Source organism: Rhinoderma darwinii, chromosome 9, assembly GCF_050947455.1.
Source record: "Rhinoderma darwinii isolate aRhiDar2 chromosome 9, aRhiDar2.hap1, whole genome shotgun sequence".
Taxonomy (NCBI): Eukaryota; Metazoa; Chordata; class Amphibia; order Anura; family Rhinodermatidae; genus Rhinoderma; species Rhinoderma darwinii.
In genome coordinates, this window is record NC_134695.1 from 84416380 (window position 1) to 84704737 (window position 288358).

General features: G+C 42.7%; 3 protein-coding genes and 1 long non-coding RNA gene across 4 annotated transcripts in view; 3 read left to right on the top strand and 1 right to left on the bottom strand.

Annotated features, from left to right (window-relative positions):
* Window positions 1-5180: 5180 nt before the first annotated feature.
* Window positions 5181-24513, bottom strand: LOC142661115 (uncharacterized). Its single transcript, XR_012850633.1, has 3 exons — window positions 24423-24513; window positions 21292-21448; window positions 5181-5268 (listed from the first exon to the last, which is right to left on the bottom strand). It is a non-coding gene; the product is annotated as an uncharacterized LOC142661115 (long non-coding RNA).
* A 23-nt stretch (window positions 24514-24536) lies between these two features.
* ITFG1 (integrin alpha FG-GAP repeat containing 1) lies at window positions 24537-141069 on the top strand. The gene is made up of 18 exons (XM_075838386.1): window positions 24537-24783; window positions 28215-28290; window positions 29625-29776; window positions 36029-36086; window positions 36195-36269; window positions 40187-40281; window positions 73711-73772; window positions 76412-76496; window positions 85892-85986; window positions 89947-90110; window positions 102802-102943; window positions 109946-110051; window positions 112354-112397; window positions 115595-115673; window positions 127588-127712; window positions 129088-129170; window positions 136055-136172; window positions 139469-141069. Exons 1-18 carry the CDS (start codon window positions 24600-24602, stop codon window positions 139526-139528), a joined length of 1803 nt encoding a protein of 600 aa, XP_075694501.1. The 5' UTR covers window positions 24537-24599; the 3' UTR covers window positions 139529-141069.
* Window positions 141070-161806: 20737 nt separating this feature from the next.
* On the top strand, window positions 161807-188425 carry NETO2 (neuropilin and tolloid like 2). Its single transcript, XM_075838387.1, has 9 exons — window positions 161807-162366; window positions 179013-179069; window positions 180507-180647; window positions 181348-181596; window positions 183805-183849; window positions 183954-184081; window positions 185489-185717; window positions 186126-186239; window positions 187593-188425. The coding sequence occupies exons 1-9, from the start codon at window positions 162333-162335 to the stop codon at window positions 188168-188170; spliced, it is 1575 nt and encodes a 524-aa protein (XP_075694502.1). The 5' UTR covers window positions 161807-162332; the 3' UTR covers window positions 188171-188425.
* Window positions 188426-240755: 52330 nt separating this feature from the next.
* Window positions 240756-288358, top strand: part of LOC142660222 (neural-cadherin-like) — a 92427-nt gene continuing 44824 nt past the window's right edge. Inside the window, exons 1-7 of the mRNA XM_075836805.1 lie at window positions 240756-240771; window positions 241376-242497; window positions 272364-272561; window positions 273071-273296; window positions 277335-277539; window positions 280027-280138; window positions 281881-282130. Of these exons, the coding sequence (XP_075692920.1) occupies window positions 240756-240771; window positions 241376-242497; window positions 272364-272561; window positions 273071-273296; window positions 277335-277539; window positions 280027-280138; window positions 281881-282130 (2129 nt within the window). The remainder of the gene's footprint in view (window positions 240772-241375; window positions 242498-272363; window positions 272562-273070; window positions 273297-277334; window positions 277540-280026; window positions 280139-281880; window positions 282131-288358) is intronic.

Below are 288358 nucleotides of genomic sequence, written 5' to 3' on the forward strand. Positions count from 1 at the left end.
AACTGTTTAATTTCATCCATTTAATATGTTAAAATTAAAGGGCCGGTACATGAAATGTCACTTGGGGAAGTGTCGGCCACGCTATGTCAGAAGTCAACAGGCTTTGTAGTGTCAGATAAAAATAAACGTTAATCACGGTAATTACATCTAATTATCCTCCCATCTCGCGGCGTTCATTAGTTCTGCCCTAATCTCGCTGATTAACAAATTAATGCGCTGTATGAATGTAATTATTTCTGAAGTCCCGTCCTTCAAACCTTCTCTCCGACTCTCGAGAAGCTGAAAAGGTTGATTCAAGACATCAGGTTCCTGACAGGTGGAGAAAAGCGGCGCCATGTAAACCATCAGAAGAGATTTACTGACATCTTGTTCTTTTGCTGTCACATCGCTCCGCGGCTCGGGATTACGCTCAGTCTACAGACCGCGGGAACAATCACATTCTGTTCCTAATGGGGAATTTTCCTTCATATTGGAGACGTGTGATGATTAGAGCCGCTGCAACTACTAAAAGTCATTCTACACCCTCTGATCAACAGGGATGTCACAATTAGGGACAAGATAGCCGGAGGAAAGGCATTCAAATAACCACAGCAGCACAGAGGATGTCAGGATAGGTGATCTGTATTGCAGCAGTAACAGTGAGGGGAACAGAAACAATATATATAGGGTTACAAACCCTTTGTTGGATCTCACAGCAGCACAGAGTATTTCAGCGGAGAAGTGCGCTGATCTTCTAGGATCTCACCTCCCGAGAGTCACATGGAGCAAAGAACAAGGTGCTCCAGCAGCACAGAGTATTTCAGGAGATGCATGTTCTGATCTTGTGGGAGGTCACAACTTGAGTGCCACATGGAAGAAGGAGAAAGGTACCACAGCAGCACAGAATATTTCAGGAGAGAAGTGCGCTGATCTTGTAGGGAGGCAGTGATGTATCCACTCATGTGATGATGTTATTTAGGACAGGGCTGCATGTGACAAGATGCGAGGAGGGGGAACAGAGAATATTGGGAGGTCACAGACCGAGTAACATCGTGGATGGAGCAGATCACCCAGGAGCACAGAGTATTTCAGGAGAGGGGTAGGCTGATCTTATGAAAGGTCACAGACAAAGTTACATAGTGAAAGAAGCAAACCCCCCCCCCCCGTAGCACAGAGTATTTCAGGAGTGGAGTGTGCTGATATTGGGGAGTGTCACAGACAGAGTTAGAATAGGGTCACTCAGCAGCTCAGAGTATTTCAGCAAATTAATGTTCGGATCTTGTGAGAGGTCACAGTTCAAGAGTTACATAGTGGAAGTAGGGTCCCTCCGTAGCACAGAGTATTTCAGTAGACGCATGTTCTGATCTTGTGCGAGGTCACAGCTTGGGAGTTATATAGTGGAAGGAGCGGGGTCCCTCTGTAGCACAGAGTATTTCAGAAGAGGAGCGTGTAGATCTTGTGGGAGGTCACAGACAGAGTTATATAGTAGAAGGAGCTGTGACTCCCAGCAGCACAGAGTACTTAAGTGGATAAGCCTTGGTGTATTTGTTAAATGAAACATCTTAATATTTCATAGTCTTCCGGCGATATTACAAGAAGCTTTAGAACATCCGGCATACAGGACGCTCGATCTGCGCTGCCGATGTACCGATCCGCTCCAGTCATGAGGCCGTCATCTCATTTTCCGTGGCCATAACCCCCAGACCCAGCCGGGCGGCAAAGAACGCAGGAATATCCGACTCCTTCCCTTCTCCTTAAACACAATTATAATAAACCACCAATTACAGATAAATGGCGGCCGGGCTGTGGATGCGCCAGAGATTGAACGTTCTTCACATTACTTAATTGCAGTTTATAATTCTCCATAATGAGTTGTCAAAATGAGCTAAAGCGCCAACCCCGAGACTCTCACAATGTGCGCTGATTACAGCCAAACCACAGCGCAACGTCGTGTTTACCGGGAGACGGTCGCAGCACTGGGGGGGGGGGGGGGAGGCGGCCGCAGTACTAGGGGGGGAGGGGGGGGAGACGGCAGCAGCACTGGGGGGGGGGGAGACGGCAGCAGCACTGGGGGGGTGGGAGGGGAGGTGGAGACGGCCGCAGCACGGGGGGGGGGGGGGAGGTGGAGACGGCAGCAGCACTGGGGGGGAAGGGGAGACGGCAGCAGCACTGGGGGGGGGGGAGACGGCAGCAGCACTGGGGGGGGGGGGGGGAGACGGCAGCAGCACTTGGCGGGGGGGGGGGGTTGGAGACGGCAGCAGCACTAGGGGGGGGGAGAGACGGCAGCAGCACTAGGAGGGGGGGGGGGGGAGACGGCCGCAGCACTGGGGAGAGACAGCGAAACAGAAAATGTTCACCCACAAAATGTCATTCATTCAGCCAGAAACAACAAAACGCTTCACGATTAATTTATTGTATTCTCCACTGACAGGTCTGTAAATAATAATTATATAATCGTCACATTCTGATATCAAAACCTAGAGATAAGCGGTGCTAGAAAGACGCTGCTCTTCTCGTCCCTATTGCTAACAGATGACTTGTAGGAAGTTCTCTTACTTGTTCCAACCACTAATGCCTAGTAAGAAACATTTCCTCTATCTTTACAAAGAGGTTCTTCAGCAGCTGCAGTGTTTATTCTACAGTAGTGTGCCTCAGCTGCTGCAGAACCTCATAATACAAACCCAACCTCATACAACACACCTCAGCTGCTGCTGAACCCCATAAAACGCACCGCAGCTGCCGCAGAACCCCATAACACGCATCTCAGCTGCCGCAGAATTCCATAATACACACCTCAGAAACTGCAGATCATCATAATACACACCTCAGCTGCTGCAGAACCCCATAATACACACCTCAACTGTTGCAGAACCTCATAATACACACCTCAGCTGCTGCAGAACCTCATAATACACACCTCAGCTGCTGCAGAACCCCATAATACACACCTCAGCTGCTGCAGAACCTCATAATACACACCTCAGCTGCTGCATAACCTCATAATACACACCTCAGCTGCTGTAGAACCCCATAATACACACCTCAGCTGCTGCAGAGCCCCATAATACACACCTCAGCTGCTGTAGAACCCCATAATACACACCTCAGCTGCTGCAGAACCCCATAATACACACCTCAGCTGTTGCAGAACCCCATAATACACACCTCAGCTGCTGCAGAACCCCATAATACACACCTCAGCTGCTGCAGAACCCCATAATACACACCTCAGCTGCTGCAGAACCCCATAATACACACCTCATCTGCAGCAGAACCCCATAATACACACCTCAGCTGCTGCAGAACCCCATAATACACACCACAGCTGCAGCAGAACCCCATAATACACACCTCAGCTGCTGCAGAACCTCATAATACACACCTCATCTGCTGCAGAACCTTATAATACACACCTCATGTGCTGCAGAACCTCATAATATACACCTCAGCTGCTGCAGAACCCCATAATACACACCTCATCTGCTGCAGAACCCCATAATACACACCACAGCTGCAGCAGAACCCCATAATACACACCTCAGCTGCTGCAGAACCTCATAATACACACCTCATCTGCTGCAGAACCTTATAATACACACCTCAGCTGCTGTAGAACCCCATAATACACACCTCAGCTGCTGCAGAACCCCATAATACACACCTCAGCTGCTGCAGAACCCCATAATACACACCTCAGCTGCTGCAGAACCCCATAATACACACCTCATCTGCTGCAGAACCCCATAATACACACCTCAGCTGCTGCAGAACCCCATAATACACACCTCATCTGCTGCAGAACCCCATAATACACACCTCAGCTGCTATAGACCTTTTTTAAAAGGATGAGAGATTTTCGTATCAATGGTGGACAAGAAGTGCTTTTGTGGAGTGTATGAATATCCTCAGTCTCTACTAGAAATTATTATGAACACTAGGGGTCCCCTCATCAATGTATTTACATTCAGATGCTAAAAAAACAAAAACACTTCTCACAGCTGAGGGTTCGTTACAATTGTATCCAGACTAAACAATCCTCGGTGATTAGCATAACAATTTTTTCCCCTGTACTTGACTCCGAACTGACAGAAATTTCCTGTACTGACACATTGTAACAAGTCATCAGCTGAGTGAGCAGGACTAGGTCTTCGGCTCACTGACAATCTTAAAAATGATAAAGAAATGAAACGCAAAGTATTAGAAAGTTACAGAACTTTGTATTGTACAATTATTCAAGACTAGACACCGGCCATTTAAATTTTCGACTAGAGAATCCTCTGTCAATCATTCTGGTCAGTGCTGTCCCTTGCACAGGAGAGTAATCCACAGGAGTGGCCCCGCCGGCCCTCAGATCCCATCAGTAACAGGAGGTGAAATTACACTTCAAGATGCATTTTTTTTATTTGCGGGAATGATTTGTTGTGCGCGCCGTACAGCAGAGCCGGAGCTGCGCGGGGATAGTAATCATGCATTTATTTAATGTGACCGCCGATGAGCGATGTGACCGGAGAACACACTGACCCGAAGGATAGGAAGGCAATTTCAGTGTTCAGAAGAAAATGAGAGGCTGTCGCACTTAAGTGCCATGCGCTGCCGATTCTGCTGATAGATCGACTTCTCCAAAGTCACAAGTGTCCGCGGGCTCCATGTCAAGACCTCAAAACATTTTACCTAGCGGGCGTTACCCGTGGGGATGGAGACCACCCCCGCAAAAAAAATCCCTGGTGCTACATTGTTGCAGAATGTAACAAAAAGCCGCTGAAGTTGCAGGAGGGCGCCATTGTTATCATTTTCTTGTTCCAGAAGGCGTCACGTCCTATCCAGCAAGTTTGTGGTGTGTCGGGGAACAACATATTTTACTTGCAATACCGTCATCAAAATTTCCCTATAGAAGCATTTCTAGTACTGCCCCTTTAAGAGAACTGCAAGTGGCAAATCATGACAAAGAAAACCTCACTTGTCAGGACAGAGAACTTCCAATATCAGGAACCCGAAAAATAATATTAACCCAAAATCTGCCACTTAATCAGAGTAATGTCCCCGCTGGTCCTCTGTTCCTGGGCTTGTAAAACTTCACGTTATATCGCAGTTCTGTGCCAGATTATCAGACATTCTGGACTATCAGATTAAAGGATTTTTCAACTCTAATCAATAGTCCTGTGCGGGGGGAGGGGAATATGGCGACTCTTTACCACTCACCAATCCTATAATACCGGTCCAGTTTGTCCCACAGGTTTTCGTTATCCGGTCGGGGGAGGTCGCAGCTTTTTAAGGGTTCATAAACGGAGCCTGAAATGAGAAAACGGAAATGAAACCAGCGAAGCAAAGAGGAGAAAACCGGATTATGTACAGGAATCGTAACAAGGAATTGTTTTATTAACCTCAGCTACTATGTAATCTATCTAAATACTATATGTATACTGCACGTAATCTATATGTAATCTATATACGTTCTGCACATATTCTACATGTAATCTATATGTATTCTGTACGTAATCTGTATGTATTCTGCATGTAATCTAATCTATATGTAATCTGTACGTAATCTGTATGCATTCTGCATGTAATCTATATGTAATCTATATGTAATCTATATGTATTCTGTACGTAATCTGTATGTATTCTGCATGTAATCTAATCTATATGTAATCTGTACGTAATCTGTATGCATTCTGCATGTAATCTATATGTAATCTATATGTATTCTGTATGTATTCTGCATGTAAACTATATGTAATCTGTACGTATTCTGCAAATTATCTATATGTAATTGTAACGTAATCTCTACATAATCTCTATGAAAACTTGCTTTACTATTTTGTACCAATTATAAATTTGATGTCATTTTTTTCCATTCATATCCAGAGCTGCATTCAGAATTCTGATGGTTGCCCTTGGAAACAGACAGCGATTTGGCCCCACCCCTCTGCCAGACATGTGACAGACTGAGCTCTGTACTTGCGCTCCCACAATGCACTGCTGTCTGCTTCATTTCTCATAGACCTGTAAATTATCCTGTGCCGATGTTTCTTCTCTAACTTTATTGGGACGTTTATGTTACCCAATTTTTAATTTTCTTAATATATTTTCCATTGACCATGAACTACATTGTCCCTTATACTCCAGTCACATCCAAACACCGCTACACAGAATCCTCTCTGATGGAAACACCACATCTCCTAGAATGCAACACAACAGAGTCTCCCTCTGTACAGATACTGCAGGGGGAGAAGTGAGATGTGAGGTCACAGTGTAAGGCGGCGGTGGCACGGTGGGGCGCTCCTAGGATTGCTTCAACACAGTGGTCGCCGGGTACGGAAGTCAATGAAGGGAGAACAATTTTAAGCTATGAGCCACCGGGGCGAGGTGCCACGAACCCGCTGTTTTAGCTATCGGAGGGAGTTTTTCAGCAATTGTAACCCCCCCCCCCCACACTGACGTCATCTTCTGAAAAGTCATAAAAAAATATATAAGCGAACGTTTTATCAATACACCATGCTGTAGAGCATTCTGGGAGACGTAGTGTTTACTCAATGCTATCTGGAGTAAAGCAGTGAACGCAGGTGCCTGGAATATAAAAACTGCTCAGGAAAAAAGAAAAGCTATTACTTAGGAGGCACTTAAGAATTCTGGATGCAGCTCTGGGTGTGACTGGAGTATAAGAGCTCAGCACAATACACACAACACAAAGTATGTGAAATTTCTCTATATGATATGTCGATTTTAACAGTAAAACACAATTCCCCCGAAGCTGTGACATACAGGGAGACATTTCCTTTTAGATGTAGAATATTTCTGTTTCAATTTGCAGCGGGAAATTCTGCGCGGGGTAAATTAATTCCTTGGCGGAGACGGTCGCCTAATAAAAACGCAGCGCTTCATTAGCTCTGAAGGAATTAAAGCCTTTCTATTAATATTTTAATTGCCTTTTTAATTTCTGCACAAATCGCAGACAGGCTTCCTAGCAACAAACATCTGACGGCTTAACGTAAACCCGACTCCGCGCCCGGCCCGACAAAAAGCCTGGAACTAATTCAACGAGGTATAGAAGGCGCCCGCGAATCTCCGCTGCGCCGAGCACAATCACCACTAGAGGATTACTGCCGGTCCTCAACCAACAACAGGTTACAACACCGCTCCATATACCAGAGGAGGAACATTGTAAATATCTGCAGTTATATCTTATACTCCAGTCACATCCAAAGCTGCATCTACAATCGTTTTCCTGTCTTCGCTCAAACTGGAGAACCTCACATCTCACTGCTGCCCTCTACTGGGTCGGCATCTCTACATTCAGTGATCTCCAACCTGTAGCTCTCCAAGTGTTGCAAACTATCCCTGCCAGAATTGGAACAGCATGTTGGGGGTAGTAGTTTTGCAACACCTGAAAAGCCACAGGTTGGAGATTATTGGGCTCCAGTGTGAAGTATTGGAAGAATTGATTTGCCAAGTTGAAGATTTGACAATTTAGGAAAATGGTGGACAAATGGATTCATTCATAGTATTACATGGACGGGTGAATGGGGCGACAAGAACTAGAACTGCGAAAAATTTAGGGTTGACACCCGTCACCGTGCACTACTCTACTATAGAAAAAAAACAAATCTATAAAGGTTCCATCTGTAGCCGCATCATAGTTGTTATGGGCATTGTTCACACTTCACTGCTGCATTAGTTCTCCGAAATCTCCCCCAAAGGATAAGTAATGTAATGTATGTACACAGTGACTCCACCAGCAGAATAGTGAGTGCAGCTCTGGAGTATAATACAGGATGTAACTCAGGAGCAGTACAGGATAAGTAATGTAAGGTATGTACACAGTGACTCCACCAGCAGAATAGGGAGTGCAGCTCTGGAGTATAATACAGGATGTAACTCAGGAGCAGTACAGGATAAGTAATGTAAGGTATGTACACAGTGACTCCACCAGCAGAATAGGGAGTGCAGCTCTGGAGTATAATACAGGATGTAACTCAGGAGCAGTACAGGATAAGTAATGTATGTACACAGTGACTCCACCAGCAGAATAGTGAGTGCAGCTCTGGAGTATAATACAGGATGTAACTCAGGAGCAGTACAGGATGAGTAATGTATGTACACAGTGACTCCACCAGCAGAATAGTGAGTGCAGCTCTGGAGTATAATACAGGATGTAACTCAGGATCAGTACAGGATAAATAAGGTAATGTATGTGCACAGTGACTCCTCCAGCAGAATAGTGAGTGCAGCTCTGGAGTATAACACAGGATATAAGTCAGGATCAGTACAGGAGAAGTAATGTATGTATACAGTGACTCCACTAGCAGAATAGTGAGTGCAGCTCTGGAGTATAATACAGGATATAAGTCAGGATCAGTACAGGATAAGTAATATATGTACCCAGTGACTCCACCAGCATAATAGGGAGTGCAGCTCTGGAGTATAATACAGGATGTAACTCAGGATCAGTAATGTATGTACACAGTGACTCCACCAGCAGAATAGTGAGTGCAGCTCTGGGGTATAATACAGGATATAACTTCAGGATTAGTACAGGATAAGTAATGTAATGTATGTACACAGTGACTACTAGTAGAATATTGAGTGCAGCTCTGGAGTATAATACAGGATGTAACTCAGGATAAGTAATGTAATGTATGTACACAGTGACTCCACCAGCAGAATAGGGAGTGCAGCTCTGGGGTATAATACAGGATATAACTCCGGATCAGTACAGGAGAAGTAATGTATGTACACGGTGACTCCACCAGCAGAATAGTGAGTGTAGCTCTGGAGTATAATACAGAATATAACTCAGGATCAGTACTATATAAGTAATGTAATGTATCTACACAGTGACTCCCCCAGCAGAATAGTGAGTGCAGCTCTGGAGTATAATACAGGATGTAACTCAGGATCAGTACAGGATAAGTAATGTAATGTATGTACGCAATGACTCCACCAGCAGAATAGTGAGTGCAGCTCTGGAGTATAATACAGGATATAACTCAGGATCAGTACAGGATAAGTAATGTAATGTATGTACACAGTGACTCCACCAGCAGAATAGTGAGTGCAGCTCTGGAGTATAATACAGGCTATAACTCAGGATCAGTACAGGATAAGTAATGTAATATATGTACACAGTGACTCCACCAGCAGAATAGTGAGTGCAGCTCTGGAGTATAATACAGGATGTAACTCAGGATCAGTACAGGATAAGTAATGTAATGTATGTACACAGTGACTCCACCAGCAGAATAGTAAGTGCAGCTCTGGAGTATAATACAGGATGTAACTCAGGATCAGTACAGGATAAGTAATGTAATGTATGTACACAGTGACTCCACCAGCAGAATAGTGAGTGCAGCTCTGGAGTATAATACAGGATATAACTCAGGATCATTATAAAATGTATTTACAAAGTGAATCAACTTAATAGTTTCTCAAGGTAGAACTACGCAGATTTGCCATTGTGTTACTGTATCTGGAGAACATTGTATAGGTACATAATGCTGCGCACACAATAGACCATGACCGTTTTATATTTGCGAGGTCACATGGGAGTTTGCGAGACGACTGTACAATAAATAAGTGACTGCAGCCATTTCCGCTCCCAGGATCCAGCAATTCGAATAAATCGGAGACGACGTGGAGAACACGGGCGAGAGCTGAGAATGTTCCGGGGTCACGTCAGCGCACAATGTCCTTGTAATGTCTTTTCACCCTGGACGATGAGTCACCCCCCCCCCACCCAACATTTTACCTCAATGCATGAGAAGAGCAAGAGCCATAAAATACAAAGCGATAAAACAGCAAACAGAGTTATTATTAGCTCCCCGCGGAGAAGAAACATGGCGTTCGCTTGACTAAAACATTGTCATCGCTCAGTGAGAGACATGATGTATGGACAGACGAAGCTGCCACTGTCCATCACACAGTGACAGCCGCCATCCAAGGCCCACAGAGGAGGCGTCCAAAGCAGCGACAAGGTTTAAAGAGACAACGTCACCAAAATAAGGGATAAAAACGGTCACTTCATTTTAAGGGTATGTTCACACGGCCTATTTACGGACGTAATTCGGGCGTTTTTGCCCCGAATTACGTCTGAAAATAGCGCCTCAATAGCGCTGACAAACATCTGCCCATTGAAAGCAATGGGCAGACGTTTGTCTGTTCACACGAGGCGTATATTTACGCGCCGCTGTCAAATGACGGCGCGTAAATAGACGCCCGCGTAGAAGAAGTGACCTGTCACTTCTTTGGCCGTAATTGGAGCCGCTATTCATTGACTCCAATGAATAGCAGCGCTAATTACGGCCGTAATTGACGCGGCGTTCAAGCGCCTGCACATGCCGGTACGGCTGAAATTACGGGGATGTTTTCAGGCTGAAACATCCCCGTAATTTCAGCCGTTACGGACGCCCTCGTGTGAACATACCCTAAGGGGACTCCACTAAAATGTTAATATATATATATTTTTTTAAATTCTGATTAAGGGCCTGTTCACATTAGCGTTCGCTTTCCATTGATAGGTAGCGTCTGAGTTTTCCGTCGGGTTAACCCCTCAAAGGAAATGTGAACGGAAACCTTAGCTTCTGTTTGCATCACCATTGATTTCAATGGTGACGGATACTTTGCTAATGGTTTCCGTTTGTCGCAGTTGTGAAAGGGTTACGTTTTTTTGACGGAATCAATAGCGGAGATCCTCAACTCAAAGCGAAGGAGGGATGGCAGAAATACCACCATGACTTTTCCGGTCTCTTTCTTACTGGCCTATTTCCATATTTCAGTAAATTAACATTTCGGGGGAGGACTTGTTCAAGAGGCTCTTCCCACGGATACAGGCTGAAGCCTGGAAAAAATAATCTAGAATCCACCACTAGGGGGAGCTTACAGTTATACATTGAACTCATAGTAACACACGTATGTGGGCAGCTCCGCCTAGTGGTGGCTGCAGACAACCAGAATTGTATTATTTAAAGCAGTGGTCCCCCAACCGGTTTGATGCAAGAATTATTATTTTTTTTTGGGGGGGGGGGGGGAATTCCGCAGCATAAAACAGTAGCAGCAAAGTGGATGAGACAAAACAAGTCTCCTCCAGCGTCACCCCTGCTCATGTGCTGTGCATTTATTTTCATTTTTTTTAAGACCCCCCCCCCCTGTCAATATCTCAAAATAAATCTTTCAAATCTGATTTTGTGGAGTTTGGTCTATGAATATGTGACTATAATAAGAATGTGCAGAAGTTACAGCTGATGAGATGCAGAGATTATTGCGGGCGATTAAAAATCGGAGCGGTAAAGTAGCGAGGTCGCCGGTGTAATTGAATGTCATATAATTTGCGCTGCTCTCCGTGCGGTCGGTGTGATCCGCATCTCGTCAGCAGAGGATTTACAGCCCAGAATTGCTTTATTGTTGGATACAATGCGATTGGAAGAAGATACTTCGGGCGCGGGACGGTTTTATAATGAGGGAGGACACGGAAATAATAGATTCTGTCAACGGCGGACACGGAGGATAATGGCGACTCGTGGCCCTGCAGAACAGGAGGCGGAAAATTGCACCAAATAACCCGTAAATGGGTGAAATCACACGACGACGCAATACGTAAAGAGCGTCGCCCATTATCACTTATGGGTCAGTTGTGCATTACACATTGTAACGCATCATGCAGTTTATACGTATCACAGCACAGTCTGTAAAGAATCGCAATTTAAAGGGGTTGTACAGGATTAGAAAAATGTGGTCGCTTTCTTCTAAAAGAGCGCCACATCGATCCACAGTCTGCATGTGGTATTGCAGCTGAGTCCCATATACTTTAATGGAGAAAAGCTGCAATACCAGATACAACCCATGGACAGGTGTGGCGCTGTTTAGGAAGAAAGCAGCCATGTTATCTAATCCTGTACAACCCCTTTAAAGGGGAACTCCAGTACAAACCTTCAGACTGCCAAATTAATGGTTTTCTGAGGGAGCTTTTTGCTAGACAAAGGGTTAAATTTGTAAAGGCCGTTGCATAATTTGAGCCTTCTGCTGCTAACGGCCACTATTGGGTGATCTCATCTCTACAGTGCCTATCTCCAGAAACAGCGCCACGCATGTCTATAGGTTGTGCCTGGTACTGCAGCTCAGCTCCTTTGAGCGGTTTAGACCTAAGCAGTGGTCAGATGTGGCGCTGTTTTTTGGAAGATGTATAGCTGGGCCCTTAAAGGGGATGTCCACAATGATTTTATAATAAATAGAGTCTCCGGTGATAGAGGATTCCACTGCTCTTAATGCTGGGGAAGCTGCTCACCTGAAATGAATGGGGGGGGGGGGGGGGATTGGGTTTAGAATGCATGAATGCTATTGGTGCTCCAGAGTGACAGGTTCTCTCTTCGATTGGCTTTCCACTCAAGAACAGAGGTGTTCATTCCATCCCATGTTGGATGACTGACTCCTCAAGGGTGGGGCTTTGCTAAGAGGCGGGGCCTAACCTGTTCAGTGTCCCATGGGGTGGCACAGAGCTGTACAATTATTGCTCTACCTAAAAACATAGGAAAATCCCAGGCAAATACCGTCTTACAACAATTTTAAGAATGCCGCAATAGCGCCGCCATGACAGAGGGATCCTAGTACGGTCAGTTTCTCTATATTACACCAGGGGCCACACACAAGCCATCGTCCGAGTCTTTGCGGCGGACATCTTTATCTTTGTCCAATAGGGAAATATTTTAAGTGACAGTAATCCTGCAATTTTACCCCAAGTCACACTCAATCTCTGCTTGTTGTCAGTGAAGGGGATGTATCACTACATAACTACTTTCAGGAGCCAGGAGAAGCCGAGTGACAACCATTATCAGAGCTGGAAAGAAGAAGTGATAGATTTATATGGACTCGCATGTGGAGAAGCAAGATCACCCCGCCACACAGTCACAACCGCCACACAGTCACAACACCCGCCACACAGTCACAACCCCCCGCCACACAGTCACACCACCCGCCACACAGTCACAACCCCCCGCCACACAGTCACAACCCCCCGCCACACAGTCACAACCCCCCGCCACACAGTCACAGCCCCCCGCCACACAGTCACAACCCCCCGCCACAGTCACAACCCCCCGCCACACAGTCACAACCCCCCGCCACACAGTCACAACCCCCCGCCACAGTCACAACCCCCCGCCACACAGTCACAACCCCCCGCCACACAGTCACAACCCCCCGCCACACAGTCACAACCCCCCGCCACACAGTCACAACCCCCCGCCACACAGTCACAACCCCCCGCCACACAGTCACAACCCCCCGCCACACAGTCACAACCCCCCGCCACACAGTCACACCACCCGCCACACAGTCACAACCCCCGCCACAGTCACAACCCCCGCCACACAGTCACACCACCCGCCACACAGTCACAACCCCCCGCCACACAGTCACAACCCCCCGCCACACAGTCACAACCCCCCGCCACAGTCACACCACCCGCCACACCCCCCCGCTACAGTCACAACCCCCCGCCACACAGTCACACCACCCGCCACACAGTCACAACCCCCGCCACAAAGTCACAACCCCCCGCCACACAGTCACAACCCCCCGCTACACAGTCACAACCCCCCGCCACACAGTCACACCACCCGCCACACAGTCACAACCCCCGCCACACAGTCACAACCCCCGCCACAAAGTCACAACCCCCGCCACACAGTCACAACCCCCCGCCACACAGTCACAACCCCCCGCCACACAGTCACAACCCCCCGCCACACAGTCACAACCCCCCGCCACAGTCACACCACCCGCCACACAGTCACAACCCCCCGCTACACAGTCACAACCCCCGCGACACAGTCACAACCCCCCGCCACACAGTCACACCACCCGCCACACAGTCACACCACCCGCCACACAGTCACACCACCCGCCACACAGTCAACCCCCGCCAGTCACCCCAATTTCTTGGGCACCCCGAGGACTATAAATCTTACGATTCCCGCACTTTCCTCAGTAAACAAGTTCTGCAGCGCGCTCCACGGCGGCGATATACTGGAGGTCGCTGTACGGTGACCCACAGAACGTTCTGGGTTAATGGCTTCACCTTAACACCGTGCCCTCTATCATGCCTTCACTTTTCAGCTTTTATTGAGCGGGGGCAAGACGGGCACCTGGGATCCTTAACTCTCTGGAATAAGAAATTTAGAAGTGAACTAACAGAATGGAGAGTCAGGTCCACAGAGTCGGGGGAGGAAACATATTTATTTATTATTTACCTAAAATTCATGCTTAAAACTTAAATAATATGCAAATTTTTCAAATAATTCACTCTTTTTGTAGCAATTTCATGTGTTGTTTTCTTTATCCTATGCAGATCAGATTTCTGCTGGTTGCCCGTGGAAACAGTCAAAGGTTTAGCTCCACCCTGCTGTCAGTCATGTGACCTAATGGTTACCTGAGCTCCCACAATGCACTGCTTTCTGGTAACAGACACGAGATCATCCATTGGTCCCACCTGCCAGTCACACTTTCTGATCATTTGCAGCAAATAATAGGAACGGTCATGTGACGGACACGAGTGACGGATTATCAGACTTTCCGGCTCGTTGGTAATTTCATAGTAAATATTCCTAGAGGTTGTCAGCAGTGAAGATATGGGACAACGTGGTGATGGGGGGACGGGACGGATTATTTTAGACTTCGGCGTTGAAGAACACAACATTTAGTCTCTCAAGCCAGAAATGGCTGATAACAGGGAGCACTAGATTGTATTCACCTGCACAGCCAATGGGAAGAAAAAGGTGTAATGTCGCTTTAAATTTATTTTAGGGCAACTATTTATAAATCATATAAGTCAATCCGACAGCAAAACTCAACGCATGTAACCCTTTCATCACCGTGTCGGCAAATATGGCGGATACAAACCTTCCCTGGATGGGGGGATCCCATGGGGGCACAGCGCTGTAAGATCGCTCTTAGGACATATTCACACAGTGCAGTTTTGCCATGCATACGTTTTCACCGCAATTTTCCGCGGTTTCCGTGCTAAGAGCAAATCGTGGTAAGAACACACGCGCACAGTGTGAACACGGCCTTACGATGTCTGTGGGAGACAGAACTGGAAATTATCTACAAATCAGTCATTGCTCCATTTTAAAAGTGGTTTATAATCCAGCGAGGGCTGAACGCTGCGCCACGTGCGACCCGGCCTCTGACTCCTCACCGGTAATTACTAGAAACGGCAAATAACCGGCGGGCAGCGAGCGCTGCGCCAGAACAGCCTGCCCTGATTAATTCACCCCAGAAATGGACACACGTCCCCAGAGAGAAGACCTGAGGGAAGAGAAGCGCCAATATCCAGATAATAAGGAACGCTCGCTCTTAACCCCTTCAGGGCCGGGCCATTTTTTTTATTTTGCCTCTTTGCATTCCGGCGCTCTTACCTTTATTACTTATTGTTCGATGTCGCTGGACGAGTTGTACTTTACCTAGCGGACTTCTGTACATTTACATTATCGTTTAACGGATATAAAAAAAAAATTTGGCCAAAAATGCAAAAAAAAAAAAAGGAATTTCCCAGCGTTTTGTTTTGTTTTTTTAACACCAATTAGCATAAATGATACAATAAATGTATCTGGGACTTGTATTTAATAAAGTTTATTTATTGCAAAAATAAAAAAAATAATGGCCATTTGTCTTTTTTACCCCATTTTTTTTTTTTTTCGTTAAAATTACTTTTTTTTTATTAATTTTTTTTTTTTAATCTTATAAGGAGATTTTTTCTTTATTATTTGGGACTCGATCGCATCACAGGAAATTCCAAAGGTGGTCTCCCTCTCACTCTTTCCCTTCAAATGCCGCAATTAGCGCTGATCGCAGCATTCAGAGGGTTAGGGTATGCTCACACAGGGCGGATACGCTGCGTATAGGGGGTTCCGGACAAAAAAACCGCAACGAATTGTGGAGCAGTTTTTCGGCCGGAAGGTCCGCTGCGGAAAACAGTAACAAAAGAATAAAAAGCCTCTACATTCCCCTTAGTCGTGGCGACGCGTTCCTCTGCCGTCCTGCAGACCGGCCTCCCGGGATGACGTTTCTTCCCATGTGACCACCACAAAAATCGCAACATCTGTTATTTATTGCGGGTTTTACCTCCCATTGAATTCAATGGGGAAGACGCGCAACAGAAAAGCAGCGATTAAAAAACTATATATATACAGGTGTAGCTGTGCAGAATTTGTCAGATGTAGCAGAGCCGAGATTCATTTGGATCAACAACATGCAATTTGTGTCTTACATAGGACTGCAGGTAAAACTACTACGCTGCCTTAAAGGAATACCGCAGGTAAAACGTATACATTGGGATATGCCTAATGATGGGCTTGAGGGGCCGGGCACGACACGCAGGTTCATTCTTTGGTGTTCTTTGAACCCCTGTGTCATGCAGCGCCCCCTCAGCACAGAGTATCAGCTTTCTCCGGAGTGCTTCTTTGATTCAGATGTGTTATGTACAAGTTAGAACAGTGTAGCTCTGCTATATCTATATGTGTGCACAAATACATTATATAATATGATACCATGGCAACCAGAAAATGTCAACATACGTAGTTGTGCTGCGGTGCGTGGCGCAATTTTTTTTATTTTAAATGAATAATTCTTGGAAATGTTTCTAGAACATGGGAGAAAGCGATTACAGGAGAGATACAAAATGTTAAATAGAAAAACGTTTTGCTTTGACGCCGACGACCTAGAAAAGAGTAAAAAGAATTCAGAGACGTGATGGGGGTCAGCAGAGCGCAGGGGGGTGAAATGTCCAGGCTGTCCTGTGTGCGGGGCCCCTCCCCCCTCGGCTGCAGGTTACTGGATCACCCTGCACTATTTTTAGGACATTGATCTTTTCACTGTTCCAAATCCAGAAAAGTCATCTATAAACAGAGCAGCTTAATATAGCACCCGACACATGAACCAAGGGGGACGGAGAACAACCCCCCCCCCCCCCCCCCAGGAGACGGTAACAAGCTGAAATTAAACATCAACAGGGTCTGTCGTGTATGAGCTCAGCGAAGACCTGACCCGAAGTCTATAGAGAGGACACTCCAAGTCCTCCTGCCTCTGTGTATAATCGGGAAAAAGTCTAATGCCCAAACGTCACTGCATGTATGTACACAGTGACTCCACCAGCAGAATAGTGAGTGCAGCTCTGGAGTATAATACAGGATGTAACTCAGGATCAGTACAGGATAAGTAATGTAATGTATGTACACAGTGACTCCACCAGCAGAATAGTGAGTGCAGCTCTGCAGTATAATACAGTATGTAACTCAGGATCAGTACAGGATAAGTAATGTATGTACACAGTGACTCCACCAGCAGAATAGTGAGTGCAGCTCTGGAGTATAATACAGGATGTAACTCAGGATCAGTACAGGATAAGTAATGTAATGTATGTACACAGTGACTCCACCAGCAGAATAGTGAGTGCAGCTCTGGAGTATAATACAGGATGTAACTCAGGATCAGTACAGGATAAGTAATGTAATGTATGTACACAGTGACTCCACCAGCAGAATAGTGAGTGCAGCTATGCAGTATAATACAGGATATAACTCAGGATCAGTACAGGATAAGTAATGTAAGCACACAGTGACTCCACCAGCAGAATAGTGAGTGCAGCTCTGGAGTATAATACAGGATATAACTCAGGATCAGTACAGGATAAGTAATGTAATGTATGTAAACAGTAACCCCACCAGCAGAATAGTGAGTGCAGCTCTGGAGTGTAATACAGGATGTAACTCAGGATCAGTACAGGATAAGTAATGTAATGTATGTACACAGTGACTCCACCAGCAGAATAGTGAGTGCAGCTCTGGAGTATAATACAGGATGTAACTCAGGATCAGTACAGGATAAGTAATGTAATGTATGTACACAGTGACTCCACCAGCAGAATAGTGAGTGCAGCTATGGAGTGTAATACAGGATATAACTCAGGATCAGTACAGGATAAGTAATGTAATGTATGTAAACAGTAACCCCACCAGCAGAATAGTGAGTGCAGCTCTGGAGTATAATACAGGATGTAACTCAGGATCAGTACAGGATAAGTAATGTAATGTATGTACACAGTGACTCCACCAGCAGAATAGTGAGTGCAGCTCTGGAGTATAATACAGGATGTAACTCAGGATCAGTACAGGATAAGTAATGTAATGTATGTACACAGTGACTCCACCAGCAGAATAGTGAGTGCAGCTCTGGAGTATAATACAGGATGTAACTCAGGATCAGTACAGGATAAGTAATGTAATGTATGTACACAGTGACTCCACCAGCAGAATAGTGAGTGCAGCTCTGGAGTATAATACAGGACGACAGAATAAGTAATGTAATGTATGTACACAGTGACTCCACCAGCAGAATAGTGAGTGTAGCTCTGGAGTATAATACAGGATGTAACTCAGGATCAGTACAGGATAAGTAATGTAATGTATGTACACAGTGACTCCACCAGCAGAATAGTGAGTGCAGCTCTGCAGTATAATACAGGATATAACTCAGGATCAGTACAGGATAAGTAATGTATGTACACAGTGACTCCTCCAGCAGAATAGTGAGTGCAGCTCTGGAGTATAATACAGGATGTAACTCAGGATCAGTACAGGATAAGTAATGTAATGTATGTACACAGTGACTCCACCAGCAGAATAGTGAGTGCAGCTCTGGAGTATAATACAGGATGTAACTCAGGATCAGTACAGGATAAGTAATGTAATGTATGTACAAAGTGACCCCACCAGCAGAATAGTGAGTGCAGCTCTGGAGTATAATACAGGATATAACTCCGGATCAGTACAGGAGAAGTAATGTATGTACACAGTGACTCCTCCAGCAGAATAGTGAGTGCAGCTCTGGAGTATAATAGAGGATGTAACTCAGGATCAGTACAGGATAAGTAATGTAATGTATGTACACAGTGACCCCACCAGCAGAATAGTGAGTGCAGCTCTGGAGTATAATACAGGATATAACTCCGGATCAGTACAGGATAAGTAATGTAATGTATGTACACAGTGACTCCACCAGCAGAATAGTGAGTGCAGCTCTGCAGTATAATACAGGATATAACTCAGGATCAGTACAGGATAAGTAATGTATGTACACAGTGACTCCTCCAGCAGAATAGTGAGTGCAGCTCTGGAGTGTAATACAGGATATAACTCAGGATCAGTACAGGATAAGTAATGTATGTACACAGTGACTCCTCCAGCAGAATAGTGAGTGCAGCTCTGGAGTATAATAGAGGATGTAACTCAGGATCAGTACAGGATAAGTAATGTAATGTATGTACACAGTGACCCCACCAGCAGAATAGTGAGTGCAGCTCTGGAGTATAATACAGGATATAACTCCGGATCAGAACAGGAGAAGTAATGTATGTACACAGTGACTCCTCCAGCAGAATAGTGAGTGCAGCTCTGGAGTATAATAGAGGATGTAACTCAGGATCAGTACAGGATAAGTAATGTAATGTATGTACACAGTGACCCCACCAGCAGAATAGTGAGTGCAGCTCTGGAGTATAATACAGGATATAACTCCGGATCAGTACAGGATAAGTAATGTAATGTATGTACACAGTGACCCACCAGCAGAATAGTGAGTGCAGCTCTGGAGTATAATACAGGATGTAACTCAGGATCAGTACAGGATAAGTAATGTATGTACACAGTGACTCCACCAGCAGAATAGTGAGTGCAGCTCTGGAGTGTAATACAGGATATAACTCAGGATCAGTACAGGATAAGTAATGTATGTACACAGTGACTCCTCCAGCAGAATAGTGAGTGCAGCTCTGGAGTATAATACAGGATGTAACTCAGGATCAGTACAGGATAAGTAATGTAATGTATGTACACAGTGACTCCACCAGCAGAATAGTGAGTGCAGCTCTGGAGTATAATAGAGGATGTAACTCAGGATCAGTACAGGATAAGTAATGTAATGTATGTACACAGTGACCCCACCAGCAGAATAGGGAGTGCAGCTCTGGAGTATAATACAGGATATAACTCCGGATCAGTACAGGAGAAGTAATGTAATGTATGTACACAGTGACTCCTCCAGCAGAATAGTGAGTGCAGCTCTGGAGTATAATAGAGGATGTAACTCAGGATCAGTACAGGATAAGTAATGTAATGTATGTACACAGTGACTCCACCAGCAGAATAGTGAGTGCAGCTCTGGAGTATAATAGAGGATGTAACTCAGGATCAGTACAGGATAAGTAATGTAATGTATGTACACAGTGACCCCACCAGCAGAATAGTGAGTGCAGCTCTGGAGTATAATACAGGATATAACTCCGGATCAGTACAGGAGAAGTAATGTAATGTATGTACACAGTGACTCCTCCAGCAGAATAGTGAGTGCAGCTCTGGAGTATAATAGAGGATGTAACTCAGGATCAGTACAGGATAAGTAATGTAATGTACACAGTGACTCCACCAGCAGAATAGTGAGTGCAGCTCTGGAGTATAATACAGGATATAACTCCGGATCAGTACAGGATAAGTAATTTAATTACAAATTGACTTCATTTTTTCAGATTATTTCTATACTGAAATGGTGTTCAGAGTTTATCCTAAAAGCATATTAATATAACAATTTATCTTTGTATCTGTTCCTGAGAAGGATATAAATATGGTTGTCACTCAGCTTTCTCAGAACCAGAGCGGTAAATCTGCCTGGTCAGCATGGGATGTTTTGCTGCGAAACAAGGCAAATTTTTCATTCAGGAGACTAGGAAAGCTGTGTGACAACCCTCAATAGGCTGTATTTGAAGTTATTTTGGTTCTCACAAACAGATATCACTGGGAAACAGACAAATAGAATCTGATGAGTCAAGGACAGATTTAGGCTCTATTAATATCTGCGTTGGAAGCGCCGTTAGGGGACTCCGTCCCAAATCTGGCGGAAATTACCGAAAACAATAGCGCAAAATGCTGCTCTATTGTTTCCAGTAAAGCCACGGACACCCGGACAAAAAACTGACGGAACCCATTAAAGTCAATAAGTTCCGTCGGGCGCCGGTTATCTCCTTTGTTTAATAGAACCCCAGCTTCCGGCATTTTCATTGCTCGGCTCCTCCGACGGAGCAGAACAACAGAATGCCGAAACGCAGATGTGAACAGGGACGTAACCAAACACTGAACTCTGCCCGATAATCGCCACGACTAATCACCTGGATTCTGTATCATTGACACCACAATATCACGTGCAACATTGTATAACATCCTATAACGTGCAACATTGTATCACATGTGTTAGACATGAATTATAAGCACTTACCTGATCGCAAGTACGTGGGCGACAAGGAAACGGCCGTGTCGACCAGCTGCGCCATTTTACTCGACTGCATTGGGACCAACCACAGACTTCTCAACCCACTTTGGCTAACGGTTAGTAGTTGTTAGGGGCAATCACAGTGAAATTAAGGTGTTAGCGGCTGCGTTAGGGAAGAAGTCCGCACAAATGAAGAGCAGAAGACGACAGGAGGAGAAAAAAAAACATCACGCTGGTGTTAATGACACACGGTAAACAGTCCGCAAAACACAAATCAACAAAATGACACGAGCGAGAAAATCCGCGCTCACGTCAGGATACCGGAAAGTGCTGGGCTGACAAAATAGCGTCGACTATCAGGGTATATTCGCTATTTCATGCACTAACCAACCGGAGGGTATCCTAAAGTGAGAGGGAATGTGCCCTTATGTCTCTAGACCAGAGGTGAGACTACAACTCCCAGCATGCACTCACTGCCGCATGCTGGGAGTTGTCGTTTCACAACAGCTAGACGGCCACTGGTGCTTTCTGTGACGGTTCAACATGAAAGGACGGTGAACTAATAAGAACACGGGATGGATAAGACGTCACATTTTTCGAAATGTTGGCGTTGCTAGACTCAAAGACCCTCCAACCTGCCAGTCCGTGAGGGGGTGAAATAAAGTGCCCGCTATACGAAGATGCTCCTCCGACTCTTAATTAGATCTTTTGAAATTCCGAAAAAAATACCGGGGGTTAAGGTGCGGGGCCTGTGTCAGGTTTATCAATCACTGCTGTATCGCCAAGAGGGATTACTGAGGGACGGGAATACCGGCCGGCTGATCAGCACCCTGGGGGGCATTTTAATGGGTGCACTTGGAATGACACCCACTTGCTTATCTTTAATAGGGGTTTTTAGAGGTGCCCGAGGAGGTCCGTCCGGTCACAGACTCAATCCAGACATTTTTAAAGTTACACCTCAATAATATTTGTGCCCAATGTTGCATTTTGCTTCATATTATCACATTATAAACGTTAATTTAGTGGTTTCAAGAAACACTCCGGGCCAAACGAATACACTGGTTATGCCTGGTGAAGAGTCTGAGGGGGCGGAGCATGACACAGGGATTCAAAGAACACAAAAGCGAATCGGTGTCATGCTCCGCCCCCTCAAGACCCACGATGGGTATTACACAATGTAGTTTAGGTAATGTCCGGAGTGCTCCTTTAACATAAAAGTGAAACATGATGGCAGAATGACCACTACATGAGCCTGTGGATGGAGGTGTCGTTAGTTCAATCACATCAAATCTAAGGACAATCAGCAGTAGGTAAAGCCAGGGACACACACGAAGAGGAGATAAGTCACTTAAAGAGACACTCCGGTAAAATTATTAGAGTGTGTTGTTTAGCGCAGGTGCGGAGCATGACACAGGGATTCAATGAGAACCATAGAAAGAATCTTTAGTCATGCTCCGCCCCCTCAGGACCGGCACCAGACAACGCAGTGTTTAGGTTTTGCTCGGAGGACTCCTTAAAGAGAAGATGTCCAGTTTTGCTTTATTATATAAATAAATCTGAAAAATGAGGATTGTCTAGACTGGATACAATTGTAACAAACCCCCAGCTGTGAGAATTTTTAGATCTGGACATGTTTTCAGCCAGTGGCTGTAAACAGGAATATTCTAATTCACTGACAGCAAACAAAGGACTGGTGAGGAATTGAAACATTTATATTAGACATTTGCAGAACTTTTCAATTTGGGCATAAAACCGTCAGGCTCCGTTAACTCCTCCGCCCCATGACACAGCTAAAAGATCAGTAAACAGTACATACAATGGACCCAGCCTCTGTGTGTGCACGGATCTTACCCCGGCTCGGTGGAGGTTTGGAAACAATGTGGTCACAGCAGAACAACAACATACACTAGGGGGGAGGGGAAGCGTAACGGAGATCATCGATACGACCGCTTCAAAATTCGCCAATTTCTAGATCGATTCACGCAGCAAAGGGAAATATTCATCCTCATATAACGAAAAATTCTGCAGCTTTCTCATAGACGCTACATTTTCATTTAGAAAATCTCTGCTAGCTGTCAGTGAATAGGAACATTAACCAGAGACTGAAAACCTGTACAGACCTGATTCTTCTCACAGCTGAGGGGTTGTTAGGATTGTATCCAGTCTAGACAATCCTCTGTGTGCTAAACACATCAACAGCACAAACCTCTCCCTTAGCCACAGAGTTTGTTACAATGTATCAGTGAAGGTAAAATGTCTGGAGTCCAGCTGTTCAGCTCACAGACGATTGTCTAGACTGGATAAAATTGTAACAAACCCTCAGCTGTGAGATGTATGAGATCTGTCCAGGTTTACAGCCTCTGGATGTAAACAAGAATGTTCTCATTCACTGCTGTCAAGCAGAGATCTTGAAAACGGTGACAATTTGAAGCAACGTCTACAAGGAAGTTACAGAACTTTTCATTACATAATTCGGATCCGACTGCAGCCGAGGAAATGAAGAATTACGCAGCAACGATAAAAATTTACAACGTGGCCGACAATTGCAAATACAGCGAATGGCGTTCTACTGCGGAATGTGAAGTGCTTTAGGTGACGGAAAAACAACACGCACCATATATAGTACACGACACGTAAGAAACGCAAAATTATAAGTAGAAGAATGGCGCAGGACGGTCGCACTCCTCATTATCCCATCGGCAGGTCTTACGGTACACGGCGGCTTCCAGAGGTCGTGTTATTACCATGGAAACCCACATGTTGTTGCGTTACCTTCAACTTGTCCACAGACGTGGATAAGCCGCACAATAACACGATTCCGTGGTGACGACTCCCGCCGTGAACGCGCCAAATTATAAATATTTTTTATTTAAAAATCCTGCACGATGGAAATCGCAAAAAGTCGCCTTAGGCCGCTTTATTATCAATACACAAACCGCCATTGAGGACTAGGCAACTTGGGGGCACATAAGAGTGATATAGATATGGAGGCACATAAGAGTGATATAGATATGGAGGCACCCGCCTGCCCATCCCCCATCACCACACAAGGGCCACCATGCTGGGGCCACACACACTGTGAGCGAGCAGGCAGTCAGGGATGTTACAGCGCACACATCACCGCCTCATGTCCGCACCTGAGCGCCCGGACCGAGCCCTGAGCCCCAGCACCTTCCAGCTCACGTCCGCCAGTCCCTGAGCCATGTCCAGCCGCGGCTCCACTATTCTGCTCCTTCCCGGCTTCCGTAGCCGGCGCTCAGTGACGTCACCAACCCGGAAGTGTCCTGCAGATCGTGTCGCCGCTGACAGCCGGGATGGAGCAGCTCTTTCGCCGTTCGTTCCCGCTGTTCCTGGTCCTCGCCGCCGCCGTGTCCCCGCTCCGAGCCTCTCTGAGGAATATCACCTGGGATGTGCTGGGCTCAGAGACCCGGGGATGGGTGGCGGCTTTTGGAGACTTCAACGCAGATAAACAGACTGATATGTTCATCGTCAGAGGGGGTGAGAGGGGCCGGGGACTGGGGCTTGGGGGTGTCGTGGGGGCCAGCCGCGTCAGGGAGGGGTTCAGAGTGTCAGCTCTTGGGGCAAGCTCCACTGCTCTTATCTGCCACTGACTGCGTTATACTGCAAATGTCACGTAAATAGTAAATGGTTAAAAACTGCGCAGTACAACTTCTCCTGTATGTATGGACACTGCACAGTACTACTTCTCTCCTGTATGTATGGACGCTGCACAGTACTACTTCTCTCCTGTATGTATGGACGCTGCGCAGTACCACTTCTCTCCTGTATGTATGGACGCTGCACAGTACCACTTCTCTCCTGTATATATACGGACGCTGCGCAGTACCACTTCTCTCCTGTGTGTATGGACGCTGCACAGTACCACTTCTCCTGTATGTATGGACGCTGCACAGTACTACTTCTCTCCTGTATGTATGGATGATGCGCAGTACCACTTCTCTCCTGTATGTATGGACGCTGCGCAGTACCACTTCTCTCCTGTATGTATGGACGCTGCGCAGTACCACTTCTCTCCTGTATGTATGGATGATGCGCAGTACCACTTCTCTCCTGTATGTATGGACGCTGCACAGTACTACTTCTCTCCTGTATGTATGGACGCTGCGCAGTACCACTTCTCTCCTGTATGTATGGACGCTGCGCAGTACCACTTCTCTCCTGTATGTATGGACGCTGCACAGTACTACTTTTCTCCTGTATGTATGGACACTGCACAGTACCACTTCTCTCCTGTATGTATGGACGCTGCACAGTACCACTTCTCTCCTGTATGTATGGACACTGCGCAGTACTACTTCTCTCCTGTATGTATGGACGCTGCACAGTACTACTTCTCTCCTGTATGTATGGACGCTGCACAGTATTACTTCTCTCCTGTGTGTATGGACGCTGCGCAGTACTATTTCTCTCCTGTATGTATGGACGCTGCACAGTACCACTTCTCTCCTGTATATATACGGACGCTTCACAGTACTACTTTTCTCCTGTATGTATGGACGCTGCGCAGTACCACTTCTCTCCTGTATGTATGGACGCTGCGCAGTACTACTTCTCTCCTGTATGTATGGACGCTGCACAGTACTACTTCTCTCCTGTATGTATGGACGCTGCACAGTACTACTTCTCTTCTGTATGCAGATGGTTGTTCTTAGCATGTGGTTTGTTACAGTGTAGCCATTGCTCAGTACCACTTCCCTTGTTGATCCTGTTAGTGGTTGTAGTTGCGGGTAACCTGTGCTGTGGATTGGTGACCCCGCAGGGGTATGACTGACCCTTCTGGTGCTTGTGCTTGATAATGGTTTATGAAGGATCTGGTTGTGCTGATCTTCAGGTTCCACATTGTGCTCTGGATCTACTCTACCTGACACAAGGCGTCGCCCAGCCCTATGTAAATAAAGATCATTGCTTTCTGTCAGTGAATGAGAACCTTCTTGCTTACAATCAAAGGCGGCAAACTTTCACAGATCTTCTACTACTCATAGCTGATGGTTTGCTGCAGTTGTATCCTGTGAGCTAAACAACCTGCACTGATACATTGTAACAAACTATCAGGACAGAAGCGAGATTTCGGCTGCTGATGATGTATTTAGCTCTCAGAGAATTGTGGACACAATTGTAGCAAACTCTCAGCTGTGTGAGCAGGGCAACAAACCATTTTTTATTAGCTGACAGCAAACAGTGATGTTGAAAATGGTGAGGAATTGGAACACAAAGTCTCTTAGATACAATTCATAAGATCATTGCTGGCAGCCAGTACAGTTCCATTGTTTCCTTTCTCTTCTATGTACTGCAGCGGTCGGTAACCCTCGTCCCTCTAGTTGTTGGGAAACTATAACTCCCAGCGTTCTCTGACAACCGGCTGTCATGATATGATGTGAGTTGTAGTTCCCCCAACTGCTAGAGTGCCACATAATATAAACCACTGCTGTACATAACAGGCCAGAATATTATTATTCTGGGAAAGAAGGGTGACCGCTAAGATGGCCATAAGTACGCCTGCCGCAGTGTTGTCACCCAGCTTTCCCATAGTCCCGTACATCATATCCGCTTAGTGTAACGGCAGTGTGGAATCCATTGGGAGATTTGCCATTCAGGACCCTACTAAAGCTGGGTGACAACTGCAATAAGAGCTGTAACGGCTGCTCCAATGGTGGTCACCCAACTTTCCTAGAGTCCTGAATGATGAATCGACCTTTTAAAGCTGCAGCATGGATCTGGTATTTATCATTGCATAGATATGCTTGCCATGCAGGGGGCTAGTAAAGTTAGGTGCCAGCTCCAGTGAGAGTTGTAACGTCTGCTGCAATGGTGGTCACCCAGCTTTCCAAGAAACAGATATAATTCAGAAGCAGCGGAGCGTTCAGCCAGAGGACTGACACACGTAGACGTCCTGGTCGCTGCCTCGTCAGACGCGATGGAAACATCAATGTGTACGTTTTACCATCAGCCGACAGATGTACATATTGACTTTAGTCATATTTCGTAACGTCTGTCGCCGGCCGCCATGTTTTATGCCTCGGCTGCCGGGTACCTGCCCTGGAGCGTTCTCTAGGTTGTTATATTACGCTGTCAGAGGGCTCAGCGCCAGGTGTAGGAGCGCCATGTTTACTTTTAGGGAGGTCAATAGGGAACAAAATTCTTGTCTCCAACCCCTAGTAAATAACCTGCGACTCTCAGCATCTGTGGCACTACAATACCCAGCATGCCCCACCAGCAGGCCACTTTTTGCAACGTCTTGTGACCGTTGAGTTGCAGCTGCTGTAAATTCCAGTAGTAATGGTGGTAACAATGTAGTGGTGTCCAACCTGGGACTCTCCAACTGGTGCAAAACTACAACTCTCAGCATCTCCTGACAACCTCAGCCGCGTGTTACATCCTGTCTAGACAATCCTCGAAGTCCATCAGCAGTAACAAATCTCGCCTGTCCTGATTGTTTTTTACAATGTATCAGTGCAGATAAAATGTATCAGTCCAAAGGAATGTCTAGACTGGATACAATTGTAACAAACGCCGTAAGAAGTGTTCGGTCAACCCCTGAATGTAAACAATTTTTCCATTCACTGATGGCAAACGGAGATCTTGAAAATGATGAGGAACGCTGATTGATCAGGGGAGAATCAGGACGACCATAAGTGAAATGAGCTGTAAAGTTACTTTACATTAGATGCAGAATGAAACTGTAGTAAAGACATTTATAAAACGTAGGTGGCTGCTCGCTGCGGTTTTCAGGCGCCGGATACGTTTTACTATCGGAAAAATAAAACATCTGCTTGCAAAGTTCAATCTTATAGCAGCAAATTGTATGACTACCAGTGGGTGAGGAATGGCCCAGTTTAGTGAATCTGTCTTGTAAAGTTGATTTACACTGCAGCTCTTCTCACTTAGCTGTTCTCATTTTGTCATTTCAGGCAATGAATTAAGAATCTTTTTGGCCGACCTGAAGGCAACGCCGTATTTCAGCCCCAAAGTCAAATTATCATTAGAGTAAGTATGAGATGGTGCCCCCTGCAGACCTCCCCGCACTCACATCTGGAGCGTGACGGGTGCGCTGCCGTGCTATAGTCATGATGGGCAGATATTAGAAGATTTATTTTTGTTTTGGATCATGGCTCCAATGAGAACAAGTGTGCGGCGCCCCCTGCCTGGCTTCGGAAGCCTCCTCATGTTGGTGCCAATCTATATTGTACCCACTCTTCATGCATAAGTCTGACCATCCTAACCCCATGATCTGTCTCAGCCAATCAACCAAACAGGGATTTGCTGATTAGCATCTGTGCACTATTTAAAGGAATTGTCCATTTTATAAAATCCATTGTCATACATCATTTTAGGGAATCATGAGTTAATAGAGGGGGGGGGGGGGTCTTCTGTTCAGGATCCTTATCTCTTTGTCGGAGTGGAGAGCAGTTACGTACAGCGTCTCTGGAGGACCTGTGAATGGGCACTGTGTAATACTTAAATTAGCCTGTGGTGGCGCTGCTGGGAAACTGAACACTTACTACCAGGTTTCCCCACAGATCACAGCTGATCGCTGGGTATTCCAGCAGGAGGACACTTTGTGATAATCTTATTGACAAGGGATGCTTCTAACAACTAGGAACTGTCCAAATTGGAGAACCCCTTTAAGTAGGACATCTAGTAGGTTCCCTAGTTTAGAGGGGACGGTCCTGTGTCAGAATATTTCTAAAACGTGGGTCCACTTTAATATCGACAACCACCTTCTCTACCTAATGTAAGAAGATTCAGGGACTGCAGGATCAGACTACACAGGGTTTGTAGTCTGTAACAATGGAGACACATAGGTCTGCACAGGAGCTGCATACACAATATGGTAAAAAATGTTAAAGCGACTAAATGCAAAGCTGCTTTAATTCTCCTTCTAGATACATTGTTGCAATAAAAAAAAACTATGGTTGCAGAGGTGGCCCGTCCCTTTACGTATATAGTGACTTTTTATTTTTACTTTCTAGGATACTTCATTTCCACACCATTTTAACATCTCTGCTTGCTGTCAGTAAATGGAACACATCTCATTGAATTACATGGGCAATGGAGACGCGCCAACTTCTGTCAGTCGCCCATCCCTTACAGACTACAGTAAAATCATCAGTTCCTGTAGTCAGTGGGGGATGGGCGACTGCGGGAATTGTGAATTACTAACTCCGTCACTGAAATGTATTGTGTCACTTCAAATAGTTCTATTTGGGAATCCCCATAAATGTCATGTCCTAATATTTGGGAAGGGGAATATCAAGTCTTTTTATGTTGCTTCGTTCCAGATGTATCTCAGGACTCGCTGATTTTTGTCTTTTTTACAGGAGTGAAGGAGTGCTGATAACCAGTGTGGTACCTGGAGATTACAATGGAGATTCCCAAATGGACGTTCTGCTGACCACTGTGCCCAGCGCCCAAACCGGGACTGACCGTCCGCTTTCTGTGGTTGTATACTGGGGGCAGAACCAAACCCTCAGTAAGTTCCATATGAGGAGTCTGAGTTGTAGCTTGTGTGCCCCCTTATCTGGTCAGAAGTATCAAGATGGCTCATACCCCTCATCCCCTGCCTTCCCCTACATCATATATGGGACTGATATCAGCCTCTCCTCTTATATCACTCCAGCACTATTATACCCTCCAGAGACATTACATCATATGTGACTGATATCAGCCGCTCCTCTTATATCACTCCAGTACTATTATATCCTCCAGAGACATTACATCATATGTGTGACTGATATCAGCCGCTCCTCTTATATCACTCCAGTACTATTATATCCTCCAGAGACATTACATCATATGTGACTGATATCAGCCGCTCCTCTTATATCACTCCAGTAATATTATATCCTCCAGAGACATTACATCATGTGTGACTGATATCAGCCGCTCCTCTTATATCACTCCAGTACTATTATATCCTCCAGAGACATTACATCATATATGTGACTGATATCAGCCGCTCCTCTTATATCACTCCAGCACTATTATATCCTCCAGAGACATTACATCATATGTGTGACTGATATCAGCCGCTCCTCTTATATCACTCCAGTACTATTATATCCTCCAGAGACATTACATCATATGTGACTGATATCAGCCGCTCCTCTTATATCACTCCAGCACTATTATATCCTCCAGAGACATTACATCATATGTGTGACTGATATCAGCCGCTCCTCTTATATCACTCCAGTACTATTATATCCTCCAGAGACATTACATCATATGTGACTGATATCAGCCGCTCCTCTTATATCACTCCAGCACTATTATATCCTCCAGAGACATTACATCATATGTGTGACTGATATCAACCGCTCCTCTTATATCACTCCAGCACTATTATATCCTCCAGAGACATTACATCATATGTGACTGATATCAGCCGCTCCTCTTATATCACTCCAGTACTATTATATCCTCCAGAGACATTACATCATATGTGTGACTGATATCAGCCGCTCCCCTTATAACGCTCCAGTACTATTATATCCTCCAGAGACATTACATCATATGTGTGACTGATATCAGCAGCTCCTCTTATAAAACTCCAGTACTATTATATCCTCCAGAGACATTACATCATATGTGTGACTGATATCAGCCGCTCCTCTTATAAAACTCCAGCACTATTATATCCTCCAGAGACATCATATGTGACTGATATCAGCCGCTCCTCTTATAAAATTCCAGCACTATTATATCCTCCAGAGACATTACATCATATGTGTGACTGATATCAGCCGCTCCTCTTATAACACTCCAGTACTATTATATCCTCCAGAGACATTACATCATATGTGACTGATATCAGCCGCTACTCTTATATCACTCCAGTACTATTATATCCTCCAGAGACATTACATCATATGTGACTGATATCAGCCGCTCCTCTTCTAAAACTCCAGCACTATTATATCCTCCAGAGACATTACATCATATGTGTGGCTGATATCAGCCGCTCCTCTTATAACACTACAGCACTATTATATCCTCCAGAGACATCATATGTGACTGATATCAGCCGCTCCTCTTATAATGCTCCAGTACTATTATATCCTCCAGAGACATTACATCATGTGTGACTGATATCAGCCGCTCCTCTTATAACACTCCAGTACTATTATATCCTCCAGACATTACATCATACGTGACTGATATCAGCCGCTCCTCTTATAACACTCCAGCACTATTATATCCTCCAGAGACATTACATCATATGTGACTGATATCAGCCGCTCCTCTTATAACACTCCAGTACTATTATATCCTCCAGAGACATTACATCATATGTGACTGATATCAGCCGCTACTCTTATATCACTCCAGTACTATTATATCCTCCAGAGACATTACATCATATGTGACTGATATCAGCCGCTCCTCTTATAAAACTCCAGCACTATTATATCCTCCAGAGACATTACATCATGTGTGTAACTGATATCAGCCGCTCCTCTTATAACACTCCAGCACTATTCTATCCTCCAGAGACATTACATCATATGTGTGACTGATATCAGCCGCTCCCCTTATAACGCTCCAGTACTATTATATCCTCCAGAGACATTACATCATATGTGTGACTGATATCAGCAGCTCCTCTTATAAAACTCCAGTACTATTATATCCTCCAGAGACATTACATCATATGTGTGACTGATATCAGCCGCTCCTCTTATAAAACTCCAGCACTATTATATCCTCCAGAGACATCATATGTGACTGATATCAGCCGCTCCTCTTATAAAATTCCAGCACTATTATATCCTCCAGAGACATTACATCATATGTGTGACTGATATCAGCCGCTCCTCTTATAACACTCCAGTACTATTATATCCTCCAGAGACATTACATCATATGTGACTGATATCAGCCGCTCCTCTTATAACACTCCAGTACTATTATATCCTCCAGAGACATTACATCATATGTGACTGATATCAGCCGCTACTCTTATATCACTCCAGTACTATTATATCCTCCAGAGACATTACATCATATGTGACTGATATCAGCCGCTCCTCTTCTAAAACTCCAGCACTATTATATCCTCCAGAGACATTACATCATATGTGTGGCTGATATCAGCCGCTCCTCTTATAACACTACAGCACTATTATATCCTCCAGAGACATCATATGTGACTGATATCAGCCGCTCCTCTTATAATGCTCCAGTACTATTATATCCTCCAGAGACATTACATCATGTGTGACTGATATCAGCCGCTCCTCTTATAACACTCCAGTACTATTATATCCTCCAGACATTACATCATACGTGACTGATATCAGCCGCTCCTCTTATAACACTCCAGCACTATTATATCCTCCAGAGACATTACATCATATGTGACTGATATCAGCCGCTACTCTTATATCACTCCAGTACTATTATATCCTCCAGAGACATTACATCATATGTGACTGATATCAGCCGCTCCTCTTATAAAACTCCAGCACTATTATATCCTCCAGAGACATTACATCATGTGTGTGACTGATATCAGCCGCTCCTCTTATAACACTCCAGCACTATTCTATCCTCCACAGACATTACATCATATGTGACTGATATCAGCCGCTCCTCTTATAACACTCCAGCACTATTATATCCTCCAGGGACATTACATCATATGTGTGACTGATATCAGCCGCTCCTCTTCTAAAACTCCAGCACTATTATATCCTCCAGAGACATTACATCATATGTGTGACTGATATCAGCCGCTCCACTTATAACACTCCAGTACTATTATATCCTCCAGAGACATTACATCATATGTGTGACTGATATCAGCAGCTCCACTTATAACACTCCAGTACTATTATATCCTCCAGAGACATTACATCATATGTGTGACTGATATCAGCCGCTCCTCTTATATCACTCCAGTACTATTATATCCTCCAGAGACATTACATCATATGTGACTGATATCAGCCGCTCCTCTTATATCACTCCAGCACTATTATATCCTCCAGAGACATTACATCATATGTGTGACTGATATCAGCCGCTCCTCTTATATCACTCCAGCACTATTATATCCTCCAGAGACATTACATCATATGTGTGACTGATATCAGCCGCTCCTCTTATAACACTCCAGCACTATTATATCCTCCAGAGACATTACATCATATGTGACTGATATCAGCCGCTCCTCTTATATCACTCCAGCACTATTATATCCTCCAGAGACATTACATCATATGTGTGACTGATATCAGCCGCTCCTCTTATATCACTCCAGTACTATTATATCCTCCAGAGACATTACATCATATATGACTGATATCAGCCGCTCCTCTTATATCACTCCAGTACTATTATATCCTCCAGAGACATTACATCATATATGTGACTGATATCAGCCGCTCCTCTTATATCACTCCAGCACTATTATATCCTCCAGAGACATTACATCATATGTGTGACTGATATCAGCCGCTTCTCTTATAACACTCCAGTACTATTATATCCTCCAGAGACATTACATCATATGTGTGACTGATATCAGCCGCTCCTCTTATAACACTCCAGTACTATTATATCCTCTAGAGACATTACATCATATGTGTGACTGATATCAGCCGCTCCTCTTATATCACTCCAGCACTATTATATCCTCCAGAGACATTACATCATATGTGTGACTGATATCAGCTGCTCCTCTTATAACACTCCAGCACTATTATATCCTCCAGAGACATTACATCATATGTGTGACTGATATCAGCCGCTCCTCTTATATCACTCCAGTACTATTATATCCTCCAGACATTACATCATATGTGTGACTGATATCAGCCGCTCCTCTTATATCACTCCAGTACTATTATATCCTCCAGAGACATTACATCATATGTGACTGATATCAGCCGCTCCTCTTATATCACTCCAGTACTATTATATCCTCCAGAGACATTACATCATGTGTGACTGATATCAGCCGCTCCTCTTATATCACTCCAGTACTATTATATCCTCCAGAGACATTACATCATATATGTGACTGATATCAGCCGCTCCTCTTATATCACTCCAGCACTATTATATCCTCCAGAGACATTACATCATATGTGTGACTGATATCAGCCGCTCCTCTTATATCACTCCAGTACTATTATATCCTCCACAGACATTACATCATATGTGACTGATATCAGCCGCTCCTCTTATATCACTCCAGTACTATTATATCCTCCAGAGACATTACATCATATATGTGATTGATATCAGCCGCTCCTCTTATATCACTCCAGCACTATTATATCCTCCAGAGACATTACATCATATGTGTGACTGATATCAGCCGCTCCTCTTATATCACTCCAGCACTATTATATCCTCCAGAGACATTACATCATATGTGTGACTGATATCAGCCGCTCCTCTTATATCACTCCAGTACTATTATATCCTCCAGAGACATTACATCATATATGTGACTGATATCAGCCGCTCCTCTTATATCACTCCAGCACTATTATATCCTCCAGAGACATTACATCATATGTGTGACTGATATCAGCCGCTCCTATTATATCACTCCAGCACTATTATATCCTCCAGAGACATTACATCATATGTGTGACTGATATCAGCCGCTCCTCTTATATCACTCCAGTACTATTATATCCTCCAGAGACATTACATCATATGTGTGACTGATATCAGCTGCTCCTCTTATAACACTCCAGCACTATTATATCCTCCAGAGACATTACATCATATATGTGACTGATATCAGCCGCTCCTCTTATATCACTCCAGCACTATTATATCCTCCAGAGACATTACATCATATAAGTGACTGATATCAGCCGCTCCTCTTATATCACTCCAGCACTATTATATCCTCCAGAGACATTACATCATATGTGTGACTGATATCAGCCGCTCCTCTTATAACACTCCAGTACTATTATATCCTCCAGAGACATTACATCATATGTGACTGATATCAGCCGCTCCTCTTATAACACTCCAGCACTATTATATCCTCCAGAGACATTACATCATATATGTGACTGATATCAGCCGCTCCTCTTATATCACTCCAGCACTATTATATCCTCCAGAGACATTACATCATATGTGTGACTGATATCAGCCGCTCCTATTATATCACTCCAGCACTATTATATCCTCCAGAGACATTACATCATATGTGTGACTGATATCAGCCGCTCCTCTTATATCACTCCAGTACTATTATATCCTCCAGAGACATTACATCATATGTGTGACTGATATCAGCTGCTCCTCTTATAACACTCCAGCACTATTATATCCTCCAGAGACATTACATCATATATGTGACTGATATCAGCCGCTCCTCTTATATCACTCCAGCACTATTATATCCTCCAGAGACATTACATCATATGTGACTGATATCAGCCGCTCCTCTTATATCACTCCAGCACTATTATATCCTCCAGAGACATTACATCATATATGTGACTGATATCAGCCGCTCCTCTTATATCACTCCAGCACTATTATATCCTCCAGAGACATTACATCATATGTGTGACTGATATCAGCCGCTCCTCTTATAACACTCCAGTACTATTATATCCTCCAGAGACATTACATCATATGTGACTGATATCAGCCGCTCCTCTTATAACACTCCAGCACTATTATATCCTCCAGAGACATCATATGTGACTGATAATATTATAATGAATGTTTTATTTCCCAGATATCAATCTCAAGTCGCGTCTTAACAGCACCTTCTCTGACGAGCCTCACATTATGGAGTAAGTCTTTACTTTTCACTTCCAGATAAAAAAAAACAACGTTATTTTAAGTCGTTTCGGATTTATCTGACGTCTTGAAATTCATATTTTTGTCTTTCCCTCGTGCAGCTTTAATGGAGACCTGATTCCTGATATCTTCGGTGTCCCGACTGGAAGCCAGACTCCTGTAATCACATATGGCGGGTAAGAGCCCAGACATCGAGTGACATTTTAATGCAGTGAGGACTGGCACGGATTTTGGGGTCCTCTGGACCATGCAGGATGGAAACGTCCGATCTCTGGGATTTACTGACATGTCACTGAGATTATCTAATGGAAAATAAGTCTCCCACTCATACATTATAGATGTGATCGCCGCTAAACTTAGGGGCGGCTGCACTTCACTGAAAGACTGTGACTGATTTATAAAGACAGTGCTTTACTTTACATTATTTGTCAGCTCTAAGTGCGTACACTTCAGCCCTGGACACATTCTACATATAGAGATTATATACATATGACGTGGTCTCTGTACACATACATTACTTATCCTGTACTGATCCTGAGTTACATCCTGTATTATACTCCAGAGCTGCACTCACTATTCTGCCGGTGGAGTCACTGTGTACATACATTACATTACTTATCCTGTACTGATCCTGAGTTACATCCTATATTATACTCCAGAGCTGCACTCACTATTCTGCTGGTGGAGTCACTGTGTACATACATTACATTACTTATCCTGTACTGATCCTGAGTTACATCCTGTATTATACTCCGGAGCTGCACTCACTATTCTGCTGGTGGAGTCACTGTACATACATTACTTATCCTGTACTGACCCTGAGTTACATCCTGTATTATACTCCGGAGCTGCACTCACTATTCTACTGGTGGAGTCACTGTGTACATACGTTACATTACTTATCCTGTACTGATCCTGAGTTACATCCTGTATTATACTCCAGAGCTGCACTCACTATTCTGCTGGTGGAGTCACTGTGTACATACGTTACATTACTTATCCTGTACTGATCCTGAGTTATATCCTGTATTATACTCCAGAGCTGCACTCACTATTCTGCTGGTGGAGTCACTGTGTACATACATTACTGATCCTGAGTTACATCCTGTATTATACTCCGGAGCTGCACTCATTATTCTGCTGGTGGAGTCACTGTACATACATTACTTATCCTGTACTGACCCTGAGTTACATCCTGTATTATACTCCAGAGCTGCACTCACTATTCTACTGGTGGAGTCACTGTGTACATACATTACATTACTTATCCTGTACTGATCCTGAGTTACATCCTGTATTATACTCCAGAGCTGCACTCACTATTCTACTGGTGGAGTCACTGTGTACATACATTACATTACTTATCCTGTACTGATCCTGAGTTACATCCTGTATTATACTCCAGAGCTGCACTCACTATTCTGCTGGTGGAGTCACTGTGTACATACATTACTTATCCTGTACTGATCCTGAGTTATATCCTGTATTATACTCCAGAGCTGCACTCACTATTCTACTGGTGGAGTCACTGTGTATGTACATTACACTACTTATCCTGATCCTGAGTTGCAGCCTGTGTTCTACTTCAGGGCTGAAATCTTCCAGCATATCTGCTTGTTCAGTGTCTCAACAAAGGTTGTTTAGGTGATTGATTGGCATTCTGGGAAGTTTCCTTGTAACGCCTGGCACTGTACAATAATCTGATGTAGTAAAAACGAACTGCCCCCTGTATAACAGGAGCTCAGCTAAGGCTTTGTTCACATCTGCATTCAGTGTTTCTGTTGTTCTACTGAGTGATGGGAGCAGAACAACGAAAATACCGGAACTGTCGCAGGTCCAGCAGTTGTGTCCAGTGGATAGGTAATAGTTGGTTATAGCCGGAACACCACTTTAATCTTCATGTACATAGGACTGGAATCCCCCTTTAATATTCTGCAGTACAGGGTCCCGTTATGAGTGAACTTACCAGTTATAATAGACGCTTGTATCTGATTGGATGTTGTTTTATGATGTAATAAATGTAATGATGTCACTATATGTCCTGCGTTTGACCGCCGTTCTCTCCCCGGCACATGATTATAGGTGTTTGTCCGATCTTCTGCTTCTTCGTCGCGCCTCCTGGCATTCAGCCTGTTGTTTTGATAAGGGGAATATGGGAAGCCGCTTGTCACCCTTAATAAATTCATACAAATCTAGTTACGTCTGTTGTGTTTTCATAGCGAGGAGGCGCGTTCCGCGCTCTGTAGGTGCCGGCAGCGCTGTGACAGCTCGTACATAATATATACAGCATCTTGAGCTTGCACGTAGCCTCGTCTTCCATATTTCCCCTGGCTCATTGTTCTTCTCGTTACCGCCATGCCGATTACAATGTAAGAAGTCAATCAGATCTCAAGGTAATCCACTGCTCTCCGCATACGTCGCGTTACATGGGATTCTGGATTTAAAGGGCCGGTCACACCACTTCCACTTTTTTGTGGATGAATGATATGGATACAGGGTTTCTCCTCCAAAGACCTAGCATTAAAAAACAATGTCCTTTTCTGTCATTATTGTCACCACTACAGTTTGCACAGTTGTCACCCAGCTTTCTAAGGCCCCTGCACGGTAAATCTGCCTAGTTATAGATTCACCCATTCTTTATGGTTGCCCTTCCCAGAATCGGATACAGCAAAGATCAAGGGCGTGAATACTTTTTTTTGGTCGTGCTTCTATGGGATTGCAGAAATGTACACACCCCTCCTCCCCTTCCATTAGTTTGGTATAAATGTTGCGGCTACTTAGTGATGTGTGAGCGGACTCTTGTATTGAGTGCTGTTGGCCGCTCTTGCACAGGTCGCCGCTGCGTCATGGCGGATACCTCTCATCGCTTTTCTCTCGCCATCCTTTTTTTTTTTCTATATTTTTTTTCTCTGATTGTTTCCAGGCTGATCGTGACGCTTCATGGCGTTTTATCCGGAGTGAGTCCTATAACGTCGTGTGACGGGTTCCGCCTGTTTCTTCTCTCACGTTGCTGTTCACGGAGCTTTGTTGTTCTCTCGGTCGAGTCCTGAAGCTTTTTTTCCCTGCAGATTGATGGGACATTTACTGCATGAAGCGGTTTTTGAAGTCGTACATACACTGAGCATAAATCAAATCCGTTCATGCAGCGTCTCGGAGAGAAACTTTGTATCGCCGGAAGGATATTCTGCTTCCTCCGCTACCATAAGTGAATATTAGAAGCGTCTCATTATCGGCTCATTATGCGGGATAAGTGTTATGCTGCGTCTGTAGGAAGAAATGCTGAGGGCACGCGGTTTAGAAAAAATGGCGCAGCCGATTGCAAAATGCTGGCATCGAACATCGATAATATTTTGAACTGGGCGTTTGCATTACTTTTCGTGATATTGGCGTATTTTTCATACATTAGCGCAGGTGCTCAATATCTATGCAAAATGGCGTTCTATATATTTGCGCTGATGCACCGGTGCTGAGACGTAAGACATTTGCCAGTATAAAAAAGAAAAAAAATATATATATTTATATAATTATAGGGTCGGAGATGGGTGACTTGTTCTCTACACCCCATTACGCGGCCCCAAATTATCTGCTCTACAAATAAATCTCAATCGCCGTATAACTAAACGTTCTTCAAAAACCTTCTAATTGGCTTTGCGTTTTAATTCCTCACCATTTTCTAAATCCCTGAATGTAAACAAAAATGTTACCATTCACTGACATCAAGCAGAGACTGAAAATCTGTCCTGTCACAGCTGAGTGTTTGTTAAAATTGTTTCCAGTCTTGATAATCCTCTGTGACTGGAGCAGTTGGAACTCCAGACTGATACAATGTAACAGGACAGCAGAGAGATGGCTGATGATGATGTATTTAGCCCACTGGATGCAATTGTAACAAATCCTCAGCTGTTGGAATTAGTAGGTCAGGACAGGTTTTTAACTTTTGATTGCAACTAAGAATGATCCTATTCACTGACAGCAAGGTTTTACTCTAGGAAATGACACTTCAAGTGATGATATTTTAGAAAGGATACATTGTTTTTCTATTGTTATTATAATTATTTTTGAATTAACTTTTTTTTTTTCTCTCCTCTGACAGGAGCTTGACAGTGACCAGGAGTCTCGGTACGACGAGCCCCATGTTTGTGCCCCATTCTCATGCCTTCATAGATCTCAGCGGAGACTTCACCGCTGGTAAGTTACTACAAGACTCTGCACGCTACAATCATACGAGTTATGTGCGACAATGGGAATGTGGTGTGTGGCCCTTTAATACCCCAGATGTTCGGGGAGGGGGCAGATTCTCTCATCTATGGCCGGTTCAAGACTCAGCCGGACTCCTGGCCTGTGGTATTCCAATGTCCTATGTGATATCCTCCGGTGGGAGTAGTTGTCCCCTGACCCCGGTCTGCTACATATCCATCATAAAACTTCAGCGCGCCGGGGAGAAGTTGTGGAAGTTCCCGCTCGCCGCGTTCCCCGGGTGATACAACTTAATTATAGAAATCATGTCGCCATGATTTACATTACAGGTTCTCTCGCTGCTCCGCTGGCAGATTCATTACAAATATTAGATTTTACAGCCGCAATCAATGTCCTGTGTATGGGGGTGGCGGAGCAGATCGGGCCGCTGCTTGTGCTGCGTCTGAGTTTCCTGCTCGGTACCTGCAGATGTGCGGAACGGTGACATGTTCGTCAGGGAGACGGAGCCAGCGCAGAGGGTGGAGGATCAATCCGGGCTCGTAGGATGACGGGGTCTATTAAATATTATGTCCTGTAAGAGAAGCGGCAACGTGGCGCCCTGTCCCTCCAATGTGACTGGCGCCCGATGTGACGAGATGCAGCGGCAGGATGGGCGGTGTAGTTACTGAAGCAATCTTACTGTGCCCAGCGAGTATTGTTCCCCGATCCCGCTATATAGAATAGAACCCTTGCACGATGCTCGCTGGGCGGTACAGTTACCTCGTCAACAATACCACCCAGCATGCGGATGCGGAATGTTTTCGGCCCCGTTCACACCACGTACGTCACGGTTATACGTTGAGTGGATACGGCGTGTGCTGTTTAATGGCTTTCCATGACGTATCCTTTAGGGTCAATCCACACGATACGTATTACGTGCGGCAAAAGGTAAATCGCGGCGCTTTCATTCTGCGGGTTTTGCTGCGTATTTCTGCATAACTAAGGAGAGAGAATTCTCAAGCGGAATGTCGGGATAAATTGACATGCTGTTTGGAAAATCCGCGCCACGGGTCAATTTACTTTCCGCAAAATACCACAGCGTGGACCTGAGATGCGCTGGAATCTCGTTGCCTATGCTGGAAGTGTATTGCACTGCGGTTTTGCCGCACGTAATACGCATGGTGTGCATTGACCCTTTGGGTGCGTTCTCACTCATTAATCTGCCTCCCATTCATTTCAATGAGAGTCGGACGCTACTTTTTTCCGCTAGCGGATTTTTTCAGGTAGCGGGAAACTCAAGCGTCCCGCTCGATCTTCGGTCCGAACCTCCCATTGAAGTGAATGGGAGGAGGAATTGTCCCGCCGACGCCGCCTAAAATCTGCCGTGTGACCCAGCTATTAGGGCGCCCGTCACAGTTTACGTTTGTGGCCTTAGAGGAACCAGTTCTTGTCCTGCCGCCGGGAGGATCGGGGCCGGGGCTTATGTTGGCTCTTGCTGGTTATTGGTTGCAGCGGCGGAGCTGATGGCGCTTGTGGGTCGGTTTTCAGTATCTTCTCCATATTTGACCGGACACGTTTGGCAGCCGTCCAGGGTTCCTGCACGGCCTGGTACCGGGTGGATGGACCATGACGTACATGTCAGGCTTTTCCTCTGATCTATGCTCTTGAGGTAATGATTACGGTCGCAGGATGTTTTGGAGTCCACCGTAAATCCGAGCCGGAACCTTGTCTCTATTTCATCCGTTCTCCTTTATAAGGGGGTCGCACATGGTCAGAAAAACATGGAAGCTTTCTTCCAATATCAGCGCCACACCTGTCCATGGGTTGTGTTTGGTATTGCAGCTTGGCTCCTTTAGGTCCTTTTTTTTTGGTGCTGATTTTGACGTAAAAGCCACGTTGGAATCAGCGCAAAAAAAACTCGGCCAAAATCACCCCCCCCCCCCCATTGATTTCAATGGGAGGTAGAAGCCGTTTTTTTTTCCTGGTAGCTTATGGCCGCTGGCGGGGAAAAAAAGCTGCATGCCCTTTCTTGCCGCGGCCTCTGACCTCACATTAAATCAATGAGACGCAGAAAAAACCTGCAGCGTCGTGTGTGAAGAGGGCCTTAGGGTATGTTCACACAGACTTTTTTTGGTGCTGTTTTTGATGCGGAAACCGTGTCGAAAACCTGCACCAAAAAACGGAATTATGAGGCAGATTTTTTCTGCCCGCAAAAAAACTCCGCGTGAACAGCGCCTTAAAGTGAATAGGGCTGAGCTGCAATACCACACACATCCTGTGGACCGCTGTAGCGCTGTTTTTGGAAGAAACCAGCCATGTAGTTCTGAGCCTGTCCAATCCATCTAAGAGTCTGACAGAGAGTGCGCTCTGTGGACAAGCCCCCCCCCCCCCCCCCCCCCCGTGGGTTAAATCCTCAATCCTGTTATATTTATTCCCATAAATGCCGTCTTACCCGCATGGCACGAGACATAAAAATAATGAGTTTTAAATACCTGCTGATCGCAAATTGCCACTTTCTGTTGCCCACAGCGACCGAACAAGTCCAATTGTCAGATTAAGAAGAATTTCCCAACGCTCGTCGCTCCGGACGGGTTAATTCAGCCTCATTTGCAGAAGTCAAAACGTCATTTGATGTACCTCTCTGTGGCGTTTTGCAGACAACGGTGAGAGGAGTCGGATTCTCGGGGCGATCAGAGTGGAGGTGATTCACGGGCGCGCGTTCACTTCTTCCTCCTAATGACTGAGCAGAGAATTAACACCTCGCGCCAGGAATAATATTCCCAGCAGGAGCCCTCGCCGATCCTCGCCGGTTATATTTTCCTTTTTTTTTGTGTGTTTTTTCGTTTTGTGGGTTAAAGCTACAAATTATATGAATAAGGGAACCGATTAGTAAATCAAATTCTCTTCTTCTATTCCAAGATCTGGCGTAGTCTGCCTGACCCCGGATCCCTAAACTTGAACCCCTCCCACTGGTACCCAAATAATAAGGGAGCAGCACTTCTTCAGAGGGACCGGTTATTTTAACCCATACTATACGTGTCCGGTGATAACCCATCAGACTATAGCTATAAATGGAGTTCCCCTTTAAATTTAAGCTCCGACTTTAACATTGTGAACGTAGTCCTAATTGTGGACTATTGAGCATCTTTGTGATATGTGTTACCTTTCTTGCTGTTTTCCCGTACTGTATACTTAGTTTCTCATCTGTGCAGTATAAAAAAATTGTCTACATGGAAACCATCATCAAGTAGGTTACCTGCTGTTGACAGATCTGCTATTCTTTTATTTCGTACTTTTAGTACATCGTTCTGAGTGGGATGTGGGTGTGATTGGCTCATTAGCCCTTCATTTTCCGCTGTGTCCCAACTCATTAACACTTGAATACCCAATTTAGATACCAAGTGTTCGTCAGTCAGACAGTTTGGATACGTGTTTGTTAATGCGTGTCCGGTTTTTGTGTATTTCTGGGCAGTACCGTCCTGCATATTCACACGAGAAACTGTTACATTCGTAATAAAGCTATAAGATCCATCAACAGCAACTTGCCTGCTTGTTGATGGTTTCCAGGTAGCAACACCCTGTTTTCCTAAAAATCATCACTTTCCAGCAGCGTTCACACTGAGTTTTTTGCCGCGGAAACCATGGCAAAAAAATTCCGAAATTGCCTCCCATTGATTTCAATAAGTGGAGGAGGCATTTTTTGTCTCACGAGCGGAACAAAACGCTCGCGGGAAATAGAAGCGACTTTCCCTATCTTGAGGCCTTTTCCGCCTCAAAAACCCCATTGAAATCGATGGGAGACACAAAAAAATTCCGCAGCATTTTTCTGACGCGGTTTATGGCAAAAGCCGCTTGCGGTTTTTTTCCTTTGCCTGTTGAAGAAAGAGGTAAAAAAAAACACGTCAAAAAAATCGTGCCCAAAAAAACGCATGTGGCGCAAAACCACTTAATACCTTTCTGTAAGGGCCCTACTGCACTGTTCATCCTGAGCTGCCTGGTTCATGAATAAAATGCAAAAACGACAGTGTAAACTGACACAAAAGCAGAGCCGCAGGTTAGAGAAAGGGAACATAAAATGCAGATTATTTTGCCATTCGGTTTTCTGTGGAAAATTAGGTGACGAGCGTCTCCAGCACGGTTATGAGGTCGTCATCCAGCGGTATATGTTAATTTTGTAGGAACTACATATCATGTTGTCACAAGCCAGAGCAGCATTTCATTTTCTGTCATTTAATCCTCAGGTTTCAGCTGACTGCTGCTGGTTCAGTGTCTGCACGATGCTTTCTCTTCTGTTCCGCAGGAGATCGTCTCTGATCTTTATAGGCACTCCGCTAAGGTATTAGGACTGTAGGCTAGCATATAGCTGGCAGCAGTGGCGGATTAAGTAGACGATGGGCCCTGGGCTGTTACCCAAACTTGGGCCCCCCTTCCGCTCCGCCGCCCTCCCGCGCCGTAACTATTTTTAACACTACCTTTTTGGGCAAGCATTAACAAATGGGTGTTACGATTCCCCTTTTCACGGGCTGTGTCCCTACATACTGACAGTATCACACTGTGCAGGGACACATCCTCCTGACAAGGGGAATTGTCTATCAGTCCTGGACTGCACAAAGACTTTTTGTGGAATACAAGGATTTCCTATAATAAAAATGTCAGGAGAGGTGACAGATTCTCTATAAATCTAGTGACTCACAGGTGACGACGTCTCAGATTCTAGTAGTTTTTTTCCCTCTTTTCTTCTCCATCTGGTCCAGAGCACATGACGACGTCTCCCGGCCATGACTGATTTCCTCAGAATTTGCCACTCAGATGTCTTCGACTACTCACTTTTCCAACATTTCCACACCTAGAAATGATCATGGTGCCACATACTGTACCCCTAAATATAATAGCACCAAACACCGCGCCTGAATATAATAATACCACACACTGTAAAACACCGCATACACACAGCCCCCTGTACATAGTGCCACACACAGCCCCCTGTACATAGTGCCACACACAGCCCCCTGTACATAGTGCCACACACAGCCCCCTGTACGTAGTGCCACACACAGCCCCCTGTACATAGTGCCACACACAGCCCCCTGTACGTAGTGCCACACACAGTCCCCTGTACATAGTGCCACACACAGCCCCCTGTACGTAGTGCCACACACAGCCCCCTGTACGTAGTGCCACACACAGCCCCCTGTACATAGTGCCACACACAGCCCCCTGTACATAGTGCCACACACGGCCCCCTGTACATAGTGCCACACACAGCCCCCTGTACATAGTGCCACACACAGCCCCCTGTACATAGTGCCACACACAGCCCCCTGTACATAGTGCCACACACAGTCCCCTGTACATAGTGCCACACACAGTCCCCTGTACGTAGTGCCACACACAGCCCCCTGTACATAGTGCCACACACAGTCCCCTGTACGTAGTGCCACACACAGCCCCTGTAGATATTACACTCCTCCCATAGATAGCGCCACACACAGCCCCCTGTACATAGTGCCACACACAGCCCCCTGTAGATATCACACATCCCCCCCATAGAGAGCGTTACACACACACAGCCGCCTATAGATACAAATTAATATCCCCCCCCCCCAAACGGATATCTTTAGCAAAGTTTCCATTACCATTGAGATCAATATGAATGCAAACGGAAGCTAAGGTTTCCATTTGCCTTTCCGTTGAGGGGTTAACCAGACGGAACCCCTCAACGGAAGGGCCGCGGTGATGTGAACAGGGCCCATGTGTATGTGTGATACTGTTTGTTGGACCCTGTATCTAAGCCTAATGTAGGCTTAGATACAGGGTCCAGCAGACCGTATTCTTATGCAGTATAAGCTGTGGCCCTGTATCTAAGCCTAACACACGGTAGTCTTTAAAGGTTGTCCAGTCCCTAAACATTGATGGCCTATCTTCAGTATAGGCCATCAATAGCTGATGGGTTGGGGTCAGACACCCGGGACCCCCGCCAATCAGCTGTTTTGAAGTGGTTGCAGCCGCTCCTACGAGTGCTGCTTCCCCTTCATTTCCCACACTTGCTCACACTGTGAATCGCTGACACGTCCATGTCGGCGATTCAGTGTGAGAAAGTGACCGGAATGAAGGGGAAGCAGCGCTCGTAAGAGCGGCTGCAACCCCTTCAAAACAGCTGATTGGCGGGGGTCCCGGGTGTCTGACCCCAACCCATCAGTAAAAGAATAAAATTAAACTTACCTCCTCTTCGGCCGCTGGTCCTCACTCCATCAACTGTCGGGATGCTGTGCGCTGCGCTGTGACGTCACAACCTCCGATGCGCTCCAGGAAGAGGAGGGGTAAGTACTGTCAGTTACTATAGTAACAGGGGCCCGTGTAGTTTATTATATAGGCCCCAGTTACTATAGTAACTTTTCATTGATGTGTGAATGTGGCTGCCGCTAGCACCGGGGCCCCCTCCGGTGCTAGCGACGCCACACCGGGCATTAGGGAGGCCGTTCGATCATTTGTGGTTCGGACGGCCATGGGCCCTGGGCGGCCGCCCAAACCGCCCTAATGATAATCCGCAACTGGCTGGCAGCCATTCTGAATGCAGCTTTGGATGTGACTAGAGTATAATACATATTTTATACCAAGATCAGTATCGATAATGAATACATTGTTACTTTTCGTGATCAGTAGAATGAGGTGTTGGTTGTCCTGCGTGCCGTCCAGTAGCGGTCGTCATTACATTTCGCTCGCCCCTGTCGTTGCTGTAGATGATGTTCACGCTCCGCAGCCATAGCTGTGCAGCCTCCTCCTCCCTCCTGATAGTAAGAAATATGAGATCTGGAAGGACTCATGACAGACTGATCCCTGACTTGTAGAGAGACCTAATACAATTATCCCCTGGAGAGAATTCATCACGGACATGTTAGATTAGATTGTGTCCCGGATCTTACATTTTGCAGGTTTGATGTTGGAATAAATACAATTAACATGGCGCGGAGCAGAGGTCTGGATGCCAGGGGTTCAGGAGCGGAGTGCCCTTGTTTATATGCGCCAACGCCGTGTTTTAACCAAAAGGACATTTAAAAGGGGTTGTTTAATTCAGTCCGCCCCATTAAAGGTGATCGCTGCAGCACTGCCGTGTCAGTTGCATCCAGATACTGGTGGGTAACGGGGCCCGAAAAGACGCCTGCCGCGTAAGAGGCCAACAACAGTACACGTAGCGAGAGATAGTTGGGGGGCCCAGAAGCTTCATTTCATAGAAACTAGTGAGGTCAGATGTAAATGTAAAACTAATTATACCCTATAAGAAACATATTTACATCCACAGGGGGCAGTATTATAGTAGTTATATTCTTGTATATAGGGGCAGTATTATAGTAGTTATATTCTTGTATATAGGAGCAGTATTATGGTAGTTATATTCTTGTATATAGGAGCAGTATTATGGTAGTTATATTCTTGTATATAGGAGCAGTATTATAGTAGTTATACTCTTGTATATAGGAGCAGTATTATAGTAGTTATTTTCTTGTATATAGGGGGCAGTATTATAGTAGTTATACTCTTGTATATAGGAGCAGTATTATAGTAGTTATTTTCTTGTATATAGGAGCAGTATTATAGTAGTTATATTCTTGTATATAGGAGCAGTATTATAGTAGTTATATTCTTGTATATAGGGGCAGTATTCTAGTAGTTATATTCTTGTATATAGGGGGCAGTGTTATAGTAGTTATATTCTTGTATATAGGAGCAGTATTATAGTAGTTATATTCTTGTATATAGGGGCAGTATTATAGTAGTTATATTCTTGTATATAGGAGCAGTATTATAGTAGTTATATTCTTGTATATAGGAGCAGTATTATAGTAGTTATATTCTTGTATATAGGAGCAGTATTATAGTAGTTATATTCTTGTATATAGGGGCAGTATTATAGTAGTTATATTCTTGTATATAGGGGGCAGTGTTATAGTAGTTATATTCTTGTATATAGGAGCAGTATTATAGTAGTTATATTCTTGTATATAGGAGCAGTATTATAGTAGTTATATTCTTGTATATAGGAGGCAGTATTATAGTAGTTATATTCTTGTATATAGGGGCAGTATTATAGTAGTTATATTCTTGTATATAGGGGCAGTATTCTAGTAGTTATATTCTTGTATATAGGGGGCAGTGTTATAGTAGTTATATTCTTGTATATAGGAGCAGTATTATAGTAGTTATATTCTTGTATATAGGGGCAGTATTATAGTAGTTATATTCTTGTATATAGGAGCAGTATTATAGTAGTTATATTCTTGTATATAGGAGCAGTATTATAGTAGTTATATTCTTGTATATAGGAGCAGTATTATAGTAGTTATATTCTTGTATATAGGAGCAGTATTATAGTAGTTATATTCTTGTATATAGGGGCAGTATTATAGTAGTTATATTCTTGTATATAGGGGGCAGTGTTATAGTAGTTATATTCTTGTATATAGGAGCAGTATTATAGTAGTTATATTCTTGTATATAGGAGCAGTATTATAGTAGTTATATTCTTGTATATAGGAGCAGTATTATAGTAGTTATATTCTTGTATATAGGGGGCAGTATTATAGTAGTTATATTCTTGTATATAGGGGCAGTATTATAGTAGTTATATTCTTGTATATAGGGAGCAGTATTATAGTAGTTATATTCTTGTATATAGGAGCAGTATTATAGTAGTTATATTCTTGTATATAGGGGCAGTATTATAGTAGTTATATTCTTGTATATAGGGGCAGTATTATAGTAGTTATATTCTTGTATATAGGGGCAGTATTATAGTAGTTATATTCTTGTATATAGGAGCAGTATTATAGTAGTTATATTCTTGTATATAGGAGCAGTATTATAGTAGTTATAGTCTTGTATATAGGGGGCAGTATTATAGTAGTTATATTCTTGTATATAGGGGGCAGTATTATAGTAGTTATATTCTTGTATATAGGGGGCAGTATTATAGTACTTATGTTCTTGTATATAGGAGCAGTATTATAGTAGTTATATTCTTGTATATAGGAGCAGTGTTATAGTCTTGTATATAGGGGGCAGTATTATAGTAGTTATATTCTTGTATATAGGGGGCAGTATTATAGTAGTTATGTTCTTGTATTATAGTAGTTATATTGTATATTGGAGCAGTATTATAGTAGTTATATTCTTGTATATAGGGGGCAGTATTATAGTAGTTATATTCTTGTATATAGGAGGCAGTATTATAGTAGTTATATTCTTGTATATAGGGGCAGTATTATAGTAGTTATATTCTTGTATATAGGAGCAGTATTATAGTAGTTATATTCTTGTATATAGGAGGCAGTATTATAGTAGTTATATTCTTGTATATAGGGGCAGTATTATAGTAGTTATATTCTTGTATATAGGGGCAGTATTATAGTAGTTATATTCTTGTATATAGGAGCAGTATTATAGTAGTTATATTCTTGTATATAGGAGCAGTATTATAGTAGTTATATTCTTGTATATAGGAGCAGTATTATAGTAGTTATATTCTTGTATATAGGAGCAGTATTATAGTAGTTATATTCTTGTATATAGGGGCAGTATTATAGTAGTTATATTCTTGTATATAGGGGGCAGTGTTATAGTAGTTATATTCTTGTATATAGGAGCAGTATTATAGTAGTTATATTCTTGTATATAGGAGCAGTATTATAGTAGTTATATTCTTGTATATAGGGGCAGTATTATAGTAGTTATATTCTTGTATATAGGGAGCAGTATATAGTAGTTATATTCTTGTATATAGGAGCAGTATTATAGTAGTTATATTCTTGTATATAGGGGCAGTATTATAGTAGTTATATTCTTGTATATAGGGGCAGTATTATAGTAGTTATATTCTTGTATATAGGGGCAGTATTATAGTAGTTATATTCTTGTATATAGGGGCAGTATTCTAGTAGTTATATTCTTGTATATAGGGGGCAGTGTTATAGTAGTTATATTCTTGTATATAGGAGCAGTATTATAGTAGTTATATTCTTGTATATAGGGGCAGTATTATAGTAGTTATATTCTTGTATATAGGAGCAGTATTATAGTAGTTATATTCTTGTATATAGGAGCAGTAATATAGTAGTTATATTCTTGTATATAGGAGCAGTATTATAGTAGTTATATTCTTGTATATAGGGGCAGTATTATAGTAGTTATATTCTTGTATATAGGGGGCAGTGTTATAGTAGTTATATTCTTGTATATAGGAGCAGTATTATAGTAGTTATATTCTTGTATATAGGAGCAGTATTATAGTAGTTATATTCTTGTATATAGGAGCAGTATTATAGTAGTTATATTCTTGTATATAGGGGGCAGTATTATAGTAGTTATATTCTTGTATATAGGGGCAGTATTATAGTAGTTATATTCTTGTATATAGGAGCAGTATTATAGTAGTTATATTCTTGTATATAGGAGCAGTATTATAGTAGTTATATTCTTGTATATAGGGGCAGTATTATAGTAGTTTATATTCTTGTATGTAGGGGCAGTATTATAGAGTTATATTCTTGTATATAGGGGCAGTATTATAGTAGTTATATTCTTGTATATAGGAGCAGTATTATAGTAGTTATATTCTTGTATATAGGAGCAGTATTATAGTAGTTATAGTCTTGTATATAGGGGGCAGTATTATAGTAGTTATATTCTTGTATATAGGGGGCAGTATTATAGTAGTTATATTCTTGTATATAGGGGGCAGTATATAGTACTTATGTTCTTGTATATAGGAGCAGTATTATAGTAGTTATATTCTTGTATATAGGAGCAGTGTTATAGTCTTGTATATAGGGGGCAGTATTATAGTAGTTATATTCTTGTATATAGGGGGCAGTATTATAGTAGTTATGTTCTTGTATTATAGTAGTTATATTGTATATTGGAGCAGTATTATAGTAGTTATATTATTGTATATAGGGGGCAGTATTATAGTAGTTATATTCTTGTATATAGGAGGCAGTATTATAGTAGTTATATTCTTGTATATAGGGGCAGTATTATAGTAGTTATATTCTTGTATATAGAGCAGTATTATAGTAGTTATATTCTTGTATATAGGAGGCAGTATTATAGTAGTTATATTCTTGTATATAGGGGCAGTATTATAGTAGTTATATTCTTGTATATAGGGGCAGTATTATAGTAGTTATATTCTTGTATATAGGAGCAGTATTATAGTAGTTATATTTCTTGTATATAGGAGCAGTATTATAGTAGTTATATTCTTGTATATAGGAGCAGTATTATAGTAGTTATATTCTTGTATATAGGAGCAGTATTATAGTAGTTATATTCTTGTATATAGGGGCAGTATTATAGTAGTTATATTCTTGTATATAGGGGGCAGTGTTATAGTAGTTATATTCTTGTATATAGGAGCAGTATTATAGTAGTTATATTCTTGTATATAGGAGCAGTATTATAGTAGTTATATTCTTGTATATAGGGGCAGTATTATAGTAGTTATATTCTTGTATATAGGGAGCAGTATTATAGTAGTTATATTCTTGTATATAGGAGCAGTAATATAGTAGTTATATTCTTGTATATAGGGGCAGTATTATAGTAGTTATATTCTTGTATATAGGGGCAGTATTATAGTAGTTATATTCTTGTATATAGGGGCAGTATTATAGTAGTTATATTCTTGTATATAGGAGCAGTATTATAGTAGTTATATTCTTGTATATAGGAGCAGTATTATAGTAGTTATAGTCTTGTATATAGGGGGCAGTATTATAGTAGTTATATTCTTGTATATAGGGGGCAGTATTATAGTAGTTATGTTCTTGTATTTATAGTAGTTATATTGTATATTGGAGCAGTATTATAGTAGTTATAGTCTTGTATATAGGGGGCAGTATTATAGTAGTTATATTCTTGTATATAGGGGGTAGTATTATAGTAGTTATATTCTTGTATATAGGGACAGTATTATAGTAGTTATATTCTTGTATATAGGGGCAGTATTATAGTAGTTATATTCTTGTATATAGGGAGCAGTATTATATTAGTTATATTCTTGTATATAGGGGGCAGTATTATAGTAGTTATATTCTTGTATATAGGTGGCAGTATTATAGTAGTTATATTCTTGTATATAGGGGGCAGTATTATAGTAGTTATATTCTTGTATATAGAGGCAGTATTATAGTAGTTATATCTTGTATATAGAGGGCAGTATTATAGTAGTTATATTCTTGTATATAGGGGGCAGTATTATAGTAGTTATATTCTTGTATATAGGGGGCAGTATTATAGTAGTTATGTTCTTGTATATAGGAGCAGTATTATAGTACTTATATTCTTGTATATAGGAGGCAGTATTATAGTAGTTATGTTCTTGTATATAGGAGCAGTATTATAGTAGTTATATTCTTGTATATAGGAGCAGTATTATAGTAGTTATAGTCTTGTATATAGGAGGCAGTATTATAGTAGTTATAGTCTTGTATATAGGAGGCAGTATTATAGTAGTTAAATTCTTGTATATAGGGGCAGTATTATAGTAAGTATATTCCTGTATATAGGGGGCAGTATTATAGTAGTTATAGTCTTGTATATAGGGGGCAGTATTATAGTAGTTATATTCTTGTATATAGGGGGCAGTATTATAGTAGTTATATTCTTGTATATAGGAGGCAGTATTATAGTAGTTATATTCTTGTATATAGGGGCAGTATTATAGTAGTTATATTCTTCTATATAGGGGGCAGTATTATAGTAGTTATATTCTTGTATATAGGAGCAGTATTATAGTAGTTATATTCTTGTATAATGGGGCAGTATTATAGTAGTTATATTCTTGTATATATGGGGCAGTATTATAGTAGTTATATTCTTGTATATAGGAGGCAGTATTATAGTAGTTATATTCTTGTATATAGGGGCAGTATTATAGTAGTTATATTCTTGTATATAGGAGCAGTATTATAGTAGTTATATTCTTGTATATAGGGGGCAGTATTATAGTAGTTATATTCTTGTATATAGTAGCAGTATAAGGCTGGGTTCACACGTGGCGGAATTTCACTTAAATTCCGCTGCGGACACTCCGCAGCGTTAATCCGCAGCGGAGCCGTTTGTCCATTGACTTACACTTTAATTTAGCAGTGTTCGTTTAGACGAGGCGTAAAATTCCGCTGCGGAGCATAGGCTGCGGAGCGGAATTTGGTGTCCGCAGCATGCTCTGTCTGTTGCGGAGCAGTGGCGGACTCATGGCGGAATTTCTCCATTGACTTCAATGGAGATTCTAAGTTCCGCAATGAAGTCCGCAGCTGTCATGCACATGTTATGTGTGCTGCGGATCCGTCTTGCTTTTTTAACTTGACATTTCTTCATTCTGGCTGGACCTATGTATTTCTAGGTCTACAGCCAGACTGAGGAAGTCAATGGGGCTCCCGTAATTACGGGAGCGTTGCTAGGAGACGTCTGTAAATAGTCACTGTCCAGGGTGCTGAAAGAGTTAAGCGATCGGCAGTAACTGTTTCTGCACCCGGGACAGTGACTACCGATCCCAATATACATGTATCTGTAAAAAAAAATGAAGTTCATACTTACCGAGAACTCCCTGCTTCTGTCTCCAGTCCGGCCTCCCAGGATGACGTTTCAGTCTAAGTGACGGCTGCAGCCAATCACAGGCTAATAACAGGCTGCAGCGGTCACATGGACTGCCGCGTCATCCATGGAGATCGGGCTGGATGCCGAAGGAGGGACGCGTCACCAAGACAACGGGCGGTAAGTATGAATTTCTTTGACTTTCACAAGGGAAAGTGCTGTCCCTTCTCTCTATCCTGCACTGATAGGGAGAAGGGAAGTACTTTTACCGCAGTCCGCAGCAGCTAGTCAGCATCAATTTACTGCACATTTTGTGCAGATCCGCAGCAGAATCTGCAACGCAGATTCTGTGCGGCATTGATGCGGACAGTTGCGGAGGAAATCCGCCACGTGTGGTCATGCCCTAATCGTAGTTATATTCTTGTATATAGGGGGCAGTATTATAGTAGTTATATTCTTGTATAATGGGGCAGTATTATAGTAGTTATATTCTTGTATATATGGGGCAGTATTATAGTAGTTATATTCTTGTATATAGGGGCAGTATTATAGTAGTTATATTCTTGTATATAGGGGGCAGTATTATAGTAGTTATATTCTTGTGTATAGGGGGCAGTATTATAGTAGTTATATTCTTGTATATAGAGGCAGTATTATAGTAGTTATATTCTTGTATATAGGGGGCAGTATTATAGTAGTTATATTCTTGTATATAGGGGCAGTATTTTAGTAGTTATATTATTGTATATAGGAGGCAGTATTATAGTAGTTATATTCTTGTATATAGGGGCAGTATTATAGTAGTTATATTCTTGTATATAGGGGCAGTATTATAGTAGTTATATTCTTGTATATAGGGGGCAGTATTATAGTAGTTATATTCTTGTATATAGGGGGCAGTATTATAGTAGTTATATTCTTGTATATAGGGGGCAGTATTATAGTAGTTATATTCTTGTATATAGGGGCAGTATTATAGTAGTTATATTCTTGTATATAGGGGCAGTATTATAGTAGTTATATTCTTGTATATAGGGGCAGTATTATAGTAGTTATATTCTTGTATATAGGGGGCAGTATTATTGTAGTTATATTCTTGTATATAGGGGGCAGTATTATTGTAGTTATATTCTTGTATATAGGGGGCAGTATTATAGTAGTTATATTCTTGTATATAGGGGCAGTATTATAGTAGTTATATTCTTGTATATAGGGGGCAGTATTATAGTAGTTATATTCTTGTATATAGGGGGCAGTATTATAGTAGTTATATTCTTGTATATAGGGGGCAGTATTATAGTAGTTATATTCTTGTATATAGGGGGCAGTATTATAGTAGTTATATTCTTGTATATATGGAGCAGTATTATAGTAGTTATATTCTTGTATATAGAGGGCAGTATTATAGTAGTTATATTCTTGTATATAGGAGCAGTATTATAGTAGTTATATTCTTGTATATAGGGGGCTGTATTATAGTAGTTATATTCTTGTATATAGGAGCAGTATTATAGTAGTTATATTCTTGTATATAGGGGGCAGTATTATAGTAGTTATATTCTTGTATATAGGAGCAGTATTATAGTAGTTATATTCTTGTATATAGGAGCAGTATTATAGTAGTTATATTCTTGTATATAGGGGGCAGTATTATAGTAGTTATATTCTTGTATATAGGGGGTAGTATTATATTAGATATATTCTGCTATATTATGGTCAGTATTATAGTATATAGGGGGCTGTATTATAGTAGTTATATTCTTGTATATAGGAGCAGTATTATAGTAGTTATATTCTTGTATATAGGAGCAGTATTATAGTAGTTATATTCTTGTACATAGGGGGCAGTATTATAGTAGTTATATTCTTGTATATAGGGGGCAGTATTATAGTAGTTATATTCTTGTATATAGGGGCAGTGTTATAGTAGTTATATTCTTGTATATAGGGGCAGTATTATAGTAGTTATATTCTTGTATATAGGAGCAGTATTATAGTAGTTATATTCTTGTATATAGGAGCAGTATTATAGTAGTTATATTCTTGTATATAGGGAGCAGTATTCTAGTAGTTATATTCTTGTATATAGGCTTCAGTATTATAGTAGTTATATTCTTGTATATAGGGGCAGTATTATAGTAGTTATATTCTTGTATATAGGGGCAGTATTATAGTAGTTATATTCTTGTATATAGGAGCGGTATTATAGTAGATATATTCTTGTATATAGCAGCAGTATTATAGTAGTTATATTCTTGTATATAGGAGGCAGTATTATAGTAGTTATATTCTTGTATATAGGAGCAGTATTATAGTAGTTATATTCTTGTATATAGGAGCAGTATTATAGTAGTTATAGTCTTGTATATAGGAGGCAGTATTATAGTAGTTATAGTCTTGTATATAGGAGGCAGTATTATAGTAGTTATATTCTTGTATATAGGGGCAGTATTATAGTAGTTATATTCTTGTATATAGGGGGCAGTATTATAGTAGTTATAGTCTTGTATATAGGGGGCATTATTATTGTAGTTATATTCTTGTATATAGGGGGCAGTATTATAGTAGTTATAGTCTTGTATATAGGGGGCAGTATAATAGTAGTTATATTCTTGTATATAGGAGGCAGTATTATAGTAGTTATATTCTTGTATATAGGGGCAGTATTATAGTAGTTATAGTCTTGTATATAGGGGGCAGTATTATAGTAGTTATAGTCTTGTATATAGGGGGCAGTATTATTGTAGTTATAGTCTTGTATATAGGGGTCAGTATTATAGTAGTTATATTCTTGTATATAGGGGCAGTATTATAGTAGTTATATTCTTGTATATAGGGGCAGTATTATAGTAGTTATATTCTTGTATATAGGAGGCAGTGTTATAGTAGTTATATTCTTGTATATAGGAGCAGTATTATAGTAGTTATATTCTTGTATATAGGGGCAGTATTATAGTAGTTATATTCTTGTATATAGGGGGCAGTATTATAGTAGTTATAGTCTTGTATATAGGGGGCAGTATTATAGTAGTTATATTCTTGTATATAGGGGGCAGTATTATAGTAGTTATAGTCTTGTATATAGGGGGCAGTATTATAGTAGTTATATTCTTGTATATAGGGGGCAGTATTATAGTAGTTATATTCTTGTATATAGGAGGCAGTATTATAGTAGTTATATTCTTGTATATAGGAGGCAGTGTTATAGTAGTTATATTCTTGTATATAGGAGCAGTATTATAGTAGTTATATTCTTGTATATAGGAGCAGTATTATAGTAGTTATATTCTTGTATATAGGAGCAGTATTATAGTAGTTATATTCTTAAACATAGGGGCAGTATTATAGTAGTTATATTCTTGTACATAGGAGCAGTATTATAGTAGTTATATTCTTGTATATAGGTGGCAGTATTATAGTAGTTATATTCTTGTATATAGGGGCAGTATTATAGTTGTTATATTCTTGTATATAGGAGCAGTATTATAGTAGTTATATTCTTGTATATAGGGGGCAGTATTATAGTAGTTATATTCCTGTATATAGGGGCAGTATTATAGTAGTTATATTCTTGTATATAGGGGCAGTATTATAGTAGTTATATTCTTGTATATAGGGGCAGTATTATAGTAGTTATATTCTTGTATATAGGGGGCAGTATTATAGTAGTTATATTCTTGTATATAGGGGGCAGTATTATAGTAGTTATATTCTTGTATATAGGGGCAGTATTATAGTAGTTATATTCTTGTATATAGGGGGCAGTATTATAGTAGTTATATTCTTGTATATAGGGGGCAGTATTATAGTAGTTATATTCTTGTATATAGGGGGCAGTATTATAGTAGTTATATTCTTGTATATAGGGGCAGTATTATAGTAGTTATATTCTTGTATATAGGGGCAGTATTATAGTAGTTATATTCTTGTATATAGGGGCAGTATTATAGTAGTTATATTCTTGTATATAAGAGGCAGTATTATAGTAGTTATATTCTTGTATATAGGGGGCAGCATTATAGTAGTTATATTCTTGTATATAGGGGGCAGTATTATAGTAGTTATATTCTTGTATATAGGGGGCAGTATTATAGTAGTTATATTCTTGTATATATGGAGCAGTATTATAGTAGTTATATTCTTGTATATAGAGGGCAGTATTATAGTAGTTATATTCTTGTATATAGGAGCAGTATTATAGTAGTTATATTCTTGTATATAGGGGGCTGTATTATAGTAGTTATATTCTTGTATATAGGAGCAGTATTATAGTAGTTATATTCTTGTATATAGGGGGCAGTATTATAGTAGTTATATTCTTGTATATAGGAGCAGTATTATAGTAGTTATATTCTTGTATATAGGGGGTAGTATTATATTAGATATATTCTGCTATATTATGGTCAGTATTATAGTATATAGAGGCAGTATTATAGTAGTTATATTCTTGTATATAGGAGCAGTATTATAGTAGTTATATTCTTGTACATAGGGGGCAGTATTATAGTAGTTATATTCTTGTATATAGGGGGCAGTATTATAGTAGTTATATTCTTGTATATAGGGGCAGTGTTATAGTAGTTATATTCTTGTATATAGGGGCAGTATTATAGTAGTTATATTCTTGTATATAGGAGCAGTATTATAGTAGTTATATTCTTGTATATAGGAGCAGTATTATAGTAGTTATATTCTTGTATATAGGGAGCAGTATTATAGTAGTTATATTCTTGTATATAGGGAGCAGTATTATAGTCGTTTTTTTCTTGTATATAGGAGCAGTATTATAGTAGTTATATTCTTGTATATAGTGGGCAGTATTATAGTAGTTATATTCTTGTATATAGGGAGCAGTATTATAGTAGTTATATTCTTGTATATAGGGAGCAGTATTATAGTAGTTATATTCTTGTATATAGTGGGTAGTATTATAGTAGTTATATTCTTGTATATAGGGAGCAGTATTATAGTAGTTTTTTTCTTGTATATAGGGGGCAATATTATAATAGTTATATTCTTGTATATAGGAGCAGTATTATAGTAGTTATATTCTTGTATATAGGGGCAGTATTATAGTAGTTATAGTCTTGTATATAGGGGCAGTATTATAGTAGTTATATTCTTGTATATAGGGGCAGTATTATAGTAGTTATATTCTTGTATATAGGGGGCAGTATTATAGTAGTTATATTCTTGTATATAGGGGGCAGTATTATAGTAGTTCTATTCTTGTATATAGGGGGCAGTATTATAGTAGTTATATTCTTGTATATAGGGGCAGTATTATAGTAGTTATATTCTTGTATATAGGGGCAGTATTATAGTAGTTATATTCTTGTATATAGGGGCAGTATTATAGTAGTTATATTCTTGTATATAGGGGGCAGTATTATAGTAGTTATATTCTTGTATATAGGGGGCAGTATTATAGTAGTTATATTCTTGTATATATGGAGCAGTATTATAGTAGTTATATTCTTGTATATAGAGGGCAGTATTATAGTAGTTATATTCTTGTATATAGGAGCAGTATTATAGTAGTTATATTCTTGTATATAGGGGGCTGTATTATAGTAGTTATATTCTTGTATATAGGAGCAGTATTATAGTAGTTATATTCTTGTATATAGGGGGCAGTATTATAGTAGTTATATTCTTGTATATAGGAACAGTATTATAGTAGTTATATTCTTGTATATAGGAGCAGTATTATAGTAGTTATATTATTGTATATAGGGGGCAGTATTTTAGTAGTTATATTCTTGTATATAGGGGGTAGTATTATATTAGATATATTCTGCTATATTATGGTCAGTATTATAGTATATAGAGGCAGTATTATAGTAGTTATATTCTTGTATATAGGAGCAGTATTATAGTAGTTATATTCTTGTACATAGGGGGCAGTATTATAGTAGTTATATTCTTGTATATAGGGGGCAGTATTATAGTAGTTATATTCTTGTATATAGGGGCAGTGTTATAGTAGTTATATTCTTGTATATAGGGGCAGTATTATAGTAGTTATATTCTTGTATATAGGAGCAGTATTATAGTAGTTATATTCTTGTATATAGGGGGCAGTATATAGTAGTTCTATTCTTGTACATAGGAAGCAGTATTATACTAGTTATATTCTTGTACATAGGGGGCAGTATTATAGTAGTTATAGTCTTGTATATAGGGAGCAGTATTATAGTAGTTATATTCTTGTATATAGGGGGCAGTATTATAGTAGTTATATTCTTGTATATAGGAGCAGTATTATAGTAGTTATAGTCTTGTATATAGGAGGCAGTATTATAGTAGTTATATTCTTGTACATAGGGGGCAGTATTATAGTAGTTATAGTCTTGTATATAGGGAGCAGTATTATAGTAGTTATATTCTTGTATATGGGGGTCAGTATTATAGTAATTATATTCTTGTATATAGGGGGCTGTATTATAGTAGTTATATTCTTGTATATAGGGGCAGTATTACAGTAGTTATATTCTTGTATATAGGAGCAGTATTATAGTAGTTATATTCTTGTATATAGGGGCAGTATTATAGTAGTTATATTCTTGTATATAGGAGCAGTATTATAGTAGTTATATTCTTGTATATAGGGGGCTGTATTATAGTAGTTATATTCTTGTATATAGGGAGCAGTATTATAGTAGTTATATTCTTGTATATAGGGAGCAGTATTATAGTAGTTATATTCTTGTATAGAGGGGCAGTATTATAGTAGTTATATTCTTGTATATAAGGCCAGTATTATTGTAGTTATATTCTTGTACATAGGGAGCAGTATTATAGTAGTTATATTCTTGTATATAGGAGCAGTATTATAGTAGTTATATTCTTGTATATAGGGGCAGTATTATAGTAGTTATATTCTTGTATATAGGAGGAAGTATTATAGTAGTTATATTCTTGTATATAGGAGGCAGTATTATAGTAGTTATATTCTTGTATATAGGGTCAGTATTATAGTAGTTCTATTCTTGTATATAGGAGCAGTATTATAGTAGTTATATTCTTGTATATAGGAGCAGTATTATAGTAGTTATATTCTTGTATATAGGAGCAGTATTATAGTATTTATATTCTTGTATATAGGGTCAGTATTATAGTAGTTCTATTCTTGTATATAAGGGGCAGTATTATAGTAGTTCTATTCTTGTATATAGGATTAGTATTATAGTAGTTATATTCTTGTATATAGGGAGCCGTATTATAGTAGTTATATTCTTCTCCAGTGGGTCTATAGGCTATAGGTAACATTGTTTAGTATTTATGGTATTTATTTTCTTGTATCCTATCGTTTGTTTTCTTAATCCTTTCTTTATTGCTGCTTTTATTTATGATCTTCTAGTAAAACGTCACTTATAATTGAGTTTGAAGTAATTAGACCATTGTACAAGAAATATTCCTTATTAATGTAAGTGCTGCCATTGTTTTTCCTGTAGCCACTTGGCTCTCTGTTTAGCTACAAGCTTTTTTTGTTGTAGGGCAATGAATTGGTTAAACAGACTTTTTCAGCCATTTATTTGTAATTTGCACGCTAGCACGGACCCTCGCTGGAGGATTTCCCCGGAATATGTGTGAAGAATCCATAATAAGGGCTCAAGGCTTCTTGTTCATACAAAACAGCTATTGACAAAGTAACCGGCAGAGAGCATTGAATGGGGGTGGGGGGGGGGGGGGGGCTCGGTTTTCCAGCTCGGACCTTTAACATTCACCGGAAAGGTCAAACCAGTCATTGTGGCGCGGGTGGCGAGTAATCTGCTCCCTATAAATAGTACTCCTTCTAACACGCACCGCACTTCTACGCTCCACATGATCCTCTTGTAAAAGGTTAATTAACCTGTAAATCAGGCACAAGTTACTGAGCATCGATTGAGCGCCAGAGCAGGGTAGGGGTTAAATGGGGATTACAGCTCTGCATCCTCTTAATCCCATTATATATTACCTGCTTTATGGCGCTGTGCTGGGGGATCGTCTGGTAATCTCGTCTCGTCCTGACTTGTGTACAATGCCCTGTAATAAGATCCCTCCAGGCCGCTGCATATATAGGTACATGTTAATCTTACCACTGTGGGGCCTGCGGGTGGTGTATATTTGACATTTGTATATGTGCACGCGCAGGGCCGGCCTTAGGTTGGATGGCGCCCCGCGCGGGACTCTCAATTGCCGCCCCCTACACAAACCATAAATTAACCACGTATATAGACAGGCACATACTGGAATATATATACTGTACATACATAAAGACAGATATTTAGACATACGGGCAAATATACATACACACATTGTGGAATATATACATACAAAGGCACATTCACACACAGACCCCTATATACCCACACACCGGCAGATATATGTACAGTACAGATAATGTAGTAGATGTTACCTGCAGTCCTATGTAACGCCATAGATATCAGTGATAACTCTGAGTCCAGATCATGTCGCAGGTGATAACTATACCCGCGCACACATATAAACATACACACACACACACAGAGGCATATATGAGGGCAGCAGGGGTATGTAAGGGTGAGCAGGGGGGTATATAAGGGAGGGTGAGCAGGGGTATATAAGGGAGGGTGAGCAGGGGTATATAAGGGTAAGCAGGAGGGTACATAAGAGGCCGCAGGGTACATAAGGGGCCGCAGGGTACATAAGGGGCCGCAGGGTACATAAGGGGCCGCAGGGTACATAAGGGGCCGCAGGGTACATAAGGGGCCGCAGGGTACATAAGGGGCCGCAGGGTACATAAGGGGCCGCAGGGTACATAAGGGGCCGCAGGGTACATAAGGGGCCGCAGGGTACATAAGGGGCCCGCAGGGTACATAAGGGGCCGCAGGGTACATAAGGGGCCGCAGGGTACATAAGGGGCCGCAGGGTACATAAGGGGCCCGCAGGGTACATAAGGGGCCCGCAGGGTACATAAGGGGCCCGCAGGGTACATAAGGGGGCCGCAGGAGATATATGAGGCAGCAGGGTATGTAAGGGGTTGCAGGGTTTATAGGGGGCAACAAGGTATAAAAGGGGCGCTGCGCTATTGCTTCTGGCAAAACGATGGATCCGGCGCACAACAGAGACAAACGGAAACCATGGGCACCGGATCCGTCACCATTGAAATATTGAAATCAATGGTGATGGATTTGGAAACCTCTGGCTTCCGTCTGTGTCTGTTCAGGGTCCCGTTCTGATGGAAAGCTCTGATGGAACGTCAGAACGGGACCCCAACGCAGATGTGAACGAAACCGAACAGGTTTGCAGCTTGTGAATGTAAAAAGGTTTTCTCAAACTAATATCTTAAACGGAGTGAGGAGCGGAAACACAAAATAAGTTAGAAAGTTGTAGAAGTTTTCATTTATATAATGATTAAAACCAGAGAACCTTTTTAACTGCTATTGTCAAGGTATCAGTACTGTAATACTGCCCCCTATGGGCAAGAATATTTGAAATGGAAGTCGTCTTTAAAGTGAAGTCCTGATGAAAGTATTTTGATATGTCTTATATACACATCACAAACAAACAGGCCTCGGACCCACACCCCTCTTTGCTGTTTCTAGTAGAACATACGATTGGATGAATTTCCCCTTCAAGGAGATATAATATTCCCCAGTCATCTGTCCAGGATTTCTATGAATGCATCAGTATTTAAATGGTGGTCCAGGATTACAAAAACAGCGCCACACCTGTCCACAGGTTGTGTGTGGTATTACAGCTCAACTCCATTTACGGCAATAGAGCCGAACTGCAATACCAGACACTGCCATGGATAGGTGTGGTGCTGTTTCTAAGAGAAAGCAGCCATTTTTTTTTTTTTTGTCTGCAACACCTTTAAAAACCAGGTTATTATTTCTCCATCTGTCTCCATAGTATAAAATGGAAGTTTGGAAGGAAATGCGAGAAAATTCTTTCCAATTTTAAATTAAAATATGTAAAAAAAAATGTCTTTTGCATGACGTTTGATTAATTTGCAATGTTTTGTAATCTTCTTAAAGCTACAGATGATGTTTTTGCTCTTCTTAAAGCTACAGATGATGTTTTTGCTCTTCTTAAAGCTACAGAGCTGATATTCTCGGGTTCTTTGTTTTTTTGACAGATATTTTTAAGCTGTTAAAGAAAATCTCTATACGCGGCTTTACACGAGTGCCCACAAAGCCTTGTGTAGTGTAATAGGGTATAACGGTAAGCACAGGCTTATATGGCTATAGGATAAGCCGGGTGGATGGTCCGTTTACCCTGCAGCGCCGTTTTCTTTAATAATCCTTAGACGAACCCTGCAGCTGTGTCTTCTATGATCGTTTATATGATACGTGACGTGATTCTTAGCGGCAGATGTGACTTGCGTCACTGATTTTATTTTCTTACATTCTCTCAGCTCATGAAATCACATCACAATATGTCTTTGCACTTCAATGCACCAAATGTTTTTACCACTAGATGGCACTCTATAAACCATACTGCATTTGCATCAAGGGGCAGTGCTTTATGCTTAGTATAGCTGATGGACAGGGCTCACATTCACAGCACACCATGTGGTCAGGCCTGGTACTGCATATAAAATATAAATATATTCATCTTTTTAAATGTGAAATGTTATCATTATTTGTTTTGCAGGCTCTGGAGGATCTTGTGTGCTTCAACTACAGTAGTAGATGTTTATTAATACGAAAAACTCTGTAAAAAAAAAAAAAATTAAAAAGATTTTGACCCTTCACCCCTGACCTAACCCGCCATTATATTGAGGCTATTTTATAAATGAACTCCATAAAGGCAAAAACAGTGGCGTTGGGAAGGGGCTGCCTCAGATGAACCTGTTACTATTTTTTTTTTCTGATAAGGTGATCACATGGTTTCCTGTTCCAATGATCATCTGTGATCTGTGGAGGAATCGAGCAGCAAGTTTTTAATTTCTCTGCAGCGCCACCACAGGGAAAATGAAGCATTGCACAGTGCCCTTTTTTAATAAAACCTGTCACCTCTCCTGACCTGTCTGTGTTAGTAAATAATTGTATTCTCCATGAAATAAGGCTATGTTCACACGCAGTGACCAAAAACGTCTGAAAATACGGAGCTGTTTTCAGGCGAAAACAGCTCCTGATTTTCAGACGTTTTTTTTAACAACTCGCGTTTTTCACTGCGTTTTTTACGGCCATTTGTCAAGCTGTTTTTCAATGGAGTCAATGAAAAACGCCTCCAAAAAACGTCCCAAGAAGTGTCCTGCACTTCTTATGACGAGCCGTCATTTTATGTGCCGTAATTTGACAGCGACGTGTAAAATAAAGGCTCGTGGGAACAGAACATTGCAATTCCCATTGAAAGCAATGGGCAGATGTTTGAAGGGGTATTAGGGGCGTTTTTCAGGCGTAATACGAGGCGTAAAACGCCTGAATTACGTCTGAAACCACTGCGTGTGAACATACCCTATCAATTCTGGAGCATTTTTTCTTAGAACTGTGAGCTGTGCCATCCCTCTGTTATTCCTCCTAGAAATGTATGAATAAATTAACAACTGGGTGTTACCAGTTGGGGGTGTGTCACTACACAGACTGACATTGTCCAATCAGTGTTAACAGTGAGACTGTGTTGGGACACGCCACTTTGACAAGGGGAATAGTAACACCCAGCTGTCAATTTATTAATACATTTCCAGGAGGAATAACAGAGGAACGGCACAACGCAGCGTTCTAAGCAAAGATGCTCCAGAATTGTTTTTTCATGGGGAATTCAAGTATTTATTATAACAGACCAGTCCGGAGAGGTGACCGATCCCCTATAAATCATTTGGCCGACTCTCCTCCAGCGCAAGAGACGTTGTTTGTAGCTCTGTTAATCGGTGAGGGTCCTGCACAGGGGTCCCCCGTCTATTAACTACAGGATCCCTTATAGGGTATATGAAAATAAACACCCCCTTTTTTTGTTTTTTTTAAACAATCCAACTTTATTTATAAATACAATCACAAGATAGATTGACAATCCCTTTAAATTTAAAATTCCTCATGGGTCATATATGGACCATATGCATCCGATTCCCACCTATGATATCATTGGAAAGGCTAAATTAATATTTACGTTCTCCCTTATGCAACCGGTAACGGCGAATTTTATTAAGCTTGGAAATACCGGTCAGTGGCGGCCGTCATTGCTGTACCGGGGATGACATGTAAAAGAAGACGTGATTTCCGTGGCGCTGGATCGCAGCGCGGAGATTTGTTTTCTTATGGTAAATCATTAGGAGTTCTCCGCAGCCGCGCTCGCCGCATTTCTAAGTGCCTTGTCGCGATGGAGATTTACGGCTAAAAACCCTCTATTTTTATTCTGTCGCTCTGGCGCTGACTTCTCCGCTTCGGGCTGAATTGCACAGGGCAGAGTGAACGCGGCGTATTGGTCGTCTCTGCTGCGCTGAACGATTGCAGGTAATTAGCTTGCTGAGAACTGCTATTCCCTCCCAATTATGTGCGGAGTCCGAGCTGCCGCACCGCGAGGCCAAGTGGAAGAAAAACACTCAGCGGTTCTGGCTGTTTATCCATTACTTCCCCTCCTCGTATAAAGTCCTTTATTCCTCAGGTCGGGGGGTCACTTATTTATGAGACGTGAATGTGGCCTCCGTGTAAATCTCAATCATTTTTTTTATTTTGTATTTATGTTTTTTATACTTTTTTTATGTTTTATTTATTTATTTTTTATTTTTGCAGAAAACCCCAGTTTATGGCCTTGTTCACACTGAGTTTTTTTTGCAGGCAGAAAATTCTGCCTCAAAATTCCATTTGGAATTTTGAGGCAGATTTTGATCTGCCTGCACTCCGTTTGCCGCGTTTTTCGCTCGCGCCCATTTAGTGCCACGGGCAAAAGCTCTGAGAAATACGCTTTCTCAGCCTCCCTTTGATGTCAATGGGAGGTCAGAGGCGTAAACGCCTGAAGATAGGGCATGTCACTTCTTTTTACCGCTCGCCGTTTTTTGGTGCGTTTTCCGACGCGGTTTCCGCGTCAAATAAGTGTAAAAAAAACTCACTGTGAACGGGGCCTATGGGGTCCATCAGGATCTATTCAAAAACAGATCAGGCAGAGCCGTCATGGCTTCCATTTATAACGGAGCCTTTCATATGTGTTCCCCAATAGGGGCCACAATGGGGGGGACTGGGGTTTGGTAGTTTTTCGGCAGATTGGTCGGGCGTTTGGCATCTATACTATATAATTTTATTAAAGGCTTTGCATAAGACTTGTATAACATGGCTGCTTTCATCTAGAAACAGCGCCACTCTTATTCATTGGCTGTGTCTGGTATCGCAGGTCAGCCTCAATGTTGCTAAACTGCAATACCGCTTACAGCCCATGGATAAGCGTGGCGCCGGTCCTGACAGAAAGCAGCCATGTTTTTGTAATTTCATACAATTCAGCAGACACAAGCACCGGCCGGTCACATCCCAGGCTTCACCCCCTAGGGAATTTTTCAGTCACCCCACGGCCCCTGCTTTTTGTAAGCGATATCAGGAGGCGGCATCGACTGCCCGTCACACTCTCCAGTGTGAGAGTCTGAGTTATGCCAGCAGTGCGAACAGGAGGCGCCAGCGAACCCTTATAACACTGACCTGCCCGCCGCTCATGGCAGGAAACTCCAGCGGGAGGCTACAAATGATGTCACCAACATGACCCAACCCCTTGAAAAGGTCACCTGATTGCTCATGCGCCATTTTCTTCGGGGATCCCCTGCCGTCGCATAGCAATGCTTCCGCAGTTACGGACGGCCACGGATGCACATCCGTAGCCGTCCGCAATTTTGCACGCGCCCATAGACTTCTGTACCGCAATTAGGTTTAAGAATAGGACACGTTCTATATTTTGCTGACCATTTCTACGGCCCGGATACAAATCCGTAAATATATAGAAAGTTTTTCCGTGGCCAATAGAAATGAATGGGTTCGCAGATTAACCGTAAATACGGATGAAAACAATGGTTGTGGTCATGGGGCCTTAGTCGCGAATGGCACTTATGTCGCCAATTGCAACCATTTTAGTGGATTTCTGGAAACTTCTATGCGTGTCCTCTCCCTGGAAGAAGTGGCGGAGGAGGAGGAAGGATCTTCTGCCGTTTTTTTTTTCTTGGCCCGGTTTTCGCTGGAGTCTCGTTATTTCTTCCGCAGATGGAGTTCCTGCGCCGTTCGCTGCTGCCTGGAGGCCGGATTTGTTTATGAACCGCGCCGGCCATTGCGATGTGACTTTCAATAAGACGCTCGGCAGGAGCAATCCGTGCAGCGTGTCATGTCTTCCCCTTGTAGCCGGCGTGCTCTGTATTATTTGTGGCCGCTGAAACTACCGGCCTGTTCCTCGTGTTCATCCATATCATCAAGTATCCTTAAGGAATGCCGCTCCTCTGTTGGACTTGATTTTATAGGTTTATTTTTTTTTATTTATTTTTTTATGCTCTAGTCGCATCCAGAGCTGCATTCAGAGTTCAGCTAGTTTTCGGTTTGCTTTTGGGATGCAAGACTTTACTGCTCTGTGCGGTTAGTACAATTTATTCTCTACTGCGATGCATTGTTTTAGGATGTAGTTGGAAAAAACTCTCCCAGAATGCAATGCAGCAGAGGCCAGTGCTTTATGGGAGTTCAGCTCCTGTTGCATTTATTATCATAGTGCTAATGGATTCCAAGTAGCAACCAGCTGCATTTTTGAATTGCAGACCTGAATGTGACTGGAGTATAAGACAAGTTGACTCAAGATTAATTCACAATAAGGGAAGGATTTGGTGTATTTAACCCTATAAATTCTCAGTTTGGTAAACACAGTCACATCCAGAGCTGCACTCAGGAGTTCCGCGTTCGAGGTTCTGCCTTTTAGCGTGTTATGAGAGGGGCCATTTCTTTTTGTATTACATAAGAAATGACTGAAGTTGCTACGTGCTGCCTCATATACACTACATCTCTCACAATGCAACACAGCAGAGCATATGGTTTACTCAGTCTAAATCTGTATAGTCCAGCAGTGAGTTTTAAAGTTCTATCGCTTGAAATACAAAACCATAAAATTTTAAATGCAGCTTTGGATGCGACTAGAGTAAAAGACATGAAACATAAATCAAAAGATTTACCAGGTTACTTAATGTTTACAAATGGGGTCTTGGCGTTAAACGCAAATTTTTGCATTTTGTTCCTGATCGGACCCCCCCCCCATCCCCCTCCCCCCACCAAATGTAACATCCGGATCTGCCGACATTCTAGTGATTGCTAATAAATTGATGGGGTAATCGCCGCTTCTCCCCCTCCGCACGCCGGCTGCTGCCGCGAGTCTTTGATGTCACTGCATTATATGCTGACAAGCAGCTGGGAGACTGATCGGCATCGCTGTAACGTGGCGCCGGTTCTGGCTCCGTCATCGCGCTGCGGTTTGCCAGCTGGTGCAGCAGATTTAAGTGAACAGATCAGAACTTTTCCATATTTGATGTCTTTTCTATTCTGTGCAATAACAAAATAAAATCACTGCCGCTCGGATTCCGTGCGCGGTGCCAGCTGTCTGCTCGTTAGCATTTACGTAGCTTCGAGCGGCCGCGAACGCGTCTATTATTCTCCTCAAATTAGCGCATATGTGCGATTGGGATTGTAAAGAATTTATCAGAATCATCTCTGTCCGGATAATCGACAACACATTGCTCCCTTCATTCTCAGATCCGGTGCCAGATCTGTACCTGGAAAAGCTGGGTAGCGACCATGACTCCGCCCACTTAGGTTATCATTCAGCTTTCCTTGACTCCTGAATGGCATTGGCTCTTCTCCTACCCTCACATGTCATTTTGCACTCACGGCATATACCAGTAGTCTGTGATTGCAATGAAGGATTAGTTGCTATCACCCATCTCTCCTAAGCTCCTGATTGGCTAATCTGGATGGATCTTCATTATGGATCCCCTGTGCTGTCCGCTCTTCTGACACGTCTGCTTTAGTAAATACTTGTATTCCCCATAAAATAATTCTGGTGCTTCTTTTCTTAGCACTTTGATATTATGCCGTGCCTCTGTTATTCCTCCTGGAAATGCAGGCTCTACCACTGCAATAAAGTAAATGCCGTAGTAGAGGGACACTTACACTATGTTAGGAAAACTCTCGATGTAAGTAGAGGCTCACCCATAGGCTCGCATGTTAAAAACGTATACGGTGCGGTTTACGTTTTCTTTTCACAGGAGACCGCTGTATGGAATAATATAGTCTATTACACTATACCGGCCCGACCGAGGTCAATAAGAGACAATTTTGTCCTCCATCAGGCTAATGGAGCCCTATAGACATGTATAGCGTGTAGTTCTGGAGTTTTCCGGCCATACACGATAAACTTCGGGCCAAAACGTGGTGTGAACGGGGCCTTACACCACACAGGAGAGCTGACGGGTCCTCTTTAAAGAGAATCTGTGGCCTCCCCTGACATAATATATCAATTCTGGAACATATTTTCTTAGAACTCTGCATTGTGCCGTTCCTCTATTATTCCTCCTAGAAATGTATGAATACATTAACAACTGGCTGTTGCTAGTTAGAGGCGCGTCCCTTCGCAGTCTGTCAATATCCAATCAGTTCTGTGTTTGTAGGGACACGCCCATTTGACAAGGGAAATGGTCATACCCCCATGTCAATTTATTCATACATTTCCAGTAGGAATATCAGAGGAACGGCACAAGGTAGTGCTGTAAGAAAAGATGCTCCAGAATTGTTATCTCACGGGGAATACAAGTATTTACTAAAACATACAAGTCAGGAGAGGTGACGGTTCCTCTAAGTTTTGCTGCGTTACTAAGCTTCGTTGTTCTTCAGGAACCTGGGAAAGCTGGGTTACAGACTTTGTAGCAGTTGCATTGGCAGTCTTATTGGTTATCACCCAGCTTTCTGGGTCACGGATAGTAATAATAATCAGTACAGCCTATAACAGCTGGACAGAGGAGGATGATGACCGTAATGTTGTGTCTTGTTTGCTCTTTAGAGATAAGCGGCGGCAGATTCTGGCATCGGCTCAGGGATTCTATATGATCAGCGTCTCCGCAGCACAATGTTGAACCTTCTGCCGTCTCCTTCTAAGGCTACATTCACACGAGCGTATCAGATAAATGCGCGGAAATCTGGTCCGTGTGCGTTGCGTTATGCAGCCGCGTGCTGCTCGTGGTTTTCACTCATCCATTGACTTGGTCATCTGTGTCATTCCCCTCCCCCAATGTAAGGATCGGCGTGGACATTTAGATACATCATTATAATCGCATCTGATGGTTCTGATTATTTTCGGATACTCCTGGAAATCGGCGCAGATACTGGAACGTAATTGGCGCCAAAAATCGGGAGTCCGATAGAGTTCCCCTTTTAATTCCATTTTATTATGGCGCAGTTGCGGGCAGGTTTTTCGACCAATAAGAAGCATTCGCAGCGATAGTTGGAACAAGCATTTTGATGATTGTCATGGGATCGAGAATTTTTTCGAGGGAACGCTCGCCGGTGGAATCTTTTTAAGACCTTTATCGCTTGTAAGCCCCTCGGAGAGCCGCAACACAGGAGCAGGGGGGGGGGGTTGGTCTAATACTGCGGAACAGGCGCATCTGACATTCAGGAGTCCGGGAAAGCTGAGTGATAAACAGAATTGCTTCCATTACTGCTTGTACATGACTTGTCACCCAGCTTTCCCAGACTCCTGAATGAGCATTTTCTATAGGTACACCGTGAACCCCTCATGTATTGCTTTAACTTTTGCCATGCTGTAGTCTGGGAGAGCTGAGTGTTACCCTGAACATAGCGCCTACATTGTATGTCACTCGGCTTTCCCAATCTTCTGAATGTTGATCTGGTTGGTGATGCATCTCACAGTTCAGTAATGCTGCAAAACAATCCAGATGAGACGTGCAGGGGTCTGGGAAAGCTGAGTGACAACCACAATGGCTGTCGTGACTATCCAACTTTTCCTGACGCCTCCACTGGTAGAGTATACAGCGATGTGCCCCACAGGCCTGCAGGAGCTGCTTATATGTGCTCCAAGTAAAGGGGAACTCCACTCAGAGAATTCACTTCTGACTACACGTCACCAGTGGGAATAACCAATATGGCCGACATATTCCGCTCCTGCAACGCACATTCTGGAGGGTGGAGTTGCCCTTTAAGTGGAGCACATGCACGGAAATGTGGAGGAAAAGTTTTCTATATTGAAGGACGACACATAGTAACAGATCGTATCCTAAGATGACCCCTCCCCTGGTATATTCTATATGGTAATCGGCGCTTTGATGGGGAGATTTTCGCCTCGTCAGCCGCGCTCCACGCCGGATTCTCATTAATGTTCCGCTTTCTGAAGCCTTCAAACGCCGTTTCCTTAATCCCGATCTTCACTTCCTCTTATTAAACATCGCGCAGGATTAAACGGTATTAAAATTCACGCCGCGCCACTTATCATCCTGAAAACTTTCATTTACGTTCCGTACATTAAGTCAAATTGCTGTTATGTTTCCATTATGTTAATGGAACGGCGCGCGGAATGGCGACTATTGTGAACCCGCACCTTGTCATTAATTATCTCCTGTGTTAATTACACTTTCCGTTCCACTTACATCACATCTGCACTGGAGAAGCCGATATACCGATGTAGCAGAGCCGGGTTGGTCATTGGTTTGACTCTTGGTTGATGTTTTATCTCGTGTGGTTTTCCATGCGATTGCAGGTTGGGGGTCCGGCCGCCGGGTCTTCCACCAATCCCAAACCTGGTTCCAGCCATGGGGGGGGAGGTCGGGGTCTCCCACACGATCATTTTCCGGTGATATAAATAAAAGGTACCAAATCCTTGCCGTTTAAGTGTTCACCTCCCATTTGACTCCTGGGAAAGCTGGATGACAACCAAATGGGCTGTCGTTCTATCTCACGCAGCGGTTGTCATCCAGCTTTCCCATGCTACTGAAAGGCCGTTACACATTCTCAGCCGCCATATCTCTGAATAACTGCAGATTTGATGTTCGGTCTTTTCTTATGTAACTACTCGGTCATCCAGCTTTCCCAGACTTCTGTAAGGCAGCTCCGCCTAGTTAAACAATCTCAGCCGCCAGATCTCTGAATAACTGCAGATATTTCTTATGTATGGAATTACTCAGTTATCCAGCTTTCTCAGGCTCCTGAGTGGCGGCTCCCCCTAGTTACAGATTTTGATCCTTTTGGACGTATTACTGTATATATATATCGTACAGCTCGAGGCTGTGGAGCGGGTCCGGCCGCCAGAGCTCTACCGATGAGCTACTGCTTGACATTTACAAATGTCAGGTGGTAACGCGGAGTTAACTTTTTTGGGACATTTAATAAAACGTTCCTTTTGATGTATTGAATTCTATGACAAAGACGTCCGACCCCGTCATCTCACCGGAAAATATATAGACTCCTGCGTCTTCCCAGCCGAGTCCCATATTTGCCGTTTTCTTAATGCGATCATTCTACCACGTTATTGATGTCATCGGGTGGCACGTGGTTCACTGAGGATCCCGTCATATACGTTCTGTGTCATCTGTCCTCCATTCCATGCAAGTACCATGCACCCAGCTGGCCGAGGCCTATAGATTTCTTTCATCCGAAGGCGTCTGGTTCGTGAATAGAATGCCACAACTGCAGTAAGGACTGACACAGGAAGAGCATAAAATGGATTGTAAAACCAATCACAAAGATGTAGATGCCGCTCAGGGTCTGTTGTGTGGTCGGGGAAGTGGCCGGCTAGAGACATCCATTGGCTCCCAAGCTGGAAGACTATAAGTCCCAGCATGTACTTATAATAGTAGAGTCGTGTACTGCTCCGCCTCTGCTTCATGAGTGGTGTGTTTCTTAAATCTTTTTTGTTTTTCACCTCCAGATCTGTTCCTTACAACTTTGGCAGCGGACCGTAGCGTTCAATTTGAGACTTGGGAGAATCAGGTAAGAAAGTGAACTGGAAAGCTGCAGAACCTCATACCACACACCTCAGCTGCTGCAGAACCTCATAATACACCTCATGTGCTGCAGAACCTCCTAATACACACCACAGCTGCTGCAGAACCTCCTACTACACACCACAGCTGCTGCAGAACCTCCTACTACACACCACAGCTGCTGCAGAACCTCATAATACACACCTCATGTGCTGCAGAACCTTATAATACACACCACAGCTGCTGCAGAACCTCATAATACACACCATGTGCTGCAGAACCTCATAATACACACCTCTGCTGCTGCATAACTTCATACTACACACCTCATCTGCTGCAGAACCTCATAATACACACCTCAGCTGCTGCAGAACCTCCTAATACACACCTCATGGGCTGCAGAACCTCCTAATACACACCTCATCTGCTGCAGAACCCCATAATACACACCTCATCTGCTGCAGAACCTCATAATACACACCTCAGCCGCTGAAGAACCTCATAATACACAACCCGGCTGCAGCAGAACCTCATAATACACACCTCATCTGCTGCAGAACCTCATAATACACACCTCATCTGCTGCAGAACCTCATAATACACACCTCATCTGCTGCAGAACCTCATAATACACACCTCATCTGCTGCAGAACCTCATAATACACACCTCATCTGCTGCAGAACCTCATAATACACACCATCTGCTGCAGAACCTCATAATACACACCTCAGCTGCTGCAGAACCTCATAATACACAACCCGGCTGCAGCAGAACCTCATAATACACACCTCATCTGCTGCAGAACCTTATAATACACACCTCATCTGCTGCAGAACCTTATAATACACACCTCATCTGCTGCAGAACCCCATAATACACACCTCAGCTGCTGCAGAACCTCATAATACACAACCCGGCTGCAGCAGAACCTCATAATACACACCTCATCTGCTGCAGAACCTTATAATACACACCTCATCTGCTGCAGAACCTTATAATACACACCTCATCTGCTGCAGAACCTCATAATACACACCTCATCTGCTGCAGAACCTCATAATACACACCTCAGCTGCTGCAGAACCTCATAATACACACCTCATCTGCTGCAGAACCCCATAATACACACCATCTGCTGCAGAACCTCATAATACACACCATCTGCTGCAGAACCTCATAATACACACCTCAGCTGCTGCAGAACCTCATAATACACAACCCGGCTGCAGCAGAACCTCATAATACACACCTCATCTGCTGCAGAACCTTATAATACACACCTCATCTGCTGCAGAACCTCATAATACACACCTCATCTGCTGCAGAACCCCATAATACACACCTCAGCTGCTGCAGAGCCTCATGACACACACAATACACATCCATCATTGGACTTGAGTCTCAGACGCTGATTACGTACGTGATTTTTTTTTTTTACACCGCCACAACAATAAATCGTCTGCGAGCGACGCAGGAAACGTGACGTGGGATTGTTGGGATTTTTGTTATATTATTTATTAAGTGTTTTCGAACCAATTTTGTTTTTCTTGCAAAATCGTAAATCGTCGCCATCAATTCCGACCGTGCGGGTTTCTATGACTGACAATTAAGGCAATCAGTCTGCCCTAATGTTCATGTTAACAGGGGCCCCGCTGCGACGCCGGCTGTTGTCAGAGCTCTGCTTGCTGCATCTGCCGGCGCTTCTGCAGGACTGCACGGATTCTTAAAGCCACAGCGACACTATTTTATTTAAAGATCCACTTCATCTTCTACACCAGTCCTAGTCCTTTGCAGCACGTTTCTCCTCGGAGAATTCCCCTGATTACATGAGCGTTAATCAGGCCGAGGTACAAGAAACATATTGACATGTGGAAAACTGGAGTGCGCCTGATTATATAACCGTCTATTGCTGCGAGACGACTTAATCTCCCATCAAAGCAGCGTTCTTCCCGAAAAATCCTGGCGAGGTGCGGCTGCCGACCGAAAAATGAGAGGCGACGAGGACAAAAAAGGGGGTGAAGCTGCCATATGTATACAGAATATGCACCCGACTGCCCTGATCCAGATTATAATATCCGGAGAACACTAGAGGGCGCCAGCAGGAAGATGCCCGCTGCCATGTTGGGGCACTGATCTGATCTAGGGGCGAGCGGTGCTGCTATGTACATACACCTCATTCCACCTATTATCATATTCCCTATAAGCTGTAAAAAGCCCACATTTCCTAATTAAAGGACCCGTGGTGCTCTATTGTCCACCAAATTCATCCAGACCGGTCTGAGATGTCCGAACCAAAGATATCAACGGCACTAAAATAGTTTTAGGAATTACGTGGACTCTTGGTGTTAAAGGATTAGAAAAACATTGCTGCTTTCAAAAACAGCGCCACTACTGTCCACAGGTCCAGTCTGGTATTGCTGCTCAGCGTCATTGAACTGAATGGAGATGAGCTGCAATACCACACACAACCTGCGGATAGGAGTGGCGCTGTTTTGGGAAGAAAACAGAATTATTATTTTTTTTAACGCAGTACAACCCCTTTATGGAATCTGGGAGGAGGGTGGGTTCAACCGGGAGGGGTAACAATAACTTATGTCCCGGTCCTTTTAACATCTTATTATATCCTTTTTTTTTTTTTTTTTAAGGGAGGAAATTTCTCAGGCGCCACATCCACCACCTCGAAGCCAAAGGACGCCAATATCGTGGGACAGTCGGTTTTTGTGGATTTTGGTAGGTGAATCTTAATTGATTATTTCGAAAATTGCGCTAATTATTTTCTGATCTTGTGTAATTTAAGAATGAGGGGGCTCTTACACATACGCCCCGGCCGCAGTAATCGCACATATGTTACCAACGATTTCCGTGCTACACCTGCACTTACCACTTAAAACCACAACGAGTACCGGTGCAGCGCGCTAATTAGCCGCACGATTACCGCATCTCAATCGCAAATGTGTAACCACAACCGAAAGGACTAACGGTGAAAAATGAGGGGTCTTCAGGGTGCAACAGATGAGGGAATTCTGGAATCAAGTAACTTAAAGGTCACTACATTCTTATATTGCCTATTCTTAAAGGGACAGTCAATATAATCACTTTCATGACGTTTCTTTGTAGGTGTCCGGTCACTAGGATTTCTTCTTAGCCCAAGTCCGTGTAGAAATGGCGCCACATATCAGGGATTTCCAGACCTAAAATTGGCCTCTTACTGGGATTGGTTAAAGTCCCAAGGACCGTCCCTTTAATCGATTGCACTTTTATGGTATTTCAGGTGGACAATCCCTCTAAATTGAGCTTGATTGTATATTTAAGGGTGTTGGTTGCTTTAACAGTCTCTGATCAGCAGCCGTATCCCATGATTATGAGAGAATCGCCTGCGGTCCTGTTGCTGGAAATCCCAGTATCCTCTATTATTGTAGGTGGTACGTAAAACATGGCGACTTTTATCCACAAACTGCGGCACATCTGTCCATAGATTGTGTCTGGTAAAGTAAATGTGGCTGATCTGCAATACCACACACAACCTGTAGACAGGTGTGATGCTGTTTTGGCAAGAAAGACGTCATGTTTTTCGAATTCTGTACAGTCCCAATAACATTCATTTCCCTGCAATACATTTTGGAGAACGTGCAGCTCTGAGGTATATTACAGGCTGTAACTCAGGATCAGTACAGGATAAGTAATGTATGTACACAGTGACTACACCAGCAGAATAGTGAGTGCAGCTCTGGAGTATAATACAGGATGTAACTCAGGATCAGTACAGTATAAGTAATGTAATGTATGTACACAGTGACTCCACCAGCAGAATAGTGAGTGCAGCTCTGGAGTATAATACAGGATGTAACTCAGGATCAGTACAGGATAATAATGTAATATATGTACACAGTGACTCCACCAGCAGAATAGTGAGTGCAGCTCTGGAGTATAATACAGGATGTAACTCAGGATCAGTACAGGATAATAATGTAATATATGTACACAGTGATTGCACCAGCAGAATAGTGAGTGCAGCTCTGGAGTATAATACAGGATATAACTCAGGATCAGTACAGGATAAGTAATGTAATGTATGCACACAGTGACTCCACCAGCAGAATAGTGAGTACAGCTCTGGAGTATAATACAGGATATAACTCAGGATCAGTACAGGATAAGTAATGTAATGTGTGTACACAGTGACTCCACCAGCAGAATAGTGAGTGCAGCTCTGGAGTATAATACAGGATGTGACTCAGGATCAGTACAGGATAAGTAATGTAATGTATGTACACAGTGACTCCACCAGCAGAATAGTGAGTGCAGCTCTGGAGTATAATACAGGATATAACTCAGGATCAGTACAGGATAAGTAATGTATGTACACAGTGACTCCACCAGCATAATAGTGAGTGCAGCTCTGGAGTATAATACAGGATGTAACTCCGGATCAGTACAGGATAAGTAATGTAATGTATGTACACAGTGACTCCACCAGCAGAATAGTGAGTGCAGCTCTGGAGTATAATACAGGATGTAACTCAGGATCAGTACAGGATAAGTAATGTAATGTATGTACACAGTGACTCCATCAGCAGAATAGTGAGTGCAGCTCTGGAGTATAATACAGGATATAACTCAGGATCAGTACAAGATAAGTAATGTAATGTATGTACACAGTGACTCCACCAGCAGAATAGTGAGTGCAGCTCTGGAGTATAATACAGGATATAACTCAGGATCAGTATAGGATATGTAATGTATGTACACAGTGACTCCACCAGCAGAATAGTGAGTGCAGCTCTGGAGTATAATACAGGATGTAACTCAGGATCAGTACAGGATAAGTAATGTAATGTATGTACACAGTGACTCCACCAGCAGAATAGTGAGTGCAGCTCTGGAGTAGAATACAGGTTGTAACTCAGGATCAGTACAGGATAAGTAATGTAATGTATGTACACAGTGACTCCACCAGCAGAATAGTGAGTGCAGCTCTCGAGTATAATACAGGAGGTAACTCCGGATCAGTACAGGATAAGTAATGTAATGTATGTACACAGTGACTCCATCAGCAGAATAGTGAGTGCAGCTCTGGGGTATAATACAGGTTGTAACTCAGGATCAGTACAGGATAAGTAATGTAATGTATGTACACAGTGACTCCACGAGCAGAATAGTGAGTGCAGCTCTGGAGTACATACAGATAAGTATCATGGTGTATTTTATAAGGTTGCGTTGGTGTTACTTGTCCCTGTATATACTGTGATACGGTGAATATGTCCTCTGTACAGTTTTGCCGCTTCCTCTGTAACGATTGAGTGTTTTCTTCTGTCCTTCAGTTGTTATGAGGGCCGGTGACTTATAAGTAATATTCGCGGAGCGGACGGCGACTTTCTCTTATTTCAATCTGAACCTTGACGAGTATGAGCAGAACATAGCGGAGGTCACGCGGCTGATAGGCGGCGGCTGTTATTATGTACACGCTGCGCTTTATTTCTGCTTTTTCTCCATCCGTGTCCTGAAATGACGGGAAACAAAAGATCTCAATGTCTCCCGTATCGTCCCCGTCATCAGACGTCACCGGTCACTTCACGCTTTACACATTGGTGGTGGTGTCGGTCTCCGGTCCTGCCGTTGTCCTCTGTTGTCAGCACGGTTCGGGGTGGGTGGCAGAGCTGTAGTATGTGAAGTTGACAGTCTTATCTGTGGAGTACTACAAGTCCCAGCTCGCATCTGTTACTCTGCATCTTCAGCCTCGCTTTTATTTATTTGTGCAGCCGGGAAAAACCTTCACATCCCGGACGCTGTCAATTCCCTAAAAGTGTCAGAATAATATTTTTTCCCGTGGGTTATAAACGGAAAATAAGAAAATAAAAGCCAAAAAATACTTTCACCTTCCATAATATCAGCGTTTCACTCCTCTACTGAAATACTCTGTGCTGCTGGGGACTCTGCTACTCCCACTACGTAACTCGACACACTAGTCTCCTAAAATGCTCTGTGCTGCTGGAGAACCCGACTATTACCACTTTATAAATGTCAGTCTGTTATCTCCCACAATATAGGCACACTCCTCTCCTGAAATACTCTGTGCTGCTGGGGACTCTATTCCTTTTACTTTGTGACCACACACAATATCGGCACGCTCCTCTCCTGAAATGCTCTGTGCTGCTGGAGGACATTACTTACTATTATTACTATATAAATCCCAGTCTGTACAAGATGAGCACTTTTTTTCTTCTGAAATACTCTGTGCAGCTGGTAGGACTGTGAACTCCCACTTCTCTCCATGACATCATCACGAGTGGACAGATCATTACTACTCCCCCTCTCTGTCATTCATCATTCATGTTTTATACGAGGTCTTCAGGGCATGCTGGGAGTTGTAGTCTCACAACACTTGGAGAGCGCAGGTTACAGACCACTGTCCAATCTCCATGTATTCCGTATTCTGCAGTCTTCAGTGTTTATCACTTGTAAATATTAGACGTTCAGCAAGTTATTTCCTGAGGGGAAAAAAAAAAAAATCTCTCACCCAAGCGATAAATAGGAAAACCGTCGCGTACAAAGTAATCAGCGCCATAATACGGGAGAAAATAAAAATCCTAATGTAGAGATGTCAGCTGAGCCGCCATTTATATGGTAAAATATGAATATATTCACGCCGGCCCTTTAATAACATTCCCAATTATATTCATCAGTATGCGCCGCGCGCCGCGCCAAATCCTTATTACCAGCCTGGAAAACCTTAAAAGTAATTATAAAGCCACAGGTGCTGATATTAAGCGCTGAATATTTATCCGCCGTGACGCGAGACGCCCGCAAAACCCACACTGATCGCTTTATTTATATGTTCATTGCCGTGTTCTCCTAATGACAGGACGCCGGCACAGGTGGCAGCCATTGTGGCGCTAAGTTATTATATATCCAATGGCTCCAGGATTTGGGCGCAATTTCTAGTTGTGTGGTAAAGGGGTCTCTGTCGGATACATCCCGTGTAGATACGTCCATAGGGAATACGGCATGGGACATGTTTGGCGTGCTTAACCCCTTCCTGACAACCGCCGTATACATACGGTGGAGGGCGGGGGATTATGGATCAACCCTCGTGCCGACACTTGAGTGGGATGCCGCTTGTTTAACCCTTTAGATGCTACGGTCAATAGTGACCGCAGCCGTTAGAAACGGGGGCAGCCCCCTATGATGTTCCATCGCACCCCACCATTGCGGGGTGCCGTCATGGGAGCCATGGTTCCTAATCAAATCCTCCACGTTTGCCATCTTTGTACTCCTAATTAGCCCTGTGAGAATCACCGTATATGGTAATGCGATAAAGTTAACCGGTTGTTTTTGACCGCACGGTGAACGCTGTAAAAACTAAACCCAAAAAACAATGGAGGAATCCGTTTTTTCTTTCTCATTCCGCCCCACAAAGAAGTTTCCGGAACGTTATATGGTACAATAAATGGTGCCGTGGAAAACTACAACTCGTCCCGCAAAAAAAAAGTCCTCATAGGATTATAGTGACAGAAAAATATGAAAGTTATGGATTCTGGAAGGTGGAGAGGAAAAAGCGAAAATGAAAATCCCTAAAATATCCGGGAAGGGGTTAAGGGGTTCTCCATTATTGCAGCTTCTGTGGTCAGTGTCACGTTCTCACCCGTGGTCTGGTCTCCGGTACGTCCCATATATGACAGGAGGGAACCCGCTCAGGACGTATTCAGTGGGGACCCTATAGTTATGAGCGGGGTTCCCTGTGTTGCAGCTTCTGGGGTCGGGGCCCACGTCACCTTTTTGGGTCTATGTTGGGAATATCCCACAGATGCCGCCTGTCCTACGCTGCCTGGGAGGGGGGTCACTTCAGGCCCACAAAGCCAACATGACCGCCACACGGCTCCTATAAGCATCATCTACTGGCTAGACTTTCCAGTTTATACCCCCCCCCTTCTTTACCGGTTCGTAGCTGGTCAGCGTTGCGGCCATATTGCCACTCAGCTTTCCCAGACACAGACAGAGCTGAGGGCTGTGGAAGATGCCGCTCGGTGCTGCGCAGAGTATTTATGGAGTAGTTGAGATATTTCGTCTTTCTCGCCTCTGGCAGATATTATCGCGCTCGGTGTAACATTTTATTTACGGTGAAATACGGCCCCGGAGTGTTTTCGTGTCGCCGCAGACTTTCCGCCGCCGTCTTATCTCCGTGATTAATGGCGCCAACGAAATTAGTTTATCCAATGCAGAGAAGTCTTAGAAGTAATTCCCTGCTTCAACTTTGTGACATGAAATACTTGGTGGACGGGGTTCAGTCTGCGATATTGGGGTTCAGTCTGTGACATTGGGGTTCAGTCTGCGATATTGGGGTTCATTCGGTGATATTGGGGTTGTCTGCAACATCAGGGTTCAGTCTGTGATATTGGGGTTCAGTCTGCGATATTGGGGGTTCAGTCTGCGATATTGGGGGTTCAGTCTGTGACATTGGGGTTCAATTTGTGATATTGGGGTTGAGAAATGACCCCACCCTAGCCCACCGCACCCCACCCCATGAGAAGCAGCAGCATCATAAAGACTCTTTTACCGCATTTGTAGTAAAAGCTTTTTCTCTGTGGACAGATCATTGATCGATGTCATCGGCTGCACTGCTGGCTGCATGTCCCCATGGCAACACTACCTGGCCTTTGGAAGTTCAGTGTTGTCATAGGGACATTGTGTGGATACAGATCACCATCCACGTCAATGCCCACATCCTACCAATATTCAATAGAGACCCACAGGATGATATATTTATATTATGTCACCGTTCACACACAGCAGTCCATTAAAGGGGTTGTCCAGGATTAGATAAAACATGAGTTTTCTTTAAAAAAAAACAGTGCCGCGCCTGGTTGTTTGTGGTATCTGTCACCTGCGGCCCCGTACTCACACGAGGGGACATGACTTCACACTCCTCTCCTCAAATACTCTGTGCTGCTGGTTGGCCTGTTTCTTCCTTTATGTAACTATCCCACTTGTCTTCCATCTCCTCTTCACATCATGACACTGCCCATCACCTGCAGTCCTGTCTTCACTAACCTCATCACACGAGGAGACGATACTCATCTACTGAAATACTCTGTGCTGCTGTGGAACATGTTCTACTAGTTATGTAATGCTTTATGTGACCTCCCGCTTGTCTCTATCCCCCTCCTCACATCATGACACTGGCCCTGTCCTCACTAACACAAGGGGACAGGTAACACATTCCTGTCCTTAAATACTCTGCTGGGGGCCCGTTCCTTCCATTATGCAACCCTCAATGTGTGACCTCCCACTTGTCTCCAATCCTCTTTTCACAAGCAGATCACTAACCCCACAAGACCCACACACTCATCCTGAAACACTCTGTGCTGCTGTAAACACGCCCGTTTGATCCGGATCTATGATTTTGGGTGAATAGATGGCGCGGGCAGGCTGGAGCTGGTTAATCCTTTGAACATGAAGTTGTCACATATCTGTGTATACGGCATTATATCTGTATGGGGGAAGAAGATGGGAGAATACCATTAGTGGATGTGCAGCGACCCCCCTGTATCCTCCCCGCTCCACTGAATTCTGCACCCCCTGCCAGGAGGTATTTGTTTGGCAGGGACTTTGATGAAAGCTTTTCCCTGGTAGTGGGTTTTCTGCCGCATATTGATGCATTACCGGCACTAGAGAACAATGCGGCCGACAAGGGGGAACCAGACGCTTTCATCCTCCCCGGACTTTGTGACATGAAATTGCCGTAAATGGCTGCGTGAGTGATTAAAGGGAGAGGATCGGGGCTCCGGATACTGGTCTTATATGTGAGGTTCTGACTCCTACTCCTATCATCCTGACGTTTCTATGGGGATCGCATCATGTAACAGACATTTGGTTTCCATGAAGAGGTTTATACATGTTGGGATACATTTGTATCCATGCATTTAAAGGGGACATGTCACCATTTCTGACATTTAGGTGTTACCTTAATAGTAGGGCTCAGGACCCCCAAATTTGTCCTTGCTACCAGTGCACATCTCCCCCTCTATTGCTCATGTACAGATTTTTGTGCCAATCACTGATCGTGGTCCCAGCTGTCCAAAACGGAGGGGCCGAGGACTTGGTAATCTCACAGCAACATAAAAGGGGCACTGGTGCTTTACAGGGCAATGTCGCCTCTATGTTTTGGGGAATGGTGGTCGACCTATCTCATGGACCTCCGCAAAATCCATGTCAAAAGATAAGGAAGAATGCTCCTTTAAGAAGCTACAACATGCGTCTTTAGATGTTACCATTTTCAAGATCTCTGCTTGCTGTTAGTGACCGTTATAATTATGAATGGTGGACCAGTGGGATGTTTCTGGTTGGATGTGTGCAGTGGGTGATAGATGCGCATGTAACATGGTCGCAGGGTCTCCCATTGGACGAATGTTTCGCCTCCGTGCGACCTTTCGCCTCATTGCCGGAGACGTTCAATGCTTATTTGGCGTGGTCATTTAGGCGCCATTCACATCACTTTTTTTTTGGCCTATATTTAAGGTATAAATCGGGAAAAGCTCCAGACGCATACGTTTAAATGTAGGCACGCTCGTGTGAACAAAGCCTAATGTATACTTCATGATAAGCTACTGAAAAGCCAATGACGTAACATTTAGCGGAATATGCGCAGTACACGATTTGCGGGATCCTGTAGTACGGAATAACAAAGTCTTCTATTGCTATTCCATATCTCAAAAAATCTATGTCTACTTATAATGTAGCAGCTTGATGAAGGCCACTCCTGTCCCGTCAGGCTAAAGGAGCCTCATGTGTACGTCAGGGGCTTTCTTGGCCAAAACGTGATGTGAACAGAGCCTTAGAGAAAAAGTGTCCTCAGATGTCAAGAGATTGGAAGTGTCTCATGGATCGTGACATGGAGTGAACGTGTCTTCTATGGTCATCGTTAATCTTGATGTGATGGAAAAGGAGCCCCTCAGGTTATGAAATGGAGGGATTGGGGTCCCTATTGTCATGATAAGGAGCAATTGAAGTTTCAACATGGTGAGAAAGTGTCCACAGGCTCATAAGATGGAGGCATGGAGAGAATGACTTAGGTGCCATGACGTAAAGGGAAGGTGTCACCGTGTATCATGACTTGAAGAGAAGATGTCCCCAGGGGCCAGGACACAGTAGAATCCTGTGTAGTCTTGGTATGTAGGGAAGGTGTCCCCAGGTGCCATGACACAGAAGAATCCCTCGAAGTCTTTGTATGTAGGGAAGGTGTCCCCAGGTGCTATAACCTAGAAGAATCCTATGCAGTCTTGGTATGTAGGGAATGTGTCCGCAGGTGCCATAACCTAGAAGAATCCTGTGTAGTCTTGGTATGTAGGCAAGGTGTCCCCAGGTGCTATAACCTAGAAGAATCCTGTGTAGTCTTGGTATGTAGGGAAGGTGTCCCCAGGTGCTATAACCTAGAAGAATCCTGTGTAGTCTTGGTATGTAGGGAAGGTGTCCCCCGGTGCTATAACCTAGAAGAATCCTGTGTAGTCTTGGTTTGTAGGGAAGGTGTCCCCTGGTGCTATAACCTAGAAGAATCCTGTGCAGTCTTGGTTTGTAGGGAAGGTGTCCGCAGGTGCCATGACACAGAAGAATCCCTCGAAGTCTTTGTATGTAGGGAAGGTGTCCCCAGGTGCTATAACCTATAAGAATCCTGTGCAGTCTTGGTATGTAGGGAAGGTGTCCCCAGGTGCTATAACCTAGAAGAATCCTGTGCAGTCTTGGTATGTAGGGAAGGTGTCCCCAGGTGCTATAACCTAGAAGAATCCTGTGTAGTCTTGGTATGTAGTGAAGGTGTCCCCAGGTGCTATAACCTATAAGAATCCTGTGCAGTCTTGGTATGTAGGGAAGGTGTCCCCCGGTGCTATAACCTAGAAGAATCCTGTGCAGTCTTGGTATGTAGGGAAGGTGTCCCCCGGTGCTATAACCTAGAAGAATCCTGTGCAGTCTTGGTATGTAGGGAAGGTGTCCCCAGGTGCTATAACCTAGAAGAATCCTGTGCAGTCTTGGTATGTAGGGAAGGTGTCCGCAGGGATCATGACCTGGAGAGAAGGCATCGGTGGTGGTCATAGTCCTCGTAGAATTAATTGAAAGTCGTCCTTTTTGTCTCGTAGATGGAGACGGTTTCCAGGATCATTTGCTGCCGGTGTGTGAAGATGAAAAGTGCCTGAAAAGTGTCATTTACCTGATGAAGCACGGCTCCGCACAGGTGAGATAACCGCGCCCTCCGTCCCGAGCTGCAGCAATAAATCCATTATACAGCCGGATATATCACCTCATACAGTGATTGCCATGTACCTGCATCACCAGCATGGCCGCCCTTCTCTCCCAAACTCGCCCTCCACAGCAGACCAGCTCACACTGGTTACACCTTCTCCTCATGTCCCTGTGATACCACTGCTTGCTGTCTCTGGGTCGAGTCTTGGTGCAGTTGCTCCTGTGGGATCCTTTTCCCTCCACGTTGCAGTGCTGGTAATTTATACACATCACTAATATTTGGTGTCGTGGCCGCTCCTAACAGAGGACCATCTTACCTGACCCGTCCATTTTAGTAAGTACTAGCATTCCCTCTATAATAAGAATTCTTTGCAGTGTCCTGCCTCTGTTATTCCTCTTGGAAATGTAGGAATAAACTGGGTCTTACCATTCCTCTAGTCAATGGGCAAGTCTCTATCCACATTGGCACTTTCCAATCAGCGCTGACAGTTTCAGACTGTGTAGGGACGCGCCCTATTGACAAGGGGAATAGTAATGTCCATTTGCCAACTCATTTGTACATTTCCAGGAGGAACAACAGAGGAAAATAACCTAGGTTTTGGATCATTTGTGTAAGTAGATCATACAGCGTGGCCACGACCTCTCACTGAGGCTCCTTCTGAGTGAGTGGAAACTTAGATCAGTCGCTCACTGGCGGCCTGCGGCTGTTACTTAAAATAAATGCATTAATAGGCCGTTTCATTAATTTTATATTCGTTATTTAAAGTATGAAATTAGTGTAGAAATTATTGCGGCTTCTTGGCCTGAGATCAGAAAGCGATCGTTTCAATATTCTGCCAATTGGTTCTTCTTAACTCTTTTCCATCACTTTCCACGGCCCATTCCAAACTTCGCTTTATTTTTTGTTCTCCGATGTTTATTTTTTGGCGTCGGGGCCGCATATAGCCGTGAATTTTATCTAAAAGTTTAGTTACCCTTTAAGACCGGGTTATATTTTGCTTCTTCAATGCTCCTGACGAATATTCTGTGATCGTATTGATCCTTAAAGGGGAACATCACCTTTTATTTATCTGGTCTTTGGATCTTCCACTAGCCCATGAATGCAGACTAATTTCGTTTTTGGAGCTTTTCAGCATTCCTATTCATGGCAGCACCGTACCCTTATCTTTCTATCACCAATGGCATTGTTCATCCTGAGGCTCCTGCTTCATGAATAGAACTATAGGGATGACTGACAATGGTCAAAGAGTAGAAGAGAGGGGGGGGGCTGCAATTATCTCTGCAGCACAGCCCATCCAGTTTAGGAATTTGGGGTGGGGGTTCAGAGCTCATAGATCTCAATCAATACAGATTCTTTCTTGTTTTCTGTAAAATAATAGCAGATGACAATATCAGGGGGATGGGGCGTCTTCCTCACCTCTCAGCAGCCCGTAGTTCCCCTCTGTAATGGTTCAGAAACCTCTGCTAAATCTGTCTAGAGTAATGCAGTATAGAGTTGGCAGGGAGGAGGGGGATGCAGCTGCAGCTTTTCTCTCTGTGTATGAGACTTCACGCTGTGAGAGGGGAGGAGGAGCAGGAAGTGAGAGATAAACACAGCTTAGATACCACATTTCTGGCTGCACTACATCTAATACACATCTACAGCTTTGCCCATAGAGGGATTTATCCTTCTGACAATAAGTGGACTTCCCCTTTAAGAGTTGACATTACAGTGTGTGTCTTTTATGATGTCTTCAGCTCTCCTCTTTTCTTGATGTGATAATTATTTTCAGGGACAGACGCCACTGCCTCTCTAATGTGCCTGTGATCGCAAGGCCGGATCCGCCGTCCCTGAAATGATTGTTGCGTTTTGGAGCGGCTTGTCGCTATCAGTATAACTATAAGGATCGGCATCCTTGACCGTCCGTGTAGCCGCTCCGCAGCGGGATCTGACTCATCGTTACGATGAGGGAACGGGCGGTTTCTGTTAGATCTGATGTCCTGCTTACAAGAGGTTTCCTCCTTCCATTGTCTCTCACGTGTTTGTGTAGTCGCTGCTTTGTGCGCGTTGTCCTTCAGGTTATGCTGCGTGCTCGTTCTGTGCGGATGTTGAGGGTCCTTGTTCTTTATGAGCGGCTCTGTGTTGTGCTGTTTGCAATAGATACGCAATGACTTCTACCTATTTATTCTCTTTAGTCGATAGCGCCAAAGTATTATGCGGCTGCGTCGTCATGTGAAGAGATGTCACCTAAGCCCAGGGCCGCCACTGCTCACTGGACCGAAGGGACCGTAACACTCAACAGAGCTCCGTGCCCCCTCAGCTTACCTATGAGATTGCCCATCAGAGGTGCCATAGTCATTTGACTCTGAGATCGGGCAATCTTAAAGGGGCGTGCCGATTTCAGCAAATAAAAGTTTATTTGTAACTTTCCATATCCATTCCTCACAGTTTTTAAGATCTCTGCTTCCTGTCATGCAATAGGAATCTTTATTGTTTAAAAACAGTCCTGTTCATGTGTGGATACACGGGTGCATGGCTCGTTACAAGAGACGGCTCTGATATCTGTACTGTAACTAAGCCTACACCTGTGTGTCCTTCACATAACCAGGACTGTTATGTAATTCACTGGAAGTAAATAAGTCAGGTTTCTATTGAATGACTGCAAGCAGAGATCTTGAAATTTTTGAGGCTGCAACATTTTTACACTGCTAATAAGACGAGGCTGTCTTTGCATAGGGATCTGACACCGCAGGAGCAGTTATGTGTCGCTTCTTCTCCCCCAGTTAGAACGATCTCCCTCATTTTATAATTTATTATCGGCCTGGTCTGACCTGGTGGCTGGGTGGGAGGGGGGGATCGGCGTGGTCTGACCTGGTGGCTGGGTGGGAGGTGGGGGATCGGCGTGGTCTGACCTGGTGGCTGGGTGGGAGGTGGGGGATCGGCGTGGTCTGACCTGGTGGCTGGGTGGGAGGGCGGGGATCGGCGTGGTCTGACCTGGTGGCTGGGTGGGAGGGGGGGATCGGCGTGGTCTGACCTGGTGGCTGGGTGGGAGGTGGGGGATCGGCGTGGTCTGACCTGGTGGGAGGTGGGGGATCGGCGTGGTCTGACCTGGTGGCTGGGTGGGAGGTGGGGGATCGGCGGGTGGCTGGGTGGGAGGTGGGGGATCGGCGTGGTCTGACCTGGTGGGAGGTGGGGGATCGGCGTGGTCTGACCTGGTGGCTGGGTGGGAGGGGGGGATCGACGTGGTCTGACCTGGTGGCTCGGTGGGAGGGGGATCGGCGTGGTCTGACCTGGTGGCTGGGTGGGAGGTGGGGGATCGGCGTGGTCTGACCTGGTGGCTGGGTGGGAGGGGGGATCGGCGTGGTCTGACCTGGTGGCTGGTGTGTGGGTTTTCGTGGGTTCTCTGGTTCTGCTTAGTTATTTTATCCTCTCTCCGATGCGGAGTGTGGGTATCGGATCATTATGATGTGTAGTGGTTCTGATGCCGATTGTCGTGGTGCCCGCTGTCCTGGATGCCCTGTCAGTATTGCTTATGGTGTTTTGCTATGTATTCCTGATATCCGTGTATTTTGTCTATAATATTATCTTCTCTTCTGCTGGTACAGAAGACCGCGGTGCATTGTGTTTGGAAGTGTTATACGTATAATACCTCTATTTTATTTTTATTTTGTTCTCTTTGTTCCCATTGCTATACATGTATGATGGATCAGTATATTTTCTGTTTTGATGTAAAAAAAAACATTTTCTGATGGAAAAAAAATAAATAAATAAAGAATGTTAAAAAATAAAATAAAATATTCAGTGGTCTGTTGCCCATCCGGCCGGTTCATCTCCCTGGGCTCAACCATCGCGCAGCGTCAGCCTGGCAGGGAGAATAATCCAATATGGCGTCCGTTGGCAGCCCGGTAGAGGGATTTGGTTTCTGTGACCCTGCACTGACGGTCTGACTTTTTCTTGTGTTTTTCTTTGCAGTGGGTTCCGGTGCTGCAGAATTTTACCAATGCAAACACCGTATGGGCTTTCGTACCACAGGACTCCACACACATCCCGTCTCTGCCCATCACTCTCCATGTCGGGGATTACAACATGGACGGCTTCCCGGACGCCCTCGCCATCCTGCGGAATACATCGGGCAGGTAGGTCCGCTGCAGTCCGGCTACTTTTCCTCCAGTTCTACGAGTCGTTCCTTCTTTATCTCCCATTGAGTTCGATCGTCTGGATTTGGACGTGGCCAGAAGCGATCGCTCCTCTAATGAGTCGTCAGGAGACCGGGAACCGACCGCAGCCTCTAAAATCAATATCTTCTCTGATTTCTCTTATACGGCGGATACATTTATTTTCCGGTTTTCTCCGTATTTGTAGCTTGCGTTTATTTTATGTGTTATTTTCCTCGTCACACCACGGTATATCTAATGCAGGAGCTGCAGGCCAACAGATTGGGGCTACTGGATTGGGGTGGGGGCTAACAATCACTTGACCCCTTAGGATATACTCAGTCATGGGGGGTATCTGGTACCCTTAATCCACCTCATTAGGTGCAGCTCTTGGCACTTGAAGACCTCAGTTTGGAGCATTATGGGTAATGGGCGGCAGAGCTGCTGACAACAATCACGATAGTTGGAGTATTCCAGCTGATTTGGGAGTAAGGGGGTATGTAAGCCTATAAAGGGTTAAGTCCGCTCCTAAAGTCCGTTAATAGTGTTTAGGAATCAAGATAAGTCTCTGATCTACGACCTTGAACTGATTGACACTTGTATCATGCCTTATGCTACAATCACATCCAGAGCTGCACCGAAATTTCTGCTGGATGCCGACTGACGCACGCGTAACCCACTGAGATCGTATAGTAATGCGCTCCACTCTGGCGCATTGCATTGTGGGACATTGTTTATTTTTCTGCTTGAAAGCTATATTGTGCTTGGGGTAAACACTTCATGCCACGCAATGCATCACTGTAGTGTAGGGCATGCTCTGTACTTGCTGAACCAGCAGGGGGTGACAGGGACTTTTGACACCATGCAGCATTACAGCTGGCGGGATACTAGCAGAGTCTTGAGTGCAGCTTTGGATGTGACTGGAGTATAAAACCTGTCGTACGTAAAGCAAAGTTCTGTTTTTCTAATCACACGTGAACATGTTTACTGCCGGCGCTCATTTTGCAGACTTGACATTCACCAGCCCCATCTGTGTTTTTCATACTTGAAGGGTTTATTTGTGAACCGAGCCTAAAAACTACCCGCCTGTCTTCGAGAATTCCCCAGAAGCTGTAATCATTTCTCTCCTCTTCTCCTGGCTGGCACCACAAATCGGGTTCTGCCAGCCAATTGTCTCTACCCAGTAATTATTTCATCAAAATGTCACAGACAATTTACAGCGGAATATAATGAAGCCGTTCGTGTTTGTTATGCCTGTTGCTTCCGACCGCGTTCCGGGGGCTGCGTAAGAACACTCGGGGAGAAGTGGGTTTTTGGCGCTGGCACGGTCATCCTTGAATACGAAGAAAATACATTTATTGAATTGCTTGGAAAAAAAAAAAAAGAGGAGAAAATTACAACCCGTGGCACAGAAGCGACTGACGGCCGCGGGAGATGGAAAGTAAAACCCCCGCACATGTAGTCTAAAAAAAAAAAAAATCCTCCGAACCGGTTTTGTTTCCAGAAATGCGTTGCGGCCGAGCAGGGGCTCCTAATCACAACAACACAAATAACCGTTCTCCGGCAAGCTCGGATCCAAGAGGCCGCGCCATTGCGGATGTTTAAAAGAAAAGCCTGAATGCATTGGCAGAAGCGTCGTGTACGATGAGGCGGCGTCCTTGCGGTCGGGGAGAAGCCGCCGCGCTTTAGTTGGGACTTGAAAGTAAAACACAAAGAGAAGCCCCAGCTGTGTGTTTCATCTGCGGTCTCCGCTGTTCTTCGCTTCACATCTCCAGCAGCAGCCGGTCGCGCTTTAGTAGACGCCGGGGTCGGCGCACAGCGAGCAGAGCATTTAGAACATTTTACAACAGGATTTGGGGCAGCAAGAAACGACTTCTCGCTGCGCTCAGCTATTTTCTCTCCTTCTTAGAAGTTGCGCTCCTGGAGGACACACGCCGATTTCTTAAGACGCCGCCACGTTCTGTGTGATTGCTAATTGATATTTCTGCTGAAAACATCGATTCTTTCAGGTTGTTTTCGTTGGTCTAAGAGCGTCGGCCGTCGGGAAGATGTTTATGTTCTGCACTGGGGGGGGGGGGGGAGTATGGGGTACTTGGAAGGGGCGTCCTGGGTGTGGGGGATAAAGTAAAAGCCCCCAGTCACTCGTTTACCTATGATTTGGCGTCTTTTTTTTCACGCTCCACATCACTTAATGTTGAGGTTCTGGGTGGAGAAACATTGGTAGATCGGTGTAAATTTAAATATCACGCCTGTAATGTTGGGGTACAGAATAGCTGATGACATCTGTTACAATGTGACACCTGGCCTTTAGCATTGTAATGTTGGGGTTCTTGGTGGATTGCATCCATCATTCCTCTCTATAATGTTGGGGTTCCCGTGGATTGCATCCATCATTCCTCTCTATAATATTGGGGTTCCCGTGGATTGCATCCATCATTCATCTCTATAATGTGGGGGTTCCCGTGGATTGCATCCATCATTCATCTCTATAATGTTGGGGTTCCCATGGATTGCACCCATCATTCCTCTCTCTAATGTGGGGGTTCCCGTGGATTGCATCCATCATTCCTCTCTATAATGTGGGGGTTCCCGTGGATTGCATCCATCATTCCTCTCTATAATGTGGGGGTTCCCGTGGATTGCATCCATCATTCCTCTCTATAATATTGGGGTTCCCGTGGATTGCATCCATCATTCCTCTCTATAATGTGGGGGTTCCCGTGGATTGCATCCATCATTCCTCTCTCTAATGTGGGGGTTCCCGTGGATTGCACCCATCATTCCTCTCTATATTGTGGGGGTTCCCGTGGATTGCATCCATCATTCCGCTCTATAATATTGGGGTTCCCGTGGATTGCATCCATCATTCCTCTCTCTAATGTGGGGGTTCCCGTGGATTGCATCCATCATTCCTCTCTATAATATTGGGGTTCCTGTGGATTGCATCCATCATTCCTCTCTAATGTGGGGGTTCCCGTGGATTGCATCCATCATTTCTCTCTCTAATGTGGGGGTTCCCGTGGATTGCATCCATCATTCCTCTCTATAATGTGGGGGTTCCCGTGGATTGCATCCATCATTCCTCTCTCTCTAATGTGGGGGTTCCCGTGGATTGCATCCATCATTCCTCTCTCTAATGTGGGGGTTCCCGTGGATTGCATCCATCATTCCTCTCTATAATATTGGGGTTCCCGTGGATTGCACTCATCATTCCTCTCTATAATGTGGGGGTTCCCGTGGATTGCACCCCTCCATCTCTCCCTCTTTTTTGTGTTTTCCAGGATTTTTCCATTAGATTTGCATTGAACTCCATCACTTTGGATCCGTTCCCGGCTGCGCGAGTCTTGAGATCTTCTTATATCGCGGAGTTGACTATTGCCGATCCCCTGCGCTGCCTTATTAACCTTTATGTTGCCGTATAGATTTGGGTGGCGGTGAAGCTGGACAATTGATCTGTAATCGATCCTCCTGACTATTGCCATATCAATTACTGGAAAAAACTGTAAGGCTGGATTCACACGACCATGTTACGTCCGTAATGGAACTTCTGTCCTGTACTGAAAACATGATTACAGTACGGGACAGTTGTCCTGCAGCGAGGCAGGGACTCCTAGCGTCGTACATAAGTATGATGCTGGGAGCCCGGCTCCCTGCAGTGTGTTCGGTCCGGGACTTGCGGCCGAAATACGTTCCGTCCATTACGGACGTAATGTGGTCGTGTGAATCCAGCCTAAATCCAAGTCCATGCCAATTGCTATTTGAAAAAATGACAAAGTGCCAGCCTGTAGTCCGCTGCTGAGGAGCAAGTGACAGGATTGTAAAGGGCACTCAGCGCATCTCAGCAATACGGGACCTACGTCATTGAGCAGCAATTTCACGCTCCGTCTCCGTTACCCGCCAGATCCAAATAATCACATGTTGCAGAAGTATCGGCGTCCTACCTCCAGATGTTTAAGTGACATAGTGTGCGTTTCGTGAGCGCCCACTTCCCTGACGCTGCGCCATAATTACTCACAGCTGCCTAATAAGCTATAATTGAAGTGCCTTGGCGAGACGGGAAGTGAGACATTTACGGCGGCGTGCAGATGGGGCCCGGTCCTCAAAAGTTGATGACCAAAGGAGGCGAAACGGAACGTGAGCGCGTCTATGCACCATATATTCACTGTCCTCTGTGAACAATTCTATTCAGGCATTTTTTAGTTCCTTCTGTTCCTAGGAAAGCTGGGTGAAGACCAATTTTAGTCTCCACATGGCTTGCCACGCTAAATGGCGAATGTTCATAGTCATGCAATGATGCCACCCTGGCTCCTAGGCACTCCTGGACTGTGAGAAAGCTGAATAACCACCCCTGTGGAAACTGAAATGGCAGCTATTGGTTGTCACCCAGCTTTCCCAGGAACAGATCGAACTAAGCAATAAGTGAAAAGAATCGGTGGGTGACAGCCCCTGTGTGGGCTGTGGTGGCAGCTTTATTGACTGTCACCCAGCTTTCCAAGGAACAGATAGAACTAAACGTCTTGAGTAAACTTGCTGAGTGACATCTCAAGGGATGGGAGCCATACTGGACGTGACCCAGCTTTTCTTGTAACAGAAAGAACTAGGAAATAGGTGAATCAATTTGCGAGATGACGGCCCCTGTGTGAGCTGTGATAGCGGCCCTATTGATGGTCACCCAGCTTTTCCTAGGAACGGATAGAACTAAGGAACGACTGAATAGATTTGCTGGGTGACGCTCCCTGTGTAAGATAGCAGCCCTATTAATTGTCACCCAGCTTTCCCATGAATCAGACTAATAGAATTGCTGAGTGTCGTCTCATATGGGAGCTCTAATGACAGCCGTATTTGTCACCCAGCTTTCCCAGGAACACATAGAACTAAGAACCTGAATAGAATTTGAAGAGGACGACTCAAGGACCTGATTTTAGGTCAGTTATTGGAGATACATTAGAAGCTGCAGCAGTGAAAATTGGGATCTGACCAAGGTGTTGAACCCCCCCCCCCTCCCCCCCGAGTAGCGGTGTGCGGCGGCGCTGCTCGTGGAACGTTACACAGACCTCCGGCGATGTCGTTTTTAATTGTCTTGTTTAATTAGAAAACCTGGAGGAGGTCAGGGCTCCGGAGTGAGGCTTGTAATTGGAAATCTGTGAGCCGGGTCTCCCCCGCTCGTCTCCTTCGTCTTCTATCTGATACCTCAAGTGAAACGTTTCCGCAGGAGCCAATTTCAGCGCTTCCCGCCGAGCACCTGAGTCAGATGCAGTTGTCGATTATGTTCCTTCTCTTCACAGAGTTTAATCTGTTTGTGTGCGTTACGTCTCCGGCTGTTTTATGGCAGCCCCGGCAGCGAGTGGACACCGGGCGTTGCTCATACCCATCACTTACCCGCTGTCTTACCTGTTTCTTCGTTTGATCTGTCCCTGGGAAATACAGTCACCATTACAGCTATCACCCAGCTTTCCTAGACTCCGGAATGACATCTTTGTTTTTGCCATTCGGGGTTCTGGGAAAGCAGAGTTGCAGCAGTGATCTCAGCATGGCTCCTGCCAGTCGTTCAGATTCCTTGTGATGTGCCCCCGGCTAACACTCAATATCAGAACTCGTGGGGGTCTTTCCATTACAGAAAACGAATCCGGAGGGTCTCGGAAGGAATTACTGGATCTCGGGGATTCCGTGATAAGATGGTCAATATCTATTTGCTATTGGAGAAGCTTTGGCAGGTGGTTCCCTGCGGCCCGCGCGCGCTCTATTGATTTATCTGCTTATAAGGTGCAATTATGTCTCCGGTGCGGTGTCGTTACTTCTTGTTATCGCCCCTGGAGATGCCCCGCGCCTCCTGTGTATTAACCCTTCTATGCTTGCACTTTGGGATCGGTGACGGCTCAATGTGTCAGGTAGATCCAGGCTGAAGGTCGTGTCCGGGCTGCAAAATAATTTACATTAAACAGCCGCGGGGCCGAGAGCGCACATCAATACTAATGAGGGAGGATTTAAAGGGGTTGTCCAGTCTTATGTTGATGAAGAATGATTCTACAACTATCTTAATCACGGAGGCTCAGAACTGATACATTGTAACAAACCCTCAGCTGTGTGAGCAGGACGGGTTCTGAGCCTCCGTGATTAAGATCGTTGTAGAATCATTCTTCGTCAACATAAGACTGGACAAAGGATTGTTCAGCCTGGATACAAATTATGTCCAGTCTTAGGTTGATGCAGAATGATTCTACAACTATCTTAATCACGGAGGCTCAGAACCCGTCCTCACACAGCTGAGGGTTTGTTACAACGTATCAGTTCAGACAATCGTTTGTGAACTAATCATAATAGCGGCACACTTCTCTCCTTTCTTGACCGTTTGCTAGTGTGTATCCATGTAGGTAAAATGTATCGGTTTGAGTTCTATTCTACGTAATACTTCTCACAGCTGAGGGTTTGTTACATTTGTATCAAGTCTAAATAACATTTAAACTCATCAGTATAATGTATCAGTGCAGGTAAAATGTAACAAACTATCAGGACAGGAGATAAATTTGCACTGCTGATGGGTTTAATGCACAAAGGATTGACTAGACTGGATACAAATGTAGCAAACCCTCAGCTGTAAGAAGTAAATGGTCAAACAGAGCTCCTGACTGTTCCATTTTGCCTACACTGATACATTGCATCAGAGTCCTGACTATTTAGTGTACAAAGGATTGTATAGACTGGATAGAAGTGTAGCAAACCCTCAGCTGTGAGAAGTTTTAGTCCTGTAGGGCTTCTCAGCCTCCATAATGATTAGGTTTATTTCATATTATACAGCGTCTCATCCACCTCTCTACATTCCAGCACTATCCATAATCCTGCGTGTTTCGGTATTGACGTCCTTCGCCTTGTACATGCAGCGGCTTTCAACCGGTAGTGAGAAAACGGACGTCTCAGCAAGTCGCGGAGATCCATCAAGCAGAACGGCTATTTAATTTCCTGCATTAAGTCCATTGGATCTCATTCCGGTGATTGATTGTCTTGATTAAGGAGATAAGCGTCATCCTGTCCTTGTGACTCCATGCCACGCTGTGCGCAGGGGGTCGGAGGCAACTTTGTGCTTTTCACAAGGACGAACGAGAGTCTTCTCATATAAGGAACTGCCAGTCATGAAGAGGTACAGACTGTTATCTAGGGGAGTCTTAGGAGAGAGCGCTGATAGGTTTGTGGTCTTGGGCGTCCCGGCTGCTTTGGAGATTTCTATAGGGGGCATTGACAAGGAGGAATTAAAGTCTGAACTTATCCTGCACGTTAATGGGGTACTTGGGGGGAGAATAGCTGACCGCTATCTAAAACGTATGATCAGTAACCCCAGCTTTACTCATTAGAGGCTCAGGCTATTAATTAATCTGTCCTTCCCTCATGCTTTACACAGCAGCTCTGCTCCTTCAGATTGTCTCCCTTCAGGAAGTTGCTTTCCAAAATGATCAGCAAACTGTCCACTCGTACCTGTACTGAATCCTTTAATTAAGAATTTCTTTGGAGCTGGTGCTGTGTCGGTGAGACAAAGGGGCTGATCAGAAAAAAATGAATTGGCCCTACAGAGTATTTAGTGACGGTGATATGGAGCTGAAGTCTACTGGCCTGATTGGGCTGGATGCAGAATGATTGGGCTGGATGCAGAATGATTGGGCTGGATGCAGAATGATTGGGCTGGATGCAGAATGATTGGGATGTAGATGTACATAGGTGCAGGGTAGACGCCCTATAGATATTCCCTGCATTGTCCAGCTCTTCGCTACTCGCAGCCAAACAATGACTCATCTACATTACCACGCTCTGGATTTCTCGCCTGCGTTGAGTGCTTTAGTTAAACTGCTCTAACGTCCCTTCCCCTGAGAAGCTAATAAATTATCTATATGACTGTAATAAACACGGACGGATCCTATATGTCTGGCTCCAGTATTAAATGATATTACCTTAATAAAAATAATAAGTGTAGGAACTCCTCAGCAGTTCTGCCTGGCACTGAGCACTCACCAGAGACCTCTACCACCAGGCTCTTATTAGTTGTGCTACTTTATATGCAGGCTCCTCCCTCTAATCAAAGCTCCACCCCCTCCGTCTATGCGCCGCACTTTTCTGATCTTCTTTTTCTCCCTGATGGTTCCGTTGCTTGTAGTTTAAAAATCTTCTGCCCTTGCTCGAATGCCATTCGGCTCTTTATGTACGGACTTGCTGATGGATTGCCACGCAAAGCTGCAGTGTAAAGCAAGGGGGAGAGACAGAACAGCAGCCTGATACTATGATAAGAGAGAAGTACCATATTAGACCCCTATAGACCATTCAGTTTAACCGGTGTCACTCATTATAATTAGTGTAAAGCATGGAGGACGGATAGAGCAGCAGCCTCACGAAATGTGAAGTTTACTTTAAAGACATCCCCCTTACATCTTAGGGGACGTTATAGGGGTCCTCGCTGATGGGGTTCATTTACATCGGCCATCTTGTTTTACAGACATTGTATATTGCGGTATTGTTCACGCGGAGCGGCGCTGGTGGTTTACACCTGGTTAATCCTTCTCGGGCATCGTCGCATTGCCCGGAGTTCACTCCATCGAGATATCATTTGCGTCCGTCCGCTATTGCAGAATTCGGTTTATTTAAACAATTCCCGAGACTCCAAGTAGAAGAGAATTGATGGCCAATTGCCTGAGCGCTGCTCCGCTGTCCGGACTAACCGTAACAGATGAGTCCCGTTGGGGCGGTTTACGTCAAACACAATTGCGTGGATTTCCAGGAATGATGTGACTAATTACGAGATGTAAAGTGTCCTGGTTTATTCTGCAGAACGCGCACGGACCGTCGTACACAAAATCAATGTCCTGTTGTCGTGATCTGTATTTAGCGGTCGGACGCGGCGCGGCAGATTGATTGTGTTTGCAAATTTGAACCATGTTAAAGGGTGTGCATACTTTTGCAAAAAACATTGCTTCTGAAACAAAGATGAAGCAACTTTGCACATAGTCTTGATTAGAAGAAATACTGCCGTTTTATGTATGCAGCTCCTATACATGATTACATACTACAAGCAAACCTAATGTAGGGTTGTCCTACAGGCACGTGTTAAAGATCTTTACACAGGGTAATGATTGGGAACGAGCCTTCTGTGAGGGCTCGTTTGCCCGATAATTGGCCGATAATTATTCTCTTCTTGCTAATCTACAGACAATGGAATTGGGGCAAGAGAGAGTAGAGGAACACATGACGGCAGGATCAGACTACACAAGATTTGTTTGTAGTCTGTAACCATGGAGACACCCACAAGCTGTGGCTACTTTGTCACATATCTCCAGTGTTGGGAAGCTCAGGACACGTTGACGTGGCAGATGTCAAGCACTTGTCTTATAACGATGCCGGACTATTATAGGATTGAGAGCTCCTAGAATAGAATCTGTTCTCCTTCATGGCGATCACAGGAAAGATCTCGTGTCTGTTTACAGCGGGTGCAATCATTTGTATTGGCCTCCGGGTTGTAGAAAGACAATAATGGAAGAAGTTTGTGACCTGATCTATGGAAAGTGTCGCTGTGCCCCGGGCGGTATTTATAGGACACCACATCAGTAACAATTGTATCAGGAGTGACATTCAGCGTCAGCCGGCAGTTACATAATGGACTCATAATTGTAATACAATAGACAGATAAGTGTAAACCGTCCCCTCCCCCACACCTCGCTCTGTTCTGATAGAAAGCAAGACCAGTGTAAGGAATTGCTGGTGGAGAGGATTGCCCACGATGCGGGGGGGGGGGCTGCAGGGGGCGGTGATGGGGGGGCTGCAGGGGGCGGTGATGGGGGGGCTGCAGGGGGAGTAATGCGGGGGGCTGCAGGGGGCGGTGATGGGGGGGCTGCAGGGGGAGTAATGCAGGGGGAGTAATGCAGGGGGAGTGATGGGCTGCAGGGGGGTGATGCGGGGGGCTGCAGGGGGTGATGGGGGGGCTGCAGGTGGAGTGATGCGGGGGGCTGCAGGGGGTGATGGGGGGGGGGCTGCAGGTGGAGTGATGCGGGGGGCTGCAGGGGGTGATGGGGGGGCTGCAGGTGGAGTGATTCGGGGGGCTGCAGGGGGTGATGGGGGGGGCTGCAGGTGGAGTGATGCGGGGGCTGCAGGGGGCGGTGATGGGGGGGCTGCAGGTGGAGTAATGCAGGGGGAGTGATGGGGGGCTGCAGGGGGAGTGATGCGGGGGGCTGCAGGGGGGTGATGGGGGGGGGCTGCAGGTGGAGTGATGCGGGGGGCTGCAGGGGGAGTGATGCGGGGGCTGCAGGGGGGTGATGGGGGTCTGCAGGTGGAGTGATGGGGGGGCTGCAGGGGGAGTGATGCGAGAGAAGGTTTCATTGTAAATTGTTCTGTTAGTGGAATTGAAACCGCAGCTTCCTAATGTATTAAGTGGATTCCATCAACCTGCCCCTGCAGGACCCTCCACCAGCGAGGAGAGGGCACGAGTGAGGGGCTTATTAATAATGCCACTCATCAAATACACTGACACTTGGGGTACAGGACAATGACACACTGACACTTGGGGTAGAGGATGATCACATACTGACACTTGGGGTACAGGATAATGATACACTGACAATTGGGGTACAGGATAATGATACACTGACAATTGGGGTACAGGATAATGATACAGTGACACTTGGGGGTACAGGACAATGACACACTGACACTTGGGGTAGAGGACGATCACATACTGACACTTGGGGTACAGGATAATGATACACTGACAATTGGGGTACAGGATAATGATACACTGACAATTGGGGTACAGGATAATGATAGTGACACTTGGGGGTACAGGATAATGATACACTGACACTTGGGGTACAGGATAATGGTATACTGACACTTGGGGTACAGGATAATGATACAGTGACACTTGGGGGTACAGTATAATGATACAATGACACTTGGGGTACAGGATAATGATACACTGACAATTGGGGTACAGGATAATGATACAGTGACACTTGGGGTACAGGATAATGATACAGTGACAATTGGGGTACAGGATAATGTTACACTGACACTTGGGAGACAGGATAATGATACACGGACACTTGGGGGACAGGATAATGATACACTGACACTTGGGGTACAGGATAATGATACACTGACACTTGGGGTACAGGATAATGATACGCTGACACTTGGGGTACAGGATGATACGCTGACACTTGGGGTACAGGATAAGGACACACTGACACTTGGGGTAGAGGACAATGGACCCAGAGTTTGTGTACGCGTTACTTGTCTTCTGGATGCTTGTGCTGCGGCGTCTCGTGTGTCTTGTTCCCCTCTGGGCAGCAGTTTCTGGGACTTGTCAGGACGGTTTCCTCTTCTTCCTCGTGTGGATGATTTCCGGGTCCCCGCGGTTGATGATCTCTGAAACGACGCCACAATTTGCCGGTTACAGACATTCTGAACCTGGTGCCCTGACCGCTATTATCCCCAGTATACTGTGTGTGTGTGTGTATATATATATATCTCTTCCTCTCCTCTGGACCACCTGACTATAGAGCTATAGGTCCCTCGCTTTTAAGCGAATGCTGCAGAGCATGGGATTGTGGGAGGACACGGTACGAGGATTTTCTGGTGACCTCCGTGGATACGGCGGCCGCTGTCCTGTGTGTGTTCCGGAGTACGATCGCTCACCACATTGTGTCCACATTATAACTTTATTTCTGGATTCGCTTCGATATAAAATTAAATACAGATTTGCGCTGCCACGTGGAGGGTTCTCGGCTAATTGGACATGGATTGATGTTAAACTTGAAGGGATCTCCAGTACGATCTATACGGGGAGCGGCATCTATAGGCGAGGGGGTGTAATTATAGCCAGAAATAGACTCAGCTCTTCCGTAATGACCTCCTCATTTGCGATGTTTCCGCCGGCGGGCAGCGCAAATTTGTAACATCCTTTTCTTAAATAACCTATAAATGGAAACTTCAGACAGAATGTCGTGTACACGACCACCGCGGCATGATCCCAGATGATATCGGTTAATACGGCGACAATCAATGTGGCTGTCACCCAGCTTTCCCTGGCTCCTGCCTAAGATAACACCTCCCCCACCCTCTTAGCTGCAAAGCATTACTGGTTAGGACTTTAGAAAAGCAGCGCGAGCTATGACGGCCATATTGGTTTCCGCCCAGCTTTACTAATGTATAGTGTGAGAAAACCCCTTTAATAGCTCTCACAGCTGAGCGTTTGCTACATTTGTATCCGCTCTACACATTCCACTGCGATAGATTTTACCTGCACTGATACGCTGTAACAAGCTATCAGGACAGGAGAGAAATGCTGCTGCTGATGTGTCCAGCTCACTTAATATTAACTGGACTGTATACATTGTAACAAAAACTCAGCTGTGAGAAGTACACGGTCTGTATGGATATTTAGCCTCTGGATGTAAATAAGAATGTTCTCATCCTCTGACAGCAAGCAGAGATATTGGAAATGTTGAGAAATTAATATATAAAGTATATTACAAAATTGCAGCGCTTTTTAATGACTCCTTTGCATGTGCCCCCTACAGGAGCAATTGGTCATTGCAGGCCATACATACAGGGAAGTATTCCATCCATGTAGTTCAGGCCTGACCAATCAAAATCCTTGTAGTGTGACTTGTCTTGTAATGGATTTGTTGTCTCCTCTTAGTAACCAGCAAGCCTTCCTCCTGGAGAACGTCCCCTGTAAGAACAGCTCGTGCTCCCGAATGTTTGACGTCCACTGGGATCTTTCCGACCTCAATCAGATAACGGACGCGGCGGTGACGACCTTCTTTGACATTTATGAAGATGTGAGAACATTTTTGCTACTTTTAATTGCCGCTTTCCTCTCTGTTCCTTTGAACGCGCAGCGTCGTCTCCTCTCCAGTGTCAGATTTTAGGAGCTGGAGCAGATAATGAAAGCAAATGACTTAATTAGGCAGAGACTCTGAGGCCGATCAAGCGTGATTTATAGGATCGCTGCCATGGATGCACTACACGCCCCAGCTCATAGGGATATCGAGCTTTAAAACAAAAGACGGGATGCTGAGGGGCGCTAGTACTTATAATGGGGTATAAGATGCAGACGGGCGCTAGTACTTATAATGGGGTATAAGAAGCAGATGGGCGCTAGTACTTAATGGGGTATAAGAAGCAGACGGGCGCTAGTACTTATAATGGGGTATAAGAAGCAGACGGGCGCTAGTACTTATAATGGGGTATAAGAAGCAGACGGGCGCTAGTACTTATAATGGGGTATAAGAAGCAGACGGGCGCTAGTACTTATAATTGGGTATAAGATGCAGACGGGCGCTAGTACTTATAATGGGGCATAAGAAGCAGACGGGCGCTAGTACTTAATGGGGTATAAGAAGCAGACGGGCGCTAGTACTTATAATGGGGTATAAGATGCAGACGGGCGCTAGTACTTAATGGGGTATAAGAAGCAGACGGGCGCTAGTACTTATAATGGGGTATAAGAAGCAGACGGGCGCTAGTACTTATAATGGGGTATAAGAAGCAGACGGGCGCTAGTACTTATAATGGGGTATAAGAAGCAGACGGGCGCTAGTACTTATAATGGGGTATAAGAAGCAGACGGGCGCTAGTACTTATAATGGGGTATAAGAAGCAGACGGGCGCTAGTACTTATAATGTGGTATAAGATGCAGACGGGCGCTAGTGCTTATAATGGGGTATAAGAAGCAGACGGGCGCTAGTACTTATAATGGGGTATAAGAAGCAGACGGGCGCTAGTACTTATAATGGGGTATAAGAAGCAGACGGGCGCTAGTACTTATAATGGGGTATAAGAAGCAGACGGGCGCTAGTACTTATAATGTGGTATAAGATGCAGACGGGCGCTAGTGCTTATAATGGGGTATAAGAAGCAGACGGGCGCTAGTGCTTATAATGGGGTATAAGATGCAGACGGGCGCTAGTGCTTATAATGGGGTATAAGAAGCAGACGGGCGCTAGTGCTTATAATGGGGTATAAGAAGCATACGGGCGCTAGTACTTATAATGGGGTATAAGATGCAGACGGGCGCTAGTACTTATAATGGGGTATAAGAAGCAGACGGGCGCTAGTCCTTATAATGGGGTATAAGATGCAGACAGGCGCTAGTACTTATGGGGTATAAGAAGCAGACGGGCGCTAGTACTTAATGGGGTATAAGAAGCAGACGGGCGCTACTGCTTATAATGGGGTATAAGAAGCAGACGGGCGCTAGTGCTTATAATGGGGTATAAGAAGCAGACGGGCGCTAGTGCTTATAATGGGGTATAAGAAGCAGACGGGCGCTAGTGCTTATAATGGGGTATAAGAAGCAGACGGGCGCTAGTGCTTATAATGGGGTATAAGAAGCAGACGGGCGCTAGTACTTAATGGGGTATAAGAAGCAGACGGGCGCTAGTACTTATAATGGGGTATAAGAAGCAGACGGGCGCTAGTACTTATAATGGGGTATAAGATGCAGACGGGCGCTAGTGCTTATAATGGGGTATAAGAAGCAGACGGGCGCTAGTACTTATAATGGGGTATAAGAAGCAGACGGGCGCTAGTACTTATAATGGGGTATAAGATGCAGACGGGCGCTAGTGCTTAATGGGGTATAAGAAGCAGACGGGCGCTAGTACTTATAATGGGGTATAAGAAGCAGACGGGCGCTAGTACTTAATGGGGTATAAGAAGCAGACGGGCGCTAGTATTTATAATGGGGTATAAGAAGCAGACGGGCGCTAGTACTTATAATGGGGTATAAGATGCAGACGGGCGCTAGTACTTATAATGGGGTATAAGATGCAGACGGGCGCTAGTACTTATAATGGGCTATAAGAAGCAGACGGGCGCTAGTACTTATAATGGGGTATAAGATCAGATGCAGACGGGCGCTAGTACTTATAATGGTGTATAAGAAGCAGACGGGCGCTAGTACTTATAAAGGGGTATAAGAAGCAGACGGGCGCTAGTACTTATAATGGTGTATAAGAAGCAGACGGGCGCTAGTACTTATAATGGGGTATAAGATGCAGACGGGCGCTAGTGCTTATAATGGGGTATAAGAAGCAGACGGGCGCTAGTACTTATAATGGGGTATAAGATGCAGACGGGCGCTAGTGCTTATAATGGGGTATAAGAAGCAGACGGGCGCTAGTGCTTATAATGGGGTATAAGAAGCAGACGGGTGCTAGTACTTATAATGGGGTATAAGAAGCAGACGGGCGCTAGTACTTATAATGGGGTATAAGAAGCAGACGGGCGCTAGTGCTTATAATGGGGTGTAAGAAGCAGACGGGCGCTAGTGCTTATAATGGGGTATAAGAAGAAGACGGGCGCTAGTACTTATAATGGGGTATAAGAAGCAGACGGGCGCTAGTGCTTATAATGGGGTATAAGAAGCAGACGGCGCTAGTACTTATAATGGGGTATAAGATCAGATGCAGACAGGCGCTAGTACTTATAATGGGGTATAAGAAGCAGACGGGCGCTAGTACTTATGGGGTATAAGATGCAGACAGGCGCTAGTACTTATAATGGGGTATAAGAAGCAGACGGGCGCTAGTGCTTATAATGGGGTATAAGATGCAGACGGGCGCTAGTGCTTATAATGGGGTATAAGATGCAGACGGGCGCTAGTACTTATAATGGGGTATAAGATGCAGACGGGCGCTAGTGCTTATAATGGGGTATAAGAAGCAGACGGGCGCTAGTGCTTATAATGGGGTATAAGATGCAGACGGGCGCTAGTACTTATAATGGGGTATAAGATGCAGACGGGTGCTAGTACTTATAATGGGGTATAAGAAGCAGACGGGCGCTAGTACTTATAATGGGGTATAAGAAGCAGACGGGCGCTAGTGCTTATAATGGGGTATAAGAAGCAGACGGGAGCTAGTGCTTATAATGGGGTATAAGAAGCAGACGGGCGCTAGTACTTGTAATGGGGTATAAGAAGCAGACGGGCGCTAGTGCTTATAATGGGGTATAAGAAGCAGATGGGCGCTAGTGCTTATAATGGGGTATAAGATGCAGACGGGCGCTAGTGCTTATAATGGGGTATAAGATGCAGACGGGTGCTAGTACTTATAATGGGGCATAAGAAGCAGACGGGCGCTAGTACTTAATGGGGTATAAGATGCAGACGGGCGCTAGTACTTATAATGGGGTATAAGAAGCAGACGGGCGCTAGTACTTATAATGGGGTATAAGAAGCAGACGGGCGCTAGTACTTATAATGGGGTATAAGAAGCAGACGGGCGCTAGTACTTATGGGGTATAAGAAGCAGACGGGCGCTAGTACTTATAATGGGGTATAAGAAGCAGACGGGCGCTAGTACTTATAATGGGGTATAAGATGCAGACGGGCGCTAGTGCTTATAATGGGGTATAAGAAGCAGACGGGCGCTAGTACTTATAATGGGGTATAAGATGCACACGGGCGCTAGTGCTTATAATGGGGTATAAGAAGCAGACGGGTGCTAGTACTTATAATGGGGTATAAGAAGCAGACGGGCGCTAGTACTTGTAATGGGGTATAAGAAGCAGACGGGCGCTAGTGCTTATAATGGGGTATAAGAAGCAGACGGGCGCTAGTACTTATAATGGGGTATAAGAAGCAGACGGGCGCTAGTACTTGTAATGGGGTATAAGAAGCAGACGGGCGCTAGTGCTTATAATGGGGTATAAGAAGCAGACGGGTGCTAGTACTTATAATGGGGTATAAGAAGCAGACGGGCGCTAGTACTTGTAATGGGGTATAAGAAGCAGACGGGCGCTAGTGCTTATAATGGGGTATAAGAAGCAGACGGGCGCTAGTGCTTATAATGGGGTATAAGAAGCAGATGGGCGCTAGTACTTATAATGGGGTATAAGATGCAGACGGGCGCTAGTGCTTATAATGGGGTATAAGAAGCAGACGGGCGCTAGTGCTTATAATGGGGTATAAGAAGCAGACGGGCGCTAGTACTTATAATGGGGTATAAGAAGCAGACGGGCGCTAGTACTTATAATGGGGTATAAGAAGCAGACGGGCGCTAGTACTTATAATGGGGTATAAGAAGCAGACGGGCGTTAGTACTTATAATGGGGTATAAGAAGCAGACGGGCGCTAGTACTTATAATGGGGTATAAGATCAGATGCAGACGGGCGCTAGTACTTATAATGGGGTATAAGAAGCAGACGGGCGCTAGTACTTATAATGGGGTATAAGATCAGATGCAGACGGGCGCTAGTACTTATAATGGGGTATAAGAAGCAGACGGGCGCTAGTACTTATAATGGGGTATAAGAAGCAGACGGGCGCTAGTACTTATAATGGTGTATAAGAAGCAGACGGGCGCTAGTACTTATAATGGGGTATAAGATGCAGACGGGCGCTAGTGCTTATAATGGGGTATAAGAAGCAGACGGGCGCTAGTACTTAATGGGGTATAAGAAGCAGACGGGCGCTAGTACTTATAATGGGGTATAAGAAGCAGACGGGCGCTAGTACTTAATGGGGTATAAGAAGCAGACGGGCGCTAGTATTTATAATGGAGTATAAGAAGCAGACGGGCGCTAGTACTTATAATGGGGTATAAGATGCAGACGGGCGCTAGTACTTATAATGGGGTATAAGAAGCAGACGGGCGCTAGTACTTATAATGGGGTATAAGAAGCATACGGGCGCTAGTACTTATAATGGGGTATAAGATGCAGACGGGCGCTAGTACTTATAATGGGGTATAAGAAGCAGACGGGCGCTAGTCCTTATAATGGGGTATAAGATGCAGACAGGCGCTAGTACTTATGGGGTATAAGAAGCAGACGGGCGCTAGTACTTAATGGGGTATAAGAAGCAGACGGGTGCTAGTACTTATAATGGGGTATAAGATGCACACGGGCGCTAGTGCTTATAATGGGGTATAAGAAGCAGACGGGTGCTAGTACTCCACTTCCTGTTCTAGCTTCTCTTAGGCCCTATTCACACGACCGCAGTAGGAACAATAGACCCCAAATGGGGCTATTCACACAACAGATTTTTTGACGGCCCGTGAAACCGGGCTGTCAAAAAAATGGGTCATGCCCTATTTTCGGCCTTTCTACCGGCTGCCTGTAGAAGTCTATGGGGCCGGGTAATATACGGCCATCACGTGAATGTGCTCCAAGTGACGGCCGTGTCTTCCGTCACTTGCTCTCTCCTCCTCCTCCTCACAGTGCGAAGTGCATGTGAGGAGGAGGAGGGGAGGGTATTTTTTTGCTCCCTGTAGGAGCAGAATCCCCAGCCACAGCTTCGGCAACGCTGTGGCTGAGGATTGGGGATTCCGCTTCAGGAGAAGTCCCTGACTTCATTGTCCATATATGGGCAGTGAAGTCAGGGACTTCTCCTAGAACGGTGGCGCTATCTACACAAAGGTGGGGAGTGCTGTGTAGAATTACCTACAAGGGGCGCTGTGTGGCATTACCTACAAGGGGCGCTGTGTGGCATTACCTACAAGGGGCGCTGTGTGGCATTACCTACAGGGCGCTGTGTGGCATTACCTACAAGGGGGGCTGTGTGGCATTACCTACAGAGGGAAGTGTATGGCAAAAAATGTACAAATTTAATTCATCCGTTTTTAAAATGGACAGGGAAAAAAAACGAGTTAAAAATGGAAACACGGCCCGAAACGGAACGGATGCAAAACGGCCAAGAAAAACTGACCAAAACGGACGTTTTTATCAGCCGAGACTCGGGCCCTGTCATGTGACTAGAGCCTTAAACAGCATAGAAATAGCCTTCAGCCTTTTCTTATTTGTATCCTGGGAAAGCTGGGTGACAATTTGGCCACCATTACACCCCTTATTTTCACTAGTGTGGGGGTGAGCAGCAGCCATGCCAATTAATCAGTGGCACAGAAGGGGTTAAGTAGATACATTTTTTGAAGTCTTGGTTTTCTGAATAATTAATAAGATACATTTATTAGCGGCGACTCCGACCCTCCAGCTTCATCCATGTAACTTTTAATAAAATCTGATTTTAAATTATTTACTGTGCCAGTCTGTACGGATTCATTGCTTTGATGTTGGCGATAATGCAGAAACGCAAAAACGAAGATTAATCCACTTCCGAAGAAACAATTTACCCTGGTACTTAGCGGAGTTGATTGTTGCTTTATATCTTCTAATTGATTAGTTAGTCGGGGGTGATGTTAATGGCCTGCAGTGTAGCTCCTGCCTATTGTATTGCTTATCCGGTGCAGTTTTCTCACAACGACCATTGTCAGCCATACTGACTCTCATGGGGCTTTCTTCTCTGTCACTCGGTCACAGATTGCCCACCCCCACGCTGTATCAGTTCTCCCTGGCAGCCAATCACAATGAGTATCCATCTGTCAGACTGTCAGTCACAGTAAGTGACCCTCCTTCCCTCTCGCTGTGCAGAGACTCGCTTGATTGAATCTCTGCCGTGTATTCGTCCATCAAGGATGTGATGGAGATGAGCCCGAACCATAATGTATAGCCTGCCAGGGTGCAAGATTTGTTGTTTTCTTAAAGAAATATAACAAGGAATGCTGGGAAGTGCAGCTCAGTGGTGACATCAGTGAGGGAGGAAGTAGCTAACTTCTTCCCCTGGGACGTAAATGCTTGAAAAATAAGGTCTGACATTGGACGGTTAACTAATCAGTAGACGTATGTTACTTACTCCACCTCACGCCTTGTGTACATTAAACTGGCGCACGTTTTTAATACATTTTCCGTATTTTGAGTCTTCTTGCCACGCCCACTTCTCGGCATACAAAAGTAAGTAAACTTAGATGTCCCTCATTGACTTGTGTTGTGTCGTTGCAGGGAATCCTGGACATCATTGTCTTAAGTAAGAAAACCTCTGAGGACGGCGCCATCCACGTCCTAATGAATAACTTCGAAGCTGACGCCTATTTTGTCAAAGTGATAGGTGAGTGTAAACCAACTGTGTGTGTGTGTATATATATATATATATATATATATATATATATATATATATATATATATATATATATATATATATATATATATATATACACACACACACTGCACCAGTCCGAAAAAATATGTTTGTGGGAGAAACCGTTTCTATGCCAACCTGTTATGTTACAAAAGAAATTCAGCTACAAAAAAAAAAGCAACTTATCTTAAAGGGGAAGCGCCACCTATTGTTTGTTACTAAACACCGTCCTATATAAACGGCAGGAGGATATGTGGTCACTCCGCTTTGAAGGGTCTCCCTTTGTCCATGTTGTAATAGAAATCCGCTCTCCATGTACTGACTTCCTGCTGAGCTTGTGATTATACACAGCAGCCGATCTTAACAAGCAGAGCTGCAGTGTAAAGCATGGGCTAAGGAGGAAGCGGGAGCCCTTAATAAGGCAGTATGTTGAATAATTGGCTTGTTATGAAATTAGTCATACTGTGTGAGGGATGGGCAAATTAGATTGTGAGCTCCTGGGGACAGGGATGGATTCGGGTGATTGCGATCCGTGTACACCTCTGCAGGATATGTTGGCATCAAGTAGTAAATAATGACATCAGTACAGAGAATGCCGATCCATCCTCCTTTCCCTTAAAGCCCCCCTGCGCCTCTCATGGGTCACTCTCATCCTCGGCGTCCGCTATTTGGCGCTCTCATCTCTCTGGCGTCTCCGGTGAAGCGCACAGGATTAATTACAATCTTTCCGGAGATACATGAAGGCTTCTCCTCCCCACATCTTGGTTTACAGAAAAAAATAAAACACTTTGTAAATGGGTTTTTTCTTTGCCCCGGGTGGTGCGGGGCTGCAGCCTCTTACGGGGGATCTCCTGTTAATCGCGCTGCGCTCTGCGCCCGCGCCAGCAGCCTCTCGTCTTGGCAGCGGGATGAATGTGCTCCTGAACAGATGTTGGCGAGTATTAAGGGTCTTGGAGATACTGAGGGAGATGGGAGTTGGTCATCTGCTCGTGTAAAGCTCTGACTTGAGTCCACAATATACATCCCATAAATATCCCTGCACGTATCGGGATTTTCTTTAAACGCTCGCTCCCTGGTCGGTTTAAATTCAGGCAAGTTTGTCTGTCCCTGGATTCCTTACTGACCATAACCAGGGCTTTTATATACCGTTCCTATGTAAATGCATCTTGTTCTGGGTCCATCCGCAATTCCATGCACTGCTGCCCTCCCCTACCAGAGCGGGATTTACAGCACAGTTCATCCTGAAGTTTCTGGTTTGTGACTATAATGCAAAAAACACAGTGTAGACTGACACACACAGGCAGAGCAGTTGTAGAGAAGATTTGATTATTCTTGGTGACGTCCGAGTGTTAATTTTGCTCTTTGTTTCCTACTATTTCTCTGATTGTTTAACCCTCGAGCTTGTGGAAGCCTTTTCCTTGTCGCGGCTCCTTTATTAATAGGCGGCGCGGTACAGTAATTAGGGATAATGTATCTTTTTTTGTATCCTTGATATTTTGCTAATCCTCGTTACCATGGCACCGCTTCATTAACCTGAAATGAAAGGTGCTGAGGATTTTGAAGGTCATCGCTGCGGCCAAAGAAAAGTGATGTTTTTGGCTTCGTGGTTGAGTAGAAATTACAGAGAGGGAGATTCGGAGGATTTAGTCAATGTTCAATACCCCTGCCCCCTGTCACTGCTCCTTGGAGATCATTCTGCATCGGTCACTTTTCTTAAGATGTCACTAATGAAGAAGCAGTCTCCCTATAATGTAGCAGAGCTCAACCTGGAGACGCACGGCCGGTGTGCAGCGTGACCAGTCACATGACGTCACCTCCATACTGCTATATAGATGTAAAAGGGCTCGTCCAGTGTATTAACTTTCTAATATACGTTGTGTTTCAATTCCTCACCATTTAAGACCCATGCTTGTTGTCAGTGAATGGGGACATTCTTGTTTACATCAGGAGGCTAAAAACTTATACGGACTTAATACTAGCTGAGGGTTTGGTACAATTGTGTCACATCTCTCTCCCTTCCTGATAGTTTGTTACAATGTATCAGTCTGGAGTCCAGGTTGTTTAGCTCACAGAGGATTGTCTACACTGGATACAATTGTAACAAATCATCTGTTGTGACAAATAGTAGATCTATAGGGTTTTTAGCCTCTGGATGTAAATTTGAATGTTCCAATTCAATGACAGCTAGCCGAGATCTTGACAATGGTGAGGAATGTTTGTTGGTCAGATACGTGTGTGATCAGCGCTGACTCGTTCTCTCTTCTTCCCTTAGTCCTCAGTGGTATTTGCTCCAATGACTGTCCACTTCAAGTCAAGGTAAGGACCGTACCATTCAGAAACCAGCGAGGTGGGGGGGGGGGGGGGGGTTCAGTCCTAAAATGTTCATCTGGAATTCCATAGTGGTTTTTTTTGTGCTTCAACTGTATAAAGAAATTCTTTCCCACAATATCCACACACTCCTCTCTTTTAAATACTCTGTGCTGCTGGGGACCCTGCTCCTTCTATTATGTAATTCTGTCACTTGTTTCTACCTCTCTCCTCACATCATGACTCTGCCCATGTCACATGCAGCCCTGATACTAACATCATCATATGAGTGGACAGGTCACTGCCCCATAACTTTAGCACACATCTTCTGAAATACTCTGTGCTGCTGGGGATCCTGCTCCATCCACTATCCCCACTCACTTCCATCATGACTCTGCCCCGGTCACATGCAGCCCTGATACTAACATCATCATATGAGTGGACAGGTCACTGCCCATTATAACTTCAGCACACTCCTCCTGAAATGCTCTGTGCTGCTGGGTACCCTGCTCCTTCCCCTATCTGTGATGTGACCCCTCACTTACATCATGACATTGCCCCTGTCACTCTCCTCAAAAACAACACGAATGAATAGCTCAATGCCCCTCATAATTTCAGCACATTCCGCTCCTGAAATACTCTGTGCTGCTGTGGATTGTGCTTGTTTTGCTACCGAGCTCCTGTGACATGAGTACCAGACACCTCCGCAGTCTCCTCCTTAAAGTAGCGCAGTACTGATATCGGTATGGGAGTATCACTCGCCTCGTCTGCAGAGCATTGCGCCCGTATTGTGGTCGTCCCTCATAAAGAATCTTCTTTTTATGTAGCGGATGTCACTGAGGTCTTCGCTGCAAAGCCGCCAAGCAATTGATTTTCTTAAAAGCGCGGGACCCGTAAGCCACGCTGCACTTGAAGGCCGGGCCGTGTTCTTTTGAAGTTCTCATCCCTTCTTAGCGGTCTCCTCAGACACGGGGGCTCCGCTCTCCACAAATATATTCAACATGATAAATGTAGGAGAAGTGAATAGGAAGGATGACCCCGTGACCTGCGTTCATTCACTGCAGCCGCATCCTTTATATCCGCACAAGAAGAGAAGAAACGTTCCCACTGCCGAATAATAATAAAGGAATAAAACCGATGCCGGAACGTCCGGACCCCTGTAAATAATCCTGTATAAATGGAAAATTCTGCAACTTTCTCAATTCCTCACCACTTTCAAGATCTCTGCTTGTTGTCGGTGAATGGACCAAATGCTTATTTACATCCAGAGCCTGAAAAATGTGTCTTTCATACAGCTGAGGGTTTGTTACAATGTGTCAGTAATCCTCTGTGAGCTGAATAAAGCAGCAGCACGGCTCTCTCTCCTGCTCCAGTCTCGTATGACTGCTTCTATGGGAAGTATCTTATGACAACGGCAACAAAACTTGTAAAGAAAGGCAACGATGCCGGTAGGAAACCGCAAGAGAAAGGCGGAGAGGGGTCCGACCTATAGGATGCAGCGAGTGCAGACATGACAGAGCGCTGTATCCGCATGACATGATATTGTCACGGTCTATTCCCCCTCCCCCGATCATTACCGGTGGCCGTTATCTGTGTCTGTACTGTAGTAGTCACCCCTATGGTAATAAGGCATTAGTGGGGATCCCTGAGTCCATGGCCGTTCATCCTGCCCCCGATAGTCACCCTCCCGGCGGCGCGGTCTCCTCTTATGTCACTGTTAACCATTTCATGTCCGAGAGCGGATGGTTTTGTGAGTTCTCCACCGTCATGTCGGGGAGGCAGCGTCCTTCACCGTCTCAAAGGTCACCGTGTGTTCCTGCCGCTCTCCCAGCGCGTGCCATGCTGCCAAGCAGACGACGGCATTCGAGCGACGCAGCGTTACATCCGCGTAAAGCGCTGAGATTGACGACAGAACCGATCAAGTCACTTCAGGCGTCCGCTCCTCACGTCCATCAATCCGTCCTCCCCCTCCATCCCGTGTACGTTGCTGGATGGAGAGGAGCGGCTCAATTTTCTGTATCACTGAGTGACGCTTTTCTGGTGACAACAAAAAGGAATCGGAATGCGGCTTCACACCCTCCCCCGGAGTCCTGACCACTAACGTCTGCTCATCTGTCATGATGTTCCAGTGGTTGTCATGCAGCAGAGTTATTATCATAGCTGTAATAGGAACACATTGTATCTTGCTCCTGTGTTATTATGTATTTATAGGAGAATTGGCAGCAGAAAATAACTCCAGTGTGGCAAAACTGCTTCTTAATCTGTCTCCTCTAGGCTGAGAATTCATCGCTTGACGTTAGAAGCCTGAGGCTGCACTACTGAGACATTCTCAGAACATGTCCTTCTGATTTGTTAGGTGCAAATGATCATCCACATCGATGTCCACATGTATACACATATAACTCAGGCAGGCTGTAGTCATAGATATAGTCGGTGATTTCATGACCGCACTGCACCTGACCGATATCAGACTGTCTCAGTAGTGCAGCCTCAGCAAAGAAGATATAGAAAACACTTCACATTTTTAATATAAACTAAAAAGCCTTTTGCTAATTTCTTCTGGTTTATTTGCTTTAATGGACATTCAGTGGATTGCACACAATCCTCTCCTGAAATACTCTGTGCTGCTGGGCAACGCTGCTCCTTCCTCTATGTAATTATCAGTCTGTGACCTACCACTCCATTCTGCTCCTCACATCATTGTACTTCCCCTGTCATGTCCCCCCTAACATCATCACATGAGTGACTAGATCACTGCTCCCCACAAATCAGCTTGCGCCCCTTCTGAAATTCTCTGTGCTGCTGTTTACTCTGCTCCTTCTACTTTGTAACGACCTACCACTCGCCTCCATACCCATCCTCACATCATTACTATCACCTGCAGCCCTGTCTTTACTAACATCATCACCTAAGTGGATAGGTCACTGCCCCCCCCCCCCCACAATATCAGCGCAATACTCTCCTGAAATACTTTGTGCTGCTGTTGATTCTGCTCCTTCTGCACTGTAATTTTCAGTCTTCCCCCTCCTCACATCATTACTGCCCCTGTCACCTGCTGCCTTGTCCTCGCTAACATTAGCACACTTCTCTCCTGAAATACTCTGTGCTGCTATGGGAAGCGGCTCCTCTTAGTCCTCCTAGATCTAGAATGGTGCTGCGGGATATGATGATCATTAATATTGGCGTCTGTTTCCTTCTTATTTCAGCCCTTCGGTGTGAACCAGCCGGGTCCGTACATCATGTACACGACGTCGGACGCTAACGGTTATATGAAAAACGCATCAGGTAGGACGGTGACCGTGTAATAACTGCAGACCAGAGTGTCGTGTGATGTGATTCCTAGACGGTCAGCAGGAAATCTCCAATAATACAGCATTTTAACCCGCGAGGTGCTGGATCATCGGATCAATGGGCGATTATTATTGATTCTCGTATTGTGACCTCATCGTTATAATCTACGGCGCAGCTCATTATATGGCAGTAGCTTCTAGTGCTGCAGATTTGTGGAGGGGGAATTAGGGACATGGTGCTGGGGGGGGTGTTGTGCAGTAGCGCAGACATGGTTACTGGTGACCTCCGCAGGCGCGGGCAGGCTGTGTCATGTGACAACACTTCACTTATATGGCGCCCCCTGCAGATGTAGTTGAGCCGCATTACGTTTAACGTTAATTAACATCGCGCAGTGTGTGGTATACGAAGCACAAGGGCTCACATATTTATTATCAAGTGGTTAATGGCGCTAATCCAGCAATTCCGATAGACCAGCACTTGTTTTTGGTTCAGACCCGCCTGATGATCCGCGATTTTGAACGCCATAACGGGGAAGACTTCTGACTCCCTGTCATCGCCCTCAGTCACCTGATAATGGTCTAGTTATTTGTAGTTTATAATCATTCTCTCCCTGATTAGAAATCATCTCTCCATGTACTCAGCAGGAAGTGAGCTTGTACTTCTACTCAGCAGCCAATCTAAAGAAGCAGAGCTGCAGTGTAAAGCATGGGGGAGGAAGAGCGTAGCAGCTTTAGCCTATAGTGAGACAGGAGGTGGATTTCAGACTATCTTAGACTCCCAATAAACAATAAGTTGGAGTCACTGACCACAGCTTCTCCACAATAGAGCTCAGCGGCAGTGTAAAGTACAGTGGAACACCAACAGCCTAAACCTCTGAGACAGGAGGTGAATTGCAGACAATGCAGCTGATCATAGCAGTGCCCTAATGGCCAACCGATTCTGCGCATTTGTGTGGGCTTCGTGTTTTCGCTGCCGATCTGTCGCTTTATTTTGCACTTTTGGGGCTGATGTACCCGGATGTTGTTGCATTAGAATAGATAACGGGTCATAGTTGAGTTTTTCATTGGATTGAGGGTTATCGCTGCCGGGCGTCGTCGTATCGGTGGTAGAATTATCACGTTGCGTCAATGTGATATAATCTCCGGCGCTCAGTTCCGCGGTTACCAATAATTTCTTGCATTTTCCTCTCGCCGCTCCCGGACCCCTCATAGTTGAGGCTGCGATCGATCAAACGTTTTCTCTATGAAGAAGTAATTCACAGACGGAGGAGTAATCCTACAGCGCTGGTCAGCGACGGTACAGACACGAACAATGCCCTTGACCCCCCCCCCTCCCCCGGTCTCCGGACCTGTTACTCAGCGACGTGTAGAGCCATTGATTTATTGGAAGCATCTTCAGGATTTATAAGGAGGGGGAGGGGACAGATGATGAAGGGGCTGTCATTATAAAAGTGTCATTCAGGTGGCGGGTTTCAGTGCAGCCGTCCCCCACCTGACTCAATGGTCGTAGCGTCCATTATCGCCCATCCGGTTTTCATTACTTTATAGTATATGTGCGGTACAGTCCGAAAACTGGCGATTCCGGTAGACTGACACTTGATTTCTGTACAGACCTGCCAGATAATCCAGTTCTTGCGCGGCCAGAAAAGGAAGAGTATAAGCAATAAAGACGATCTTCAGTCTTCCTCTTACATTTCTTCCTTTTGTCCTGCTGAGCTTGTATTTACACAGTGCAATCTGAACAAGCAGTCCTGCAGTGTAAAGCATGGGGGAGGAACATGACATGTAAGTAATAATCCATGCTGGATGAGATCTCTAATTCTTGCTGGAATGGCACTTCGTGGATAAGAGTCCTGGAAATAGAGAGGCTGCGTGTCCCTTTTATCTCCCGTCTCAGCCGCTCTCTGAAGAGATTGCATGTTGGGTTGCGCTCTGATTTGTGGGAGCCGCTATGACTGCCCTCTTCAACCTATCACCCCGAGGCCTCCGGAGACTGAAAGAGTTAAAGACGACGATTGCTGTATAATTTCCTTAAATCCCTCCGCACATGCCTTAATCCTCCTCCGCTCTCCAAGACTCTGTCTCTGCTCTGTGGAAAAAGATGAAGACGGCAGAGACTGACAGGTCGGGCCTGGATCCTGCAGAACAAGGCAGGAAACTTCACAGCAGCCGTTACTTGTCCCAGTGGGACGAGCGCGACGTGCGGAGACTCGCGGCCGCTCTTACAAGCCGCCATTCTGCTCTTTATTATTTATTTCAAAGAGGATTTTTAGCTTCTTTTTGCGTTTTCACTCACAGTAAAGGAAAGCCCCGCAGTCATTGCACTCATTAGCATGGAAAAGGCAGCGACATCTTGCAGCTACTGCAGATAAAGTCCTGCTGCAGGCGTAGAAGGATTAAGTGGTAAGCGCTTTACAACGACGATTGCTGGCGTAGGAAGTCATTGGCGCTCCTGTCCTGATTGTACCGAAGAGTAGAAGGCACCTCGGGGGATGGAAAGTGACGCCGCACACATCTGATCTCATATACAATGTATCCCGTCACATCACACGTCTGATCACATATACAATGTATCCCGTCACATCACACGTCCGATCACATATACAATGTATCCCGTCACATCACACGTCCGATCACATATACAATGTATCCCGTCACATCACACGTCTGATCACATATACAATGTATCCCGTCACATCACACGTCCGATCACATATACAATGTATCCCGTCACATCACACGTCCGATCACATATACAATGTATCCCGTCACATCACACGTCTGATCACATATACAATGTATCCCGTCACATCACACGTCCGATCACATATACAATGTATCCCGTCACATCACACGTCCGATCACATATACAATGTATCCCGTCACATCACACGTCTGATCTCATATACAATGTATCCCGTCACATCACACGTCTGATATCATATACAATGTATCCCGTCACATCACACGTCTGATCTCATATACAATGTATCCCGTCACATCACACGCCTGATATTATGTACACTGTATATTGTGTGGTAAAATTCTCTCACTGATTAAATATATATTAAAAAAAACGTAACTTTGCAGATACTTTACTTCGTGCACATCCAGCGCCACTGTCAAAATTCTGCTGGTTGCCCTCAGAAACAGACAGCAGATAATCTCCTTTTTGCTGTCAGACATGTGACCTGTTATCTGAGCCCCCACAATGCACTGCTCTCTGGTAACTATAGAATTTTAAATGCAGCTTTAGACATGAAAGGAGGAAAAAACTTCATCATGGCCACAAGAGCCGCAAAATATCTACAAAGTTACTGAATGTTTTCTGGAGATTAACTGCAGGATGTTAACGGGCATAATCCGGGATGAACAAGGGATTATGGTGTATATGATATTTACACGTTGAAATGAAATGTATTTTTCTGATTTGTCCGGAGATCATTGGTGGGGTCATTGGTGCTCTTAAAGAAGCGTTACCGCAAAAAACTCATGTCCAGGAAATGTCCAACCAGACAGTGACCTGTGAAGAAACACCGCCGGCAAAACGGATCATGACATCGGGGTTCTCTCTGGTGTTCTCTGAATCTCGGTCACGCTCCGCACCCTCAGACCTGCAATAACAATCATACAGTGCATCAGTGTTGACGGGAGTGTCCCCTTCCTTCTGGGACCCACGCCAGTGTTCTCCTCAACCGCGACTTTACTACGTGTTGTAAAAATAAAGATGGACGCTTCTTATCGCTATACATTGGCACTGGGCGCGCTTATCGCTATACATTGGCACTGGACGCGCTTATCGCTATACATTGGCACTGGACACGCTTATCGCTATACATTGGGACTGGACGCGCTTATCGCTATACATTGGGACTGGACGCGCTTATCGCTATACATTGGGACTGGACGTTTCTTATCACTATACGTTGGCACTGGACACTTCCCATCGCTTTACTTTGGCACTGGACACTTCCCATCGCTTTACGTTGGCACTGGACACTTCCCATCGCTATACGTTGGCAGCGGACACTGGCTGATTTTCTTATTGCCACACATGGGCACTGGCCTTTCTTCTCATCCTACTCGTGGGCACTGGCTGTTTTTAGGCCCTGGCCGTTCATCCCTTCGCCACGCATTGGCACTGGTATCTGTACCCCCGTGACTATCTCATGAACTCCCCCGCTGCTTCAGTTGCAGACTCATGTCCAATATCAATAGATACTTTCTATTCCCACTTATAGTAACAAGCCCAAAAAATAAATCCTCTACTGTCAAGTCATTCAATACGTCCTAGTTCTATCTGTGAGGACCCCTGACTACGTGACTTGTCTGTACCCCCGGGGGGCAGCACCTTCACTCACCTGACGTGGTCCACGCTGCCACTGAAGCTGCTCGAGATGTCACCGTCGTGTTCACACGAGTTCTGTAATGAGCCGGGAAATCTCTGCTCCAGCGTCTGTTCTTACCTGTGTATGAGCTGCAGGTCAGGTATGTCCGTTATAGAGGTGATTACAGCGGAACTACAATATCCCCCCCCAAGTCATATTTACATGGGTCTTGGCAGCTACAGATACGTCCTACATGTCCGTAGTCGGAATACCCCTGTAATATACATGCTAAAGACTTTCTTTTTTTTTTATCGTACAGTTGCTCCTCTGGATACAACACCCTGTGCGTAGAGCAGAATACAGAAGCTTTATGTGCGTCAGGGACTACAAGTACCAGCAGGATTCTCATTTTGCAGCATCTACAATAGGATATAATATTTGATACTTTTGTTTCTTCTGCCCCCGCCCTCCCCCTGCTATCCTGCTGGCGACCTGTAGATGGCGCCTAGTCCCGGGGCTGCTATGAGGAGCCTCCCTTGCAGCGCATTCCTAGAAGTCCGTAAATGCTTCCTGAACCCGCAGCCGCCGCACGACTTGTTGTTTGTGTTCGGTGACAATTCAGCTTTTTCTGTCAATTCTATGATTCTCTCCGCCGAGCAAATAAAAGAAAAAAAAAATATCTTCATCCAACCGCGTTACCAGCGTGTGACTAACGCGAATGGTCGGTTTTAGCGTTTGTACGATCCTGCGCCATTTGAGCAGATATCTATGGAGATTCACCCATTTGTAGTAGCGTCTTCTAAATCAGGCGACTTTAGCTGCGCCTCCTTTCATGTAGCGCGTGTACTCGGAGGTATGAGGCACGCCGGGCCTCGTGTCTCTATGGCGCTCGGTGCTGATGAAATGATCGGTTGGATATTCGCTCAGTCAGTGATTGGATCGGTGGCACAAACCATAGAAATCAGGTTTTTTGACTTATTATCTTAAGGGGGATTTGATCATAAAGGAGCCGCGGCACCTGAACCCCTATAACGCTGGCTGGAGATTCCTGTACCCCAGCACCACATAAATCAGCGCCATCTGTAAAGAATTTCCCATAATGCCGCATTCCTGAGAACCGCCGCACTTGTCCAAATGAAAATGGAATACCCTTTAGAGAAGGGGCTCTGTTTGGGGTGCCCCTCATTAAGGCCCCTTCGTCTAAGGGCTCGTCCAGTCCTATGTAAATGAAACCTAATGACTGTATAATGAACAGTTCTGTAATTTTCTAATGGACTTTGATTAATTGTATCACTATTTTTAAGATCTATGCTTGCGGTCAGTGAATAGGAACATTCTTGGTTAGAGGCAAGGGCTGAAAAACCATACAGTGCTAATACTTCTCACAGCTGAGGGTTTGATACTATGTTACCAGTCTAGACAATCCTCTATGAGCTAAACGGCCTGCACTCCGGACTGATACATTGTAACGAGCTGACAGGAGAGGGATCTGTAATAATATAAACAACAAAGGTTTTCGCGGTCAGATGGAAAGTTGGGTATTGTTACCTCCCATCCCCCTCCTATACATAACAATGTCAGGCGATCACGTGGCGGGGTCTGGTCTCTGAGGCTTGTGGCCCGGGTCAGGGTAACCAGCCGCGGAGCGGAATGAACTCATAGTATTGATCTAGATGTAGCCGGGTACTTGATGCTATCGAGGGCAAAGCCATTAGCAGCGAGATACGGAGGACAGCGTACAGTCACTGAATATAGCGAGGAGGGGTCAGGGGCACAATATGGAAGGATCGGCCCTGGATGTGGTGGAAATGGTGTTCAATCTGCGGTGGAGGGTCTGGAGAGGACCACAGGGGCCGGCTGGACCCACAGTCATTTTCCTGAATTTTAATTAGAGGTTAAAAATAACTGATAATCCAGAAAATGCTGTTGATGCCGGAGTAACGGACTTCCACTGTATCAGACTTCAAATATCTTGTTGTATTATAAGTCTGTGTTCACACGTAGGAATTGTGCGGCGTATTCAGCCGCAAAATTCCGCCCCCCATTAATTTCAATGGGAATCGGACGCTCGATCTTCGGGCGGATTCAGAACGAACATCCCTTTGATGTCACTGGGAGGGAGGAGTGTTCCAGCTGTCGGCAGGAATAGTTTTGCGGGGGGACCCGCTACACAAAATCCACCGTGTGAACAAGCCCCAAGTCTCAGGCCGTCATTCCTGGTTGTGATGATATGGCCACGTTCAGACATTGCAGATCTGTCCCGTAATTACGGTGCGAATTCCGGACATACAATTCACCGCACAATAGATGTGGAGGGGTTTTCCAAAAACACATGAGCAGATTTCAGGACATGCTGCGGGTTTTCGAATCAACAACGTGCCCATTGTGTTGCGGAATCGTCCCGTATTTTACAATTTGCAATGCATCAGGCAAAATCCGCAGCGGGAAACATTCGCCTCATCTCAACCGGCCCTAAATTTAAAAAAAAGTCAAATTAAGTGAAGTAGGTTACATTGTGTTTCAGCTGCTTGCATTGTTCTTCTTGCTTCCAGTGAATGGAAACATGCTTGTTTACATTCAGGGGCTGATAACCTGTACGGACCCAATATTTCTGAGGTTTTATAACCATTGTATCCAATGTAGACAATCCCCCTGAGCTAAACAGCCTGGACTCCAGACTGATACATTGTGACAACTATCAGGACAGGACAGAGAATTGTCTAGACTGGATACAATGGTAGCAAACCCTCAGCTGTGAGAAGTATTAGGTCTGTACAAGTTTTCACCCACTGGATGTAAAAAGGGGAAAAATTTTATTAAATTTATTTCCTACCACTTTTAAGATCTCTTCTTGCTGTCAGTGAATGGAAATACAGTTGCAGATCTCCTCATGATACACCTTTATTAACTTTATACCGGAGGACTCCTTTACGCCATGCACTGTAATACTATTATATAGTAACAACAATATGTTAATAATTTGTAGACGGCCTCGGCCTCTTTCTGATTGGCTGCTCCTTCCATAAGTGAATCCACATTGTGGGTTAAGTACAAGTCTGCAGGGCTGCGCTGTATTGATGGCGGTGAATGTGGCGATCGGGATTCTATCGCCGTTGTCTGAATTATTTAGTACTACAAGAAGAATCTGTCTGTGATGAGATCAGATCCAGGACAACGATCAGATGTAATTGATTGGATCCAATCTCCCCAGAGACGACAGTGGGCGCTTAAAGGGGAACTGCACATATTAGGGCAGGGGGTGACCAACTTATATTATTGGTCTTCAGAACAGCCGTGTATTTATTAGAGAGATGAAGGGCCCCACAATAAATAATTTCTAAGAAAAATTCCAGTTTTCACAAGATTTCCCCTTTACCCAAATCTGAATGCCACGTTCACCTTCTCACATCATTAAGATAAACTCTGTAAAGTTTCTCAACATTACATATAAATACTTTGCCGAAAGGGGTCACACATTTTAATAAAATAGACATCAATGCGGACGGGGTACAACTTTTAGAAGAGAAACCTCTGCACTTTGGGGAGATGTTCCTGGCGGAGAGATCTAGGACTTCGTCTCCTGTCTCGGCTCTGCTGCCCTGTGATCCATATCTGGGGCAGAATTAGGTGGGGTGTATATTGGGGTGTTGCACCCGTCCTAATGCCTATGGGGAACTTTTTGTTCATGTGTAGGACCCCTTTAACTTCTCTAATACAAATCGACTGAGTTACATCATGATTTATACTTAAGTCACATTCAGAGCTGCATTCATAATTCTGCTCTGGTCTTCACAACTTTCACCCCTTACAGCTTAGCTGAGATCCTTTAATTGACTTCTCTCTACTACACGGCATTGTGGGACATGTACTTTTTCTCTCATACATTAGACTACTGTACGATTCCTGTTATAATCCCCACATCTCCCACAATGCACCACAATAGAGCATGTTCCCTACAGATAATAAACAAACAGGGGGAATAATGGGAGATATGCTTGGTGTAACCCACTACATCCCCCACAATGCACCACAATAGAGCATGCTCCCTACAGATAATACACCAATAATAGATGTGCCTGGTGTGACCCACTACATCTCCCACAATAGAGCATGCTCCCTACAGATAATAAACCAACAGGGGGAATAATAGATGTAGTAAGTCACACCTGGCACATCTCCCACAATGCACCACAATAGAGCATGCTCCCTACAAATAATAAACCAACAAGGTGAATAATAGATGTGCCTGGTGTGACCTACTACATCTCCCACAATGCACCACAATAGAGCATGCTCCCTACAGATAATAAACCAACAGGGGGATATCAGAAGATGTGAAGTCAGATCGAAACCGAATCCTGAATTCTGTTTGAGATGAGACAGGACTTTACTGGAAAACTTTATTTATATCGTCCCCAGAAGTCCAACCCAATCCGACAGCGCGTGATAACGTGACGACCTTTGTGTTATAAAGTAATAAGTGACAGATCTGCCCCCGGAAATCTCCAGCCTCTTCCTATAAATGTTTCGCGCCGATCGTGACAGACGTTACTTTTCATTTCCATCCGCCGGAGCGTCCACTTACGTACACTGTGGACTCTGTAGCGGTTCAGGCAGGAGACGACACTAATTACACGGCGCGGACGGCTTCCATTTTTACTTGTGAAATGTCATAGGGTGAAGTTCCCTGCAGACTGATATCTCGTATGTGCGAAGAACAGAATCCCAGCGCCGCCTGCCTCAGTGTTAATAACGTGATGTACCCGGATAGCAGCGCGGTCCACGCTGCGCCATCAACACCTCCATTATAGAACCGCAGTCCCCTCGGATCGAGGTCGCTGAACAAAGACCCTGCGGATATAAATGTCTCACGATTCCCACGTATCCATCAGACCCGGCTGGTAGCAGCGTGATCGCTTGTCTCTGTGCGACCGTACCTTCCTCATTTTTTTTTTCCCCCCGTAAAACTTTCCTTATTATCCGAAATAAAGCGCGCTGACAAATTAATATGATAAGCAGATGGTTGACATGGCCGCCTCCTGGCTGCGTGCACAGAGGTTAGGACCCCCGCATGGATCATTTCATCTCCTCTCCTGTAAATGCCTCGTTACCAGAGCGCATCCTGGACTCGTGCCAGAAACCGCATCTCCAAAGGGAACGCTCGCACGCTCCACCGTATCCGGAGTCGTCATCTGAAGATCCAGAGGAAACACCGGCTTTCAAGACTTATTAATGACTGTGCAATTAAAAGCTGCGGCTCGGTGGAGGAGACGGGGAATCCATCCATCCCGCTAATGGCTCCATGTTCAGTGTAACGCGGCACACGGAAAATGGGGACAGCAAAAGATTTATAGAAGATCTCCGACTGCAATGAGGGGGGTATCAAAGTGCGTGGAGAGGTGGTCCATGCGCCCAATGCACTGAACCTCCGATAATCTGGAATTCTTGGTAGAGGACGTCCAGGAGGGGCTTTGCTTTGTATTAACCTCTGACCCCCCCTGCAAGAACGGAGATCGGTCCAGGGAGACATCAGGACTGGGGATATATAGTACATTTGTACCCCATCTATAGGGCACCATTGTCGCCCGTTCAGTCTGGATCTAATCACCATCCTTATCAATGGCGGTTATATATGTAAATATTGATGTGGATGGTGAGTAGAAGGAAGGACGTCTTATATCTTCACCAGGGACATATTGATGGAATCTGCCCTCAAGGCCTTGGTCCCGGTCCTGAATGTCGGGACCAAGACGCTTTGCAGGTTGGGTGGGTCTTCCATCGAGTCCAGGAGAATTCTGGTCCCCATCAAGAGACAAAAGACCTGGACGACACAAAATAGTAATCAGAGCGGTTGTCCCTTTCTGATGGGGCCATGTATTCTCTTAAAGGGAGCGTCCAGTTTGGATAACCTCTTCCTATTCGATAAGTCGCCTCACTAATATCGGTTTATGGGGGGACCTGGCTCTTGATGCTTGACTTCTCCGCAGGAGCAGCAGTATACAGTGTCTTATTGATTTCAGTGAACACGTTGGGTCCTCCATAGTGGAAGCCACAAATCTACGCTCTGACTTATAGAGGGGATGGGGTCTCCAGACTTAGACCCCTATATCGTTCTCTTGTAATGGACTGAGAAATCCTCAATGCTGATGGTTCCCCAGGCTCAGCGCAAATTGTGCGGTAGAAAGAGGATCTGTCCTGTCCACTGAGCGCTCGCTCCAGCCCGTCCCAAACACCAGACACCCCTCTAATAACTTCCATCTTGGCCCTATGTCTAGATGCTAAATGGGACCTTTATCTACGTATGTTTTTGTTCTTCATAACTTATAGAAATGTAACCCTGCAGTCTGCTGCTCCCTGTTATCAGCCATGGGTGAGCGGCAGACTGTATTGTTCTAAGTGGGGTAAGAAACCGGGGCAGGAAGGGTTCTGCTCCTCCTATGAGCACCACAAGAGGCAGTATATAATATAGGCCCCTTTCATCTATATACACCACTGATCCCTATGACACATATCTCCAGCGCTGAGACATTTACATCCATATCTGTGACTCCTCCAATTTACGGTTAGTGGCCCTTTAAGTGTTTTCACGATTTTTCCCGGTAATTCACGACTTTTGCCGTCTCTCTCTGGTCATAACATTGCTGTAAAATAACGACTTTCCATTCACTGCCAGCGTCTTCTCTATTAACTAGTAATAACAATAATATTCCGCCGAGGAGCAGCTGGTGCTTTACAGCCTGTCCTCTGCTGCGACCCGGCGTACAGACCCTCAGATGGGAGTTACATAGGGGACCACGGAGAGGAGCTCGCACCCAGCCACTAATTCTACATATGACATCTGGGCAGATGAAGCAACGCCGCAGCGTTTAATACTCCAACCTCTCGGCCTCGCGCTGGAATCACACAGTACAAAGAAATAATGACGACTTGTGAGTCCAGACCGAGCTGGAGGACGGCGGGGGACGAAGGGGTGAGACGGGGACGTGTGATCTCTGGAATCAGCCTTGTATGTGTTATTAGATGTGACTAAAGGAATTCTATCTCCATTTGAGATGTTGCATTGCAGGAGTCTGTCCTTTCTTAAAGGGGAACTCCAGCTTTAGTTATCCTCTGTGATGGCGTAGAGGTGTGTGCTGAAAATCACATTGGGGGGGGGGGGGGGTCTCTGAGCAGGAAAACCACCAGCAATTTCTATAAGAAGGGTTTTCAGGTGTCAGTGACATGTCAGAACGTAACGGAAGGTGGAGTTCCCCTTTAATGTAAAGAGAAAAAGACAGGACGACCATCAAGTCTGAATAGGCGGCAACTCTAACATCTGTGCATGGAATGCTGGGGGTTGTAGTTTCAGCAGTGGAGCCACAGGTTGTAGTTTTGGACCCTAGTGTAAATACGAGATCTGTGCCCGTGTATGTGTGTGTGTATATATATATATATATGGTGAGGACATTATTGCACTTATTGTATATATCTGTGATATGAGGGGGACGCGCAGATTCCACGTGTTTGTTGCCGGTGCGTCCTCCCGTGCAGCGTGCGCTGTGTATCTGTAACACGACTGATGGTTTGTGTCTTTTATTGCAGCCGGGCAGCTGAGTCAGTCGGCACACATGGCTCTCCAGCTGCCGTACAATGTCCTGGGATTAGGGCGCAGCGCCAACTTCCTTGATCATCTGTATGTCGGAATCCCACGACCCCCAGGAGAGAAGGTCAGTGCCGCTCAGTGAGCACAGAGACGTTATGAGTGGTTGTGGTCTAGGACGAGAAAAACATGGCTGCTTTCTTTCAAAAACAGCATCACACCTGTCCAAAGGTTTTGTGTGGTATTGCAGTTCAACCTCATTCACGTCAATGGAGCAGAGCTGCAATACCACACACCACCTGTGGACAGGAGTGGTGCTGTTTCTAGATGAAAGCAGCCATGTTTTTCTAATCTAGTACAGCCCATTAAAGTGGTTTTAGTAAGATTGCAGCCTTCATGACAGTGGTCTGTAACTTCTGGCTTCCTAGCTCTTGTGAGACTACAACTCCCATGCTTGGAGTTGTAGTTTCACAACAGATGGAGAGCTGCAGCTTGCAGGCTTCTGTTAAGTGTTAAAGGGGTTATATAGAATTAGGAAAGCATGGCTGTTTTCTTTAAAAAACAGCGCCACTCCTGTCTGCAGGTGATGTGTGATATTGCAGCTCAGCCCATTCACTTCAATGAAGCTGAGTTGCAATACCACACACAACCCATTGACAGGTGTGGCGCTGTTTCTGAAGAGGGCAGCCATGTTTTCTAATCCTGGACAACCACTTTTAATATAAGGTTATTATTAGATCCATGAATCCATAAACAGCGCCGATATACAGGCTTCTATAAACAGCGCCAATATACAGGCTGCTATAAACAGCGCCAATATACAGGCTGCCATAAACCGCGCCATTATACAGGCTTCTATAAACAGCGCCGATATACAGGCTGCCATAAACAGCGCCATTATACAGGCTGCCATAAACAGCGCCATTATACAGGCTGCTATAAACAGCGCCGATATACAAGCTGCCATAAACCGCACCGATATACAGGCTGCCATAAACAGCGCCGATATACAAGCTGCCCTAAACCGCACCGATATACAGGCTGCCATAAACCGTGCCAATATACAGGCTGCCATAAACAGCGCTGACATACAAGCTGCCATAAACCGCGCCAATATACAGGCTGCCATAAACCGCGCCAATATACAGGCTGCCATAAACAGCGCCAATATACAGGCTGCCATAAACAGCGCCGATATACAGGCTGCCATAAACAGCGCTATTATACTGCTGATGCCGGGGAATGAGAAATCGACAGATGCATTTTTTTGGATGAATAGGTTCCTCGTCCGTCCACATTGAGTTGTAAATCTCCACGTCCTCATTCATTAGACGTGACATGCGCTCGCTTATGAATCATCTAAACGGTCAGTCAAAAATCCGATTAAAGCTGAGATTTATAAATGAATTTATTTTCTTTGGAATGACGGGAGCGCAGGATTATTAACGACTCGTGTCAGCGCATACTGATGTGTCCTAACAGCATCTCATTCTGATTTATAGCAAATACGGAGACAGGAATGGACTGCCATCATCCCCAACTCCCAGCTGATCGTCATCCCGTACCCGCACCAGAACCCCAAAAGGTAAATTCAACCCGATCACCCACAATGCACCGGGGAATCACTGTCGTCTTATGCATCAGAATTCCCGTAATCTGACATCCCGGGGAGCAACTAGAATTTGGGGTGATCTGCTAGAATGAACTTTAGGTGCAGTGTAAGCCCCGTCCAGATGAGGAAGGGTTAATCCGTCTTGTTGCAGATGCTCCCTGCAGCTCTGCCCTTCCTGGAACTCAAATCCATCTCCAAATCTATCTCCGTTAATAACTATCTATTGATTTTCCTCTCCGGTGTGTTCCAAGTTATTTTGGGAATCAGAAGGGGAAGCCTGAAGTCAAATCTTTTACAATTCGCCCGTAAATCTTTATCAGAACAGATGATACTTTACTCGTCCACCCTGGAAGCTGCACCCTCAGAGGAGCCCCATAGGGGGCAGTATTGTAGTAGTTATATTCTTGTATATAGGAGGCAGTATTATGGTAGTTATATTCTTGTATATAGGGGCAGTATTATAGTAGTTATATTCTTGTATATAGGGGCAGTATTATAGTAGTTATATTCTTCTATATAGGGGGCAGTATTATAGTAGTTATATTCTTGTATATAGGAGCAGTATTATAGTAGTTATATTCTTGTATATAGAAGGCAGTATTATAGTAGTTATATTCTTGTATATAGAGGCAGTATTATAGTAGTTATATTCTTGTATATAGGAGGCAGTATTATAGTAGTTATATTCTTGTATATAGGGGGCAGTATTATAGTAGTTATATTCTTGTATATAGGGGGAGTATTATAGTAGTTATATTCTTGTATATAGGGGGCAGTATTATAGTAGTTATATTCTTGTATATAGGAGGCAGTATTATAGTAGTTATATTCTTGTATATAGTAGCAGTATTATAGTAGTTATATTCTTGTATATAGGGGGCAGTATTATAGTAGTTATATTCTTGTATATAGGGGGCAGTATTATAGTAGTTATATTCTTGTATATAGGAGCAGTATTATAGTAGTTATATTCTTGTATATAGGAGGCAGTATTATAGTAGTTATATTCTTGTATATAGGGAGCAGTATTATAGTAGTTATATTCTTGTATATAGGGGGCAGTATTGTAGTAGTTATATTCTTGTATATAGGGGCAGTATTATAGTAGGTATATTCTTGTATATAGGGGGCAGTATTACAGTAGTTATATTCTTGTATATAGGGGCGGTATTATAGTAGTTATATTCTTGTATATAGGGCAGTATTATAGTAGTTATATTCTTGTATATAGGGGCAGTATTATAGTAGTTATATTCTTGTATATAGGGGCAGTATTATAGTAGTTATATTCTTGTATATAGGGGCAGTATATAGTAGTTATATTCTTGTATATAGGAGGCAGTATTATAGTAGTTATATTCTTGTATATAGCGGCAGTATTATAGTAGTTATATTCTTGTATATAGGAGGCAGTATTATGGTAGTTATATTCTTGTATATAGGGGCAGTATTATAGTAGTTATATTCTTGTATATAGGGGCAGTATTATAGTAGTTATATTCTTCTATATAGGGGGCAGTATTATAGTAGTTATATTCTTGTATATAGGAGGCAGTATTATAGTAGTTATATTCTTGTATATAGGGGGCAGTATTATAGTAGTTATATTCTTGTATATAGGGGGCAGTATTATAGTAGTTATATTGTATATAGGAGCAGTATTATAGTAGTTATATTCTTGTATATAGGGGGCAGTATTATAGTAGTTATATTCTTGTATATAGAGGGCAGCATTATAGTAGTTATATTCTTGTATATAGGAGGCAGTATTGTAGTAGTTATATTCTTGTATATAGGAGCAGTATTATAGTAGTTATATTCTTGTATATAGGAGCAGTATTATAGTAGTTATATTCTTGTATATAGGGGCAGTATTATAGTAGTTATATTCTTGTATATAGGGGGCAGTATTATAGTAGTTATATTCTTGTATATAGGAGCAGTATTATAGTAGATATATTCTTGTATATAGGGGCAGTATTATAGTAGATATATTCTTGTATATAGGGGGCAGTATTATAGTAGTTATATTCTTGTATATAGGGGGCAGTATTATAGTAGTTATATTCTTGTATATAGGGGGCAGTATTATAGTAGTTATATTCTTGTATATAGGAGCAGTATTATAGTAGTTATATTCTTGTATATAGGGGCAGTATTATAGTAGTTATATTCTTGTATATAGGAGGCAGTATTATAGTAGTTATATTCTTGTATATAGGAGCAGTATTATAGTAGTTATATTCTTGTATATAGGGGGCAGTATTATAGTAGTTATATTCCTGTATATAGGGGGTAGTATTATAGTAGTTATATTCTTGTATATAGGGGGCAGTATTATAATAGTTATATTCTTGTATATAGGAGGCAGTATTATAGTAGTTATATTCTTGTATATAGGGGGCAGTATTATAGTAGTTATATTCTTGTATATAGGGGCAGTATTATAGTAGTTATATTCTTGTATATGGGGAGCAGTATTATAGTAGTTATATTCTTGTATGTAGGGGGCAGTATTATAGTAGTTATATTCTTGTATATAGGAGGCAGTATTATGGTAGTTATATTCTTGTATATAGGAGGCAGTATTATAGTAGTTATATTCTTGTATATAGGGGGCAGTATTGTAGTAGTTATATTCTTGTATATAGGAGGCAGTATTATGGTAGTTATATTCTTGTATATAGGAGGCAGTATTATAGTAGTTATATTCTTGTATATAGGGGGCAGTATTATAGTAGTTATATTCTTGTATATAGGAGCAGTATTATAGTAGTTATATTCTTGTATATAGGAGGCAGTATTATAGTAGTTATATTCCTGTATATAGGGAGCAGTATTATAGTAGTTATATTCTTGTATATAGGGGCAGTATTATAGTAGTTATATTCTTGTATATAGGGGGCAGTATTATAGTAGTTATATTCTTGTATATAGGGGCAGTATTATAGTAGTTATATTCTTGTATATAGGGGGCAGTATTATAGTAGTTATAGTCTTGTATATAGGGGGCAGTATTATAGTAGTTATATTCTTGTATATAGGAGCAGTATTATAGTAGTTATATTCTTGTATATAAGGCCAGTATTATAGTAGTTATATTCCTGTATATAGGGGGCAGTATTATAGTAGTTATATTCTTTTATATAGGGGGCAGTATTATAGTAGTTATATTCTTGTATATAGGGGGCAGTATTATAGTAGTTATATTCTTGTATATAGGAGCAGTATTATAGTAGTTATATTCTTGTATATAGGGGGCAGTATTATAGTAGTTATATTCTTGTATATAGGAGCAGTATTATAGTAGTTATATTCTTGTATATAGGGGGCAGTATTATAGTAGTTACATTCTTGTATATAGGGTCAGTATTATAGTAGTTATATTCTTGTATATAGGAGCAGTATTATAGTTGTTATATTCTTGTATATAGGAGCAGTATTATAGTAGTTATATTCTTGTATATAGGGGGCAGTATTATAGTAGTTATATTCTTGTATATAGGGGCAGTATTATAGTAGTTATATTCTTGTATATAGGGGCAGTATTATAGTAGTTATATTCTTGTATATAGGGGCAGTATTATAGTAGTTATATTCTTGTATATAGGGGCAGTATTATAGTAGTTATATTCTTGTATATAGGAATAGTATTATAGTAGTTATATTCTTGTATATAGGGGCAGTACTATAGTAGTTTTAGTCTTGTATATAGGGGGCAGTATTATAGTAGTTTTAGTCTTGTATATAGGGGGCAGTATTATAGTAGTTATATTCTTGTATATAGGGTCAGTATTATAGTAGTTTTAGTCTTGTATATAGGGAGCAGTATTATAGTAGTTATATTCTTGTATATAGGGGGCAGTATTGCTGTAGTTATAGTCTTGTACATTGGGGCAGTGGTATAGTAGTTGGTTGCTTTCTACATTTTCACTTCCCTCCTATCTCTTGGCTGTTGATATGATGGGAAGGACATTGATATTGAGCCTTTTTATTTTGTACTTTGCGGCACTGATTTTTTTGTGACCTTCATTGCTCATTCCTCTTCTTGCTGCCTATTGCGGGTTAAATCTATAAGATTTGGAGTATTAATCACACAATCGCCGTTGTACCGCGCTCAAGTATCCACTTTGGAGCAGAATATGTGAAAACCCTCCTGTTACATGGACGTCTCACGAGTATCTGGATTACACACAACAGATGGCCGGCAGATTACACCTTCCCCTTTTTGTGCAATCACTGCAGGATAATGTTGGACGGTCCCAGTCATTGTGAGGACCTTTCTGCTTCCAGATAATAAGCGGTTGTGTGAAATCTTTGACTCTGAACAGTAATGCGTCAAACAACTGCCCAGCCGTGAAATACAGCGGCCCTGTTAACCCTGCCTTTGCTGGACTATGTGCTGCTGCTGGTTTGTTGCTCTGACTGACAGTGAAATCAACATGCTTTAAAGGGGTTGTCCACATTAGGGGGGGCCAGTTCAACTGCAAGATCATTGTCGCTGCTTAATTATGCCCCCCATATTATCACCGGACCAGACAATCATTGCACTGTGAGGCACATCAAGCATTGAACTGTACCTATTAAAACCAGTGGGTGTCTGTGTAATGCATGGACCCTTCCTCTATATGCACTACTGGGGGGTCTCACAGTACCATTGGCATAGGGAGTATTTCCTAATATATGGCTATTAATGGGACTGATCCTGTTCTGAGTGGGAGCAAGAAGTCTGGCAGGACACCCCCTTCCTTCAATGTTAAGCCCGTCCGCTAATAGATCAGGGCGGCCGCAGGGAGTTCACAAGTCCTGCAGGTCTTCACATACTACAGTAGACCTACCATTCAAGCACTGATTATTGAATCCCGTCCTGTTTGCTAATTATTGACTGGTTTGCTGAATGCTTATTGGCTCTGCAGCGACCCTGAAACGTTTCATGGCGTCCATTGAAATCAGTGATGAGTTTAGTGGATGGTGGCGGTCCATTATGCCGCTCTCGGTTCTGGTTAATAGAGAGGGGTCCCAACCTGGAAACCCCAATTACCTTAAAATAACTCAATAGAACAAATGGAAAAGGGTTTTGTATTCTAGACATCGGCAGTGACATCTGTGAGGATTGGACTTGACAGGAACATGAACTGGATGCGTTCCCAATGGTACCAGGCGGAGCTGACACGGGGGTGCACTGCACGATTGTGGGGCGATGCAGCCGCAGTACGTGGCACCTATTTACAGATTGTGCTATGAAATACTTGCGGTTAAGGGTTTAGCACCTAATATTGTCAAATACAGAAACCTCGGAGTATACGGTATAACGATTTTATTGCATTTCGGGGGGTCAAATTATCCCTAGACATATAAGATATGATGCCTGTATGTGCAGCCGGATAGCCCTGTCCCTAATTGTTGCGTCTGTGGTATGATGGTGACGGGGAAGGGGCTTCACTTCTCTACAAATCTCCCCATTGTGGGCACGACCCGGACAGATCGTGCCAGGCAGAAGTCCCTGAGTAACCCCAGACTATAAAAGTAAAGTTGCCTGCAGTTCTCTTCCCGGTTATTACAGTTATCCAAGAGCCGCTGCATTAATCTGAGGAGTATAAATAGCCTCCTCACTCGTGGGCACCCGGCCTGTAGACCCGTCCGCGTGCCAGCTGATCACTTTAGCCACTGGAACAAAATTCAGCTGCGAACGGTAACAATTCCGAGCCGCGTGCTCAACCTGCAGGTAAATTAATGTCAAGTGAGGAGCCGGTTCTGGCTCCGTCTCCGCAGGCCGCGAGTGTCAGGGACGGCTGTGAATGCTGATATGTGGGTCACTCCTCGTTCCATGGAGCCAGATATTTGGTAGTGAATGAAATCGCCCCGTACTGGTGTCAATCAGCGCTCATATTATGGGATTTTACAATGCCCAGGGGCAGAATATGAGCTTTTAGTGGGATATTAAATGAGGGGGGGGGGTCCCCGGAGTGAGATGCTAATTCTATTACATTGTGTATAAGTAAACAAGTGCGCCGGTGAGAAACATGCGAAATTAAGTACAAGCAGTGATATATTTTTACATTATCCTGACGCCAACAAAAAGGCGGCGCGGGTGGATATTTATAGCCGGCGGCGGGGTCACCGTCCTCTCTCCAGGATAGAGAAGACGACAGGAAGAATCTCATAACATTTATCTTCCCTAATATATGAATATCAGACCCCGCATCTCCGGCTCTGTCTCACAGCTCCCGAGAAACACTTAGGGTCCTGATATATCACACGGCGCCGAGAGGTAACTCGCCTTATCTCCCGCCACATTCACAGCGTGACGATTAAATCTAAACTCGGGAGAGCAGGGATTCTGCTGTAGAACTAGGAGTGCCAGCATGGCCGGACAGTCTGAGATTTAGGTGTTTTGGAACTACAAATCCCAGCATGGCCGGCCACCCTTTCCCTAAGGAACATGTGACTCAGATCATCACAGAATGGCCTCCCCGGCATGCTGAGACTTGTAGTTCTACCACGTCAGCCCACACTTCTGTACCTCGGAGGCCGAGACCGGTCTGCCAGCACGGGAGTGGGCATTATTGGTTATGTAATATATATATATATATCTCTGCCTCTTCTATGTGCACAGGAAAGCTAAATATTAGCCCCCACAGGCAGAGAAGAACAATACTGCAGCGTGCCCCAAAAACGACAAGGATTCAGCCGCAGCAACAATGTAACACCTGGCAGCTGTGTGAACGGGTGCTTAATAACACTACAGGAGATACAATGTATCAGCCCACACAATGTTTCCACAATGAGAAGTAACATTGTAATATTCTGTCATTACTGGAGGCTCTTTACTATTTCTTGTCGTGTTTCCCCCATAGTTGGAGCGCCAAGCTGTACCTGACGCCCAGTAACATTGTCCTGCTGACGGCCATCGCCCTCATTGGGGTGTGTGTTTTCATCCTGGCCATCATTGGCATCCTGCACTGGCAAGAGAAGGTGAGTTTTCTGTTCTATAATCAGCTGGTAAATATGGCGGCGCCAGGCGTGACATACCGAATATACAACCAATTCTAAACAGGATACAGATGATGTCACGTGGTGTAATAATAATAATATGAGGCATGGTTTTGAATAATAATGATATGTACGTTATATATAATCACTTGTGGCTGGTATTACAGCTCAGCCCTATTTACTTGACTGCAATATCTGACGTGGATAAGATTGGCGCGGTTTCTGGGGGGGCGGGGGGGGACTGACCCTACTTTCTTATCTTGGACATCACCTATGATTTGTATAATAATATGTATTATGGCATTCTATATTATATGACAAAAAATCATCTGTATTCCGCCCTGGTCACTGCGATGTTGACCCTATTGTTTACAATGCTGAGTTACTTGACTGTAGTTCGGGATTGTGATTGACAGCTCTGCACTTAACTCCTGCTCTGCCACAGTCCTGTGCTAGGAGATGACTGCTGTCCGCTTCACACACGTTCTATTTCTAGTCTTCATTCTCAAAGTACTAAAAGAGATTCTTATAGACCTAAAGGGAACGATGTTTCTATGAAACGCTGGGTGTAGATTTCAGTCTACGGGGCGTAGAGAGGCTCCTTGATTGACCCTTTTATATATATATATATATATATATATATTAAATCCCTTTTAAAAGGTGTACATAGCCTTTAATAATGAAAATAAGACAAGTGTCCTGTGCATATATTATAGTCACTGCCTTATATACAAGGACAATCGTCCTCACAGCGTCCTCCAGGTTCTACATGTAAGAGAAGGAATCCGTTTCGGATCCATATTAAGCAGAATACAGATATTTTATGACATCGAGGTTAATAACGTGTCTCTTCTGTAATAACGTTCCAGCTTCCTGCAGTTTTATGCTATTAAAAGGGATTTCTCTCTCCTGTCAAAGCCTGCTTGCTGGATTGTTGTCCGCACCAAGCCCGTACATTAAAGGGTTGTTCAGTATGGAAACCCCATTCTCATTACGGAGTTGTGGGTTAACAGAGGGGGTCCTCTGTTCAGGATCCTTCTCTCTTGGTCAGAGTGGAGAGCGGTTACATAGAGCGTCTCTGGAGGACCCGTCCTGTCCTGTATTACAAAGACAACACATTGATATGAATGGACACTGTGTAATGCTACATTTCTCCTGTGGTGGTGCTGCAGGGAAATTGAACACCTACTGCCCGGTTCCCCCAAAAGCTGATCGCCAGGGGTCCTAGCAAGGGGACACTTTGTGACCATCTCATTATCAAGGAACCTTTCTAAACCGTAGGGAATTGACGCTTCTAACAAGTAGGGATTGTTCTGAGTGGACAAGTCCTTTAAGCAGGGTCTTAAGCTGTAATATAGATATTGGTTCTGGAGCACGAGGGGAGGCAATTGAAACCTCACCTTGTAGGAGCTGCCAATGGCCACCAGTGCAGGGTCTCTAACCTCATGAGATCTTACAATTTCATTGGGAGTTAAGAATGTCCAGTGGTCCAGTAAATCTGCTAGTCCGACATTGTGTATGCGGTGCATTATATGATTATTTCTAGAAGCGCCAAGTCGTCTGTTTCTTCTTTTTCCATTCCTATGGCTGCCCTAGACTTAGGATCACAGAAAGTAGGGCAGAGAACAGCGAGACTGCAGGTCGGCCGAAGACAAAAATATCTAGATGTGTGACTGATCATAGACTATTTTGGTAGCATAACCAGGCTGCTAGGAATCACGGATACTGCTCGTTTTTTTTCCCTGAGTTCTTTTTTCTTTCAAGTGACGTAAATGCCCCCTCTACCACATACCTTTGCTCTATAGCGTCCACATACATTAGACTGGCCCTATATGTAACCCATATTTGATAGCTGGGCAGCAATTTCATTCTATATATAAAGTGGAATCTCCATAAATAGTGCAGTCACTGTGTACATACATGACATTACTTCTCCTGTACTGATCCTGAGTTACATCCTGTATTATACTCCAGAGCTGCACTCACTATTCTGCTGGTGGAGTCACTGTGTACATACATTACATTACTTCTCCTGTACTGATCCAGAGTTATATCCTCTATTATACTCCAGAGCTGCACTCACTATTCTGCTGGTGGAGTCACTGTGTACATACATTACATTACTTATCCTGTACTGATCCTGAGTTATATCCTGTATTATACTCCAGAGCTGCACTCACTATTCTGCTGGTGGAGACACTGTGTACATACATTACATTACTTATCCTGTACTGATCCTGAGTTACGTTCTGTATTATACTCCAGAGCTGCACTCACTATTCTGCTGGTGGAGTCACTGTGTACATACATTACATTACTTATCCTGTACTGATCCTGAGTTATATACTGTATTATACTCCAGAGCTGCACTCACTATTCTGCTGGTGGAGTCACTGTGTACATACATTACATTGCTTATCCTGTACTGATCCTGAGTTACGTTCTGTATTATACTCCAGAGCTGCACTCACTATTCTGCTGGTGGAGTCACTGTGTACATACATTACTTATCCTGTACTGATCCTGAGTTACATCCTGTATTATACTCCAGAGCTGCACTCACTATTCTGCTGCTGGAGTCACTGTTTACATACATTACATTACTTATCCTGTACTGATCCTGAGTTACATCCTGTATTATACTCCAGAGCTGCACTCACTATTCTGCTGGTGGAGTCACTGTGTACATACATTACATTATTTATCCTGTACTCATCCTGAGTTACATCCTGTATTATACTCCAGAGCTGCACTCACTATTCTGCTGGTGGAGTCACTGTGTACGTACAGGATAATTAATGTCATGTATCGGCTAGTGGGGTGTCCGTCTACACACTTACTGACTGTTTCCATTAACAACCAGCCTAATTGTGAGTGCAGCTCTGGAATATAACACAGACCGGATCTTAGATCCGCAAATTTAAAAACAAAAACTGCAACAAATGGGTCACGCTGCTGTTTGTATTTGTGTTACATATGAACGTACAGCGGTAGAACATCTTATTTTCACTCCATCTTTAAGTCTGAGTCGGTGACTCCACGAGGTGCAGCGGAGAGGCCGGGACTCGTTAGTGGTTAATGACTTGTTTGATCATGAGGAATAGAACATTGTTGGATCATTAATACAGAATTATATCCGTTATAAACTGGACCCTATTAGTGAATGATACGGAGGCATTATCTGCTGTCGCCGCATCAACTTCCTAATGGTCTCCTCAATCCACTGGGACGTTTTATCTGCTAACCTTGCCCCCCTCCCCCCCCCTCTGTGTTTTTAGAAAGCGGACGACCGGGAGAAGAGACAAGAGGCTCATCGCTTCCATTTTGACGCAATGTGAATGGCAGCGGCTCGTTGGGCATTGACGCCGCGTTTACCCCGATGGACGACCGGGAAATGTCGTGTCTGTATATTTTGCATCTTTTTTTTATTTATTGGTGCGCCTTGATGATTTATGGGCATCCGGTGAACCCAACACGAGGGCGTGCGACGCCGTTGTACATTCTGTCCTGTGGTGTATAATTTATTGGGATTGTGTCATTTGACTGTCCGGGGATTATTATGTATGTGATCGCTGGATCGGTGGGGGTCATTTATAAATCCTGCGCTGTCGCCCCTGGCAACCAGTCAGATACTTTGTTTCCTTTATTAATCTCCATTTGCAGAATAAGGGCTGAAACCTGATTGGTTGCCATTGGCTGCGGCACCGATATTCATGTTTATTCATGACCCCCATCGTCTGTTGTAGGATTTCGGGGGGTTACGCCTGTTACTTTTCTGGGGTTTCGCGTGTTTGCACAAGATTGACAGAAATTAAAGTGGATTTTTTTTTTTATGCTGTTAATGTGGGAAAGTGTTATCTGCAATAAGATAATAAGTGTTTCTGGAAAAGCTTTAATTTTATAAAATATCGGTTCGCTACACCCAGCGATATAACGCAACGTGCAAGAAACGAGTGGGTACGAGGTGCTGGGCACCTCACATATCAAAACCGTGCAAAGAAAATGATCTCATTCCCCTTGCAGCCGGCTTTCTTTATACCAATGATGATGGGGGGGGGGGGTGTTTCTGGGCATCAAGTCAACAAGGGCCACCGTCCCATAACAGCCAATCAGAATGTAGCTTGCATTTTCGAACCTGCCATAGAAAAGCTGTAATCTGATTGGTAGCTGTGGATAACGTTGCAGTTTTCTTATAAATCTTACCCACTGACAAGTTCACTATAGCAGTTGCATTTGCACTGCGGGGGCTCGCGGGGCGCTATTTGTGTTGATTTATTTTCGGTTAATGAAGAATGTGCCAAAGTGATGTGTAAATTGTGTTATTATATAGGATTGTAAACGTTAAGGGTAAACCGACGTCTTCTACTACCCCCTCACCCCATCCCCGGCTGCAATACAGGAGGGCACCGTACCAACTCAACGGGACGTTACTGTCTCCAGCACATCCAGGAAAGCGCCACCTGCTGTCAATTATAATGTTATTACAAGCCACAAGTAGTTCCGTGATTATGTAAAGTCGTAACCTCCCACCCGTCATTCTCCAGCTGTTGCAAAACTACAACTTCCAGCATGCCATGATAGCTCTAGACTGTCAGGGAATTCTGGGAGTTGTAGTTTTGCAATAGCTGGAGAGCCACAGGTTGGAGACCACTCATATACTATGTGAACCTGACCCATGTGTTGCTCTGTAGGCTTCTGGGATGTTTTATTAACCATTTCATTGCCATTTCCTAAGAGACGTTGCTTCGCTCCGGTAATACAGAGTATGAATGACGCCTCCACGCACTACATTCCTGTATCTTGTCCCGTGAACTGATAAACTGACTGATTCATGTATTCCTGACTGATCTGTAATAAAACAAGAGGTGACGTTTCAGAATCCGTGTCCTGTATCTCTGCGCCACCTGCGCCATAATGTAGCACTGAGTAACACTACTCTCGCCAGCCTTATGTGGGATGGTGCCCGACCTTCTGATGGCGCTCCCTACATGATGTACTGTAATACAGTGTACAAATAACCATACATACATTCACACATGCCTTAGTGATGAAATAATACTGCCATACCGCGAAACAGACCTAAGGCCCTGTTCACACTGAGTTTTTTTGCATGCGGAAAAATCAGCCTCAAATTCCTTTACGAAATTTTGAGGCACATTTTGACCTCCCGTCAGAACATTTGCAGCATTTTTCGCCCGCGGCCATTGAGTGCAGTAGGCAAAAACTGCCACGAAAAACGCGACCTCTGCCTCCAATTGATGTCAATGGGAGGTCAGAGAGGGAAACGCCTGAAGATAGGGCATGCCGCTTTTTCCCGCAAGCGTTTTTTTACCGCTCGCTGGAAAGAACCGCCTCCACCTCTCATTGAAATCAATGGGAGGCAAATTCAGGCTTTTTTGGCACGGTTTCCACGTCAAAAACCTGCGCCAAAATACTCTGTGTGAACAGGGCCTAAGAGTGCTATACAAGGTCTAAGTAAAAGTGACATAAATAATATTCACAGAGGTGACAAGTTTGGGTGCCAGGCTGAGGTGCCCCCTTCAGTAGCGGAGACTGGTCCACCCTGGTGACCGCACAGATCGCACACCCTATGGCCGCGCTGCTCACTGGCGCTAGCGATGACCTTGCTGGAAGTAGAAATACACAGACCGACATCTAATTCACTGGATGATGAATTACATAAGAACATTACTCCCCTTTCATGCTACAATAGTAATATATAAAATGGCGCTACTATGGGGTAGTAATCTGACAAATAGGTAAAGAAAACAGAGGGGTGCACAAATTTAGGAGGGATTCTACAGCGCCACAACTGTGTAATATTACCCCAAAACTATAAAGCTAAAACACTAGTTGACCCCAAAACATTTTGGGACTGTTCTAGTTTCTTTGTCGGAGGCTTCAATAGTCGTAAAACGCGTTGTAGTCACTTCTAAAAAGTATTTCCTTGAGGTTTGTGGGGTAATATTACAAGATCCCTATAACCGGCCCAGTCGTGGAGGAGGGACTGTCAGCTGTGTGGACCACAAGTAAACCACTGTAGCAAAGCACGCCTTCTATATGTACCGACACGAAGCACAGGACAGAACAGTGGACTACTTAAAGTGAATGTCCACCTTTTGACACCATAATGGTTTTAGGTTCGATATTCTATGCCTATTTGTTTTTTTAATATATCTTTATCTGGGTCTGAGCTCCGTTTTTCTAAAACAGGGTCCCAAATACACTGAAGTTGCATGATAAAAATACATCTTCCTGCAGCCACCACTAGAGGGCGCTTTAGTCACTTACAGCATACGGTTTTATTATGGAGTTCAATTTATAAACCGTATGCAGTAAGCTCCCCCTAGTGGTGTCTGCAAGCAAACAGAATAATGGCATCTTTAGGCCTTGTTCACACAGAGGATTTTATCCAGTGGAAGAATACGATGTGTTTTCTGCCGATATCCCGCAGCAGAAATCCAAAGCTGATTCTCTGTTTTCTGTTGCAGTTTAGAGCCACGTTTCTCACATGCAGATTCAATGGGGATAATCTGCTTGTGGCTTCTTACGCAGTTTTCGCAGCGGAATATGCAGGGGAAACCACGAAAAGAAGTGACATATCCCCCTTTTTTATTTTTTTCTGCGAGGCAGTTTGCTATTCCGCCTGCTGAAAATTCAATTAACATCAATGGGAGGCCTATTACCAATGGTATTCGTGCAGATTCCAACGCGGGAAACCTGGTTGTAATCAGTGTAAAAATTAATTAGTGTGAACAGGGCCTTATGTAATGCAGTGGATTTGGAGCTCTGTCAGAGCCCCAACCAGTATAAAGATCTATTAGGAAATTAATTCGTACCTATTTACATAAAAAAAACACTTTAGGCAAAGGCTGAACGGCGACTTCGGCCTTGACACGTGTCGCACTACCTTCATCGAATGTCAATGTGGTCGCATTGTAACCTGCAGGTTACCGTGACACTATAGTCGCAAGAAATCCAAACCCGCTGTACTTCTTGCGACTGTGGGATCACGGTTGTGGCAACTTGCGGGTCGCAAAGCAACCCCATACACTTTCATTACTGCGATGTGCAGAGCGCAAGACAGCGATCTCTGGATGCGCGACCTATGTTGCGGACAAGGTTGCCGTGTAGTCCTAGCCTAAAGTGAACGACAGAAATATTGAAGCACAATCGTCGCATTGGTTTTTATTAGCATTTAGGACACACGATTGCAGATTTTTTTTCTTCTTAAATATACAAAAGGTTCTGCAATATAAACCCAAAAAAAAAAATCCTAGAAACGGTGAATCCCTGGGTAATTGATGTAGCAGGATTTGTTTAGTCACTACTACCTGTGCTTTAATATACGTCCTGCCGACACCGCCAGATTATGAGCCTGTTTAAATTCAGCCGCTCATTTACAACCAATAATCGGGATCAACATCTGGAGTAAAAACAACATTGCATCAGATTTTACCAAGAACCTGAGCCCCATCCCGGAGGAATCAGTCTCGAGAGCACAGGCTTCATAGTCGCACTATCTGACCTACATATCGAAAGTGACGAGAATAATTATAGAAGATCATCGCCTCGCGTCCGATCACCTGACTCCAGTCTTCAGCACGAGCGATAGAACCACCGGAGTTATTACACATGATTTTGCATTGTTTGAGGTTTCTCTACAAGCCTTTGAAATCAAGGAACTGTCTCGGCTGACTGACAGCGAAGGGTATATGGGATGTGTGTATTTACTGACAGATGTAGCAGAGCGAGTTTGTTCCTTGGCACAACCAAGGCCTCGTTCACACATACACGTTCCTGAAGAGGGGGCTAATGTTAGTCCGTGCAGCTACATCTTTATCTCTCCGATTCCATAGGAATCCATGGGGAAAAAGCCTCTATTGCGGACAAGAATAGGACATGTTATATATCTTACAGATCATTTCTACGGCACCGACACATCCGTTAGTATACGGAAAAGTGTCTGTGGCCAATAGAAATGAATGTGTCTGCAACTTCATCCATAATTAAGGATGAAAACTACGGTCATGTGCATGGGTCCTTACAGCCAACGAAATGTTCAAGAACATATTCAGCTCTGCTACATCTGTATGGCTTGGATGTTCCGTAGCCAACAATCCCATGTGCTGCATATACAGGAGAACTGCAACTCTCCCTGACCTCCGCACCCACACGATTTAGCAAGTATTACATCAAGCGTCGTCACAGGTCACGCGTTCCGTCCCAGCAGCTTCCATTTCTACCTGACCAAAGCCAAGCAGATTTCACTTATAAAAATAAACATAAGATAAGAACAAATTCACAGTAAGTTTCCTCTAAGACGAAGCTGTCAAGAGAAAGTTGCTGTCATTAAGATCCTTAACAATTTGTCACTTTATTCTGCCAGTTAAATGCTACATTTGTAGACGCCGGTAGAACAATGCATGGGAAGAAGACATCACGAGGGGGTAATAATTCACCCCTGGAATATGGGAAGGAAATCTATATATGAATATGTCAGCATTTCTATAGAAACAGAGGAAGCCTTAGGGAACGAGCTGTAACAATCTGCCGTATGATGGTAACAAATGCGCAGAGGGAAGTATAGGACATGAGAAGAATGGCGCGGTGGATACATCTGGACCGGGCGACCCGTGTCTTGCAGCAGCGGCTCCTATGAGCTCTGACTGTTTATTTACCAGCAAACAACACATCATAAAAATGAACACTTAACCTCGCTTCAGCAGTCATCTCAATCCCATCTCCCAGAAAAATACAGACATCTGAAGATTTCATACAGTAAAACTGCTGCCAAGGCGATAGCCACAGGCGGCTGGACCCAGGCACCGCTTCAATGGGCACCGGCTGCCAAGGACTGTTCTGAGAAATTATATTTTCACTCTGTAGCAAGGCAGCAGGCCACAACCTTGTGCTTAACCAAAGAAAAATCTAGGAATTGTGAACTCATAAGCAATTATTTTCAGCGTTACCTTATAAGAACGTGCCCCTATGAGCGTGCCTCTGTATTCATCTATAGGGTGAACCAGAAATTGGCTAATATGGATGGCAAATAACCGCAAGACAATACACACTGCTCTGGCCAAGGGAGCAGGAGACATGCATGTCCTAGAATGAGATTCTACTGTATTTGTGGGTAAGGTCAGTCTGCAGCAGGTAAAGCTACCACAAAAAAGTAGAAAATATTTTTTCTAATCTATAATTGCGATTGGTGGGTATCCTTGATGCAGAGCTCCCACCAATTCTCATAAGGAAGTAGCAAACCGGAAACCCCTTAGGCTGGATTTACACAAGACGGAAATGCTGCGGATTTTACGCAGCACAATATGAATAATATTCATAATATGAATCTTACACACAGCATTTTTTTCGAAAAACGCCACTACAGTTTTTGATGTTTTTTTTAACCAAAGCCAGAAATTTCCCATTCCTGTTGAATCCACTTCTGGCTTTGCCTCAATGAACAGTATGAAATACTGCGCTATTTTTTAAAACAAACGCTGTGTGTGAAATCTCTCTTCAGATAATTTTTAGCCATTGAGAAAACCTTCATCTTCGGTCGAGTAGGTAAAATTAGAAATATACGGCAATGCTCTCTATTAGCATCGACAAGGGCGAGTTAAAACTGGTCCAATGCGTTCATTTCCTGAGAAGCTTCACCAGAACACAGTAACGACAGTGACGATCTGCAGATAATTACAGTCCGCTGCCAATATCATTATTCCTCATTCTGGCAGACAATAAAAGAGCGATGTCAATTTCATAGAGTTTTGGACGGATCCACCAGAAAATAATAATCAGAGTTATAAAAACGCTCTGGCATTACAGCGCTGCCCAGTCGTCCGGAACTGGGACATACGGATTCATTCATAACCATGAAGCGGTGGACTCCCATGGTGTCATTTTAGTCCTCACGTTCTTGGCTGCCCAGTCTCCTGCACTAAATCTCTGTGCCCAAAACTCAATTGGTTCATCTGAGAAGACGGTTAATATGGGACAAAGCTCATGTGTCCGGAAACTCAGGAAAAAAACAAAACATACATTGAAGTATCCTATACTGCCAGCAAAGAAAGGGATGGGGGGTAAAGTTATAATCTCCCAATAGTCATTATAATGGTACTGATCATGTTATGGGTAACTCCAGTCACTATTGATATTAACAAGACCAGTGATAGTTTACATAGTAAAGACAATTTAAAAATCCAGTTTTAATTAATCAGTTTCTTCTGATATTCTAAAAACTGCTTCATTCAACAGGAAGATCGTGGTTACCAGATTGTCTTTTCCCTAAAAAAAAGAAGCTTTCACCTGTATATAACTACTAAAGATGTTAAATACTAGAATATAATTAGAATACTGCCCCCTATGTTAAAGAATATAACTACTATAATACTGCTCCCTATATTCAAGAATATAACTACTATAATACTGCCCCCTATATTCAAGAATATAACTACTATAATACTGCCCCTATATACAAGAATATAACTACTATAATACTGCCCTCTATATTCAAGAATATAACTACTATAATACTGCCCCTATATACAAGAATATAACTACTATAATACTGCTCCTATGTACAAGAATATAACTAATAGAATACTTCCCCTATATACAAGAATACAAATACTATAATAATGCTCCTATATACAAGAATATAACTACTATAATACTGCCCCTTTATACAAGAATATAACTACTATAATAATGCCCCCTATACACAAGAATATAACTACTATAATACTGCCCCTATATACAAGAATATAACTACTATAATACTGCCCCCATATACAAGAATATAACTACTATAATAATGCCCCCTATATATATATACAAGAATATAACTACTATAATACTGCTCCCTATATACAAGAATATAACTACTATAAGGGTATGTGCACACACACTAATTACGTCCGTAATATACGGACGTATTTCGGCCGCAAGTTCCGGACCGAACTCAGTGCAGGGAGCCGGGCTCCTAGCATCATAGTTATGTACGATGCTAGGAATCCCTACCTCTCTGCAGGACAACTGTCCCGTACTATAATCATGTTTTCAGTACGGGACAGTAGTTCCATGGAGAGGCAGGGACTCCTAGCATCGTACATAAGTATGATGCTAGGAGCCCTGCTCCCTGCACTGTGTTCGGTCCACAACTTGCAGCCGAAATACGTCCGTCAATTACGGACGTAATTAGTGTGTGTGCACATACCCTAATACTGCTCCCTATATACAAGAATATAACTACTATAATACTGCCCCCTATATACAAGAATATAACTACTATAATACTGCCTATATATACAAGAATATAACTACTATAATACTGCCCCTATATACACAAGAATATAACTACTATAATACTGCCCCCTATATACAAGAATACAACTACTATAATACTACCCCCTATATACAAGAATATAACTACTATAATACTGCCCCCTATATACAAGAATATAACTACTATAATACAGCCCCCTATTTACAAGAATATAACTACTATAATACTGCTCCTATATACAAGAATATAACTAATATAATACTGCCCATATATACAATATAACTACTATAATACTGCCCCCTATATACAAGAATATAACTACTATAATACTGCCCCTATATACAAGAATATAACTACTATAATACTGCTCCTATGTACAAGAATATAACTAATAGAATACTTCCCCTATATACAAGAGTACAAATACTATAATAATGCTCCTATATACAAGAATATAACTACTATAATACTGCCCCCTATATACAAGAATATAACTACTATAATACAGCCCCCTATTTACAAGAATATAACTACTATAATACTGCTCCTATATACAAGAATATAACTAATATAATACTGCCCATATATACAATATAACTACTATAATACTGCCCCCTATATACAAGAATATAACTACTATAATACTGCCCCTATATACAAGAATATAACTACTATAATACTGCTCCTATGTACAAGAATATAACTAATAGAATACTTCCCCTATATACAAGAGTACAAATACTATAATAATGCTCCTATATACAAGAATATAACTACTATAATACTGCCCCTATATACAAGAATATAACTACTATAATACTGCCCCCATATACAAGAATATAACTACTATAATACTGCCCCCTATATACAAGAATATAACTACTATAATACTGCCCCTATATACAATATAACTACTATAATACTGCCCCTATATACAAGAATATAACTACTATAATACGGCTCCTATGTACAAGAATATAACTACTATAATAATGCCCCCTATACACAATAGAACTACTATAGTACTGCCCCAATATACAAGAAAATAACTACTATAATACTGCCCCCTATATACAAGAATATAACTACTATAATAATGCCCCTATATACAAGAATATAACTACTATAATACTGCCCCTATATACAAGAATATAACTACTATAATACTGCTCCCTATATACAAGAATATAACTACTATAATACTGCCCCTATATACAAGAATAGAACTGCTATAATACTGCCCCTATATACAAGAATATAACTACTATAATACTGCCCCCTATTTACAAGAATATAACTACTATAGTACTGCCCCTATATACAGGAATATAACTACTATAATACTGCTCCTATATACAAGAATATAACTACTATAATACTGCCCCCGATATACAAGAATATAACTACTATAATACTGCCCCTATATACAAGAATATAACTACTATAATACTGCTCCTATATACAAGAATATAACTACTATAATACTGCAGTATTATAGTAGTTATATTCTTGTATATAGGAGCAGTATTATAGTAGTTATATTCTTGTATATAGGGGGCAGTATTATAGTAGTTATATTCTCGTATATAGGGGGCAGTATTATAGTAGTTATATTCTTGTATATAGGAGCAGTATTATAGTAGTTATATTCTTGTATATAGGGGCAGTATTATAGTAGTTATATTCTTGTATATAGGGGCAGTATTATAGTAGTTATATTCTTGTATATAGGGGCAGTATTATAGTAATTATATTATTGTACATATGGGGCAGTATTAGGGCGGGTTCACACATGGCGGAATTCCACTTAAATTCCGCTGCGGACACTCCGCAGCGTTAATCCGCAGCGGAGCCGTTTCTCCATTGACTTTCACTTTAAATTAGCAGTGTTCGTTTACACGATGCGTACAATTCCGCTGCGGAGCATAGGCTGCGGAGCGGAATTTGGTGTCCGCAGCATGCTCTGTCTGTTGCGGAGCAGTGGCGGACTCATGGCGGAATTTCTCCATTGACTTCAATGGAGATTCAAAGTTCCGCAATGAAGTCCGCAGCTGTCATGCACATGTCATGTGTGCTGCGGATACGTCTTGCTTTTTTAACTTGACATTTCTTCATTCTGGCTGGACCTATGTATTTCTAGGTCTACAGCCAGACTGAGGAAGTCAATGGGGCTCCCGTAATGACGGGAGCGTTGCTAGGAGACGTCTGTAAATAGTCACTGTCCAGGGTGCTGAAAGAGTTACGCGATCGGCAGTAACTGTTTCTGCACCCGGGACAGTGACTACCGATCACAATATACATGTATCTGTAAAAAAACATATAAGTTCATACTTACCGAGAACTCCCTGCGTCTGTCTCCAGTCCGGCCTCCCAGGATGACGATTCAGTGTAAGTGACGGCTGCAGCCAATCACAGGCAAAGCACAGGCTGCAGCGGTCACATGGACTGGCGCGTCATCCAGGGAGGTCGGGCTGGATGCCGAAAGAGGGACGCGTCACCAAGACAACGGCCGGTAAGTATGAAAATCGTTTCCTTTCACTAGGGAAAGTGCTGTCCCTTCTCTCTATCCTGCACTGATAGGGAGAAGGGAAGCACTTTTCCCGCAGTCTGCAGCAGCTAGTCCGCATCAATGTACTGCACATTTTGTGCAGATCCGCTGCAGAATCTGCAACGCAGATTCTGTGCGGCATCGATGCGGACAGTTGCGGAGGAATTCCGCCATGTGTGGTCATGCCCTTATAGTAGTTATATTCTTGTATATAGGGGCAGTATTATAGTAGTTATATTCTTGTATATAGGGGCAGTATTATAGTAGTTATATTCTTGTGTATAGGGGCAGTATTATAGTAGTTCTATTCTTGTATATAGGGGCAGTATTATAGTAGTTCTATTCTTGTATATAGGGGCAGTATTATAGTAGTTGTATTCTTGTGTATAGGGGCAGTATTATAGTAGTTCTATTCTTGTATATAGGGGGCAGTATTATAGTAGTTATATTCTCGTATATAGGGGGCAGTATTATAGTAGTTATATTCTTGTATATAGGAGCAGTATTATAGTAGTTATATTCTTATATATAGGAGGCAGTATTATAGTAGTTATATTCTTGTATATAGGGGGCAGTATTATAGTAGTTATATTATTGTATATAGGGGCAGTATTATAGTAGCTATATTCTTGTATATAAGGGCAGTATTATAGTAGTTATATTCTTGTATATAGGGGGCAGTATTATAGTAGTTCTATTCTTGTATATATGGGGCAGTATTATAGTAGTTATATTCTCGTATATATGGGGCAGTATTATAGTAGTTATATTCTTGTATATAGGAGCAGTATTATAGTAGTTATATTCTCGTATATAGGGAGCACTATCATAGTAGTTATATTCTTGTATATAGGGGCAGTATTAGAGTAGTTATATTCTTATATATAGGAGGTAGCATTATAGTAGTTATATTCTTGTATATAGGGGCAGTATTATAGTAGTTATATTCTTGTATATAGGAGCAGTATTATAGTAGTTATATTCTTATATATAGGAGGCAGTATTATAGTAGTTATATTCTTGTATATACGACACTATTATGGTAGCTATATTCTTGGATATAGGGGACAGTATTATAGCATTAATATTCTCGTATATAAAGACAGTGTTATAGCAGTTATATTCTTGTATATAGGGGGCAGTATTATAGTAGTTATATTCTTGTATATAGGGGCAGTATTATAGTAGTTATATTCTTGTATATAGGAGCAGTATTATAGTAGTTATATTCTTATATATAGGAGGCAGTATTATAGTAGTTATATTCTTGTATATACGACACTATTATGGTAGCTATATTCTTGGATATAGGGGACAGTATTATAGCATTAATATTCTCGTATATAAAGACAGTGTTATAGCAGTTATATTCTTGTATATAGGGGCAGTATTAGAGTAGTTATGTTCTTGTATACAGGGAGCAGTATTATAGTAGTTATATTCTTGTATATAGGGGCAGTATTATAGTAGTTATATTCTTGTATATAAGGAGCAGTATTATAGTAGTTATATTCTTGTATATAGGAGGCAGTATTATAGTAGTTATATTCTTGTATATAGGAGCAGTATTATAGTAGTTATATTCTTGTATATAGGGGGCAGTATTATAGTAGTTATATTCTCGTATATAGGGGGCAGTATTATAGTAGTTATATTCTTGTATATAGGAGCAGTATTATAGTAGTTATATTCTTGTATATAGGGGCAGTATTATAGTAGTTATATTCTTGTATATAGGGGCAGTATTATAGTAATTATATTATTGTACATATGGGGCAGTATTATAGTAGTTATATTCTTGTATATAGGGCAGTATTATAGTAGTTATATTCTTGTATATAGGGGCAGTATTATAGTAGTTATATTCTTGTATATAGGGGCAGTATTATAGTAGTTATATTCTTGTATATAGGGGCAGTATTATAGTAGTTATATTCTTGTATATAGGGTGCAGTATTATAGTAGTTATATTCTTGTATATAAGAGGCAGTATTATCGTAGTTATATTCTTGTGTATAGGGGCAGTATTATAGTAGTTCTATTCTTGTATATAGGGGCAGTATTATAGTAGTTCTATTCTTGTATATAGGGGGCAGTATTATAGTAGTTATATTCTCGTATATAGGGGGCAGTATTATAGTAGTTATATTCTTGTATATAGGAGCAGTATTATAGTAGTTATATTCTTATATATAGGAGGCAGTATTATAGTAGTTATATTCTTGTATATAGGGGGCAGTATTATAGTAGTTATATTATTGTATATAGGGGCAGTATTATAGTAGCTATATTCTTGTATATAAGGGCAGTATTATAGTAGTTATATTCTTGTATATAGGGGGCAGTATTATAGTAGTTCTATTCTTGTATATATGGGGCAGTATTATAGTAGTTATATTCTCGTATATATGGGGCAGTATTATAGTAGTTATATTCTTGTATATAGGAGCAGTATTATAGTAGTTATATTCTCGTATATAGGGAGCACTATCATAGTAGTTATATTCTTGTATATAGGGGCAGTATTAGAGTAGTTATATTCTTATATATAGGAGGTAGCATTATAGTAGTTATATTCTTGTATATAGGGGCAGTATTATAGTAGTTATATTCTTGTATATAGGAGCAGTATTATAGTAGTTATATTCTTATATATAGGAGGCAGTATTATAGTAGTTATATTCTTGTATATACGACACTATTATGGTAGTTATATTCTTGTATATAGGGGACAGTATTATAGCATTAATATTGTCGTATATAAAGACAGTGTTATAGCAGTTATATTCTTGTATATAGGAGCAGTATTAGAGTAGTTATATACTTGTATATAGGGGCAGTATTATAGTAGTTATGTTCTTGTATACAGGGAGCAGTATTATAGTAGTTATATTCTTGTATATAGGGGCAGTATTATAGTAGTTATATTCTTGTATATAAGGAGCAGTATTATAGTAGTTATATTCTTGTATATAGGGACAGTATTATAGTAGTTATATTCTTGTATATAGGGACAGTATTATAGTAGTTATATTCTTGTATATAGGGGCAGTATTATAGTTGTTATATTCTTGTATATAGGGGCAGTATTATAGTAGTTATATTCTTGTATATAGGGACAGTATTATAGTAGTTATATTCTTGTATATAGGAGGCAGTATTATAGTAGTTATATTCTTGTATATAGTGGCAGTATTATAGTAGTTATATTCTTGTATATAGGGGCAGTATTATAGTAGTTCTATTCTTGTATATAGGAGCAGTATTATAGTAGTTCTATTCTTGTATATAGGAGCAGTATTATAGTAGTTATATTCTTGTATATCGGGGGCAGTATTATAGTAGTTATATTCTTGTATATAGGGGGCAGTATTATAGTAGTTATATTCTTGTATATAGGAGCAGTATTATAGTAGTTATATTCTTGTATATAGGGGCAGTATTATAGTAGTTATATTCTTGTATATAGGAGCCGTATTATAGTAGTTATATTCTTGTATATAGGGGGCAGTATTATAGTAGTTATATTCTTGTATATAGGGGCAGTATTATAGTAGTTATATTCTTGTATATAGGGGCAGTATTATAGTAGTTATATACTTGTATATAGGAGCAGTATTCTAAAATAGTTATATTCTTGTATATAGGAGCAGTATTATAGTAGTTATATTCTTGTATATAGGGGCAGTATTATAGTAGTTATATTCTTGTATATAGATGCAGTATTATAGTAGTTATATTTTTGTATATAGGAGCAGTATTATAGTAGTTATATTCTTGTATATAGGGGGCAGTATTATAGTAGTTATATTCTTGTATATAGGGGCAGTATTATAGTAGTTATATCCTTGTATATAGGGGCAGTATTATAGTAGTTATATTCTTGTATATAGGGGAAGTATTATAGTAGTTATATTCTTGTATATAGGAGCAGTATTATAGTAGTTATATTCTTGTACATAGGGGGCAGTATTATAGTAGTTATATTCTTGTATATAGGGGCAGTATTATAGTAGTTATATTCTTGTATATAGGGGCAGTAATATAGTAGTTATATTCTTGTACATAGAGGGCAGTATTATAGTAGTTATATTCTTGTATATAGGAGCAGTAATATAGTAGTTCTATTCTTGTACATAGGGAGCAGTATTTTAGTAGTTATATTCTTGTACATAGGGAGCAGTATTATAGTAGTTATATTCTTGTACATAGGGAGCAGTATTTTAGTAGTTATATTCTTGTACATAGTGAGCAGTATTATAGTAGTTATATTCTTGTATATAGGAGCAGTATTATAGTAGTTATATTCTTGTATATAGGGGGCAGTATTATAGTAGTTATATTCTTGTATATAGGAGCAGTATTATAGTAGTTATATTCTTGTATATAGGGGGCAGTATTATAGTAGTTATATTCTTGTATATAGGGGCAGTATTATAGTAGTTATATTCTTGTATATAGGGGCAGTATTATTGTAGTTCTATTCTTGTACATAGGGAGCAGTATTATAGTAGTTATATTCTTGTATATAGGGGTCAGTATTATAGTAGTTATATTCTTGTACATAGGGGGCAGTATTAAGGGCATGACCACACGTGGCGGATTTCCTCCGCAACTGTCCGCATCAATGCCGCACAGAATCTGCGTTGCAGATTCTGCTGCGGATCTGCACAAAATGTGCAGAAAATTGATGCGGACTAGCTGCTGCGGACTGCGGGAAAAGTGCTTCCCTTCTCCCTATTCAGTGCAGGATAGAGAGAAGGGACAGCACTTTCCCTAGTGAAAGTAAACGATTTTCATACTTACCGGCCGTTGTCTTGGTGACGCGTCCCTCTTTCGGCATCCAGCCCGACCTCCCTGGATGACGCGCCAGTCCATGTGACCGCTGCAGCCTGTGCTTGGCCTGTGATTGGCTGCAGCCGTCACTTACACTGAATCGTCATCCTGGGAGGCCGGACTGGAGACAGACGCAGGGAGTTCTCGGTAAGTATGAACTTATATGTTTTTTTACAGATACATGTATATTGAGATCGGTAGTCACTGTCCCGGGTGCAGAAACAGTTACTGCCGATCGCGTAACTCTTTCAGCACCCTGGACAGTGACTATTTACAGACGTCTCCTAGCAACGCTCCCGTCATTACGGGAGCCCCATTGACTTCCTCAGTCTGGCTGTAGACCTAGAAATACATAGGTCCAGCCAGAATGAAGAAATGTCATGGTAGTAAAACCAATACGCTCCGCAGCACACATAAGATCTGCGGACTTCATTGCGGAATTTTGACTCTCCATTGAAGTCAATGGAGAAATTCCGCCATGAGTCCGCCACTGCTCCGCAACAGACAGAGCATGCTGCGGACACCAAATTCCGCTCCGCAGCCTATGCTCCGCAGCGGAATTTTACGCATCGTCTAAACGAACACTGCTAAATTAAAGTGTAAGTCAATGGACAAACGGCACCGCTGCGGATTAACGCTGCGGAGTGTCCGCAGCGGAATTTAAGTGAAATTCCGCCACGTGTGAACCCGCCCTTATAGTAGTTCTATTCTTGTACATAGGGAGCAGTATTCTAGTATTTTTCACTGATGTAGTAAATATATTTACCTTGGTTTGTCAAGTCATTAAGTTGTTGTGCTTGAAAAGTGAAAAGCACATTTTTGGCCCAGAAACTTGCTCACAGCAGTTGTAAATTCTTCTGTTCCTCATGAGAGCTTATATGAAAGTTTATTATTCTTTGGGCTCAAGAGGCATAACTTGAAACTCCTGGGCCCCAATGAAAAATATTTAACGGGGGCCCCCAACCTGCCATGTATAACACTGGAGACACAAGGTACCAGGGCGCAGGTGCCAGTGTTAGCTCTGCACCCCCTATAGCTAAGCCCCTGTGCAGTGGAGATCTCACAGAGTAAAGGGAATACTGTATGAATTCTCCGCTGAAGCTTGAGGCATGACGGGAGGACACTATTTTACAAGGGCACTAATGCACAGTTCCCTATCCCCCCCACTTATCTTTACATTCGTGTATGTCTGCGCACCCCTCCCCCTTCACATCAAATATTCAGAAATATTATTATTCCAGTGTAAAATCCTCCACTTCACAATATGGGGAAATGTCACTTATAAATACATATTTGCTAATGGTGTCACCTAGACGCACAGCGGCAGATGTCATGTATGTCAGCTAGTCCTGCACATTACGGCTGCTTATGTTGGTGCTGGCTGGGATATAAGACGGTGAGATGAGGGGAGGGCGGCTTGTGGAATAAGACCGCTCTGGACATATGATTAAAGAGGTTATACACGATTAGAATAACGTCTGCTTTCTACCAGACACGGTGCCATACCTGTCCATTGAGGTGAATGAGGCTGAGCTGCAGTACCACACACAACCTGTGGACAGATGTGGCGCTGTTTCTGGAAGAAAGAAGTCATATTTTTGTAATCCACAGTGTCAGGTAGGCCTGTTTGAGTTCTGACAGATTTTGGGTCCCCCTCTTATAGGATGAACACAGCTGAGGTATTTTTACTGGGATTGGGCCGCTTTGTGATGGAAACTTTATGTAAAACGAAGTTGTCACAAATCATACAACCTCTGTATCCTTTTTATCCATTCACATTGCCGGTCTAATTATACATGTCACTTCACCATGACTCAAAGTAGGGAAACTGTAACAAGAAATCTCCAAATGTGAACATAGATAACAGAGGGCCCAATATGGGGACCCTTGTTCTCTAACAGGTGATTTGCCAAGATTAAGGTCCTCCTCATTGCTTGTCACCATAATATCTCTAGTAAATTCCTTATTGGTGTGAGTGACAATGTCTCTTATTACAATCTACAGGTAATTAGGATCCATTGTTACCATTATATGCCCCCTAGTGGTCTGCAGAAAGCACTAATGCGGCCCCTTGTCTACAGGGCCCCAGTGCAGCAGCGCAAAATGCATGTCCTCTCCTGGTTAAAGTGATGCACAATCTAAAGATCATCTTATCTCCATTGTGCACTGTGCAGTTTAATACGAACTACTGATTCCTGTTATCAGCCAGATTAGACTAATGAGAGGGTGACTGTAGAGTTCTTCAGCGGGATGAATAACCAGAAGTGCAAAAATCTTCTTGCCCCCAAGATCCCTACTTTATATCACATATCTCCAGTGCAGGAACCTCCAGAGACATTACATCATATGTGACTGATATCAGCCGCTCCTCTTATAACACTCCAGTACTATTATATCCTCCAGAGACATTACATCATATGTGTGACTGATATCAGCCGCTCCTCTTATAACACTCCAGCACTATTATATCCTCCAGAGACATCATATGTGACTGATATCAGCCGCTCCTCTTATAACACTCCAGTACTATTATATCCTCCAGAGACATTACATCATATGTGACTGATATCAGCCGCTCCTCTTATAACACTCCAGTACTATTATATCCTCCAGAGACATTACATCATATGTGTGACTGATATCAGCCGCTCCTCTTATATCACTCCAGTACTATTATATCCTCCAGAGACATTACATCATATATGTGACTGATATCAGCCGCTCCTCTTATAACGCTCCAGCACTATTATATCCTCCAGAGACATTACATCATATGTGACTGATATCAGCCGCTCCTCTTATATCACTCCAGCACTATTATATCCTCCAGAGACATTACATCATATGTGACTGATATCAGCCGCTCCTCTTATATCACTCCAGTACTATTATATCCTCCAGAGACATTACATCATATGTGACTGATATCAGCCGCTCCTCTTATAACACTCCAGTACTATTATATCCTCCAGAGACATTACATCATATGTGTGACTGATATCAGCCGCTCCTCTTATAACACTCCAGCGCTATTATATCCTCCAGAGACATTACATCATATGTGACTGATATCAGCCGCTCCTATTATATCACTCCAGTACTATTATATCCTCCAGAGACATTACATCATATATGTGACTGATATCAGCAGCTCCTCTTATAACACTCCAGTACTATTATATCCTCCAGAGACATTACATCATATATGTGACTGATATCAGCCGCTCCTCTTATATCACTGCAGTACTATTATATCCTCCAGAGACATTACATCATGTGTGACTGATATCAGCCGCTCCTCTTATAACACTCCAGTACTATTATATCCTCCAGAGACATTACATTATATGTGACTGATATCAGCCGCTCCTCTTATAACACTCCAGTACTATTATATCCTCCAGAGACATTACATCATATGTGACTGATATCAGCCGCTCCTCTTATAACACTCCAGTACTATTATATCCTCCAGAGACATTACATCATATGTGACTGATATCAGCCGCTCCTCTTATATCACTCCAGTACTATTATATCCTCCAGAGACATTACATCATATGTGACTGATATCAGCCGCTCCTCTTATAACCCTCCAGTACTATTATATCCTCCAGAGACATTACATCATATGTGTGACTGATATCAGCAGCTCCTCTTATATCACTCCAGTACTATTATATCCTCCAGAGACATTACATCATATGTGTGACTGATATCAGCCGCTCCTATTATATCACTCCAGTACTATTATATCCTCCAGAGACATTACATCATATGTGACTGATATCAGCCGCTCCTCTTATAACACTCCAGCACTATTATATCCTCCAGAGACATTACATCATATGTGACTGATATCAGCCGCTCCTCTTATAACACTCCAGTACTATTATATCCTCCAGAGACATTACATCATATGTGACTGATATCAGCAGCTCCTCTTATATCACTCCAGTACTATTATATCCTCCAGAGACATTACATCATATGTGACTGATATCAGCCGCTCCTCTTATAACACTCCAGCACTATTATATCCTCCAGAGACATTACATCATGTGTGACTGACATCAGCCGCTCCTCTTATATCACTCCAGCACTATTATAATCTCCAGAGACATTACTTCATATGTGACTGATATCAGCCGCTCCTATTATAACACTCCAGCACTATTATATCCTCCAGAGACATTACATCATATGTGTGACTGATATCAGTCGCTCCTCTTATATCACTCCAGCACTATTATATCCTCCAGAGACATTTACAGTAGATGATATACGTGACTGATATCAGCCGCTCCTCTTATATCACTCCAGTACTATTATATCCTCCAGAGACATTACATCATATGTGTGACTGATATCAGCAGCTCCTCTTATATCACTCCAGTACTATTATATCCTCCAGAGACATTACATCATATGTGTGACTGATATCAGCCGCTCCTATTATATCACTCCAGTACTATTATATCCTCCAGAGACATTACATCATATGTGACTGATATCAGCCGCTCCTCTTATAACACTCCAGCACTATTATATCCTCCAGAGACATTACATCATATGTGACTGATATCAGCCGCTCCTCTTATAACACTCCAGTACTATTATATCCTCCAGAGACATTACATCATATGTGACTGATATCAGCAGCTCCTCTTATATCACTCCAGTACTATTATATCCTCCAGAGACATTACATCATATGTGACTGATATCAGCCGCTCCTCTTATAACACTCCAGCACTATTATATCCTCCAGAGACATTACATCATGTGTGACTGACATCAGCCGCTCCTCTTATATCACTCCAGCACTATTATAATCTCCAGAGACATTACTTCATATGTGACTGATATCAGCCGCTCCTATTATAACACTCCAGCACTATTATATCCTCCAGAGACATTACATCATATGTGTGACTGATATCAGTCGCTCCTCTTATATCACTCCAGCACTATTATATCCTCCAGAGACATTTACAGTAGATGATATACGTGACTGATATCAGCCGCTCCTCTTATATCACTCCAGTACTATTATATCCTCCAGAGACATTACATCATATGTGTGACTGATATCAGCAGCTCCTCTTATATCACTCCAGTACTATTATATCCTCCAGAGACATTACATCATATGTGTGACTGATATCAGCAGCTCCTCTTATATCACTCCAGCACTATTATATCCTCCAGAGACATTACATCATATGTGTGACTGATATCAGCAGCTCCTCTTATATCACTCCAGTACTATTATATCCTCCAGAGACATTACATCATATGTGTGACTGATATCAGCCGCTCCTCTTATATCACTCCAGCACTATTATAATCTCCAGAGACATTACTTCATATGTGACTGATATCAGCCTGTCCTATTATAACACTCCAGCACTATTATATCCTCCAGAGACATTTACAGTAGATGATATACGTGACTGATATCAGCCGCTCCTTTTTATAATGCTGCTGTACTATTATAAGCTCCGGACTGTAAGGTTAGTGGTCCTTTAATAATAGTGTGAATAAATATTGTTTGTTAATCTTATTGGATGTAACACAGGCTTTATATGGTGCTGAAAGAACAGCTCCTGCGTCTTCATACAGATGAGGGTATTCATTGGATGGATGGACAGACAGATAATTATATGTATATAGTGACTTACACTGGTCATTTCTGCATTTAGTTTCCCCCCACCCTCCAGGATTACAGTATAAACTGCATTGTGCTTGTCTGTGATATTGAACATGTAAATCGCACTGCTGATATATTATCTGTGGTCCCTAATAGTCCCTTAGATAAAAACCTACTGCAGGACATCAATGTGCACAAAACAAAAATGACAGGCTTAGCTCTGCTACATCTGCAAGTACATACAGAACACTGGAGCTCAGGTGTCTAACTCCTCCGGCAGTAAATAGATCTACGATGTGTTCGGTTAATGTCAGGAGATCGGATTTTTAGGTCATCTCTGTGGGTGAATAATAGATTCCTATGCAATATGCAACATATGAGATGATGCAGGTCCTTATATGGCTATGAATGAGTTAATGAATACATAGTATGTACTGCACTGTATTTGCAGTTTTATGTACTGGTCTTGGGGTTACTATAGACACCGTGTATACAGTGTGCAGCCTCTGTGCATTATACCCCGCAGTCAGGCAGTGAGGGGGTTAATGTGCAGTGATGGATCCCTGTATATCTATGCAGCATCGAGTGCTATACAATCACTTGGGAACTAAGGGGTTAACCTTCAGGTCCTCAAGATCCTGCCTAAGCAAATATCTGCACCCCTCTTAAATAAAATATGATGGGGAAGGACCCGCAGATAGATGGAAATCCATGGAACGTGCAGAATATATATGTATCTAAGCAAATCTGTACAATGAAGCCATGTAAACACGGGGTGCACAGCCAGGAAGGGGTTAACCTAAAGCTGCCCAGCTCTCCTGCCTTCCCAGCTCCTGTCTCAGAACAACCCCCCCCCCCCATCTATCTGCACCCCAATCTGTGGATGGTCTGTAAATGCCTATTTCCATATAGCACATATAGAGACAGGCTCCTCAGGTAGGAAGCTAATGCATAGGCACAGTGGTTAAGGGGTTAATCCATAGCTGCACGGCTCTCCTGCTATCCTAGGTTCTCGGGGTGCTGCAGCCTCTTTTATGCACCCCACTATAGCTGCACCGGATTAGCCCTTATACTGCCTGCACATGTCTACAGCTACATGTATGACACATGATAGAGAAACATGCATGCACAGGTAGGGAGCACAGGTCCCTATGCACCATGCAGGTCCCTAGTGTGGACCCTGGAGGAAGGAAGGAAGATACAGACACACAGATAAGGGGAGAGCTCTCTCTGTAGGATGGAGAGTTGGGATGACGCATGCGCACTGGCTCCTCATTCAGCCTCATCCTAAATAAGCCTCATTGTTGGCAACTCTTCATTTGAGCTGCGAGCCCACCCTGCTGAGTCCCTGCACCCAGCTCCTGCCCCTCATCTCCCTTCCTGCCTGGCAGCATGGAGCCACAGCATCACTCCCCAGGGCACAGCTGAGACCCCTGGACAACAGCTACTTTTAGGGGTGGAAAGGAAAAAAGCAAGGAAGGGGGATCCTGATGGATTGGGGAGCTGCTGAGCAGCTTTGTGTATTGCTGCTGCCAGGGCTGCAGATCTCCAAGAGAGGAGCCCAGCACAGACCCCTTGCCTGCCCAGGGGACCAAGTTTACAGGGGCTGTGAGGCACACTCCAGGGGTCTGGCATGCTGAAGGATCTGACACATCCTATAGAGATCCTGACCTCCTAATCCTCTGTCTGCTGCGGATTCCCCATCAGTGGCATCAAGAGTGTGATGGGAAGACTACTCAGTTTGGATTTCTGACCAGTCATTTTACATAGAAAATCCACAAGCTCCATCAGTATTCAGGATTAACCCTTAACATCATCATGATCCTGGAGAAAGTCTACTTCATCTTAGAAGGTAAGACCCAGGGGTGTCAGTATGGGGGTCCTTGTAATACACCCCATTGTCAAGAGGTCCATTATATAGAGTATAGTATATCAGGATACTACAGATTGTCATTGATAATGCTTTACAAGTTAGAATTTGTCACTTATGACCTAACCCTGGGTGTAACATCACATCATTTATCCCTGCCAATACCTGCCACAACAGCCCTGGGTGCATGGTTGGCTGGCACTGGGCAGTCACAGAGTATCACCATGCCTTAGCTCTGATGGGGTTGCACTGATCTGAGAGGTATATACATACCCCTGTGTATTCCATATTCTTCTATTACTACTCCCTTGTCAACAAGCTACAATACAACATTGACTGTGTGGTCTTAGACTGCCCTCTAGTGGAGAATTTTACAACTCTTCTTGCTGTCTGGGGAATGTTATAGCGAAGACTTTCTCAATATTTGCTGTATGTTATAGCAAATGTTGACTTCTAGCAAGTATTGCTTCATACACACTACTCTCCAATATGCACAAATATACTCCAAATACCCATAATCTGATAATATCCATTACAAACTATTGACTACAATCCCCTATTTTGAGATTTTCATGTTTTAATGATACAATTATTTATGTTCTATTTAACAGCCTGGCATCTATCTTTCCAGGGGTTATTAGTCCCATTGTGTAGTAGTCATGAGTCAATTTGCTATTAACCAGGATTCATCTAGTCCTTGTAGTCTCTGACCAGCAGGGCTTGCTGAGATTTGTAGTTTCACATAAACCTCTGGTTGTCTAATTTGGTTTGCAGACCAGATAATTCTGAATATGAAGGATCAGATTGACATTTATGGGTTGAGGGCTCTGCTAGGATCTTGAGGTTTCTAACTAGATTTCTAGAATTGTGATTGTGCCCAGTGCTCGTGGATTTCTCTACAGATCTTCTGGCGATAAATATTAGATGAACTTTTTCTAATATTCCTACGGAGGTTTTAAATTTAAAAGCTTTGCCAACATCCAGGAACATCTCATAAGAAACAAGTGTGTGCCCATAATCTAGGACGGAGGTCCCCAACCAGTGACTCAGGAGCCACATGTGGCTTGCAACCCCCTGCTGTGTGGCTCGCTATAGGAACCCTGAGATATAACCAAATGCTCTTGCTACAATATGACTTTCATATTAACAATATTACAGACAAATCCTATCCCCAGAATAGTGACCGTTTGGGTGGTGGAACTCTACGTTTAGTATGTTGCAAATTTTTACTTAAATGTGTCTCCCGGCGATCACTCAAAATTAAGTGTGGCACATAAGGTATAAAAGGTTGGGGGGCCGCTGACCTATGTGATACATTGTAACCAGCCACCCCTGTAATATTCATCTGCCATGAATTTGGGGTTGCGCCACCATGTCATAGACAACCTAGAGCCACATTATTTAAGCGAATTCATCTTATACCCAAGATGCGGGCAATGACAAGGAGAAGTGGGCACACATTTGTCCCTTCTCTTTATATGGGTACGACATTCCTGTGCCAACTTTGACTAGAGTAGTTATGATACATGATGTGGGGTCAACCTGCAGTTCATCATCTCTTGTGGAACTACAAGGTCCAGCAAGCACGATGAGGATCTCTCTGCCAGGCCATACCAGCAGATGGTGAGGCACATAACTCCACTACACAGTGATGGGCGTACCAGTGGGTTTATAGTTGGCATCGTAGAGAGGTTTCCACCTTCACAAGACAAACACTAAAGCTGATAATAGAAACAGACAAATCCATCTCCAATCTGACCAATGTTCTCACTCTACGCACAGAGGTGCTGCGGAGATCAACATGGTTTCCCTATAGGACAATCATTGTAGTAAAAGTCCCTATGCCTGAATATCTGCACTGCCCCATATCCCATGGTCTCAAATGACCCAAAATCCTGGATAATTTTGAAGAATTTCCAATAAACCATCAACCAATAGAACAGTTTGAAGTTTGCAATCAAATCTTAGGATGATCTTAATTTATTAGGGATAACTTTCCAATTCGTATCATCTATGGTTAGGTAAACCTTCCCGTCTCAATAAATGCACTTTTATGGGGGTCTCTCATCATACAACCATGCAGAGTATCATACAATAACCTGGTCCACTGGCCATATGAATGTTCTTTGTTGGGGGTCTCATCATACAACCATGCAGGATATCATACATAACCTGGTCCAATGGCCATACAAATGCTCTTTGTTGGGGGTCTCTCATCATACAACCGTGCAGAGGATCATACATAACCTGGTCTGATGACCATACAAATGCTCTTTTTCTTCAATCTAAAGAGCCCTGAACCCCTGTTGTCTCTTAAGGAGACTTGAACATCACTTGAGTCGGGAGAACCAAAATGTAATTATATTGCATTAAAAAAAAATAGAAGAATTTAAAGGCTATAGGTGGGGGAGGCGGGAAGTCTCTGAAAAACATGACTTCATTTATTACTTATCATGGATGTAAATATTCCAGTACCTATAGATGCAGGAACGACCATACAATAAAGCAACAGAAGCACAAATTATGAGCGGTCTGTCTATAAAAGGGTCAGTTTATGGCAGTGTAAATGAATGGTTAATGTCTTGCTGGTGCTTGTAACTATGAGAGACAGAGAGCGCTGCCGGCTATACAGGTACATGTGGGAACATTTCTATATGGGAATGTATAGGAACCACCTCAGTTTCTGCCTCAGGCTGTGAACTGCTCATGTAGTTTCCCAGCCGGCGAGTACAGGACATTGCTCTGCAGATCCCTAGAGAGGGGAATAATTTAATAATCTCCAATGATGGGGACTGTGACATTGCGGATCTGTATTGTAGAACATGCGAGAAATATCATCTGCTGAACATCTGCCTAATGTTATACATACAAATCCACAGTCATTGCCTGTCCTAGTCACAGTCCATCTATAGGTGGTAGAATGGCCGGACTGATATCCATAGACTGCAGATTTCTCATAGCACCAGTGATCCAGGATCGCCATTTCTTTACATCTTCTTAGATCAGTGGGGGGTTTCTTTAGGAAGGTTTATCAATGTCCAAATGCAGCTTCTAAAGTAATGAGATTTGTTATACTCACCAGGACGGCAATTATTCCAGTGCAGATAGAAAAGTAAAGCTCCACTTTGAAGTCACCATAACTAATATATTAGGGAACTGCACTCTTATCAATTGCCTACAAAGTCCTGATTCACACATTACATATTTGTTGCAGATTTTGAAGCAATTTTTTTGAATGGGAAATATTAAAGAAGAACTTATACGTCGCCTTCCTCCTGAATCCAGTTCTGGGGTTGGCTCAAAAATCTGCATCAAAATCTGCAACAAATACACAGTTTGTGAATCCAGCCTTATATTCTATATGATCTAGCACAATGCTCTCCAACCTGTGGCTCTCCAGCCGCTGCAAAACTACAACTCCCAGTATGCTGGAAGTAGTCATTTTATAATAGCCACAGGTTGGAGACCACTGCTTAGCACTGGGAAATTTCCTCTCTTGGTTTAGGCAGCTAGAAGATAGATAGATAGATAGATAGATAGATAGATAGATAGATAGATAGATAGATAGATAGATAGATAGAGAGCAGAGGGGCCATTGTGATGTCCGTCAGCTCCCACAGCCTCTGTGTTTGCTTCATTTGCTGGCTGCCGCCAACGTCACCCCCTGTTCTGCTGATGGCAGTGAAGGAGGGCACAATCTGTGGGTAACTTGAATACCCTGCTATTGTTCTCTTCTATTACCCCAATTTCTTCCTGCTAAAGTGTTTCTAAACCACAAGAAGTGATGGCACATTGCTAGGAATACCCCTTTAACGGAGCAATTTAGAGAAGTGATGGCACATTTCTAGGAATGCCCCTTTAAGGGAGCAATTTAGATTAATAGAGAAGTGTATCATTGAATTGCCCACAATGCAATTCCTCAATATCCATGCACGGGGTTCCACCGTTCAAGGCTTCGTTCCATCTGCTTTGATGCACCAAGTCCAAGTGTCTCCACAGCATCTGGAAAGACTCCAGTTCCAAAATCTAATCCTACTCCCATGGTCCCCGCTGCTCGATCCAAGAGATGAGCAACAGCGAAAACGTTTGATTTGTACATTTATTTGGCTGGCCAGACCAGGATGGATTTATTTATTGTATCTCTTGTATAAAATAAACCAGATCATTGCAGACTTTAGTGCGGCTGTCTAAAATACACCTAAATGGTACGTCCACCACGAAACATCATATTACAGTTTATATACAGACAATCTACATCAAGAGGTTGAGTAAATTTGTAATGACCTTGTATTACTAATCTTATCCTGGGTTAATAGGCGGTACTATACTCCAGAGCTGCACTCATAATTCTTCTTTTTGCAAATGGAAATTTGTAAGGACATTGCATTACTAATCTTATCCTGGGTTAAAAGCCGGTACTATACTCCAGAGCTGCATTCATAATTCTGCTTGTTGCGAATGGAAAGAGTCAGCAAGCTTGCTGACAGACATCCTCCTTAAAGCTTAGCTAATCTCCAATAATGAAGCAGAACGTAGTTTATCCTACACTGAAGCCTGGTGTAGAGAAAGCACTTACCAGAATGTAAATCATAAAAGTAAGTTCTGTGCAGACACTGAACAAGCAGGGGATACTGAAACTCATGATCAGTATTGCTATGTATTTCTAAATTCTATCAGTATAGAGATGTTCTCATAGGTGGACATGAGCTTCAAAAAGGTCCTCCCCACATTTGAGAGTAAAATAAACAAATATATATAATTTCCTATAACCCAAGTTCTATAGCTGTGAAAATCTTTTAAACAGCTAGAGAAATATTCTGGATGGAGCTACCCTTTAATTATTCATATATTGCTACAGGCCAGTACAACATTACTATTCAGAGATACTAGCACAAGGGGCGGGGCTGAGGCAACCGCTCAGATGTTACTATTATAAAAAGTGATGTAGATCTATAATGGCTATGAACGTAAATGGCTGCACAGTTGATAATATGTTTCTCAGGTGGAGTTCCCTTTTATAGAGAACCTGTCACCTCTCCCGACTTGTCTGTTTTAGTAAATACTTGTATTCCCCATGAAGTAGCAATTGTGGAACATACTTTCTTAGAACTCTGCGTTGAGCCGTCCCTCTGTTATTCCTCCTAAAAATGTATGAATAAATTGACAACTGGGCGTTATCAGTTGGGGGGGGGTGTCCCTACACAGATGGACACTGTCCAATCAGGGCTGACAGAGTGAGACAGTAGAGACACGCCCCTTTGACAAGGAGAATGGTAACACCCAGTTGTCAATTTATTCATAAATTTCTAGGAGGAATAACAGAGGAACGGCACAGTGCAGAGTTCTAAGAAAATATGTTCCAGAATTGTTATTTCATGGGGAATAAAAGTGATTACTAAAATAGACAAGTCAGGAATGTTGAGAGGTTTTCTTTAAGGACTTCATCATGAATTGTGTAAGGAGGGAGTCTTTATCAGTTCACATTGAACTCTGCAAAATCCCTGGCAGTTCTAATTCGGGGTCAGTTAATTTTACCCTATAGACATTAACTATAGTGACTGGAAACAAATAGAAGGAAAATGCCGCCTTATATAAGATTCAAAGAGACAGAACAGGAGGAGGAACAGCGCCTCGTAGGGTAAAAACGCTCAGTAGTGGGCACAAAAATAAAATAGTAAAAATGTGTTCACCTGGTGAGGTTGTGCGGTTATGTAGGCACAAGACTGATGTTAAGCATATAGGGGAGATGCGCCGATGTCCAGGTACTTGGCGGCTCACCAAGATGTGGATCCACAGAACGTAGGAAATCTCACTGGTCGCAGATGACGTCAAGCAAAAGGTAGACACTGCCGCTGGCGCCCATAGGATAAACGTAGAACTTCTGAAGATATTATTCTATCAGGTTCTTTTTATTACAGCTCATTAAAAGCAACGCGTTTCGACTCATCTAGGGAACTTCTTCAAGTCACAGAGGCAGCTGGTATAATATAACAACCACTATCATTTACATTCAAAGAAGTAGTCCCGCAGGAAGAATAGAACATGATCACCTGCACTGAAATATGAGACATACATCTGACATTTAAGGGAACCTGCACATTTAAAGGGAATCTTCATATTTAAAGGGAACCTCTACATTTAGGTATCATTGTCGAGGACTATAAGGAGTAATATTTTATAATAAATTGATACTTTCTTTATTTGTTGATTGCCTCTAGAGTTCCTGCCATCACATCTGTCCATTCTATAGCTCTTCGGTGCATCACTTTAAATTTTCAGAGACTGTATTGTTGATGAATGCTTAATGGATTGCTACATCTCTCATATCATACAGGCAGTAAATGCTGCTGCTATGGGGCCATGAGAAAAGGGGGTTCAAACTCAGGCTAACCCTATCCCTCTTTTCTCCCATTGAAGTGAATGGGATAAGAAGGCTGCAATACCCGTGATTCGCCTCTAAATGCGTATCGAAGATTTACAGTGAGCAAGTAGAAATGAATGGGAAGCAGAGCTCATATGAGCGCTGCACCCCCTTCAAAACAACTGATCAACGGGGGTCCCGGGAGTGGGACCCCGACCGATCAGCTATTGAGGATAGGCTATCCATTTTTACTGGCCGGAAAACCCCTTTAAAATCAATCAGCAGAACTACAAAGTCTAGGTGTAGCCCTGGCCTGACGTTACAGGGGGAACTGGGTTTACACGATGGGTTTCAAGACCGCTACTAATGTGAGATGGATGTGAGGAACCATCATTGTTTCCCTCGACTCAAAATCCAATGCTGGTTGAAAGAGAAATATTCTGGTCCTGCTCTCCTCCTATGAACCCCCCCCCCCCCAATCCTAACGTGTCCATTTATCAGTCCTATGCACTGGTACAATGTTTCCAGATATATGAATGCCGCCTTTGTCCGGGCACCTAGACCCAGCTTCCTGTGGCCCAAATGCAAGGAACATGCGTAGGAACACAATTAACCATTGTGGATCCAGGCTCATCCATCCAAAATGACACAGGGAAACCATTAAGTATTTGGGGTCAGTTCACACTGCAGTTTTGGGTGCTGATTTTGACTCGGAAACGGGGCCAAAAAACGGCCCAAATTACCTCCATGGATTTCAATAGCAGGTAGAGACGTTCTTTCTCCTGGGTGGCTTTAGGCTGCTGGCGAAAAAAAAAAAAGTGGCATATTCTATCTTCCAGCGGTTTCCGTCTCGGACCACCCATTGAATTCAGTGGGAGGCCGAAAAAACCAACGGCGCTCGTTTCTGAGCATTAAAACAATACTGGTGTGAACTAGACCTTACCCTGATACAGGAGATAATCCAGGCTGCTAATTCTTATGGTTGTGTTGGTCATCAAATGAGCGACCGCAGCTTATAGAAAGTCACCAGCACTGGAGATTGTGATATTAAGCAGTGATTACTGTAGAAATAGGGATGGGAATAGCACCACCGTCACCTTAAATGGGGAAGTAAGAATGCAACAGACTGTCTCTATGGTCCAGCTCCAACCCAGTCAATGATTCATAGGAAGAAGACGCGATGACATCATCATTCCAAAAAAGCAAATCTTTTTATTGTCCCATAGTACAGACACCAGCAACGTTTCGGGACTAAGTGAGCCTTAAAAATATCTTGTAAAAGACTCACTTAGAGCTGAAACGCTGCTGGTGTCTGTACTATGGGACAATAAAAAGATCTGCTTTTTTGGAATGATGACGTCATTGCTTCTTCTTCCTACAAGGCAGTGATTATGTCACTCATCCCACTGAAAAACACTACAGCCTCAATCCCAACTAAAATGGCTGATAACAGGGAGCAATACATTGTTAAATCCACCTTAATAAAAACGATAAAACCTAAATCAGGTTTTAGCGTTCTTATTCAGGCGGATTTAAACTAAGTTTACTTAAGTGGACGCAATATTATTAAAGATTTAAAGAAACTTGGAGCAATACGTTGCATTCATTTGTACAGCAAATGGAGAGAAACTGCAGGGTGTCCCTTTAAAGTGGCACTTTAAAGATTATATTATGGAACTGCATAAAGGACAATTCCCTAATAAAGTGGAAGTGACACAATAATAACCTGCAGGTGGATTTAAAACTCCCCGAGTGTGCCCTACAAAAAGCACTGCTAATTATATTATGCTCCAAACGTCTAATTTACCGCCCCCCCCCCCTTTATCTTGGCCGACATCATGTTTTATACTCCAGTCAAATCCAAAGCTGCATTTACGATTCTGCTGGTTGCCTTGGAAACAGATATCTGTCAGACTAAGTAACTGCCATCTAAGCTCTGATAATGTACTGCACTGTGGTTATAGGAAACCAGCAGAACTACGAATGCAGCTCTGGGTGTGACTGGAGTATAAGACATGATCTGAAGGACCTGGTCGAGTCATTGAGCATTTTAATCTGAACTCTAAAAAGGCTCTTTATAGGAGGAGCTGGTAGAATAACGACACAGTAATTAATACCGTATTTTACCATCCGCATAAAACCCTGTAATAATATCATTTGTACAGCGGATGCCGGAGCGGGGATTATAATTGCTGTTTTTCATATCGGGACCTTCCTTTAAATTGTCTTTTTTAATTTCCATTGATTGAAAGTTTGAATCCAATTAAATGTTCTGAACTAAAGCGGCATCATTAATTTCCATTAAACCTGCAGTAATTGTTTCTAAAATGATTAAAACACAAAAGTTATAACCGGCAGCAGCTAATTCTGCCCAGACGTCGGCGTGCCGAGGCCGTCAGGAGGCAAATTAAGAAAAGGGACGGAAGGTTTTGCAGTTTTTGGAATTGCAGATTCTTCATTTAGAGGGGGAGATGTTGAGATGACGCTAAAGTCAATGGGGGAGGGAGGGGGCAAGATTATTGGGACATTCAGCCGTTCTTGTAGGTTGTGGAGGAGGCTCGACCATTGGGTTCATGATTCTGGTGGTCATGGGGCTCTTTAGTCAATCAATAGAGGTTCTGCAGCAGCTGTGGAGTGTAGTATACAGAACGTTGTCCCAACTGCTGCAGAACCTCTGAGAAGACAGAGCTCTATGCTAATCGATTGGAAACCAATATGAAACTTCCCCCCAAAAGGGAACTAAGCCAATAAAACGGGGCGCCCTCTGGAGTAATGATTTGTACAATAAGTACCTGACATGAAGCAGGATGAGCCCACCCTTACATAATTTTTTTTTCCTCTAAATAGGATGAAAATTCTGTGTTGGTTAATTTCTTAAAATATCTTTAGAAGGATCGTAGTTTTGTTTTTCTAAAACAGAGCTCAAAATCCCCTGCATAGAAATAAAAAGATAGCAGGCTGGCCACTAGAGGGAGCTCTGGAACGTCCTGCGTACTGCCACATATTGAATTTAATAGTAACACAGAATGGAATAAGCTCCCCCTAGTGGTGGCTGCAGGCAGTCAGAATGCAATCTTTAAAATGTGTCTATGCAAACATAACTGGACCTCTAAGGCTGTAGGCACGTGTGTCTGTGTGTGAGAGTTTGTAAAATCTTTGGCATGGAATTGCTAAACGGACGGAAAACGGTGTGCCAATATTAGACCTCCTGCCTGGAACTAGCATAGAAGTCAATCAGCTGGACGTGGGGCCATTATATGTCCGTGCCCAGGGAGGGATGAATCCACCAGGTCCCTAACAGATCATCACCATAGGCGTGAAGGCCAACTCATAAATGACACTTGGACCGATAAGGGTATGTGCACACGATAACGACAATTACGGCTGAAATTACGGAGCTGTTTTCAGGAGAAAACAGCTCCTGCATTTCAGACGTAATTGCTCGTACTGGCGTTTTGCGAGGCGTCAATTACGGCCGTAATTTGGAGCTGTTCTTCATTGAAGTCAATGAAAAACGGCTCAAATTACATCCCAAGAAGTGTCCTGCACTTCTTTGACAACGCTGTTATTTTACGCGCCGTCTTTTGACAGCAACGCGTAAAATGACAGGTCGTCGGCACAGTACATCGGCAAACCCTTTGAAATGAATGGGCAGATGTTTGCCGACGTATTGGAGCCGTGTTTTCAGGCGTAATTCGAGGCGTAAAACGCCTCATTTATGCCTGAAAATAGGTAGTGTGAACCCAGCCTAATCCTTAAAGGGGTTTTCCTGCCGTAGATTTTTATGCCATAGAATGGAAGAGATGGATTAGCGCACATCGTTGTGGCCATATCTCCCATTCATGTTATTCTAGAGTGACGATACATACGAAATCAATGGGAGTGGGGCCTGAGCACCCACATTCTTGGTTTCTTGAGGGTCCCATTAGTCCAACCACCACCAGTCAGTCGTCTGTGGCTGGAATTAAAACGGGCTCATATTTCTACCATGACACCTCCACAAATCCACAAAGTAAAGCCTTGTTCACACGGCGCAAAAAAAACCAAAAAAAAAAACTACGTGTAAACGCGTCACAAACCGCTAGCGATGTTTGCAAAGCGCTTTTAAAGTACAGGCTTTTTTTATGTGTTTTTAGCGCGTTTTTGGGTGTGTAATTAGGACTTCCATTAAGGGTATGTTCACACGCGGTGTTTTGAAGCGTTTTTCGGGGCGCAGACGCCTCGAAAAATGCCTAAAAAAAAATGATACTCAACGCCTCCAAACATCTGCCCATTGATTTTAAAGGAGAAAAACTGTGTTTTATTCCGACGGGCCGTTTTTTAACGCGGCCGTTTGTAAAAACGGTGCATAAAAAACGCCCCATAAAAAGTAGTGCGTGTCACTTCTTGGGACGTTTTTCATTGTGTCGATAGAAAAACAGCTCCAAAAACAGCTGCAAAAAACGGCTAAAAATCAGGGTCTGTTTTCCCTTGAAAACTGCTCCGTATTTTACAGCCGTTTTTCGTTGCTTGGGTTAACATACCCTGGCTATGGGAATTAGGCGCGTTTTCTGCGTGTTTTACACGCCAAGAATTGACCTGATGCTTCTTTTTTTTAAGGCACGTCTTTTAAACACGCACTCGTAATAAAAACCGCGTCGTATTCACCGCACTGCGTTTTTCCATTGATGTTAATGGGAAGCTTAAAGCATGCATTTTTGGGTGTAAAACACATGAAATAAATGCTGTGTGAACAAGGCCACCTATTCGCCATGGGTGCGCAGGTCCAGTACGACCTATGGACAGACTCTAGTCTAGTCCATATATTGTCATTGCTCTGTGCAGCGGGTCCATATCATAGGGCGCTCTATCATCCAGTATGGATTTAGTCAATGGCTGGGGTGACACATCGCCGCCCCTACAATAGTCTATCCAAATTTGTTTTTCATGAAAAAGAGACTGGCATTTACCCTGCTCCTGGCGTTTAATAAAATAAATGAAGACTAAGTCCTAATCACCGAGGGCAGAAATCAATGAGTCCCTGTCTGAGAGGAGCTCAGCGTGCGGAATTAACCCTCCCCTGTGCAGGATCCATCCAGAGAGTGACACATAAATCTGCCGTATTCAATTTGCAGTTTCCTGCCGTTCCATTGAGATTATGGATGATGCAACAGAAAGCGCAGGAGATCGGAGCCAGACGGATAGACATAAGAGATGCTTCATGAACGCCGGTGACCTGTCTGACCCCTATCCTAACCAATGTAAATGTCGGCATATCAGACCACGCAGGTTATCGCAATATACAACATGAAAACATTGTGTAGGGGATTGCTCTTTGCAAATGCAAAACCCACTTATAATTAGCAAGTAACAGATAATGTCACTTGCTAATTATCAATGAGCGCCACAAATCAGTATGGGGTCTTAAAGGCTATGTCCACCTCCAAGAAGCATTTTTTTTTCTTGTTCTAATGCATCTAAAATGGAAAACGAAGCAACTTAGCAAATCGTCTTAATTAAAAATCTATCGTTTTGTGTCTACACATCCTATGCAGACCTAGGAGTCTCCATGGTAACAGACTACAAACAAGCTGTGTAGTCTGCTCCTGCAGTCATATTGCCATTTATCTGTCCCCTCTACTTTTTGCTAACCTTGCAAATGTACGTGAGTAAGGAAAAGAAGGAAGACGTCTGTTACCACGGAGACACATAGCTCTGCATAGGAGATGTAGACACAAAACGATAGGAGATTTTTAATTAAAACTATTTGCGCAGAGGCTTTATTTATTTTTTTATGATGCATTGGAGCAATAAAAGGTTGTGAAGCATGACAGCAAATTTATATATCACATCGATGTAGGCCGCTATGTGGACGATCAACCAACCAAAATGAACATTTGATCCTTTTATTCCAGTCCATTTTACGGCACATTTCCTTATAGTTATGCAATCTGAGCTTAGCTATCGGCTATGATTACACTAGTTAGTAGTCATTCGTTAGTCTAGTGCACCAGACCATGTTGTTTTACTGTGAGGAGGTGAATGGAGACAAGTTGGAATTTGCTAGCTAAAACAGGGAGGAGCAGGGTCAATTGCAGCAGCACAAAGTATTTCAGCAGAAGTGTGTGCTGTGGGGGGGTTAAAGACTGAGGCAGATAATGGAAGCCTCAGCAGCACAAAGCATTTAAGGGGATGAGAGCGACGATTGAGTTTCTATGCCCCCTGACTTCTGTACATCAGATTCTTTCTATTTCTAAGGTGTCCGCCCAGTGGGCACTTTAGGAAGGGCAGGTGAAAAGGCAATTTCACCCACTAGTTTACCGTAGGACATAATTTAAAGGGAAACTCTCCCTTTAGAAGAAGTATTTCTGGTCATAAACAAAATCCAGCTCCTCTAAACCATGTGCGGTCATAACATACATAATATGGACAAAAGTATTGGGACAATTCAATATTACACCTACAGGAGCTTTTCTGACATCCCATTCTAAATCCATAGACATTAATATGGTTTTGGTCACCTATTTGCAGTAAAACGTCTTTCAGACCTCTGGGGGCTTTCTATAAGATTTTGGGGTGGATGTGGGAAGTTTTGTCCATTCATCCAGTAGAGCATTTGTGAGGTCAGACACTGATGTTGGGGGATAACAATCTCTGTTCCAAAGATGTTGTATGGGGGTGAGGTCAGGACTCTGTGTGAGCCAGCCAAGTTCTTCCACCCCAACCTACCCCAGCCATGTCTTTATGGACCTTATGCACTGGGGCGCAGTCATGAGGAACAGAAAAGGACGAACCCCAAACTGTTCCCACAAAGTTGGAAGCTACAATTGTCCAGAATGTCTTATGTGCTGAAGAATTATGAATTCCCTTCACTGGAACGAACGGGCCGACCCCTGAAATACAACCCCTTAGCATTACCCCTCCTCCACCAAACTTTACAGTGGGCACAATGCAGTCAGGCAGGTAATGTTCTCCTGGCATTCACCAAACCCAGACTCATCTATCAGACCGCCAGATAGAGAAGCGTCACCACACAGAGCACGCCAGATAGAGAAGCGTCACCACACAGAGCACGCCAGATAGAGAAGCGTCACCACACAGAGCACGCCAGATAGAGAAGCGTCACCACACAGAGCACGCCAGATAGAGAAGCGTCACTCCGCAGAACACGTTTCCGCTGCTCCAGTGGCGGCGGCTTTACACCCCTCCATCTGACGCTTGGCATTGTGCTTGGTGATATTCGGCTGGCATGCAGCTGTTTGGCTGTTTGGCTCCCATGTCATGAAGCTCCCAGGCATAGTTGTTGTGCGGATGTTAATACCAGAGGAGGTCTGTACTCTGCAGTTAGTCAGCAGAGCGTTGGCGACTTTTCTGCACTATTCTCCTCAGCACTCGGCGCCCCAACTCTGTAACTTTACGTGGACTGCACTTCGTGGCTGAGTTGCGGCGGTTCCTTTCACTTTACAATAATATCACTCACAGGTGATGGTGGAATATCCAGGAGGGAAGACATTTCCGGGACTGACTTGTTACACCGATGACGTCCTATTACAGGACCGCGCTGGAATTCAGTGATCTCTTTACAACGACCCGTTCTACCTCTAATGTCTGGAAAGACGACTGCATGGCGAGTGCCGGATGTTATAGAACTGGGGGGATGGGACTGAAGGAAACACCGGAATTTAGTGATTCAGGGGGGCACATACTTTTCTCCATCTGGTGTACAAGTTTGCCCAGAAACCCTAAAATCTGATTAACCAAAATAAAAGGCACAGTTATGAGAATGTGGTCAGAAATAGACCCTGGCAGCATAGTGGTTGGCATCAGCAACACACCCACTGGTTTCTATTATGCCCTTTAAATCAACCTGCAGCAAAACGACACTGTAACAATTAAAAAACACTGCAATTCACGAACGATCCTATAGAATGCTGAATAACACATCGGAATCTGACCGTGAAATTGCTTTGGCCATAATTCCCCTGATCTTTACTTGACCGAGCCGGAAGCTTTTACACTTGATTTATCTCAGACCCTTGAGAAATCACTAAAAGCCCATAAAACACCTAAAATTTATTACAATTCTATAAGCAACTGGACACAAATATTTTAAGTCAATATCAATTAATTTAATGAATGAAATCCGGAAATCTTTGGGGGGTAATAAGACGAAAATTTATTTCCATAGTAAAGGGACACGGACCCGGGTCTAGTAAAGCTGAACATCCGCAAAAAGGCTCAACACTATGTATGAAGGCTCACAGAACGGTGATACATTGTAGAGGAGAAGAACTCAGAATTGTAACATTTCACGGCTTAGATACAGCGGCTCAGCAGACAGTATCACACATGAGAGGCTCAGATACAGAGGCACAGCAGACAGTATCACACGCGATAGGGTTAGATACAGTGGCTCATCTAGCAGTATCGCACATGATAGGGTTAGATACAGAAACACAGCAGACAGTATCATACATGATCGGATTAGATACACAGCTCAGCAGACAGTATTAGGGGGGATTCACACAATCGTGTATTCGGTCCGTGCGGGCCGCGTGGTTTTCACGCGGCACGCATGGACCAATACAAGTCTATGGGGCAGTACAGACAGTCCGTGCTTTTTGCGCAGCGTTTGTCTGCTGCGCAAAAAGCGCGACAGGTTCAATAACTCTGCGTATTTCGCGCATCACGCACCCATTGAAGTCAATGGGTGCGTGAAAATCACGCGCACCACACGGAAGCACTTCCGTGGGACGAGCGTGATTCGCGCAACAGCAGTGAAAAGGATGAATGAAAACAGAAAAGCACCACGTGCTTTTCTGTTTCCGAACATCCAAACGGAGTGTCTTTGCGATGAGCGAAGCCGGACAAGCGAACCGAAGTTCACCGGGTTCGGCCGAACTCGTTTTGGCCGAACCCGGCAAAAAAATTATCGGTACACGACGTCAGGAGATAGTCACTGTCCATGGTGCTGAAAGAGTTAAACTGTTTCAGCACCATGGACCGTGACTTCCGATCCCAATATACATGAACCTGTAGAAAAAAAAAACGAAGTTCTGACTTACCGATAACTCCCGGCGTCTTCCTCCAGTCTGACCTCCCGGGATGACAATTAAGACCAAGTGACAGCTCTAGCCAATCACAGGCCAAGCACAGGCTGCAGCGGTCACATGGACTGGCGCGTCATCCAGGGAGGTGGGGCCCGATGTCAAGAGAGGCGCGTCACCAAGGACGGAGCGGAAACAATGCTCAGAAATTGACCTGCGGTGCGGAATTTTATTCTCCAGCATGTCAATTGTATTTGCGTAATCGCTGCTTATTTGTTGCGGGTTTTCACCATTGAATTCAATGTGGAGGTAAATCCTGCAACAAATAGCAGTTGTTGCGTTTTTTTGTAGCAGGTTCGCAGCGATTCAGACACAAAAAACGCAATTCAGAAAAAAACAAAATCTCATACTTACCCAGAAGTCTGTGTTTCTTCCTCCAGCGCGGCCTCCTGGGATGACGTTTCATCCCATGTGACCGCTGCAGCCAATCACAGGCCGTAATGGCAGTCACATGGGATAAAACATTATCTCAGGAGGGTGGTCTGGATGATGCTAGCAGGCCGGCTAAGTGCAGCAGTTTTCCGCAGCGGACATTACAGGTGAAAAACTGCACCACGGTTCGGTGCAGTTTTTCGCCCAAAATTCCATGCGGCGCACAGGTCGGATACTCTGCGTGCTATTACGAAGTGTCTCCGCCCCGTGTGAGCTCAGCCTAAGACCTTCTTTTCTATATTTCTTCTGTTTTGGTTCCGTTCCTGGTTTTAACTTACAAAATACATGCAAAATCTGCAGCAAATCTGCACTGTGTGAACAAGGCCTTAAAGAGGTTTTCTAATTCGATATAAATAAGGCTTATTTGTTGCATTATAAAACTTTCTATGACATACTTTGTGTATAATATTCGCACATGAGAGACTTTGTTTGAAGTCTGAAAACCCAATGTGATCATGTGTTATTCACCTGTTAATAAAGACAGCTCTGATACACTGTAACAAGCCCTGCACCTGTGTGAACAAAAAAGGTTTTCAGCCTTAGAATATAAACTGGAATATTTCCATTCACTCACAGCAAGCAGAGCTTCAGGAAACTCTGAGGTATTGCCATTTTAACTGTCTCGGTGACATCACTAGTTCCTGGTGAAGTCATGGGTTGCGACCAGCCATCGGGTCCACTTTAATTTTCTTACAATTTCCGCTTGGACTGTGTAATACTCACCTGCCTCCTCTCGTCCCTCCTGACAGTGCTGCTGATTACTATCCTGGTGGTGGAAGGGATTGCGGTGGCGCAGCGCACACAAGGTAAGGAAGGAACCCGCGCACTTTTTGGACAGCCTGTTCCTAAAAATTGATTTGCCATTTCGCGAGTGTGCGAACCCAATGCCGTACAATGTGAGGTGTGATTAGATTTGTATAATAGTGGCATTTTCAGCGCTGCCCAGGCAGCAGTGATTACTACAGAGCAGGCTGTGAATGACCCCTGATTATTATAATACATGTGTGTGGGGGAGGGGAGGCCTATACTAATACTCCATTTATTACCATCCTTTCTATACCCTATGAATAACTATTAGCTATGGCTCCTGGTGTGCTATGTGACAGCCGTGTATAAATTACTCTTTAACGGCAGCGCAAAATAAAAAATGACAATATAGTATGCGACGAAATTCTGCCATTACAATATACAGTATATATATACATACACACACACACATATATATATATATATACACATATATGCCTATCGTAGATTAGTATTGGTCAATTGCTGCTTAAAGGAATTGTCCTGTTAATAAAAAAAACATTCCCATACACCCTATTAGGCAATTGTGAGATAATAGAGGTGGGGGGTCCCGCGTTCAGGATCCTCATCTCTTCCAGAGTCGAGCGCGGCTACATAGAGCATCTCTCGCTCTCTCTGGAGGACCTGTCCTGTCCTGCATTATACAGAGAACACATTGATATGATTGGACACGGTGTAATACTTCAGTTCCCCTGTGGTGGTGCTGCAGGGAAACTGAACACTTACTGCCAGGTTTCCCCGTAGATCACAGCTGATCACTTGGGGTCCCAGCAGGGTAACACTTTGTCATTTGCTTATAGTCAAAGGGTTCTCCTCCTTGGACAATCCCAACTTGTTAGACGGGACCCTTAAGTAATTGGCTGGTATTTAATTAATAGCTCTAAATATTGGATTCATTTTTACATTAGTGACGGTAACTGTATTTAGTTTCCTTTAAACACCATTTGTTGGGACAGAGTCCCAATCATTATACATTTTACTACCCTTGCCACAAAGTAGCTGCGTGTGGAGGTGGGTAAAGCATTCCGTGATTCTCTGCCAGTTCTATGCTCTTGCCCATATCTGTTTATTGTGTTGCCTGCCTCCATGCCAAGTATTTTTGGGCAGGCTGAGTTCAGTTTGCCTTCCCCAGGACTTGAAGCTCCTGAGTCCCAATGCAGAATCTATAACAGGCCTTGGGCCATTTATAATACTGGTGTCTACTTAGGTGGCAAAGGGGCTTTTGGGCCCCCTCAAGCACCAGGGTCGGGTGCTACCTATGCAGCTCCTATAGCTATGCCCATGTAAGAGTGGCAGTTCTGGCTGCTGTTACCTTCCAAGGGGCCCCTGAACCGAACACAAGCGAGGGCAGAATTTAGCAGAACCCTTAATAGTATAGAAATTTCCATGTATCTGTTTTTTATTGACTTCGGTGTCTTCATTTCTCTTTGTTTCAGATGGACAAAACATAGGAGCCAAACACATCCCGGTGACCCAGTGTGGCACCTGGGTACGAACCAGTAATGGGGGGCATTTTGCATCCCCAAACTTTCCAAACACCTATCCCCCTAACAAGGAATGTGTCTACATCTTAGAAGGTTTGTACCCTACATAGAGCCACTGCTGTAAATGTTACATTCTGCATTACAGTATCCAAATGTATTATTCTAGAACTATATTTCTGCTTACCAAAATATTCAACCCCATAAACAGATTTGTCTACATTCCCAATATGACAGAGCATTACCTTAAAAAAATATATATATTCTCCAATAAACAGTAGTAGAGATAAACGATTGGTGCCTCATGACAAAGATAAAAATGAGGCCCCTTTCTGCTGCTGATTGACACCACCACACTCCTAACCACCCACATCAAGACGTTGCCCCCATCCTATATACCGGACATTGCAGCACATGAAGACCATATAACTGTGCACCACTCATTACAATGGGACCAAGAACAACCCGCAATGGGCTCCCTCTCTCCCGCGGGCCCCATAGCAGCAGCATGGCAGGTCTATATGGCACATAAATACAGATCTTTGAGTCGCCCTCTTCGGTCTAGTTGTTAATAATTCTATCCAGCTCCCATATCTGGAAAAACTGGGTAGCGACCAGTTCGGCCGTGACACTAGGGATGTCATCCAGCTTTTCCTGACCCCCGAATGACAAATTTACCATATTACGCGAGGTTGCATCCCTTGCTCTTACATGACTAGATAGATTGGATGTCCGTTTACAGCAGTTCTGTAGGAGTTATTGTAATAAAATATTCCATTTATCTACTCTCCCTTAGCTGCTCCTCGCCAGAGAATCGAGCTGACCTTCGATGAGCCTTATCACATAGAGCCATCCTTCGAGTGCCGCTTCGATCATTTGGAGGTCAGAGACGGTCCGTTTGGCTTCTCTCCCCTGATCGACCGATACTGCGGCATCAGGAGTCCATTGCCAATCCGATCCACCGGCCGATTTATGTGGATCAAATTCACCTCAGATGAGGAACTGGAAGGCCTGGGATTCCGTGCAAAGTATTCCTTTATACCAGGTATGCAACACAATACGGGACTCTAATAACCGGTCAATCAGACAGATCCTGGCAACTAGGACCACCCACCAGCGTGAGATGTCCCGGTTTTAAAGATCATCTGTCTGTGCTCTCCTGACAAGTCTGTTTTAGTAAATACTTGTATTCCCCAATGAAATAACAATACTGGAGTATCTTTTTTTTTTAGAACTCTGCATTGTGCCATTCCTCTGTTATTCCTCCTGGAAATGTATAAATTGACAACTGGACGTTACCATTCACCTTGCCAATAGGTTGTGTCATTACACAATCTGACAGTTTCAGCATTGATTGGATGTTGTCAGAGTGTGTAGTGAAACACCTTACTGACACAGGATATGTTGACGCCCTTAACCCCTTACTGACATCTGACGTAAATGTACGTCATAGCCGGTAGAGAGTATGGAGTCGGCTCATCGGCTGAGTCGACTCCATATGCCGCAGTTGTCAGCTGTATATTACAGATGACATCTCACATTAATGGTGACCGTGGCATCTAAGCCGTTAGACCGAGGGGGCGCTCACTGTCACTTCATTCCCCCACAACGTTATTTAAGGAAGGGCCCTTAATAGGAGCCGGTAAAACGTACAATATCACAATACAAGGGCATTGCAGTGAATTGTACCAGCGATAAAACGGACTAAAAAAAAAAAAAAGTTAAAAATGGTTAAACCCCTTTGGGACCACCAATAAGCCTTTTCACGGCAGCCTAGTCTAAGTCCTAGTCCTAAGTCCTAGTCTAAGTCCTGGTGTCCCATGCAGTCTGGATCAGGTGCCCGACTGTCTGACGACAGCCGGGCTCGTGCTCCAACGGTAGCGATCGAAGTTTACTTTGCAGCCGTTTAACCCCTTAAATGCTGCGGTGAATAGAGATCGCAGCATTTAAGTCATTTACAGAGGGAGGGAGCTCCCTCTCTCACCCACCGGCGGCTTGCAAACGCAAACGGGCCTCCGGTGGGGTGTCATGGCAGCCGGGGGCCTAACAAAGGCCCCCAGGCCTGCCCTGGCTATATGCCTATTAGGCCATGCCAGAGGCACGTCCTAATAGATTGTGGTCACTTTTACACCGACAGGCAGTAATGCTCTGATATACTAAGTATACCAAAGCCTTATATCTGCGATCTAAAGATTACATAGTGAAGTCCCCTAGTGGGACTAAAAAAAGAAGTAATAAATGTTAAATAAAAATTATTATCAAAGACTACAGTTAAAAAAAACCCCCAAAAAACTATTATTTTTTCAATTAAAAAGTGGTTTTATTTATTCAAAGTGTAAAAAAATAAATAAAATGACACATACATGGTATCGTCGTGACCGTAATGACCCAAACAATAAAGTTAACTTGTAATATAAACAGCAAGATGATCACCCTGAAAAAAAAATGCAAAAAAACTATGGCGGAATTGCTATTTTTTTCTATTGCCCCCCCCCAAAAAATGTAATAATAAAAGTTAATCAATAAGTCCAATTTACCCCCAAAAGTACCAATGAAAACTACGTCTCATCCTGCAATAAACAAATCCACATATCACTACATTGACGGAAAAAGGAAAAAGTTACGGCTCTTGGAATGAGACGAGGCAAAAACAAAGAATTTTAGTACAAAAGTGTTTTTATTGTGCAAAAGTCGAAAAACATAAAAAACCTCTACATATGTGGTATCATCGTAATCGTACCGACCCATAGAGTAAAGGTAACGTGTTATTTATGCCGCAGGGTAAATGGCGTAAATTTAAAACGCATAGAACAATTGCGGAATTGCCTTTTTTTTCTAATCCTAATCCGCCACCCAAAAAAAGTTAATCAAGAAATTATACGTACCCCAAACAGGTGCAATTAAAAAAATACAACTAATCCTGCAAAAAAAAAAAAAGTCCTCATACAGCTATGTCGACAGACAAAAAAAAAAAAAATTATAGCTCTTTAAATGCGACGTCACTAAAATTGGCTCGTCACGAAGGGGTTTTCTATACAAAATATTTTCCAAATCAGATGAATTTCCTCATTGGTTCTCTCTGGACAATCCTCCGCTTCTGGCTTGGTGTAATTCCCCGTTATATTGCATTTCTGTGTAGACAAATTCCAGCCTTTCTGGATTATCAGATACCGGATTAAAGGAATTTCGCTGTATACACCATACTCTGTATTTTGAGTCTAGTCTAACGAAACATCATTTCTATTCCCTGCAGATCCAGACTTCAGTTATCTTGGAGGGATTCTTAATCCTATCCCAGGTCAGTACTCGCTTCCTTTTGACTTTTTTTATTTTATTTTTTATACTGTCAGACACTGACGCTGCCTCGCATCCCCCCGACAATCCCCTCCTTTGTTCTCTTAGATTGTCAGTTTGAGTTATCAGGACCGGATGGAATAATCCGCTCCAGCCAAGTGGAACAAGGAGATAAGCTAAAGGCCGGTCAGGCTGTGGACTGTATATGGACCATTAAAGCCACGCCAAAAGCCAAGGTCAGTCAAGTGCGGGTCATTATAGAAGACTTTAAAGACCCCTTAACACCATTATACTCATAGGGGTGCAATTGTGTATTAAAGTAGAAGTGGAAATTTCGGCACCGGTGTCCAAGGTGCCCCCGATACACAGGTAATTTTACCAGCGTTCTGCTATTCTTCATTTTCGGGTTAGTAATTAAAGGAACATACACTACAAAATCTTTGCAATGATTACATATGTTTCCCCTTAGGTATATTATTCCTACTCTTGCAGATATGGTTTACATTTATTGCTGCTTGTAGGTTCCATATTTGCTCAACCAAATTTATGTTGTCATAATTAATTGCTTTAGTAAATACACTTGCCCATACACATAATGATAATTGTTAACGGCTGTATAATCCATTTTTTTTTTTTTTTACTATTATTATTGCTCCGATGCATCCAACATGAAAAATGAAGCAACTTTGCCAACCGTCTTAATTCAAAATCTTCTATCGTTTCCGGTCTACAGCTCTTATGGAGGTTATGTGTCTCCATGGTAACAGACAACAAACAAACCCTGTGTAGTCGGATCTTGCAGTAATGCTTCTGTCTCCTACCGCTTGGTAATCTATCAGATGTATGTTGTTAATAAATATCAATGCGTTTAGCCGTGTTCAGACGCTGCGGTAAAAAGATGTCTTTCACTTACCGCAACGTTTAAACACAGCCTTAAAGAGAAGTGGTCACCTCTCCGGACATGCCTATTTTGGTAAGTACTGATGAAATAAGAATTCTGGAGCATTTTTTCTTAGAATTCTACGTTGTGTCATTCCTCTGTTATTCCTCCTAGAAATTGATGAACAAGTTGACAACCGGGTGTTACCATTCCCCTTGTCAAAGTGCGTGTCCCTACAGAGTCTCAATCTGTCAGCACTGATTGGACAGTGTCAGTCTGCGTAGGGACACACACCCAACTAGTAACTCCTAATTGTTAATTTATCCATACATTTCTAGGAGGAATAACAGAGGAATGGCACAATTTAGAGTTCTAAGAAAAGATGCACCAGAATTGTTATTTCACAGGAATACAATTATTTTTTTAAAAAGAGACATGTCAGGAGAGGTGACTGCTCCTCTTTAAGACTTGTCACCAATTTTTCCCCAACTAAATAAGCTCCTCAAGGCAATCCTCATCTACTGGTCAGGTCATGTGCAACTTTTTAGCCAATCACACAAGAGGTAGCTCAAAAGCTGCATATGACCAGTAGGGTGTGCTCCTCCCTGCCTGGGATATCCCCAAGTATTAAACCTGTGCACCCCAAGCTTACATCCTGCTCGAGGCTCCGGGCTAGTGTGACTTAGCAGACACAGCCCTGAAGATGGAAACCCCATTGTGATCTGTAAATACTCTTCATCCCTGACTTTCCGCGTGTCTCTAGATTTACTTCAGGTTCCTGGACTATCAGATGGAACATTCCAACGAATGCAAAAGGAATTTTGTGGCCGTGTACGATGGGAGCAGCTCCATAGAAAACCTAAAAGCCAAATTCTGCAGCACCGTGGCCAATGACGTCATGCTGCAAACCGGGACCGGAGTTGTACGGATGTGGGCGGATGAAGGGAGTCGCCTCAGTCGTTTCCGAATGCTCTTTACGTCTTTTGTAGAACGTGAGTTATTAAAGTTATTGCCCGCCTTTCTGTTTTTGGTTCCAACATCTGTACTGATTTATTTTATAAACTCTCCCTATAGAGGAGCTCTGTTTTTCTGACTTGATATATTATATTATTCCGGGCTGCCTGAAGTTACCACTAGGGGGAGCTCACTGCTTATTGATTTATACAGCTAGCATTGACTCAATGGGAGCTCCCCCTAGTGGCCACTGCAAGTATGACACAGTTACAGAAAGCAAAACAGTTCTGTACCTGGCCGACTCCCTGAGCCCTGGTGCAACTACAACCTATACACCCTATAGTTACACCCGTATGCTTAGAACATTTTAATGCAAAGGATAAACGGCATTTATGTTCCAGATGAAGAATAGTCACCTAATTCATGTCTGTGTCTAATCCGAACAGCTCCATGTATGGAAAGCACGTTCTTCTGCCACAGTAACATGTGCATTAACAACTCCCTGGTCTGCAATGGAATTCAGAACTGCGCCTACCCCTGGGATGAGAATCACTGTAGAGGTAAGTATGTCCGACCCCATACTGGAGCCACGAATGTAATAGTACCGACCATAATACCGCATTAGACCAGTCTAGAGGGAAGCCCAAGCCAATTCAAGATGCAATGTAGCAGCGATAAGCATCCCGTGGCCTGCGGCTGTCAGGGCATGATGGGAGTTGTAGTTTCACAACAGCTGGAGAGCCACCGGTTGCAAATCTCTGCCCTACAGCAACCATTATCCGCTTTGTCCTGCAAAATATGATGCCATTGTCTAATTTCATGTAAAAATTTGGGGTAATAGTGTGAGGAATCCCCGCTTACCTCCCCTCTGTAGCTTTGAGGTTTCCGTCCACTCCATGTGAATAAACTTTGAGGTCCATAAATAATCGTCAATGTAACTGAAAGGAAAGAAAATACAATGGACGTCACAATCCGCAATGTCCGGAGGAGTCTGAAGAAAAATAACTCTGTCTAATGGTTTATAAACAAACATGACAAATATAAAGTCCTGCAAGAAAAGGCTCCAGAAGATGCACGATCCCCCTACACAGGCAGGCACGTTATCTGTATATAGATCTAGGCTGCCCCCTAGTGGTCATATAGGGATTCATATATCATCTATGCACAGCACAAGACTCGTGTCACGTAAAGTTATTAGGGTTTTTTTGTGCTCTTTTTGTTTACTTGGTCAGTGGGAATAATTGTTACAAAGCGGCACATCTTGAACAGGCCACAATAAAATATTAATTTTTTTTATTTTTTAAAATTCCATTATTTCACAGCGAACGTCTGGATGTTTTTGTTTTGTTTAATTTTTTACAGTTGAAGATGCCCAAAAAATTCCAGAACAAAAATTATCCGAAAATCCTGGCCTTATAGTGTAAATCAGTCTCCTGGAAAAATCTCAACAAAAAAAAAACAAAACAATTTTTAGACCCAATTTTACATAATTCGATTTATTACAATTTACTAAGCCAAATGCGCCAGAATTGTGGCACAAATTTTTCCCAAAAAAGTAGCGTACATTCGGTGCTCTAAAATGTATTATGTTTTTTTAAACACTTTTTGCACCTTCCTTAACACTTGATCGGGGTGTAAAAAAAAGTGCGTGTCGAAGGGAGGGGGGGGGGTCATAAAATGCACCAGATTTGTTAACGGCGAGCGGCATTTTTTTTTAGCAAAATATTGATGTCAAGTACGCAAACCATGAAGTGGTGTAAGCAAGAAAAAAAATAAAAAGCGTCTAACCTGTCTAGCAAGATGCACCAAATTTATCATACCAGGTGTGCCATTGTGATAAATTGGCGCCGTTTCTACCTTTCTGGTCTGGTTTTATAATTAATAAGTCTCCCCCCCCCTGTGTCTTCCTACAGAAAGGAAAGAGGCGGGATTATTTGAGCAAATCACCAAGACCCACGGGACCATTATTGGGATCACATCTGGGATCGTCTTGGTTCTCCTCATCATTTCCATCTTGGTACAAGTCAAGCAGCCTCGAAAGAAAATCATGGCCAGGAAGACGACCTTCAACAAAACCGGCTTCCAGGAGGTGTTTGACCCGCCGCACTACGAACTCTTCTCCCTCAGGGACAAAGAGATTTCCGCAGATTTGGCCGACTTGTCGGAGGAACTGGAAAACTACCAAAAGACGAGACGTTCGTCCACCACCTCCCGCTGTATTCACGACCATCACTGTGGGTCCCAAACCGCCACCCTGAAACAGAGCAGGACCAACCTAAGCTCTATGGACCTTCCGTTCCGCAACGACTTTGCCCAACCGCAACCGATGAAAACATTTAATAGTACATTCAAGAAAACCTACGCTTTCAAGCAGTCCCATGACTGCGCCGACAAAGGCATAGAAGACCGCGTCATGGAGGAAATCCCTTGCGAAATTTACGTCCGCGGCCGAGAAGATTGCGCTCAGGGTTCGATGTCTATTGACTTTTAACCTCACAGATTGAAAAAAAAACAAAAAAACAGATTCCTCCTACAAAAGCGATATATATATATTTTTGAGACGATCTGCGATAATCATTGTGTTTTCTAAAAGGCGACAAGTCGAGGCTCCAATAAACGACACAGAATTGTACATTAAAGCTCTATATTTTTTGAGCGGGAATACCAGAAAAATAAACTGAGCGTTTTGCATGGTATCGGTTGTCTGTGTGAACAGAATTCTCCATAAATGGCACCCGCCATAATGGGGGGGGGGGGGGGTGGGGTTATCACACTGATCAGTATTGTCATGATTGATTCTTTGTATCTGTTTTGTTTTTTGTTTGTTTTTTTTGCCTTTTAAGTTTTTACACAAAATAGAAATTTGTTTACCTTCTGATACAAATGTTCTAGGATCATATTTGGTGCTACAGGAGCGGGAAATAAAAAAAGAGCCTTGAAAGTACTTTGAAATGTTACTTTTTACTTAATTTTTTGCAATATTGAAGATCCAGGATCTACTCGCTGACCATCACTGCCAATTTTGAAAGACTTCTAAATATAAAGGTTCATCCCAAATAATGGTCTTTAAATGTATTTACGGCACTGCAATAAAAGCGATGTGCGCCTCTGAAATAGATATTGTTATTGGAAAAAAACAAACCTATCAGTTTGTTTTGTGCAACTTTCTAAATGCTTTTTATTAAAAATTATTTTTAATTTTTGAGATACAGCTGCTTTGTATTCTGTATATAGAGCAGCCATATCTAGCGCTGAAACCAGGAACCGTCAGGTCCGCGGGATTGATGGGTTCAGTGACAGCGAGTCCTCTGTGTCTCCGACAGTTCATAACTTAGATGTGATTGATAACGGGTGGATCCACGCAGGACCCACTGACACTGAACCCGTTAGTCCCGCTGACCTGACGGATACAGGATTCAGCGCAAGATATAGCGGAATACAAAGCAGCTGTATCTCAATTTTTTTTTTAAATAAAATGTATTTAGAAAGTTGCACAAAACAAACTGATAGACAATGGTATTAAAAAAAAAATAAGGATTTCAAAAAGGCGTACATGGCTTTTAAAGGACTCTCTGCCCCAACAACGAGCAAATAAGTAGTCTATATAAAGCTATATGACAACCAAAACAAGCATGCAAACATTCCTAGATACGCAGCAACACAAAAGTTGGGGGAGGGGTGTCACTTTTTCTAGGCAGGCTTACCATTCAGGTGCATGAGAAAGCAGGGTGAAAACCCCTGAAGAAACTGTAATGCCAGCTTTAATGGTGGTTACTTAGGTTTTCCAGAAAAAAATATTTGAACTAAGACCCTATGCACATAGCAGAGCTGTATTTATGGAGCCCGAATGGCGGCACATGGAGTCGCTATGGTTTTGATTGGGTAGGGGTATACATTTATGGCATATCCATAGGACCCCCACCTATATGGAGAACAGGGATCCTGCTTTGCTCCTTCTGAAACTGGCATAAACTTCAATGGAGAGCATAGGATAGGTGTCAATGTATTCTAGGATAGGCAAAGGACAGGACGTTGTGCAGTCTCAGGCTATGTTCACACGCAGAGTCAAAAACGTCTCAAAATACGGATATGTTTTCAAGAGGAAACAGCTCCTGATTTTCAGACTATTTTGTGCCACTCGCGATTTTCGCGGCGTTTCTTACGCCTGTTTTTGGAGCTTTTTTCAATAGAGTCTATGGAAATCGGCTCCAAACGTCCCAAGAAGTGTCCTGCACTTCTTTTTCGCGGCCGTTTTTTTACGCATAAAAAAACGCAGCGAAAAACGCTTCGTCTGCTTCCGATTTTTTGGCCGTTTTTCGGGCGTTTACGGCACGAAAAATGTCCGAAAATAGGTCGTGTGAACATACCCTTACATCACATAAACAGACATGCAATACCTAGGTACGTTCTTAAAGGGATAGTCCAGTTTATGGCCTCATACACACAGCAATGCACAGACCGGTATGTAGTGCCACTGGTGCCATAGTATTATCTTAAAGGCTTAAATGTAAACCTTTGAAATGTTTTGTTTTTTTTGTAATAAAACTGTGTTTCAGTGTGTTTTGTGCAACTTTCTAAATACTTTTTATTAAAACATATTTTAACTTTTTGAGTTACAGCTGCTTTGTATCCTGTGTACAGAGCAGTCGTAACTAGCGCTGAGACCGGAATCCGTCAGGTTAGCTGGACTGACGGGTTCAGTGTCAGCGGGTCAAACGTGGATCCACCTGTTATCCATCACATCTAAGTTATGAACAGTCAGAGACCGGCTGACACTGAACCCGTCAGTCACGCTAACCTGACGGATACAGGATTCCGTGCAAGTTACAGCTGCTCTGTATACAGGATACAAAGCAGCTGTATCTCAAAACATAAAAATAATTTTTAATGAAAAGTATTTAGGAAGTTTATTAAAAAACAAAAACGATTTCAAAAGGTGTACATAGCCTTTAACTAAACGCTATTGTAGTGAAGTCTTAGATGGGAGGTTTTACTTTTCAATTCACTGACAGCAAGCAGAAATTTTGGAAATGGTAAGGACAAACTATTTCAAAACTTTTTTTTTTATGCAATGATTACGTTTTAAGAACATGTCCGAACAAAACTATTAAAAAAGAACTTCAGCAGTCGCTCTGGAGGGCAGTGATGAAGCTAGACTTTATTTCACTTGGGGCAAAAATTCAGCTTAATGCCGCTCTACCTCCAAAAACTGCAAACAAATTCCTGTATTCTGACATGTATTTGTAATACAGCAGCCCAATCATCAGTTTGCCTTGCTTGATGGCACTGGGCCCCTATGCAAAGTCTGCAACCTGGGGCCCCACCTTGTGCCATATATCATAGTGGTCTTTATATAGCAGGTCTAGGGCCCGGGTGCTACCCCTGGTCCACTATAGCTACGCCCCGCGTCACCCCTAGCACCTCATCCTCCCCCCACACCTAGCACCTGGAGCATATGCCCCACCAGATCCCCCCATAGCTACTCCCATTTGGCGGCTGTGAGAAGAGGCAGAAGGGGGATATGTCACTCTTTTGGGATCCTACATTTATTCTGCAGTCTACGGCTTGAAAAAAACTTTACAAAACTTTATTAGGAGAAGAAATAAACGACAACTCCCCCTCCAAAACGGCAGAGTATATGGTCCTAGCCAAGGACTAATCTCTTTACACTCGTTTTCCACGGCGCTCCTTAGTGTAGAAGTCAGCGCTGCGCCTATTAAAGCTGTAAGTGGCAATTAAAAGCGCCGTTACACTACATCCATCTGGCCCACTTGAAAAAGTTGCTAAACGTATGCGCTTTAATTACCGGCTTCTTCCAATGTGCGCAGGGGAAAAAAGCGAAAATTCAGGAGCAGCTTTATCTGCGGAGTTTCATCTTCTTTATGACGGCAAATAACTTTACATCAAAAGACACATTCAAAAATCGAAGGCATTAAACCTGGGGGCATTTATTTTATATAGATAGTTTTTTTTAATATACAGGCTGCACTAGAAAAATCATCCAGGGAGGTCGGCGCTGTATGAGTTATTACAGACCACTCTGTATGGATACTGTATGGGGTTAGTACAGGATGTATAGAATGGTTTGGCAGATTGAAACAGATTTGGGTAACATGGTGGAGTTATTTAGACAGTGTATGGTGGGGGAATTGTATATAGAGTACCGCACTGTTTTAGCCACCATATAGGGATATTATGGTATATAATACATAGCACTGTATGGCTCATTTTGGGGCACGGTGTAGTGATATTATGGTATATGATATATAGTACTGTATGGCTCAGTTTTGGGCACGGTGTGGTGATATTATGGTATATGATATATAGTACTGTATGGCTCAGTTTTGGGCACGGTGTGGTGATATTATGGTATATAATACATAGCACTGTATGGATCAGTTTTGGGCACGGTGTAGTGATATTATGGTATATGATATATAGCGCCATATGGCTCAGTTTTTGGCACGGTGTGGTGATATTATGGTATATGATATATAGTACTGTATGGCTCAGTTTTGGGCACGGTGTGGTGATATTATGGTATATGATATATAGCACTGTATGGCTCAATTTTGGGCATGGTGTGGTGATATTATAGTATATGATATATAGTACTGTATAGCTCAGTTTTGGGCACGGTGTAGTGATATTATGGTATATGATATATAGTACTGTATGGCTCAGTTTTGGGCACGGTGTAGTGATATTATGGTATATGATATATAGTACTTTATGGCTCAGTTTTGGGCACGGTGTGGTGATATTATAGTATATGATATATAGTACTGTATAGCTCAGTTTTGGGCACGGTGTGTTGATATTATAGTATATGATATATAGTACTGTATGGCTCAGTTTTGGGCACGGTTTAGTGATATTATGGTATATGATATATAGTACTGTATGGCTCAGTTTTGGGCACGGTGTAGTGATATTATGGTATATAATACATAGCACTGTATGGCTCATTTTGAGGCACGGTGTGGTGATATTATGGTATATGATATATAGTACTGTATGGCTCAGTTTTGGGCATGGTGTAGTGATATTATGGTATATGATATATAGTGCTGTATGGCTCAGTTTTTGGCATGGTGGGGGGATATTATGGTATATGATATATAGCATTGTATGGCTCAGTTTTGGGCACGGTGTGTTGATATTATGGTATATGATATATAGTACTGTATGGCTCAGTTTTGGGCACGGTGTGTTGATATTATGGTATATGATATATAGTATTGTATAGCTCCGTTTTGGGCACGGTGTGGTGGTATTATGGTATATGATATATAGCATTGTATGGCTCAGTTTTGGGCACGATGTGTTGATATTATGGTATATGATATATAGTACTGTATGGCTCAGTTTTTGGCACGGTGTGGTGATATTATGGTATATGATATATAGTACTGTATGGCTCCGTTTTTGGCACGGTGTGGTGATATTATGGTATATGATATATAGTACTGTATGGCTCAGTTTTGGACACGGTGTGGTGATATTATGGTATATGATATATAGTACTGTATGGCTCAGTTTTGGGGACGGTGTTTTGATATTATGGTATATGATATATAGTACTGTATGGCTCAGTTTTGGGCACGGTGTAGTGATATTATGGTATATAATATATAGTACTGTATGGCATAGTTTTGGGCACGGTGTGGTGGTATTATGGTATATGATATATAGTACTGTATGGCGTAGTTTTGGGCACGGTGTGGTGGTATTATGGTATATGATATATAGTACTGTATGGCTCAGTTTTGGGCACGGTGTAGTGATATTATGGTATATGATATATAGTGCTGTATGGCTCAGTTTTGGGCACGGTGTGGTGGTATTATGGTATAAGATATATAGTATTGTATGGCGTAGTTTTGGGCACGGTGTAGTGATATTATGGTATATGATATATAGTACTGTATGGCTCAGTTTTGGGCACGGTGTGTTGATATTATGGTATATGATATATAGTATTGTATAGCTCCGTTTTGGGCACGGTGTGGTGGTATTATGGTATATGATATATAGCACTGTATGGATCAGTTTTGGTCACGGTGTAGTGATATTATGGTATATGATATATAGTACTGTATGGCTCAGTTTTGGGCACGGTGTGGTGATATTATGGTATAAGATATATAGTACTGTATGGCGTAGTTTTTGGCACGGTGTGGTGATATTATGGTATATGATATATAGTACTGTATGACTCAGTTTTGGGCACGGTGTAGTGATATTATGGTATATGATATATAGTACTGTATGGCTCAGATTTGGGCACGGTGTGGTGATATTATGGTATATGATATATAGTACTTTATGGCTCAGTTTTTGGCACAGTGTGGTGATATTATGGTATATGATACATAGTACTGTATGGCTCCGTTTTTGGCACAGTGTGGTGATATTATGGTATATGATATATAGCACTGTATGACTCAGTTTTGGGCACGGTGTAGTGATATTATGGTATATGATATATAATACTGTATGGCGTAGTTTTGGGCACGGTGTGGTGGTATTATGGTATATGATATATAGTACTGTATGGCTCAGATTTGGGCACGGTGTGGTGATATTATGGTATATGATATATAGTACTGTATGGCATAGTTTTTGGCACGGTGTAGTGATATTATGGTATATGATATATAGTACTGTATGGCTCAGTTTTGGGGACGGTGTTTTGATATTATGGTATATGATATATAGTACTGTATGGCTCAGTTTTTGGCACGCTGTGGTGATATTATGGTATATGATATATAGTACTGTATGGCGTAGTTTTGGGCACGGTGTGTTGATATTATGGTATATGATATATAGTACTGTATGGCGTAGTTTTGGGCACGGTGTAGTGATATTATGGTATATGATATATAGTACTGTATGGCTCAGTTTTGGGCACGGCGTGGTGATATTATGGTATATGATATATAGCACTGTATGGCTCAGTTTTGGGCATGGTGTGGTGATATTATGGTATATGATATATAGTACTGTATGGCTCAGTTTTGGGCATGGTGTGGTGATATTATGGTATATGATATATAGTATTGTATGGCTCAGTTTTGGGCATGGTGTGGTGATATTATGGTATATGATATATAGTATTGTATGGCTCAGTTTTGGGCATGGTGTGGTGATATTATGGTATATGATATATAGTACTGTATGGCTCAGTTTTGGGCATGGTGTGGTGATATTATGGTATATGATATATAGCACTGTATGGCTCAGTTTTGGGCATGGTGTGGTGATATTATGGTATATGATATATAGTACTGTATGGCTCAGATTTGGGCACGGTGTGGTGATATTATGGTATATGATATATAGTACTGTATGGCTCAGTTTTGGGCACGGTGTGTTGATATTATGGTATATGATATATAGTACTGTATGGCTCAGTTTTGGGGATGGTGTTTTGATATTATGGTATATGATATATAGTACTGTATGGCTCAGTTTTGGGCACTGTATGGTGATATTATGGTATATGATATATAGTACTGTATGGCTCAGTTTTTGGCACGGTGTAGTGATATTATGGTATATGATATATAGTACTGTATGGCTCAGTTTTGGGCACGGTGTGTTGATATTATGGTATATGATACATAGTACTGTATGGCTCAGATTTGGGCACGGTGTGGTGATATTATGGTATATGATATATAGTACTGTATCGCTGAGTTTTGGGCACGGTGTAGTGATATTATGGTATATGATATATAGTACTATATGGCTCAGTTTTTGGCACGGTGTAGTGATATTATGGTATATGATATATAGTACTGTATGGCTCAGTTTTGGGCATGGTGTGGTGATATTATGGTATATGATATATAGTATTGTATGGCTCAGTTTTGGGCATGGTGTGGTGATATTATGGTATATGATATATAGTATTGTATGGCTCAGTTTTGGGCATGGTGTGGTGATATTATAGTATATGATATATTGTACTGTATGGCGTAGTTTTGGGCACGGTGTAGTGATATTATGGTATATGATATATAGTACTGTATGGCTCAGTTTTTGGCACGGTGTAGTGATATTATGGTATATGATATATAGTACTGTATGGCTCAGTTTTGGGCATGGTGTGTTGATATTATGGTATATGATACATAGTACTGTATGGCTCAGTTTTTGGCACGGTGTGGTGATATTATGGTATATGATATATAGTACTGTATGGCTCAGTTTTGGGCACGGTGTAGTGATATTATTGTATATGATATATAGTACTGTATGGCTCAGTTTTGGGCACGGTGTGGTGATATTATGGTATATGATATATAGTACTGTATGGCTCAGTTTTGGGGACGGTGTTTTGATATTATGGTATATGATATATAGCACTGTATGGCTCAGTTTTGGGCACGGTGTGGTGGTATTATGGTATATGATACATAGTACTGTATGGCTCAGTTTTGGGGACGGTGTTTTGATATTATGGTATATGATATATAGCACTGTATGGCTCAGTTTTGGGGACGGTGTTTTGATATTATGGTATATGATATATAGTAATGTATGGCGTAGATTTGGGTACGGTGTGGTGATATTATGGTATATGATATATAGTACTGTATGGCTCAGTTTTGGGCACGGTGTGGTGATATTATGGTATATGATACATAGTACTGTATGGCTCAGTTTTGGGCACGGTGTGGTGGTATTATGGTATATGATACATAGTACTGTATGGCTCAGTTTTGGGGACGGTGTTTTGATATTATGGTATATGATATATAGCACTGTATGGCTCAGTTTTGGGCACGGTGTGGTGGTATTATGGTATATGATATATAGTACTGTATGGCTCAGTTTTGGGGACGGTGTTTTGATATTATGGTATATGATATATAGCACTGTATGGCTCAGTTTTGGGGACGGTGTTTTGATATTATGGTATATGATATATAGTACTGTATGGCTCAGTTTTGGGCACGGTGTAGTGATATTATGGTATATGATATATAGTATTGTATGGCTCCGTTTTGGGGACGGTGTTTTGATATTATGGTATATGATATATAGTACTGTATGGCTCAGTTTTGGGCACAGTGTGGTGATATTATGGTATATGATACATAGTACTGTATGGCTCAGTTTTGGGCATGGTGTGGTGATATTATGGTATATGATACATAGTACTGTATCGCTGAGTTTTTTGCACGGTGTGGTGATATTATGGTATATGATATATAGTACTGTATCGCTGAGTTTTTGGCACAGTGTGGTGATATTATGCTATATGATATATAGTACTGTATCGCTCAGTTTTTGGCATGGTGTGGTGATATTATGGTATATGATATATAGCACTGTATGGATCAGTTTTGGGCACGGTGTAGTGATATTATAGTATATGATATATAGTACTGTATGGCTCAGTTTTGGGCATGGTGTGTTGATATTATGGTATATGATACATAGTACTGTATGGCTCAGTTTTGGGCATGGTGTGTTGATATTATGGTATATGATATATAGTACTGTATGGCTCAGTTTTGGGCATGGTGTGTTGATATTATGGTATATGATATATAGTACTGTATTGCTCAGTTTTGGGCACGGTGTGGTGATATTATAGTATATGATATATAGTACTGTATGGCTCAGTTTTGGGCATGGTGTGTTGATATTATGGTATATGATATATAGTACTGTATGGCTCAGTTTTGGGCACGGTGTGGTGATATTATGGTATATGATATATAGTACTGTATGGCTCAGTTTTTGGCATGGTGTGGTGATATTATGGTATATGATATATAGTACTGTATGGCTCAGTTTTGGGCATGGTGTGGTGATATTATAGTATATGATATATAGTACTGTATGGCTCAGTTTTGGGCACGGTGTGTTGATATTATGGTATATGATATATAGTACTGTATGGCTCAGTTTTGGGCACGGTGTGTTGATATTATGGTATATGATATATAGTACTGTATGGCTCAGTTTTGGGCATGGTGTGTTGATATTATGGTATATGATATATAGTACTGTATGGCGTAGTTTTGGGCACGGTGTGGTGATATTATGGTATATGATATATAGTACTGTATGGCTCAGTTTTTGGCATGGTGTGGTGATATTATAGTATATGATATATAGTACTGTATGGCTCAGTTTTGGGCACGGTGTGTTGATATTATGGTATATGATATATAGTACTGTATGGCTCAGTTTTGGGCATGGTGTGTTGATATTATGGTATATGATATATAGTACTGTATGGCGTAGTTTTGGGCACGGTGTGGTGATATTATGGTATATGATATATAGTACTGTATGGCGTAGTTTTGGGCACGGTGTAGTGATATTATGGTATATGATACATAGTGCTGTATGGCTCAGTTTTGGGCACGGTGTAGTGATATTATGGTATATGATATATAGTACTGTATGGCTCAGTTTTGGGCACGGTGTGGTGATATTATGGTATATGATACATAGTACTGTATGGCGTAGTTTTGGGCACGGTGTGGTGGTATTATGGTATATGATATATAGTACTGTATGGCTCAGTTTTGGGCACGGTGTGGTGATATTATGGTATATGATATATAGTACTGTATGGCTCAGTTTTGGGCATGGTGTGGTGATATTATAGTATATGATATATAGTACTGTATGGCTCAGTTTTGGGCACGGTGTGGTGGTATTATGGTATATGATATATAGTACTGTATGGCTCAGTTTTGGGCATGGTGTGTTGATATTATGGTATATGATATATAGTACTGTATGGCGATATTATGGTATATGATATATAGTACTGTATGGCTCCGTTTTGGGCATGGTGTGGTGATATTATAGTATATGATATATAGTACTGTATGGCTCAGTTTTGGGCACGGTGTAGTGATATTATGGTATAAGATATATAGTACTGTATGGCTCAGTTTTGGGCATGGTGTGGTGATATTATGGTATATGATATATAGTACTGTATGGCTCAGTTTTGGGCATGGTGTGGTGATATTATGGTATATGATACATAGTACTGTATGGATCAGTTTTGGGCACGGTGTGGTGATATTATGGTATATGATACATAGTACTGTATGGATCAGTTTTGGGCACGGTGTGGTGATATTATGGTATATGATACATAGTACTGTATGGATCAGTTTTGGGCACGGTGTGGTGATATTATGGTATATGATATATAGCGATGTATAGTGGAGTTTTAGGCACTGTATAATGGAACTATGTTACATGTGGAATGATTGTGTACATAATATGATTATGGATAAAAGGTACAAATGACATCACTCCCAGAAGTAACATTTGCTGTGTGCGCTCATATAGCTCAGTCCATGGACAATGCAGTGATGTGATTATTTCATGTGACCACTGCAGGTTATATTTAAGATCAACCTTTGCCCGCAGCTGCATACTGGTTAGTGCCTAGATCCGCTAATGGGGCACCTTACAATATTTTAGAATTACACAGTTTATCAGCAGATATTAACATGGGACTAAATGTATTCAATTATTTATAGATCAATGTATAAAATCCATTAATATAAAAAAAAAAAAATAATGAAGAAGTGGCGGCAAATATCATCCGGAGAAAGACTTCGATAATGATTATGTATTTCAATTTTCCCACATTCACTGCCATCAAGAAAACGGATTCCCCCGCATCTCATTTCTTTTCACAAATAAGTTTTCTTTCGGATAAAGTGATTTACAAAAGAGAACAAAATCCAATTTGCAGTTGCAACATATAAAGATTTAATCAAGTGTCTTATATTTGGCCGGGAAAACCATCCGGGGATATTTAAATAAAGTCAAGCACTTCAAGTCATTCATCAAGAACTCACAGAAAATCACCTCCTGATATTTATCAATGGCAATATACCGGCCCGGGATTGGGTGACGTGGCTGCACCTCGACTAATGGTTCTGTTATTTATTATAATAAAATTCTCTTTTTGCATTTTCAGTTCAACAATAAACGTGTGTCAATAGCGAGAAGCAAATCTGAACAATACAGGAAGATGTATAACTTATACCAGCTGTACATATATAATTATATACAGAAGATGCCCAGGTTATACCAGCATGCTCCATATCACTATATACAAGAAGATGTATAACTTATACCAGCTGTACATATATAATTATATACAGAAGATACCCAGGTTATACCAGCATGCTCCATATCACTATATACAGGAAGATGTATAACTTATACCAGCTGTACATATATAATTATATACAGAAGATACCCAGGTTACACCAGCATGCTCCATATCACTATATACAAGAAGATATATAACTTATACCAGCTGTACATATATAATTATATACAGAAGATACCCAGGTTATACCAGCATGCTCCATATATCACTATATACAAGAAGATATATAACTTATACCAGCTGTACATATATAATTATATACAGGAGATACCCAGGATATACCAGCATGCTCCATATCACTATATACAAGAAGATGTATAACTTATACCAGCTGTACATATATAATTATATATAGAAGATACCCAGGTTATACCAGCATGCTCCATATCACTATATACAGGAAGATGTATAACTTATACCAGCTGTACATATATAATTATATACAGAAGATACCCAGGTTACACCAGCATGCTCCATATCACTATATACAAGAAGATATATAACTTATACCAGCTGTACATATATAATTATATACAGAAGATACCCAGGTTATACCAGCATGCTCCATATATCACTATATACAAGAAGATATATAACTTATACCAGCTGTACATATATAATTATATACAGGAGATACCCAGGATATACCAGCATGCTCCATATCACTATATACAAGAAGATGTATAACTTATACCAGCTGTACATATATAATTATATACAGAAGATACCCAGGTTATACCAGCATGCTCCATATCACTATATACAAGAAGATGTATAACTTATACCAGCTGTACATATATAATTATATACAGAATATACCCAGGTTATACCAGCATGCTCCATATCACTATATACAGGAAGATGTATAACTTACACCAGTTGTACATATATAATTATATACAGGAGATACCCAGGATATACCAGCATGCTCCATATCACTATATACAAGAAGATGTATAACTTATACCAGCTGTACATATATAATTATATACAGAAGATACACAGGTTATACCAGTATGCTCCATATCACTATATACAAGAAGATGTATAACTTATACCAGCTGTACATATATAATTATATACAGAAGATACCCAGGTTATACCAGCATGCTCCATATCACTATATACAAGAAGATGTATAACTTATACCAGCTGTACATATATAATTATATACAGAAGATATCCAGGTTATACCAGCATGCTCCATATCACTATATACAGGAAGATGTATAACTTATACCAGCTGTACATATATAATTATATACAGAAGATACCCAGGTTATACCAGCATGCTCCATATCACTATATACAAGAAGATGTATAACTTATACCAGCTGTACATATATAATTATATACAGAAGATACCCAGGTTATACCAGCATGCTCCATATCACTATATACAGGAAGATGTATAACTTATACCACCTGTACATATATAATTATATACAGGAGATACCCAGGTTATACCAGCATGCTCCATAAACTATATACAGGAAGATGTATAACTTATACCAGCTGTACATATATAATTATATACAGAAGATACCCAGGTTATACCAGCACGCTCCATATCACTATATACAGGAAGATGTATAACTTATACCAGCTGTACATATATAATTATATACAGAAGATACCCAGGTTATACCAGCATGCTCCATATCTCTATATACAGGAAGATGTATAACTTATACCAGCTGTACATATATAATTATATACAGAAGATACCCGGGTTATACCAGCATGCTCCATATCACTATATACAAGAAGATGTATAACTTATACCACCTGTACATATATAATTATATACAGGAGATACTGAGGTTATACCAGCATGCTCCATATCACTATATACAAGAAGATGTATAACTTACACCAGCTGTACATGTATAATTATATACAGAAGATACCCAGGTTATACCAGCACGCTCCATATCACTATATACAGGAAGATGTATAACTTATACCAGCTGTACATATATAGTTATATACAGAAGATTCCCAGGTTATACCAGCATGCTCCATATCACTATATACAAGAAGATGTATAACTTATACCAGCTGTACATATATAATTATATACAGGAGATGCCCAGGTTATACCAGCATGCTTCATATCACTATATACAAGAAGATGTATAACTTATACCAGCTGTACATATATAATTATATACAGAAGATACCCATGTTATACCAGCATGCTCCATATCACTATATACAAGAAGATGTATAACTTATACCAGCTGTACATTTATAATTATATACAGAAGATACCCAGGTTATACCAGCATGCTCCATATCACTATATACAGGAAGATGTATAACTTATACCAGCTGTACATATATAATTATATACAGAAGATACCCAGGTTATACCAGCATGCTCCATATCACTATATACAGGAAGATGTATAACTTATACCAGCTGTACATATATAATTATATACAGAAGATACCCAGGTTATACCAGCATGCTCCATATCACTATATACAAGAAGATGTATAACTTATACCAGCTGTACATATATAATTATATACAGAAGATACCCAGGTTATACCAGCATGCTCCATATCACTATATACAAGAAGATGTATAACTTATACCAGCTGTACATATATAATTATATACAGAAGATACCCAGGTTATACCAGCATGCTCCATATCACTATATACAAGAAGATGTATAACTTATACCAGCTGTACATATATAATTATATACAGAAGATACCCAGGTTATACCAGCATGCTCCATATCACTATATACAGGAAGATGTATAACTTATACCACCTGTACATATATAATTATATACAGGAGATACCCAGGTTATACCAGCATGCTCCATAAACTATATACAGGAAGATGTATAACTTATACCAGCTGTACATATATAATTATATACAGAAGATACCCAGGTTATACCAGCACGCTCCATATCACTATATACAGGAAGATGTATAACTTATACCAGCTGTACATATATAATTATATACAGAAGATACCCAGGTTATACCAGCATGCTCCATATTACTATATACAAGAAGATGTGTAACTTATACCAGCTGTACATATATAATTATATACAGAAGATACCCAGGTTATACCAGCACGCTCCATATCACTATATACAGGAAGATGTATAACTTATACCAGCTGTACATATATAATTATATACAGAAGATACCCAGGTTATACCAGCATGCTCCATATCTCTATATACAAGAAGATGTGTAACTTATACCAGCTGTACATATATAATTATATACAGAAGATACCCAGGTTATACCAGCATGCTCCATATCACTATATACAAGAAGATGTATAACTTACACCAGCTGTACATGTATAATTATATACAGAAGATACCCAGGTTATACCAGCATGCTCCATATCACTATATACAAGAAGATGTATAACTTATACCAGCTGTACATATATAATTATATACAGAAGATACCCAGGTTATACCAGCATTCTCCATTTCACTATATATTGTACAAGAAAATATATAACATACCAGTCCTACATATAGAACATATATGATACAGCACTTGTATCAAATCAAGCATAACTTGTTAAAATGGGAATACCCCTTTAGTTACGCAGCATGAGCAATTTCAGGAACCTATAAAAATGTAATAATTTTAATTCGCTGCCCAGAATAACCAGAAATAACATTAGTAAAGCAGGTGAATTATTGTATCCGGGTGGAGTTGCCCTCTAGGGGTTGTTTTTGTGTACTCTAACTTAGTCTCTTAGAATGGCGTGGTAATAACTGTTGTCAATTTTGTGTTGTGAAATCAAAGATTTATGAATAAACTTCTGCTTTTACGATTGTGGAAAACAAAACTGATGAAAAACAGAAGAATTTAAGCATTTCAATATATCAAGCTAAAGTGCTGTTTTGCAAAATGTCACCTATCAGATCATGTTCTGCAGTTGATTAATCTCCTCTTTTCTGCGCTTGGTAAAATTCCCAGCAAAAGTTCCATAAAACAGATGATTTATGGAGCAGACAGCCTCGCCATCATTTCATAGCGCAAATTTAATAAGTAAACAAATATATCCGTCCGACCGTGAATTACTGTTCATTTACTTGTGATTGGGTAAAGGCAGATAAAACCAACTCTGTCATTGGCTCATACAATGGTGATAGCTCAGGGCATCCAAAGAGGGAGCTCTGCCCCTTGATCGACCACGCCAAAAATTTATACCCATATCCCTCCCATGTGAAAAAACTTTCTGCCTCCCACTGATTTCAATGTGAGTTAAGAGGAGGAAACCGCGGCAAGAAAGGACATGGCCGTGAAAAAAAAACCGCCTCTGCCTCCCATTGAAATCAATGGGAGGCGATTGTGGCCATTTTTTGTCGCTGATTCCGAAGTTGTTTCCGCATCAAAATCAGTGCCAAAAAATTCAGTGTGACCTGACCCTTTGGCTGCCACTTCCATGCTGGAAGGGTCTACTTTTACATAACCATACTTGCCAACTCTTGAGTAATTATATGCAGGAGATTCTGAGAACTGATGTATGAAACAAAAATGTTTAAAAATATGCCCCACCCATTTAAATAGGGCATACCCCCAACCTAAGTAGTGCATATGACCCTCCTTCATCACACCCAAAATAGACCAGACCCCTAAATAAATACAGAACCTAGACCAGACTCTGCAGATATTCACCTTTCCTCGTTTCTACAGTCCTCTTCACTACCAGGCACCACCGCAGACAACAACCTGATGACGGCCACGCCGCCAGGGCATTATATGCATGGGTGCATGGGAGAAAAGAGGACTGCAAGAACAGGCAGAGGTAAGTACCACCAGTCAGGAAACAGGGACCAGTAGACATGACAGCTCTTCCAGGAGCCTCATGGACATTTCGGGAGTATGTGTATAATTATATATGTACAGCTGGTATAAGTTATACATCTTCCTGTATATAGTGATATGGAGCATGCTGGTATAACCTGGGCATCTTCTGTATATAATTATATATGTACAGCTGGTATAAGTTATACATCTTCTTGTATATAGTGATATGGAGCATGCTGGTATAACCTGGGTATCTTCTGTATATAATTATATATGTACAGCTGGTATAAGTTATACATCTTCTTGTATATAGTGATATGGAGCATGCTGGTATAACCTGGGTATCTCCTGTATATAATTATATATGTGCAGCTGGTATAAGTTATACATCTTCTTGTATATAGTGATATGGAGCATACTGGTATAACCTGGGTATCTTCTGTATATAATTATATATGTACAGCTGGTATAAGTTATACATCTTCTTGTATATAGTGATATGGAGCATGCTGGTATAACCTGGGTATCTTCTGTATATAATTATATATGTACAGCTGGTATAAGTTATACATCTTCCTGTATATATTGATATGGAGCATGCTGGTATAACCTGGGTATCTTCTGTATATAATTATATATGTACAGCTGGTATAAGTTATACATCTTCTTGTATATAGTGATATGGAGCATGCTGGTATAACCTGGGTATCTTCTGTATATAATTATATATGTACAGCTGGTATAAGTTATACATCTTCTTGTATATAGTGATATGGAGCGTGCTGGTATAACCTGGGTATCTGCTGTATATAATTATATATGTACAGCTGGTATAAGTTATACATCTTCTTGTATATAGTGATATGGAGCATGCTGGTATAACCTGGGTATATTCTGTATATAATTATATATGTACAGCTGGTATAAGTTATACCTCTTCTTGTATATAGTGATATGGAGCATGCTGGTATAACCTGGGCATCTTCTGTATATAGTTATATATGTGCAGCTGGTATAAGTTATATATCTTGTATATAGTGATATGGAGCATGCTTGTATAACCTGGGTATCTTCTGTATATAATTATATATGTACAGCTGGTATAAGTTATACATCTTCTTGTATATAGTGATATGGAGCGTGCTGGTATAACCTGGGTATCTGCTGTATATAATTATATATGTACAGCTGGTATAAGTTATACCTCTTCTTGTATATAGTGATATGGAGCATGCTGGTATAACCTGGGTATATTCTGTATATAATTATATATGTACAGCTGGTATAAGTTATACATCTTCTTGTATATAGTGATATGTAGCATACTGGTATAACCTGGGTATCTTCTATATATAATTATATATGTACAGCTGGTATAAGTTATACCTCTTCTTGTATATAGTGATATGGAGCATGCTGGTATAACCTGGGCATCTTCTGTATATAGTTATATATGTGCAGCTGGTATAAGTTATATATCTTGTATATAGTGATATGGAGCATGCTGGTATAACCTGGGTATCTTCTGTATATAATTATATATGTACAGCTGGTATAAGTTATACATCTTCTTGTATATAGTGATATGGAGCATGCTGGTATAACCTGGGTATCTTCTGTATATAATTATATATGTACAGCTGGTATAAGTTATACATCTTCTTGTATATAGTGATATGGAGCGTGCTGGTATAACTTGGGTATCTGCTGTATATAATTATATATGTACAGCTGGTATAAGTTATACATCTTCTTGTATATAGTGATATGTAGCATACTGGTATAACCTGGGTATCTTCTATATATAATTATATATGTACAGCTGGTATAAGTTATACCTCTTCTTGTATATAGTGATATGGAGCATGCTGGTATAACCTGGGCATCTTCTGTATATAGTTATATATGTGCAGCTGGTATAAGTTATATATCTTGTATATAGTGATATGGAGCATGCTGGTATAACCTGGGTATCTTCTGTATATAATTATATATGTACAGCTGGTATAAGTTATACATCTTCTTGTATATAGTGATATGGAGCATGCTGGTATAACCTGGGTATCTTCTGTATATAATTATATATGTACAGCTGGTATAAGTTATACATCTTCTTGTATATAGTGATATGGAGCGTGCTGGTATAACCTGGGTATCTGCTGTATATAATTATATATGTACAGCTGGTATAAGTTATACATCTTCTTGTATATAGTGATATGGAGCATGCTGGTATAACCTGGGTATATTCTGTATATAATTATATATGTACAGCTGGTATAAGTTATACATCTTCTTGTATATAGTGATATGTAGCATACTGGTATAACCTGGGTATCTTCTATATATAATTATATATGTACAGCTGGTATAAGTTATACATGTTCTTGTATATAGTGATATGGAGCATGCTGATATAACCTTGGTATCTTCTGTATATAATTATATATGTACAGCTGGTATAAGTTATACATCTTCTTGTATATAGTGATATGGAGCATGCTGGTATAACCTGGGTATCTCCTGTATATAATTATATATGTACAGCTGGTATAAGTTATACATCTTCTTGTATATAGTGATATGGAGGATGCTGGCATAACCTGGGTATCTTCTGTATATAATTATATATGTACAGCTGGTATAAGTTATACATCTTCCTGTATATAGTGATATGGAGCATGCTGGTATAACCTGGGTATCTTCTGTATATAATTATATATGTACAGCTGGTATAAGTTATACATCTTCTTGTATATAGTGATATGGAGCATGCTGGTATAACCTGGGTATCTTCTGTATATAATTATATATGTACAGCTGGTATAAGTTATACATCTTCTTGTATATAGTGATATGGAGCGTGCTGGTATAACCTGGGTATCTGCTGTATATAATTATATATGTATAGCTGGTATAAGTTATACATCTTCTTGTATATAGTGATATGGAGCATGCTGGTATATCCTGGGTATCTTCTGTATATAATTATATATATACAGCTGGTATAAGTTATACATCTTCTTGTATATAGTGATATGGAGCATGCTGGTATAACCTGGGCATCTCCTGTGTATAATTATATCTGTATAGCTGGTATAAGTTATACATCTTCTTGTATATAGTGATATGGAGCATGCTGGTATAACCTGGGTATCTGCTGTATATAATTATATATGTACAGCTGGTATAAGTTATACATCTTCTTGTATATAGTGATATGGAGCATGCTGGTATATCCTGGGTATCTTCTGTATATAATTATATATATACAGCTGGTATAAGTTATACATCTTCTTGTATATAGTGATATGGAGCATGCTGGTATAACCTGGGCATCTCCTGTGTATAATTATATCTGTATAGCTGGTATAAGTTATACATCTTCTTGTATATAGTGATATGGAGCATGCTGGTATAACCTGGGTATATTCTGTATATAATTATATATGTACAGCTGGTATAAGTTATACATCTTCTTGTATATAGTGATATGGAGCATGCTGGTATAACCTGGGCATCTTCTGTATATAATTATATATGTACAGCTGGTATAACCTGGGTATATTCTGTATGGGATAAAATGGTTAATAGTTAGAATTCTATATTACTTGACAGACCTGGGTATCAGTGGAGACATTACACATATTCATTTATATAGCGCAGTTGACTCCCCACTGTTCTCCAGACCTGTATAGACATAAATAATTAATATTGTAGACATATGTAAATCGTCTTGTTGCAGTTTCGGCCTCATTAGCTCCAAGGTCAGGAGAAATGGCATTTAACAACCACATAGCTCAGAACTATCTTTCCTCTTCATCTCAGGAGGGAGTCTGGAGTCCGCTGTGAGACCCCAGGACCAGGCCCTTCATTTAGACTGAGGCTATCTGCAGGTGTCCCTCTGACATTAACCACAGTGCAATAATGAATATGCCTGGTAAAATGTAACGGCGACATAACATATAACTATTATTTATATCATCATGCACATCAAGTGTATGCCTGACGTACAGCAGTGGTGAGGCGGTGACGATTGATCCATTGGCATGTGACCATGGCGGCCATCTCTGGCTGCAACAGCGACGTCACTATGGACGACACGTCACCGATGCGACCAGGGGCGTAACTAGGAAGTACTGGGCCCCATAGCAAACTCTTGACCAGGGCCCCCCCAGGTGCCACAAGCAGCCCCCCTTATAAATAGTGCCCCCTGTAGAATATGCCATACAGCCCCCCTGTAGACAGTGCTATATAGCCCCGCCTATAGGCCGTGCAGTGTCACACCCCATTTGTAGATAGCGCCCCCACCTCCCGTTTGTAGATAGTGCCATACATCCTCCCTGTAGATATCGCCATAAAGCCCCCACTGTATATAGCGCTATACAGCTCCTACTGTATATATTGCCACACAGCCCCTTTACTAGATAATGCAGCACAGCCCCTCGCCTTAGTAGGTAATGCCACACACAGCCCCCTGTAGATAGAGCCACAGCCCTCCCCCTTGTATATAGTGCCACACAGTTCCCCCTTGTGTATAGTGCCACACAGCTCCCCCTTGTGTATAGTGCCACACAGCTCCCCCTTGTGTATAGTGCCACACAGCTCCTCCTTGTGTATAGTACCAGACAGTCCCCCTTTGTGTATAGTGCCACACAGCCCCCCCTTGTGTATAGTGCCACAAGGCAATGGCGCATCTGAGAAAGTTGTATCAGCCAGGGAGATGTCACTCAAACATGGAAAGGTGGGTTTGGAGGCAGGACTATGTGACTCTTCAGGATAGCGGCACCGCCCCATGACCCACGAATGAGTAATTAGCATATAGCGTGTGCGGTTTTATAGTGGATTTTAAAGATTTTCCTGCATCTGAAAAAACATAGAAGGGAATGTTTGGAAATATTGTCAGGTCATGTATTACTGCATGGTGGCGGTTCAAGGGGTTAAAACTACTAGGCAGGTTCCCATGAAATATACAATGAATTGAGAACAATTCCATCTGCTCTGCAATATAATTACAGATCCAGAACCAAGCACTGACATATATACAGTACCACAACCAAGCTCTGTACATAAATACAGCACTAGAACCAAGCTCAGTACATATATACAGCACCAGAACCAAGCTCAGTACATAAATACAGCACCAGAACCAACCTCAGTGCATAAATACAGCACCAGAACCAACCTCAGTGCATAAATATAGCACCAGAACCAACCTCAGTGCATAAATACAGCACCAGAACAAAGCTCAGTACATATATACAATACCAGAACCAAGAACAGTACATAAATACATCCTCAGAACCAAGCTCATTACATATATACAGCGCCAAAACCAATCTCATACGTATATACAGCACCAGAACAAAGCTCAGTACCTACATACCGCATCAGAACCAAGATCAGTACATATATACAACACCAGAACAAAGCTCAGTAATTACATACAGCATCAGAACCAAGATCAGTACATATATGCAACACCAGAACAAATACAGCTCAATTTAGTGCAACCCCTGCCGTATAGGTTTGTACGGCGTAAAACTACAGCTCCCAGCATGGCCCGAACAATGGCTGGGAGATGCTGTTTCACAAAAAAAATATCATACCACCATCATCTCGCTGGAGATCATACAGGTGACTACAGTACTGATTAGAGGCAGAATAAACATTTACATTAAGTGACTCACCGGTGACGTCTCAGATTCTAGTTCTTTTCTTCTCCCTCTGGTCCAGACATCTATGATGGATTTCTATCGGCCACAACCCATTTCTGCATTTTTGCGCTCAGATGTCTACACTTCTCACTTTTCAAACATTTCTGCACCTATAAACGAAGTTAAAATTCTCAACACCTCTAAATATAAGAAAGCGCCATACACTGCACCTCTAACTATAATAGCGCCATACACTGTGTCCCCGATTATAATAGTACCATACACTGTCACACACACACACACACACACACACACACACCGTGTCCCCTGTAGATAGTGCCCCCATAGCCCCCTGTACCCCATAGAGCCCCTGTAGCTAGTGCTCTCATAGCCCCCTGTAGATAGTGACCCGCATAGAGTCTCTGTAGATAGTGCCCTGCATAGAAGCCCCTGTAGATAATGTCCCACATATAACCCTCTGTAGATAGTGCCCACATATGGACTCCAGAGCTGCTAGTCAATAGTGCTAACCACTGAGCCACCGTGCTGCCCTACATATAGCTTCCCCTATAGTTTCTCACATATAGCTCCCCCTGTGTATAGTGTCCCACATATAGCCCTCCCCTGTAGACAGTGCCCTATATATAGCCCCCTGTTGCTAGTGCCCCACAGTTAATCCATCCCTGTATATAGTGTCCCACATATAGCCCACCCCTATAGAAAGTGCCCTAAAAAAAGCTTCCCTATAGATAGTGCTCTAAATATAGCCCACCCCTGTATAGTGTCTCACATATAGCTCCCCCTGTATATAGTGCCCCACATATAGACCCCCTGTAGATAGTGTCCCACATCCCCACATATAGACCCCCCTGTATATAGTGGCCCAAATACCCACATATAGACCCCCCTGTATATAGTGGCCCACATCCCCACATATAGACTCCCCCTGTAGATAGTGGCCCACATCTCCACATATAGACCCCCTGTAGATAGTGCCCCACATATAGACCCTCCTATATAGTGGCCCACATTCCCACGTATAGATGACCCCCCCTGTAGATAGAGCCCCCACTATAGATAATGCCACTCACAGTTTTATTAGGAAAAAGCAAAAAAACTTTACATACTCACATGATTCCGTTCCCGCGCCGTCCGATGGCAATGCAGACCTGCTCTCGTCTGAGCAGGTCTGTTGGAGCTTAACGACGCCTGGGCAGAATGACTTGCCCGGTCAATCAGCGCCTTTCAAGCACGGAAGCGGCCGATGATGTCATCGCTCCGCTAGCGTCGTTGAAAGGCGCTGATTGGCGGGGCAAGTCATTTTGCCCCACCAATCAGCGTCATTGTAAGGTGCTGAATGGTCGGCCATTCAGCGCTAATGCATGTATTTGTACCTGCATGCTATAGACACAGGTACAATTACTGCAAGACGGGGTGGCTGTTGCTAGAACCGGAGCCCCCTCCGGTGCTAGCAATGCCTATGGGCATGAGAGGGCCTGAGTCGCCCGGACCATACTTGTTGGAGGCTCGGTGGTGCGGGCCCCGTAGTAGCGGCGCTACCGCTGTAGCAGCCATAACGGCGCCACCGGGCATATGGGGGGGTGTGTCGGCTGTCGACACGGCCCCCTCAAGCCGCGGGTCCCGTAGCAGCCGCTACCGTGGTAGTTACGCCACTGGATGCGACCAATATAGAGTATTCAGAGAGGAGTGTGCTCAGCTAAACAGGACTGTATGTGACATATGTGTCATGATGTGAGGAGGGAAATGGGGACAAGTGGCAGATCACAGACAGAGTTACATAGTAGAAGGAGCATGGCCTCCAGCAGCACAGAGTATTTCATGTGAGAAGTGTGCGGATCTTCTTGACTCATGGGGTGAAGTCAGTGAGCACAGTGCTGCATTTGACAGGGGCAGTTTTCATGATGGAAGGGGGAATGGAGACAAGTAGGAGATCAGAGACAGACAGAGCTTGGTTACTAGTAACTAAATACCAACCAACATACCTCCCAACCGTCCCGGATCCGGCGGGACAGTCCCGATTTCTCACTGCTGGACGTCTGCAGCAGCGATCAAAAGGCGGCAAGAGTCTTGCGGCGGTGTTCTCACTGGGATCTATGTGATCAGGTGACAGGTCAGGTGACTGGACTGGTCCACTCCCGGGCCGGCATCGACACCAGTGAGAACGCCGCTGCAAGACTCCTGCCATCTTCTGGTGGTGAGTGAAAGCAGAGCGGAGAGTGGCAGCAGTAGGGCCGGCTACCTCTTATAAGGGGGTTGTGTTGCGCTACCTTCAGAGAGCCATCTACAGGGGGGCTGTGTCTGACACTATGTACAGGGGGACTGTGTGGAGCAATCTACAGGGGGGCTGTGTGTGGAGCCGTCTACAGGGGGGCTGTGTGTGGAGCCATCCACAGGGGGGCTGTGTGTGGAGCCATCCACAGGGGGGCTGTGTGTGGAGCCATCCACAGGGGGGCTGTGTGTGGAGCCATCCACAGGGGGGCTGTGTGTGGAGCCATCCACAGGGGGGCTGTGTGTGGAGCCATCCACAGGGGGGCTGTGTGTGGAGCCATCCACAGGGGGGCTGTGTGTGGAGCCATCCACAGGGGGGCTGTGTGTGGAGCCATCCACAGGGGGGCTGTGTGTGGAGCCATCCACAGGGGGGCTGTGTGTGGAGCCATCCACAGGGGGGCTGTGTGTGGAGCTATCCACAGGGGGGCTGTGTGTGGAGCTATCCACAGGGGGGCTGTGTCTGGCGCTATGTACAGGGGGGCTGTGTCTGGCGCTATGTACAGGGGGGCTGTGTCTGGCGCTGTGTACAGGGGGGCTGTGTCTGGCGCTGTGTACAGGGGGGCTGTGTGTGGAGCAATCTACAGGGGGGCTATGTGTGGAGCCATCTACAGGGGGGCTGTGTGTGGAGCTATCTACAGGGGGCTGTGTGTGGAGCTATCTACAGGGGGGCTGTGTGTGGAGCTATCTACAGGGGGGCTGTGTGTGGAGCTATCCACAGGGGGGCTGTGTGTGGAGCTATCCACAGGGGGGCTGTGTGTGGAGCTATCCACAGGGGGGCTGTGTGTGGAGCTATCCACAGGGGGGCTGTGTGTGGAGCTATCCACAGGGGGGCTGTGTGTGGAGCTATCCACAGGGGGGCTGTGTGTGGAGCTATCCACAGGGGGGCTGTGTGTGGAGCTATCCACAGGGGGGCTGTGTGTGGAGCTATCCACAGGGGGGCTGTGTCTGGCGCTATGTACAGGGGGGCTGTGTCTGGCGCTATGTACAGGGGGGCTGTGTCTGGCGCTGTGTACAGGGGGGCTGTGTCTGGCGCTGTGTACAGGGGGGCTGTGTGTGGAGCAATCTACAGGGGGGCTATGTGTGGAGCCATCTACAGGGGGGCTGTGTGTGGAGCTATCTACAGGGGGCTGTGTGTGGAGCTATCTACAGGGGGGCTGTGTGTGGAGCTATCTACAGGGGGGCTGTGTCTGGCACTATGTACAGGGGGGCTGTGTGTGTGGAGCGATTTACAATGGGGCTCTGGTGGATGATTTTTCCATTGACCGGTAGCAGAGTTACACAATTGGAAAAAAACATCCCCATCATGTAACTCTGCTACCTGTCAATTGAAAAGTCATCCACCACAGGGTCTCCCTCTTGACTTTCATTGTTCTCAGCCTTTTGGTTTGTCCTGCAGCTGCTGCTGTGATGAGCAAATGTTATACCCAAGATAGGAAAAGTAACACAAAGACGATATAACCGGATCCATAATATCTGTGATATCCGGACAGTCTAGAGATCCGCAGTGAGAAAGTGCGTTTGTTATTTGAAGAAGGATCTGGCCGTGATTTGATGTGTTGATGCGGGATATTGGGCGTGGTTAGGGGGCGTGGCTTAAAATGTCCCTCTTTTCCGAATTCAAAAGTTGGGAGGTATGCCAACCAATCGTTTCCGCAGCCTTAGGCCCCATGCACCCGACCGTAGTATTCATCCGTAATTACGAATCAGATAATTCCGGATGAAGTTGTGGACTCATTCATTTATATAGGCGAGTGACAACCTTCCATATATTTGCAGATATGTGTCCGGGCCGTGGAAATGATCGGCAAAATATAGAACATGTCTTCTTTTTGTCCTCAATTGCAGCACGGACTCGGCTATAGAAGTCTATGGCGCTTCCAAAATAGCGGACGTCTACGGATGTGCATCCGTATTTGCGAGTCCGTATTTGCGGACAGTAAAAATCCTTACGTTCGACATGCTGGTATACGGAGTCACTGCTCTGTAAAACTATTTTTTTTTGTTTTTGGATTTTATATGAAATCAGAATCATACAGATGGGCCGTAGAGCCCCACAGACCACTATCGGTGCTGTTATTCAGGTCTGTACAACTCGTAGCTTGTATGCAGCGGTAATACGCCTTTGTGCAAGAGCCCTATTGACCGATTAAGGGTGGGATTCCAGCAGATTGTATCCATTGCCTATATATCCATTTGATCTTCTTTGTGTAGATCCGCTGATATAAGGAATACATTTCATACAAAGAACATGAAGAGTCTCATAATGAAGACCCCGTAGTCATGTGACTAGGGAACCACAGGGGGGGCGCACGGGAAAATAGCCATCTTTATAAACGAATGAATACAAACCATGAGTATATTGTTGTGTTTTGGGACATATTATAGAATAAACTGCTTTTTTTGTTCTTGAATAGAATAATGCCATGTACTCCTGTCAGCGGGGAGAGAAGAGTCTACAGGGGGACATGAAAGCAGAGCGAAGCTTGTAATAATAATTTTATAGAAATATAATAGTGACTGACAACATCCGTGAAGCCGGGATTTGGATGATTATTATAGAGAGAGTAAAAACAAATAAAAAAGAGGCGATGATTATGTACTTATTCCCAACTAACCATTATAGAAATCCAACCCCCTGCAGAGCGTTACTGCTCACGGCGAGGATGGGTGTGCAGACAAAAGCAATGCACTAAGGCTCTATTCAATGCACATTTTTGGCCCATATTCGACATAACATACCCAAAGGGTTCTACTGTGCAGACATAGGACAGAAGTGTATCCTGATGTGATCTGCAAGGATATGCATGGAAGGGGGTTGGCAGATTCCTAATAACTTAAATCCCCCCATAACTACTAAACCACCTGGACCTTCTAGGATGTTTGATATTAACCCATAACTGTCACGATGCGGGGTGTGGACCCACTGGGTCGTACCGCATAGCGGGATGGCAGCTGGCCAAACAGGTATGGTACAGGTATGGTACAGAGTCTATAGTCCAGAAAGGTTACCTGAGGCAATGTAAACAGGCGCAAGGCAGGCTCGGCCGGGACCAGGCGGCAGGTAAACGTCAGGCGTGGAGTAGCAGAACAGGCGTGGAATGCAGCACAAGACGACAACAGCTCAGCACGGCAGTAGACCAGGATAGTACTGGATAGCATTGGATACAGGTTACAGGTACGGGGAACACTGGGAACTGGAAGACACTTAGGAGATCATTTACAAGACAAACTTTGGGAAACAACAACAACGCTCAGGCGAGGATCAGAAGGGCGGTGGCCTTCTTATAGTCCAGGAAATCATGTGAGTTAATAATGAGGATTTTCATGTGCGCGCGCTGGCCCTTTTAAGAGTGGGCACAAGCGCGCGCGTGCACACCCTCCGGGAGACAGTGATGCAAACTGGGAATCTACCTGCAGCAAAGCCCATACCCCCTTTCGGGGGTTCAGGGTGAAGAACAGGGTTTCCTTAGACTTTGCACCCCAGTTCCGCACCATAGGTGCACCCCAGGCTATTACTTAATCCAGCTTGCTGCACTTCACTAATTCTTGAAATGCAACAAACTTTGCATTACTACTGATAATTTTTGCTGTCTCATTGCCCAGTCTATTGAATTTCAAACCCAAGAACCAGCATTATTACCCCATCATGGATAATAGATATCACCACTTACCTCTTTAAAACCCCTATGTAAAAATGTGGAAAGTTAGCAAAGGGGTTTTATGGCATTACTATGGGGGCATTATGCCATCACTATGGGCACCAATGCGCTTAGAAGCCTTCCCTTTAAAAATCCTGTGTTTGTCCTGACATATTTGATATCGAATGTCTAGATACCATGGAGGCACATAGCTCTGGTAGGAGCAGAGCTACAGTACTGCAGTAGGGCCGCTATACTGTGACCGGAGCCATCTGCTTCTGGCACCAAACACTGTATAGTTGCCGATGCTGGAAGCAGCCTGAAAAGCTGATCAGTGCGGGGTCCAGGTATGGGACCCCCACAAGCATAAAATGATGACCTATAGGTGCTCCATTACTTTCTATAGATGGGGTAGATGTGCAAAATATGTAAATGAAGATTAATAATTGAATAATAAAAAGTTCTGTCACTTTCTAATATACTTTGTGTAAAAATTATTCACCATTTTCAAGATCACTGCTCGCTGTCAGTGAATGGAAACGTTCATGTTTACCTCTAGAAGCAATTTGCTTCTTCTTACAGTGCACGCCTGGTCTGGCCTGACGCCGGCTGGCGGATTGATTACTCGTATACATTCGGTGCACGTTTGTGAGAAATTAGACCATCGATTGCAGAATTTTCTTCTCCCTATTTACGCTATAAAACGGTGATTGTTCTAATAAATGTGACCCAATGTTTAGTTGGAAGCGCAAGTACAATGCTGTTATTCTATTCACTTTACCAGGCTGTGGCGATGATTTACTTCGTACTGCGGCCCACACGATCTGGCTTTGAGTCATTACAACAATGAGCTGATACAAAGCGCAGAGAACACGAGTGAAGGTCAAAAACACATAATGGAGTTTCACCCACATCCGGCAATTTAATCATAATTAGAGATCATTAGCGGCAATTTGTTTAATGGCAGACTTTATCAACATTTCTCTATTATTATCTGCAGGAGGTTTCATATTCTGCTAGGACGGCGTGAATACATCTCTGTAGTGGTAACGTAGGCTCCATCAATAGGGAGAGGGCAACACCATGACAAAATACTCCCGGACTGCAAAGCGGAATTTTAAGTGTTGAATTCAAGGTCTTTTTTTTTATGCGCGGGAAATAAGAGACTCAATAAACTTTGGGTAACCCCCCCCCCCCCCTCTCAGATTTATGGACAAGCTATTCAATTGTGTCCTAGAAAACAATGGGGACAATGACTAAAACTAAAGCAGCTACGATGGGTTAACATGCGGAGGTAAGAAAATGAAGGTACAAATACAAAATGTTATGTTTTCATCCTGCGCTAAGGTTTATATCTGACCCCCTTATAGGAGTACAGGCATATAAGAGAGTTCTGAAAGGGTCGTATGTACATTACGCGTAATCGTTGTAATGCAGCCTTCAGATATACTTTATATTTTAACTACACAAGATCTTTGCTTGCTGTCCTTGAATGGAAACAATCTTCACAATTAGAGGATTAAACCAATAAAGACCTAATACTTCTCACAGCTGAGGGTTTGTTACAATGCATCCAGTCCAGACAGTGAGAAAGGGGTTGTCCAGTTTCAGCACATTAATGTTTTTTTTTTGTATAATCAAAATAGTTTTCCAATATACTTTCTGTATTAATTCCTTACGGTTTTCAAGATCTCTGCTTGTTGTTATTCAATGGTCTTAGTTCATAAGTGGCTACAACTGTATCCAGTCTAGACACTAAAGAATTTGGGTTTTCACACTGATACATTGTAGCAAACTACCAGATTTGTGCAGCTGCTGCTGATGTGCTTACAGCATGGCCCAGACCGGGGACAATTGTAGCCACTTCTGAATTGAGAGGAAGACAAGCTATGTACAGGTTTGCAGTCTGTGAATGGGAACAAGAGTATTTTCATTCACCCACAGCAAACTAATATATTGGAAATGGCGAGGAATTGAAAAATAAAATATATTAGAAAGTTGTAAAATTGCAAAACCCCTTTACCAGCTGGGACTCCCGACTGATACATTTTACCTGTAAAGATACATTGAGACAAGAAAGAGATTTGTACTGTGGAGTTTGGCTCACAGGGGATGGATACAATTGTAACAAAACCTGTGTGTAAACAAGAATAGGACAGAATTAGTACTGAATAAGGACTAAAATAGAGTAAATAGTGTCTGCGTGAATAGCGATGTAGCAGAGCAGAGTTTGTTATTTGGCAGAATTTGGGATCTATGATTTTCTATAGGACTGCAGGTAAACCTACCACATGATCTTGACGCACTTTTTTGCATTCACTTTAATGCCGTATCTGATATGATGCAGCATTCTTGTTTACTTAAGACAATGGGGGGCACCAAGGGTGGGGGCAGGGGTGTAACTAGCAAAGACTGGGCCCCATAGCAAACTTTTCACAGGGCCCCCCTCCCCACCCCTGGGTGCCACACACGGCCCCACCTTGTAGATAGATAGTGCCCCCCGTAGATTGTGCCATACAGCCCCCCTGTAGATTGTGTGCCATACAGCCCCACTGTAGATTGTGTGCCATACAGCCCCCCTGTAGATTGTACCATACAGCCCCCTGTAGATTGTACCATACAGCCCCCTGTAGATTGTACCATACAGCCCCCCCCCCTGTAGATTGTGCCATACAGGCCCCCCTGTAGATTGTACCATACAGCCCCCCCCGTAGATAGTGCCTTACAGCCCCTCTGTAGATAGTGCCATACATCACTCCTTGTAGATGGTGTCACACAGCCCCCCTGCATATTTTGCCATACAGCCCCCCCTGTATATTCTGCCATACGGCCCCCCTTGTAGATAGTGCCAAACAACCCCCCTGTAGATTGTGTCATTCCCCCTTGTAGACAGTACCATACAGCCCACCACCTCTCCCTTGTAGACAGTGCCCCCTCCTCCCCCTTGTAGATAGTGCCATACAGCCCCCCACCTCCCCCTTGTATATAGTGGCATACAGCCCCCCCATCTCCACATTGTACACAGTGCCCCCTAAACAAATAAAACAAAATAATTGTACTCACCTAGGCCCCGTTCATGCGTGATGAACGGAGCTGCTCCACAACACAGACGGGATTCTTGCGTAGGGCGGCAGGATACAGTGACGTCATCTTGTCGGCCCGTGCAGGGATCCAGTCCCTGCGCCTGATAGGCTGCAGACTGAACGTGGCCTGTAGCCTAGTAAATGGCAGAGCCGGGAGGTACCTCCCTGCTCTGCCATAGTGTTCAATAGTATCTGCGTCCTAAGGATACTATTGAACGTGGCATCTCTACCGCTGTAGGAGCCATAGTGGCTGCCAGCGGCGTCACCGTAGCGGACGCTATGGCTGCAACGGTGGCAGTTACGCCAATGGGTGGGGCATACAATACACTACAAAATCTGTAATTGGGCCCCCCATCTACCACGTAGCATTTATAATACTGGTGTCTTGTGCAGGCACCATAGCCGGGTGCAACTGCTACCTCTGCCCTATCTAGCACTACACCCCTGGGCATGCTGCTTGTGAGAAAAAGAAATAAATAAAAAGAAGCCACATGTCCTGGAACTCGTATCGCTTTGTGCCACATTTTGTTAGTATTTCTTCATTGTAAAAACACCATAGCAACCCAAATGTCACAAAGCCGCTACATATGCGCGGAGACGCTGACCATCCAACTGTCAGCAGGATTTATTCCTATTTTTCATGGGGCAGCAGCGTATGAAGCTATATTCATTATAACCACTAGAGGGAGCAACTGTCGCCTTTCTTCCATAGGTATCAAATATACTGGCATCTCATAACACACTGAAGTCTTTTACTAGAGAGAAGCCATGTCTCTTATGTCAATGGACTGAAATTTCCGTTTTTAGCACCACCGAAGGTCAATTCTTTTATTTATCAATTTTACAAACAAACATAACACGCTAATGGCAAAAGAATATGCGACCATATAAAATTTCGGCACGCAGGCCGGTATGTGCGGTCATCCTGCATGGTAAATGTACAAACTGAGTATTGTCATACAATAATTGGGGTTAACCCCTTGCATCCTGAACCTGCAGACATGCACAGAGGCCTACTGTGAAGCATCTCTTAGAGGGAAGTGTGAAAAAGGAAAGGAGAAAAGAGGAACGACAGAAAAGGGATAGGAAGGAACGAGTTCTGATGTTATACGTCATGCATAAAGTACAAATCAAGATGCCACGATGTTCCTGAATTCTAGAGATGATTGAAACCTGACCCAATGATACCAAGTCTTGATGAACTTGGCGTGAGTACCTCTCATGGATGCCGTGAGATCCTCCATCCTCATGATCTCCTGTATCTTATCGAACCACATGCTGAGCGAAGGCGCACAAGATTGTCTCCACAGCGCTGGTATGCAGGCCCTGGCAGCGTTCACCAGATGGCGGACCACCGAGCGACGATATGAGAACAACGGGACCTCGCACAGATGGAGCAAGAAGAAGGCCGGTGTGCATGGGAGTGGGAAGTCCGTGAATTTGGAGGTGATACGCCACACTTCTGACCAAAAGGCAGTCAGCCTCGGGCACTCCGAGAAGACATGTAGTATCGTTCCCACCTGGTCACCACATCTCCAACACAGAGGGGAGACCGCCGGAATCATGGCATGTAATCTGGAAGGCACCCTATACCAGCGCATTAAAATGTTAAAACCGCTTCCTGATACCTGCTGGCCATGGACGATTTATGTGTCATCGTGTAAACCCTATCTTGTTGCTCCGCCAAGAGTGTGATTCCCAAGTCCCTTTCCCATTGTAGCAAATATGTGGGTGTGGAGAGGGTAGATGGGGAGATCAGTAAGGAGTATAGTCTGGATAGTGTGTGACGCATCGAGCCCGAGCCCACGCAGAGGAGTTCAAACGGAGTTTTGACCCGCGCATGTTCCGCAGGGTTAGGCAATGCCACCAGGAAGTCTCTCAGCTGAGTGACCTGCCAGGGAGTGAGGGGGAGAGGGTCTGTCGAAGGTCAATTCTTATAAGCTCTCTTATCAGGGTTTCTACAATGCTGAACTTTCAGAGGCTTCTGCCAGCTTCCTCTGGTTCATAGCACCCCCTATGCCATCTTCATACAGAAGGACAGGACAGCAGATTCAGGCTGGGTGATCAGAGGATCCTTAGGATGCCCAGGTATAAGGTCCAGCAAACCATCTAAAGCCGACGTTAGAGCATACAACTTGTGTGTATGTGTAATGATAGCAGCAACGTTTATGATCAGTGGCGTAACTACCGCTGTAGCAGCCGTAGCGGCTGCTACGGGGCCCGCGGCATGAGGGGGCCCGTGTTGCCTGCCGGCATGGGCCCCCACCATGGCCGGAGGCTCCGCTAGCTGCCGCTATGGCTGCTACAGCGCGACGCCACTGAACACTACGGCAGAGCAGGGAGGTATCTTCCCGCTCTGCCATTAAAGGGGTTGTTCCTACAAAAGACATGTATCCCCTATCCACAGGATAGGGGATACATGTGTGATCGGGAGAACGGGGGACCGAAAGTCCCCTGAAGTTCTCCATCACAAACCTCTGACTTCCGGGGTCTGTGTCGGCAGCTCCGTAGAAATGACTGGAGCGCCGGTCACGCTTGTGCGCATGCGTGACCAGCGCTCCTTTCATTTTTCTTGAGCTGCGCAGACGCCGGAAGTCAGAGGTTAGTCATGGAGAACTTCAGGGGACTTTCAGTCCCCCGTTCTCCCTATCAGTGCCAGCGATCACACATGTATCCCCTATCCTCTGGATAGGGGATACATGTCTTTTGTAGGACACACTGTAGGTCGGATTTTTGGGGGGGATTGGGGCTGTATGGCGTTATCTACAGGGGGGGCTGTATAGCGTTACCTACAGGATGGGCTGTATGGCGTTACCTACAGGGGGGGCTGTATGGCGTTACCTACAGGGAGGGCTGCATGGCGTTACCTACAGGGCGGGCTGCATGGCGTTACCTACAGGGAGGGCTGCATGGCGTTACCTACAGGGGGAGGGCTGTATGGCGTTACCTACAGGGGGAGGGCTGTATGGCGTTACCTACAGGGGGAGGGCTGTATGGCGTTACCTACAGGGGGGCTGTATGGCGTTCTCTACAGGGGGGGCTGTATGGCGTTCTCTACAGGGGGGGCTGTACGGCGTTCTCTACAGGGGGGGCTGTACGGCGTTCTCTACAGGGGGGGCTGTACGGCGTTCTCTACAGGGGGGGCTGTACGGCGTTCTCTACAGGGGGGGCTGTACGGCGTTCTCTACAGGGGGGGCTGTACGGAGTTCTCTACAGGGGGGGCTGTACGGAGTTCTCTACAGGGGGGGCTGTACGGCGTTCTCTACAGGGGGGGCTGTACGGCGTTACCTACAGGGGGGGCTGTACGGCGTTACCTACAGGGGGGGCTGTACGGCGTTACCTACAGGGGGGGCTGCATGGCGTTACCTACAGGGGGGGCTGTATGGCGTTCTCTACAGGGGGGGCTGTATGGCGTTCTCTACAGGGGGGGCTGTATGGCGTTCTCTACAGGGGGGGCTGTATGGCGTTCTCTACAGGGGGGGCTGTATGGCGTTCTCTACAGGGGGGGCTGTATGGCGTTCTCTACAGGGGGGGCTGTATGGCGTTCTCTACAGGGGGGGCTGTATGGCGTTACCTACAGGGGGGGCTGTATGGCGTTACCTACAGGGGGGGCTGTATGGCGTTACCTACAGGGGGGGCTGTATGGCGTTACCTACAGGGGGGGCTGCATGGCGTTACCTACAGGGGGGGCTGCATGGCGTTACCTACAGGGGGGCTGCATGGCGTTACCTACAGGGGGGCTGCATGGCGTTACCTACAGGGGGGGCTGCATGGCGTTACCTACAGGGGGGGCTGCATGGCGTTACCTACAGGGGGGGCTGTATGGCGTTACCTACAGGGGGGGCTGTATAGCGTTACCTACAGGGGGCTGCATGGCGTTCTCTACAGGGGGGGCTGTATGGCGTTCTCTACAGGGGGGGCTGCATGGCGTTACCTACAGGGGGGCTGCATGGCGTTACCTACAGGGGGGGCTGCATGGCGTTACCTACAGGGGGGGCTGCATGGCGTTACCTACAGGGGGGGCTGCATGGCGTTACCTACAGGGGGGGCTGTATGGTGTTACCTACAGGGGGGGCTGCATGGCGTTACCTACAGGGGGCTGCATGGCGTTACCTACAGGGGGGGCTGTATGGCGTTCTCTACAGGGGGGGCTGTATGGCGTTCTCTACAGGGGGGGCTGTATGGCGTTCTCTACAGGGGGGGCTGTATGGCGTTCTCTACAGGGGGGGCTGTATGGCGTTCTCTACAGGGGGGGCTGTATGGCGTTCTCTACAGGGGGGGCTGTATGGCGTTCTCTACAGGGGGGGCTGTATGGCGTTCTCTACAGGGGGGGCTGTATGGCGTTCTCTACAGGGGGGGCTGTATGGCGTTCTCTACAGGGGGGGCTGTATGGCGTTCTCTACAGGGGGGGCTGTATGGCGTTCTCTACAGGGGGGGCTGTATGGCGTTCTCTACAGGGGGGGCTGTATGGCGTTCTCTACAGGGGGGGCTGTATGGCGTTCTCTACAGGGGGGGCTGTATGGCGTTCTCTACAGGGGGGGCTGCATGGCGTTCTCTACAGGGGGGGCTGCATGGCGTTCTCTACAGGGGGGGCTGCATGGCGTTACCTACAGGGGGGCTGCATGGCGTTACCTACAGGGGGGGCTGCATGGCGTTACCTACAGGGGGGGCTGCATGGCGTTACCTACAGGGGGGGCTTCATGGCGTTACCTACAGGGGGGGCTGCATGGCGTTACCTACAGGGGGGGCTGCATGGCGTTACCTACAGGGGGGGCTGCATGGCGTTACCTACAGGGGGGGCTGCATGGCGTTACCTACAGGGGGGGCTGCATGGCGTTACCTACAGGGGGGGCTGCATGGCGTTACCTACAGGGGGGGCTGTATGGCGTTACCTACAGGGGGGGCTGCATGGCGTTACCTACAGGGGGGGCTGTATGGCGTTACCTACAGGGGGGGCTGCATGGCGTTACCTACAGGGGGCTGCATGGCGTTACCTACAGGGGGGGCTGTATGGCGTTCTCTACAGGGGGGGCTGTATGGCGTTCTCTACAGGGGGGGCTGTATGGCGTTCTCTACAGGGGGGGCTGTATGGCGTTCTCTACAGGGGGGGCTGTATGGCGTTCTCTACAGGGGGGGCTGTATGGCGTTCTCTACAGGGGGGGCTGTATGGCGTTCTCTACAGGGGGGGCTGTATGGCGTTCGCTACAGGGGGGGCTGTATGGCGTTCTCTACAGGGGGAGCTGTATGGCGTTCTCTACAGGGGGGGCTGTATGGCGTTCTCTACAGGGGGGGCTGTATGGCGTTCTCTACAGGGGGGGCTGTATGGCGTTCTCTACAGGGGGGGCTGCATGGCGTTCTCTACAGGGGGGGCTGTATGGCGTTCTCTACAGGGGGGGCTGTATGGCGTTCTCTACAGGGGGGGCTGTATGGCGTTCTCTACAGGGGGGCTGTATGGCGTTCTCTACAGGGGGGGCTGTATGGCGTTCTCTACAGGGGGGCTGTATGGCGTTCTCTACAGGGGGGGCTGTATGGCGTTCTCTACAGGGGGGGCTGTATGGCGTTCTCTACAGGGGGGGCTGTATGGCGTTCTCTACAGGGGGGACTGTATGGCGTTCTCTACAGGGGGGGCTGTATGGCGTTCTCTACAGGGGGCTGTATGGCGTTCTCTACAGGGGGGCTGTATGGCATTCTCTACAGGGGGGGGGCTGTAAAAAAGGCACTATCTACAAGGGGGGGGTTGTGTGACACCCAGGGGAGTGGGGGCCCCAGTAAAAAGTTTGCTATGGGGCCCAGTCTTTCCTAGTTACGCCCCTGTTTATGATCCAATTAAGTGGATGAGAATATGTTCTGTATAGTTGGATTGTGGGCCCTCAATAATTTCCTCTAGTGGCCCCAAGGTACCGCAGTCTGATACAGCCCATCTGTAGTAGAGTCCATATATGTAGACTAGGGACAGGCACCTGCCCAACTGCTGTGGGCTCATAAACCAAGTCTGTTATGTCAATGAAGCAAAATCTGATACAACGCTGCCATCTAGTGGCAAAACACTAATGAACATTTCTCTTTCACCTCTGGAGAAACCGCTCAGTAACTGCTCATTTTGCAGGGAGAATAATAAGACTTTACATGGTGACGATTGAAATAATTAAATAATCCAATGTAATGTACAAACACCAGTAACCCCACAGAGAAAGAGCCACTCTCTATAACTCTCCGGGACTAATAGAGAGGGATTCTAATCAGTCTTCTATATGCTCACATAGAAGAGAGATGTAAAATTGGGACAGCCCCTTGTAATAGGGGGGGGGGGGGGGGGAGCTGCCCTAGTATCTCGGTAGTCTTAGGGTATGTTCACACGGCAGCGTCCGTAACGGCTGAAATTACGGGGCTGTTTTCAGGAGAAAACCGCACCGTAATTTCAGCCGTAATGGCATGTTGAGGCGCTATTTCGCTGTGTCAATTACGGACGTAAATGGAGCTGTTTTTCCATGGAGTCCATGGAAACCGGCTCCATTTACGTCTGAAGAAGTGACAGGCACTTCTTTGACGCGGGCATCTTTTTTACGCCCCGCTTTTTGACAGCGGGGCGTAAAAAAAATACCCGTCTGCACAGAACATCGTAAGATCCATTCTAATGAATGGGCAGATGTTTGCCGAATTACGTCCGAATGACGTCCGTAAATAAGCCGTGTGAACATACCCTTAGGCCTCATGGTAATATTGGACGGAGTCGTAAAGGGGCTCTTATTCAAGGGAATGAGGCCTCTACTGAACTGCTGTATGCCTCCAATTCATAACGAATCCGAAAGTCGAGAATGGTGGCATGCTCCATCGGATGCCATATATATTTAGGTATATAAGCAATGCTTCTAGGTGAGAATAGTTCAGTGCATACAGCAGTTGATGAAGCCTGTACGACAGTACAGAGTCTCTGCACCGCCATACAAGCCTCTGGGCACCGCCACACAAGCCTCTGGGTGCACTGCCATACGGTGCACCAAGCAGAAAAGTAAGTGCAGCTCTGGTGTATAAAACAGATTGTAACTCAGGATCAGTAATGCCATGTATGTACACAGTGACTCCACCAGCAGAATAGTGAGTGCAGCTCTGGAGTATAATACAGGATGTAACTCAGGATCAGTACAGGATAAGTAATGTATGTACACAGTGACTCCACCAGCAGAATAGTGAGTGCAGCTCTGGAGTATAATACAGGATGTAACTCAGGATCAGTACAGGATAAGTAATGTAATGTATGTACACAGTGACTCCACCAGCAGAATAGTGAGTGCAGCTCTGGAGTATAATACAGGATGTAACTCAGGATCAGTACAGGATAAGTAATGTAATGTATGTACACAGTGACTCCACCAGCAGAATAGTGAGTACAGCTCTGGAGTATAATACAGGATGTAACTCCGGATCAGTACAGGATAAGTAATGTAATGTATGTACACAGTGACTCCACCAGCAGAATAGTGAGTGCAGCTCTGGAGTATAATACAGGATGTAACTCAGGATCAGTACAGGATAAGTAATGTAATATATGTACACAGTGACTCCACCAGCACAATAGTGAGTGCAGCTCTGGAGTATAATACAGGATGTAACTCAGGATCAGTACAGGATAAGTAATGTAATGTATGTACACAGTGACTCCACCAGCAGAATAGTGAGTGCAGCTCTGGAGTATAATACAGGATGTAACTCAGGATCAGTACAGGATAAGTAATGTAATGTATGTACACAGTGACTCCACCAGCAGAATAGTGAGTGCAGCTCTGGAGTATAATACAGGATGTAACTCAGGATCAGTACAGGATAAGTAATGTAATGTATGTACACAGTGACTCCACCAGCAGAATAGTGAGTGCAGCTCTGGAGTATATTACAGGATATAACTCAGGATCAGTACAGGATAAGTAAAGTCATGTATTTACAAAGCAAAACCACTTTTTATATAGATTTAAAAATAGATAACATGGCCTCAAAGGAGGAGACTAAAATCGAACTATTGTTTATTTATTTTTTCCTCCATATAAATAAATCTCAAGTTATGTGCTGAATAATTTCATAATATATCTTTATAGGGTGTTGCTTCACTCAACAATAAATCCATCTGCAGTAAACTCCTAAACTCTCCCTAGCGGTGGCTGCCCGCAAGCAACAAACCCCCCTGCTGTGAGAAGGAATACTGTTGAGGTCTTTAGATGTATATTTACCTCTTGGTAGCGCCAACCTGGTGATTATTTTCTTCAGTGTTGGCTGCTTTTTAGCATTGCACTAGAGCACAGCTATAAACAGTGACTCCAGCTTAGCGATATTGTAAAAAAAAAAAACACCATATTGATCCCCCGCCTCCATTTATGCTTTATAATTAGAGATCGCAGTCTCTAGTCGCCATAAAGTCTCAATCATTTATGTAAATGGCCCTTAAACCAGTCCATGACCTATACTCTGCTTTCATTACTTTAATTATAAAATCATTGATTTTTTAAATTGATTTTTTTTTAAAAAACAACTTTCCCATTATCACATTTTCTTCCATTAGTAAAAGTGATTCTTGGTGGACCAGTAATCTGGGTGGGGATAATTTAGCACAAAGAAGGAAACTGAAGCAGCAGAACGCGTCTTAACTTGTTATATACCACTTCACCTGCAGGTGGCAGCATTGTATTAGATTTTAACATGTGCTGTTACTTTTGTCGGCATCTGTGGACTGGATGGAAAATACTTTGTGGCTCCTTGATGCCCTAGTATCTCAGTAAGGCCTCATGGTAATATTGGACGGAGCTGTAACAGGGCTCTTATTCAAGGGCATGAGGCCTCTACTGAACCGCTGTATACCTCCCATTCATAAGGAATCCTAAAGAAAAAAATGGTGGCATGCTCCATGGGATGCCATATGTATTTAGGTATATAAGCATTGATTCTAGGTGAGAATACTTCAGTACAAACAGCAATTGACAATGCCTGTATGACAGTACAGAGTCTCTGCACTGCCACACAAGCCTCTGGGCATCGCCACACAAGCCTCTCGGCACCGCCACACAAGCTTCTCGACACCGCCACACAAGCCTCTTGACACCGCCACACAAGCTTCTCGACACCGCCACACAAGCCTCTTGACACCGCCACACAAGCTTCTCGACACCGCCACACAAGCCTCTTGACACCGCCACACAAGCTTCTCGACACCGCCACACAAGCCTCTCGGCACCGCCACACAAGCCTCTCGGCACCGCCACACAAGCTTCTCGGCACCGCCACACAAGCCTCTGGGCACCGCCACACAAGCCTCTGGGCACCGCCATGCAAGCCACAGTGCACCGCCATACAAACCGGAGGGGGATTATATGGCGGGGGCCATCAGATCATAGACCGGCGGGGGTTTTAAACAGGTGAGTATTGTTTCTTTCTTTATTTTAGAACATATCCAACCGCCTATTTAATTTCCTAAAGTCTCGGACAACCCCTTTTAGCTTTATTTGCATAAAAATGGAAAACCCCTTTAATTTTGCTGAGAAGGTAAATCCCGTTGCAGTGTAAGACTGTGAACAAACAACAATCAAAAATCTTGGATTCAGGACCATGATGCAGTTCTGTGAAAAGTTTCCATACCTATGACTTCCCTCTGGAGGAAGGCGAGTGACCCCCCCCAGGGTGCCCGTAGTGCTGGTCACAGTAAAGTTCTGTCGCACTGTTAACCGGACAACCCCTGACACAATTGATATGATATGAACCCCCCCCTCTGGGGTGGCTGACGTATATATTTGCTGATATTATTATCAAGAAGGCGCATTGCATGTCTCGATCACTGGCCTTTTAGATGTTGTCCTATTTCCCTTTTTCTCGGAGAGCAATGCCGCCGCTCCTTATGCTAAACATCCGAGCCAAGGCTGTTTTCGAGTCCAGAATGCATTAAGACTTTCACAAGAATACATTTCATCACATCTATTTAATTCAAGTGTCTCATACATTTTAATTCTTAGAAAATAAGCTTTTCAAATTAAAGATCTGAACAACTGTGACCGTCCTGGGAAATTAACCCGAGCTAGAAAATCAGAGGGAAAAGCCACCCGAAAGGGAATATGTAAAGAGCGCTCAAGTGACACTATGAATAAGTATATCAAGGATCCCACTGATCCCCCCCCCTCCCCGCAACATTGACATAACCTACACATGATGTGATCCTACTGGTGGCATTAAGGGATTTCTATAGAGACCAATGTGCCACGAATGGGGGTTACCAAATGCAGGGACAGCCACTAAAACCCATGGCCGATGACATCACTTGTGATGACATCACACTATGCAAAGCTCTATACATCCCATAATAATAGTAAATATAATAAATATTAATTTGTTTTAAGAAATCCAGAAAGCTCACTCCATCCCTCAGGCATGCAGTGATGCTGGAGGATGGTCTGCAGACCCCCAGGAATGGACAATTGTATCTGCTGCAGATCCAACTGCTATACCAAGTCCCCTTGGCTTTCTTCTAGGGCCATAGATGCTTTAAAGTGGTTGTACAAAATTAGAAGGTTTTTATTTCAGCGACAGCGCCACCCTCGTCCATGGCTGTGTTTGGTATTGCAGCTCAGCCCTATACAGGTGTATACTTATTTTCTAAGCATTTAAAACCCATTATTATTATTAAAATAAATGCAATATAATCGCAGATATCAGAGTAAGTTGGCAACTTGATGAAGATACAGAACCTAAAGACGCACAATCAGCATTTTTTGAGACATTTTGAATATAATGGACATTTTATACTTTTGATTACTACGGATTGTCCATTGAGACATTAATCCCTGGTCAGGCAGGCCCACCAGGAGATCTCTCACGGGGCTCAGGTTCTTATATGGTGATGGGGATGACACACAACATGGCCGATGAGATCTAGCAAAAGACAACCCAGCCGGGAGACGTATACTGACGAAATGTATTATTATTTTGGGATTCAACTGCCCCTATTATGGTGAATTCACACGCTGCCGAATCCCCAGCAAATGACAGTACAATACATGTGGATGGGGTTTTAAAAACCCCATCTAAACGTGGCGGACAGAATAAGCGCAGAATTGAAGGCATGCTGCAGATTTTCTAATTTATCGTAGATTAAATCCGACATGTTTTTCGTGATGTGCCGTGGATGTGGAGCACATCTGCACGAGGATTAGCCCCGCTGTCATTCAATGGGCCAATCCATGGCTTTTCCGTGCAAAATTGACAGAAATAAGTAGCACGCTAGTTATTTCCGCAGCTTATTTCTGTAACACATGAATGAGGGTTTCATGGGCCATGTTGTGTCAAGTGGTAACGCCATATAATTGCATGGGATGCGAATTGTCAACGAAAATCACTTAAATGGGACTACGCTGCAATACCTTGCACGGACGCTACGATTGTGCCGGTGTGTGCACAAAAGGACAGAAATTAAATCAATGTAAACAATGAAGAGGATGCAGCCAGGTGCGTAGCTACGAGGGGCAGACAGGGCATGTGCCACTGGTGCAACTAGGATGTAAGGAATGGGGGCGCATTGACACTCTAGCCGGGTAATCACTCCTAGAGGAAATTCCTGACGTCCCTTTCCATATATGGACCGTGATGTCAGGGACTCCTCCTGGAGTGGAATCCCTGGCCAGAGCATTGCCCGACACTCTGGCCGGGTATTTCGCTCCTAGAGGGAGCCCCTGACGTCCCTTTCAATAAATGGACAGTGATGTCAGAGGCTCCTGGAGTTGAATCCCCGGTACTGTGGCTTCTACAAACCGGACCCCCAGAAATCTAATACTGATGACCTATCCTAAGGATAAGCCTTTCATTTTAAAGTCCCAGCTAACTCCTTTAAAATGCTAGATGCGAAGCCGTTCTGATCTGGTCCTGGTCTTGGGGGCACAGGGTTGTAATTTCTCAGACTAGGGGGGGGGGGGGGGGACGGGGACTTGGCTTATAAACATTGAGAAACTCTGCTACATACAGACCATGTAGAGTGACAGTGGCATAGGCGTAGTGCCCACAAGTGTATCAATGGGTGAAGTTACGGAGACGTGACCACGTTCTTGCTTTGCAGAACATGATTAGCCGAGTCCTATAAACAGAACAGGTTATGAAGCTCTTCTTATAGCAGATTTCCTGACGCAGTCTATAAGTTGGGAAAGTAAAGATTGTCATGACAACAGACGAGATTCATTACTAATAAAATAACTACCTTGTCTTTATGGAAACCAGGTACGCCTCTGAGAGGAGCTCAAATCTAACATCCTCTCTGGTATATTGGTGATATCCTACAGTCCACCCAACCCCCATCCTACTCCAACTGTAGGATCTGGACCTAGAGGGAATAAGACCACCGCTCGGCCTCCCAATAGGACATGTATCCAGTCAAGTCTGCAAACATCTAACTCACGAATAGCAGACCACGGTACCACTGGTCCCTCATAGCTGCAGAGTTTACATAAAAATGCAAAAAATCCCACATCCAGAGCAAGGTCCCGACTACCATCCTCCTCTCCTTGCCAGCCATAAACAAAACTGCTGGACTGCACAAATGCCAGTGTCAGTCTTTACTGCAAAGCTAGCATTCTATTCCTAAACCAGGAAGAGGAGTATGATCAATGCTATAGGGGTCTCAAGATTTGAAACCAAGACAGATGATAAATGCAAAATGCCAATTTTATTAACGTCATTATCCTCCGTATGCAATTCTACATCTATGGCTGCGGTCCATGAGGACTCCCGTATAGTTCTGTGATAATAGAAAATGCCACGGGGGCTCTATGGAAGGATCTCAGATTTGGTTGAAGGACGATCGTGGTGGAAGAATTGGTCACCAGCTAAATGGCTCATCAAGAAGGCGGCCGAAGGATGTGGGGATGTAGGCCCATCGGAGAACCATCCAGACGGACGGATGATGGGTATTATCTCTCATCGTCCTATGCAGAAGACAAACATGTTTGCAATGATAATGCATCAGTCTTTCATTGTTCATTTATTTTCCCCTCATCTCCGGTTATTGCACAATTTGTCCTGCGTAGACGCCGCATCGCTCGCTGTATACTAAACAGTTTATTAGCTATTTCTTCGGCCTCCGGAATGAGAGGGAAACATTAAACAGCAAGCTCCTTGTTCACAGAGCAGAGAACACCACCGTCTGCCTTTATAAATACTCCTATAATTGTGATTAACGTTGGGGGCCTCCGGCAGCATCCACAAACAAGCCCAGATCTCCGCTAAATATATTCGCATTCTAATATCTCTATCAATGTGAGATCAGCGGCGGCTCCTGTCAGGGGTTCTGTATTTACACACTTTGTGCGGCATATAAAACAGGGCAATTATTTGTATTTCAAAGAATTGCAGTTCTTTATCTTTCTCTTGCCATGATGGGATTTTAGCCGAGGATTTCCTGAAAACGTTGATTAAACTTCTAAAGGCGGCCGTAGAAGGGAGAGATTTATCGCGACGCTTTTGTAAATGCAATGTTTTCATATAAATACCGTGTAGAAAATGTACTTTGTGCTTTGGAGATGAAGAAAATTCCAAAATTCTGTTTTTATTTCGTTTTTTTTTTTTGTTAATCTAGATAAGCGGCGTTGTCTATAGGGGTATAGATTGTGAATCGCAACGTCCCCCCTCGTGTGTAATGTTTCCATCCTATTATACGGACGCTTCTCTGAGCTGCCAGAATGAATCTATTAAAGGCTTATTTTGTGTACGATGAGGCGCAGTTATAAAAAGTGTCATTCTGCCTGCGAAATGGTGCGATTCCTTAGAATATCCCTCTACAATGTACGCCTGGCCTGCCCTGGCAGGAGCAGAAAATGTGGCATGGGTGAATAAGGCACAACCCCAATCTGAAAACTGTCAGACATCAGAAGAACATGCAAAAAAATAAAATAATGGAACAAGTTCCCTAGACACAGTGCCACTCCTGTCCCTCCCCTAAGCTTTACACTGCAACACTGCTCCATTAGTGCAAAGATATGACCTTTATGACAGGAAGACACCAATATTACTGTAGAAATGGCACGTGGTAGGTGGGGGCCCTGTTATATATTCTACATTGGGTCCAGGAGCTTCAAGCTATGCCTCTGCTACCTTAACAGGCTCAGATGGCTGCAATGTCCCTCCACCATGCTTTACACATACAATAAAAATGAGCCACTTCTCCTGGTATTGTTCGCACCACCATACAGCCTCCCACCCACCCAAGGCATGACGGACCTTGCTTATTTGCCCTTTACCCCCTTTTTGTGGGAGAGAAGCAAGACCCCCTAGATGGCACTTCCAACTTTTGCCAGTGTTAAGCCTTGGTTAGGTTCTTGATGGGATTGGGACTAACCGGATGTGGCACCCCCACTCTGTGGACCCCATAGCAGTGTTAAGGACTGCCTCTCTGGTATGAACTTCCTGGCTGTTGCCGAGCAACAAGCTCTGCAGTTACTGGTGACTACTCTAGATCTCCTAGCTCCGGTGGAGACCTGGGTAGTCACCCGCCAGCGTACAGAAGTGCTAGTCACACATATAGCAACGGCTGTTTCTCCCCAGCACCGTTGGGCAGAGGAATTTAGAGAAAGTATTGCTTTTATTATTTTTTAATAGCGAGGTTAAGAAGAGGACACATGGGGGACCAGCAGGAGAGATTTTATCCCTTTATCTATATAAATAACCAGCACAAAAAGAAGCAGATTCTACAAGGGTTATATTTTTTTTTAATCCACTGTACGGTCTTGGAGAGCTTTTTCCATGGAGAGAAAAATGAAAGGACTGAGTACATTCAATATAATGTATCCTTCAGTCCGTGCAATTTTAATACTTTGTCTCGTACCCAAGAAAAAAAAACGAAACTAAATTGCTATTAAATTATTCCTGAAAGCAGCTGAGGTTCCATAGAAGTGGACAGCACTTTAATACAAATACATTGTATCAGGATATTTCCATATCACATCCGTCTCCTCCGCACAAGGAGTACAGCATGTCCTGAGCTCTCACAAGGATTAGTATTAATGGTAGTAAATTTACATTAAAGTGTCCCTCTAGTAATAAAAGTCACTTTGCCGCAATGAGGCCTTGGGGAAGCCGCTGCCATTCTGCTCTCGGCTCCGAGGCTCTATTTGCATAGTGTAATAGTTAAAATTATTTTTATGTTCTTGCTCGCAATGATAATCAGTATCTTGCACATTATGAATGATCTCTTGTTCCGGAGACAATCTGTTGGCAATTGTCTGAGATTCATATAATGTGTTACAGAAGTTTTCCGAATTGAAATCGTGATGTAGAGAGAGTCAGCTGGAAAAAAAAATGAATATTGAAAATATGATCCATACATTATCTCGTGTTCACTTAGAGGGGAATTACTCCACCATCTGCCTTTAAAGATATAGATTACGGTTTAATATACTCCGCCACAAGTGCGATACATATTCTATGGCTAAAAGCGCCGGAGAGATTATTTTGCTCGCTGCTAACGTCTCTTCGTTATGACAGGTGGCGCCAATCAGAGGCAGGAGCGGGAACCACCTGCAGCTACTGCAGAGCCACTTTGCTAAGAAAATAGCGCAAATTTTACCCGAAAATGTCACACCATAAGACAACGTGCGGCATATTTATTAATGTATTGCAGAAATATAATTCTGTTCCCTAAATGGTCAGCTTGAGTAAGAGTGGGACTGCAAAAATAGGGATTAGGCAGATGTGCAAAAAAAGGGGCGTTCCTAGCAGGGGCCTATATTATATCTGTGGAGCACTACACTCCTCATCACGGTGTATATTAGCCTATTATGTGCGATACTGTCCGCTGAGCTACTGTATCTCATCCTATCATGTGTGCTACGGTCTGCTGAGCAAATGTATCTAAGCCTATCTGCTGAGCTGCTGTATCTAATCCTATCATGTGAGATACGGTCTGCTGAGCAAATGTATCTAAGCCTATCTGCTGAGCTGTGATACTATTGTGTGTGTGTGTGCGTGATACGGTCTGCTGAGCTGCTGTATCTAATCATATCATGTCTGATACTGTCTGCTGAGTACTGTATCTAATCCGATTGTGTGTGATACGGTCTGCTGAGCTGCTCTATCTAATCATATCATGTCGGATACTGTCTGCTGAGCTTATGTATTATGCGTGATACGTTCCTTTGAGCTGCTGTACTCATAGCAACTTATAACTTCTTTCATTTTTTAACATTAATCTACACCAGTGTGTTTTGCAAACACTGTATAAAAACATTTAACACAAGGACGCACTGGAGTCCTAGTACCCAGAAACCCTTCCTCTGAGCCGTCCAGGAGAAAGCCCTAAATGATACTTAAAATGGGCTCTATTTTTCTGATACAGAGCTCCAAATTCCTTGCTTCCAGTTACATTTAAAAATTATGTGTGCCTATAGCCTCCACTAGAGGGAGCTCACTACCAACTAATTTATTATGGACTACACTGGGAGCTGTGTAGATCCAGAAGTAGTGAACTCCCTCTAGTGGTGGCAGTAGGCACACAGAATTTTATAATTTAACTGGAAGCAAGAGATTTACAGCTCTGTATCAGAATAATACATCCATTTTGGGCACCAATGATCTTGCAAATCCACCTATAAAAAACTGCACTCGCCACTGGATCCCCCGCATCAAAAATTAATAACATGAAATACATTTCTTTTACTCTATACATAGTTTATTTCCATATGCAAAGCCTGGATCACATTTTTGCCGGGCTGATCCATATTAGCATGAGCGGAGCAGATTTCCAGGTCAGTAAGCAGTCACCCTCAGCTACAACTGTTAAGCTTTCCTATGGGTGCAGTGTCTTCTTAGAGGTGCTAATCTGTAAGAGGACTCAATACACAATCCTGCTGTGTATCACACACCAAAAAACAACTTGTACAAATTACACTATAAGCTGCTTAAGCCTTAGGAGTAATTAAGGATTCTTCTTGTTAATAAGTAGAACGGTCACAGATCCTGCTAAGCTCATACACAAACAGATGGGAGATGTCAGTATGCTTATGGACTCCGCACATTGATAGAGACATAATCTGGTTTATACATAAATCTACACCAAGTCCTCTGCTCTACTGAACAGGATTCTGTTCCCAGCCACCATTTACATTGAAGCTACATCACAACTTTCATGGCGTGTGGATTCGTCACATTGTTGCACTGCAAAGTCCCATAGAAGCCCCATCGACATGACATTGGGGCAGATTTACTATCGTTGTACCGGATTATTGATTTGCATCAAAAATAACAGATAGTTGTGCCCCACTTGGCTTAGCGGAAAGCGTTGGGGCTTAAAGAGTAAACTCCCTTTAACAAAAACTTTCGATATATGTCGTAGAGACATATCGGAAGTTTTGATTGGTCGGGTCCGGGTGCGGAGACCCCTGCCATCAGTGAAACGAAGGTGCAGAAGTGTTCAGCTGAGCTCCCTGCACCTTCAGCTGTGATCGTCTCTCTTCGTTAGGCTGAAGACAGGCTCATAGATGTTCTCTGCGAGGCGTCTACAGGCTGCAATAGCCCAGCCGACGGAACCCCAACATGGGCCGTGGATTATTTGTTACTGGGCCGCGGTATCTGGTATCTAATCCGGTAGCCACAGGGAATTCGGGGCAAAAAAACCGCACCAAATTGTAGTGAAGTTTTTCGCCCGGAATGTCTGGTGCGGAAAGCCACTGAGCATTCAGCCGGCCTACTAGCAGGCTGGCCCTCTTGGAGGCTGTGATTGGCTGTAGCGGTGGTCACATGGGATGAAGCGTCATCCCAGGAGACCAGCCTTCTGATGTCATCAAGGCCAGACTCCTGGGATGTCGTTTCATCCCATGTGACTGCTGCTACAGCCTGTGATTGGCTGCAGTGGTCACATGAGATGAATCGTCATCCCAGGAGTGCAAACAGTGCAGCGATCAGCAGATGAATGAGCAAATGCTCGATCATCTGCTGGTCGTATCATTCTAAAGAAGCTAAATATTATCGTTGCCGGCAGCACATCTCCATGGGTAAACAGGGAGACGAGCTGCCGACATGATAATAATGTATGGGGACGAGTGATCGGAGTAACGACCGCTCGTCCCCATCCATATCTCCTTGTGACAGGAGCAAACGAGCGCCAATCAACGATGTCTGCCGCTTATTGGCCAGTGTAAAAGGTCCTTTAGTTATGAACTGTCAGACACACAGGACCCGCTGAACCAGTCAGTCCCGCTGACCTGACGGATTCAGGTTTCAGCCAGATACAGCTGCTCTGTATACAGGATACAAAGCAGCTGTATCTCAAAAAGTCAAAATTATTTATAATAAAATGTAATTACAAAGTTGCACCAATCACACGAATCGACATAGAATAGACAAGTTTTCAAAGGTTTACATAGCCTTTAAGTTAATATATACTTACTAAGAAATATATCACAGCTTCTCAAAGTAGCTGCAGAAAGAAACAGTTGGTGAATATACAAGTAAGCAGTAACTATTTACTCTGTTGTAGACCATTATTGCAATTATCCATCTGCTGTTCCCACATACTGATGTCTTGCAGCCCTATGAGCAGAGAACTACCCGCACTATATGATCCATCTTGGGTTATTTGCGTCTCTTATGTCTTCGCTCCATATTCTTAAACTTCGATATTAAAGAAAACTGTCGTCAGGTGTCAGATCACATTCCTCTGCTGAACAGAGAATGGAAGGTGTGGATATCAGTATATCACTTATTACACTACAGCCACCGCGGAGAGGCATGGCAGCCCAACAGCTGTATATATATATATATACACACACACAAACACACACACACACACACACACACATCCTGCAGCTTCTTCCAAGACACAAACCATTTGATCTATAATGAGTGATCGCAGCAGGTACCGGGGAGCAGGTCCAGGGCTGCTGGTGAGGGTGATGCCATTTCAACCCTTGCAGCAGAATATATAGTAACATAGGATTCACATGGTGATACATGGAAAAATAGGGCAAGGTTTAGAAAGAAGTAGAGCAGATTATAGATTTAACTGTATCTTGTCCAGATCTCTTACAGTTTTGAAAGCAATAGGGAGAAATTACAAGATATCGGGGGTTAGGGGGGGGGAGTTTGAAGTCAAGAATGTTTAAATTTGTGCTTCACATAATTGAGAAAAACTGGACCGAAAATAGAGCTTCACGTTAAAATCATCAATTACTGTAGATGTACTAAATAATAGGAACAACTGGTGAATGGGGAACATTTTTTAGATCACTTCAGTTTGTAAAATTATTTTATTATGAATTAATGGTCCTTATATTACAAAAAGATTCTATAAAAATTACACTTGGGGTGACAGAACAATGGCACGCTGACACGGGGGGTGACAGAACAATGGCACGCTGACACATGGGGTGACAGAACAATGGCACGCTGACACATGGGGTGACAGAACAATGGCACGCTGACACGGGGGGTGACAGAACAATGGCACGCTGACACGGGGGGTGACAGAACAATGGCACGCTGACACGGGGGGTGACAGAACAATGGCACGCTGACACGGGGGGTGACAGAACAATGGCACGCTGACACGGGGGGTGACAGAACAATGGCACGCTGACACGGGGGGTGACAGAACAATGGCACGCTGACACGGGGGGTGACAGAACAATGGCACGCTGACACGGGGGGTGACAGAACAATGGCACGCTGACACGGGGGGTGACAGAACAATGGCACGCTGACACAGGGGGTGACAGAACAATGGCACGCTGACACGGGGGGTGACAGAACAATGGCACGCTGACACGGGGGGTGACAGAACAATGGCACGCTGACACGGGGGGTGACAGAACAATGGCACGCTGACACGGGGGGTGACAGAACAATGGCACGCTGACACGGGGGGTGACAGAACAATGGCACGCTGACACGGGGGGTGACAGAACAATGGCACGCTGACACGGGGGGTGACAGAACAATGGCACGCTGACACGGGGGGTGACAGAACAATAGCACGCTGACACGGGGGGTGACAGAATAGCACGCTGACACGGGGGGTGACAGAACAATGGCACGCTGACACGGGGGGTGACAGAACAATAGCACGCTGACACGGGGGGTGACAGAACAATAGCACACTGACACGGGGGGTGACAGAACAATAGCACGCTGACACGGGGGGTGACAGAACAATGGCACGCTGACACGGGGGGTGACAGAACAATGGCACGCTGACACATGGGGTGACAGAACAATGGCACGCTGACACGGTGGGTGACAGAACAATGGCACGCTGACACATGGGGTGACAGAACAATGGCACGCTGACACGGGGGGTGACAGAACAATGGCACGCTGACACGGGGGGTGACAGAACAATAGCACGCTGACACGGGGGGTGACAGAACAATTATATGCTGACACAAGGGGGACAGAACAATGGCACGCTGACACATAAGGGGGACAGAATGGCACGCTGACACATAAGGGGGACAGAATGGCACGCTGACACATAAGGGGGACAGAACAATGGCACGCTGACACATAAGGGCGACAGAACAATGGCACGCTGACACATAAGGGGGACAGAACAATTATACGCTGACACATAAGGGGGACAGAACAATGGCACGCTGACACATAAGGGAGACAGAATGGCACGCTGACACATAAGGGGGACAGAACAATGGCCCGCTGACACATAAGGGGGACAGAACAATGGCCCGCTGACACATAAGGGGGACAGAACAATGGCCCGCTGACACATAAGGGGGACAGAACAATGGCCCGCTGACACATAAGGGGGACAGAACAATGGCACGCTGACACATAAAGGGGGACAGAACAATGGCACGCTGACACATAAGGGGGACAGAACAATGGCACGCTGACACATAAGGGAGACAGAATGGCACGCTGACACATAAGGGGGACAGAACAATGGCCCGCTGACACATAAGGGGGACAGAACAATGGCCCGCTGACACATAAGGGGGACAGAACAATGGCCCGCTGACACATAAGGGGGACAGAACAATGGCCCGCTGACACATAAGGGGGACAGAACAATGGCACGCTGACACAAAGGGGGACAGAACAATGGCACGCTGACACATAAGGGGGACAGAACAATGGCACGCTGACACATAAGGACAGAACAATGGCACGCTGACACATAAGGACAGAACAATGGCACGCTGACACATAAGGACAGAACAATTATACGCAGACACATAAGGACAGAACAATTATACGCTGACACATAAGGGGGAGAGAACAATGGCACACTGACACATAAGGGGGAGAGAACAATGGCACGCTGACACAGAGGGACAGAACAATGGCACGCTGACACATAAGGGGGACATAATAATGGCACGCTGACACATAAGGGGGACAGAATAATGGCACGCTGACACATAAACGCGATGATCATGATACAATGGTATGATGACTCATACGGAGGGTAAAAAAAAATGACACGCTGACGCATAAGGGTGACAAAACAATGGCCAAACTACACGTGGGGTGACCGGAAAATGTCTCAATGACACTGGGGGGGGGGGGGGGGCTGTACAATGGATGCACTGACACTTGGGATACAGACAATGACACTTGGGGTGTTAGAACAATGACATGCTGACACTTTGGGGGACAGAATAATTAATGATACTGACACTTGGGGGGGTAAGGGGGGAGTCCTTGAATAACTAACACACTAAGAATGGAGGAGCCAGCACAGTGAAGAATAATATGAACAGGATGGATAATATGAAGGCTATACTGTAGATATATAGTACTATATTATATCTGCACCTGACATCTAATGTCCACATTTACTTTACAAAGACTCAGTAGACCGACACCTCACATGTAACCCGTCCATTGCGCTGCTGCTTGTCTACACATCAGATTTGTTGGGGAAATGCAGTGAAACCGTCTGTAATCTGGAAACTCACAGATGTTTTCAATGAGGACGATGGTATCACCCTCCACCCAGAGGTGGGACTGAAAACTGCAAGCACTTGTGCGAATCCTCTACATTCTGCATCAATCTGCCTTCTTCTCAGAGTCGTCTCTCCACGATCTCCTGGTAGATGACCCTCCTCAGATGACTGAAGCACTCACTTTCCTCACTGCTGGGATGATGGGCACTGCCAGCTTGCTGTGGGGCATCTTCAAAGCTTCACTTGTGGTTTTGGTAACATTTGAAATTGCCTGGAGTGATGGAGCAAAGCACAAGAGACCAGTTTTCTCAGGATCTGTCCAGGAGAACAGACCAATAGGGGCAAAAGTCAACGGTATAAACATCCACTTAAACCGAATAAGCCCTGAGCCCTGGTGCTCCAAGGTGGCAGGGAGAAAGTGGCATCTTCAGCTAATTGGGGAGAAGGACTCGCACTTTGAGGTCTACTTCCACCACAGGTATGCTCAGATGTCCCTCAAAACTGCACAGATCCTGGACAGGGAAGAGAAGTCCAAGTACATCTTAAAATTGGGGCTATGCTGCAAACTTTGTCTGTCTCCAGAACACACAGTAACAGAACTGGCATTGGTCACTGTATATGTTTTGGACATGAATGACAATGAACCCAAGTTCTGCTCCAACAATCAATCAAGGATCAACCTGGATGAGACCACTGGGCTGAAGTCTGTGGTGTACAGTGCCAGGGCTGAGGATCCAGATCAGGGCACCAATGCAGACCTGGTTTATTTTGCTGACCCTGCAAGCTCTTATTTCTTTGTCATTCCCAAAACTGGACAGGTGGTCCTGGTGGAGTCCATCCTAAACCTCAAGAAGACCATCAATCTGACTCTATTCGCCAAGGATCATGGGCAGCCACCTCTGGTCAGTGCACCCTTACAAGTGGAGATCTGTCCAAGGGTCAAAAAGTTTTCTGCAGCTGAGAAAGAAGAGTATGCTCTGGGGCTGTACAGGCAAAAGAGGTCATCTGAGCTACCGGAGTCCTTCACTGCTATATCCATCCCTGAGGATACTTCTGTTGGCTCGGTCATCATTACCTTGGTGTCCAGAGATTTCCAGGACCCTTGGTATGAACTGGTGTCTCCTTCTGCAGAAGAGACTCCTATTGAAGTGAATGGGGAGGATGGGGAAGTGTCTGTGATCAGGACCCTGGACAGGGAACAAGCTGACAACTATGAGTGTCTGATCAAAGTGCTGGACAGAGCTGGTAAGAAACCAATGTGTGTGTGTGTGTGTGTGTGTGTGTGTGTGTGTATGTATGTATGTATGTATGTATGTATGTATGTGTGTGTGTGTGTATGTGTGTATGTGTGTGTGTGTATATATATTATATATATTCTGCTTGTTATATGTATTATTGATTATGGGGACAATGACCAACAGATCTCAATACTGCAATATGCACACTAAGTATATATTCAATACAATGCCTATCGATTTAAAGGAACAGGCTTCTTTTAATTATTATGGAATGGATTTATTTATTCAGTTTATTTTAAGGTGATTCCTGTTTTATATACCACATGTACTAGATAGTTACTGCATCCACTACCCTTGTCAGTAAATACGGATGCTATTACTTTCCCCACAAGGGTCATCACCCAGCTTTCCCAGACTCCTGAATAACAAATATGCCTATGAATTCACTGATGTTACTGCACAAAAAAAAACAATTTCTGATTCTAGACATTAGAAAAAGTAACTTACAACCCCTGTGCCAACTATAATGGCAGCCATGATGATTTTGACCCAGCTTTCTTGGAAACAGATAAATTAGAAATGGATGAATAGAAGAGTGAATGACCAAGTTGCATTCCAGCTGTCAACTTCACAGGAAAGGTGATAAATGTTAGATTAATGGGGGTCCAAGCACTGGGACCCCCTAATCACTAGAACGCTAGTCTCTTTCCACCAGGATGCCTGTGGTGGGGTAGAGCGATATAACACACTCTCTACAACTCGGAGATATGGAAAGCGCTCTCCCCTTTCACTCTTTTAATGCTCTATTCAGCCATTTCTACGTTATCTGCTTCTGGGAAAGCTGGGTGAAAACCAACATGGCTGTCATTATGGCATGCACAAGGGTTGTAAACCAGTTTTTCTAGAATCTTGAAGTGCATTAACATCAATGCATAAAGTTGGAATATGCCTTTAAGACAAAGGGAAGACTCATGGGCTTTAAGGGGAAACGTCCAATAAATATATTTAATTATACTCAAGCCTAAGCAAGTTATTCCTGATATACTACGTGCTATTCAGGGGAAGCTATGAATGGTCATCCATTCTTCTGACAAGGCTGGCATCTGTAAGGGTTTGCTGAGACTTGTGGTACCACAGCAGTTAAACCAGGTCTAACTACATCTACAGGCATTAATGTAAATATTAGGCTCCGTTCACATTGCAATTGAGTCCTTCAGTGGAAATACATATCGGGAATACATTTCCTGACGTATACCTCCGGTGGAAGGCTCTGGCGTATGCCATTGTATAGGGATACAGTGGCATTAATCGCCTATAGGCGAGCTGTATATATATATATATATTTTATTGCTATATGTGTATGCGTGGAATAGCGTAATCGAATATGCTATTCGATACCGCAAAGAAAAGTGCCCAGCGAATGCCTTTTTGCAATACGCCAGATCAATGGGGCCTTATGGATATGTTCACGTATACGCCTGGAGCTTTCCCGAAGCATACGCAGAACATGGTGGTAAAACGTATTGTGAACATATCGGGAATCATTGAAATTATCTGGTAGAGATCGCTATACCAAGTTCTTGCTTACTCCTTTGTTGCTGTTGACTGTACAATATTTAGTCATTGTCAATTTTATTCAGCAACTAACAGGTTAACTCTGAGAAGGATCCCCGCAGCAGCCACATTTGTATACAAGACGAGAAGTCATTGTGTTTTCCTAATCCCACGTAACATTCATGTTTTGCTCATTACTTGGCATTACGGTTTAATCCGCGTTATTCGCAGAGACCACCTAGCTGATTGAAATGATGCGGAACTTCCCCCAGGACATTAAAAAAAAAGCAAATCTACCTGAATCGCGTCCTCCATAATGCGCCGACGTCATTCTCCCACTATGTTTTATCATTTAATTTTTATTTATGTAGCTCCACATCCAAGCACTTAAAGATTAAGCATCACATACCCAGGGACAATGCTACAATCCTGACTTCAGGCACAGCCGCAATGGCGCAGGATGGCGGTTGGACGTTCCGACCACTCAAAGACTTTACCGTGAACCTGAACGTTGAGATTGTCGGAGTTTGTAGGTTTATGTCTATACAGAGCAGAGGGAGGGGGATGGTAATCTCAAATTTATGGGTGGCTTTATTGTGACTCCATTAAAGGGGTTGTCAAGTTTTGGACAACCCCCACATCTATATTTTGGAGGTAATAGAGAAGGATCTCTGTCCAGTAAACCCGCCATATCCAGCTATTATATATAAGGCCATTGATTTCAATGGGTGCCACGTAATACCTAAAGGGTATGTACACCTGTGAAAAAGTGTTGTTTTTTTAAAAATATAAATGTGTATCCGTGTGATTGGTGCAACTTTGTGATTACATTTTATTAAAAATTATTTTTACTTTTTGAGATACAGCTGCTTTGTATCCTGTATACGGAGCAGCTGTATCGTGCACGGAGACCTGAATCCGTCAGGTCAGTGGGACTGATGGATTCAGTGTGAGCGGGTGCTTTCGTGGATCCACCTGTAATCGATCACATCTAAGTAATGAACTTATATGTGATCGATAACAGCTCGATCCTGCGCGTCAGAGACACACAGGACCCACTGAAACCGTCAGTCCGCTGACCTGACGGATTCAGGTCTCCGCGCACGATACAGCTGCTCTGTATACAGGATACAAAGCAGCTGTATCTCCAAAAGTAAAAATAATTTTTAATAAAATGTAATTACAAAGTTGCACCAAACACACTGATACACGTTCTTATGGGGGAAAAAAACCTAAAAAACAACAACTCGTTTTCAAAGGTGTACATAGCCTTTAAAGGGGTATTCAGACCTCCACCTGTTAGCTACTGCTTTCCCATGCAATAACAATGGATACCGCTGTTGGGACTTCTTTTAGGGTATGTTCACACGAGGGCGTCCGTAACGGCTGAAATAACGGGGATGTTTCAGCCTGAAAACATCCCCGTAATTTCAGCCGTAACGGCATGTGCAGGCGCTTGAACGCCGCGTCCATTACGGACGTAATTGGCGCTGCTATTCATTGGAGTCAATGAATAACGGCTCCAATTACGGCCAAAGAAGTGACAGGTCACTTCTTTGACGCGGGCGTCTATTTACGCGCCGTCATTTGACAGCGGCGCGTAAATTACACCTCGTGTGAACAGACAAACGTCTGCCCATTGCTTTCAATGGGCAGATGTTTGTCAGCGCTATTGAGGCGCTATTTTCGGACGTAATTCGGGGCAAAAACGCCCGATTTACGTCCGTAATTAGTGCGTGTGAACATACCCTAAACGTTTTTTTTATGGGTTGGAGAAGCCCTTTTCAGATTGTGGGTCACAATGAGACAAGCTGACTGCAGGAGTACTGCTGCAGGGAAAATAAAGCATTACAGGTCACCTATTGAAAATACGGAGAGCCCATTGTCCTCAATAGACGCCTGGGGTCTTTAAGTAGCAGCCAGGTGGACACAGATCTTTGCTTTAGCAATTAGAGGGGGGTCCCTAAGCATTAGGACTGCATTCTGTTAACCCCTATTAGGAAATATTGAGCTATCTAAAGAAGACAACTACTTTATCATCGCTGATCTCACTTCTACACACGTGTTTGGTTCTGCCAAATGTTCTTGATATTCCAATGGGGGAGGGGATGATCAGCATTCAGATAACACTGACACCGCTTCTCTGGCATCTGTTTAACCAACAAGTTGGCTACCACCTACAACCACTATGTGTAGGATATTGTTAAAGAGGTTTTCCCATAATAAGCTCAATTAGATATGCCACATATAGTGAGGCCGGACTGCTGGGATCCCACCGATGCGTCAGATCAGTATTTGGGATTGCAAAACATTCAACTGATTAGGGATGTTTCACTGTTTCAGCAAAGTGCTAGCTTTGGAGTAGTGTTTCATAAAATAGAGACAGATATATTATGGCAAATCTAATAGATTTAGTTTATTATGGGAAAAATCCCTTTAAAGCTTAAAAGGTTATCTACAGTTTACTTTTAAACATAATCTACATAAAATGTTAAGTAATTTTGTAAATAAGTAACATTACTTATCCTGTACTGATCCTGAGTTACATCCTGTATTATACTCCAGAGCTGCACTCACTATTCTGCTGGTGGAGTCACTATGTACATACATTACATTACTTATCCTGTACTGATCCTGAGTTACATCCTGTATTATACCCCAGAGCTGCACTCACTATTCTGCTGGTGGAGTCACTGTGTACATACATTACATTACATATCCTGTACTGATCCTGAGTTATATCCTGTATTATACTCCAGAGCTGCACTCACTATTCTACTGGTGGAGTCACTGTGTACATACATTACATTACTTATCCTGTACTGATCCTATTCTTTTTGCCATGATTAAGAGCAACATGCTTGCTCGAAACGCGTAGGCCAAGGTCATCCAGCCCGCTCAATATATATACCTTGAGACTGCGTCTCCATGCAATTTTTAACCATTTTCTGCAATAAAATTGGGAATAGTTTTCCTTTTTAATCAAACACAGCGCTGGATTTTTTCCTTCTTTTTCCTATGTACATTACATTACTTATCCTGTACTGATCCTGAGTTACATCCTATATTATACTCCAGAGCTGCACTCACTATTCTGCTGGTGGAGTCACTGTGTACATACATTACATATCCTGTACTATACTCCAGAGATGTATACATAATTCTGTGGGTTTCAGAGCTGAAATCTCCCAGCGTCACCTGGTGATTCAGTGCCTCCACAGAAGTAGCGTCTCTGCACCATGCACTATAAAGTCATCATACGTAGGGAAAACTAACTGTACCTGGAAGGTGGGATTGTCAACAGGCTTGATGACTGATTCCCCTAGCAACCAGCACAATTGTGAATGGATTATAGTAATAGGCTGTGGGTCAGATAAGTAATGCAATGTAGTTACAAAGTGACTTCATTATCTATAAAGAATATATTTATATGTTAAGTTTGAAATATTGTTCACATGGTATAAATGCAATTTAATTACAAAACTTTCTGAACAAAAAAAAAAATGAAAACATCGTGAATCATTGAAAATATTTTCATATCTCATTCCGTTGATATGATTTTTTGTGGATCGATGAAAATGACTGCGCTCAGAGCTCCGGCTTCCTTGATTTAATGTGAACATTTACAGTTTGTTTGACCTTCAGACTAATAATAAAGCAGATTTGCCACATTGTAATAAATGCATCGTCCCTTCACATGAGATTTCCAATACACGGGCATTGTATTTATAATATAGGAGGTGCAGGGGGCGATGTCTAGATTCTATGCCGCTGGGGAGTAAAAGGGGGTGGGGCTATTCGAAAGGGTGGGACTTACTGATGGGACGGCGGTGCCACATTTATGGTTGCAAAATACCATATTCATTAAATCCATTCTAATTTGGGTTATATCTGACAAGTACAGCCCCCCACCTCTTCAGACTCCCCCACTATAACATCCATATGCCCTTCACGAGACAACCCCTTTAAGGACTCTTGTTGGACCGTAATATGGTGCCCACAGTCTGCCATGGCCCATACTGTGCCTCCAATCTTATACAGAGGCACCCAGAGGTTATGTTCCAACCCATGCCATATTATGGAGGTATTCTAACCGGCAGCATTGCTTCTAGAGCAGAATATAGTGCCAAACTGAGACATCATATGGCAGCACACAGAGTCAAAGGGGTTATGCCACCACAACAACTTAAAACCTATCCATAGGATAGGTGATAAGTGTTTGGTCGCTGGAGGTCCCACCGCTAGGACCACCAACTCTCAAGAGAACGCGGACTATGAGTCACCTGAATGAACGGAAGCGGTCACATATGAGCGCTGCCACTAGCTTTATTCCTTATGGGATTGCCGGAGATAGCCGAGTACAGCCCTCGGCTATCTCTGGCAGTACCATAGAGAATGAATGAAGCGGCAGTGCGCATTGGAGGCCGCCATTCCTTTTATTCACTGGACTCGGGACCCCCATTCTCTTGATCTGTTGGGGCCCCCAGTGATCAAAACACATCACCTATCCTGTGGCTAGGTGATAAGTTGTCATGGTGGGATAAACCCCTTTAAGATGGGCCCCAAAGGACGCCGCATGCTGCTGTACAGGGTCTATGCACATGGGAATGTTATGTACAGGGACCTTTAAACACCATTTTACAGTTTATATATATATATATATATATATATATATATATATATATATAGATGTTATTTACATTAAATGTTGAGTAACTTTGTAAATGCATTAACATTGCTTTTATGTCACACGGACGCGGAGTTCCAGCATATGTATTATGTCAGGACGACATTCACGGCTCTTCTGGTTGTCATTGGAAACAATCAACAAGCCTGTTGCTTAACAGCTCAGCTGAACTAATGCAGGGGGAAACTTCATATTTCCTACATCAGATGACTGTACAGTGTCTGGTGTAAAGATGACACTTTCTAAATATAAATCACCAGAGCAAGCTCTCAACCAGCAGAGAATGCTGGGAGATTTCAGCTCTGAAGTCTGCAGAACTGTGAAGGCAGCTCTGGATTATTATACAGGCTGTAACTAATGTAATGTACAAAGTTATTCAACTATTTATATAGATTATACCTATATGTAAGGCTGCGTTCACATCTGCGTCAGGTCCCCGTTCCGACGTTCCGTCTGAGATTTCCGTCGGAACGGAGCCCCGACTGACACAAATGGAAACCATAGTTTTCCGTTTCCATCACCATTGATTTCAATGGCGACCGATCCGGTGCAAATCGTTTCCGTTTGTCTCCCTTGTGCAAGGGTTCCGTCGTTTTTGACGGAATCGATAGCGTAGTCGACTACGCTATCGATTCCGTCAAAGCGACGGAACCCTTGCACAACAGAGACAAACGGAAACCATCGGCACCGGATCCGTCACCATTGAAATCAATGGTTATGGAAACGGAAACCTTTTGTTTCCATTTGTGTCAGACAGGGCCTCGTTCCGACGGAAAGCTCTGACGGAACGTGACCATGGCGAAGATGTGAACGAAGCCTAAGCCGTAAGAATGTTTTGTAAAAGGTAAATACATATTTAAATAAAAGTTTGACGAGCAAAGATACATTTGAAGTCATGTAGCAGATCGATCCAAACTGATGCAACGGAAAAGGGGAGTAGTTGGCTATGGCAACCAAACAGATTCCAGCTCATGTTTTAATGGCCCTTTTGAAAATGAAAGAGACAATCTGATTGGATGCTCTGGGCAATAGTTTCCCTTTTTTGTTTCCTAGTTTTAAGACATTTCCCCCAGTGACACGGTCACAGCAGCTGACAAGTCACATGTCTGACAGCAAGGTAGAGCTGAACTGCTGTCTGTTTCCAAGGGCAACCAATGAAAATAGTTCCGACTATGAATAGACAGAGATAACAATGCGAAAAATTGTTACATCGAGACGAAAACAGTAAAACAAAGTAGTTGTACATTTCCTCAACTACTTATGCAGATTTAAGAAAAATTACACTTTAAAATACCAAATTAAAAATGAATAATTGCTGCATTGTGAAGTGACCCCATACAACGTATCGCACTAGTAAGTTGTGATTTTTGGCCATGCTTTGCACAGGTGAAACTACGTTAAAACTATGTATAATAGCAGTGCGGACAAAAAACGTAGAGCAAATCTGCACTTATTCACCATTTTGCTCGGAATGACAGAATTGATGACCATTAAAACCTTACGTGCCAACATTTGAGAGGAGACGTCAGGAAAATGAAGCAGCGCACAACGCAACATTTTTAGGGTAAGGCCACACGGAGCGGCCCTGAAACGGTCGCGACGCTGACAACAACCGCGCCGGCACCATGTTCGGCATGGCTGTCAAATACCCTGTTAATGGCCACGCGTTATTGCAGGTAGGACGGCCTTTTACCTGCAAAATCGTGTGGCCATAAAGGGTGTATTAGTTGTTAGCTGCACGATTTTCCAGATAAAGTGACGTTTTACCCGCATTAACTCGCGGCCATTAACAGGGTGTTTGGCAGCCGCGCCGAACATGGTGCTGGCGCGGTTGTTGGCCGTGTTGCGACCGTGTCAGGGCCGCTCCGCGTGACCTTACACTGACACTCTGCCCATTTATGTAGGATATGCCCCAAGCTTTGGCATACAAGTTACAAATAGTGCGTTCGCGCCCCTTCATAACAACCTCAAATTAATACAGTCCCCCTAAACAAATACAGACCCCCAGACCAGACCGCCTTAATAGATACAGACCCAATGAATACAGACAAGACCTCCTAAAATAAATACAGACCCCAGACCGGACCACCTTAATAAATACAGACCCAATGATTACAGAGACAAGACCCCCTAAAATAAATACATCTGCAGTGACAGAAACTCATTAGAGTCACTAGGCCTAATTTATTAAAACTGTCATTGTTACCCATAGCAACCAATCAGAGTGCAGCTTTCACTGCTCTGGAAAAACTAAACTGAGCTTTGATTGGTTGCTATGGGCAACAGAGACAGTTTTACTGTTAAACAGTTTTGATAAATGAGGCTCAAGGGGTTCCATTACGCTCCATTAGTTTCAGTTATGCGACGAATCCGGCGCTTTGGTATTCTCCAATAACGGAACAGAACCTGGGACGCAGATAACAAAAATATTGCTGTATAACAGCAAATAATCATCATTCATAAACATCATTTGCGCTGAAAGTTTAAAGAGCTTACCAGAAAAATACTGGAGATAAGACGGTCATTGTAGGGAAGATTTTTTCCTGCGCACAGCACACTTCCTGTATCTTCTAGCCTCAACTTGAAATGGCTGACAACACGAACAATACTTAGCAGCTTGAAATGGCCGACAACACAATTTAATACAACACAATGTAAAGTCTCTTGTGTTCTGACAAGCTATGGGAACTTCTACCGCATAAATATTTGAAACATTAAGAGGAGCAGTTGCCCATGGCAACCAATTAGACGATCTAATTTTCTGATCTGGACTGACAGAATAAAAGCTGTTATGTGATTGGTTGTCTTGTATAAGCACTATGAAGCTTTTGCCTATATCAACCAATCAGATCGATTCTCTTAATTTCTGAGCTGGACTGAGAGAATGAAAGTTGTTACGTGATTAGTTGTCTTGTGTAAACACTACAGCTGAAAAAGAGTGAAGCAGTTGCTCATAGCAACCAATCAAATCACGTCTCTCATTTTTCTAAACTGCATAGGAAGATGAAAACTGGATTTCGATTGGTTTCTATTGGCAACCAGGCCTCTATTTGCTCTTGTTTTTATACATGAGGCCATTTTAGGTGTAGCGACCATTATTATTATTATTTAGGTAGTGGGGGGGGGGGGGTATTAGGGCCTGTCCTATGACACGAGGCTGTCATTTTACTATACGTGTAATATTGGGGTGTTTATGACTAACCTGATGCTGCTCACGCTGGGAGTTTGCACTCTGAATGTTTACTTGTGTAGTGCACTTGCTGCATGAGGTCAGGGCTACCGTCTAAGTAATTAGTGGCAGCCATTTTGGGGATGGGGAGGGTCATGCTAACACCTGCCTGTAGCAGGTGCCGCTAATAACCTTCATGTTCAGCTCCCTCAATAACACTGAGGCTCCATTGTCAGTCTCCAGAAATACCGGTAAGCGCGGTGACCATAGACTGGTTTGGGTGCTGGTGGATTGTTTATTCGTATGCCGCTGCATTTTTAGGGCTCATCCACACGTAACGGAATTGCTGCAAATTTTTGCGCCTGGAATTGCAGATGGTAAGAACGCAGCAGAATACCGTAGCAGCAAAGTGCGTGACACTTAACAAATCTCATCCACACGCTGCGTAAAAGTTCTGAGCTGAAATTGACCTGTGGTGCGTATTTTTCGGACCACAGCACGTCAATAACTGCTGCGGAAACTGGACAGAATTGCAATTTACGTGCCACTTACTGCAGTAAAAACCGCAGGAAATGGTGCATTTTTGCTGCAGCGGAAAGCCTTTGACTTTCAATGGAATTGGCGCAGATGTTTTCTGCAGCAATTTCGTTGCGTGTGGACAAGCCCTAAGTGAAATAAGTCTCAAGGTGACCACCGCGTGTTAATAAACTCATACGGTTATTTTCACACGGAGCAGTTGATTTGTGGTGGTAGAACGTCTTTTGGTTGGAACCAACGTGCGTTTTTTTTTTTTTATTGCGGTAATTTAGTGGTTATTTTGCAGTTCTCATGCGCTTTTGATTTGATGTTCTTCCCTTTCAATATGCAGGTTGTTAGCGGGGTGTCCCACGGTTTCGCATCAGAAATTCCAAAATGCGCTATAACCAGTGGTGCGGCATAGTCCATGAAAATGATAGGAGGAAAACCGCCGTTGCCAATGCAAGTTGAACACGTTGCGTCTTCCACCTCAGTAGGTGGTTTTGTATTGCCACGTTAGAAAACAAAATAATAAGTAAACCTTCTTCTACGTGAGACATCAATCGCAGCCGGCTTCAAAACCGCAAAGAAAAAAATGCACCTCAACTGCACCGTGTGAATGCACCAGTACTGTCGCATGTCCTGTCCACCCTGGTTTTGTATGAATTTGCCACAAATTTTCACTGACCTGAGCTTACACGTGTGCGTTCTGTGTACGGACACCCTAAGGGTATGTTCACACGGCAACGCCAATTACGTCTGAAATTACGGAGTTGTTCAGGTGAAAACAGCTCCTGAATGTCAGACGTAATTGCTCGTACTCGCGTTTTTCGTGGCATCCATTATGGACGTAATTGGAGCTGTTTTTCAATGGAGTCAATGAAAAACTGCTCCAATTACGTCCCAAGAAGTGTCCTGCACTTATTTTGACGAGCCGTCTTTTTTTACGCGCCATCTTTTGACAGCGACGCGTAAAATGACAGGACATCGGCACAGTACATCGTAAAACCCATTGAAAGTAATGGGCAGATGTTTGTCGGCGTAATGGAGCCGTTTTTTCAGACGAAATTTGGGGCGTAAAACGTCCGAATTACGTCTGAAACTTGGTAGTGTGAACATACCCTTAGGGTCAATGCACGCGATGCGTATTACGTCCGGTTTTGCCCAGCGTATTTGCGTGCGGCAAATTCGCAGCGTAATACAGTACCGGCAAAGTAAATGAGATTTCAAGAAATCTCATCTGCACGGTGCAGATTTTTTTCAGCGCGTAAATTGACCTGCAGTGCGTGTTTTAAAATCCGCAGCATGTCCATTTATCTTGCGTTTCCGCTTTCAAATTGTATCTGACTAGTCTTAAAGAAAAACGCACCAAAATACGCAGCATAAAACCGCACCTATTTCCGCATCAAAATGTAAATACCGCACCTAAAAGAACATAAAAAAACGCACGTGCGGTTTTAGCTGCGGAATTGCGTGCGTACACCTGCGGACTTTCCGCATCAAATTACGCAACGTGTGCATGTAGCCTAAATGTCCATTCAGACCTTGAGGCGCAAATAAGACTTTTTACTGTACCCTCAACGGAAAACGCAGCAAAGCGCGTGCGGTCTTTTTATGCGATTTAACCCCACACCTAAATTGCAATCCCTGAATGGACCCTTAGGGCTTGTTAATACTTTGTGGCAGCAGCAAAATCGCACTAAATGCAATAAAATTGCAAGGTGTGAATAGACTCCGGTCAGGCAGTACTTGTATCGTGATAATCAGTCCTGCGTAATACCCGCGTTGTGATCTGTGGATCAATACGGAAACACTTGACTTGGTGAACTGCTTTCACTCTACTTTCCTAGAGTCCTGAACAGCAAATCGGACTGGTTAATCATTATTATGCGCCGCTCTCCTATATTGCCACATAACTAGGCTTTGCCATTCAGGAATCTAAGGCCCTGTTCACTTAGCGTTTTTTTATTGCAGTGGAAAACGCAGCAAAAAACTGTCCGAAATCGCTTCCCATTGATTTCAATCGGAGGCATTTTTCACGCAAGCGGTAAAAACCGCTCGCGGGAAGAAGAGACGAACTCTATCTTTGGGCGTTTCCATCTCTGAACTCCCATTGACATCAAGGGGAGGCAGAGAAAGCGTTTTTCGCTGTGCTTTTTGCCCGCAGCGCTTAATGGCCGTGGCCAAAAAAACGCGGCAAACAGCGTGCAGGCAGGTCAAAATCTGTAATTTTGAAGCAGATTTCCACCTGCAAAAAACACAGTGTGAACAGGGCCTAATAGGAAACCAACAGCCATGTAGGTCATCCAGCTTTCCCAGAAACAGATCTCGCTAAGAAAATCCGGATTTCTTTTTAGTGCAGACTTCTCGTTCAATACAGAGATTCTCAATATCTCTCCCTGTACTCGCCCCACATTCAGCCGGAACCCGCCCTGACTATGAATAGGACGCATCGGTGATAGATTGACTGCTGAATCGGGATAAACGTGTAATTACTTCCTCGGTGTACGCCGGGATCTCACAATTACAGCTGGTTTGTGTCTCTTTATCAATATCTGTTGTTGTGAATTATGGGGAGAGTCACAATCATATTCTGCAGCAAGTTTTAATAGAAAAATCCTTATGGCGTTCCCTGGAGACCACTCAGAACATTATCATTTGCAAATTATTGTTTGCAACTTTGTTACTCTTTGGTAGGAAAATTAACAAATCATAGGGGGCTCCCCCCTAATTCTCTATTATGGTACATTGATTTGAAATGTCTGATCGGTGGGGGCCTGACTGCCGGATCCCACTAATGCCGATAAGGGTCAAGCCCCATGCACACGACCGTAAAAAATATTCGTAATTGCGGACCGCAATAAGGTCCTTAATTACGAACCCGCCCGGTTCTATTGGCCGCGGACACATTTCCGTACTGCTACGGATAGGTATTCCTTGCCGTAGAACTGTGCCAGAAATTCTGGAGCATGTCCTATTTTTCGATCGTGTGCATTCACGGTCGTGTGCATAGGCCCATAGAAATGAATGGGGCCGCAATTCACCCGCAGGTTTGCGGGTGAATTGTGGCCACAAAAATACGTTCATGTGCATGGGGCCTAAGTATTCTCCCATTCCTGTATATGTGTACTCGTCATTCGCCTTTGAACATGTATGATACAGAAACAGCCAAGTTAGTGCGTTGAGCTGTTTTCCGATCTCCAATAAATTATAATAGAGAGTAATTATAGGAGACCTGGATGGGCATGTCCATTCTAAGGAGGTCCCAGCAGTTAGACCACACCCACTAATGCGACATTTAGGGTTTATTTACAGTTTAGGCTTCGTTCACATCTGCGTCAGGGTCCCGTTCTGTCGTAGCTTCCCGTCAGAACGGGAGCCTGACTGAAACAAACGGAAATCATAGGTTTCCGTTTGCATCATCATTGATTTAGATGGTGACAGATCCGGTGCCAATGGTTTTCGTTTGTCTCCGTTGTGCAAGGATTCCGCCGTTTTGACGGAAATGAATAGCGCAGTCGACTACGGTATTGATTCCGTCAAAATGACGGAACCCTTAAATAACGGAGACAAACCATTGGCACCGGATCCGTCACCATTAAAATCAATGGTGATGGAAACGGAAACCTTCCGTTTGTTTCAGTCAGGGTTCCGTTCTGACTGGAAGCTCCGACGGAACGTCAGAATAGAGCCCTGATGGATTTGTGAACGAAGCCTTAGTAGTTTTTTATGCATTTTTTTTTGCTGCGAGAAAGCAACAAAAAAACACAACTCATGTAAATATACCTTTTATGGCATGTGAAATTGTAAATTGTAGGAGAGCTCCTGTACAGGGGAATTCCATCTTATACGTTTATGGCATATACACAGGTCAAACTCTCCTCCAAGACCCTCCTCTATCAGGAAATGGGCCCCATAAGGCCTTATTCACACGAACGTGTAATACGTCCGTGTGATGGCTGGTAAAACAACGGACTTAAGCAATTCAATGGGGCCATTCAGACGTGGTGTCTTTCACGCATCATGTCTCCGTTGCGTGAAGCTCACTGCATGTCCTATTCTTGTGCGTATCACACACCCATTGAAGTCAATGGGTGTGTGAAAATCACGGACTGCACACGGACGCACATCCGTGTGATGTCCGTGATTCACGCACAAGTTCATAGAAATGAAGAGGGAAAAATATAATTTAAAAAAAAATTTGCACATAAAGACATCAACAACTGATGCCACACGGAACAAACACGGATGCCACACGGAACCGCAATGCATGACAAACGTGTCCATTTTTTACAAACGGACACGTTTGTCTGTATAAGGAATTGACTGAATAAGAAATTGACCTGCAGAGTTTTTTTAATCTGCAACATGTAAATTGTATTTGCAATCACTACTTTTCTGTTGCGGGTTTTCCCCATTGAATTCAATGGGGGAGGTAAAACCCGTAACAAATAACAGATGTGATTTTTGCGGCAAAAAAACTGGGATTCCGCAGCAAAAATCGCCCAAAAAAATAAATCATATCCTTACCTAGAATTCTGTGCTGCTTCGTCCAGGCCGGCCTCCTGGGATGACATTTCATCCCATGTGACCGCTGTAGCCCATCACAGGCTACGGCAGTCACATGATATGAAATGTCATCCCAGGAAGCCGGTCTGCAGGACGTCAGGGGGTAAGCATGCACTTTTTTTTTTCCTTTTCTGTTTTCCGCAGCGGACATTCCGGACGATAAACTGCACCACAATTTGGTGCGTTTTTTTCGGCTGGAATTCCTCGCGGCCGCCAGGGCGGATACACTGTGTACTTTTACGCAGCGTCTCTGCCCTGTGTGAATGTAGCCTTACAGGTAAAGGTCCTACAGTTGAAACTTGCACCTATCACACTTATGCCATAACCTGCGGAAATACAAGAAATGTGTAAGGGTATGTTCATACGGAGTATTTTCCGGCTCATTTACTCCTCGAAATACACCTGAAAATTGATTTCAATGGGGAATACGGCGTTCTGTTCCGACGTATTTTCCAAAAACGACACGTAAAGAAGTGCAAGTAACTTCTTAGGACGTTTTTGGAGCCGTTTTTCATTGACTCTATAGAAAAACAGCTCCAAAAACGTCGGTAAAAAACGCTTCAAACCGCGAGCAGCTTAAAAAAACTCAAACTCAGGAGCTGTTTTCCCGTGTGTGCACATACCCTAAAATGGGAATACCCCTATAAAGCTCTGTTCACATTACATTCCTGTACAGCTCCTGATTTTCAGATGTTTTTTATTAAAATTAGCGTTTTTGCGGCCGTTTTTGCAGCGGTTTCTCTATAGAGTCAATGAAAAACTGCTCAAGAAGTGACATTCAGTTCTTTTTCACGGGCGTTTTTTTACGCAGCCGTTTATCAAAATGGGCGCATAAAGAAATGCCCCGTTGGAACAGAGCGCCGTTTTTCCAATTGAAATCACAGGGTAGATGTTTGGAGTCATTCTGCTTCCCATTTTTCAACTGTTTACATCCTGAAAAATGGCCGAAAATAAGCCGTGTGAACATACCCATAGGCCATACCTCTAAAAGGTTCTATACAGGCATAGTACAATATTCCTGTTTCTTTGGGGCAGACACTTGCCAGGAGAGTGCCATGTTAATATACATGTTACGTCTCGATACTATTTATTTTTTTTTTTTGAAGGTACTAAGTAGCAGAGCCTGTTTCACAGTGGTACAGTATGGACCCTTAGATTTCTTTAGGCACCGTATTTGGAGCCACACATATGGCCGTGTGCATGAGGCCTAATCCGGCTACTTTAATTAGGACCTATGTCATACATCTTTACAAAATATAAACGTCTCTAATTAGTTGTAATAACCCATTTTGCATCGTTCCGTCGGTATAAAATAACTTTTATGGTACCCTGATCTTGTTTTTTTGTTCTTTGTTCCTGATAGCTACAACCTGTAGTCTCTGGTAGTACATGCGCATTGACTGAAAAAAACACTCGCCATCTTTACTAGGTGACGCAGGATGCTATGGGTGCCGGAGAGTAAAATCGAGGTTTAGGACACGAGACTCCCTGCTTCTAACCAATGATGAAGCAAAGAATCTTGTGAAAGCGCAAGCAGACAGATTTGTGCGGTGGGGTATGATGGGATATGTAGGTGAGGAGGTCACGTGGTAACAGAGGCGCCACCGCCGCCATGTTAGATCAGTAAGAAAAAGCATCGCTGCTGGAACAGTTTGGGTACACTACCGTTCAAAAGTTTGGGGTCACCCAGACAATTTTGTGTTTTCCATGAAAATTGACACTTATATTTATCAAATGAGTTGCAAAATGACTAGAAAATATAGTCAAGACATTGACAAGGTTAGAAATAATGATTTTTATTTGAAATAATAATTTTCTCCTTCAAACCTTGCTTTTGTCTTGGAATGCTTCATTTGCAGCAATTCCAGCATTGCAGACCTTTGGCATTCTAGCTGTTAATTTGCTGAGGTAATCGGGAGAAATTTCCCCCCATGCTTCCAGAAGCCCCTCCCACAAGTTGGACTGGCTTGATGGGCACTTCTTGCGTACCATACGGTCAAGCTGCTCCCACAACAGCTCTATGGGGTTGAGATCTGGTGACTGCGCTGGCCACTCCATTACAGATAGAATACCAGCTGCCGGCTTCTTCCCTAAATAGTTCCTGCATCATTTGGAGGTGCTTTGGGTCATTGTCCTGTTGTAGGATGAAATTGGCTCCAATCAAGCGCTGTCCACAGGGTATGGCATGGCGTTGCAAAATGGAGTGATAGCCTTCCTTATTCAAAATCCCTTTTACCTTGTACAAATCTCCCAATTTACCGGCACCAAAGCAACCCCAGACCATCACATGACCTCCACCATGCTTGACAGATGGCGTCAGGCACTCTTCCAGCATCTTTTCAGTTGTTCTGCGTCTCACAAATGTTCTTCTGTGTGATCCAAACACCTCAAACTTCGATTCGTCTGTCCATAACACTTTTTTCCAATCTTCCTCTGTCCAATATCTGTGTGCTTTTGCCCATATTAATCTTTTCCTTTTATTAGCCAGTCTCAGATATGGCTTTTTCTTTGCCACTCTGCCCTGAAGGCCAGCATCCCGGATTCGCCTCTTCACTGTGGACGTTGAAACTGACGGTTTGCGGGTACTATTTAATGAAGCTGCCAGTTGAGGACCTGTGAGACGTCTGTTTCTCAAACTAGAGACTGTAATGTACTTGTCTTGTTGCTCAGTTGTGCAGCGGGGCCTCCCACTTCTCTTTCTACTCTGGTTAGAGCCTGTTTATGCTGTCCTCTGAAGGGAGTAGTACACGCCGTTGTAGGAAATCTTCAGTTTCTTGGCAATTTCTCGCATGGAATAGCCTTAATTTCTAAGAACAAGAATAGACTGTCGGGTTTCACATGAAAGCTCTCTTTTTCTAGCCATTTGGAGAGTTTAATCGAACCCACAAATGTAACGCTCCAGATTCTCAACTAGCTCAAAGGAAGGTCAGTTTTATAGCTCCTCTAAACAGCAAAACTGTTTACAGCGGTGCTAACATAATTGCACAAGGGTTTTCAAGTGTTTGCTAACTGTGTTAAGAAGGCTAATGGATGATTAGAAAACACAATGTACCATTAGAACACTGCAGTGATGGTTGCTGGAAATGAGCCTCTATACACCTATGTAGATATTGCATTAAAAACCAGACGTTTGCAGCTAGAATAGTCATTTAGCACATTAACAATGTATAGAGTGTATTTCTGATTAATTTAATGTTATCTTCATTGAAAAAAACTGCTTTTCTTTCAAAAATAAGGACATTTCTAAGTGACCCTAAACTTTTGAACGGTAGTGTATGTCCTCACAATCTTCACAAAATACGGCTGAAAATACGGAGCTATTTCAAGGGAAAACAGCCCCTGATTTTCAGACGTTTTTTTAAGCAACTAGTGTTTTTTGCGGCGTATTTTACGGCTGTTTTTCTATTGAGTCAATGAAAAAAGGCTCAAGAAGTGACATGCACAGGTAAAAAAAAAGCCCCGGCAGAACAGAACGCCGTATTTCCCATTGAAAGTTTGTAGGCGTTCTGCTCTTGATTTTTCTGCTGTTTTTCAGGATGTTTATGGCCCGAAAAACGGCTGAAAATATCCCGTGTGAACATAGCCTTTTGAGAGGAAAATTAGGTAAGGTGGAATATCAGCACAGCCACACGTATTAGATTAGAGAGTATATAGGAGAACAATAAATTATTTTAGGTTTTTGAGTAACCGGAATACCCCTTTAAATATTTACCTCATACTTTATAAAATAATACATATGTTTGTATCCCGAATTGCAGGACATGTAAGCCCCCCTCCTCTGCCCAGGAACACCCACACAACAACTTGGGAATTTGCAATTTAAAACATAAAACGAGTTCCGGAAAGGAACGGACTGTTGTCTGCTATGCAAATGAATGGCCCAAACACACTGGGTAGAGATTTGGAAAAACTGATACAAGGAACCAAAGATCTAATTGCTTTGTATTATGTACCTGTTTATAAATGTAGGCAAACAGATACAATAAGGGCCCAAAGTGTTCCATACGGGCCTTATAACAGATCAATATTGCACAGATCTGTACTATGGTTGTGTGAAATTGTCCTCTGAGCTCATACAATGTACTAAACTTTTAGGGTAAACGTCCCAAAAAACAGCTGAAAATACGTAGGCTGAACGCCTCCAAACATCTGCCCACTGATTTCAATGGGAAAAACAGCGTTCCGTACCCACCGGGCGTTTTATTTACGTGCCGTTTTTAAAAATGGCGCGTAACAAAAACCGCCCCGTAAAAAAGAAGTGCATGTCACTTCTTGAGCCGTTTTTCATTGACTCAATAGAAAAACAGCCTAAAAAAACGGCCAAGTTGCTTAAAAAACGGCTGAAAATCAGGGGCTGTTTTCCATTAAAACGGCTCCGTAATAGTGAGTGCAGCTCTGGAGTATAATACAGGATATAACTCAGGATCAGTACAGGATAAGTAATGTAATGTATGTACACAGTGACTCCACCAGCAGAATAGTGAGTGCAGCTCTGGAGTATAATACAGGATGTAACTCAGGATCAGTACAGGATAAGTAATGTAATGTATGTACACAGTGACTCCACCAGCAGAATAGTGAGTGCAGCTCTGGAGTATAATACAGGATGTAACGCAGGATCAGTACAGGATAAGTAATGTAAAGTATGTACACAGTGACTCCACCAGCAGAATAGTGAGTGCAGCTCTGGAGTATAATACAGGATGTAACTCAGGATCAGTACAGGATAAGTAATGTAATGTATGTACACAGTGACTCCACCAGCAGAATAGCGAGTGCAGCTCTGGAGTATAATACAGGATGTAATTCAGGATCAGTACAGGATAAGTAATGTAATGTATGTACACAGTGACTCCACCAGCAGAATAGCGAGTGCAGCTCTGGAGTATAATACAGGATGTAACTCAGGATCAGTACAGGATAAGTAATGTAATGTATCTACACAGTGACTCCACCAGCAGAATAGTGAGTGCAGCTCTGGAGTATAATACAGGATATAACTCAGGATCAGTACAGGATAAGTAATGTAATGTATGTACACCGTGACTCCACCAGCAGAATAGCGAGTGCAGCTCTGGAGTATAATACATGATGTAACTCAGGATCAGTACAGGATAAGTAATGTATGTACATAGTGAGTGCAGCTCTGGAGTATAGTACAGGCTGTAACTCCAGATCAGTATATGATAAATAATACAGAATATGTTTGTGTAAAGTATCTATGTTCAAAGGTGAATAAATGCTTTACAGTGAAAGTTACCATTTGTAGATCCACACGCGGCTAAGTTTTTTTGCAAAAATTTCTGCAACTTAACGTTTGACGGCTGAGTTCACGCGTTGCGGATTTTTCACAGATTTTTTATTTTTTTTTAATGATTTTCAGATCCATGTCATATTTGCGACATGAGGACTCCGCCTTAGGGCTTGTCCACACATAACGGATTTGCTGCAGAAAATGTCCTCAGCATTTCCACATCAACTAGCAGACAATCCGCTGCAAAAAAAAGTGCATATTTTTTGGTGCATTTTTTTCATGTGCTGAGTGATGGTGATATTTCTTCTTCCTGTGATGTCATTTCCACCTGCTGTAAGAAATTCTGCAGCGTTTCCGCAGCAAATTACGCAGCACATCTGAAAAATTACGGAAATCAGTCCACTTTGTGCATTAATAGTTGACTTGCTGTGGACTGAATTTTTCCGCAGCTTGTGGACATTTCTTAAATCGCACCCGCTCTGCTTCTACTGTATTCCGCTGCGTATTTTCCGTCCGCAATTCCGCAGCAAATCCTTTACGTGTCGACAAGCCCCTAGGGTACAGACGCGCGTAGCCGCCCCTGTCTGACCAAGGTGCGGCTTTTCTGACATGCGGTTTGATCACAAATCAGAGTACGTTTTTTTTTTGCAGGTCAATGGACCAGCCGCTACCTGTGTCCGTCGGGTTAATTCTAACTTCCGATATATTAAATATGCTGATATCTGGCGGCTCGTCTCTAGCACTGCTGAGATACGCACATTAAACAAACTTCAGGAAGACTGCTTTATACTTCCAGTCGTCAAGTTGCTTGTTAAAATCAAACAGATTTAGAGCATCTTGTGAGGGCCCATGAAAAGCTGTTCACATCTCCTCGCCTTCCTTTCAGCCGAGTAATTTGTGCAGTCATTGTGAAATAGGCTGAAGGAGCCGAGGATGAATCTGTTAATCTACTGGAAGCAGAAGATGACAGGACATATGTGCGAGTGCGTTATTAATGCAAGGCGGCTTCTTGGAGGCTCGGAGTCAGCATTCTATCAACAGCGCCGAGATATTTAAACCAGAAGCCATTACAATTCAGTGTCTATTGCTCTCTATTGTATAGATATAAATGATGTCCTGCTGTCCTCTCTCAAGAATGTTAATTAAATCCTCTGAAATATAAGTAGCTCAATATCTACGAGGTTACGGGGAGGTTAGTTTGTCAACCGGGAATAAAAACAAAATTACCGGATGCCACATAAATATTGTTTTATAAAAATTCTTATCCGTCATAGTAATAATGAGATGATTTGTATAATTTTGTAAACTTCCAATGTTTCTTGAAGAATGAGCTCATTGGTCCTCGCCTATCTACCTGTGAGGTCTCATAATGGCAGTGAGTAGGGTTACTAGCAGCACAGAGTATTTTAGCGGAGGAGTGAAGAAAATCTTCCCCCCCTGTGCGCTCATGTGATGATGTCAGTGAGAACGCATGAGAGGCAGTGTCATTATTTGAGGAAGGAATGGAGACAATTGGATGGGTATACTGACAGTTACATCGTGGAAGGAGGAGGGTCCTCCAGCAACACAGAGTATTTCAGCAGACAGAGAAAGAAGATCTTGTAGACTAGGGGACAGCAACCCTCCGCACTCCAGCTTTTGTGAAACTAAAAACTCTCAGCATGCACTGACAGCCAAGCGCTTTATTTTTCCAGCTGAAGGCTGTCAGGGCATGCTGGGAAATGTAGTTCTACAGCAGCTGGCGTGCCGAAGGTTGCTGACCCCTGTTGTCGACCCGGTCTACTTGTGTGATGATGATAGTGAAGACCGGACTTAATTGTTTAATGTTGTGAGAGAAACTGGGGAGACAAGATGATGGGCACACAGTAGCATAGTGGAAGGAGCAAGGTTTCACAGCAGCACAGAGTATTTCCTAGTAACCATAGTGTATCCATGTATATCATTAGGTCTCCATGCGTCTTATATTATATCATATATATGTGTGTATGTGTGTGTGTGTGTATATATATATATATATATATATATATGCCAGTATATAGAGCAAAACACTGAGCAAAATTCAACATAAGCCCAAGTATGTAAAATTCACGGAATGAAGCCGTAGTCTGGTTGTCATCGCTGCCTTAGATCAGAGACTGTATTGAATTTAGTGTAAACCATATAATCCACCGAAAGCAGGGAGTGCAGTAGAGAAGAAGCTATGCATTTCTATGAAGCCTCGGTGACTCTGTGACAAAATAATTGGTCCATAGCTGTTTAATTGGTTGCCAAGACTTTATACTTCCTGGATACAGCTACAAGAGCAGGAAAGATCAGGAGCACAACTTGCTGATATGTAAGGGCAACTCGGCATGTAATGATAGAACAAGAGTTTTTTGCTTTTTTTTTTTTTTTTTTTTTTTTAAGCCAAGATGCGCCTCAATAAAAGTAAAGTGAAAATGAGCAGAGACCGTACAATTTCTGCTTGTTTTGCACCCGCAGTATGTCCTCAGCAGAAATACAGCTGTAAAACGCAGCATGATGTACGCATTAGTAATACATTACTATGTAATTCAAAGGGGTCCTATTATACTGAATCACAGCGCTGTTCCAAGTATTCAGATGAAGGGTTTGTGTACACTGCACAGCCATATGGTTCAGCAATACAAGTTTAGAAAAGGAATCTTTTGTAGGAAGTATAGATCTTTTCCTGAAAGGTGATAGGCAAAATCTGAATTTGAAAAGCTTATCATTGGGGAAGGGTGAGGTTCCAGCAGTGGCGGCACCCCACCATCTCCACCATGCTGATTAAAATATGGGGGGTTGCCTAACGAGCAATTCCAGTCATAACTGATATTGCAACCAATGGCACCATAAACAATCTTACAGATAAAATAAAGTCTTTACTGTATTAAATTATAGGCCTAAAGCCTGTGGCTGCACTACTGAGAGTTGCTGATGACTACATGTCCTATGTGCCAAATGCAGAGTTGTCAAGGAAACCTTGTGTGTTTTCAAATAACCATTCATATAAAGATCTACATCCTTCCTGGCTCTATAAAAACATTATTTTGTTCCTCTCCAATTAGATATCAAGATGTAGCATGATTTCATGTCTTGTTTATCCCAGGAGGAGCTTTTCTCTTAAGTTCCTACTTGTACCCTATTGAGTATTGCATTTTGTATGATCTGCCAAGAGTGGTGGAAGTGAAGTGACAACTGCTCTAAGAAATTTTTACTTCTGAGGACCATTCATTCATTGACGTGTCAAATAAATCTAACTATTTCCTTTCTACTTGTCCTGAATGGTCAAGAAAATGCATATAGAGGTATATAAGTACTGTAATACTGCCCCCTATATACAAGTATATAGCTACTATAATACTGCTCCCTATATACAAAGTATAGAACTACTGTAATACTGCCCCTATATACAAGTATATAGCTACCATAATACTGCCCCCTATATACAAGAATATAACTACTATAATACTGCCCAATATGTACAAGAATATAACTACTATAATACTGCCACCTATATACAAGACTATAATTATTATAATACTGCTCCCTATATACAAGAATATAACTACTATAATACTGCACCCTATGTACAAGAATATAACTACTATAATACTGCTCCTATATACAAGGATATAACTACTATAATACTGCCCCCTATATACAAGAATATAACTACTATAATACTGCCCCTATATACAAGAATATAACTACTATAATACTGCTCCCTATATACAAGAATATAACTACTATAATACTACCCCTATATACAAGAATATAACTACTATAATACTGCCCCTATATACAAGTATATAACTACTATAATACTGCTCCTATATACAAGAATATAACTACTATAATACTGCCCCTATATACAAGAATATAACTACTATAATACTGCCCCCTATATACAAGAATACAACTACTATAATACTGCTCTTATATACAAGAATATAACTACTATAATACTGCCCCCTATATACAAGAATATAACTACTATAATACTGCCCCTATATACAAGAATATAACTACTATAATACTGCCCCTATATACAAAAATATAACTACTATAATACTGCCCCTATATACAAGAATATAACTACTATAATACTGCCCCCTATATACAAGAATATAACTACTATAACACTGTCCCCTATATAAAAGAATATAACTACTATAATACTGCCCCTATATACAAGTATATAGCTACTGTAATACTGCCCCCTATATACAAGAATATAACTACTATAACACTGTCCCCTATATAAAAGAATAGAACTACTATAATACTGCCCCTATATACGAGTATATAACTGATATAATACTGCCCCCTATATACAAGAATATAATACTGCCCCTATATACAAGCATATAACTACTATAATACTACCCCTTATATACAAGAATATAACTACTATAATACTGCTCTCTATATACAGGAATATAATACTGCCCCTATATGCAAGAATATAATACTGCCCCATATGTACAAGAATATAACTACTATAATACTGTTCCCTATATACAAGAATATAACTACTATAATACTGCCCCTATATACAAGAATATAACTACTATAATACTGCCCCTATATACAAGAATATAACTACTATAATACTGCCCCTATATACAAGAATATAACTACTATAATACTTCCCCCTATATACAAGAATATAACTACTATAATACTGCTCCTATATACAAGAATATAACTACTATAATACTGCCCCATTATACAAGAATATAACTACTATAATACTGCCCCATTATACAAGAATATAACTACTATAATACTGCCCCTATATACAAGAATATAACTACTATAATACTTCCTCCTATATGCAAGAATATAACTACTATAATACTTCTCCTATATACAAGAATATAACTACTATATTACTGCTCCTATATACAAGAATATAACTACTATAATACTGCCCCCTATATACAAGTATACAACTACTATAATACTGCCCCCTATATACAGGAATATAATACTGCCCCTATATGCAAGAATATAATACTGCCCCATATGTACAAGAATATAACTACTATAATACTGTTCCCTATATACAAGAATATAACTACTATAATACTGCCCCTATATACAAGAATATAACTACTATAATACTGCCCCTATATACAAGAATATAACTACTATAATACTGCCCCTATATACAAGAATATAACTACTATAATACTTCCCCCTATATACAAGAATATAACTACTATAATACTGCTCCCTATATACAAGAATATAACTACTATAATACTGCCCCTATATACAAGAATATAACTACTATAATACTGCCCCTATATACAAGAATACAACTACTATAATACTGCCCCCTATATACAAGAATATAACTACTATAATACTGCCCCCTATATACTAGAATATAACTACTATAAAACTGCCCCCTATATACAAGAAAATAACTACTATAATATTGCCCCTATATACAAGAATATAACTACTATAATACTGCCCCCTATATACAAGAATATAACTACTATAATACCGCCTCCTATATACAAGAATATAACTACTATAATACTGCTCCCTATATACAAGAATATAACTACTATAATACTGCTCCTATATACAAGAATATAACTACTATAATACTGCCCCCTATATACAAGAATACAACTACTATAATACTGCTCCTATATACAAGAATATAACTACTATAATACTGTACCCCTATATACAAGAATATAACTACTATAATACTGCCCCTATGTACAAGAATATAACTACTATAATACTGCTCCTATATACAAGAATATAACTATTATAATACTGCCCCCTATATACAAGAATATAATTGCTACAATATCAGCCCCTATGGGCGAGATTATAAAACAAAACTATCTTTATATTTTAGCATTTTGCCATCTTTTAAATTTAAAAAAACTTTTTCTCTCATTCTAATACAAATAGTTTTTTACTCCATGTCTACATTTTGGCTTCTCCGTGGTTTACCCATTCCAGTGAGATTTCAGCAAACAACAATCGGTGGTGCCGCTGTCCTTCTATAGTAGGGACAGCACCTGTCAGAAGTAAATTTCTGATGTATTTTCAAAGTGAATGGCCCCTTTAAGAGCTTAATGGAAAAATTTATGAAAGGGTTAACCTTAAAACGTCAATCATAAAATGTCTCTCTTTATCCTTTCCTGCAGGATTAAGATAAACAAATTACACTTATGTTGTTCCAAGTCCCCGTACGCCACTCGCATGTACAAAATATTGGAATTTCTCTGGATTGTATAAAATGACCCCAAAATGCCAAGGAATGTCCTATCTCCTCACACACTATTCCCTAATCATAATAATGCAGAGTATCTGCGGAGTGTGTTTGTGGGGGAGGGGGGCTCTTTAACACTTGTCAGGAGCTGTGCAGCCTTGTCTGTGTGACTACATTTTATATACAAAGCTGTCACTTTATGTTTTGGCTCCAATGTCACTTCTATCATTTCCAGCAAGACAGCAAATCCTGCATCTGAAACACAATATCGATCCTATTCAGACTCTGCGTCGATCAGACCCCAAATCCCATCTAACGCTGGAATACGCAAACATATTTTCCATGTATTTGACTAAATGACCCAATATCTATTCTAGAGGTCATTCAAGATCATCAAAACCATGCAGCTGTTTGTTTAAGGGGACTGATCTATTTGAAAGCACTTGACTATGGATATTGTAAACCGATACATGCAATTTTAAAAACTAAAAGATTGAATGTATTTAAAAGGCAACTACAGTATCATCTTGTCTAAAAATATATTTTTTAAAACAATTGTTGACTGCATTTAATTCTGAATGTTATCTTTACAATGGGAAGTGTTCATATTGTGTGTCTCCCCCCTACACTTCTAATAGCTACAAAAAGGAAAAGGGGAAGATAACTACTCCCAGCAAAATTCTGGTTAACAAAAGGGGTTAGGCCCACTATAGACAAGAATATAAGAACTATAATACTGCTCCCTATATACAAGAATATAACTACTATAATACTGCCCCTATATACAAGAATATAACTACTATAATACTGCCCATATATACAAGAATATAACTACTATAAAACTGCCCCTATATACAAGAATATAACTACTATGATACTGCCCTTATACAAGAATAGAACTACTATAATACTGCCCCCTATATACAAGAATATAACTACTATAATACTGCTATATACAAGAATATAACTACTATAATACTGCCCCCTGTATACAAGAATATAACTACCATTATACTGCCCCCTATATACAAGAATATAACTACTATAATACTGCCCCCTATATACAAGAATATAACTACTATAATACTGCCCCCTATATACAGGAATATAACTTCTATAATACTGCCCCTATATACAAGAATATAACTACTATAATACTGCCCCTATATACAAGAATATAACTACTATAATACTGCTATATACAAGAATATAACTACTATAATACTGCTCCTATATACAAGAATATAACTACTATAATACTGCCTACTATATACAAGAATATAACTACTATAATACTGCCTACTATATACAAGAATATAACTACTATAATACTGCCCCCTATATACAAGAATATAACTGCTATAATACTGCCCCCTATATACAAGAATATAACTACTATAATACTGCCCCCTATATACAAGAATATAACTACTATAATACTGCCTCTATATACAAGAATATAACTACTATAATACTGCCTACTATATACAAGAATATAACTACTATAATACTGCCCCCTATATACAAGAATATAACTACTATAATACTGCCCCCTATATACAAGAATATAACTACTATAATACTGCCCACTATATACAAGAATATAACTACTATAATACTGCCCCCTATATACAAGAATATAACTACTATGATACTGCCTCTATATACAAGAATATAACTACTATAATACTGCCCCCTATATACAGGAATATAACTACTATGATACTGCCTCTATATACAAGAATATAACTACTATGATACTGCCCCCTATATACAGGAATATAACTGCTATAATACTGCCCCCTATATACAAGAATATAACTACTATAATACTGCCCCCTATATACAAGAATATAACTACTATAATACTGCCTCTATATACAAGAATATAACTACTATAATACTGCCTACTATATACAAGAATATAACTACTATAATACTGCCCCCTATATACAAGAATATAACTACTATAATACTGCCCCCTATATACAAGAATATAACTACTATAATACTGCCCACTATATACAAGAATATAACTACTATAATACTGCCCCCTATATACAAGAATATAACTACTATGATACTGCCTCTATATACAAGAATATAACTACTATGATACTGCCCCCTATATACAGGAATATAACTACTATGATACTGCCTCTATATACAAGAATATAACTACTATGATAATGCCCCCTATATACAGGAATATAACTTCTACAATACTGCCCCTATATACAAGAATATAACTACTATAATACTGCCCCTATATACAAGAATATAACTACTATAATACTGCCCCTATATACAAGAATATAACTACTATAATACTGCCCCTATATACAAGAATATAACTACTGTAATACTGCCCCCTATATACAAGAATATAACTACTATAATACTGCCCCTATATACAAGAATATAAGGACTATAATACTGCCTCTATATACAAGAATATAACTACTATAATACTGCCTCTATATACAAGAATATAACTACTATAATACTGCTCCCTATATACAAGAATACAACTACTATAATACTGCCTCCTATATACAAGAATATAACTACTATAATACTGCCCCTATATACAAGAATATAACTACTATAATACTGCCCCCTATATACAAGAATATAACTACTATAATACTTTTCCTATATACAAGAATATAACAACTATAATACTGCCCCTATATACAAGAATATAACTACTATAATACTGCCCCCTATATACAAGAATATAACTACTATAATACTGCTCCTATATACAAGAATATAACTACTATAATACTGCTTCCTATATACAGGAATATAACTACTATAATACTGCCCCCTATATACAAGAATATAACTACTATAATACTGCCTCCTATATACAAGAATATAACTAATATAATACTGCCCCTATATACAAGAATACAACTACTATAATACTGCCCCCTATATACAAGAATATAACTACTATAATACTGCCCCCTATATACAGGAATATAACTTCTATAATACTGCCCCTATATACAAGAATATAACTACTATAATACTGCCCCTATATACAAGAATATAACTACTATAATACTGCTATATACAAGAATATAACTACTATAATACTGCTCCTATATACAAGAATGTAACTATTATAATACTGCTCCTATATACAAGAATATAACTACTATAATACTGCTTCCTATATACAGGAATATAACTACTATAATACTGCCCCCTATATACAAGAATATAACTACTATAATACTGCTCCCTATTTACAAGAATATAACTACTATAATACTGCCCCCTATATACAAGAATATAACTACTATAATACTGCCTCCTATATACAAGAATATAACTAATATAATACTGCCCCTATATACAAGAATATAACTACTATAATACTGCCCCCTATATACAAGAATATAACTACTATAATACTGCTATATACAAGAATATAACTACTATAATACTGCTCCTATATACAAGAATGTAACTACTATAATACTGCTCCTATATACAAGAATATAACTACTATAATACTGCTTCCTATATACAGGAATATAACTACTATAATACTGCCCCCTATATACAAGAATATAACTACTATAATACTGCTCCCTATATACAAGAATATAACTACTATAATACTCCCCCCTATATACAAGAATATAACTACTATAATACTGCCTCCTATATACAAGAATATAACTAATATAATACTGCCCCTATATACAAGAATATAACTACTATAATACTGCCTCTTAGGGACAAGAATATCTCCATTGTAATGCTTTATATATGATGCCATGTGGCATTACATACAGGTATTCTCTTATCTTTTACTTGCCAGCAATTAAACATGTAATCCATTTTTGTTTTTCAGGCATAGGTTGGTATCTTATCCATCTACAACTCACAGTCACCGACGTCAATGATGAATCCCCACAGTGGACAATGCAGCCGTATCCTTACTTGGCAACTGTATCCCCTTCAGTCGCAGCTGGGACATACGTGTACAAATTACAGGCCATTGATAAAGATGAAGGCATCAATGGAGAAGTGGAGTACTTCCTTTTGGAAGGTGAAGGGACATATCCTTGTGTAAAATATATGAATACATGACGGTTAGAATCTTAATAATGTAACCATGATACTAATGTAACAAATACTGCAGAAGTAACCATAGATGGTACAACACCATGTGGATGCTCGGTGGCACCCTATTATTGCAAAGACTGCAGCGTATTACTTCATATTTGTTGTCATTAATTTTTAAAAAATACTAATAAAATAATAACTTAATTTATATATGGGCTTGTGATGTATTTAACTGTCATACAAAAAACACACGTCAAATGAAATGTTTTTGTGTTCGCTGTTGTATCTTTCTTGTTTTTACCCCTTCGTGTGTGTGTGTATAATGGTAACTAATTTATTAAAGTTTGTTGAATATTGAAATGTTGCAGAATTTTTGCATTATAACACAATGAAGCTTCATTTACATAACACCAGATGAGGATGTTTCAACCCCTTTTTAAGAATTTTAGAGGTTTTATGTGCAGCCTATTAACATTTATTCCTTTAATGCAGGTGGTGATAAAAAGTTTCTAGTGGACAGAAGTACCGGTTGGATACAAACCACGGGACAGGTTCTGGAGGAAGGTGTAGAGTACCTGCTCACTGTGCAAGCAGCTGATATACTTGGAATGCAAAGCTCCCCTGTTCTGGTGTCGGTGATTGCTGGTGAAAGACCCCCACAGTTCAAAAATGTCTCTTATATGGTTTATGTTCCAGAGAACACAACTGCGGGACATGTGTGAGTCACCAGGGAAATACGTTCTTTTCTAAATCCAACAATGGGCTATATATGCTTGGTCAAAAGGGAGTAAGGGGAGGAAAGTAAAAAAAATTTGGCCAATAAGTCCATTCAGCCGTCCTTCTGACAACCTAATTAGTTAGTACAACAGAAATAACTACTATATTACCCTCCATTTGCACATTCTCATTCTCGCCTATAACACCAAATATATAATTACTATTATACTGCCCCTATATACAAGACTATAACTACTATAATAATGCCCCCTATGTACAAGAATATAACTACTATTAGGTATGTTCACACGCAAACGCAAAATACGTCTGAAATTACGGAGCTGTTTTCAGGCAAAAACAGCTCCTGAATTTCAGATGTTTTTGCATGTACTCGCGTTTTTCGCGGCATCTTTTACGGACATAATTGGAGCTGTTTTTCATTGGAGTCGATGAAAAACGCCTCCAAAAACGTCCCAAGAAGTGTCCTACACTTCTTTGACGCGGGCGTAATTTTACACGCCGTCTTTTGACAGTGACGCGTAAAATTACACCTCGTCTGAACAGAACATCGTAAAACCCATTGCAAGCAATGGGCAGGTGTTTGCAGATGTATTGGAGCCGTCTTTTCAGGCAATTACGTCTGAAAATAGGTTGTGTGAACATACCCTAATACTGTCCCTATGTACAAGAATATAACTACTATAATACTGCCCCCCTATATACAAGAATATAACTACTATAATACTGCCCCCTATATACAAGAATATAACTACTATAATACTTCCCCCTATATACAAGAATATAACTACTATAATACTGCTCCTATATACAAGAATATAATTACTATAATACTGCCCCTATATACAAAAATATAACTACTATAATACTGCCCCTATATACAAGAATATAACTACTATAATACTGCCCCCTATATACAAGAATATAACTACTATAATATTGCCCCTATTTACAAGAATATAACTACTATAATACTGCTCCTATATACAAGACTATAACAACTACAATACTGCCCCTATATACAAGAATATAACTACTATAATACTGCCCCCTATATACAAGAATATAACTACTATAATACTTCTCCCTATATACAAGAATATAACTACTATAATACTTCCCCTATATACAAGAATATAACTACTATAATACTTCCCCCTATATACAAGAATATAATCACTATAATACTTCTCCTATATACAAGAATATAACTACTATAATACTGCTCCTATATACAAGAATATAACTACTATAATACTGCCCCTATATACAAGAATATAACTACTATAATACTGCTCCTATATACAAGAATATAACTACTATAATACTGCCCCCTATATACTAGAATATAACTACTATAATACTGCCCCTATATACAAGAATATAACTACTATAATACTGCTCCCTATATACAAGAATATAACTACTATAATACTGCTCCTATATACAAGAATATAACTACTATAATACTGCTCCTATATACAAGAATATAACTACTATAATACTGCCCCTATATACAAGAATATAACTAATATAATACTGCCCCCTATATACAAGAATATAACTACTATAATACTGCCCCCTATATACAAGAATATAACTACTATAATACTGCCCCCTATATACAAGAATATAACTACTATAATACTACTCCTATATAGAAGAATATAACTACTATAATACTGCCTCCTATATACAAGAATATAACTACTATAATACTGCTCCTATATACAAGAATATAACTACTATAATACTACCCCCTATATACAAGAATATAACTACTGTAGTACTGCCCCCTATATACAAGAATATAACTACCATAATACTGCCTCCTACATACAAGAATATAACTACTATAATACTGCCCCTATATACAAGAATATAACTACTATAATACTGCTCCCTATATACAAGAATATAACTACTGTAATACTGCTCCTATATACAAGAATATAACTACTATAATACTGCTCCTCTATACAGGAATATAACTACTATAATACTGCCCCCTATATACAGGAATATAACTATTATAATACTGCTCCTATATACAAGAATATAACTACTATATTACTGCTCCTATATACAAGAATATAACTACTATAATACTGCCCCCTATATACAAGAATATAACTACTATAATACTGCCCCCTATATACTAGAATATAACTACTATAATACTGCCCCTATATACAAGAATATAACTACTATAATACTGCCCCTATATACAAGAATATAACTACTATAATACTGCTCCTATATACAAGAATATAACTACTATAATACTACTCCTATATAGAAGAATATAACTACTATAATACTGCCTCCTATATACAAGAATATAACTACTATAATACTGCTCCTATATACAAGAATATAACTACTATAATACTACCCCCTATATACAAGAATATAACTGCTATAATACTGCCCCCTATATACAAGAATATAACTGCTATAATACTGCTCCTATATACAAGAATAGAACTACTATAATACTTCTATATACAAGAATATAACTACTATAATACTGCTCCTATATACAAGAATATAACTGCTATAATACTGCTCCCTATATACAAGAATATAACTGCTATAATACTGCCCCCTATATACAAGAATATAACTACTATAATACTGCCCCTATATACTAGAATATAACTACTATAATACTGCCCCTATATACAAGAATATAACTACTATAATACTGCCCCTATATACAAGAATATAACTACTATAATACTGCTCCTATATACAAGAATATAACTACTATAATACTGCTCCCTATATACAAGAATATAACTACTATAATACTGCCCCCTATATACTAGAATATAACTACTATAATACTGCCCCTATATACAAGAATATAACTACTATAATACTGCTCCCTATATACAAGAATATAACTACTATAATACTGCTCCTATATACAAGAATAGAACTACTATAATACTGCTCCTATATACAAGAATATAACTTCTATAATACTGCCCCTATATACAAGAATATAACTACTATAATACTGCCCCCTATATACAAGAATATAACTACTATAATACTACTCCTATATAGAAGAATATAACTACTATAATACTGCCTCCTATATACAAGAATATAACTACTATAATACTGCCCCTATATACAAGAATATAACTACTATAATACTGCTCCTATATACAAGAATATAACTACTATAATACTGCTCCTCTATACAGGAATATAACTACTATAATACTGCCCCCTATATACAGGAATATAACTATTATAATACTGCTCCTATATACAAGAATATAACTACTATAATACTGCTCCTATATACAAGAATATAACTACTATAATACTGCTCCTCTATACAGGAATATAACTACTATAATACTGCCCCCTATATACAGGAATATAACTATTATAATACTGCTCCTATATACAAGAATATAACTACTATATTAGTGCTCCTATATACAAGAATATAACTACTATAATACTGCTCCTATATACAAGAATATAACTACTATAATACTGCCTTCTATATACAAGAATATAACTACTATAATACTGCTCCTATATACAAGAATATAACTACTATAATACTGCTCCTATATACAAGAATATAACTACTATAATACTGCCTTCTATATACAAGAATATAACTACTATAATACTGCCTCTATATACAAGAATATAACTACTATAATACTGCCTTCTATATACAAGAATATAACTACTATAATACTACTCCTATATAGAAGAACTATTCCATTGTTTCCAAGGCACAAGAATATAGCTATTAAAATGCTTTCGCTCTGGACTAGAATACAAGCCATAACAAGAAGTTGCATTTTTACATTTGACTTGAACTGATCCTTTAATGTCCATATACATTGCCTGGCACTGGTCAGATACTGTATATGATTCCTCATGAACACCTCATTAACATATTCAAGGCAGTAATCCTATTCAATTTTATTGTTTGCATTTCTAATTACAAAATTTCTTCTAAGCCACATTTTCTATGTTTTAGACTTTTGGCGGTGTCAGCGACGTCTCATCAGAATCGCCCTTTAAGCTACAGCTTGGTCAGCAACCCACACAATTTATTTAGTATTCACCAAATAAGTGGGGATATCATGTTGACTCGAAGTGTGGACTTTGAAACTGAACCCAGCCAGTTTCTGTTACTGGTGAGAGCAAGTGAAGACTCGTGGCCGCTGAGCAGCTCAGTGGAGGTAAACTTTCACAATATTTTAATGTTGGTCAGAAGTCTTTTTTTATTACGTCATATTTACTTTTACTATGCGCACATCTGTTTGGAACCAGGTCAATTGCATTAGAATTCTTGGATGGGAGGGGTGTTATATAATAAGTTGAGTAGCTGTAATTACATTGCATTATTTATTCTGCACTGATCCTAAGTTGCAGGCTGTATTATACTTCAGAGCTTCAATCATTATTCTGCTCAGGAGTGTTACTATAGTTGGTGCAGAGGCACTGGTGCCTTAGGGGTCCAGAAGGTCCACTGCTACATCAGAAGATACCAGTATTATAAATGGCATATGGCAGGCGGGGACCATTACAGATTTTGCATTGGGGCCCAGGAGCTTCATGTTAAGCTTTTTATTCTGTTAATGGAACCCTTGTGTACGTACATTACATTACTTATCCTGTACTGATCCTGAGTTACCTCCTGTATTATACTCCAGAGCTGCACTCACTATTCTGCTGGTGGAGTCACTGTGTACATACATTACATTACTTATCCTGTACTGATCCTGAGTTACATCCTGTATTATACTCCAGAGCTGCACTCACTATTCTGCTGGTGGAGTCACTGTGTACATACATTACATTACTTCTCCTGTACTGATCCTGAGTTACATCCTGTATTATACTCCAGAGCTGCACTCACTGTGTACATACATTACATTACTTATCCTGTACTGAGCCTGAGTTACATCCGGCAATATACTCCACAGCTTCACTCACTATTCTGCTAATGGAATCCTTGTGTGCATACATTACATTACTTATCCTGTACTGATCCTGAGTTACATCCTGTATTATACTCCAGAGCTGCACTCACTATTCTGCTGGTGGAGTCACTGTGTACATACATTACTTATCCTGTACTGATCCTGAGTTACAGCCTGTATTATACTCTAGAGCTGCACTCACTAGTCTGCTGGTAGAGTCACTGTGTACAGACAATATATTACGTATTGATTGCAATTCAGTTGATTGCATTCTGGTCAATCTTATTTTCTAGAACCTGTATTGATTTTAACATTACTCCAGAGCTGCACTTACTATTCTTCAAGTGAAGTCACTGTTTACATACATTACATTACAATACATATCCTGTAAAGATCCAGAGTTACATCCTGTATTATACTCCAGAGCTGCACTCGCTATTCTGCTGATGGAGTCACTGTGTACATACATGATATTACTAATCCTGTACTGATCCTGAGTTATATCCTGTATTATACTCCAGAGCTGCACTCACTATTCTGCTGGTGGAGTCACGGTGTAATACATTACATTACTTATCCTGTACTGATCCTGAGTTACATCCTGTATTATACTCCAGAGCTGCACTCTCTATTCTGCTGGTGGAGTTACTGTGTACATACTTTACATTACTTATCCTGTACTGATCCTGAGTTACATCTTATATTATACTCCAGAGCTTCACTCACTATTCTGCTGGGGGAGTCACTGTGTACATACATTACATTACTGATCCTGAGTTATATCCTGTATTACACTCCAGAGCTTGTTGCTGTTGGAAATAATAAGTACGCTTGTGGATAGACACATCCTGTAATGCAGGGGAGCAGGTAATTTCTCCTACATTAGATGACTGTACTGCGCCTGGTGTAAAGATCAAGCTCTACGCAGACACTGAACAAGCAGGAAATGCTTGGAGATGTCAGCTCTGAATGTAAAGGCTGTATCTCTGAATCCGTACAATACAGGTTATATAATGTGTTTACGAAGTTATTAAACCTGTTTTATGTAGATTCATTCTATATGTGCTGTGTTCAATGGTAAGTCATGAACTTTAAGGCGCAGTTCATATTAGCACGTACATGCAAAATTGTTCTTCCCTACTTTACATCAGTGATGCCATTCAATAGCAATGTGAGCTGGTCCAAAAAGGACACTAATTTAAGTTAGTAAACTACTTGACTAAACTATTGTTTCCTGTTATCTGCCATTTTGTCGTGAGAGGGAACTCACTATTGTGTCGTTCAATAGGGTGGCTGAAAGGATATCCCAAAAAAACCAAAAAACCTTACTTTAACCCCTGTTTATCCAATGCTGAGAACTTTCAAAAACCTTTCCAAATATGGGTGGAAAGCAGTGGTCTGCGACTGTCTGTGCATGCTGAGAGTTGTAGTTCCCCAACAGCTGGAGATATAGACCACTGCTGTCATCGTTATTAGAAAATTGTTTTTAAAGTTTCACTTTTAAGGTGCATCCTTTAGGTAAAATGTGGGAGCTGTCCCTGGATACAGGCGCTGGTATGTACTATATATGTATTAAAAGGGCAAGTTTATGACCCAAGCATAATGCTGATATGTGGAAGGGGATTTTATGACTCTGAGCGCAAGAGGAGGGAGCACACTGAATCATTTTTATATCAAGATATTAGTGTCCGTTTTATTGCGCTCGGCTGAAACTCTTACGTGGTTAATGGAAATGTCTTGCAGGTTGTGGTGGTGATTATAGACATAAATGATTGCACCCCAGAATTTCAGCAGACAATCTATAGCAGAGACAGCGTCCCTGAGACTGTGCCCGTGGCAACCTCTCTCCTGCAAGGTTAGTATATCCTCGTTATATGGCTGAGGTGCAATAAATTGTGCTGGAACCCCGGCTGCGAAGTATAAGTACTGCTGTATCCTCCGCGTAGTTGATCCAGGCTGGTGTTGCATGGTTTTGGCATCAGGAATAGGGATTTATGATGACTGTCCCATAGACCAGTGTTTAATATTGATTTTCAAAGATCCCATGGAAGCCGGGCACCAAAGTTAAGGGGCATTGACCTGGTTATACCTTGATCCCAAGGAATTATTAAAAGTTCTTCTGAGGGCCCATTGTCCAGCTATATATAACAAGTGCACATATACTATGCTGTTACCACTGCACACCCTCCAAAAATACCCCAGCTACTAGTGGTGGGCCAGTCCAACCCTTGTCTTAATGCTTGAGGGACCCAAAGGTCCATCTATTAGATAAATGGCACATCAATGTTATGGCGCCTTGTTACAGATTTTCTATTGCAGGTCAAGAGCTGTGAATTTATGATTTGCAAGGGACAGTCCGAATGATGGATGTCCGAAAGATCCTTCAGTTGACTGTTAAAATTAGCAATGCCCTCAATAACCGACACGTCCAGCTTGGCTAAACTTGCAAGTATTTTTATGGCGGACGGAAGTGTGGTATATAACTCCTGGGGGTTTATTTCTTGTAGGGAACATTCAGCCCATCCGAATTATCTTCACCCCAAAAACCTGAAGTTCAAATAAACCGCCCCTAGATATGGTCATCGGGATTTACTGTAGTGTCTATGGCCAACTTCCGAGTAGATTATGGTCCCTGTACCCTGCCTATAGACAAAGGAAGGGTTTCTTTTCTCCCCTTTTAGTCACTGTTCACACTGAGGTTTTTTTGCAAGCGAAAAAATCCGCCTCAGAATTCCGTCAGGAATTTTGTGCCAGATTTTGACCTGCTGGCAGAACATTTGCCGCGTTTTTCCTTTGAAAAAACGCAGCGAAAACCACTTTTTCTGCCTCTTATTGGTGTCAATGGGTAGTCAGAGACGGAAACGCCCAAAGAAAGGGCAGGCAATGGGATCAATGAGAGGCGATTTTGGCGTTTTTTGGCACTGTTCCTGATGCGGTTTCCACGTCCCAAAACCGCACCAAAATACTCCATGTGAACTAGCCCTTAAAATGGTCACAGAAAAGAGTCTTTCCATTACCATGCATTGCCAAAGTGTTTGTCTATTCAGTCAGAACAAGGGAGTGTAGTCTGACTTGGTTCGACTCTGACCAGAGGCAACATCTACATGGAGTTTGTATGTACTTCTCGTGTTCTCCATATCTTTTTTGGGGGGCGCAATTTCTGCCAGATTTCTGGTGCATTTGCTTAGTCAATTTCCCCCAGTGTGTGTATGAGATAGGAAAATTTAGAGTATGAGCTCCTGAGGGCAGGGACCTGCTGGCATATATAGTGTGGGTTTATTGATTGTTGCATCGAATATGGCAAAACTGAGGAACTGCGCCGCATTTTTGATATATTTAAAAAAATAAAAAAATTAAAAAAGAAAGTCTTTTAAGCATTTGAATCATAAAATGTCGACTAGCAAGAACCCAGAACAAAGGCGTGAAATGATGTGACTACAGGCAGCTCGTATGTTCTCAATAACAATGGCGTAATTATCTTGGCTTTAAACTACCGGTCCCTTTCTCCCTTTAATAACACGGTGTATTGATGTATCACTTGTGCTAATTGTCCTCCTGTATAAGTAATTATTTTCTCTTTTTTTCCTCTCTCATCAGTGACAGCCACTGACTGTGACTCCGGCGTGAACGGGGAGTTTTCATACTTCACTCTCAGCCCTGATTTCAACATATCCACACAGGGCACTATTAGCCCAGCAGGGCGCTTGGATTACGAGAGACCCAGTCATCTGTATGAGTTTGTCATCTTGGCAATAGACCACGGGGAATCGCCAAACACGGGGACAGCCACGGTCAGAATCCGGGCCACCAACGTGAACGACGAAGCCCCAGAATTTTCCCAATCCATGTCAGTAAACTCTTTTTGTCTTTCGCATTGATTTTTTTTTTTCTTTTTTTTTTTTTTCCGGTAATTTAACCGGTAGGGGTTATCATTATCTATAATGGCCATCTGCTTTAAAAATTAAGCCTTTCTCTTCTGCGCACTCAACATTATTTATCAATTTATTCACCAGCGCTACACATTAACACTTTTCGCACCGTATTTTTAAAAAGTTAAAGGAAATTATCCATTTGTTTTTGTTTTTTGAGATTTAAAAGGGTTGTTGGATTTAGAAAACCCATTTTCCCAATTGGAGAACTCTGAGTCAATAAAGTGGGGTCCACCATAAGGGATCTATTATTATCAATCCAGATGAGAGTTTGGCTATGAAGAGCGCGTCTCACTCTCGAGGACCCAACATGTCTGTTCATTACAAGGACTGCACATTAATTTCAATGGGCACCATGTAATTCTTCATGTCCCCTGCAGTGGCGCTGCAATGATATTGACCACTTGCTGCTGACAGCCCCTTTAAAACCCCATTATTAAAGAAGATAAATACCCATATCATCCATAAACTCACAATGTGGTGATCCTGGGTCTTAGGTTAACCATCGTCTTCCTTTACCTGGCAGCCAGAAACCTAAACCCTACCAGCACTTCTAGTCAATGTGAGGCATAACATCAAATCTCTAGAAGTGTGTAGAGATCTGGTGTTGTCACCCACAGGCCACCCCTCTGTTGCTAATCATTGTCTGTAGTACGTAATTACTATTGGAATCTCTATTCTATCTTATTTTTGAGTTTTCATTTAATATCCTCCCGTCAAAGAAAATGTGATGCGGATACTAAAATACATTATCGAAAACGAAAAATGTACCGGTTTATTGGCAGCGCTAAGGGTTAACTGTTTAGCTCTCACCTGCCATAAAGCTTCTCGGCTGTGGGGAAAGCTGACATTAAGTGTTCAATTTTCCTGCAGCACCTCCACAGGTGAAATGAAGCATTACACAGTGTCCATTCATATCAATAGCGTAATGCCAGACAGGACAAGTCCTCCAAATTGAGAGATGCTCTTTATAACTGCTGTGCACTTTGGCCAAAAGATGAGAATCCGTAACAGAGGATTCCCTCTATTAACTCAGATTTTTTTCAATATGGTTTTTAAAAACGGGGAAAAATTTGACATTTAGCAATTCCCTAAAATTAATAGAATTTATGTTGCTGTGGAAGTGTAAAGCTAGGTATCGGTAAGACAGGCCATTTTAGTCGCAATGATAACCGTCGCCCAGAAGAGAGGTACATTCCTGCAAATTGATTGGCCAGTCAAGAAATTTTCTTGGTTAAGCAACCATTATTACATAGAGCATGCATACCACTGAAATCATATGAGATTAGAAGAGATTTCTAATTATAGTCTGTGACCGGACAACAACTGAGTTGAATACAGGACCGCTCGCTACCCTCCTTGATAACCATGAACGTGGGTGTACCGTAGACTAAAATGTATTATAATAAACCGGATAGTGATTGCTGAGCATGTCGGTAGCATGATCACACGACTGGAGATCGCCCTATAGCTCAGGCTTTATGATGGGTTTTATACATGGATGCTGATTGCGTTCAATGTGTTTTACGTGAAAATGCTCTTTAAATTACAATTGCAGTATAAGTGGGGGAATAATTGGCCAGTTCAGGTATTGATTATGGTATTTTCATTCTTCACCTCTGCTGTAAAGTATTGATCAGAGTCACTGCCTCTCAAACACTAAGCCTGAAAATAGAGAATGGATGGAGACTAGAATCTAAAAATATAGAAAACTAAAAGAGAATCTCAAAGGAAACTATAAGCTAAAATGAAGCTCCATAATGTATTGATGGGTCTATATCAGGGGGAAAAGATGAAAATTGATCCAAAACCTTTGCAATAAATAACAGGTTGAGCTTGATGAACCTTATTTTTCCACCTTAGTAAATATGTGATTAATGCAGTCATTGGCTCAAATGATTAAATGTTCACATTTGGACACCGTTTTTTTATGAAGAATTAATTTGCATAAAATGTTTAGTTACTTTTGTATCTGCGTTGCTGATCCTGAGGTACAGCCTGCATTATACTCCAGAGCTGCACTCACTATTCTGATGGTGGAGTCACTGTGTACATACATTACATTACTTATCCTGTACTGATCCGGAGTTATATCCTGTATTATACTCCAGAGCTGTACTCACTATTCTGCTGGTGGAATCATTGTGTACATACATTACACTACTTATCCTGTACTGACCCTGAGTTACAGCTTGCATTATACTCCAGAGCTGTACTCACTATTCTGCTGGTGGAGTCACTGTATACTGATCCTGAGTTATATCCTGTATTATACTCCAGAGCTGTACTCACTATTCTGCTGGTGGTCACTGTGTACATACATTACATTACTTATCCTGCACTGATCCTGAGTTACATCCTGTATTATACTCCAGAGCTGCACTCACTATTCTGCTGGTAGAGTCACTGTGTACATACATTACATTACTTATCCTGTACTGATCATGAGTTACATCCTGTATCATACTCCAGAGCTGCACTCACTATTCTGCTGGTGGAGTCACTGTGTACATACATTACATTACTTATCCTGTACTGATCATGAGTTACATCCTGTATTATACTCCAGAGCTGCACTCACTATTCTGCTGGTGGAGTCACTATGTACACACATTACAACAATTATTCTGTACTGATCCCGAGTTACAGCCTGTTACTCCAGAGCTATATTGATAATACTAATACGTACAAAATCCAGACTTTTTTTTATCATATATAAAGTATTTTCCTAATTAAGTCAATTAAAATAATAGGAAATTTTATACCCCATGGATTATGTTCAAAAACGCAAAAGTAACCTCAAAAGATGCTTAAAATATGGTCAATAGGATGCCAGTATATGCAATAATTTCCACCCAAGATATCCAAATATATTAGATCCCTAGCACCTTCAGTACAATAAAGTGCCAGAGACGTCATAAATGAATCTACTTTGCATAAAGGTGATGCTGGTTTCGTATATAGACACAGCAACATTCCAATAAATATCAATATAATAATAATAATTAATGAATTGTCTGATGTGGACATAATCGGGAAGTAGGAAAAAGTACTCCTTTAGGCCCCATGCACACGACCGTGAAATCGCCCATAATTACGGGCCGATTCATTTCTATGGCCGACGGACACCTTCCCGTATGTCTACGGGAGGGTATGCTTGCCGTAGAAACTGGCCCCAAAAAATAGGACATGTCCTATTTTTTTTATTTTACGGACCATGCTCCTAAACTTTATAATGGGAGCACGGCCCGTAAAAACGTCCAGCTGCCCGCGCCCATAAATATGGGTCGTAATTACGGGCACGGCCGTGTGCATGAAGCCTTCGCACTGAGACGCGCGTGTTGCAACTTTCATCAGGAATGCATAGTCATAATTCTGTAGATGTCCGAGCTAAAAATCAGTTTTCCCTGCTTATTCAGTGTCTGCACAGATCTTTCTCTGATACTGAAGTAATCTGATGTACTGTATTTACTATTTGTATTTTTTTTTAGACTAGTTCTATTCGTATACAATTAAATGGTGGTATAACAATGTACAACCTTTTTCATTTTTTTTGTATTTTCTTTCTTCACCTCATATGCTTGTATTGTTCTTCCATCTGCCTCATATTTTACTGTCTGTAAGTTAGCAAGAGAAGGAGGCAATATTGACTAAGTAACAAAAGACTGCAGGATCAGACTACACACCAGGTTTGTTTGTAGTCTGTTACCAAGGAGATATGTCTGCATAGAAGCTGTATGCACAAAACTACTGATATTTTTTAATCAAGACTATTCATAAAGATGCTTCATTTTTATATTCGATGGATTACAGCAATAGCAAAACCGTTGTAAAAGTGCATATACCCTTTAACCTTAAAATGTTGTTATCTATAAACAATAATTTTAATAATGAGCATTCTTTATATAAAAAAAACAATAAAAACCCTTTGCTAACCTAGATATCCTTACTCCAGCACTGGAATTGGCAGCCATCTTGCTTTTTCTGAGGTGCTGGGTTCGAAGTGTTAAGTGGGTGGACATCTGTACATGTCACCTGCTGGTGGTGTTTGTTAAGCATTTGTCGGGACATATTCAGACAGGCGGTTGCATAGCAAACAGTCTGAAGGACTCCCTAATAAACCATTCCAATGGGTTCCCCTTTGGAGTGGCCGGCTTTGACTAGTGACAGATTGTCGGGTACACCGCTACTCCGTTAATCCAAAATCCTGCATTTTAATTGGATTTTAAAAACGTCCAATAGTCCGGAAACTTACCATCACACCGGATCCGAACATGTCATATGATCAGAAGTTTACTATACTGATTTTCTTGTCCCTACAATGAACATTACCCGGTCCTCCGTCCCTCTTAGTAGCTTAAGATCTTCCGTTTTGTGCCTTTAAGTTCTTATTTTTCCCCTCGATTAACGCACAGATTTCTGTCTTTTCCATTCCATACCCCCCCCTGCCCCCTTCCCATCACCCCTGCAGCTTTCTGTCAGCGGAACCGTACACTGTTTGCTATAGATACAATGGTGGCCTATTTTTTCTTAAAATCCTGCGTCTTCAGAGACCTCTCCGTGCAATGTTCAAACCTCCCATCTCTCTGTTCTTCTTCGTTTTACGGCTTTAAAACTGTCAGAGCTGGAATCGATTTGCTCGTTAGACTCTAGGCTAAGACAGTGGCCTCGGGGCTGTAATTTATTGTTGAGTGGCTGAACAAAATCAGTGTTCCCATCCCCTAATCTAGAGCATTAAATGAGACTCTCACAAATAAATATATATATATATTTCCCAGTCTCTTTCGATTTGCAGCGCTGCGGCGCAGACAGAGCGGACGTCTACTTACCATGACCGTTGGTAAAGTTCTTGATTCCTACAGGCTTTCATGTCAATTGCAGTTTAATTCTTTTTTTTGCAATATATTTTTATATTCATCAACTGTAATATTCAAGGGGAAACCGGATTCCATTTTTTTTTTATTGAAACAGACATAAATGTGACATGAAGAAAGAGAAAATAATTTCTCCAGACTTGAGGTAAGAGAGGCTCTTTGTGTATTTGGAGGCCATAAAGGATAGTCTGTGCTGGATTGCCATATAATTTACATTACAATCATTTTTTTTATTATTAAGTCCGTCCAAGCGATATTATAATTTTCAATATAAATGCCATCTTTAAATAGTTTTTTGATTATATTTTTTTCGCACTTTTACAATTTTTTCGGCCGGCTCCAATCTTTTTGTTTGCTTTAAAAGATCCGGACAAAAGTGGGATCTCTGTCGTTTTATGTTACTGGGTTTTAAGGTTTGAAAGGGGATGTCTGGTTTAGAAAACCCATTTTCAAATACCCTGTTTGGATTTTCTGAATTAATAGAAGGGCCTTCCATTCAGCACCCTCATACATTATGAGTTGAGAGCAGCTACAAAGGACCTGGCAAATACATGCAATATGAGGACAGCCTATTGATTTAAAATAAGAACTGGTGTAATTCCTTATTTCTCCTGTGGTGGTGCTATAGGGAAAAATATCACTCGATGGCATATTTCTCTACAGTTTTTCAACTGATCAATTTGATCAACTTTTTGTCAGTGGACCTTTCTAACTAAAAGGGGTTGTCCAAGTTAGACCACTGACCTGTTTTTGTTTTTTTTCCTTTTTCCAACTAATTGTTATTCTGACACTGTAAAGCAAAAAAACGAATAAACAAGCACCTAGACAGTATAGCGAAAAGGCTCATGAACAGGGGAGTGTCGAAAAACGATCTCAAGAGGAAAATAGAAAAGTTAGTCTTAAAACCAGGTCGGACTAAAAGTACCAAGCAACAAATCAAAAGGTGTAAGAAGAAGGCAAAATCCAGAGTAAAGTCTAAGGTCAAGAGTCCGGATCCAACACAACTAGGTGAAACAAATGACCTTAATTAACTGGTTCCCGACCACCGTCTTTTTTTATACATCTGGTGGTCGGAGTCCTTAAAACCTGCGCCATATACTATTTACAGCGCGGGATTTAGCTTGCTGCCGAGCGATCGAGCAGCTGAATGTCGGGTCTCTGGCTGTCAGTGACTCCCGGGGACCCTGAGGAGATGATAGAAGCAGCTTTCGTTGCTTCTATTTTCTCTGATCTCTTCTACACGGAGCTCAATGAGCGCTGTGTATATAAATA

Bases quoted from the DNA above. Each gene is read 5' to 3' on its own strand.
- NETO2 (XM_075838387.1), top strand. From the start codon at position 162,333: ATGATCCTGGAGAAAGTCTACTTCATCTTAGAAG. The intron at 179,070-180,506 runs GTAAGGAAGGAA...TCTTTGTTTCAG, and splicing joins GGTGGCGCAGCGCACACAAG to ATGGACAAAACATAGGAGCC. The intron at 185,718-186,125 runs GTGAGTTATTAA...TAATCCGAACAG, and splicing joins CTTTACGTCTTTTGTAGAAC to CTCCATGTATGGAAAGCACG.
- ITFG1 (XM_075838386.1), top strand. From the start codon at position 24,600: ATGGAGCAGCTCTTTCGCCGTTCGTTCCCGCTGTTCCTGGTCCTCGCC. The intron at 24,784-28,214 runs GTGAGAGGGGCC...TTGTCATTTCAG, and splicing joins TATGTTCATCGTCAGAGGGG to GCAATGAATTAAGAATCTTT. The intron at 110,052-112,353 runs GTGAGTGTAAAC...TTCTTCCCTTAG, and splicing joins CTATTTTGTCAAAGTGATAG to TCCTCAGTGGTATTTGCTCC.